The sequence below is a fragment of the Rhea pennata genome, chromosome 3 (genome assembly GCF_028389875.1).
Source record: "Rhea pennata isolate bPtePen1 chromosome 3, bPtePen1.pri, whole genome shotgun sequence".
Classification (NCBI taxonomy): domain Eukaryota; kingdom Metazoa; phylum Chordata; class Aves; order Rheiformes; family Rheidae; genus Rhea; species Rhea pennata.
The window spans coordinates 1,949,954-2,238,311 of record NC_084665.1 but is presented as its reverse complement, the minus strand read 5'-3'; the positions used below and the strand labels follow the sequence as shown (position 1 = coordinate 2,238,311).

Below are 288,358 nucleotides of genomic sequence, written 5' to 3'. Positions count from 1 at the left end.
TGAGCAAACTCAAGAACAGAAGAAATATCCTGCTGGGTCAGACCCCCAATATACTGTCCTCAAAATCGGCAGTAGGAGATGCTGTCTGCGGAGAGCTCATGATACTGATCACTTCTTACGAGCTTTCCCCCTCCTGCTCCACCAGCATCCACAGTTATTGGAGGCAGAATGTTAGAGGGGACATCTCTGCGCAGTATCTATTTATGTATTGGCTGTCCAAGAATTTGTCTAATGTCTTTGTGAACCTGTGGCTACTCTCTGCCTCCAAAACTCCCACAGCAGTGGGTTCCAGAAGTTCATCACACACTGGTAAAAGTACTTTTTAAAAGCTTTAAATTGATCTCCTCCTAGCTGCAGTGAATGTGTCACTCCAGACAGTTCATTTTAAAGTGACTTGCCTGCACTGGCAAATCATATAAAATTACCGAGCATCTTCAAACAGGCAAACCAATTGTCCTCCAAGGAAGAATAAGTAGAGTTCACTCCAAGGTTCATGTGGACACATTCTTATTCCTGACTGGCAGTTCCCTGGCTTCCCCCCTTCAAGGTGTTATTTCACTGATGTACGTGCAACCTAGATGCTGCAGGACAGCTATGCCCCCCTCTGCCTTGTGCTTACACCCATGCCGGTAGCTATGTACCCATTTCTCAGCTTCAGCAAGGCATTTGCTGGTTACATCTCACAGCAAAGGGCTCTTGTGGCAGCAGCCCACACACTGCAGCCAGAGGTGAGAGTACCTTTTGTGGAAAGATATTCTCCCCTCTCTGCCCCAAAGATGGGCATCAGGTGGTATTTTTTCACATGAAGGCTTCACCACCATGGTGAACAGCTGTCTGTGAAAGTCATGGCCAAAGGCAGAGTACTTCCCTCCCACTTCCTATCAACACCAGAGAAGCTGTGACTGACACATTTTTTCCCTTTGGGCAAACAGCTTTCATCCAGCTGAGAAAAGCTGGATGCTTAGTAGCAAAGAATAGGCCCATAGATCCAATACCTTTCATGGCCCTGCAGCCTCCTATATCCATCATGTGCATCACCAATCTTTAAGATATGACTTTAAGACCCTGGCTGCAAACATCCCAGACATCACAGAAACAGCCCAAGCAGCAGTTCTGTTTGCACAGAGTGAGCCTAGGTAGCAACTGGTGAAAACTGGGAAGTGCTGGGTTGTCTGATAACACTGGCCTGGGCACAAGATGGAAAAAGAGCTTTTCTACTGTTTTTTTCTTTTTTTTTTTTTTTTTTTTTTTTTTTTTTTTTTTATGGTTAGAATGTTGATCACTTTGCAGGTACATGGGAAGGTGATCCTGGCTACCTCTGAAGTTCGTCTGTTTCTGCTGCTCTACCCCTTTTCTGCCACTATCTTGTGCTATCTGCTGCCACTGTTAGATCAGGCAGACAGAGGGATTCTTCCCTGCAGAACTGCTACCAAGAAGTGCCCTAACTGCTACACTTCATCTTACGGCTTCTTTACCTCCTCCTCATCTTTGAGACTTGTCACCACAACACTGAGAGCCTCATGCAGCCTAGAGCCAAACCCAGCCTGACTCTGAAGCCACTGTAGCACTATGGAGACATACATACACCATCCAGTTTATACAACCAGCCCAGAAGGGTGTCCAAGAGGTCAATGTAATTATATCACTGCATTTACTATGAACAGCCAAAAGCCCAGAAGTATTTTGCCAAGATGGTTCTAGCCCAGGAAAAAAAAGTAAATAAATTGCACAAGACAGGCTAATCTTTGGTGATCTGTTGCCCAATTTCCAGAGCAGAGAAGCAGCAATAAAAAGGACTTCCCATTAGAGTAGCAGACTGGGAAAAATTCATTCTGCAGTTCTTGAGGCTTTGAGAAGCAATTGACTGCTTTTCTCTTGTCTGATATGTATTGCAGAAAGTGTTAAAAATAAAGTGTTCAAAAATATAGGAAATGACAAGTCAAATCCCTGATTTACCTACCTTGTTATATACCTATGTACTTGCCAACACACACAGAAGTGCTACATATTAAATATTTACCCAGGAAACCTGATTCATTTCATCTGCAAAGAGGAACTGAAATAAATGAGAAAGGTTCACGTGTGTAATCAATATGAACCAAAATCAATATGTGCACCAAAATGAGGGCAAGCTTTAGTTTGCACCTGATGAGATTCAGACTCAACACAGAGCAAAAGAAAAGCAAGATGCTTAACTCTGCTCCACACACTGCCTCTTCTACTTCGTGGATCCTGGATACTTGGAGTCCTCTCCAAGGAAGAATTTTATCACCATTTAGTTTTTCACTCCACAGTTCACTGTTTCTCCCCAAAATAATAGATGAAGCTCTCCTGTTCCTGCAGAAAGGACTGTGAAATGTGGAGATAGGTTGATTTCTTCCAGGAGTACCTCAAGTACAGCGAGACTAGGCAAGTTATCTGGTACAGTTCATATATAGCTGTCCCTGTCCTGGCTATAGGCCATGTCTAAGGGACCCTTGGGGATTTCCTCCCTTTCCTCCCCTTATTTTCTCTAATTCTGGAAGAATAGCTGGAATACAGCAAAAAGGCTAGGAAACATACCAATTCCTCACTACACAGAACCTTCACATGACTTTAAAAGCAATGATGCAGAATGCAACTGCAAGGCCTCATAAAGCTGGGTAGCCCCTTCCATCCCCCTCACTGAGTGCCCATTGCCTTAGGTTGTCTTGGGGCAGGAGAGCAGTCAAGTGAAGCTGCTAACCTTTTCTAAGTCCTCTGCTTGTCCTGCAGCAATTCCTTCTCTGTCGAAAAGGCTTGCTCTTGGCAACTCATAGGGGTTGGTTGTAGCATAGTACCTGAGCATGCACGCTTGTTCAGTCCAGAGACACATGGATGTGCTCTCCTGATGGCATATGAGGGAGACATAGCAGATCCATCAATGTCCCATGGGCCCTGTGACATCCTCTCACCTACAGCTGAAAGCACATAGTGTCCTGCAGAGTTTTCATGGCCGAGTTGCATCCAGTCCAAGATAAGTCCTTGTGCCAGAGGACCTGCTCCAGAGGAACCCAATAGAAGGACAAAGGAAGGATCCTGCCATGGGGTAATTCCTTTGAGTGAGCCTTCCCTTTCTCCCCAGTATCAACAGGCCAACCAGTCCCTCACCCAGGAGACCCAAATGTGCAGTCAGATGGGAGCATATGAACTCTCCAATTGTTTCAGCAATTTCTAATCTTCACCAAAGAGATTGCTATCTCCAATCTAGTGATAGACCAGGGCCCTTGGGAAGCCTTCTTGTAATGCATAAACGATTGTCAAATGGGTGCTCTCTTGCAAAGAGGAGTCTCACTTTCCATGGCTTTCTCTGCCTCAGCCATTTATTTTGGTGGGTACAAAAATGTTGACAGGAGCAGAATGCGTATGTACCAGGTGTCAGGTTCAATGCCAAGTGTTTGGAGGTCAGAGCAGGGTGAACTGGAGAGGGCTGAAAACTGGCTCCTCAATGCTTGCACAGCTTCCACGAGGCTGGGATTTACTGGGAGGAAAAAGACCCAGCAGATTGCTCACAGTCATTATGCTCAAAACCATGTGGCCTGGTTTAAAAGTTTCAGGGGCAACTAAAGTGTTGTAGATATACTGGACTGATGTTCTTGAGTCATTTCAAATGTGATAGGCACTGGGAGCTTAGCTAAATGCTGTGGGTTTGGGCAGAGCCCCTCGTTAACAAATGAAATTGGCTGCTAAGCCCTTAAACAGGGACCCTGGCTCCTATATCCTTTAAGTCTTTTAAGTCTCAGCCAGTGGCTATTGCAGAACAGACAGCCATCATGGTAAAACCACTCAAAAAGACAGTCAGCCCTTTCAAAACCAGTCCATTCCTATTAAATAGAAAATGTTGTAAACAAGCACAACGCTAGAAAGACAAGAGAAGAGTACACTGGCACTATACCTACTCCTGAGATCTCAATCTTGTTTCCTATGGGACATGAGGGGAGGAGAAAGAGGTAAAAGAAAGGCAGAAGTGTGAGGAATTGCAAAGCAGCTAGAGAAAAGATCATATGACACAGCCTATCAAAAGAAAAATTTAGGGTGGCTCTTGCACATGAATTTAGCACTCCAGCCACTGCCAGCAGGCAGTATCCAGAAGCCAGGGGATTCAGGATTATATATATCCAGTTTCATGCACATGAAGGGAAGGAAATGAGAAAATTAATTCCTTGGAGCTGCAGTGACCTTAAAAAGAAGCAAGAAACCAGGTAGGCTGAAGTGCCTAACTCGTGCCAGAATATACGCTCTAGTACTGTCAACAAACACCAATATGACCCAAAAGCTACAAGATCAGAATTTATTATGAACTTAATACAGAGTTAATTCCCATGTCTAGCCAAACGAACACAATTCTGGGCTGACTGGTGCTGAATTTAGCTGGACCAGGAGAGGAGTCAGATTCCCCGGTGGGGGCTGATCCAGAGGAGGCGAGGATATGAGCTGTCTATTTAGTTTGCAGAGAGGGTAAGTGTGAGCCTTCCTGTGAAATTTGTGTAGCACCTTCCTCAGTGATGTGCTCTGACTCCATCTGGAAATCCTGACTTTGCTATATAACATCTACTGAATAATCCATGGCTGTGTCCAGATGGCAACTGTGAAGCTCAGCAGTATTTTCCAGGTATTTCTGGGATTTCAGATAGACTCAGTACTGGCTTTACTCCAATGCCAGTACTGGCTTTACTGCAATGCCATTGAGTCTGACAGTCACCAACACAGCCCTGAGTGCTTTTACATCTGGTTCTTTGCAGATGGGACCTGCACTATATAGCAAGGGCACCACGGAAACCATCATCTTGCAAGGTAATGGAGAGAGAGAGTAAAGGATGAGTCCTCCAGGTCAGTGCCAGAGCAAACGGGCTCTGGGCTCCTCTCAACAGATCAGTGACAGGCTCAGAGCCTGGACCTTTGAAAATCTCCTTCCAAGTGAAATAATGCCTATGTGGAATGTCCACCACAGCCTTGCAGATGCACAGAAGGTCAAGGGCTGCTCACGGAGCCTGAACTCTGGGACTGTGCAGAACTGCCTTTATTATCATGTTAATCTCCCTACATTTTCTCTGTTGATGTCTTCTCAGGATGATTCAAAGCTGGATTTTAACTCAGATACTCTGAATTACCCTGTGAAAAATCTGATGCTTCTTAAATACAAAGCAGTTCTTCCTTTCTCTGCTTCCTTCTTGCAGCTTTATAGATGCTCTTCCAAGTAAGAGATAAAAAAGAGAGAGAGAGCTCAGTGCCTTGCAAGTGTTGCTAGGCTGGCATCAGAGCTGAGTCCGTCACCTCTCTGAAATTAAAATATAAGCTAAGTTTCCACCATACATGTTCAGTCTCTCTTACTCAAGCTCTCTTTAATGCATAGCCACCCAGCTCTGCATTCAGGAGTGATCCCATGGGGAATGAAGACAGGTGACACACTCAGGTGCACACGCACACATACAGAAGGCAATGAAGGAAAATATATCTCACTGTCAAGGCAGGGAAAGAGAAGCTTGGTGAAAGTAGATAAACTTTCCAGTTTGGAAATCTTGTACTTGTCCATGGTTACACTAATGACATTACAACGACATGACGTGGAGGTGACTACTATTTTAACCTTCCCTGCTCTGAAAAGATGTAATGGGGCTGACTGTTCCTTTTCAGGGAGTAGGGAGCTAGTGGGGATGTTGGAAGGCAAGAAAAATAATTACCTCAAGGGACAGGAGAAGGCAGGAGTCTTTGTCTGGTAAATCTTGGAATAGTGTGATGACATTTTGCAAAGCACTGTGACCACATTGTCTAGGGACCAACCAAGTGGGCACTGGCTTTCTACTTTTTGGAAGACTGAAACAGTAGCTCAAGCCTTTTTACAGTATTGATCAGATTTCCAGCAAGGCAAATCTCTATGGCTTAGTTCTCCAGACTTCTCTAGAGAGCGCACCGCTGAAGCAACTTGTGTTATGTCCTTATAAGCTGTCTAACTTAAAGACCTTGCAGGCCCTCCATAATTTTCTTCTGAGGATATTTGGCAGTGCAACACCTGAAGATCAGGGTGATGTAATGGTAGCCAGCAACACACTAAGGAGGTCAATAGAAGAGGCTAGGCAGCCTAAGACTCTTTGGGACTCAACAGATGCAATTGGGAGAAAAAAACAATCTGAGGGCTGGGAATCTGGAGAAAAGTCGAAACTTCTTAGACTTTTCAGGTCTGAAAGCTGCCCCAGTGCAAGTAGATGCCACTCCACTGATGGGAAGAGGCCTGTACTGACTGACCCCAGGAAAGAGTTTGCCCCAAAGAAGTCAAAGAGATTCCCAAGGGCAAGTGTCCCTGGACTGGTGAAATTCAGCAGGAAACGCTGTGCAGCTTCTCAACATGCCAGGAGATGGCAATCTTTCCTTTCCCTCAGCCCACTGCTACACTGCCTTGGAAACAGTTGTAGTTCTGTTATTGAAATGCATATGGAATAAAGCTATTAAACTGAACAGATCCACAGATAAGTCATACACAGGGAAACACCTCTTAAACATTTTTAAATGACTGAGGTTTTTCATTTATAGCAATAACATGTATTTGCCCTGCAGCACATTATCTCCTTCTATATTCTCAAATAAACTACAGAAAATTAGAGTGTCTCTGTTATCTGTTTGCTATCTGAGGTGGGATTAGAGGCGTCATGAACTAAGCTTTGAATCAACAATGTTTTATTGGTTCATGTCACTGAAGGCTGGTTACCAATGAGCTAAATAAGACATCAAGCCATCCTCTTGTCTAAATGTCGTGTGTGTGCTAACTCTACCAGAAAACATCGCCTGCTGAAGCACTTCAAATGGTTGCACAAAAAGCAGCAGTAAGTTTTTGGGGGAGAGAGAGGAGAAATAAAATTGCACTGCAATTGTCAGGTTTTCCTCTGTCCTGTGAGGGCCAAAAGAATGGATGGCTCTTCCCCTCCTAGAAAAGGAAAGGAAAATAACCACAATTCCTTTGCAAATACAATGGTCAGGCTAGTAAACCTTTGTTTAATCACTGATTTACTATCATCTTTCTAGAAACAAACATAGATGCGTGCTCACATGTGTATACATATATATGGGTACGTGGATGTGGGTTTATGTATGAATCTATGTGGTATGAATATATGTATATACACGCAAGGGGACATGTGTATGTATGTGCATACACACAGACACACATATTTGTGCATGCATGTGTATGAGTGTGTGTAAGTATATTTCAGGATATATAATATGTATGTATGTGGATACACACAAAATACTCTGTATGGACATGCTTATTCTGGATTACTTTTGGCTTCTGAAGCTTAAGTTTAAACTTAAGTCTAATCTTTAGTTTAGCTACATAAGGACAGTTCTAAAGTAAAGTAGCTGAAAAGCCATACTTTGACCAAGATCTGCAAAGCAAACCAATAGTGAATCTCAGCTATAGTGAATCTACAGAAAATCCTAGGAATAACAAATCAAATAGCTACCTAATATAAAATGCATAAGCACTTAGGAATATGCATCTTTCAAAAAGAAAGATTCTCCATTACAGCAAATCTCTTGTTTCCACTGACCCCAGGAAGCTGGTTTGCATTTCTATGCAATAGCTTGCAAGCCAAAAGGAGAGCTGGGTCATGCTCTTATCCCAACACCCAGATAAGCACTCTATGGAGTGTGTGGCAGGTGCTGTTGAAACAGCAGCTTCACAAGTAAGTGCTCAAACCACACCAAAACAGGAGGTCAGAGGGATGGATTTTATGACCTCTGGAGATCTCTTTGATCATTTTGCAAACATCATGGCCAAATCCCAGTGCAATGTGGCAAGCTGATCATTCCATCTTAGTCAATCCAGAATGCAACAAACCTCCGTCATTTGTTAAAAGATGGTGAGCTGACTGTCTCTACCTTGTGGATGTACCAGCCCCAAGGTACTGTTAGTGAGAATAACTTGCAGACATATTCCTCTTTCTCGGGTAACCAAGTCACACTGTATTTGGAACAACTGGCTTCAAATACTCAAAAAGGGGAGGGTGGCCCAAAAATGTCAGCTATGTCTGAGATGAGGCCATAGCCAGCCCCCCAGCAGAGATACTGAGCTATGTTCTGTTTAGGCATAGTGTGGGCGCCTCGCCAGCCAGTAGTGTATGGTGAATGCCCAAGTCATGAGGCCCGCAGGGCCCTCTCTCCCCTCCTCTCTCCATGCCCTGCTCTCTCCATCATGGTGCAAGCAGCAATGCGATAGACTTAGCATAGTAGATCCAAAGCAGCTTGGGAATTAGTGATCCTGAAAAATAACCCATATCCTTGCCTTTTCCCACCTTTCTTGAGCAGCACCTTCCCCATGGCACTCTTCTAATTGCAATATTTCAAGTGGCGAGAAAGAGACTTTCTGAAAGAAGCTCTGCTCAGCACAGTGCCTTCTTCACCTGTGTGAAAGCCAAGAGAACCTCACAATCTGGGAGTAGAGGAAGTGATAAAACAGCATGTTTGCTTTATTTGTCCTTGTTTGAACAGCAGGGATGTTTGGCTGCATCTCCCTTCCTGACTGCCTGCCCTCCCAAGTTTCTAAGAAGAAAAGAAATACGGAGATTTGACTTAACTATTTTCACCTCTAGCAATTGAATTGACTTTTCTTCAAAAAATGTAGACGAACAAAAAGCCTCTTAATGAAAAAAATGGAAAATAGGCTGTTAGCTCTAGATTTTCCATAATTGTAAAGTGAATGTACAAGCTTTAGAAAGGGAAAAAATGCTTTACAGGGGAGCCTCAAATTTCACCCATGACAGCAGCCTCCAGTTGGATTGTCAGCCGATGCTAATTACTATAACACTCCGAAGGAAGCTAGATCTGCTCTGATTTATGGCTCCAGTGGACATAGCTGACCTTCGCATGAGAAAGTCTGGGGATATTTTGAATATCACTTTCATTTCTTTACTCCATTTTTTCTAATGACTCCCAATGCTAACAGTTGCATTGCAGCAGAAAAGGGGAACAAGGGCATCTGGGAAAGCAAAACAGAAGGATCAGTACAAAAAGAAGTGGAAGAAGAAAAATGAGCAGTAAGAAAAAAGAAATACCTGATTATACCAACAATTTGGGGTAGAGCTGGAGGCTTTTTGTGTTGTGTTGATGCCAGCTGGATTTTCCTGAAATCTCCCAGGGTGTACTTTTTCTGCATCTCAATGTCATGCTCATCCAGTTCAAGCCTAAAGAGAACAAATAGTGTTTCCCCTCTTGCACCCACCTAAGAAGATTTTCTCACAGAGAAACCTCTGAGGGAAAAAGCCTAAACCCATGGACACACAGGAGGAAAGTCAGAGAAAAACAGCTGCCTGACCCTCGTTTTCCACCACTGTAGTGATAAAGTTCAGGCGTCACAGGGAGTTCTATAACAAACTTCATTGCCGCCGGAGTATCACCCTCTCAATGAGAAGAGACTTAAAGTAGATATGAATGTAAGTTACATCTTCCTTACCATGCCAGTAAGAGGAAACGGGTCCCTGTTGTTCCTGATGATCTGGTCCCAGACATGCTGGTGTGATTTTCCTTTTCCTACTTACCTTTCTTTATTGTCTTTTAACTGTATAAATCCAGTTCCATGACACAATAAGCCATCTGGAGTACAAAGTCAATTGAAAAGTGACAATCGTGCATAAGAACTAGAATATTAATATTTAGATGTTTGTGCTACGTGTGTCTCATTAAATAGTGAGTTTTAGTTCAAATTAAATAACCTTTGCTTCTGTGCATAGAAGAAATGCAGTTGGGTTCTTTCCTCAATAAGATGTCCTTACTTAGTTTTTCTATTACTGTTATCAGAGAGGATCAAAACAGACAGATGCATTTACTGTTTTCCATCAAAAGATAATAAAAAGAAACAGTTTATAAAATCAGATTATATGAAAAATAGCCTAATGATTATAATTTCTAAACCCATTGCTGAATAATGATGTATTCAAGAGTTGTCATCGAATGATGAAAGAAACCTAATATGAAAGATTTTCTCTATGAAGAATGACTACAGATGAATTGCACAGAGATACAATTCTCTGATAAAGAACAATAAGAGCCTCTAGAACACTTAATAATAGACTACTCAGGATGAATTGAGTATTGCAAAAAAAGCCCATAAATTAAAAAGTTTCAAAATGATTTCTGATAAAAGACATGCCAAGGTGAAATAAAAAAAGAATCCTTGAAATCAACAGATATAATGGCTATAGCACATTAGGTAACAGAAAATACACTCTATAAACTCAAAATAATTGATTTTTAAAAGAATACTATCACATCCTATACACTGAAAGCTTTTACTTGGAAAATCTTTTATGCAAGTCAAATTACAGTATCAACATACGTGTGCTGAATACTCAGAAAGGTTTGGCCTTTCACAGGGAATAAGAGTAAATGCATTTCTGTGTGCATGTTATTCTGCTATGAAACCCCGAGCGCTTGAGCTGACAGAGGACTCTCTGAGCTTGACAGGTCATTCAGGAGTTTAAAAACACACAGCGTGTAGGGGCAGGAGACAAAGGCTATGTTTCTTCCTTCCCTCTGCATTGAAGGGGCTTCTCCCTTTTTTCCCTAGGCAAAATGGAAGACCAGTCATGGAAGCAATACCAACCAACCAGGAGTGACCTGAGGCTGGATAGACAAACATGAATGACTAAGACTGAAACATGGCTGAAGACATGCCCAAAGATATCTTTGAAAGAGGGGAAGGAATAGACATTTTCATCCACAGAAACGGTTTCTTCTGGGGCTTACTCTGAGCCTTGAAAAGCCAGCCCTAGAAAGAGCCTTCAGTGAGCTCATTCCCATATACAGCCCATCTGTGTAAGTGGCTGCTTAGCTGCTGACTACTATTCTCCTCCTTGGGCCAGGCATCTTTATTTAGCAAAATCCACTGCTTCCAATTGAATCCTCGAGTGCTGGTTGATCTTCCCAAAGCTGGAGCATTGTAAAACATACCCTTGAATAAATTAGGTCCTCAGGAGGTCTGGGAAGGGAGGACTTAATTTAAAATTTGTCTTCTGATAAATACAGGAACTCATTTTTGGCATGCCTGGACAGTATCAGCATAAACATATGAGAGGCCATGGGAGGTTCAAAGACTGCCTGCCTAAATTACAGCAGTGCTCTTTAGGTGACCCTGAGATTAAAAGTCAGATATGGAAGCAAGAGGCACAGATGGGGTTTAGACATCTAGTAGCTCCTTCTAAACCCAGGGTCCTCAAAGCCTCAGTGCAGTCACCACCTATCCTAGAATTACCGAAACCTGGTAGACTTCTTGGACTTTTAACATTAAAGAGATTTCCATCTCCCTAAACTTTTCCAGAAATATTTCAGACTGTGGCCCTGGCCAGATAGGCAAAGCAGGTCTTCTTCAGTGCCAAGGACACAGCACTTCCCACCATTTTTTTGAGTCAAATGCTCAAAAAGGCCAATCTGCTCCCACTGCAGTATCATCAGACTGATGACAGACCCCTTTTGGCTACATTAGAAAAGGAAAGCACCACTACGGTAGACAAGGCAGGGCTGCAAGTCCCGGCTTTCTGGATGCAGCTGCTTGCAGCCCAGATCTGGTCATGGAAGCAAAGAAAATCTAAGACTGGGATTTAAAATTTACCTTTCCTTCAGCATTTTCTGCTAGCCCAGTATGTTTCTGTCAGGAAGCTCACAGACTGCCCAGGCACAGTGAGTCTGTAGGGACAGAGCTACAACCAGATTTGTTTCTCACATTCAGCCTCTTACTCTAACCACAGCTCTGCTCTTGCAGCTGGTGGGATTGCCACAAGGAACATGAAAAACAGTTTTAAAATGTTAAAAGTGGTCTGAAATGCAGATGGTTGTACTTTAAATAGCCGTGTTTGCTCACTGCTGCACAGAAAACTGGGATGATTTATTATAAACTATGCTAGCATATATTATTCATGCTGGAAGCAAGGAAAGGTCTTTGATATGTATCTACAGAGCTTCAAATCCACAAAAGAGATAAATTTGTATGAATAGTGTCACCAAGAGTATAGATGAAACTCTCAGACACATCTTCTTATCACATGATATGAAGATCACTGTAAGACCACTATACTTATACAATCTGCGCATTAATTTCACTTAAAAGAGAAATTAATTACCATATCTCTATACAAAGAGAGCTAACCCAACCCCGGGCTTTTCAGGCACATTATTAAACTTTGCTTTGCTTCAGATAGACAGCCTGTGTTTGTTTGCATATTCTGAGACTCTTGCCTATTTACAAAATTCCCTGCCACCTTCAAGCCTACCATTTTAGGAACAAAATCACACTGGTCCTAGAGAGAAGGTAAGCTAGAGCTGCCTTGGTGCAACAGTAGCTGGCTTTCAACACTTACATTTTTCTTCCACAGGCAACCAAGGTTATGTGCATAACAAGCATACACAGAGCATTCAAGAAAAAAAGATTCATTTCATATTCAAGAGCTCCAGGCATTTCTCCCTCTTCTGTGGCTTATGAATCCATAATAGTATTTAATAGTGATGTTTGGACATGGATAGATGTCCTCTCATTGGGCTTGTGGAAGAGCTTTCCCCCTGAATGGATGCAACTCATGGCCTTACAACAGCTACTGGCCAGGTTGTTCATCTGGTTGCTCCCTAACTCTAGGGGAAAATAGTGCAAACCTAAATATGATATTGCTGAAGCCAAGTCAAAAACTACCTGACAGGACTTGCACAAGCACATGGGCCATATCACAGCAACTACCACCTCTAATGCTGGCTAGCATGCTGCTTTTGGGTTCCTCGTGCCCACAGGAAGAGGAATGAGGCTATGAGCTGCTCCTGGGAACCCAAGGCCATGCTGAGGCAAGGGGCCTGCTAGGGACTCTCCATTGCCATCAGGGGAGCAATCTTGATACATCTCAGGCAAAGTTCCAGTACCATAATGTTTAGCACCGAGACAATATTAGGCAAAATAAACTCACCTATTCCTAATTAATCATAGGTCCCACATTCCACACCATTTAATTGGTGACTGAGAGAATGACAGGATTTGTCAAGGACCTCCTCACTCTAGATTGAATTATGTTCCCTGTAGGTCTCCTGTTGGCATTGGGATTAGACTGCGACTAATTACGGCTTTATTTCCTTTAATAAAGAGACACCCAAGTGTTCAATACAATTGCATTAGAAAACAATAATCATAAAATCTCCCACTAAACAGCTGCAATTAGAGCATTCACTATTAATTGTGCTAATTAACCTTGTACACAGACCAGCTGGTAAAGCAGACACAGCGAAAAGCAGCTCTCTTTAGTATTTAACAAGGCCGACTTGAGCACAGCTCACCACAGGTGGAATTGTTTGGCAAAATACCAAGGTCTTCCCAGCACCTGGCCTCAGGCTGGAGTAGGAGGTAACATTTAATGATACTCCCTAAAGGATTTTGGTCCCACAGACCAGCTTCAGGAGGATCATCCCAGGAGACAAAGAGTAACGTTGTCATCTTTCGTGAATTACACAATTAGATAATAAAAACTGGAGGAGATGGGTGAGTAAAGTAGATTTTGATGCTTACTACGGCTGAGTGATTTGACTGTCAGAAATCACACTGCTTGGCAGCTGTGGGCTGCAGCAAGGGATGCAGTGAAGACTCCTGGAACAATGATTTTGATGAAGTTATAAGGCAGCAATTCCAGGACAATGGATGGGAAACTGAGACTTAGCAATGAGGAGTCATAATGCTAGAGAGCTGGAAGACTGGTAGTGTTCCTGATCAGTCCCATGATGCCAGCTGTGTCTGTCCCTGACCTCTATCCTCTGTTGACTTAGTCTCCAGCTAGAAAAATGGCAGAGAGGGGTGTGAGGAGGGGGAAGAGGATGTACGTATAACAGCAGGCATTTCTGGATCTCTGTCCACTGACAGCAGCTACTTGATTTGTTCTACTCTCTTGGCAATTTGGGCGTCATGACTAATTCAGATAGCAGATAGATTTCTAGAACCCATGAAGAAGTCTAAGTCTAAATTTTCTAAGTTTTTTCCTGATTCTTAAGGATTCAGAGCATACAGTCAAGGCAAAACATTGCTGACTGGTGCCACTTCCAGACCTGTTCCTCTAGAGGGCTGGTCTAGTAAGTAGGTCCAGTGGCAGTTCTCCTACGTTCATGCCAATATTCTCATGATGTCCTTTTTTATTTCCCCGGAGGAAAAACCTCTTAATTTCAACATCAGAAGGGAAGTTTGTAACAGAAGAGGTGTTGCATATTTCCATATGCCTCTGTGCCAAATCTCCCAGCTCTAGTTTGACCTCACATTCCTATTCATGTCTTTGACAAAAAATACGTTCAACATGTCACACTAAAAACAACTTTTCCCTCTGCAATGTTTCTTGGCTTTTCATTTTTCCTCATCCCCTAAAGAGTCTGCAAGTTAAGGTTCACACTAGGGCAGAACTGCACAAACATTTGGTGTGTGCTGTGAGCCTACAGCATGAGACATCTTCCAGTGGATGATCTCAGCCTAGACAAGTAAAAATAAATATTCTGGAACTTAAAAAAAAAAATGGGGAGGAGGGCTATCAATATCTTTACTAAGAACAGACAACAGCCTCCAGATCACCTTTTGACAACATCACACCCCAAAGCATAAGTGACTCAAAGATGTTTGTCCCCTTTATCTAGCAATGAACTGCCTCCACAGCAGATACACAGAGGCAGGATAAAACTCCAGAATTTTTATTTACCTGACTAGTTAAAATATCTGGATTACAAGGGAGTAGGAAGAGACTCACAGAGGAGCAACTTAACCCTGATGCAAGAAGAGTTCCACAGATCCCTAGCCAGACAGGGGCTGTAGGGCTGGACAGAAGAGATTTTTGGAGTTCCCATTGGGTTGCTGCACTCCATATACCTGACAGTGCGATTTAGAAGTGAACTGATCAACTAACATCTGTTTTCTCTAAGAGCAAAGTCAGGTCCAGGTCTGTTCTCCTCCCTTGCTGGTCATTAAGTCTTATGTGCCTTCTCATAGCCAGGACATCAGCGGCCAGATTCTGACATGCCTACCTTTACACCTGTACATGAAACTAGCTCTCAAGATATCTCACAGATCAATGACTAAGTGAAGGAAACACAACTACTCTGGAAACCTTACTGATGCTTTAAGTATTTGCTTTTCTTTCCTCCTCTGTTACTCTCCATTTTTTGGAATGAGAAGAATGTTGAATGTTATTAGTATTTTAATTCTAATTTTTATCTTTCTTACTCTGCTGTCATTGCTACAGGTGGTGACACACATCAAGGGCAGAACGTGTCCAGACTTGGTCAGTAGAGATAACCTGCAGTGTTGTGGCTGGAAATCAGTATGAGGGGAATAACCACTCATGCATGACTGTTTGATTAAAAGCAATTATTCACAGAGACAAACTCTGGCCTACAATATTGGAAAATGGACTGGAGTCCTTACAGAAAACAAGCCCCAGGGGAAAAGAATCAGGCCAGTATATTTCTTTCCAGCACACATACCCACTTTTAAAAAGCACAGAAATTATCAGAGCTGACTGGTTCAACAATCTGCCAAAACTTTATCCATATCCGTAATGCTGATGATGTTTCAGCACAGCTCAGAGAAGAGTGTTAGCAAAGCCTTAACAAAGCATAAAATTTCATTTTCAGAGTATGCACCTATACTTTCATCTCTCACTTCCTAGCTTGGTTCTTGTTCAGTTATTGTTTTGTCTCTCTCAGATTATTACTATTTTTAACTTAATAAACTCAAGGAAAGTCCTTTAACCCTCCTTTAGGAGCTGCATCTCTACCACTCATTCACAGAGTATTCAAAACAATACAAAGAATAGCAAATGAAAAGTCTGGAAAATTAGAACTCCAAATGGCTCTATTAAAGTAGTCACTGTGTTTCATGTGGAAGTACAACTCTGTTTTATTTGGTGATGGGGGTCTGAATTAAACAAGAATGAAGCGTTTCCTAATTTTTTCCCCCTGTCTCCGTAAGAATTTGTTACCGTTATCTCACCTCTTTACTACTTCTATACCAAAGCACTACCAAAAACTAACAATCCAAGTGGTAGATGGCCGACAGTAAAATATGGAGCCAAAGGAAAGTGAACAAGACTCTCTTACATTTTCACTCTAAATTTTCTGCCTTTTCTCATGCCACTGGCCTTAATTCAGCTAACCACAGACAGCCATAAGATTTGCTCCAGCCAAGCAGATCTTTTGCACAACCCCTCCTAATCCAGGGGTGTCTTTAAGACAGAGAAAACCCCCAACACACCTTCCTCAGCTGAAAGGGGCAAGGACTCTGCAAATACAGGGGTGAGCACAGGTTTCAGCTTGCTAGTCGGTGCTAGTTCCAGCACCTTCAGGTCCCACAGGGCTTTGAGTGAGGGGCAGGCCAGGCTCTCCTGTTTCATAATTCTGAGCCATCCCACCAGAGTCATTTCTCAGAGAGCTTCAGCCCCTTTTTATTTTGTTTTCTTAGCTGGAATATTCGTATTTTCCCATCTGTGCCTTATTTTAAAGACTTTCCTCCTTTTTTGACAGCAAATGTGATGCTTTTGTTTCTATCCTTTCTCTGGCCCTGATCCTGTGGAAAGAAAAAAAAATGTTCACATCTGAAGTGGCTGCACAGTGGATAAAATCCTGGCTCCCTTGAAACAGATAGTAAAACACCCATTCATTCCCCTCTGCCGTGACTCTCACCCCGTGACTTCAATGGGACAAACTCACAGGGCATAAAGTTGTTTGTTATCCCTTAAATGGTCCCATTGTTTATTGTTAAGGCTCTTTCCTGAGCTCTAAATCTTCCTTTAGCATTGCTCTCAGCTTGTCAAACAGGACTCTAAAAGGAGAGACACCATCTAAACACAGCAAAAGTCTTCAGTCTCCTGACATTGCTTTGAGCAGGAGGGTATTTATCTCTCTAAATACATTTTCTGCTTTGCCTGCAAGAGCCATATAAAGTTCTCTCCTTTTTAGATGCTTCTGTATTGTAGCAGTAATGTCTAACTTCATTTTTCCCCCCTAGGAAGAATAGGGACTGGATTTTGGCAGCAAGATCGGTGAATTCCTACCTGTGCTGCTGCCCTTCAACCCTTATGCTTACGTACAAAATAAAGCAGCCTGGCTGGGCAATCACATCCTCAGACAGCACTGCCTTTGCAGGCACATGGTGTACCTGCATCAAGCCTGGCAAAGGATGCAGCTTTTTTCATGTATTTTTTTGCTTCTTTTCCTCACTTAATAGAGAGGTAGTGACTCTCTTCCCTGCTTCTCAGTCAGGAGTTAGAAGTGACTCCAGTGACTTCAGGGAGGCTTACTCTGCGTTCACTGTCTGCCCAAAAACAGAAGTAGAGACCAGCTTTAGGGCACTGAGTCCTTGTGCCTGGTGGAAGGAGGGCACTAGGGAGAAAGAGTGCTTCCCAAAAATCCACTTAACTGCCTTCAGCTGCAGGCATGATTCCTCTCCAGAGCCTCCTGCCTGCTGAAGTCATCAGGCATAAAAGCTCCTTGTCATCAGAAATCAGCTTGTTTTCAAATATGTGGCATTTGTGGTTACTGCAAGAAGTGATAAATAAAAAACTTGCTGCATCAGAAGAGATGATCCTGGAAGGCTTTTCTGTAAAATCCCTGAATTTGATTCCTTCCAAGAAACTTGAAGGTCTGGTAGAACTGTTTTCAACCCAGCAGCAGAGGAAGAGGAAAAATCTGTAAACTGAGTCCTGTATTTCATAATCGATTCTTCAAAAGAACCACATTTGTCTGCGTGGAGAAGGTATTTGGAGAGCATTCAGATTTTAAAATCCCTATCGTTGAAAAGCTGCAGCTGCCACAGCCCTTGGAGCCAAAAATGCACCAACCTGCCACAAGATGTCAGTGGAGATTGTGGGATTTCCCCCCAGCTGCCTTGTTAAAATCCTTGCATTAAATCTTCCCTTGACCTCAGTCTCGACTTGACATCCAGACACCACAGCGGGGTGGCTTACCCAGCTCTCAGCTGAGAGCTAAGCGAGATTGTTAGGAGGTGCAAGAGGTTTTTGCTTTGCTTCCTCAGTTGCGTGGAACCTTCTGGTCCCACCTCCTGCACTTTTTCTTGGTAGTTCACTGCTTTGCTCAACCTAGGCTGAGAAATTAAAGTGAGCTACTGCTGTCCTCTGCTAGCATCCAGATGTGAATGCTTCTGGCAACCTCTTCTAGGCTGATCCTGCCCCAGGTTGGGCACCCTGTTCCAGGTAGACCCAAAAGGGAAAGTGTAAGGAACCAGCAAGGTTGTCTGAGGCACCCAGAGTGCTGTAGGTCCCAGGCTGTGCCAAAACACGACCTGCCTACCTCAGGACCCTGACTACCCAACATATGCCCATGCTCCAGTGTGCATGCCTCAGCTCCCTCCCTCTCCCAAACAGAACTAATGTAGCTGCAGGCAGGCTGCTTGGTCCACTTCCCCCCCCCTAGTACCTGGGCATGGACTGCTAATGACTAAGCAGCCATGTGTCAGTCAGACAGTTACACGTCACTTCTCAATCCGATCTTGTTTTATTTATTAGTTTTGGCATTGCCAGAGGTGATGTACATGGCTTCAAACCAATTCCTATGGTTAATTTTTGTCTATAATTTCCAGATAATATTTTTTCTAAATATTCAAACCAGTTCCAGGTTCCCAGAGGAAAGCAGAATGATAAATACAGGACAGGGAATCTAGAATTTACCAAGACTTTTGTTTACTTGCTGTATAGTCTTACTTCAGTGTTTATATCTTAATTCTTGGGCATTTATATTTTAAACTAGTTGGTCAGTTAGATTTTTGGACCAAATAACTGTAGTGGAGATACACTGGCATGGTGAGTATTGAAGATGTAGCCCTTTATGTTTAGATCATTACCAGTTTACTCCAATTTAATCCATTTACTAGTGTGGGTTTGAAATATAAAAGTAATTCAAGCATCTGAGCAGGAGCTCAGCTTAACACACAAAAAAAAAAAGGAAAAAAAAAAGAAACACTGAAGATAGCACCGCTTTTTTAAGAAGTCCTTAGTGGGGCTACTGCTCTGTTAGAACGGCTGCTTCCAAAGAGATCCTTTACTGAAGATATCCTAGAATGGCTTTTATTTTTCTTCCATAGGTTGCTATTTTATTTTCTTTGGGGTTTGATCCTCTCCACAAACCAAGTCAACGCACTCAAGTTGGCAGGGACCCTAGGATCACTCTCCTCAGGAGCCGATCCATATGGTCAAGGGTGACAGAAGGACATGATAGCAATGCAAAAATAAAGGCAGACTTCTCAGAAAATGTGCTGCCTTTGTCCCCTAGCTGACTCCTCTGGCAGTGAACTCGGACTGAAAAGAGAGCACGAGGAGAGCATGTCCATGAGAAATCACTCCAGAAAGTTTCATTTCCCTTGTTATCAGGCAATCTTCTTAAGTTTCATAAGAACCCCACAATTTGCTCAAGATTATTCTTTCCCTCCACTCTCCCAACCCTGTCCCAGAGTGAAACCCCAGTTAACACAAAAAAGCAAAGAAAAGCTTGGATAGAAATTTGGGAGAAACCAGCTCAGAACAGTTCTTCAGATCATGCTGGCCTTTGCCCATGATTGTTACAGCATAGAGCTGAAGAAGTATTAGCTGTATAGCTGATGCATGGGATTAGACAGGCAGCTTGGGCCAACACTTACAGTCCCCTACTATCATTGGCCTCCTTTCTGAAGAGGATTTTGAATCAGAGTTGGGATCCCTTACTACTCCCTTCACACCAGAGGGCTGTTCAGAACATTGCTGGATAGAAGTCTCTTCCCCTTCCCACCTACATACCTGGTTAACAGCCAGCTGCTGCAATTAACTTCCCACTATTTATTCTTGCCAAGCCCAGCACTTTCACTAAGGTAAATCAAGCTCATTGCTGAGTAGCTGCACTAGGAATCTCCACCTCAGAGAGACTTGCCTTGCTCATACCAACAAGGGATTTTCTATGCATTTGAATGGTAGCAAGGGCTTCTTACCAGACTTCTGGTTTGTAAGCCTGCAGCACAATTGAAACCACATACAAGACCATGCATGCATATTTCCCTGGAGTGGCCCTGAACTGCTTAAATGAAAAGAGCTGTTCCCTATGCAGAGAGAGAGCTGATGCTGAGCTCCAACCTGTGAGAGCAGAGCACCTGAAGTGACAATACTTTCAGACCACTCCACTTCAGATTCATTCTCAACAAGATATGTATCATCATATTTTCATTACAATTAAAATCCTTCCACACACCTCTACTATGAAGGAGAAACGTTCAAAGGGATCCCTAAGACAGTTAATGCAGGGTTGTTTTTACCACCTTGTTTGGTTTTGCATATCAAGAGCTTGTTATAGACCAAACAATGGCTACCTTTTATTACCCACTCTTGTCTAACAAGGACAATCCTGAAAAATAGTGAGATTGGCTTCAAACATAACAATTTTTAAAATGTAGGTTTTTCTACACTCGTCTTCTGGCGGCCCTGTCTTTTGAAGGCATCTGCTTAATTTTTTCCGCTACCACTAGCAGAGCTAGTGTGTGAATGGACATTTAATAATCATGGAAGTATGATCACTAAGAACAGTTTCAGAGATGAATTGCAATTGTTCATTTTGGCCAGAACTGCACAACAAGGTCCCAAAGTTATATTTTGTTTAAATGAAGCAGCACAGATTTATACTGAGTAGTGGTTCAAAAGATCATAGACATCATCCAGCATATTAAATCTTTAGCACTCTGAGCCTTACTTTTCAAGAAAAAAATGTACTTGGTGGTGATTTCCCCTCAATAAGAAAAAACTTCCTGCATTTTCAATATCCTCAACTCAATCTCCAAACTCAACTGTAATTATAACTCATGATGGTTTCAGCAGTCTGAATGCTTCAAACATTTATCAATACTTTTGACAAAAGGACTGTAAAAATGATCCAAGTTTTCACACTGGGAGATGTTTCATGAACATTTCCCTGAAAGTTCGATATTTTCATTCCTTTCAATCTTTCCTTTGTTTTCCATTCTCTGCCTTCCTTTTCCTTTTCACTGTCAGCTTCCTTCCCCCAGTACTCCAGCTGTTTTCAAAGTCTGGTATTGATCAAAACTTTGGTTTACCCCAAAGCATCCGAACAGTCCTGTGATGAAGTAAAACTCTGAAATCCAAACCCACATTTGATCCAGCACTCTAGAAAGAAGCCAGGACACTACAGGCATTTAATGGGCTTTGAAAACAGAATGTGCCCTCTTGTATTAGACTGAATCAGCTATTCCCCTCCGTGTTACTGTTGGCATAACAATTCTCTTGGGAACTCTGTCATGGACTGAAACCCATTGTACAAACACTGAACAAAGAGATAATCTGTGCCAATATTTTCCCTATGGCTATATTATTACAGGCTGTTCCACTGCCTCATCTAAGCAGCATTTTAAGCAGTTACATCCAAGTCAAAAGTCCATTAGATGGCACTCTTCTCTTAGAGTGTCAGATACAGCTGGTCTTTGCCAGTAGGTATAGGAAAAATGGAGACATAAGACCCAAATGAAGGTACTTGGTTGCCCATTGTCCCTGCTAAACAAAACAGAAGTCCTCCCTGCATAATCCTAGGGGCGAATCACACAGTGCAGCAGCTCTATACTGCTGAAGGGTTCTCACCTAAAGGTGAGTAAATGGCTTCAGTGGAAGTCAGAGGAAACTGGGCAAGAAGACCTTGGGCACTGGATGACACTCAGTGTCATGCACCACAAAAGGAGGCGATGAAAAGCCATGTGCCCCAGACCTGGGCCAATACTTTACAGAGAGATTTTGACCATCGAAACACTCTGGAACTCCCTTCAAATACTATGTCTCTTTATGGTGTCTGCATTTAGTTAAAGCATTGAAGAAAATCTTTGTTGGCTTTCATAAAATTTTAATATAAAAGTATGCCAGGTAGGACCATTATCTGCTCTTGAAAAGCTAGGAAGGAAAATAAATGGAGAAAGTAAAAAATATATAATGTATATTTAATATCTGAACAAACTACATGGTGCTGTGAATGACATTTGACTTGCAGTGTCAGTTAAACTTATGTTGCACAATAGAGCTGACAGTGAAATCACACTGTCAGACTGAAAAGATGTTTCATTCATGGGGAATTCTGACATCTTGTTTCAGGTGAACATTTGTGTTTGTTTTCCAGTATTTCCTTCTCAAAAGCTTTAAGAGAATAGTCAGCATTAAGAACATGTTGAAAGAAACAAATGAAAAAGCCATTTTGGCTGAATAGTAAAGCAAGACCTTTAGGTGGAGGGAAAGATGATCAGTTTACTCTGAAATAGCTGCTAGAAACTGAAACAAAAATGTCTATACATCTTTCCAGAACAAAGACTACATTTCTTTCCAAAAAAGAATTTTGTTTCAATAAAAATGATATTTTAGTTGGAAAGCACTCTCCACACAGAGAATTTCAGTAGGCTCCAAACTTGAATTTTCAAGCTGAGGTACCTTCTTGGGCAGTTGGAATGGTGTGAAAGACTGCAAACCACAAAGGTTAAAAGAAACTGTGAGACAAGTGAAACACTGGGATAAGCCATCTCAGAATAATCTTTTGGTTTATCCGCTGGGGCTCTGTTCTCTCCAACACAAGTATAAATATACTTCACATAATGCTATTGTCAGTTAGGAAGATTATCTGTGAACTCATACAGGCATAAAGAGGAGGTCTTTTCTAAAGCTACAGTGAGACACCTTGAACAAATAACACATTGAACCCTAACCTCCCATTGGCACAATATACTGAATATATCTGGAATGTAGGTCTTCAGTGTGCTTTCACTGGTAGAGGCACTGTTTCCACACAAAAGTTATATTGCTTTAACTCTGTTTTACAATTATTGAGCCATCCAGAAGGAAAACGCTTACACCAGTATGTATGAAAACAAGCTGCAGCTGTACAAGGTAGTCTGGTACCAGTGTAATAACAGTTACATTACTGTGGCCATTTCAGTTAGAAAATAAATGTGCTCTCCAAATCAGAATTGTTATAGCACTACAAAAGCAATGTTGAGAACATATATCTGTTTATAGAGGGCAAGAATTGAATCAAAGTGTGCTGCCTTTGCCATGCAGAAAGCCATTGAGATCCTACAATTAAACACAATCAATCTCCTAGACAGTAAAACAACACCTTGAGTTATTAAGGAAGAATATAGCTTTATAAAGCATATAACGTACTACATAATGTTGAGGATATCAGACCTGACTTCAGTAGAAGCTATACCAACTTTCTGGAACATATACAGCTACTTCAAAAGCTGTTACACATTGCTAGAGTGAAAAGTTTAAACTGCAGCAATTAAGGGACAGCAGCTCTATTATCAATTTTCTTCTTTCTAATTAAGTGGGGAAGGACATCTTCTGTGTAACGTGTCATTATTCCTCCTTTTCTCTACATTTTCTCTACACTTGGCCCATGTTTGAGACTCCACACCTTCCCCCCTCCTTTTTCCCCATTGACTTAGCAGCAGTAGAGAGTTACAGGAATGGGTCAAAGCACATTTCAGAGTAATACAGCTAGAGAGTCATATTCAGATCAGTGTATTGTAATATGTCTGACAACATTATATTCTGATCCAGCTCTTCACATAACCTTCAATTTATTTCTAAGCTCCTGTGTTTATTTAACCGAATCTGTCTTCCATCGTTTGGAGCAATAGCACTCAACCTTTGAGCAGCCCAAGAGCCACTTCAGCATCGAACAGATGCTGAGAGCTCCTGAGTCAGAGTCACAAAAGAAACCAGTGTATTGTACATCAAATACCAAGACACACCGAACAAGTTTGTTATTCATCATTCAGGCATCATCAAAAATACCTCAGCAAAGGTTACATCTACACAGCTTTATTCAGAGCTCAAGAAGAGAACCAGTGTTTCAAGGCTGGTATCAACGTTGCTTCCCATCCAGAGTGTACATCCACACATGCGCGAGTACACCAGCAAAAACACAGCACGTGCAGGCCTGTGAAGAGCCCGTGAGGCTCAAGAGGCTTTGGGTGGATTCAAAGTTACAGCAGGATTTGGGCAGAGAAATGAAAAGCAGAGGTAGGTAGCACTAGAGAGAACTGAATGGAGTTAATTATTCAACAATATTTTCTCCCTTCCTTGATTTTGTAAGTAAGATTGGATTGGCTGTGCATATGATTTCTGCAGCTGGATGACTTCATAAGATTTGGGGCTTTGTTCCCTGTTCCCTGTGTGTTCCCTGCAGCCTTGGACAAGTGACCCTTTGTGTCTAAGGACATTAACCCATCCTTTACTCTGTTATAGCTCTGGCCTTACTAAAGTATATGCATAGGCAACCAGCAGCAACTGCTGGTTCCTGGCTCTGTTGTGCAGACACCAAACCACAGGCAGCTTTCATGGAGATGAGCTAAAACATCACTGCCTCCCTCCATAACAGCAGACAAGATCACTTGTTGTTCAAGCATTCCTGTCCATCCTCACACCCTTGCAAAATGTTCATCTGATAAGAGCGGTCTCCTTTCCCTGACTTTTTCCTTTTAGCAGTTGATATTTCTCAGTTATAAAAATAACCCAAGCCACAGGTCAGACTTCTTCCAGGTAAAAGCAGCCCTCTGAGTGTGATGCCATGGTCCAACTGCTCCAGATACATGCCAGATTGAATTGGCTGGCAGGATTTAATTTCACAAGAGCAAGGCTAGCAAAGACCCAGACATGCAGTTAGTGAGCATTGTGCTCAAGCACCACCTCAGACAGTAAAAGCACAAGTCGGGCACTTTGACAGAATCCATCAGGATTGCAGCTGTTTGCTGTTACATTTCCTATGAACATAGTGTCATGAAGAGGGCTCCTTTCCTCCTACTCTCAAAAAACAAAAAACAAAATACTTTCTATGAGGAACTCTCTCCAGATGCCTTCCAAAGGATGTGGGGTGAATCCAGCTGCTTTGGTCACCATAATCAACCTTTTCATTCTCGGAGGCTGGATAGGGGACTAGAAAGCTTTGGCAAATGGCTATGACAAAACCATTCATCCGTGTATAGGCACTTACCCACCCAGAGAGCAAAACACAAATGATTTCATATTGCTTCTTCATTGAAATCACTCTAGTTTTGTATTGGCTTTGTGAGTTCATCACACACTGTTTAGATACCTAATGGAATTTATAGGAAAAAAAAAAAAAAAAAAAAAAAAAAAAAAAGCCTTGGCTTGCTTTTCTGTTTACTGCTTCTAAGCATAATGAAAATGTTAAAATGTTAAGTCACTTGACATTTGCAACCTCAGTTATGCACTTGCTTTACTTTTTCTTTGTAGTTACAAGAGTTGGTGAATATATTTAAAGCTCTTCAATTCACTTAAGTCGAGAAAGAGATGCTGCATATTCAATGAAATGCCACAGTTGTGACATGTTCCATATTCTTTGCTATGTTAAGTCTCTTCATTTATTCTTTTACAGACAGTCACAGAATTTATTCTGTTATGAATAAAATTATCTCTGATGTCCTTCAGAAAATAATGTAGGGCTTTTGACTGAATGCAGGAAGTTCAAGGAAAATATTCCAGGTGTCTGGGACATGAGGAACTAGTGAACTAGTCAAAGAACCTCTTTCATTGACCTGTCATCTGTTTCTCCTGCTTGCATGCTATACTCACTGTTCCAGACAAGCGTCTTTTACTTTAAAGAATAATGATTAACAGCACTGAAGCCTTTACTCTAGTGAATATCAGTACCATGCACTTCTGTGATTTGAGTTGCCTTATCCTATTAAAAAAATAGTAATAATGTCTATGGCCCACATTCTCTCCTGCTATCACACGGTAAGTATCCAATAAAGTCAGTGAAACTGCAAGGATTTGTAATAGTGAAAAAAATGCCTCAGCTTGCTATCCTGCTGCAAACAATAGCAGAATTTTTACATTATAACAATGCTTTGGATTGTTTTGTTTCTTTTAAGTGATTTCAAAATGCTAGCAAAGCCTTTCAAATTTTGTGATGTTTCCTCAAATTTCTGGACATTTCTGAAGTCAGCCATATTATGACTTCACCAGCTATACTTCTCACCTGCACTTTTGATTTGATTTTACAGAATCACACAGAATCGGTAAGGTTGGAAGGGACCTCTGGAGATCAGCTAGTACAACCCCCTTGCTCAAGCAGATTCACCTAGAACATGTTAGACAGGGTTGCATCCTGGCGGGCCTTGAATATCTCCAGAGAAGGAGACTCCACAACCTCACTGGACAACCTGGACAACTCCCCTTCATGTTCAGGTGGAACTTCCTGTGGTTCAGTTTTTGCCCATTGCCTCTTGTCCTGTCACACGGGACAACTGAAAAGAGTTTGGCCCCGTCCCCTTGACACCCTCTCTTCAGGTACTTATACACACTGATAAGATCCTCCCTCAGTCTTCTCTCCTCCAGGCTAAACAGGCCCAGCTCTCACAGCCATTCCTCATAGGGCAGGTGCTCCAGCCTTCTGATCATCTTCATAGCCCTACGCAGGACTCTCTCCGGTAGCTCCATATCTCTCTTGTCCTGGGGAGCCCAGGATCAGATGCAGGACTCAAGATGAGGCCTCACCAAGGCAGAATAGAGGGGCAGGATCGCCTCCCTCCACCTGCTGGAGACATGCTTCCTAGTGCACCCAAGGAGACCATTGGCCTTCTTGGCAACAAGGGCGCATTGCTGGCTCATAATCAACTTGTTGTCCACCAGCACTCCCAGGTCCTTCTCTGCATAGCTGCTTTCTAGCAGGTCAGCCCCCTCCTTGCACTGCTGCCTAAGGTTAGTTTTCCCTAGGTGCAGGACTCCACACTTGCCCTTGTTGAACCTCAGGAGGTTCCTCTCCGCCCAGCTCTCCAGCCTGTCCAGGTCTCTCTGAATGGCAGCACAGCCCTCAGCTCTATCCGCCACTCCTCCCAGCTTGGTATCATCAGCAAATTTGCTGAGGAGGCACTCTGTCCCTTCATCCAGGTCATTGATGAAGAAGTTGAACAGGATGGGACCTAGTCCTGAGCCCTGGGGAACTCCACTAGCCACAGGCCTCCAACTAGACTCCACGCCACTTACGACAACCCTCTGAGCTCTGCCTTTCAGCCAGTTCTCAATCCACCTCACTGTCCACTCATCTAACCCATACTTCCTGAGCTTATCTAGGAGGGTGTTATGGGAGACAGTGTCAAAAGCCTTGCTGAAGTCAAGAGACACAACATCCACTGCTCTCCCCTCATCTACCCAGCCAGTCATTCCATCCGAGAAGGCTATCAGATTGTTTAAGCAGGATTTCCCCTTGGTGAATCCAGGCTGACTCCTCCTGATCACCTTCTTTTCCTCCGTATGTCTGGAGATGACATCCAGAAGGAGCTGTTCCATCACCTTTCCAGGGATGGAGGTGAGGCTGAACAGCCTATAGTTACTTACCTGCGTCCTCCTTCTTGCCCTTTTTGAAGACTGCAGTGACACTAGCTTTTGTCCAGTCCTCAGGCACCTCTCCAGTTCTCCAGGACCTTTCAAAGATGATGGAGAGCGGCCTGACAACAACATCCACCAGTTCCCTCAGTACCCATTGGTGCATCCCATCAGGGCTTATGGATTTGTGAACGTCAGGCTTGCCCGGAAGATCTCTAATCATATCCTCCTCAACCAAAGGAAAGTCTTCCTTTCTCCAGACTTTCTCCCTCACGTCCAGGCTCTGGGATTCTTGAGGGCTGCCCTCAGCAGTGAAGGCTGAAGCAAAGAAGGCATTCAGTAATTCTGCCTTCTCTATAGCCTTTGTCACCAGGGCCCCTGCCCCATTCAGTAGCAGGCCCACATTTTTTCCAGTCTTCCTCTTGCCCCTGATGCATTTGGAGAATCCCTTCCTGCTGTCCTTAACATCCCTTGCCAGACTTAATTCCATTTGGGCCTTAGCCTTCCTCGTTGCATCTATACATAGTCTGATTGCATTCCTATAATCCTCCTAAGTAGCTTCTCCCTTCTTCCACACTCTGCGTACTTTCTTCTTCTGCCTGAATTTGGCCAAGAGCTCCTTACTCATCCATGCAGGTCTCCTGCCCCCTTTGTTGGACTTCTTTCTCCTTGGGATACACTGCTCTTGAGATTGAAGGAAGTGATGCTTGAATACTAGCCAGCTCTCCTGGACCCCCCCTTCCCTCTAGAGCCTTAACCCATAAGATTCCTCCAAACAGGTCTCTGAAGAGCCCAAAGTCTGCACTCCTGAAGCCCAGGGTTGCAATCCTGGTTATTGCCTTACTTCTTTCCTGCAGGATTCTGAACTCCACCGTCTCATGGTCACTGCAGCCAAGGCTGCCCCCTGCCAACCTTCACATCTCCAACCAGTCCCTCTCTGTTGGTAAGGACAAGGTCCAGCAGGACACCCTTCCTTGTAGGCTCCTCCAACACCTGTGTCAAGAAGTTATCATTGATGCATTGCCGGAGCCTCCTGGACTGTGTGTACCTTGCTGTGTTGTCCTTCCAGCAGATGTCAGGGTGGTTGAAGTGCCCCCAGGAGAATCAGGGCCTGTGACCGTGAGGCTACTTCCAGCTGTCTGTAGAAGGCCTCATCGACTTCCTCTTCTTGGTCAGGTGGCCTGTTGTAGACACCCACAACAGTGTCTCCCATGTTAGCCTGTCCTTTGATCTTCACCCATAAGCTCTCAACTGTCTCCTCCTCCACCCCTAGGCAGAGCTCGATGCATTCCAGTTGCTCTCTCACATGAAGAGCAACTCCACCACCTCACCTTCCTGGCCTGTCTTTCCTAAAAAGCACATAGCCATCTGTGACAGTGTTCCAGTCATGTGAGCTATCCCACCATGTCTCTGTGATTGCAATGAGATCATGGCCTTGTGACTGCACACAGATCTCCAGCTCCTCCTGTTTATTCCCCATGCTGCATGCACTGGTGTACAGGCATTTCAGAGAGGTAGTCATGCCTGCAGGTTTCCCAGGAAGGGTGTGGGGGGGGTCTCTCCCCTCTCTAGCCATGTCCCACATGCACCTCCCCAGCTGCATACACCTGTTGGAGGCCCACGAACCCAAGTCGTGTTTTATTGACTGCCCTCTCTCTGTAACTCTCCTCTTCCCATATCCTACCTAGTTTAAAGCCCTTTTTACCACGCTGGCCAACCTGTTGGCAAAGACACATGTACCTCACTTGGTGAGGTGAATCCCATCTCTCCTCATCTGTTTCTCATCTTCAGACAATGTCCCATGATCACAGAAACCAAAACCCTGTTCCAACACCAGCAGCGCAGCCAGTTGTTAATTTGGAAAATTTTTCTACTCCTCCTCCCATCCCTTCCCCTAATCAGCATGACCAAGGAGAAGACCACCTGGGTTCCCAGACCCTTGACCATCATGCCCAAAGCCCTGAAGTCTTGTTTGATTGTTTTCAGCTTGCTCTTGATATCATCAGCACCCGCATGACAGAGCAGCAGAGGGTAGTAGTCTGATGAGCAGACAAGCCTTGGCAGCCTTTCAGTGACATCTCCTATCTGTGCTCCCGGCAGGCAGCATACCTCTCTAGAGGAGGGGTCAGATCAGCAGATAGGTGCCTCTGTGACCTGCAACATGGAGTCACTCACTACAACTACTCGTCACCTCTTCGAGTGTTCATGCAAGGCATGGGGTCTGTCACCCCAGTTGCTTCCCTTGAAGTCAGATCCAGGCCTTCCTCATCCTAGAGGATATTAAATCATGTCTTCAACTATAAGTCCAAGTCTACAGGAGAAATAGGGGCCTTTCTTCTTCTTCCTCTTCTTCTTCTTCCTCTTCTTCTTCTTCTTCTTCTTCTTCTTCTTCTTCTTTTTCTTCTTCTTCTTCTTCTTCTTCTACAAGAAGCAACCAGTTTCCAGCCTTCTTCAACAGTGCTATGCTGTACTATTTCAGTCTGCACAGAGCCTTCCAGCAACTCCCCTGCTGCAGGGGATTGGGACTCTGGGAGCAGTACAGTCTCCAAGAATGCCCTGTCTATCTCCTGCTCACTTTCTTGGATGCTTCACAGTCTGCTGACTTCATCCTGCAACTCCTTGACTAGACTACACAAATTGTCAACAGCAGCACACCTCTAGCAGGAGGACTGATTATCCAGGCCTTCTGGATAGGCTCCAAGCACTCCCTGCAGCCCGAGACCTGTAGGGTTAAGGCTACCCAGCAAAACAAAAAAAAAACAAACAAAAAAAAGAGAGAGAGAGAAAGAAAAGAAAAGAAAAGAAAATGATGACAGGGAAGTCATCCTGAGACTATGAATAAAATAATTCCAGGGATTCCACTCGGAAGAGAGGATGAAGTGGAGGTCAGTTAACTAAGAAAAGCTTGCCAGCTCAGTGCATGACACTAATCACTGTAAATTCTGTCAGCTAATGCACATCAGGCAAGCAATTTAATATGGACTGGCACAAGCCTGTTTCTCAAAATGAAGGGAAATCACACTACCTAATGAAGCACCTAACTGTGAAGGATTCACTTCCATGGGAGGAATTCAAAAGAAATATGCTCCCCTAGAAGGACATTCAACCCATCAGAGATAGAGTGAAGAAGGTGCTCCTTCCTCACACCACAAAGATCACAGCATGGCTGTGATTTCATGCAACCAGCAGCAGGGGTGGCAGAGATGTCTTGCAATGCCCAAATCAGGGCTCCCAAGCTGCAAATCAAATAATGCTAAATGCAAATATTGGAAGAACGAGAGGAAGCCAATTTTTGGATAGCTGTATTTCAGTCGGAAGCTCCAGGCCCTACAAATGTGAAAATGTGTGAATTAAGCAACTGTATAACTTATGTTTCTGTGCAGAGGCTCTGGAACAAGCACCTGTGTAACCCGAGGGTGCCCCTCCATCAGGGAGGGACTGAACGTAAGTATTTTAAACCTGGACCAGCTTTTTAAAAATCAAGAAAAATGAAGCTTATAATAACATTTTAAATGCTATCTAAATAATTCCCACTGCTTTCAGCTTCAATTGAATTCTAGGTCAGCTCTGGCCTTTTGAAAGTCAGAGCAAGAATAGCAGGAAAAGATGTAAGAACTAAAGAGCCTAATTTTCAGTCCTGTGCTTTAGAAACACCGACTATTTTTTCCTGCTGTCTAAAGCATTCTTCTTCAAGGAGAGCCTCCACCTCATACTTGATGTTATATGCTTTTTCACATCAAGTCACAAGTCTTATGGTCCTTTCAACTATTTGCAAACTTAACATGATAATGTCCTTCTGTCTTGAGCTAAAATAGCTCAGGTGAAAGCTGATCACTGTATTAATTTGAAATATGTATACACAGACTCTCACTGAACAACAGAATAAAAACAGGGATATGGATACGTTTTTCTGTTACTCACAATGTACTTTTTTTTCTTCTATTGTCAGCATCATTGTTGATCCTGAAATTATAGTGTCTGAGGAGTTATTCAACAGGAGATGTTCAACACAAAAAAGCTGCTGCAACAAGAACATTTAAATAGACTCAGAGATTAGCGAGGGGAAAATACAAAAATGACTCCAAGAAGCTCATTTGGTTTCATTCCACTACATTTGAGTGTTATCTGAGAATAGGAGAAAAAAATCCCAATTTAGTTAGGTACTATGTGAAGCAGAAGAAGAAGGTGGGGGGGGGGAAAAAAAGCATTTATCTACTTCACAGCCTATTAATTACCCTCAGATTATAATATGGGTCAGGTTTTCAGTATTCAACTAAATCTCTAGTCAAAAACTTTATCAGTTTGCCTGTATCTCTGCTCCATGGCAGAGCCTGGCTTTTGCACAGGACTAGAACAGAATTTCCTTTATATATCTCAGGAGCTTTTTTTTTTTTTTTTTTTTTTTAAGTTAATCTAATTTTTAAGACTTACCTGCTAATTTTCTTTGCATGCTTAGCAATAGAAACAGGCCATAAACCTTCCTCTCCCCTCACCTCCTAATAGCTCCAACAAATGAATTTGATCCAGGTGCCCTAAAGGCTTCAGGGCCAATGTGGTTTTGGTAAGCCCTGAAGAGCAAGCCAATTTTGCTGATGCTTTACAAGGATGCTCTGTATGCTTTTGACTCCTTGCAGGACCACAAATCAAAAGCCAGGCAGCAGAGGACAGCCAAGAGCAACAGCTTTTTTCATGGCTTCTTTCCCAGGCCACTCGCTGTTGCTCTCATTGCAGGAGGGAATGGAGCATACAGAAGACCCAAAATATCCCTGCTATCTCACCACTGCATCACTGGAGATGGTTTTGACATGGTTGAGACCACCATTTCCCCTAGAAAAGCACACAGAGCCTGGTCCTGGCATCATCCTTTCACCCAATATACCATCTCAGAGAGGCTACTCTCTCCATGAACACCTGCTGCTCTTCTCCAAGCAAAGCCAAGATAGCTAGCTGGGCAAGACATACAAGAGTGATTAGCATCTCCAGACACCTAACATGAAGCATTTTAAAGATACTCAACTTTCTGAGGAACCCTAAATCAAAGTTGCTAATCTGTCTGATTTCTAGCAAATAGCAGCTTTGCTCCTCTTTGGTTCTACTTTGCATCTTACTTGAATCAGGATTTTTTTGAGACTGAAGAATATCCTCCAATCTGCAGTGGGGAAAGAAATTAAACTCATACTATTTGTGTGAATAATATTTTGTGATAAGTAAATCTTTTGGGTTTACTTCCAATTATTTTTTAAAAAAAATTCAGGCTTTTATCTTAAAGAGAATCAATGCTTCTCTGCCTTTGAAGAGCAGAACCCTCCTGATATTCATTACTTGACTCAGTTGTTCACTCAGGTCTTTTTCTTTGATGAAAAACTTCAGTTTATAGATAGCATTTTTCATCCTGACTAGTACATAATGTGACCTACTATTGGAATAAATGGGGTATGTAATGTTATTTCATAGCAAAGGAGTTCTGACACAGTCGTGCTAAGGGAGGAAGCTTGAGTATCATTATCTGTCATATCTCCTTATTTGGGAAGGAAACAAAAATTAAATGGGCACTTTCTCCTTCCCATCTTGCTTTAGAGAAAAGGAGGCTCACATTACAATGTAAAGTCTGTCCAAAAAGAGCCAGCCAGCTTATTGTCCTATTTCCTTCATTGCTTGAAAACCAGACTTAAGTCTCAGAAAAAAATGCAGATCAATAAAGGTATCTCTACAGCAAGAGAAGTCAAAGTTACACCAAGGAGCAATACTGATCAAAGTCTTCTTTATTATTATTGTAGCAACACCTATGATCAGCAATGGCCATGGCAATGTTATTAGGGTCAATACATATATAAACAATAATCACACTATGGCTCAAGTATTAAATATCTAGAAAAAAGCATCTCAAGTTCATCAAACAACTTGCAATCCCAGCAGCACAATGTTTGTAGTTTGTAATTCCACCCTAGATTTCACCCTGTGAACTTGGCAGCAACAGTTATGATGTCTCAAATAAATCAGCTAAACACGTACTGGGAATTGTAGTGCCTTATCATTCATGTTTTAGTAGAAAAGTAGAGTCATCATGAACTGACTTAGTTCATAAGCTCCCCAGGGATGCCTTACATCCATAAGGAAAGATTTAGGGAATCTAAAAAACTAAAAATGTATTTACCCATAAAGATTAACAGCCTCAAATATTCTCCTTGCACATGCACTATCTACCTGCACAGACACAACCCACACCTAATTTAATCATTATAAACAGGACATCCTTGTTGAAGAAAGTAGTATCTAGGACTACCTATAGCCAGAGCTGCCATGCCAAGGTCCATTGTAATGGGAAACGTTATGAGACAGAAGGAAAAACAGTCAGTCACATCACTAGTGAGCCACATTAATGCCACCTTTGCATTGCTTTCCAGTTGCCCATCTTTCAGTATTTCTCAACTATCTGATGAAGAGAGCAGCCCAGGTAACTAACACTGAGCAAATACCCGTGGAGGGCCTAAATACCTCTCAGAACAGGTATGGTTGAACAGGGGGATCAAAAGCCTGGGCACGCGGTAATGGGGGCTTAGTCAAGATCGGAGCTGATGAGAAATAGACGGGAAAGAGAAATTGCCAAATCAGCACCTGGCCATGTTCTTTGCACTCAAAGAAGAGTCTATAGCCCTTTCCTCATTCTCAAGAGGGCCCTTGGTGGAAGAAACCCACTGAGATTCACTCTCTCAACAAGTTCTTTAAACTCTTCACAGGATGGTCCTCATCTTTGCAAGCTCCCGTTGGTGATGCTACAAATCTCAGGTCCTCCGGCTTCCACTCGTCCTCTTGTTTGCTGATCTTCTTGCTCTCCATAACATCCTACACCCTCTACAAATGATCTTTCTTCCTCATAGGTTGATGCACAGTTTTGTTTTACATTTTCTCAGTGGAAGGGACAGCTACTCTTCTCTTCCTTCCCACTACACTTTTGGTTTTGTCTGTTCCTCTGTCTCCTGTGAAGCAAGTCTGTCCATTAAAAGCTATTTCTCCTTTCACTTGTAGGTGCTTGCCTGAACCACAGAAGACAGAACTATATGAAAAGGACCAGATGCTAAGGTGAATCACTTAGCTAGCCACCAGTCAGGTCTAGAGCAGAAGGACATGGAGAAGTTTCATGCTTTGCCCCTGAGACTACTTGGTATTTGCAAATCCCAACTTTTCTGTCTCTATATTTTCCTTCCATTCCTCCTTCTCTCTCTTTGGACACCCCTTTTGCCTCCCCCAGCTCTGCAACTTCTCTTCCATGATTTCTACCAAGCAGCATTTTCTGCATAAACACTTTCCACTGAATACCCATAGGGCATGAGGTACAACCTGCTGTTCTCATCTCTGTGCAACTTCTTCGTCTTCATCAGTAGGCCAGCTTGGGCTGAGATACCAAATCAGCATCTTGTAGACGTACCTTTTTTTCTGATAGAAAGGTTATGGGAATTCACCACTATAGACATCAGAGAACTTGTGTTGGTGTTCAGTTTCAACGTGCAAATCTGTAGAGGACCAAGCTTCAGTCATTCACTATGTATGCAGCAGCTTTCATCCCACGTGTTCCACAGTTTCACTGGGGACAGATCTAGACTCTTTTCATTACTAGATCTATATCCAGTTTCCAAGGAAACTAAATGAAACAGACAGTAAGCCCTCTACAAAATAGCTTCAGACAACACTTTCAGTATTATCTTTCATATTGTGATTTTGGATGTGTCGCATTTTTACCAGACATGTCCTTGAAGTGTAGTAGTCTTTTAACCTGCTTTGGCTGTTGTTTCTTCACTACATGTACTGAGTGGTGAAGTGCCTGTAAGGGTTCGTAATTACTGCTTCCACTGTTACTATGGTTTTGTTTAGAAGGGGGAATAATTTGTTACCAGCCTGGATAACGAAGGCTGGTAACAAATTGGTGTCATTAGTGGTGGGCAAGTTCATCTGACAAATATGTGATAAAACAGATCAAAAATGTACTAAACAGAACTTATTTGAACTTTCAGAACTCCTTGGGCTCCCAGAGTGGGTACATCTCCTTGCCACAAAGTCATATCTCCATCCAGCTCATACATGATAATACCAGGTCATGTGCTGGGGTGCATCACAGGGAAGCCACTGAAATGGATTATGCCATGCCAGTTTTACCCGCTAAAGAATCCAGCTGGCTTGGCCACTCCTGCCATTTCTATTTTGTTGATAACCAGGACCACAATCAATGTGAAAAAACATACTGAGGGATAAAGAGATCACCAAAGAGGTCTTGACAGCTTAGAGAGAAATCAACAGGATCAAGTTTACTGGAGATGTCAGTTTAGGTGACTAAAAATGCCTCTTTACTCATATGTTCAACTGGACCATTGACAGAAGCACTGCCCAGCTGCAATTAGAGGCCCAAATACAGCATTTCAGGTTCTCAGTGATGCTTTCTGGTATCTCTGCTGAAGTCTGACAGCAACAACATCCTTACCAAACATGCTTACTGATTTTTACTGACACATATGCTGCATCCATTCCTTTCATCCTTTCCTGCTGATGTACTGCACTGGTGTCTTGGTGTCTGAAGGTGGATGAGTGATTGATGTGACACCTGTGATATGCCATGTTATGCTTCTTATCTGTGGTTTCCTAGTTGGCTCACATGTCGCTTGTGAGGTTTAGGGCATCCATATCACTTTCTTTCTCTTAGTTTTTGTTTTTTAAAACTGCTTTGTTCCTTTCACACCATTTCATACACCCTGGCAAATCTGTCACATTTCGATGATTAGCAAAACTGGTCAAACTATTCTGGGAAAGACCCTTCTATCCCAACTGTCCAGGGGAAAAAAGTGGTGGGGATTAGCAGATTGATCCCTATTTTTATGACATGTCCAATGAAAGTTAAACCCTTCTAAAGTATCTTCCAAAGGTATTCTTACTCAAATATCATGAAGACAAGTGTCATAAAAAAATCTGGGTGCATGTAGAAAAACCAAGATTAGCTATAGAGAAAGAGAAGCAGACAGATGGGCTTTATTAAGAAGAGAGAAGAAAACCAATGTCAGAGGGAGCATTATCAATTTCACCGTGAGATCCCTCCCTCTCCCCTTTTTAGGGCTAAGAGTGTCCCCTTACTTCCTATAGCTGCTACATTTGTTCATCTCCTCAAAGAACTGCTCTCACCACTCTGCTCACAAACTTCTAAAACCTTCCCCATCGAACATCAACAAGAACAGAAGAAAAGCTCCATCAGCTCTGCCTAGCCTGAAATCCCTTTGGCTTGCCTTTGGTATTTGCAGTGGCCAGACACAAATGACACAGAGCATATGTCATGGTCCCAAACGGTATGGGACATCCCCACATTTAAATAAGGACAGATACTAACTCTTCTAGACTAAGCCATAGCCTCATGAAAAGTGCTGTGACTGGACCATGGACCTTCACTTGGGAAGTCTGGGAATTACTGCTTTGTGTTTCCAAGTCCGGAAGGCTTTTCTGTCTAGTGGGGACTTTCTTTGGGAGGTACATGTTCTTCCACATGTTCTGGTTTTTGTCTGCTTTAGTACAGGTTTCTAGCCTTGTACTTACACCTTTTCTACTTGTCTTCATCTCTCTGTCACTCTGAAGATAAACTTCGTTAACCTCTTTGATGAGCTTCAGTACTGACTTTGAATTCAAACTGCATAAGTTCTTGCACTTTCCTGAGGTCATTGTTTTGCATAGCCTTTAAACACACCGTAGTTTCAGTTTCTCCATCACTGTGTCCAGGAGATAAAAGTTTGCACTGGGTAAGGAGGACTAAGCAGGTTCAAATATCTTGTGCTTGAGAATCTTGGCTTAAGCAGTGGAGATCTGTGCAACTCCAGAGCTAAAAGCATGCTCTGTAACAGCCTGAGCCACCAGCTAAACCTATGATTGGAGCTGCAGGAGGTTTTGCTGCTTTGAATCAGATTCAGAAAGGATGCAGGAGCTCACATCACCAGCAGGCTGGAGAGGCACGTTGCCGCCTGGCATAAAACATTGCCCAACACAAGCTCTCAGATGAGTTGGGTTTTGTGATCTCTCAACACCAAGCACAAGATACTGTGCACTTACAGCAATTCATGATTAAATAGCTTTTTGTCTCTTTTCCTCTAAGAGCTATGAATACACTGTTTAGCTCAGGTTGTCTTTTCCACATTTTAACTCCTCTTTTGACCAAATTGCCTTCTTTTTTGTACTATCTAGTTTGGCCAGCTCAGAACTTCGAGCAAACCAATAGCCCCATCACACGGCTGTAAATAGGACTCAGTATAGATGAAGGTGACCCCAGGGGCAACGATTTATCCAAGCCTACTCCTTTCTTTAAGAAAGTCCCATTTGCCTTGAGATAGACCTGTGAGAGGGAAATAGTAGGGAAAAAAAAAAACAAAAAAACAAAAAAAACCCACTTTCTGCCTCTTATTTGCCCCAAGTACTGAAAAGGAATCTCTTAAGGAATATAATAGTCCTTCTTTGGACTTAGCATTTCAGCATTGCTGTCAGGGGAGTAGCCAAACATATCACAGTGTTGCAAGAGCTCTAGAGTGCTTAACTTCAGCTGCAAGGGGGCATGGGAGGTAAACCTACAGAGCTGGGCCCTGTACAGCAAGAACTAGCATGGGCCCAAGCCTTTGGCATCTCTCAGGTGAGTCGCAGAGTGATTCACGGGGTCCCCAGAACTCATGCGTAACTGCACTTGCAGCACATCCACAGAGCATGAGCCATCCTGCTCTCCTCCAGCCCCACAGCATGCAACCCACATTCCTCATGAGCTACCAAGGTGGTCTCAACACAGCCCACTGGGAATCGGAGCTGCCCTCTCCCCAACAGTACACTCTGGCTTACAGCCTCAGCTTCCAATCCTAGCTCCTGTTTAGGCCTGCTCAAGGTCCAGCTGCTGATCCACATCAGTCACCCTTCTCCCCTCATTCCAAAGAAAAGGGATATAAAATGGAGGATCAATAGTTGCTTCCAAACCAAATCTGGTCAAAAGGGACGGTTCTCATCTACCTCACCATCAGCTTCATCTTTCTCCTCCCTGCTTCTAGCCAGAAGAAACATTATAAACAACCAGCCAAGAGCTGGAGTGAAAATCCAGTCTTCAGGAGTCAGGTTTTATGCTGCCAGATTGTTATGTGTGTTTAAATTAGCAGTGACAACCCATGGCCATCTGTTAATCACAGGTGTGTACACTCTATGGATATGCCACAAGAGATAGTCTTCCCTTGACTCCTCAAATATACTGGTCGCCTGACTCAAAGTGCTCAGGGGTTGTTTTTCAAATGGCATGTGAACGTGCTTCCTTGAGTCAGCAAGAGCCTTGCTGAGCCCATGCTCCAAGCATGGTTTCTTGATCGTTCAACAAAAAGAAGAATGAAATGAACTCCTTCCTGAAGCACAGGGCTACTTCCTTCTACACTGCAAGGGAAAGAGTAGCCCTTTCCTCAGTAATTCATACCTCAAGGCATTGGGAAAGACACCATTTTGCTGTTTTATGTTATCCCCTCTTTGATTTTTCTCAGTCACCCCCTCCTGCCATTTCAGGCTCCATGGGGACTATGGTAGAAGGCCTATGCAATGAATGATTTTTTTTTCCTGAGTCTACACTGGGAAAACAACAACAACAACAACAGTCTGTAAATGAGCAGGAACTCAATTCAGACCAGAGAGGAATTTTCCATTTTTTCAACAAAAGTAAGAAAAAAAAGAACAAGTAAAACTTGGTGGATCATAGTACAGGGAGCTTGTGGCCTCCTAGAGACAGGGCCCATGTGTATTGCTGCCTGTCAGAATGCCTTGTAAAGAGAATATTCATTCCCTTCCTCTCCTCCCCCTTCAAAAGCACCGAAGGTTTGCTTCATCTTAAATTAATCTGGGGAAAAATTCTACTTGCTTTGTTTCCCCAGGAGGTTTTTATTCACCTCTTGACACCCGAAATTATCTGATTTGCCTTGTTTTCCACCCTGTTCACTACTCATCAGCCTCTACCTCCACCTCAACCAAACTACTAACTTTTTCTTCCTTCAAACTGGTCTCTCCAGCTGAGAAGGAGCCTGTAACCCTTCTCTTCCACCTTATGGATCAAGAGTCTGTCAGAGGGAGCCCTCACCAGAGCATCTAGGAAAAAGGGGGTCATTTTTCTTCATACCATAGTCTCATATTTGAAGAGGGGAAAGCCTTGACCACTTCTTAATACCTTACCTGCATAAGGCTTGTCTCTGGCCTGCCTACTGGAGGCACATTACCATGAGAAGCCAACTAGGTAACAAGGGGTCAGCATTTCAGGGGACAGAGAGATCTCTGGGAAAGAAGCATCCCCCTGAAAGCCACCACCTGGAAAGGGTCCACAAAGAGCCTGGGATGAGGCACCTGAACACCACTTTGTGGTGGTCAGGGTAGACAAAATAGAGCTCTTGGTTGCACTTAGCATTGAAGAGAGGCTGCCCAGGCCGCAGCTCTGCAATGTGCTCTTCAGCAGGGCAAAAATCAGCATAGTTCCAACTGAAGGCAAAATAGCTCTTTTGGGCACCTCTTTTCCAATAGGAAAAGTACTTGTATAACCCTGCTCTGTGAATTGTCCCTGTGAAACCCAGTGCTCATGTGCTGAGGGTTAAGTATCCATCCAGTGTCGTCTTCAGTTTCCCCTAACTCCTAGCCTGTGAGATGGACTCTCCTGTCCCAGAGCACCTCGTATGTGCTTAAGTCCTCACTTTCACAGCTCCATCTGCTACAGAATCGTGCAACCCATCTCAGATTTCACCCAGGCAATTTCTGGGCTTTGTTTGCTCACACCTGGCATCCTCTAGAGTTCGTAGAAACTATTCCCACTCGTCACTGAAATACTATGTCTCACAATGCTAAATGACAAATAAACACCTTAATTTCATTCTAATCCTCTCCCAGAGAGAAGGCACTCTTCATCATTTTAAATTCCTTCATGTTTATGAAAAGAAATGGGTCTGTGCATATGCAATGTGGAAACATACTCCTTCAGCCAGGGAAATTTCATATTTATGTCATTCTACCTGATTAACCTGAGCATCACAGGTCCAGGGGCTATCCCTTAAGTTTTCTCTTTGAAATGAAAGAGAAAATTCATTACAGGACTTAGGCACCTCTTAGAAATGCTTGGGTTTACATCTCTGTTCTGTCCTATCTTGTGTAGCTGATGCAGAATCTAGATCGGGTCTTATCAAAGGGTACCTAAAGACACAGACCGTCCCTTGAGGCATTTCCTGAAGATCCTGTCTCTGGAAATGCCTGAGCCATCTCTCTGCACCTGCCAGCACTGTAATACCTGTAATAGCACATCATAAGCCTCTCTGGAGGCTCTGGTCCTCTCAGATAAGCACAGTCCCTGTGGGCTCTGAATATCAGACAGAACCCATGCTACTAATACGAAAGCCCACGATAAGAAGGGATCCCAGCCATAAATCTCAGATGCTAAGAAGAGGTCTCTCTGGTGCTCTCTGGAGTAAGGCAGGCAGGAACTCCTGGTTCCCCAACCTGCTCACAGAGCCAGCCTGAGGGCTCTTCTGATAACAACCCAACTGTGCTTGGGACCATTTTTTCCATCCCTGAGGCTTACCCTGCATGCACAAAAAGACAGTATGATTCCTCTCCTACCTGAGCTTAGCTTTTGTAGACCGTTTTTGAACATGGTTCAAAAACCAGAATAAGACAGAGAAGCCTCTAGACAAACTATAGCCAGCAGCATAGGCTGACTAAGAAACATTGGAAATCAAGCATAAGCCGAACCTTACACCCACCCTGCATGTTGTAGTGCTGCCATGCCCTAACCAGCTCAATTCATTCTCCAGGCAGTTGCTTCCTTGCTTCCCAGGGACAGTAGGAGTTTATGCACACAAAATACTGGAGGCAGGGGGAATTATTAATAGGAGAAGGATAGGCAGGTAGCCTGTCTTGGCTCTAAATTAGCATTTTAAATCACCACAAGAGCAGTAACCAAAGTTTGTCAACCAAAGGACAGGTTACACTGTATGTTGTGAAGCCTTTACTAGCTGCAGCAGGGCAGGTGGCTCACCAAACCCCTTGGAGCTGAAATGCAAGAATCTCCTTAGAAGTAGCTAAGCCTCGGCAGGGAAACATGTCCATTCCCCTCCTCTGAGGTGCTCAGAGACACACTGTCCCATGGTCTCATTCAGAGCCAGGGGCACAAAGAGATGTCAGGACTTTGGACAAGGAAAGGTGAGATTGTGAATGTAGACATTAGGAAGTATCATGCTGTAACAGCGAGAAGATCTTCCTAATCTCTCCAGACAAGGACCCAAACTGCCTGTCTCGCACCCTCACCTCTCTGATACACTCTAAGCAGGCTATTTTAGGAACAAGGTTTTCCACTCTTGCCTCTTCTGAAATGGCTAACATATTGGGTGCAGGATGGGAGGGCAAGGGGAGAGAAGAGGGGAGAGCAGGTGTCTGCCACAGAGATGCTGTCCCTTGGCTGAGGAACAGGCTATTATGGGTTCAGTGTTATTTATTGCCTCCCTGGAGTTACAAGGGATCTAGGGAAGGGACCTGGTAACTCATACCGATGAAACCTCAGGCTTTGAAAGTCCAGCCATCTCCAATGAAACTATTACAATTAACAGGGCCATTTAAGGAAGAGAGAACAAGTCCACATAAGAAAAAAGAAAAAGGAAGAAAAAAAAAGTATCCTGACCTCCTCTCTCTCTCTTCTTTTTCCTAAAGCAACATTTCCTGATGATCCTGCAAACAAATAAATATTTTAAAGTCACTCCAGCTGTGAAATATTTCCTCTGACAAAACCCTCGGCCCCAAAGTTTTTAACTTACCAAAATCACTTAATTTCAAATATTAAGTGCAAAGAACAGTAGTAACCATTTAGCACTCACTTAGCAGCCACTGTTGAATGATAGCTTTTCCCTGTCTCTAGGCAGACTCTGACCCACTTGCAAAGTGAGGCCATACAGGTTTGGTATGGAAATCTGCAACACTCTCTTTGCTCTCCTTCCCTGGGCTGCATAGTTTTGCCTTCAACAGTTTCAACGGGGTGACCAAATAAATGCATCTGCTAAAAAAGCCCTCCATTAAGGTTTTTATTATTGTTATTATTATTATTAACGAATTGAAAATGTCTGTATTAATAAAAGGATAGCTACAATAACATTGCCTAAGTAACATTAATTCTCCCCCCTTCCTTAGATGTACGTGTTTTACAATAGAGTTTGAAGGCAGGGATGCTGCTTGGTGACACTGTCACCCACAGGGGACCACAGCAAGGCTGGACCTCTGCAGTCCATCATACAAAGCTCTGCCTCTAGCGCAAGCAGCCATGGTATGGCATGCTCCGCACGAGCAGGCACGAGGATGAAGGTTAAGACCTGCATTTTGCCCAGATGATTGCTGTCAGCCGGTGAAGGGGAAAGGGCAGGATCCTGGAGCCCATGCCAGGCTCTAGAGAAACAGCCTCTTGAAGAAGAGCTTACTACTTCTTTAACCATGCTTGACCTTCTCTGTTCAGCCCCATCCTTTGATCCATCTGTTCCTTTGCCCTCTATTCCTAAAGTCTCTTCTTTTCCCCTCTTTGACTCTCTCTCACTTGCCCCAAATCCAACTGTTGCACTCCTGCATTTCTCCTATGCTCCTCCTCCTTCAGGATAGTTTGAACCCCAGCAAGGCAGACAAAGGGAAGGAGCCACAGTACCAGCCAGCTGCGGAAGGTATCAGGATCCACTCCTGCCACCAGGGTCCTGGCAGGCTCAGTTGCAGAAGAAATCTTCAAGAGAATTGCATCTACAGGCTCTCAAGAGCCTGTGAGACTTCAAATCTTACAGAGGTTTATGATGAGATCTATATAAACTTAGACCCAAGTCTGTGCAGTTTTTCCTAGGGATGTGTTAAGGCACATCTCAGACATCCAATCAATACCTCTTCCGAATGTGTTGTTATGGAGCCTGAAGGCTTCTCTGTGTATAACTAAGTAACTATTATTTATTTGTTACTAAAACCATTATTTTTGGATGAGTAACAGAATACCTTTTCCCTTAATTTCTCTCTCCAGATCAGCAACATGGACAAATTTTTATCTAAACAATACAAGTTTGGAAAAGTTATCAATAGTTTAGAACAAGATTTTTGTTGATTATTATAAAGATCAATCATATTATCAGAAGGCTACACTGTTAGATTGCCTGTGACCAGGGGTATTTAGCTAAGAGATATCTGCCTTGAGCCCTAGAGACTTTCACAGAGAAGTCCAAGATCTTTCTAATGTTTTCAAAAATGTGGCAGTTGATGGAGGGAATTCAAATGAAGGAAGTGAGATCAAGGGAGAATGTTCTTGTGCCCTTCTTTCTAATCCCACACGTGACCAGTGACACCTATCCAAGAGGACTTTGTGCTTCTTCCTTGGGAGAGAAAACAGGGAGAAATTTTCCTGATTTTTTTAAGCATGCTTCACGAGATACTTCATTTGCAGACCCATAGATTTAAAATGAATCAGAACAAAACTTTCATTGCACAGGGCTTTACTCCCCAAGTAACAGCCTTAACTTTAGCGTCGGGGACTGGCAGTGTAAACAGTTGCATAAGCGGAGTAATGGCTGCATTAATTGCCTTGTGGATATGGGGCTGCCTGTATTTGGTGGTGGTAGTGTTTATCTAAGCCACAGGCTGCAAAGCAAAAGGAAAGAGCAGAACCAGTTTGGAAGGGAGACAGGATATAAGGATCAGATACCAAGAAAATCTTTCTGACTAACAGCCACATTTTCATATTTCTTTCTTTATCCACGTGGAATTTGTACCTTTTGCAGAAGCCTGTTGCAAACAGGTACCACTTCTCATTCCCCTCGTCAAGAAAATCGAGCATCACTCCTACCCTCTCTCAACCTTATCACCTTTTCTTTGCCCACCGACACCCCTCCCCCCAAAAAGCACATAAATAACTAAAATTACCATTAAAAAAAAGAAAAAAGAAAACCAAAGAAAGAAAAGGGAAGGGGGTTTCCACAGATGCTGGAGCTCTCTGTGGAAACCCAGCTCTAATCTCTCGCAAACCCCTGCTATCAAAGCTTGGATCAGCATATCTAATGTAAACGAGCTTTCACACATAAATAACGTGCCACATCTGGCTATTTGGTTTTTACAGCGTCTTAGCTACCGAACGATTTATGCAGGGCAAGCTTGTTAAAGAGCAGCCCGGGTTAGGACGGGGGAAGTTGCTCGCTGCCCCAAGGCGGAGCAGGGTGGGAGGTGTGAAGAAGACAAGGTGGGGAGGGAAGTAGGCAGCGAGGTGGGGAGGGAAATAGACGAGGCAGAGAGGGAGGAATAGACGAGTTGGGGAGGGAAATAGGCGAGGGGGATTTAGGCAGCGCTGGGGGAGGACTCGCCCCGCGAGCGGAAAGCGAGCTCTCCGCTCTTTGGCGGGGGTGGGGGGGGGGGCGGGAGGGAGGGCTCTGCCCCCCGGGGGAAGAGGGACGGCTCAGCAGCAGGGCCAGAGCAGGCTTAAAAGAGCCATCCAGGAACCGGCGTGTTTGCGCTTATAACCAATTTATTACTGCCGAACATATGGCCAGCATTTCGCCTCGCGTCACCCGCCGGGGAGGAAAGCAAACAGACCGCGCGATGTAAAGCCGGTGGGAAGGCGCGGCCGCCCTGCACAGCGGCGGAGACAATGCGAGAGGCGCGGAGCCGCCGCCGCCGCCTCCGCGCTCCGCCGCCGCCCGCGTAAAGCTCCGCTGCAACCGCTGCCGCCGCTCCCCGCGGCCCGCCGGGTGCGGGGCAGCTCCGCTTCGGCGCCACCAGGTGAGCGCCAGGGGAGGGGGCCGGGCCGGGCCGGGCTGGGCTGGGGGCGGCAGGGCGCGCAGGGGGCGCAGGGCGGGCGCGGAGCCACCGCAGAGCCGCGCAGCGCCGAGGGAGGTGTCGCCGGCCGCGCACCCGCGGTCCCCGCCGGAAAGCACCTGAGGTCTCCCCCTCCTCTCCCCGTGAGAGCTGGGGAATGGCAGAAATCCGCTACAGTGACAGCCAGGAAGGAGGGGGGGGAGGGAAAAAAAAAGGAAAAGAAAAAGCAAGCGACTTATCGTTGCTCGGAAGCAGCAGGTGGGAAGGGTGCTTTGTACTGGGATTTCTTTCTGCTTCCTCGGGTGTTTTTTCTCACCCTGGCACTGAAGAGGAGGAGGAGGACGGAGTGCAGAGAGATGGGAAGGCGGCAAAAGCCGCCCTCTGCTTTTGCTCACGCACCCCCTCGGCCTGGGGAAAAGTTTGTGCGGCTGCGGGTGCGCTGCGCGGGGTGGGGGGCAAAGCTGGTCGCAGGCGGCCAAGGGGAACATCCAGCCCGGTGTGAGCGACGGCTTCGCACCCCTCGCCGCCTCTCGGAGCCGCCAGGAAACTCGCCTCCTGCTTCAGGGCGCCGAGGGAAGGGTCCTTCCCTGCGCAGAGGAAGCGCTGCCAAAGCCGGCCCTGGCCCCCTCCTCTCGCTGCGCACCTGGGGGCCCGGGCTGCCCCGCCGCCGCCGGGCCGCGGCCAGCGCTGCCGCCCACGCGGGACCGCGCTCCGGCCTCCACGGCGGCTCCGGGCTCCAGGGGGCTCCGCGAAGCGCGGCTCTCTTGGAGAGCTCTTGGTCGCTCAATCTGCGCTACCTAAGGAGGAAGGTTACTGGCCTCATGTCTCCCTCTTTCCTCCTTTTCCTGGGAAGCAGCTGGTGTAGGACAGTTCTCATTTGAGTCGGCAGAGTACGCCAGAGGATCGGGAACGGCGCAAAAGTCCCAGTCCTTGGGGTCTGCATCCAGGGTAGTTTTGCATTTCTCCCCTCTCCCACAGGGGGACCCGACCAGGCTTCCTGCCCTCGGCAGTCCGCGCTGCCGGCGGCTGCGGGAGCATTTCGGTTCCCTCCTTTCCCCGGTGTTTCCCCCTTCCCGGTGCGTGGTTTCCATCTCGGACCTTTCCGCTAGGCAGTGAGGTAGGGTACCTCCCTCCTCGCCACTCGTGCAAAAAAGAAAATGAACCTGCCTTCTGGGGCTGTTTGAAAATCGGAAATGAGCCTTCCTAGCCTGTGGCAGGAGAGACGAGGTTTTAAAATTTAAATTCAGTCCACGGCTTATACGTAGAGCACACCATTTACCGATACCTATGTACCAACTACCTGTGTGTGCATATGTACATACACATCGCAGTGTAAATGGCTGAGGTTTTTTAAGTCCTCCATATTGTGTGTGAGAGAGTGTGTAAGAAGTAAATTCAGATAAGAAAGTGCTTTCAGGGCCATATTTCATAAAGAACTATAAATCTCTTGCATTCAAATTGCCCTTATCAAAACCAGTTGGATTTTTCTTTGCAAGGAAGAACATTTCTGACAAAGCTTAATCTCATTGGGACGTGTTTAATCATTAGAGGGATGTGAATGAATAAAGCTGAAGGGTTTGCTGGGGCAACGGGGGAGAAACGTTTGGCTGGCAAATAAAACAGTTATAATAGACTGGAACGGGAAGGAAGGCCCCCGGGCTATACTTACAGCTTCTGCTCGGGGAAAAAAAATAAGACAAACAAATAGCTGAATTGGATCACCATGAGGTGCAGGAGATTTCAATCTTCTGACTTTGTGTTAACATACCTTGCATTAACAAACTGCCTCGCACTGGTGTTGCCTCTGCCTCTATTGGCAATATTTTCAAAGATCTCATTAAAGTGCATTTATCAAAGCCCTAACATGTACCCTCAAGCTCTGACATAGCCCTATTAGCCTCCAGGGAGGAAGGGGAAAAATCCTAATTTCTATTACAATTTACCGCCTCGGGAGATTGGTTGGGGGTTTGAATATATCTATATCTACAATTTTATATGTTATATCGGTGAATTGGAAGGATTTCCCCATCTTTGAAGCTTCAGGGGGAAGGAGATAGAATAATCGCGAGAGGAGGAAAGCTCATTTAGATTCCTATGTCCTGGAGAAGATTTAATTGTCTCTGGGAGAAAGGCAGGGCGGTGCTGGGATTTTGGGGACTTGGTAGTGGGTTTCTCTTATTCCTAGGCAGGGAAGGCTGATGCTGATTCCATTTCGATATGTAAGACGTATCTTCATTTCTTCTTCTTTTTTTCTCTTTTTTTCCCCCAAAAACATCATTAATGACTTTGTTAATGCAATTTTCCAGCCATAAAAAGAAAAGGGAATTTCAGCCATCAGGAACTCCGAGCCTCGCACATTACAATTAAGTTCTTGTAACCAAAGGAGGATTTAGAGGGCTCCGTTTCTCCACGACTTTAGGAAATACGCTATTTTTAACACCCTCCCTCCCTCTGGCCAGAATGCCCTGGGTACAAGGTGATTTAGTTGTGTAGGTTTTTCTTTCCCTGACACTTTTCCCACTCCGGGGAGGAAATGAGTGCACGATATTATGTCCCTTCCTTGGTAGAGATGTTGCAGAGTCCTTCTCCAAAGAGACCTAGAAGTACTTGTGCGGAGTGAAGCAGCCCACTGATTTTAGCGCTGCCGCTTATAGCAGTAAAACGGTGGCAATGCAATGCGTGCCGTAGACAAATTAAATTTTAAATTGTCTGTGCAGAGGAAGGGCTCTCCTACGGTATGCTGGGAGTGTTGGGGTATTTTTGTTGTTATTTGTTATTAGCAAAAAGAAAAATCGTTCCTTAATGACGCAGATCTCCTTTCCCCCCTGCCACACTTAAAAATAAAGAAGATATTGTTCACAGGGGATGTTCCTAAGGTGAATAGCTTAATAGCAATTATCAGGAGTAGAATGGGCTGCACTTTCCTTCCCCCATTGATTTAAAGTGTAGCTTATCCTAAGAGATAAAATAAACCTACCCCTCTAACAAAGGCTTTGTGTGGGATCGCTAATCCGCACAGAGCGGTAAGGTGCAATTCTTCTTATTTATTTGTTTGTGGTCTGGAGTGAATGAAAACAATAGCTTGCACTTTTGGTCTAATCAAACAATAAACTAATCCACTTGACGGCTGTTATCGAAGATGTGATGTGTAATGGGTTAGAGGTCAGGACAAGTGAACTGTATAGGGAAAGGAGAAACAATGGAAGACTCCAGTTAAACACCTTTTCATTCACATATATACGTGTGTGTATGTGTGTGTGATATTATATGTATGATATCACTCGATGGAGAAGGGAATTAAGTCAGGGGAATCGATGGCTTAAAATAATTGGGAAGATCTTGTTCTTCTGAACGATCGGGAGCCCTCGGTCTGTCGGCGAGAATTAAAAAAAAAAAAAAAAAAAAAAAAAAAAAAAGACAATTAAATAATGAATGCGCCTCACAGCTTAAAAATTATAGTTTATTTTGGCTGCTTGTCGCAAGACCGAAATAGTGTTTTTAACTGGCCGGATGGCTGCTTACGGCCCGCAGAGCCCGGCAGAAGTCTTTAACACAAGCGAGGCGGCAGCTTTTAATTGCCCCGGTTGCTGGCTTGCTGCGAGACACCTCGGCCGGTGCGGAACCCTCGGAGAGGCTGGGGCGTGCGCTGGAGAGCCGCTAAGAAGGGCTGTTTTCCTCTCTTATCGCACACGAAGTGTCTCTCCGCCCCCCCCCCCCCCCCCCAGGATCTTTAATGCTGCTAAAATAAACAGCAATCTCTCCTCCGCGGGAGAAGACTGCTTCCCACGCAGCTCCGGACGGCGAGCAGGGGCTGACAAACACATCAGAAACGAGAGAAAAGGCGAACGGCGTGTATTTGAGCTACCTGTAAAAGTAAACAGGTAAACACTTCCACACTACTAGAGGGCACTTGTCTTGAAGTACAACCACTTAGCCTGTGTACACGCACCTCTCCTTTTCAGCCTCTTGTTCACTTGTTCAAATAACCCCTCCATCCTGTAAGTACGGGGCTTAAATTCAGGCGGTTCTGGCTGGACTGGCATTCCTGCAGCTTCAAACAGCGAGGTTGGGACGAGCTCTCTCGCCTTCCCTCCGCAACTGGAAAGGGCCTTCACTGCCTGCAAAGACAGCCCGACCTGCCCCCCTTCCCGGCCCTCAACCCCAGATTGGGGTGGCCCCGTTTCAGGTCGCCAGCAGGGATCTGGCTATCATCCCCCCTGAGATGCCCCCTGCCCTCTGCAGCACTGGAGCATCTTCCTCTTCCTTCTCCCGTGTCCGAAATGGCCCAGCTGGTCCCAGGGGGACACAGAGGCTGCAGAGGGAGTTAGGGGAGAGACCCCGGGCCGGGCAAACGCGAGGCCGCCCCCAGCCGGCACGGCTCCCCTCCCCGGCCCCAGAGCCATCCGAGCAGGGTGCTGGAAGGGGAACAAAGAAAGGCTCCCGGGGAAAGGCACAAAGAACAGTCGAGAGCATTCCGAAAGCCAGTATCGCGATAGTGGGCGCTTCAAATTCAGTCGCGATAGATGGGCAGACTGGCGTCGTTTTTCCCTCCGGGACATTATCAAGAGTGGGGGGGGGGGGGAAGGCGGCTCGTTGCCCGAGGAGCACGGGGCAGTGTCGTGGCCCTTCTGACGTAAAAGGGACCGAATGGCTCTCGCGTCACGGGCCGCGAGTGACGTTACGCCCGCAGCTACCGCGACGGCGCTGGGCTGTATGGGGACTGCCGGAGCTGGCCGGATTTAGGGGCCAGCACTGTGGCAGAGTGGGCCCAGCCCTGGTCCCTGCTCGCCTCTGCTCTCCCCTGGCCAGTGTAGCCCCGAGAAAGAGTGGGGGCAGCTGCGCAGGCGGCACTCACGCGTGGGAAAAACGCGGTGCTCTTTCCCACGGCCCAGGCGCAGCCCGCGGGAACCGGCCAGACCCGCGGCGGCGGCCACTGGCGCGCAGGGCGGCTGGGGCTGGCCGGGCGAGGAGGCGAGCAAGGGGGCGGGGGGCGCAGGAGGGTTGGGGAGGGGGAGGCCGTGGCTTCTGCAGGGACTTCGTGCACTCAGTGGAGCAGCCGGGCACAGGCCGGCCGGGTGTGCGTGCCGACAACGGGGCTCTGTTACCCTGCTCGCACCCCCTCTGATTAATGAGCCAGCAGCTCTGGTTTCCCCTTAGGAAAATATTTACCTATCAGGTGGTCTGCGGGACTCTGGCCAAAAGTCATCCCGGCGGCTGGGGGGAGGGTGTTTGTGTGCTGCGGCGGTGCGGTGCAGCCGGTCTCATACTGATAAAATCCCACAAGTCGTATTTGCTCCCGGGTTTCTTATTAGGGTTATTTGTTCCGCGTGTCCGCTTTCATTCTAAACTACCTGTCCTGACCCGTCGGTTCCCAGGCTCGGGGGTTGCCGAGGAAGGCTGAAAAAGGCCTGTCAAGTGTGGTTTTCCCGGCGCCTCCCTCTTTTTGCTGGTTAAATCCTTCAGATTTCGAGTTTTCTGCAGGACAGTATGTCCGTGTTGTGTCATTTGCGCGTCTGGGGGGGGGGGGTTGTTCTTTTTTTTTTTTTTTTTTTTTTTGCCTTTTTTTTAAAAAAAAAAATCTGGCTCTTAGATCGCTCTGAAAGGGAGATCCTCTCAAATTAAATTCACCACCACCACTACCACCCCTCGCACACACATGCCCTCGAGCAGGAAAGCTTTGCACCGCCGCCGGAGATGCTCTGCTCCGACTTCGCCCTCCAGCCCGTATCCTCCGAGGCTCCCTTCCTGGGGTTCGTTGGCTTAATTATTGCTGGGGGTATTTCATTTGCTTCTCAGCCTCTCTGATTTGGGGCGTTTTATCGTCCTGCTGCTGTTGTGATTATTACTCTTACCACTACTGTTTTTTTCTCTTAACTGCCATGGTGGGAAAGAATTAAAATCCCATCCTGTCCCATTTTGTCTGCCCTGAGTGAAACACCACCAACCACCACCCCTCAGCTCCGAGCAGGTCGAAATGGACGAATAAATCAATCAATACGTGCCTGGCTCGAGATTTGCTGGAAATTAAACATACATATTCATACACATTGCTCAAGCCCCCCGGAGAAGAGGAAAGAAGAGTAAGGGAGAGTCCGCATGAAGGGGTTCCCTTAATATTGAGGAAGGACTCAGAAATGGATGAAGAGATAGCCATTGAGTGTAGTTGAATACCATGACAACTAGGAACAACCTCAGATTTATTCCCAACAGTTAGAACACATTGAAAGAGGGCGTCAATCACGTATTATTTCGCCACTGAAATAAATGCAAAAACTGAGCCGAGACAAAAGGTTCCAACAGAAGCCGGACATTTGTCTACATTGCAGACATTGTTTCCAGCTTAGCCATAGGGTTGTATTTGTGTTTGCGCGGGTCCGACCACCCAGGATGTGCTCAGGGGCTTGCTTAAAAAAAAAAATCCCTGGGCATTGTCAGCCACATCACATACTTTATGGGAGGCAGGGTGGGGGTTGGGGGGAGCCAAGATGGGGGGAGTCGGTGGAAAAGAGAAGGGAAAGGTGCAAACAAACTGACCAACAAATAGGACCATCTCTAAGGAACCATCTTCCTCCTTTTTTCCACCACCAGCAGCCCTATTCCCACCTCCTCCCCGTGGGAGAGAAAGTCAGACAACTTTTCTTTTCCAGAAAAAAAAAATGGTGGTGGCAAGCCCTTTCCCAGATTTTGACTCCCCCCACTCAGTCCCAACACCACGCCCGAACTGGGTCGCCTTCTCCAAATCACGGGGAGCCCTCTGAAGGAGAAAGGAAGCTGCAAGTTGTCCTAACCAGAGGCAAGCCATCCCCTGTTTCTCTCTCACACACACACAGCAGCGAAGTGCTGAGCCCGTCGCATACCGAGGCAGGCATGGGGTGCGATGGGGCCCGAGGGTTTGGGATGGAGTAGTGCAGCTAACAGGTCAAAAAGCGAACGGGAAACTCAGCGCCGGGTACTGCACGCACCAAGCCCGTTAGCCCCTGAGTTGCACCACGTCCTCTGCGCGTGCGGAAAAGGAGAGGGTAGGAGGGGAAAATAATAATAACTAAAAATAATTGAAGGCGGACAGATAAGAGTCGGCAGGAGCTGGGGGCGCGGATGGGTCTACGGCGTGTCTAGCGTGCAGGAGGAGGCAGCGCACTGGGGGCGCGGATGGAAAGCGCGGGGCTCTGCGTAGGCCCCGCGGCCGCCGGCCCCCGCCTGCCGTCTCCGGCAGCGCGACCCAGGGCTGCCCTCCAAAAGGTCTTATTAAAAAGCAGCTCCTTCTTCATCCTTCCCCTCCCCTCAGTCCTCGTTCATGTCCTGAAAATAAATAAATAAATAAATAAATACATACATACATAAATAAATAAATAAATTTGCCGACAGTTATATTCGAAAGTCCATTGGGCTCCAGCCCATTAAATTAACCAAACGGACCGAGTTTTATTCCCCTAGAAGAAAGAAGCAATATCAATGAGATCTATTCAGATAAAGCCTGCCCTCCTCCTATCCCCCCTGCCCAAATAATCCTGTCCCGAATCTCTCTGGGTAGTGACTGACGACTGTATTTTGCCAGTTTGGTTAATTTCGGAGCAAACTAGAATCAATTACTTGCTGTTTAATTTCCAGTGTTCATCCTTAAGCCTCAACCAAAATATTGACCTAGGAGGTTTAGATAAGTTGGTCTCTTGCCATCTGAGCAGCATCGTGCCTAGATACTGAGCAGTAACTCGAGCTCATGCCTCGCACCGACGCGCTGCTTCCAGGGTGTCTCGGGAGTGGGGCTGGCTTCAGCTGCGAGGGGAAACGAAGGCAGGAGAGGGCTGCTGGGGAGGGGGGAGCAAACCTGGCAAGGCAACCTTTCTCTCTCCCTTTACCTCTCCCCCCCTACTCCGGCTTTCCTTTTTTTTTTTTTTTTTCTTTTTTTCTTTTCCTCCTCCCCCCCCCCCCCCCCCGGGTTTTCGAGGCAGTCGGTGGAAAACACACTTTGGAGTATGCAGAATATTGGGCTGCTCCGAAGCTCTTTGTATGTAAATACTGTGTTAAAAAAAAAAAAGGAAAGAAAGAAAAGAAAAGAAAAAATCTCTCTGCCACACACACGCGCGCGCGCGCGCGCGCGGAAAAGGCCCTCCCCACGCCGGTAATTAACTGACACGTTATACCACTCATCACCAATGGTGGAAGCTCGGAGCTCGCCCAAAACCCGCAATTTCACATCTGCAAACACTGTCTTCATCCACTTGACTTCTAAGACCCGCCCACACGTGGCCAACCTTTCCTGGGTTTAATGTTTTTTTTTTTTTTCCTCCCTCCTCTCGGCAGGTTCATGTGTGGGGACCAGCCTTATATGGACTGTTCACTCCAGCAATGGCTTGTGTTTTTCAAGCTGCACCCACAGGTTCGGTGTGTTTAAGCAAGAACCAGAAGTAATTTTTCTTTTTTTTTCTTTTTTTCTTTTTTTTTCTTTTTTTTTTTTTTTTTTTGGTGTGTCTATCCCCCTTTCCCCTGGAGTTACAAACTATTTCCGAAGCCAGTTGCTACTTCTGCTCTCTGAATTTCCTCCGTGGTGGCAGAACAAGCCCGTAGAAACCCAGAGATCTACCGCTGTGGCTGCGGCGCCTCCTCTTCTTTCGCACAGAACCCTCGATTAGTTTTCCACATATTTTTTCTTTTTTTCTTTTCCTGCTCTAAGTTTGCCAGCGCCGCCACCCCGTACCCTCCTCCCCCTGGCTGGTGTGTGTGTGTGTGTGCACGCGTTGTTGTTGTTGTTGTTGTCGTTTTGTGTGTGTGTGTGTGTGTGTGTGTGTGTGTGCGCGCGCGCGCGTGTGTGACACAGCGGATCGACAAGCTGCTCCGTCAACTTTCTTGCCTAAATTTGGCCAGAACATGTCTCTGACCAACACAAAGACGGGGTTTTCTGTAAAGGACATTTTGGACCTCCCTGACACCAATGATGAGGACGGTTCCGTTGCCGAAGGAGGTGAAGAGGAGAGCGAGGCGTCGGAGCCTCCCAAGAAACCGGGAGTTTTGGGACAAAACCCATTGGACACTGTTCAGACGCTGCCTTTGAAGAACCCTTTCTATGATAATAGCGATAATCCCTACACGCGTTGGCTCGCTAGCGCCGAGGGCATCCAATACTCCTGTGAGTACCGGCGAGCCGCGCCGCTCCGCGGGCGCGCGCAATCCAGCCGGGCCGCGGCGGCTGCGGGTCAATGGGGTCGGGTGATGCCGCGGGGGCTCCGCCGGGATGCGGAGCTATTTCGTCTCGGGTGGAGGCAGCTCGGATTTCCCCTGAAAGTGGGGTGGATTGGGGGCTTTTTTTTCTTTCTTTTCTTTTTTTTTTCTTTTCTTTTCTTTTTTTTTTTTTTTTTTGCGCGCTGTTTTTCTTTTTTTCTTTTTCTTTTTTTTTTTTTTTTTGGTTGTTTGGTTGGTGGGGTTTTTTGTTTCTTTCTCACCCCCCCACCCCCTCCGAGGCAATGAGGAGCGCGGAAGCAGCCGCGGCGCTGCCCGCCGCCCGCGGAAACGCCGTTCGGGGGCTGCGGGCGGGCTCCGCGGCGGCGGAGGTGTGGGGGGGGGGGGGGTCGGCGGACCGAGGCAGGACGGGGGGCGGGAGGGGGTGGGGGGATATTCCGGCCTTGCGGCCGCAGGCGCGGAGCCGTGCGCGGCGCTGACGAAGCTGTCTTTGCGGACTCTCGGCAGTGCACGGGCTGGCCTCCGGCAACGCCAGCCAGGACTCCTCGTCCAAATCCCCGGAGCCGTCGGCCGACGAGTCGCCGGACAACGAGAAGGAGCCGCCGGGCGGCGGGGACGCGGGGAAGAAGAGGAAGAGGAGGGTGCTCTTCTCCAAAGCGCAGACCTACGAGCTGGAGCGGCGGTTCCGGCAGCAGCGGTACCTCTCGGCGCCTGAGCGGGAGCACCTGGCCAGCCTCATCCGCCTCACGCCCACGCAGGTGAAGATCTGGTTCCAAAACCACCGCTACAAGATGAAGCGGGCAAGGGCCGAGAAAGGTATGGAGGTGACCCCGCTGCCGTCCCCGCGGCGGGTGGCCGTGCCCGTCCTCGTCAGGGACGGCAAGCCCTGCCACACGCTCAAAGCTCAGGACTTGGCAGCCGCTACTTTCCAAACGGGCATCCCCTTCTCCGCCTACAGCGCCCAGTCTCTACAGCATATGCAATATAACGCCCAGTACAGCTCCGCCAGCAACCCCCAGTACCCCACAGCACACCATTTGGTACAAGCGCAGCAATGGACTTGGTGAGCGCTGTAGGAAAAGCAAGCACTGGCACCCACACACACCGCACCCACACGCACCCACGCGAAAAGGAGGGAAAAAAGCGGGAAAAAAAACGCTCGAGAGAGACAGACTGATGCTCCAAAAAGAAAAAAAAAAGAAAAAAAAAAGAAAAGAAAAATCAAAACTACAGGGGAAGGGATGGAGAAGGAAATGCTATTATTATTATTATTATTGCTATTATTATTATTATTATTATTATGGATTTTTTCCTCTCCTGTTTCTTTTCCCCTCCATTTTTTGGGGGCTCGGTTTCATTTCGGAGGGGGTTGGGGGGAAGGGAGGGGAGATGTTTTTGTGCGTCATTGTTTACAGAAATTTTTGCTCCATTCAGAGTGGTCCTGTCTACCTTACAACTAAAATAAAGGGGGAAAATTCATCAGAATAAAAAAAAAAGCATAAAAACCGATGCTCTTGTGATTTTGTAAGGTCTGTTCGTGTACTTGTAGCGCTGTTGTCAGCCGTCTATAAAGCCAGTGGAGAACACTTTCAAATGGAGATCTTGATTTCTCCTTTTCTGTAAAAATTTTTGGCCATGTATAGATCCTGACAGCTATTAGCAGGGATATTTTTGTGTGTAGTTCTTGTCATTGTTGCCATGAGTAAAATTCAGGGAGTTCATTTTATTTTATTTCCTTTTATATGGGGTTTGCATGCTACTATGCTCCGAATAGTCACGAGGGCATGAAAAAAAACCATAGATTAAAAAACCCCCGATCTGTTCATCGCCATAGAAATATCTAGCGAAATCATCGTGTATAAACCCAGGTGACACGCACCACTGCAAGATTTTCGATATTTTAATACGAAATTTAATAAAAACACCATGTTTCGAAAAAGAGAAAAAAGAAAAGAAAAGAAAAGAAAAGAAAAGAAAAGAAAAGAAAAGAAAAGAAAAGAAAAGAAAAGAAAAGAAAAGAAAAGAAAAGAAAAGAAAAGAAAAGAAAAGAAAAGAAAAGAAAAGAAAAGAAAGGCAACCGACAGCAACGATAAAACGTTTTTTGCTTGACTTTGCGGTGAAAATGGCCCTGCTATCAGCCGTTCTGTAAAATCCCCCGGTGAAGATGGGGGAGATGTTGCGGCTGTTGGTTTTGGTGGTCGTTTTTTGGTTGGGTTTCGCTTTATTTTGCGGGGGAGGGGGGGAAGAGAAAGGAAAAGCGGCGACGGCCACTCCTACGTGGCCCGGCGGCACTTCTCTGAGTTACCTTGGCTGGCAGCTTTATTAAGAAGGATAAAAACTAGAGAAAACGGAGAAAGCCCACGCGTGTTTGCGGAGCTGCGAGAGTGCCTCGGGCACGGCTGCGACCGAAAGCTGATCGACTTTCCTCTCTCCTTCCTACCACCCCCCCCCCAGGCCGAAACATTTTGTTTTTCTTAGGGAAAAAACAGCTATTTTGGTTAATCCTTCTGCCCGACTTGTCTAGAACAACCAGTGAGCAGAGTCATTTGCGGAAAACGGGGTCACGAACAGAATTATTGTGTATATATAATTAAAATGTTTTATACACCACAGTGTCTTCCCCAGGCAGTGGAGGTGCTTCGGCTGGGAAGTTTTAGATCCCAGCATAATCTCAGTGCACTCGCCCGGGCCGGGGGGTCCATTTGCTCGGGGGAGCGAGGAAACTTCGCATTTAGTTCTTTAGGGAGGTGAAAGCTGCTCCAGGCAGATCAGGGGCAGAGCAGCTGAGCAGCTTAATATCTTGGTAGCTGCTCTCCCCCACCGTCCCCCCCCCCCCCCCCAAAAAAAAAAAAAAAAAAAAAAAAAGAGAGGGCAAAAAGAGGGACCTGGCAGGGAGGAAGGTGAGGAAGGCGGAACAGGCTCGGAAGTACGGCTAGGAGGAAAAAGGAGATCGAGATAGGGCCAAATGCGGCTGGACAATGTTGTTATAACCGGTTTAAGCCATGCGGAGCTGCAGCTAGAACGGAATTTGGGCAGAGATCCGGAGAGATGTGTGCTCTTAGCTCTGTCTTTCTCTCTCCTTTTCCCTCCTGTACAATTGGAGGCTGGCAGAAGTGCTGATGTGATGGAACTGGTAAAAAATAAAAAAATTTTTAAAAAGGAGAAAGAAAGGAAAAAAAAAAAAAAAACAAAGAAAGACTTGTTCATTTTGACGAAGCATCTTGCTAAGCGGGAGATCCGCTCCCTCTCCGCCATTAACTCTTTCGGGTTTCAGTTTGCGCCCTCCGCAGCACCCTCCGCGCCTCTCTGCTCCGGCGCAGCCCTCTGCAGGGCGCGAAGCCTCTCGCACAGCCACCTTGCTTGCGGCTGTTCCCCCCCGCCCCATTTTCTTTTCCTTTTCCTCCATTTCTTCCTCACCCACGCCTCCTCTCCAAATGAAACCTTATCGAAATGACAGTCCACTCCTGAAGCCAAGAAACTACTCGGGTTTGCTAAACGCCTCCTCGTTGCTGCGGGGAACAGGGACCAGCGACCTTTCTGGCCACCAGCTCCTTGAGAGAGTCTTCCTCGCCGATTATAGTTAGGAGCAAAGCATCTCCTCCCTCAGCTGAATAGACCTAGCTTCTTAATCAGGAGCGAGAGAGCAAAACAATAAATAGACTGGCAAATCAGCGGGTTTTTAGCTACAGCCAGCCCCGCAGAGGCAATTTCTGCACTCTCGCTGAAGTTAGGGGGACCACGGGACTGCCATATGCATGCGGCTGTCTCGTAGGAGGAGGTTGTCTCATACAGACAGGAATACACCGCGGGCGACCGCCCGTTATGTGTCATTATACAGCGTGTACGGAATTAACTCTCCAATTATTATATGTACATGAACATATGCAGTCCCATTTCCCCTCCAAAACCCCGGCGTGCGAGTCAGAAGGGGAAGAGAAGGAAAATAGTCACTTCCCCCCCCCCCGGCTGTGTTAAGTCTATAAAACCAGTTGTGTGGCCCTAACCTCCCTGGCCTTATATCTTCCATGCTACTGGGCCAGTTCTGGGCAGTCTATCTTTGCACAATATACAGTAGACTTCACAAAACCGCACAATGGGGGAGGCTGGGAGGTGAGCATGTTAGAGGCGTGCATATTAAAGAGACTGAAGCGAAAGGCAGATCAGGGCTTGAGGGGGGGGGAGAAAAAAGGAGAGACTATTTGAGGGGGGTAGGCCCTCCCTTCTCTTTCCTTCCCTTCTTTCTCCCCCCAACTCCCGCCTTCTTTTTAGGGCTATTCAATTCATTTATCAGAGGCAGTACATCTCGGAGTCAGGGAGCAGTGTCCTTTGCGTTTTGTTACGGCTGTCACTTGTGCTCATTGTTAGGCATGTTCTACATGTTGTATCCCATATGGCCAGCTGGGCTGGGAGACCCCTTACAAAACCCAAATTGTGCCCAGCTTTCAAAACCGGTATTGTTGTCTGTGAAAGGGAGACGAATTAAAAATTCGTACTATATCTATTCTGGAAAAAAAAAAAAAGAAAAAAAAGCACCCTCTCTCTTTCTCTCCCTCTCTCCCTCTCTCTCCCTCTCTCTTTGAAGAATAACAGAGGCCCTCCTTTTCTCCAAGTTCCCACTGACAAGTTTGTCTGTCATTTCACAGGAAATTAGATTCTCCCCCCTCCCCCGCACAGAGAAACCCAAACACATCTCCACCATAAAATAAAATAAAATGCCCGTTTCTGCACCTCCAAATAGTCAATGGAGTTCCGCTGCTTTCGATGCCCTGAGCTGTTTGCTCTGCTCTGGGCAGAGAGAACAAGGATGCATTCACTCAGCATGTAATGTTATGCAGGCTTTTTCAGTACACAACTGTATAACACAGCAGACTGATAAATTTTTGTTCTTCTCCAGAGAACTGTCTCTTTCTTGTTGTAGTTCCTCGTTGTGCAAGGCGGGCGATTAAAAAAAAAGAAAGAAAGTAAGCAAGGAAAGAGAGGGAAAAAAAAAAAAAAAAAAAAAAAAGCATCCTTGACATTTTAAATACCCCCCCCCCGCCGCCGCCCCAGACCCGATGCAAACACACACGAAAGCTCTGCACGGAGCCACGCGTGTTTCCCGGAGCTGGCCCAATTTCACCGTTGGCACGGGAGAGCCCTGCAGGCTGCACCTGGAGGCCGGGCCCCCGCGGCGGTGCGCGGTGCTGCCGCGGAGCCGGGCGCTGCCCGGCCGCGCTGCCACAGCTCCGCCGCGTCGGCCCTCGTCCGCGAACCGCCGCTTCCCGCAGGGCCCCGAGCCCCGCCGCGGAGCTGCGCTCACCGAAATATTTACCCACGGGGGGGGGGGGGGGTTGCTAGCGACACGCTCCGGGCACAGCGCGGTGGGTTTCGGGCGCTTGTTCATCAAGAGGGGAGTGTAAAACCGAGACTGAGATAAACTCCAGCTACCGCGGTCTGAGTGAGCACGGGGAAGTGTCCAGGGCTGCCAGCACCCCGCCAACGCACAGCCCCTGTCGAAACGTCTTAGGTGAGATGGTGAGATGGAGCAGCTGGTTTCAGGGCGGCCGCGATGCCATTCCCCACAAAATATTTGCCAGGGCCCCTCAGTCTCCGCTAGTCACCATCCAAAGAGCGGAAATGAGACCTAAGCCTTGCTTTCGGCTTCGTTTTCACACGATTTCCTCCTCTGGTTCTGTGGCGCTGGGGTCTCTTTTCTTTTTCTTTCTTTTTTTTTTTCTTTTTTTTCCTTCCTTCCTCCACCCACTTCTAGGGAAGAAACTATTTAGGCGAATCAGATAACCTGATAATGAGTTGGAAACCCCTTTAAGCCCTGGAAATAACTTACTTTCATCACCTATTGACTGTTTGGCTTAGTTGAGAACCGGTGTGGATTTTTCGGGTCTTTTCAAGAGAGCTGGTCAATGAAAAGCTAATCCAATATTTACAAAGTATAAGAACAATTCTCGGTTGTATTTATTAAGGGGCCGATACGGACAGTGATCGCCGGGAGGGAGCAGGCAGAGGAAAACACACACACACACACGCACGCACACACACACACACACACACACAGAGGCAATCGGTGCTGGAGAAGGGCCCTCGCCCGGGTCCAGCCGGCACCACCACTCCTCCGCGATGGGCTAGATACGCTTTAAGTGGCGGTGCGCGCGAGATACCGTATCGTGCAATATTTCAGGAAATATGCACTTGTGGCTTCGGAAGAGTGACAGTCCCGCCGTGTCGGTGCATCATCTCCTTTTATCCCCGCATCTGCAAATAAACTCCTAAAGTCCTTTCCTAGCCTCCTCCTCATTCTTCTTCCGAGTAAAGCAACCCAGCGCTATCTTTTGGCAAAAGATACAATTTAAGTGTTTATTGCTTTCTGGATCATGAGGGAGGTGGGGGATTTTATTTTTTTTTCCTTTTCTTTCCCTTCCCTCCTCCCCCTCGTCCTCCCGGCGGCGGGGAGGCGCGCTCCCGGCCGCAGCCGCCGGGCGGCAGCAAAGCCCTTCCCGCTGCGCGCTGCTGCGAGGAACACGCGCGCACTGATTTTCTAAAATTTTATTTTATTTTATTTTATTTTATTTTATTTTATTTTATTTTATTTTATTTTATTTTATTTTATTTTATTATTTTTATTTTATTTTTAATGACTTTCTTCCTTCTCCCCCTTCCCAGGTGCCGCTGCCAGCCCCGCGGGGGCAGGAGGGCTGTGCGGGGGCGCAGCGCTGCTCCACAGCCGGTGAGCATCCCGGTATGCGGTAGCCGGCGATGCTCTCCGGTGCCGCGACCAGGAGCGAGGCGGCTCCCGCTTCCCCCTTGCACCCCAGTGCGGCTATTGGGCGCACTGGGGCCGGGGCAGAGAGGTGGGGAGGCTACGGCAAATTGAAGGCGCTGGACAAGCAGCCTGGCTCCCGGTGCCGCCGCTGTCCCGCGCTCCTGGTGGCAGAGGCAGCTCCGCGGATGGCCGCAGGGTGGCGCTGCCGGATAAGGGTCGCGCCGAGCCGGGACGCCGGGGCCCCCGTGGGGCTGCGCCAGGGCCCCTTCATGGCCCCCTCATAGCTCCTTTCATGGCTCCATCATGGCTTCCTCATGGCTCTTTCAGGGCCCTCTAATGCCTCCCTCATGGTCCTCCATGGTGGGGCCCAAGCCGATGCTTGGAAACGCTGTGCAGAGCCTTGTTGTTGAGTTGCAGTGTGGAAATGTGTGTCTCATAATCCACGTGCAAAACGAAAGAGCCCAGGGTAGGACTCCTACCCGTTGGCATGCAGGTAAAGCACCATGGGTGCTGCTGCCACCTCCTCGCCACTAGCCCCAGGCACAGGAGCCTGCTTTTGAGCAAATGTATCCATGTCCTAGGTGGAGTCCAGTGTGAAGCATTAACCTCTGTTTCAGATAATTACCAGTATTGATCATGCAAGAAAAATCAACAACTGACAGTAAGAATGGCTGCATGGTTATGGCATTTCAGACTTTCGAAAAGCATCCAATACCGCATGCACAATTTCCTGCCAGAACTCGGTTTCTTTTTACCACTACCTTATGTGAAATTATGTGAAGCTACTCGGACAGCTACTGCTGACCTACTGCTTTTGAATGCATTGTAGACACTTTGGGCTCATAAGCTCAAAGGTATTTAGGCATCTACTAATGGGAGTTAGATGCCTAAGGACTTCTGAACATATGGGTCTCCCTGCTTGGAAGACATTTCCCCCTACTTTTTTTTTTTTTTTTTTTTTTTTTTTTTTTTAGGATTCAATTCTGAAGTGCTTCTTGAAAGGTCAAATAAATGATCGCCCCTGGATTTCCTCGCTTTGCCTTTGGCAAGACCCTTCTGAGCTCAGTCAGCCTAACTGTGCTACTAGTAGTCTAGGATGAGCTCTGAGCTCTTGAGCTCATGATATTAAGCTGTATGTGTGTTTTTTGTTTTTTTTTTTGTTTTGTTTTGTTTTGTTTTGTTTTCTCTCCTCCATCCTTTTCGGCTTGGCGTGTTGGCCAAAACACCTATTAGGAAGTGCTTAAGAAGAAACAAATACAGCTCACATTTAAATAAACTCTCTGGATGAAGACCTCACACTATTCTCCTTCGTGGCTACAGTCCCATTGGTGTTGAGGTCCAGAGTTTGTCAGCCATTTTCTCTGGAAAGAGGCACAAGGGAACATTCTTCAAAACAAAGAGATCTCCATTTCTTCCCCAGAAGACATCCCTATTTATATCTTTATTGCCCCAGAAGTGTGTGTTTTCCTATATAGACTCATCTACTCTATGATTATTGCTCTCCAGGTGGTGCATAGCTAAGTTTTGTACTTAATTCAGTAAAGAGCAAGCCTTTTGTTCAGGGGTTCACCATCCAGCAATTCAACCAACCAGCTAGATCCAACATTCCATTTTAAAGACAGGCCTTCTCCAAAAATTAAATTTTCACATGAGAATGCCCCACACCTTTCCCCATCTCACAGGCATTTTTGCTTCTTGCAAAATAAAAATGCTAACTAATGATTTTAATATAATAAATAAAAAGTCAGTAATTCTATCTCTTGATGTGTGTGTGTGTATGTGTATATATACATATATATTTTTTATATAGACGTATTACACACACACAAATTCCCTGTCTCAGTGAAAGGAAACAATAGTATGTTTTCTATAAAATCACCTAGAAAAAAAATCCAACACTGTCTGATAGCTGGAGATGTCAGAATAAAGACCTCACTGTCTAGCTGCTTCCATCAAAGATGTACCTATCTGCAATCCCTCCCTGTATGACACTTCTCTTACCTTGTACAATTTAGTGTCCATTTAAGTCCATGCTGTGGCTTCCCAGGCAAGTTCACCTGCCAGCTGTCACTCATCCAGAGTGACACTCGCACATTTGCTGTTTCCATCACTCCTGTGTGCTCAGTAGCTTTCCTGTCACTCACTGGAGGGGCAGCAGGCACAGGAAGATGTTCTGACACTCCAGGTCTTAATGAGAAAGACTTCAGAGGCAACCTTCCAAGGCCAGTTTTTTACTTCAGGGTTTCTTACGCTGCCTGGGGATCTGCACATGCAGACTGGTTTTGGAGATTTGAACCAGAGGGACCTAAGATTGGATGCAGTCTTCAGTACCCTCTGATAACTTCTGGGCTTTTGAGACAGCAACCCTCCCCTTCCCTCCTGTGACAGTACATGACATGGTAGAAGTCCCTCTTCCTAGTGCAACTGAGGAAAGCTGATCACATAACCAAAATAAAGCAATTCGATACAGGGTACTCCTGCAAGGAGAAATACTTTTCTGTAAGGGCAGTTTTGTTTGCTCTCAGGCAGCAGGGCAGGCCACACAGGCTGAGGATCTGATACAAGTCATGGGAAGTTCCAATTCAATTTTTCAACCTATCTAAGTCTGGAGTTGAGAAAGTAGCAGAGGAAATAGGAGGGAGAATTGAATTCTCATCAGAGTTCAATCCATTCAGCCTAAATCCTGCAGTAAACTCACATTATTCCAGGCAAATTGAAGCTGAAGAGTTTTCCGTCACAGCAGCAGAACCCAGACCCTTGCCTTGGTTGTTTCTCATGTTTTGTACCAACAGCATAGGCTCCTTGATCTTTTACCCGCGTATAAATCACAGTATACCAGAAAGACAGTTTGTAGTGAGAGGTAGGGAACTCTGGCATACGTAACACCTTCCTGGGGCCTGTAAAGTTAGAGATAAGACATGACTCAAACTTCATCAGTAAATACCTTGCACAAAACTCAAGAAGGTGGCAGGGGAAGCAGTAATGTTCAGAGCAAGATTTGAAGGACAGCTTTTTACAAAGGTAAGAAACATAATAGGTTCAAATCCCACCAACAGGGGCATTTTCCTTGGGTGATCTCAGCAAGCAGATACAAGCGTTTGCCCAGTGTCAAGCCTGTCAATGTCCCAAAAGGCTGGAGGAAGAAAAAAGACCCAACTCAGGAAACTCAAATCCAACTCAGGAAAGCACAGGACAGCAAAGCAAAGGTATGCTTATAAAACCCAACATAGAAGGTACCTAGGACAAAATACTTCAGCCTTTAAGCCCTGCTCAGTGTTGTGAGCTCAGATATGCAACAGTAGGAGAACTCACTTCTTATTTTTCATTTTATGTTGCTATCAACCAAGAGTTCACAGTACAATCACAGAACAAATAGCCCTTTTCTCCAAAGCTAGTTGAATGCTTCTATCCCCTCTGTCTCAAACCGTACCATCCCCATCCACAGTTTATGCATTTGTCTGTAACTCCTAGGAAAAAGATGCTCATGGGTGAATCAAGCCTTTGTCTGGATCTACCAGCTAAAGCTGGGTAAGGACAGGTTCTCACTGGCCCTGAAATACTCCTATCTGCTTCAGCTCAGCTTCCTGCTGAAGGAAGTTCTTGGCCTGTGGCCCTTTGCCACTTCTGTCCCTCTGCACTCACTGATGGAAGCAGTGAGGATCATGGTTACAAAGGTGATCACACTGCTCCCTCAATTCTACCTTGACTTCAGCAAGGTTTTCAACTGTCTCCCATAAAGTAAGCTCTCCCCCCACTAGGCAAGCTCAGGAAGTGCATGCTAGATGAGTGGACAGTGAGGTGGATCAAGAAGTGGCTGAAAGGCAGAGCTCAGAGAGTTGTCATCAGTGGTGCGGAGTCTAGCTGGAGGCCCGTAGCTAGTGGTGTTCCCCTGGGGTCACTACTAGGGCCAGACTTGTTCAACTGCTTCTTTAGTGACCAGGACAAAGGGACAGAGTGCCTCCTCTGCAAGTTTGCTGACAGTATCAAACTGGGAGGAGTGTTCAAGTGTTCTGCGACTACATGATGGTGTGTGGACGAAGTGAGGGGGGTGGAGATTTTGTGCCAATGTCTGGAAACATGGTTTCTGAGACCCCAGAGCAGCAACATCCCTTTCAGAAGGGCCTGGATGCCTGTAAGATCCATAGGTTTCTGCCTGTGCCAGTCTGTTTCCCAAGTCAGGCAGCTGCTCACACCTTGCTCTTGATGCTCTGCCAGAGGCGGGCTAGCCCCCACACAGGCACAGGCTGCTCTCCACGTGGCAGCATGCCGGGGAATCCACAAACACCCATGGCTCTTGGGAAATCATTCAACCCAGGTTTCGCCTAAGGCCCTTGGCCCTTGGTTGCCCACAGGAAACTGCCACGGCTGCTGTCTTTCCCATTCAGGTAAGCAGACCTTGCTACTGGGAAGGGATCTTTTGGCACAGACCACTCTCCAGCTCGGCCTTGCTCTTCTCGCCACTAGCCCCCTGCTGGGGACTATCGCCAGAGAGAGGCTGCTGGAGCACAACTCTCCTTACCTAAAGATCCTGCTAATCCAAGGGCTTGTCATTCTGACACAGCTGCAGAGTGGGTAACCAAGCTGGCCTTTCTTTCTTTCTTCCTTTCTCTCTTTCTCCCTTTCTCCCTTTCTCCCTTTCTTCCTTTCTCTCTTTCTCTCTTTCTCCCTTTCTCCCTTTCTCCCTTTCTCCCTTTCTCCCTTTCTCTCTCTCTTTCCTTTCCCTTTTCCTTTTCCTTTTTTTTCCTTTTCCTTTTCCTTTTCCTTTTCCTTTTCCTTTTCCTTTTCCTTTTCCTTTTCCTTTTCCTTTTCCTTTTCCTTTTCCTTTTCCTTTTCCTTTTCCTTTTCCTTTTCCTTTTTTAACTTTTCCCCTGTAGCTTTTTGCTTAAGTCTGATTCTTTAACAAGGATCAGTTCTACATGACAAGAAAGTAGGAAATGTGTAAGCAGTGCAAGGAGGGACAGGGGCCCCTGGACAAATCTGTGTGAGTGTGCATGACTGGCATTAGGAAAGCTAAAGGCCACCTGGAGCTGAAGTTGGCAAGGGCCAGCAAAGGGAACCAGAACGGCTCCACAAAGTCCAGCAGCAGCAAAAGGAAGGTGAGGGAAAAGCTGAGCCTGCTGCAAAAGAGGACAGGGGCACTGAGGAGAAAGGATGCCCAAAACACAGAGGTCCTCAAGGCTTTCTTCACAAGCTGCCCGGGAGCCAGCACTGTGCCCCTGCAGCCACCGAGGCCACTGGTATCCTGGAAAGCCTCAGGAAGATCATTGTCAGCAAGGCAGGGCATGGGAGTCAGGGGGAGGCTCCTTCCGCTCTCCTCAGACCTGCGGAGGCCACACCTGGACTCCAGGATGCACCTCTGGTTCCCCAGGACAACAGAATCATGCACAGAGTAGATCAAGGATCGAGTCCTGCAAAGGGCCACAAAGGACAAAGGCACTGGAGCAACTCACCTGTGAGGAGAGGCTGAGCAAGCTAGGACTCTTCAGCCTGGAGAGAAGAAGGCAGAGGCAGGAGGATCTCTGCAACCTCTTATCTCACTCTTCTTCAGATTTCTGCCTAGCACTGGCCAAGGGCATGCCTAGGACAAGTGTTCTGTGACTACATGAAGGTGTGTTAACGAGGCGAGGGGGGATGGGGATTTTGTGCCAGTGGCTGCATGGGCACAGTGTAGGTTTGGGAGGCGCGAGTGGACATGCAGACTGACAGTTCTCTGGAGGCTGGACCTGACGTGGCACTGCTACAGTGGGGGCTGGCGAGGACTTCTGGGCAAGCCCTTGTTGGTGGGGCAGTCACTTCAGAAGATCTGTGTGCTGTGCATATCTCCCCTCTTCTTGCCAGCTGAAAGTCTGGCAAGAGCAGGGAAGTGCAGAGGGGCAGTGCTCTGGAGGCCAGAATCGGCACCACTGCCAGGGGAGGCGTGGAAGAGCGCTTGTGTGCGAGCCCTCTGTGCGGGCGGGCAGCTTTTTGTCGGCATGTGTTGTTGGGCATGGTGTCAGTTGGGGAAGAGTGAGGAAGCTCCGCAGCGCAGAGCTTGTTTGAGTGGACGGGGCATGTGAGAACGCTGGAGGAGCCCCGGAGAAGCGTGCGCTGCCCTGATGGCGCGCGAACTTTGTCAGGCAGAGCGTGACGTTTGTGCCCGTGGTCTGGGGAGGCACGGTGTCGGGTTGTAAACGGAGGCAGTGCCGCCAGGCAGGTGTTTGCTGGACTAGGCATGGAAGGGAAGAGGAGGGGCCAAGGACAAGTGCTCTGCGAGAGCCCCTCTGCGGCGCTGGGGAGCACTGGACAGGGCGGCCGAGGCCAGGGAACGGCTGGGCTTTCTGAGGCAGGGCTGGCGCTGGCCTGCAGCCCTGGCGCCGTGCTTGTCGGCGTGCCGCTAGCGCGGGGAGCACGTTTGGGGCTGGGGCACTTGTGCCTCTTGCCAGGGAGCCGTTGCCTGTGGCTGAGGCCATTGTCACCGTCGCCGCGGTGGCAGCGAGTTGCGTGTTCTGTTGGGCGTGCAAGGAGGCTGCCCCGGGCGCCGGCTGGGCGCTCCAGTGGGGAGCCGTGGGGCCGGTGCGGGGCCCAACACCGTGCCTGGCCAGGGGCAGCGTGGCAGGCTGCCAGGTGTCTCTGGGCATTGGGGCAGAGGGAGGTGTGGGGAGGTGTTCGGGGCATGGGTGCTGCCAGTAGCTGCTGACGCCTTCTCCCCTCCTTTGCCCTGCACGGCGCCCGAGCGCAGCAGTGAGCAGCTCCCGAGGACGTGCCGAGCCCGTGCGGCGCAGGCAAGAGCACCGGTGCGGGCGAGCGGACGGCGCCAGTGCTGTGTCGAGATAAGAAGCCACGTGGGAGGCCCGGAGGGTTGGGGGTCCTTGGGAGGGCTGGGAGAGACCCGAGGACCCTTTTGGGTGGTCCTGCCTGGTGCCCCAGGGGTCTCCATGTAATCCTCCACAGCAGCGGGATGAGGGTCCTCTTGCGCCATGGGGCTTTTGGGGTGTGGGGGGCTTCTTTCTTGGGCGCTGGTGCCCAGGGGCAGCTGCTGGTGGCCTTCCTGCTCCTTCTTTACCTGGTGACCGAGCGTGGCTGTGAGCACCTCCCGAGGACCTCCTGGGCAGGGGCGGTGCAGTGAGAAGGCCAGCACTGGTGTGTGGAGGGCGACCTGGAGCGCAGCAGAGGTAAGTGGCCACGTGTAGGGACCCAGCGGGCAAGGGGTGCTGGGGAATGTTGGGAGAGGTGCTGGGGCTCTTTTGGGTGCTACCGCCTGCTGCCTTGGGGATCTCCTTTGAGTGCCTCAGGGCAGTGGGAAGGGGCCCTCACTGCAGCCAGGAAATATGGGTCATGGGGCATTTGTTTCTCGGCGACGCTGGAGCCCGTTAACGGCCGCTGATGATCTCCTTTCTGCTTTCCCTTGTGTGCTGCACGAGCATGGGACGGTGGCGATGAGCTCCCGACGGCATCGCGAGGCCGTGCGGCTTGGAGGGGCGGAAGCAATGGCAGCAGCACTGGCCTGTGGAGGGGACCTCTGCCGTATGCAAGGTCAATGCCTGCATGCCCGGAGAGTTGCGGGAGGGCTGGTTGGGTAGGAGGAGCAGGAGAGGCCCCAGGGCCCTTTTGGGTGGTCCTGCCTGGTGCCTCGGGTGCCTCTTGATGGAGCCTGCCAGAGCAGTGGGCAGGGGTCCTCCAGAGCTGTGGACTTTGTGTCATGGGGGGCTTGGTTCTTGTGGGGCTGGCATTGGCATCCACTGGTGCCTTTGCTCCTCCATTTTCCTCTGCCCGGCACCCGAGCACGGTGGTGAGCAGCTGCCAACGGCGTCCCAGGACCATGCGACTTGGTGGTGGAGACGAATGCACCCGTGTCAGTTGGGGACATCCCTGCTCATCAGGAGAAACATGTGTCTTGTCAACTCGTATAAAACCAGGAAAGACTGTATTAAAGACATGATGCGAGCTGAGTGTCTCTTGGTGTTTGTCTGCTGCGTTGGGTGGGAGAGAGCTGGGTGCCTGACAAGGCACCTGACCCAGAGCAAGAAGAACTCGTCGAGAAACACCTCCTGAGGGAGCTTCTCCACCTCTCCTTTGGGAGCTGGTGTCAGGAAGGCAGGTGGCTCTTCTGAAAGCTTTGCTCTTGCAAGCACACGCACTCCTTGCCACACTTCCTGATGGCCACCCAAAGGCAGCAACACCTGCTTGGCGTCTGGCAGCATGCACCTGCTGACGTACCTGTCAGGTTCTGCAGCAGCGGAATTTGCAGCCTTTGGAAGGTACCAGCAAAGAGCAAGAGCTGAGCAGCAGCAGGCTGTCAAACAGCTCTCCTGGGGCTCCTCGTCAAGCCAAGGCCATTTCCAGCAAACTGAGGCAGGGAAAAGGAAGGCCTGCACAGACCTGTGCCTTGGATTTCTTTCCGAGCTGCTGCTGCTGCTGCTGCTGCTGGTGGTGGTGGTGGTAGTATCTTTTGAAAGGCTATTCCTCAAGTCTGCCCTCCTCTTACCCTGCTAAGAATGCCTTACAGCATAGAAGAAGACGTGCTGCAAGCTTCTCTGCAAGGTAAGAATTCCAGTAAAGGGAGCAGGAGACCTGCATGGAGAAGCAAGCGCTCCCAGCAAAACTCAAACAGAAGAATAAAAAGTACTCCAAATATGGAAGAAGGGGCATACCACTTGGGAGGAATAGAAGAACGTGGTCAGAGTATGCAGGGATGACACGAGGAAGTCTAAGGCCCATTTGGCATTAAATCTGGCAAGGGATGTCAAGGACAACAAGAAGAGCTTCTTCAAATACATCAGGAGCACAAGGAAGATGAGGGAAAATGTGGGCCCACTGCTAAAAGGGGTAGGTGGCCTGGTGAGGAAGGATACAGAGAAGGCAGAGTTACTGAATGCCTTCTTTGCTTCAGTCTTCACTGCTAAGGGCAGCCCTCAGGAATCTCAGAGCCTGGAGACAAGACAGAAAGTCTGGAGAAAGGAAGACTTTCCCTTGGACAAGGAGGATCAGGCGAGAGACCATTTGGGCAAACCTGACCCTTACAGATCCCTAGGCCCTGATGGGATGCACCCACGAGTACAGAGAGAGCCGGTGGAGGTTATCGCTAGGCCACTTGCCATCATGTTTGAAAGCTTATGGAGAACAGGAGAGGTAGCTGAGGACTGGAAGAAAGCTAATGTGACTGTAGTCTTCACAAAGGGCAAGAAGGAGGATCCCAGGAAATTACAGGCCAGTCAGCCTCACCTCCATCCCTGGAAAGGTGATGGAACAGCTCCTTCTGGATGTCATCTCCAGACATACGGAGGAAAAGAAGGTGATCAGGAGGAGTCAGCATGGATTCACCAAGGGGAAAACCTGCTTAAACAATCTGATAGCCTTCTCTGATGGAATGACTGGTTGGGTAGATGAGGGGAGAGCAGTGGCTGTTGCGTCTCTTGACTTCAGCAAGGCTTTTGACACTGTCTCCCCTAACATCCTCCTAGGCAAGCTCAGGAAGTGCATGCTAGATGAGTGGACAGTGAGGTGGATCAAGAAGTGGCTGAAAGGCAGAGCTCAGAGAGTTGTCATCAGTGGTGCGGAGTCTAGCTGGAGGCCCGTAGCTAGTGGTGTTCCCCTGGGGTCACTACTAGGGCCAGACTTGTTCAACTGCTTCTTTAGTGACCAGGACAAAGGGACAGAGTGCCTCCTCTGCAAGTTTGCTGACAGTATCAAACTGGGAGGAGTGTTCAAGTGTTCTGCGACTACATGATGGTGTGTGGACGAAGTGAGGGGGGTGGAGATTTTGTGCCAATGTCTGGAAACATGGTTTCTGAGACCCCAGAGCAGCAACATCCCTTTCAGAAGGGCCTGGATGCCTGTAAGATCCATAGGTTTCTGCCTGTGCCAGTCTGTTTCCCAAGTCAGGCAGCTGCTCACACCTTGCTCTTGATGCTCTGCCAGAGGCGGGCTAGCCCCCACACAGGCACAGGCTGCTCTCCACGTGGCAGCATGCCGGGGAATCCACAAACACCCATGGCTCTTGGGAAATCATTCAACCCAGGTTTCGCCTAAGGCCCTTGGCCCTTGGTTGCCCACAGGAAACTGCCACGGCTGCTGTCTTTCCCATTCAGGTAAGCAGACCTTGCTACTGGGAAGGGATCTTTTGGCACAGACCACTCTCCAGCTCGGCCTTGCTCTTCTCGCCACTAGCCCCCTGCTGGGGACTATCGCCAGAGAGAGGCTGCTGGAGCACAACTCTCCTTACCTAAAGATCCTGCTAATCCAAGGGCTTGTCATTCTGACACAGCTGCAGAGTGGGTAACCAAGCTGGCCTTTCTTTCTTTCTTCCTTTCTCTCTTTCTCCCTTTCTCCCTTTCTCCCTTTCTCCCTTTCTTCCTTTCTTCCTTTCTCCCTTTCTCCCTTTCTCCCTTTCTCCCTTTTTCCCTTTCTCTCTCTCTTTCCTTTCCCTTTTCCTTTTCCTTTTTTTTCCTTTCCCTTTCCCTTTTCCTTTTCCTTTTCCTTTTCCTTTTCCTTTTCCTTTTCCTTTCCCTTTTCCTTTTCCTTTTCCTTTTCCTTTTCCTTTTCCTTTTCCTTTTCCTTTTCCTTTTCCTTTTCCTTTTTTAACTTTTCCCCTGTAGCTTTTTGCTTAAGTCTGATTCTTTAACAAGGATCAGTTCTACATGACAAGAAAGTAGGAAATGTGTAAGCAGTGCAAGGAGGGACAGGGGCCCCTGGACAAATCTGTGTGAGTGTGCATGACTGGCATTAGGAAAGCTAAAGGCCACCTGGAGCTGAAGTTGGCAAGGGCCAGCAAAGGGAACCAGAACGGCTCCACAAAGTCCAGCAGCAGCAAAAGGAAGGTGAGGGAAAAGCTGAGCCTGCTGCAAAAGAGGACAGGGGCACTGAGGAGAAAGGATGCCCAAAACACAGAGGTCCTCAAGGCTTTCTTCACAAGCTGCCCGGGAGCCAGCACTGTGCCCCTGCAGCCACCGAGGCCACTGGTATCCTGGAAAGCCTCAGGAAGATCATTGTCAGCAAGGCAGGGCATGGGAGTCAGGGGGAGGCTCCTTCCGCTCTCCTCAGACCTGCGGAGGCCACACCTGGACTCCAGGATGCACCTCTGGTTCCCCAGGACAACAGAATCATGCACAGAGTAGATCAAGGATCGAGTCCTGCAAAGGGCCACAAAGGACAAAGGCACTGGAGCAACTCACCTGTGAGGAGAGGCTGAGCAAGCTAGGGCTCTTCAGCCTGGAGAGAAGAAGGCAGAGGCAGGAGGATCTCTGCAACCTCTTATCTCACTCTTCTTCAGATCTCTGCCTAGCACTGGCCAAGGGCATGCCTAGGACAAGTGTTCTGTGACTACATGAAGGTGTGTTAACGAGGCGAGGGGGGATGGGGATTTTGTGCCAGTGGCTGCATGGGCACAGTGTAGGTTTGGGAGGCGCGAGTGGACATGCAGACTGACAGTTCTCTGGAGGCTGGACCTGACGTGGCACTGCTACAGTGGGGGCTGGCGAGGACTTCTGGGCAAGCCCTTGTTGGTGGGGCAGTCACTTCAGAAGATCTGTGTGCTGTGCATATCTCCCCTCTTCTTGCCAGCTGAAAGTCTGGCAAGAGCAGGGAAGTGCAGAGGGGCAGTGCTCTGGAGGCCAGAATCGGCACCACTGCCAGGGGAGGCGTGGAAGAGCGCTTGTGTGCGAGCCCTCTGTGCGGGCGGGCAGCTTTTTGTCGGCATGTGTTGTTGGGCATGGTGTCAGTTGGGGAAGAGTGAGGAAGCTCCGCAGCGCAGAGCTTGTTTGAGTGGACGGGGCATGTGAGAACGCTGGAGGAGCCCCGGAGAAGCGTGCGCTGCCCTGATGGCGCGCGAACTTTGTCAGGCAGAGCGTGACGTTTGTGCCCGTGGTCTGGGGAGGCACGGTGTCGGGTTGTAAACGGAGGCAGTGCCGCCAGGCAGGTGTTTGCTGGACTAGGCATGGAAGGGAAGAGGAGGGGCCAAGGACAAGTGCTCTGCGAGAGCCCCTCTGCGGCGCTGGGGAGCACTGGACAGGGCGGCCGAGGCCAGGGAACGGCTGGGCTTTCTGAGGCAGGGCTGGCGCTGGCCTGCAGCCCTGGCGCCGTGCTTGTCGGCGTGCCGCTAGCGCGGGGAGCACGTTTGGGGCTGGGGCACTTGTGCCTCTTGCCAGGGAGCCGTTGCCTGTGGCTGAGGCCATTGTCACCGTCGCCGCGGTGGCAGCGAGTCGCGTGTTCTGTTGGGCATGCAAGGAGGCTGCCCCGGGCGCCGGCTGGGCGCTCCAGTGGGGAGCCGTGGGGCCGGCGCGGGGCCCAACACCGTGCCTGGCCAGGGGCAGCGTGGCAGGCTGCCAGGTGTCTCTGGGCATTGGGGCAGAGGGAGGTGTGGGGAGGTGTTCGGGGCATGGGTGCTGCCAGTAGCTGCTGACGCCTTCTCCCCTCCTTTGCCCTGCACGGCGCCCGAGCGCAGCAGTGAGCAGCTCCCGAGGACGTGCCGAGCCCGTGCGGCGCAGGCAAGAGCACCGGTGCGGCGAGCGGACGGCGCCAGTGCTGTGTCGAGATAAGAAGCCACGTGGGAGGCCCGGAGGGTTGGGGGTCCTTGGGAGGGCTGGGAGAGACCCGAGGACCCTTTTGGGTGGTCCTGCCTGGTGCCCCAGGGGTCTCCATGTAATCCTCCACAGCAGCGGGATGAGGGTCCTCTTGCGCCATGGGGCTTTTGGGGTGTGGGGGGCTTCTTTCTTGGGCGCTGGTGCCCAGGGGCAGCTGCTGGTGGCCTTCCTGCTCCTTCTTTACCTGGTGACCGAGCGTGGCTGTGAGCACCTCCCGAGGACCTCCTGGGCAGGGGCGGTGCAGTGAGAAGGCCAGCACTGGTGTGTGGAGGGCGACCTGGAGCGCAGCAGAGGTAAGTGGCCACGTGTAGGGACCCAGCGGGCAAGGGGTGCTGGGGAATGTTGGGAGAGGTGCTGGGGCTCTTTTGGGTGCTACCGCCTGCTGCCTTGGGGATCTCCTTTGAGTGCCTCAGGGCAGTGGGAAGGGGCCCTCACTGCAGCCAGGAAATATGGGTCATGGGGCATTTGTTTCTCGGCGACGCTGGAGCCCGTTAACGGCCGCTGATGATCTCCTTTCTGCTTTCCCTTGTGTGCTGCACGAGCATGGGACGGTGGCGATGAGCTCCCGACGGCATCGCGAGGCCGTGCGGCTTGGAGGGGCGGAAGCAATGGCAGCAGCACTGGCCTGCGGAGGGGACCTCTGCCGTATGCAAGGTCAATGCCTGCATGCCCGGAGAGTTGCGGGAGGGCTGGTTGGGTAGGAGGAGCAGGAGAGGCCCCAGGGCCCTTTTGGGTGGTCCTGCCTGGTGCCTCGGGTGCCTCTTGATGGAGCCTGCCAGAGCAGTGGGCAGGGGTCCTCCAGAGCTGTGGACTATGTGTCATGGGGGGCTTGGTTCTTGTGGGGCTGGCATTGGCATCCACTGGTGCCTTTGCTCCTCCATTTTCCTCTGCCCGGCACCCGAGCACGGTGGTGAGCAGCTGCCAACGGCGTCCCAGGACCATGCGACTTGGTGGTGGAGACGAATGCACCCGTGTCAGTTGGGGACATCCCTGCTCATCAGGAGAAACATGTGTCTTGTCAACTCGTATAAAACCAGGAAAGACTGTATTAAAGACATGATGCGAGCTGAGTGTCTCTTGGTGTTTGTCTGCTGCGTTGGGTGGGAGAGAGCTGGGTGCCTGACAAGGCACCTGACCCAGAGCAAGAAGAACTCGTCGAGAAACACCTCCTGAGGGAGCTTCTCCACCTCTCCTTTGGGAGCTGGTGTCAGGAAGGCAGGTGGCTCTTCTGAAAGCTTTGCTCTTGCAAGCACACGCACTCCTTGCCACACTTCCTGATGGCCACCCAAAGGCAGCAACACCTGCTTGGCGTCTGGCAGCATGCACCTGCTGACGTACCTGTCAGGTTCTGCAGCAGCGGAATTTGCAGCCTTTGGAAGGTACCAGCAAAGAGCAAGAGCTGAGCAGCAGCAGGCTGTCAAACAGCTCTCCTGGGGCTCCTCGTCAAGCCAAGGCCATTTCCAGCAAACTGAGGCAGGGAAAAGGAAGGCCTGCACAGACCTGTGCCTTGGATTTCTTTCTGAGCTGCTGCTGCTGCTGCTGATGCTGCTGGTGGTGGTGGTGGTGGTAGTATCTTTTGAAAGGCTATTCCTCAAGTCTGCCCTCCTCTTACCCTGCTAAGAATGCCTTACAGCATAGAAGAAGACGTGCTGCAAGCTTCTCTGCAAGGTAAGAATTCCAGTAAAGGGAGCAGGAGACCTGCATGGAGAAGCAAGCGCTCCCAGCAAAACTCAAACAGAAGAATAAAAAGTACTCCAAATATGGAAGAAGGGGCATACCACTTGGGAGGAATAGAAGAACGTGGTCAGAGTATGCAGGGATGACACGAGGAAGTCTAAGGCCCATTTGGCATTAAATCTGGCAAGGGATGTCAAGGACAACAAGAAGAGCTTCTTCAAATACATCAGGAGCACAAGGAAGATGAGGGAAAATGTGGGCCCACTGCTAAAAGGGGTAGGTGGCCTGGTGAGGAAGGATACAGAGAAGGCAGAGTTACTGAATGCCTTCTTTGCTTCAGTCTTCACTGCTAAGGGCAGCCCTCAGGAATCTCAGAGCCTGGAGACAAGACAGAAAGTCTGGAGAAAGGAAGACTTTCCCTTGGACAAGGAGGATCAGGCGAGAGACCATTTGGGCAAACCTGACCCTTACAGATCCCTAGGCCCTGATGGGATGCACCCACGAGTACAGAGAGAGCCGGTGGAGGTTATCGCTAGGCCACTTGCCATCATGTTTGAAAGCTTATGGAGAACAGGAGAGGTAGCTGAGGACTGGAAGAAAGCTAATGTGACTGTAGTCTTCACAAAGGGCAAGAAGGAGGATCCCAGGAAATTACAGGCCAGTCAGCCTCACCTCCATCCCTGGAAAGGTGATGGAACAGCTCCTTCTGGATGTCATCTCCAGACATACGGAGGAAAAGAAGGTGATCAGGAGGAGTCAGCATGGATTCACCAAGGGGAAAACCTGCTTAAACAATCTGATAGCCTTCTCTGATGGAATGACTGGTTGGGTAGATGAGGGGAGAGCAGTGGCTGTTGCGTCTCTTGACTTCAGCAAGGCTTTTGACACTGTCTCCCCTAACATCCTCCTAGGCAAGCTCAGGAAGTGCATGCTAGATGAGTGGACAGTGAGGTGGATCAAGAAGTGGCTGAAAGGCAGAGCTCAGAGAGTTGTCATCAGTGGTGCGGAGTCTAGCTGGAGGCCCGTAGCTAGTGGTGTTCCCCTGGGGTCACTACTAGGGCCAGACTTGTTCAACTGCTTCTTTAGTGACCAGGACAAAGGGACAGAGTGCCTCCTCTGCAAGTTTGCTGACAGTATCAAACTGGGAGGAGTGTGCAAGTGTTCTGCGACTACATGATGGTGTGTGGACGAAGTGAGGGGGGTGGAGATTTTGTGCCAATGTCTGGAAACATGGTTTCTGAGACCCCAGAGCAGCAACATCCCTTTCAGAAGGGCCTGGATGCCTGTAAGATCCATAGGTTTCTGCCTGTGCCAGTCTGTTTCCCAAGTCAGGCAGCTGCTCACACCTTGCTCTTGATGCTCTGCCAGAGGCGGGCTAGCCCCCACACAGGCACAGGCTGCTCTCCACGTGGCAGCATGCCGGGGAATCCACAAACACCCATGGCTCTTGGGAAATCATTCAACCCAGGTTTCGCCTAAGGCCCTTGGCCCTTGGTTGCCCACAGGAAACTGCCACGGCTGCTGTCTTTCCCATTCAGGTAAGCAGACCTTGCTACTGGGAAGGGATCTTTTGGCACAGACCACTCTCCAGCTCGGCCTTGCTCTTCTCGCCACTAGCCCCCTGCTGGGGACTATCGCCAGAGAGAGGCTGCTGGAGCACAACTCTCCTTACCTAAAGATCCTGCTAATCCAAGGGCTTGTCATTCTGACACAGCTGCAGAGTGGGTAACCAAGCTGGCCTTTCTTTCTTTCTTCCTTTCTCTCTTTCTCCCTTTCTCCCTTTCTCCCTTTCTCCCTTTCTTCCTTTCTCTCTTTCTCCCTTTCTCCCTTTCTCCCTTTCTCCCTTTTTCCCTTTCTCTCTCTCTTTCCTTTCCCTTTTCCTTTTCCTTTTTTTTCCTTTTCCTTTCCCTTTCCCTTTTCCTTTTCCTTTTCCTTTTCCTTTTCCTTTTCCTTTTCCTTTTCCTTTTCCTTTTCCTTTTCCTTTTCCTTTTCCTTTTCCTTTTTTAACTTTTCCCCTGTAGCTTTTTGCTTAAGTCTGATTCTTTAACAAGGATCAGTTCTACATGACAAGAAAGTAGGAAATGTGTAAGCAGTGCAAGGAGGGACAGGGGCCCCTGGACAAATCTGTGTGAGTGTGCATGACTGGCATTAGGAAAGCTAAAGGCCACCTGGAGCTGAAGTTGGCAAGGGCCAGCAAAGGGAACCAGAACGGCTCCACAAAGTCCAGCAGCAGCAAAAGGAAGGTGAGGGAAAAGCTGAGCCTGCTGCAAAAGAGGACAGGGGCACTGAGGAGAAAGGATGCCCAAAACACAGAGGTCCTCAAGGCTTTCTTCACAAGCTGCCCGGGAGCCAGCACTGTGCCCCTGCAGCCACCGAGGCCACTGGTATCCTGGAAAGCCTCAGGAAGATCATTGTCAGCAAGGCAGGGCATGGGAGTCAGGGGGAGGCTCCTTCCGCTCTCCTCAGACCTGCGGAGGCCACACCTGGACTCCAGGATGCACCTCTGGTTCCCCAGGACAACAGAATCATGCACAGAGTAGATCAAGGATCGAGTCCTGCAAAGGGCCACAAAGGACAAAGGCACTGGAGCAACTCACCTGTGAGGAGAGGCTGAGCAAGCTAGGACTCTTCAGCCTGGAGAGAAGAAGGCAGAGGCAGGAGGATCTCTGCAACCTCTTATCTCACTCTTCTTCAGATTTCTGCCTAGCACTGGCCAAGGGCATGCCTAGGACAAGTGTTCTGTGACTACATGAAGGTGTGTTAACGAGGCGAGGGGGGATGGGGATTTTGTGCCAGTGGCTGCATGGGCACAGTGTAGGTTTGGGAGGCGCGAGTGGACATGCAGACTGACAGTTCTCTGGAGGCTGGACCTGACGTGGCACTGCTACAGTGGGGGCTGGCGAGGACTTCTGGGCAAGCCCTTGTTGGTGGGGCAGTCACTTCAGAAGATCTGTGTGCTGTGCATATCTCCCCTCTTCTTGCCAGCTGAAAGTCTGGCAAGAGCAGGGAAGTGCAGAGGGGCAGTGCTCTGGAGGCCAGAATCGGCACCACTGCCAGGGGAGGCGTGGAAGAGCGCTTGTGTGCGAGCCCTCTGTGCGGGCGGGCAGCTTTTTGTCGGCATGTGTTGTTGGGCATGGTGTCAGTTGGGGAAGAGTGAGGAAGCTCCGCAGCGCAGAGCTTGTTTGAGTGGACGGGGCATGTGAGAACGCTGGAGGAGCCCCGGAGAAGCGTGCGCTGCCCTGATGGCGCGCGAACTTTGTCAGGCGGAGCGTGACGTTTGTGCCCGTGGTCTGGGGAGGCACGGTGTCGGGTTGTAAACGGAGGCAGTGCCGCCAGGCAGGTGTTTGCTGGACTAGGCATGGAAGGGAAGAGGAGGGGCCAAGGACAAGTGCTCTGCGAGAGCCCCTCTGCGGCGCTGGGGAGCACTGGACAGGGCGGCCGAGGCCAGGGAACGGCTGGGCTTTCTGAGGCAGGGCTGGCGCTGGCCTGCAGCCCTGGCGCCGTGCTTGTCGGCGTGCCGCTAGCGCGGGGAGCACGTTTGGGGCTGGGGCACTTGTGCCTCTTGCCAGGGAGCCGTTGCCTGTGGCTGAGGCCATTGTCACCGTCGCCGCGGTGGCAGCGAGTCGCGTGTTCTGTTGGGCATGCAAGGAGGCTGCCCCGGGCGCCGGCTGGGCGCTCCAGTGGGGAGCCGTGGGGCCGGCGCGGGGCCCAACACCGTGCCTGGCCAGGGGCAGCGTGGCAGGCTGCCAGGTGTCTCTGGGCATTGGGGCAGAGGGAGGTGTGGGGAGGTGTTCGGGGCATGGGTGCTGCCAGTAGCTGCTGACGCCTTCTCCCCTCCTTTGCCCTGCACGGCGCCCGAGCGCAGCAGTGAGCAGCTCCCGAGGACGTGCCGAGCCCGTGCGGCGCAGGCAAGAGCACCGGTGCGGGCGAGCGGACGGCGCCTGTGCTGTGTCGAGATAAGAAGCCACGTGGGAGGCCCGGAGGGTTGGGGGTCCTTGGGAGGGCTGGGAGAGACCCGAGGACCCTTTTGGGTGGTCCTGCCTGGTGCCCCAGGGGTCTCCATGTAATCCTCCACAGCAGCGGGATGAGGGTCCTCTTGCGCCATGGGGCTTTTGGGGTGTGGGGGGCTTCTTTCTTGGGCGCTGGTGCCCAGGGGCAGCTGCTGGTGGCCTTCCTGCTCCTTCTTTACCTGGTGACCGAGCGTGGCTGTGAGCACCTCCCGAGGACCTCCTGGGCAGGGGCGGTGCAGTGAGAAGGCCAGCACTGGTGTGTGGAGGGCGACCTGGAGCGCAGCAGAGGTAAGTGGCCACGTGTAGGGACCCAGCGGGCAAGGGGTGCTGGGGAATGTTGGGAGAGGTGCTGGGGCTCTTTTGGGTGCTACCGCCTGCTGCCTTGGGGATCTCCTTTGAGTGCCTCAGGGCAGTGGGAAGGGGCCCTCACTGCAGCCAGGAAATATGGGTCATGGGGCATTTGTTTCTCGGCGACGCTGGAGCCCGTTAACGGCCGCTGATGATCTCCTTTCTGCTTTCCCTTGTGTGCTGCACGAGCATGGGACGGTGGCGATGAGCTCCCGACGGCATCGCGAGGCCGTGCGGCTTGGAGGGGCGGAAGCAATGGCAGCAGCACTGGCCTGCGGAGGGGACCTCTGCCGTATGCAAGGTCAATGCCTGCATGCCCGGAGAGTTGCGGGAGGGCTGGTTGGGTAGGAGGAGCAGGAGAGGCCCCAGGGCCCTTTTGGGTGGTCCTGCCTGGTGCCTCGGGTGCCTCTTGATGGAGCCTGCCAGAGCAGTGGGCAGGGGTCCTCCAGAGCTGTGGACTTTGTGTCATGGGGGGCTTGGTTCTTGTGGGGCTGGCATTGGCATCCACTGGTGCCTTTGCTCCTCCATTTTCCTCTGCCCGGCACCCGAGCACGGTGGTGAGCAGCTGCCAACGGCGTCCCAGGACCATGCGACTTGGTGGTGGAGACGAATGCACCCGTGTCAGTTGGGGACATCCCTGCTCATCAGGAGAAACATGTGTCTTGTCAACTCGTATAAAACCAGGAAAGACTGTATTAAAGACATGATGCGAGCTGAGTGTCTCTTGGTGTTTGTCTGCTGCGTTGGGTGGGAGAGAGCTGGGTGCCTGACAAGGCACCTGACCCAGAGCAAGAAGAACTCGTCGAGAAACACCTCCTGAGGGAGCTTCTCCACCTCTCCTTTGGGAGCTGGTGTCAGGAAGGCAGGTGGCTCTTCTGAAAGCTTTGCTCTTGCAAGCACACGCACTCCTTGCCACACTTCCTGATGGCCACCCAAAGGCAGCAACACCTGCTTGGCGTCTGGCAGCATGCACCTGCTGACGTACCTGTCAGGTTCTGCAGCAGCGGAATTTGCAGCCTTTGGAAGGTACCAGCAAAGAGCAAGAGCTGAGCAGCAGCAGGCTGTCAAACAGCTCTCCTGGGGCTCCTCGTCAAGCCAAGGCCATTTCCAGCAAACTGAGGCAGGGAAAAGGAAGGCCTGCACAGACCTGTGCCTTGGATTTCTTTCCGAGCTGCTGCTGCTGCTGCTGCTGCTGCTGCTGCTGGTGGTGGTGGTAGTATCTTTTGAAAGGCTATTCCTCAAGTCTGCCCTCCTCTTACCCTGCTAAGAATGCCTTACAGCATAGAAGAAGACGTGCTGCAAGCTTCTCTGCAAGGTAAGAATTCCAGTAAAGGGAGCAGGAGACCTGCATGGAGAAGCAAGCGCTCCCAGCAAAACTCAAACAGAAGAATAAAAAGTACTCCAAATATGGAAGAAGGGGCATACCACTTGGGAGGAATAGAAGAACGTGGTCAGAGTATGCAGGGATGACACGAGGAAGTCTAAGGCCCATTTGGCATTAAATCTGGCAAGGGATGTCAAGGACAACAAGAAGAGCTTCTTCAAATACATCAGGAGCACAAGGAAGATGAGGGAAAATGTGGGCCCACTGCTAAAAGGGGTAGGTGGCCTGGTGAGGAAGGATACAGAGAAGGCAGAGTTACTGAATGCCTTCTTTGCTTCAGTCTTCACTGCTAAGGGCAGCCCTCAGGAATCTCAGAGCCTGGAGACAAGACAGAAAGTCTGGAGAAAGGAAGACTTTCCCTTGGACAAGGAGGATCAGGCGAGAGACCATTTGGGCAAACCTGACCCTTACAGATCCCTAGGCCCTGATGGGATGCACCCACGAGTACAGAGAGAGCCGGTGGAGGTTATCGCTAGGCCACTTGCCATCATGTTTGAAAGCTTATGGAGAACAGGAGAGGTAGCTGAGGACTGGAAGAAAGCTAATGTGACTGTAGTCTTCACAAAGGGCAAGAAGGAGGATCCCAGGAAATTACAGGCCAGTCAGCCTCACCTCCATCCCTGGAAAGGTGATGGAACAGCTCCTTCTGGATGTCATCTCCAGACATACGGAGGAAAAGAAGGTGATCAGGAGGAGTCAGCATGGATTCACCAAGGGGAAAACCTGCTTAAACAATCTGATAGCCTTCTCTGATGGAATGACTGGTTGGGTAGATGAGGGGAGAGCAGTGGCTGTTGCGTCTCTTGACTTCAGCAAGGCTTTTGACACTGTCTCCCCTAACATCCTCCTAGGCAAGCTCAGGAAGTGCATGCTAGATGAGTGGACAGTGAGGTGGATCAAGAAGTGGCTGAAAGGCAGAGCTCAGAGAGTTGTCATCAGTGGTGCGGAGTCTAGCTGGAGGCCCGTAGCTAGTGGTGTTCCCCTGGGGTCACTACTAGGGCCAGACTTGTTCAACTGCTTCTTTAGTGACCAGGACAAAGGGACAGAGTGCCTCCTCTGCAAGTTTGCTGACAGTATCAAACTGGGAGGAGTGTTCAAGTGTTCTGCGACTACATGATGGTGTGTGGACGAAGTGAGGGGGGTGGAGATTTTGTGCCAATGTCTGGAAACATGGTTTCTGAGACCCCAGAGCAGCAACATCCCTTTCAGAAGGGCCTGGATGCCTGTAAGATCCATAGGTTTCTGCCTGTGCCAGTCTGTTTCCCAAGTCAGGCAGCTGCTCACACCTTGCTCTTGATGCTCTGCCAGAGGCGGGCTAGCCCCCACACAGGCACAGGCTGCTCTCCACGTGGCAGCATGCCGGGGAATCCACAAACACCCATGGCTCTTGGGAAATCATTCAACCCAGGTTTCGCCTAAGGCCCTTGGCCCTTGGTTGCCCACAGGAAACTGCCACGGCTGCTGTCTTTCCCATTCAGGTAAGCAGACCTTGCTACTGGGAAGGGATCTTTTGGCACAGACCACTCTCCAGCTCGGCCTTGCTCTTCTCGCCACTAGCCCCCTGCTGGGGACTATCGCCAGAGAGAGGCTGCTGGAGCACAACTCTCCTTACCTAAAGATCCTGCTAATCCAAGGGCTTGTCATTCTGACACAGCTGCAGAGTGGGTAACCAAGCTGGCCTTTCTTTCTTTCTTCCTTTCTCTCTTTCTCCCTTTCTCCCTTTCTCTCTCTCTTTCCTTTCCCTTTCCCTTTTCCTTTCCCTTTCCCTTTTCTTTTCCTTTTCCTTTTCCTTTTCCTTTTCCTTTTCCTTTTCCTTTTCCTTTTCCTTTTCCTTTTCCTTTTCCTTTTCCTTTTCCTTTTCCTTTTTTAACTTTTCCCCTGTAGCTTTTTGCTTAAGTCTGATTCTTTAACAAGGATCAGTTCTACATGACAAGAAAGTAGGAAATGTGTAAGCAGTGCAAGGAGGGACAGGGGCCCCTGGACAAATCTGTGTGAGTGTGCATGACTGGCATTAGGAAAGCTAAAGGCCACCTGGAGCTGAAGTTGGCAAGGGCCAGCAAAGGGAACCAGAACGGCTCCACAAAGTCCAGCAGCAGCAAAAGGAAGGTGAGGGAAAAGCTGAGCCTGCTGCAAAAGAGGACAGGGGCACTGAGGAGAAAGGATGCCCAAAACACAGAGGTCCTCAAGGCTTTCTTCACAAGCTGCCCGGGAGCCAGCACTGTGCCCCTGCAGCCACCGAGGCCACTGGTATCCTGGAAAGCCTCAGGAAGATCATTGTCAGCAAGGCAGGGCATGGGAGTCAGGGGGAGGCTCCTTCCGCTCTCCTCAGACCTGCGGAGGCCACACCTGGACTCCAGGATGCACCTCTGGTTCCCCAGGACAACAGAATCATGCACAGAGTAGATCAAGGATCGAGTCCTGCAAAGGGCCACAAAGGACAAAGGCACTGGAGCAACTCACCTGTGAGGAGAGGCTGAGCAAGCTAGGACTCTTCAGCCTGGAGAGAAGGCAGAGGCAGGAGGATCTCTGCAACCTCTTATCTCACTCTTCTTCAGATTTCTGCCTAGCACTGGCCAAGGGCATGCCTAGGACAAGTGTTCTGTGACTACATGAAGGTGTGTTAACGAGGCGAGGGGGGATGGGGATTTTGTGCCAGTGGCTGCATGGGCACAGTGTAGGTTTGGGAGGCGCGAGTGGACATGCAGACTGACAGTTCTCTGGAGGCTGGACCTGACGTGGCACTGCTACAGTGGGGGCTGGCGAGGACTTCTGGGCAAGCCCTTGTTGGTGGGGCAGTCACTTCAGAAGATCTGTGTGCTGTGCATATCTCCCCTCTTCTTGCCAGCTGAAAGTCTGGCAAGAGCAGGGAAGTGCAGAGGGGCAGTGCTCTGGAGGCCAGAATCGGCACCACTGCCAGGGGAGGCGTGGAAGAGCGCTTGTGTGCGAGCCCTCTGTGCGGGCGGGCAGCTTTTTGTCGGCATGTGTTGTTGGGCATGGTGTCAGTTGGGGAAGAGTGAGGAAGCTCCGCAGCGCAGAGCTTGTTTGAGTGGACGGGGCATGTGAGAACGCTGGAGGAGCCCCGGAGAAGCGTGCGCTGCCCTGATGGCGCGCGAACTTTGTCAGGCAGAGCGTGACGTTTGTGCCCGTGGTCTGGGGAGGCACGGTGTCGGGTTGTAAACGGAGGCAGTGCCGCCAGGCAGGTGTTTGCTGGACTAGGCATGGAAGGGAAGAGGAGGGGCCAAGGACAAGTGCTCTGCGAGAGCCCCTCTGCGGCGCTGGGGAGCACTGGACAGGGCGGCCGAGGCCAGGGAACGGCTGGGCTTTCTGAGGCAGGGCTGGCGCTGGCCTGCAGCCCTGGCGCCGTGCTTGTCGGCGTGCCGCTAGCGCGGGGAGCACGTTTGGGGCTGGGGCACTTGTGCCTCTTGCCAGGGAGCCGTTGCCTGTGGCTGAGGCCATTGTCACCGTCGCCGCGGTGGCAGCGAGTCGCGTGTTCTGTTGGGCATGCAAGGAGGCTGCCCCGGGCGCCGGCTGGGCGCTCCAGTGGGGAGCCGTGGGGCCGGCGCGGGGCCCAACACCGTGCCTGGCCAGGGGCAGCGTGGCAGGCTGCCAGGTGTCTCTGGGCATTGGGGCAGAGGGAGGTGTGGGGAGGTGTTCGGGGCATGGGTGCTGCCAGTAGCTGCTGACGCCTTCTCCCCTCCTTTGCCCTGCACGGCGCCCGAGCGCAGCAGTGAGCAGCTCCCGAGGACGTGCCGAGCCCGTGCGGCGCAGGCAAGAGCACCGGTGCGGGCGAGCGGACGGCGCCTGTGCTGTGTCGAGATAAGAAGCCACGTGGGAGGCCCGGAGGGTTGGGGGTCCTTGGGAGGGCTGGGAGAGACCCGAGGACCCTTTTGGGTGGTCCTGCCTGGTGCCCCAGGGGTCTCCATGTAATCCTCCACAGCAGCGGGATGAGGGTCCTCTTGCGCCATGGGGCTTTTGGGGTGTGGGGGGCTTCTTTCTTGGGCGCTGGTGCCCAGGGGCAGCTGCTGGTGGCCTTCCTGCTCCTTCTTTACCTGGTGACCGAGCGTGGCTGTGAGCACCTCCCGAGGACCTCCTGGGCAGGGGCGGTGCAGTGAGAAGGCCAGCACTGGTGTGTGGAGGGCGACCTGGAGCGCAGCAGAGGTAAGTGGCCACGTGTAGGGACCCAGCGGGCAAGGGGTGCTGGGGAATGTTGGGAGAGGTGCTGGGGCTCTTTTGGGTGCTACCGCCTGCTGCCTTGGGGATCTCCTTTGAGTGCCTCAGGGCAGTGGGAAGGGGCCCTCACTGCAGCCAGGAAATATGGGTCATGGGGCATTTGTTTCTCGGCGACGCTGGAGCCCGTTAACGGCTGCTGATGATCTCCTTTCTGCTTTCCCTTGTGTGCTGCACGAGCATGGGACGGTGGCGATGAGCTCCCGACGGCATCGCGAGGCCGTGCGGCTTGGAGGGGCGGAAGCAATGGCAGCAGCACTGGCCTGCGGAGGGGACCTCTGCCGTATGCAAGGTCAATGCCTGCATGCCCGGAGAGTTGCGGGAGGGCTGGTTGGGTAGGAGGAGCAGGAGAGGCCCCAGGGCCCTTTTGGGTGGTCCTGCCTGGTGCCTCGGGTGCCTCTTGATGGAGCCTGCCAGAGCAGTGGGCAGGGGTCCTCCAGAGCTGTGGACTTTGTGTCATGGGGGGCTTGGTTCTTGTGGGGCTGGCATTGGCATCCACTGGTGCCTTTGCTCCTCCATTTTCCTCTGCCCGGCACCCGAGCACGGTGGTGAGCAGCTGCCAACGGCGTCCCAGGACCATGCGACTTGGTGGTGGAGACGAATGCACCCGTGTCAGTTGGGGACATCCCTGCTCATCAGGAGAAACATGTGTCTTGTCAACTCGTATAAAACCAGGAAAGACTGTATTAAAGACATGATGCGAGCTGAGTGTCTCTTGGTGTTTGTCTGCTGCGTTGGGTGGGAGAGAGCTGGGTGCCTGACAAGGCACCTGACCCAGAGCAAGAAGAACTCGTCGAGAAACACCTCCTGAGGGAGCTTCTCCACCTCTCCTTTGGGAGCTGGTGTCAGGAAGGCAGGTGGCTCTTCTGAAAGCTTTGCTCTTGCAAGCACACGCACTCCTTGCCACACTTCCTGATGGCCACCCAAAGGCAGCAACACCTGCTTGGCGTCTGGCAGCATGCACCTGCTGACGTACCTGTCAGGTTCTGCAGCAGCGGAATTTGCAGCCTTTGGAAGGTACCAGCAAAGAGCAAGAGCTGAGCAGCAGCAGGCTGTCAAACAGCTCTCCTGGGGCTCCTCGTCAAGCCAAGGCCATTTCCAGCAAACTGAGGCAGGGAAAAGGAAGGCCTGCACAGACCTGTGCCTTGGATTTCTTTCCGAGCTGCTGCTGCTGCTGCTGATGCTGGTGGTGGTGGTGGTGGTGGTAGTATCTTTTGAAAGGCTATTCCTCAAGTCTGCCCTCCTCTTACCCTGCTAAGAATGCCTTACAGCATAGAAGAAGACGTGCTGCAAGCTTCTCTGCAAGGTAAGAATTCCAGTAAAGGGAGCAGGAGACCTGCATGGAGAAGCAAGCGCTCCCAGCAAAACTCAAACAGAAGAATAAAAAGTACTCCAAATATGGAAGAAGGGGCATACCACTTGGGAGGAATAGAAGAACGTGGTCAGAGTATGCAGGGATGACACGAGGAAGTCTAAGGCCCATTTGGCATTAAATCTGGCAAGGGATGTCAAGGACAACAAGAAGAGCTTCTTCAAATACATCAGGAGCACAAGGAAGATGAGGGAAAATGTGGGCCCACTGCTAAAAGGGGTAGGTGGCCTGGTGAGGAAGGATACAGAGAAGGCAGAGTTACTGAATGCCTTCTTTGCTTCAGTCTTCACTGCTAAGGGCAGCCCTCAGGAATCTCAGAGCCTGGAGACAAGACAGAAAGTCTGGAGAAAGGAAGACTTTCCCTTGGACAAGGAGGATCAGGCGAGAGACCATTTGGGCAAACCTGACCCTTACAGATCCCTAGGCCCTGATGGGATGCACCCACGAGTACAGAGAGAGCCGGTGGAGGTTATCGCTAGGCCACTTGCCATCATGTTTGAAAGCTTATGGAGAACAGGAGAGGTAGCTGAGGACTGGAAGAAAGCTAATGTGACTGTAGTCTTCACAAAGGGCAAGAAGGAGGATCCCAGGAAATTACAGGCCAGTCAGCCTCACCTCCATCCCTGGAAAGGTGATGGAACAGCTCCTTCTGGATGTCATCTCCAGACATACGGAGGAAAAGAAGGTGATCAGGAGGAGTCAGCATGGATTCACCAAGGGGAAAACCTGCTTAAACAATCTGATAGCCTTCTCTGATGGAATGACTGGTTGGGTAGATGAGGGGAGAGCAGTGGCTGTTGCGTCTCTTGACTTCAGCAAGGCTTTTGACACTGTCTCCCCTAACATCCTCCTAGGCAAGCTCAGGAAGTGCATGCTAGATGAGTGGACAGTGAGGTGGATCAAGAAGTGGCTGAAAGGCAGAGCTCAGAGAGTTGTCATCAGTGGTGCGGAGTCTAGCTGGAGGCCCGTAGCTAGTGGTGTTCCCCTGGGGTCACTACTAGGGCCAGACTTGTTCAACTGCTTCTTTAGTGACCAGGACAAAGGGACAGAGTGCCTCCTCTGCAAGTTTGCTGACAGTATCAAACTGGGAGGAGTGTTCAAGTGTTCTGCGACTACATGATGGTGTGTGGACGAAGTGAGGGGGGTGGAGATTTTGTGCCAATGTCTGGAAACATGGTTTCTGAGACCCCAGAGCAGCAACATCCCTTTCAGAAGGGCCTGGATGCCTGTAAGATCCATAGGTTTCTGCCTGTGCCAGTCTGTTTCCCAAGTCAGGCAGCTGCTCACACCTTGCTCTTGATGCTCTGCCAGAGGCGGGCTAGCCCCCACACAGGCACAGGCTGCTCTCCACGTGGCAGCATGCTGGGGAATCCACAAACACCCATGGCTCTTGGGAAATCATTCAACCCAGGTTTCGCCTAAGGCCCTTGGCCCTTGGTTGCCCACAGGAAACTGCCACGGCTGCTGTCTTTCCCATTCAGGTAAGCAGACCTTGCTACTGGGAAGGGATCTTTTGGCACAGACCACTCTCCAGCTCGGCCTTGCTCTTCTCGCCACTAGCCCCCTGCTGGGGACTATCGCCAGAGAGAGGCTGCTGGAGCACAACTCTCCTTACCTAAAGATCCTGCTAATCCAAGGGCTTGTCATTCTGACACAGCTGCAGAGTGGGTAACCAAGCTGGCCTTTCTTTCTTTCTTCCTTTCTCTCTTTCTCCCTTTCTCCCTTTCTCCCTTTCTCCCTTTCTCCCTTTCTTCCTTTCTCTCTTTCTCCCTTTCTCCCTTTCTCCCTTTCTCTCTCTCTTTCCTTTCCCTTTCCCTTTTCCTTTCCCTTTCCCTTTTCTTTTCCTTTTCCTTTTCCTTTTCCTTTTCCTTTCCCTTTTCCTTTTCCTTTTCCTTTTCCTTTTCCTTTTCCTTTTCCTTTTCCTTTTCCTTTTCCTTTTCCTTTTCCTTTTCCTTTTCCTTTTTTAACTTTTCCCCTGTAGCTTTTTGCTTAAGTCTGATTCTTTAACAAGGATCAGTTCTACATGACAAGAAAGTAGGAAATGTGTAAGCAGTGCAAGGAGGGACAGGGGCCCCTGGACAAATCTGTGTGAGTGTGCATGACTGGCATTAGGAAAGCTAAAGGCCACCTGGAGCTGAAGTTGGCAAGGGCCAGCAAAGGGAACCAGAACGGCTCCACAAAGTCCAGCAGCAGCAAAAGGAAGGTGAGGGAAAAGCTGAGCCTGCTGCAAAAGAGGACAGGGGCACTGAGGAGAAAGGATGCCCAAAACACAGAGGTCCTCAAGGCTTTCTTCACAAGCTGCCCGGGAGCCAGCACTGTGCCCCTGCAGCCACCGAGGCCACTGGTATCCTGGAAAGCCTCAGGAAGATCATTGTCAGCAAGGCAGGGCATGGGAGTCAGGGGGAGGCTCCTTCCGCTCTCCTCAGACCTGCGGAGGCCACACCTGGACTCCAGGATGCACCTCTGGTTCCCCAGGACAACAGAATCATGCACAGAGTAGATCAAGGATCGAGTCCTGCAAAGGGCCACAAAGGACAAAGGCACTGGAGCAACTCACCTGTGAGGAGAGGCTGAGCAAGCTAGGACTCTTCAGCCTGGAGAGAAGAAGGCAGAGGCAGGAGGATCTCTGCAACCTCTTATCTCACTCTTCTTCAGATTTCTGCCTAGCACTGGCCAAGGGCATGCCTAGGACAAGTGTTCTGTGACTACATGAAGGTGTGTTAACGAGGCGAGGGGGGATGGGGATTTTGTGCCAGTGGCTGCATGGGCACAGTGTAGGTTTGGGAGGCGCGAGTGGACATGCAGACTGACAGTTCTCTGGAGGCTGGACCTGACGTGGCACTGCTACAGTGGGGGCTGGCGAGGACTTCTGGGCAAGCCCTTGTTGGTGGGGCAGTCACTTCAGAAGATCTGTGTGCTGTGCATATCTCCCCTCTTCTTGCCAGCTGAAAGTCTGGCAAGAGCAGGGAAGTGCAGAGGGGCAGTGCTCTGGAGGCCAGAATCGGCACCACTGCCAGGGGAGGCGTGGAAGAGCGCTTGTGTGCGAGCCCTCTGTGCGGGCGGGCAGCTTTTTGTCGGCATGTGTTGTTGGGCATGGTGTCAGTTGGGGAAGAGTGAGGAAGCTCCGCAGCGCAGAGCTTGTTTGAGTGGACGGGGCATGTGAGAACGCTGGAGGAGCCCCGGAGAAGCGTGCGCTGCCCTGATGGCGCGCGAACTTTGTCAGGCAGAGCGTGACGTTTGTGCCCGTGGTCTGGGGAGGCACGGTGTCGGGTTGTAAACGGAGGCAGTGCCGCCAGGCAGGTGTTTGCTGGACTAGGCATGGAAGGGAAGAGGAGGGGCCAAGGACAAGTGCTCTGCGAGAGCCCCTCTGCGGCGCTGGGGAGCACTGGACAGGGCGGCCGAGGCCAGGGAACGGCTGGGCTTTCTGAGGCAGGGCTGGCGCTGGCCTGCAGCCCTGGCGCCGTGCTTGTCGGCGTGCCGCTAGCGCGGGGAGCACGTTTGGGGCTGGGGCACTTGTGCCTCTTGCCAGGGAGCCGTTGCCTGTGGCTGAGGCCATTGTCACCGTCGCCGCGGTGGCAGCGAGTCGCGTGTTCTGTTGGGCGTGCAAGGAGGCTGCCCCGGGCGCCGGCTGGGCGCTCCAGTGGGGAGCCGTGGGGCCGGCGCGGGGCCCAACACCGTGCCTGGCCAGGGGCAGCGTGGCAGGCTGCCAGGTGTCTCTGGGCATTGGGGCAGAGGGAGGTGTGGGGAGGTGTTCGGGGCATGGGTGCTGCCAGTAGCTGCTGACGCCTTCTCCCCTCCTTTGCCCTGCACGGCGCCCGAGCGTAGCAGTGAGCAGCTCCCGAGGACGTGCCGAGCCCGTGCGGCGCAGGCAAGAGCACCGGTGCGGGCGAGCGGACGGCGCCTGTGCTGTGTCGAGATAAGAAGCCACGTGGGAGGCCCGGAGGGTTGGGGGTCCTTGGGAGGGCTGGGAGAGACCCGAGGACCCTTTTGGGTGGTCCTGCCTGGTGCCCCAGGGGTCTCCATGTAATCCTCCACAGCAGCGGGATGAGGGTCCTCTTGCGCCATGGGGCTTTTGGGGTGTGGGGGGCTTCTTTCTTGGGCGCTGGTGCCCAGGGGCAGCTGCTGGTGGCCTTCCTGCTCCTTCTTTACCTGGTGACCGAGCGTGGCTGTGAGCACCTCCCGAGGACCTCCTGGGCAGGGGCGGTGCAGTGAGAAGGCCAGCACTGGTGTGTGGAGGGCGACCTGGAGCACAGCAGAGGTAAGTGGCCACGTGTAGGGACCCAGCGGGCAAGGGGTGCTGGGGAATGTTGGGAGAGGTGCTGGGGCTCTTTTGGGTGCTACCGCCTGCTGCCTTGGGGATCTCCTTTGAGTGCCTCAGGGCAGTGGGAAGGGGCCCTCACTGCAGCCAGGAAATATGGGTCATGGGGCATTTGTTTCTCGGCGACGCTGGAGCCCGTTAACGGCTGCTGATGATCTCCTTTCTGCTTTCCCTTGTGTGCTGCACGAGCATGGGACGGTGGCGATGAGCTCCCGACGGCATCGCGAGGCCGTGCGGCTTGGAGGGGCGGAAGCAATGGCAGCAGCACTGGCCTGCGGAGGGGACCTCTGCCGTATGCAAGGTCAATGCCTGCATGCCCGGAGAGTTGCGGGAGGGCTGGTTGGGTAGGAGGAGCAGGAGAGGCCCCAGGGCCCTTTTGGGTGGTCCTGCCTGGTGCCTCGGGTGCCTCTTGATGGAGCCTGCCAGAGCAGTGGGCAGGGGTCCTCCAGAGCTGTGGACTTTGTGTCATGGGGGGCTTGGTTCTTGTGGGGCTGGCATTGGCATCCACTGGTGCCTTTGCTCCTCCATTTTCCTCTGCCCGGCACCCGAGCACGGTGGTGAGCAGCTGCCAACGGCGTCCCAGGACCATGCGACTTGGTGGTGGAGACGAATGCACCCGTGTCAGTTGGGGACATCCCTGCTCATCAGGAGAAACATGTGTCTTGTCAACTCGTATAAAACCAGGAAAGACTGTATTAAAGACATGATGCGAGCTGAGTGTCTCTTGGTGTTTGTCTGCTGCGTTGGGTGGGAGAGAGCTGGGTGCCTGACAAGGCACCTGACCCAGAGCAAGAAGAACTCGTCGAGAAACACCTCCTGAGGGAGCTTCTCCACCTCTCCTTTGGGAGCTGGTGTCAGGAAGGCAGGTGGCTCTTCTGAAAGCTTTGCTCTTGCAAGCACACGCACTCCTTGCCACACTTCCTGATGGCCACCCAAAGGCAGCAACACCTGCTTGGCGTCTGGCAGCATGCACCTGCTGACGTACCTGTCAGGTTCTGCAGCAGCGGAATTTGCAGCCTTTGGAAGGTACCAGCAAAGAGCAAGAGCTGAGCAGCAGCAGGCTGTCAAACAGCTCTCCTGGGGCTCCTCGTCAAGCCAAGGCCATTTCCAGCAAACTGAGGCAGGGAAAAGGAAGGCCTGCACAGACCTGTGCCTTGGATTTCTTTCCGAGCTGCTGCTGCTGCTGCTGCTGCTGCTGCTGCTGGTGGTGGTGGTAGTATCTTTTGAAAGGCTATTCCTCAAGTCTGCCCTCCTCTTACCCTGCTAAGAATGCCTTACAGCATAGAAGAAGACGTGCTGCAAGCTTCTCTGCAAGGTAAGAATTCCAGTAAAGGGAGCAGGAGACCTGCATGGAGAAGCAAGCGCTCCCAGCAAAACTCAAACAGAAGAATAAAAAGTACTCCAAATATGGAAGAAGGGGCATACCACTTGGGAGGAATAGAAGAACGTGGTCAGAGTATGCAGGGATGACACGAGGAAGTCTAAGGCCCATTTGGCATTAAATCTGGCAAGGGATGTCAAGGACAACAAGAAGAGCTTCTTCAAATACATCAGGAGCACAAGGAAGATGAGGGAAAATGTGGGCCCACTGCTAAAAGGGGTAGGTGGCCTGGTGAGGAAGGATACAGAGAAGGCAGAGTTACTGAATGCCTTCTTTGCTTCAGTCTTCACTGCTAAGGGCAGCCCTCAGGAATCTCAGAGCCTGGAGACAAGACAGAAAGTCTGGAGAAAGGAAGACTTTCCCTTGGACAAGGAGGATCAGGCGAGAGACCATTTGGGCAAACCTGACCCTTACAGATCCCTAGGCCCTGATGGGATGCACCCACGAGTACAGAGAGAGCCGGTGGAGGTTATCGCTAGGCCACTTGCCATCATGTTTGAAAGCTTATGGAGAACAGGAGAGGTAGCTGAGGACTGGAAGAAAGCTAATGTGACTGTAGTCTTCACAAAGGGCAAGAAGGAGGATCCCAGGAAATTACAGGCCAGTCAGCCTCACCTCCATCCCTGGAAAGGTGATGGAACAGCTCCTTCTGGATGTCATCTCCAGACATACGGAGGAAAAGAAGGTGATCAGGAGGAGTCAGCATGGATTCACCAAGGGGAAAACCTGCTTAAACAATCTGATAGCCTTCTCTGATGGAATGACTGGTTGGGTAGATGAGGGGAGAGCAGTGGCTGTTGCGTCTCTTGACTTCAGCAAGGCTTTTGACACTGTCTCCCCTAACATCCTCCTAGGCAAGCTCAGGAAGTGCATGCTAGATGAGTGGACAGTGAGGTGGATCAAGAAGTGGCTGAAAGGCAGAGCTCAGAGAGTTGTCATCAGTGGTGCGGAGTCTAGCTGGAGGCCCGTAGCTAGTGGTGTTCCCCTGGGGTCACTACTAGGGCCAGACTTGTTCAACTGCTTCTTTAGTGACCAGGACAAAGGGACAGAGTGCCTCCTCTGCAAGTTTGCTGACAGTATCAAACTGGGAGGAGTGTTCAAGTGTTCTGCGACTACATGATGGTGTGTGGACGAAGTGAGGGGGGTGGAGATTTTGTGCCAATGTCTGGAAACATGGTTTCTGAGACCCCAGAGCAGCAACATCCCTTTCAGAAGGGCCTGGATGCCTGTAAGATCCATAGGTTTCTGCCTGTGCCAGTCTGTTTCCCAAGTCAGGCAGCTGCTCACACCTTGCTCTTGATGCTCTGCCAGAGGCGGGCTAGCCCCCACACAGGCACAGGCTGCTCTCCACGTGGCAGCATGCCGGGGAATCCACAAACACCCATGGCTCTTGGGAAATCATTCAACCCAGGTTTCGCCTAAGGCCCTTGGCCCTTGGTTGCCCACAGGAAACTGCCACGGCTGCTGTCTTTCCCATTCAGGTAAGCAGACCTTGCTACTGGGAAGGGATCTTTTGGCACAGACCACTCTCCAGCTCGGCCTTGCTCTTCTCGCCACTAGCCCCCTGCTGGGGACTATCGCCAGAGAGAGGCTGCTGGAGCACAACTCTCCTTACCTAAAGATCCTGCTAATCCAAGGGCTTGTCATTCTGACACAGCTGCAGAGTGGGTAACCAAGCTGGCCTTTCTTTCTTTCTTCCTTTCTCCCTTTCTCCCTTTCTCCCTTTCTCCCTTTCTCCCTTTCTCCCTTTCTTCCTTTCTCTCTTTCTCCCTTTCTCCCTTTCTCCCTTTCTCTCTCTCTTTCCTTTCCCTTTCCCTTTTCCTTTCCCTTTCCCTTTTCTTTTCCTTTTCCTTTTCCTTTTCCTTTTCCTTTCCCTTTTCCTTTTCCTTTTCCTTTTCCTTTTCCTTTTCCTTTTCCTTTTCCTTTTCCTTTTCCTTTTTTAACTTTTCCCCTGTAGCTTTTTGCTTAAGTCTGATTCTTTAACAAGGATCAGTTCTACATGACAAGAAAGTAGGAAATGTGTAAGCAGTGCAAGGAGGGACAGGGGCCCCTGGACAAATCTGTGTGAGTGTGCATGACTGGCATTAGGAAAGCTAAAGGCCACCTGGAGCTGAAGTTGGCAAGGGCCAGCAAAGGGAACCAGAACGGCTCCACAAAGTCCAGCAGCAGCAAAAGGAAGGTGAGGGAAAAGCTGAGCCTGCTGCAAAAGAGGACAGGGGCACTGAGGAGAAAGGATGCCCAAAACACAGAGGTCCTCAAGGCTTTCTTCACAAGCTGCCCGGGAGCCAGCACTGTGCCCCTGCAGCCACCGAGGCCACTGGTATCCTGGAAAGCCTCAGGAAGATCATTGTCAGCAAGGCAGGGCATGGGAGTCAGGGGGAGGCTCCTTCCGCTCTCCTCAGACCTGCGGAGGCCACACCTGGACTCCAGGATGCACCTCTGGTTCCCCAGGACAACAGAATCATGCACAGAGTAGATCAAGGATCGAGTCCTGCAAAGGGCCACAAAGGACAAAGGCACTGGAGCAACTCACCTGTGAGGAGAGGCTGAGCAAGCTAGGACTCTTCAGCCTGGAGAGAAGAAGGCAGAGGCAGGAGGATCTCTGCAACCTCTTATCTCACTCTTCTTCAGATTTCTGCCTAGCACTGGCCAAGGGCATGCCTAGGACAAGTGTTCTGTGACTACATGAAGGTGTGTTAACGAGGCGAGGGGGGATGGGGATTTTGTGCCAGTGGCTGCATGGGCACAGTGTAGGTTTGGGAGGCGCGAGTGGACATGCAGACTGACAGTTCTCTGGAGGCTGGACCTGACGTGGCACTGCTACAGTGGGGGCTGGCGAGGACTTCTGGGCAAGCCCTTGTTGGTGGGGCAGTCACTTCAGAAGATCTGTGTGCTGTGCATATCTCCCCTCTTCTTGCCAGCTGAAAGTCTGGCAAGAGCAGGGAAGTGCAGAGGGGCAGTGCTCTGGAGGCCAGAATCGGCACCACTGCCAGGGGAGGCGTGGAAGAGCGCTTGTGTGCGAGCCCTCTGTGCGGGCGGGCAGCTTTTTGTCGGCATGTGTTGTTGGGCATGGTGTCAGTTGGGGAAGAGTGAGGAAGCTCCGCAGCGCAGAGCTTGTTTGAGTGGACGGGGCATGTGAGAACGCTGGAGGAGCCCCGGAGAAGCGTGCGCTGCCCTGATGGCGCGCGAACTTTGTCAGGCAGAGCGTGACGTTTGTGCCCGTGGTCTGGGGAGGCACGGTGTCGGGTTGTAAACGGAGGCAGTGCCGCCAGGCAGGTGTTTGCTGGACTAGGCATGGAAGGGAAGAGGAGGGGCCAAGGACAAGTGCTCTGCGAGAGCCCCTCTGCGGCGCTGGGGAGCACTGGACAGGGCGGCCGAGGCCAGGGAACGGCTGGGCTTTCTGAGGCAGGGCTGGCGCTGGCCTGCAGCCCTGGCGCCGTGCTTGTCGGCGTGCCGCTAGCGCGGGGAGCACGTTTGGGGCTGGGGCACTTGTGCCTCTTGCCAGGGAGCCGTTGCCTGTGGCTGAGGCCATTGTCACCGTCGCCGCGGTGGCAGCGAGTCGCGTGTTCTGTTGGGCGTGCAAGGAGGCTGCCCCGGGCGCCGGCTGGGCGCTCCAGTGGGGAGCCGTGGGGCCGGCGCGGGGCCCAACACCGTGCCTGGCCAGGGGCAGCGTGGCAGGCTGCCAGGTGTCTCTGGGCATTGGGGCAGAGGGAGGTGTGGGGAGGTGTTCGGGGCATGGGTGCTGCCAGTAGCTGCTGACGCCTTCTCCCCTCCTTTGCCCTGCACGGCGCCCGAGCGTAGCAGTGAGCAGCTCCCGAGGACGTGCCGAGCCCGTGCGGCGCAGGCAAGAGCACCGGTGCGGGCGAGCGGACGGCGCCTGTGCTGTGTCGAGATAAGAAGCCACGTGGGAGGCCCGGAGGGTTGGGGGTCCTTGGGAGGGCTGGGAGAGACCCGAGGACCCTTTTGGGTGGTCCTGCCTGGTGCCCCAGGGGTCTCCATGTAATCCTCCACAGCAGCGGGATGAGGGTCCTCTTGCGCCATGGGGCTTTTGGGGTGTGGGGGGCTTCTTTCTTGGGCGCTGGTGCCCAGGGGCAGCTGCTGGTGGCCTTCCTGCTCCTTCTTTACCTGGTGACCGAGCGTGGCTGTGAGCACCTCCCGAGGACCTCCTGGGCAGGGGCGGTGCAGTGAGAAGGCCAGCACTGGTGTGTGGAGGGCGACCTGGAGCACAGCAGAGGTAAGTGGCCACGTGTAGGGACCCAGCGGGCAAGGGGTGCTGGGGAATGTTGGGAGAGGTGCTGGGGCTCTTTTGGGTGCTACCGCCTGCTGCCTTGGGGATCTCCTTTGAGTGCCTCAGGGCAGTGGGAAGGGGCCCTCACTGCAGCCAGGAAATATGGGTCATGGGGCATTTGTTTCTCGGCGACGCTGGAGCCCGTTAACGGCTGCTGATGATCTCCTTTCTGCTTTCCCTTGTGTGCTGCACGAGCATGGGACGGTGGCGATGAGCTCCCGACGGCATCGCGAGGCCGTGCGGCTTGGAGGGGCGGAAGCAATGGCAGCAGCACTGGCCTGCGGAGGGGACCTCTGCCGTATGCAAGGTCAATGCCTGCATGCCCGGAGAGTTGCGGGAGGGCTGGTTGGGTAGGAGGAGCAGGAGAGGCCCCAGGGCCCTTTTGGGTGGTCCTGCCTGGTGCCTCGGGTGCCTCTTGATGGAGCCTGCCAGAGCAGTGGGCAGGGGTCCTCCAGAGCTGTGGACTTTGTGTCATGGGGGGCTTGGTTCTTGTGGGGCTGGCATTGGCATCCACTGGTGCCTTTGCTCCTCCATTTTCCTCTGCCCGGCACCCGAGCACGGTGGTGAGCAGCTGCCAACGGCGTCCCAGGACCATGCGACTTGGTGGTGGAGACGAATGCACCCGTGTCAGTTGGGGACATCCCTGCTCATCAGGAGAAACATGTGTCTTGTCAACTCGTATAAAACCAGGAAAGACTGTATTAAAGACATGATGCGAGCTGAGTGTCTCTTGGTGTTTGTCTGCTGCGTTGGGTGGGAGAGAGCTGGGTGCCTGACAAGGCACCTGACCCAGAGCAAGAAGAACTCGTCGAGAAACACCTCCTGAGGGAGCTTCTCCACCTCTCCTTTGGGAGCTGGTGTCAGGAAGGCAGGTGGCTCTTCTGAAAGCTTTGCTCTTGCAAGCACACGCACTCCTTGCCACACTTCCTGATGGCCACCCAAAGGCAGCAACACCTGCTTGGCGTCTGGCAGCATGCACCTGCTGACGTACCTGTCAGGTTCTGCAGCAGCGGAATTTGCAGCCTTTGGAAGGTACCAGCAAAGAGCAAGAGCTGAGCAGCAGCAGGCTGTCAAACAGCTCTCCTGGGGCTCCTCGTCAAGCCAAGGCCATTTCCAGCAAACTGAGGCAGGGAAAAGGAAGGCCTGCACAGACCTGTGCCTTGGATTTCTTTCCGAGCTGCTGCTGCTGCTGCTGCTGCTGCTGCTGCTGGTGGTGGTGGTAGTATCTTTTGAAAGGCTATTCCTCAAGTCTGCCCTCCTCTTACCCTGCTAAGAATGCCTTACAGCATAGAAGAAGACGTGCTGCAAGCTTCTCTGCAAGGTAAGAATTCCAGTAAAGGGAGCAGGAGACCTGCATGGAGAAGCAAGCGCTCCCAGCAAAACTCAAACAGAAGAATAAAAAGTACTCCAAATATGGAAGAAGGGGCATACCACTTGGGAGGAATAGAAGAACGTGGTCAGAGTATGCAGGGATGACACGAGGAAGTCTAAGGCCCATTTGGCATTAAATCTGGCAAGGGATGTCAAGGACAACAAGAAGAGCTTCTTCAAATACATCAGGAGCACAAGGAAGATGAGGGAAAATGTGGGCCCACTGCTAAAAGGGGTAGGTGGCCTGGTGAGGAAGGATACAGAGAAGGCAGAGTTACTGAATGCCTTCTTTGCTTCAGTCTTCACTGCTAAGGGCAGCCCTCAGGAATCTCAGAGCCTGGAGACAAGACAGAAAGTCTGGAGAAAGGAAGACTTTCCCTTGGACAAGGAGGATCAGGCGAGAGACCATTTGGGCAAACCTGACCCTTACAGATCCCTAGGCCCTGATGGGATGCACCCACGAGTACAGAGAGAGCCGGTGGAGGTTATCGCTAGGCCACTTGCCATCATGTTTGAAAGCTTATGGAGAACAGGAGAGGTAGCTGAGGACTGGAAGAAAGCTAATGTGACTGTAGTCTTCACAAAGGGCAAGAAGGAGGATCCCAGGAAATTACAGGCCAGTCAGCCTCACCTCCATCCCTGGAAAGGTGATGGAACAGCTCCTTCTGGATGTCATCTCCAGACATACGGAGGAAAAGAAGGTGATCAGGAGGAGTCAGCATGGATTCACCAAGGGGAAAACCTGCTTAAACAATCTGATAGCCTTCTCTGATGGAATGACTGGTTGGGTAGATGAGGGGAGAGCAGTGGCTGTTGCGTCTCTTGACTTCAGCAAGGCTTTTGACACTGTCTCCCCTAACATCCTCCTAGGCAAGCTCAGGAAGTGCATGCTAGATGAGTGGACAGTGAGGTGGATCAAGAAGTGGCTGAAAGGCAGAGCTCAGAGAGTTGTCATCAGTGGTGCGGAGTCTAGCTGGAGGCCCGTAGCTAGTGGTGTTCCCCTGGGGTCACTACTAGGGCCAGACTTGTTCAACTGCTTCTTTAGTGACCAGGACAAAGGGACAGAGTGCCTCCTCTGCAAGTTTGCTGACAGTATCAAACTGGGAGGAGTGTTCAAGTGTTCTGTGACTACATAATGGTGTGTAAAGCAGTTGAGGGGGAATGAGGATTTTGTGCCAATATCTGCACGGGCACGTTGAAGGTTTTGGGGGATGTGAGTGGAAGCATAGAGGGGCAGCTGGAGGGTGGACCTGACGTGGCACTGCTACAGTGGGGGCTGGTGAGGACTTCTGGGCAAGCCCTTGTTGGTGGCACAGTCACTTCAGAAGATCTGTGTGCTGTGCATATCTCCCCTCTTCTTGTTAGCTGAAAGTCTGGCAAGAGCGGGGAAGTGCAGAGGGGCAGTGCTCTGGAGCTTTTCACGGCACGCAAAAATAATCTAAAATACACTTAGTTGTCACATCTTCATTTTAATGTTTAACATATGTTTTAGTACTTTAAAAAACTTTAAGCAGCTTGAGGTAATTGGAGTGCATATAATAGGTCCTAATTCCGCTTAAATATTTGTAATTTAACTGGTAGCAATCATATCAATGCTATCACTAGATTCCAAATGTTCTCTGAAAATCTAAGAACTCAGAAGATAATGCTTTGAATTTTTTCAGATTCACTTAAACAAACATCAGACTCCCTTGATTCTGCATGGAAGTCTGCTAAATTTCTCAGGATTTAGCATCATTTCATGGAGAAAGTTAACTCTGAGATAAAAACTGCAAGTAAAACTGCTCAGAATAAATTGTGTTAAATTGTATTACCATCACCACAGCTCAGTCTGGTCAAACAGCCTGAGCTATTTCAACTATTTAAGGAACTGCAAGTTAAGAAAACATGTGTGTCTATTCTCTGATGCATAGTTTCCTTAGTGCACACAATACAAAGTTGTATCGATTGATAACTCCGGGAAACCATCAAAATAGAACAAATTCAAGGATCTTAACATATTCAACAATTGCTTTGAACATATAGCAAGGACTTGGCACCATATCTTGCAGCTTAAAACAGGTTTCTGATCCCTCCTGGGTAAATTTATAACCCACCCTTCTCTGCTTTTAGCAAGTGAAGGGGGTACATTGAAGCACTACTCTCTGGGGAGCACACAGAGCTGCATAGAGGTGCAAAGGAAGAGACATAGCAGCAATGATGCAGGACAGAAAAAACAACTGTACTGCATGCCACAGGAGAGACAGCTGATCTTTAAATGTCTCACTGCTGTCTGGCCACAGGCTAGACCCGCTTACACCATAATATTGACTTCAAGGCCTGTGGTTTTCCAGTGCATCTGCAATGACACCCCCCACACACCTTATCAGATAAGAAAGCTTGAATCCTGCGGTGGCCGCATGTTTGGTTTATTCCTCTTCCTCTCCTTTGTGTTTTTACTTTCATAATTGCTCCAGTGGTTCAGAAAGTCCAATCCATTAATATAACGGCTTCTTCAACCTAGGTGCAGTCTGTGCACAAGTAGAAGTATACCCAGTTTGGAAAATATGGCAGCAACTGTCTTGAAATACATGATATCACACAAGTCAGTGACACTCGTAAAAATCCCACTGAAAGTATATAGTAGTCCTCTTACTACTAGGTATAAATCAGACTAGGGAGTGATAATACAAGAGACCAATTCATTCAATATTGATGACCACTCATCTGATTTTATTTTGCCCTAAATGTGTAATGGAACCTTGCTTTTGCTGAGACACATGCAGAGCTCTGCATTGATCACATATATCCAAAGATTTTTAAAATTTTCACACAGCTTTCTCCCAGTTGGGGACTATGTGGCTATGTGTTAGACCCTCCACTCTTGCACTCAATATCACGATGATAAGTAGGTGAGGGAATGGAACAACTAGTATTTTTAGAGGTTGCAGTAGTGTCCAAAGTAAAGGAAAATTTCACCACTCCTTCCTTTGTTGCAGATCACTGGTGTGTGCAAAGCAACCACAGCTTCAGCATCCTCTAGCAAACTGTTAAATCCAAGAGAAATGATTATGCCAAGCAAACTGAGATCATCTTGCAGCTGGGAGAGGTGATGATTCAATTTTTGCATATAGTATTTGCACATGCATTATTCTTCTGTTTCTTAGCCTACTGTGCATTGGCATTTACCTTCTGAATGAGTACCTGTGTACTGTGTTGGTACTTCGGCACAAGGCAAAAAGGCCACTCTTAGTACATACTGCTAGCAGGCCAGACTAACACATTGAAAGAATAAGGCTGCATTTAATCTTTGTGCTGCTGGAAATGCTCCCTGGTGTATTTTTTAATGGTGCCAACAATGAGGAATAGAAGGGAGGACATGTAAGGAAGAGCAAGGCACCAGGGACTGAAGTGACTTCTGCCTTAATCACAGTGAAAGCAGCAGCCCAGAGAGAAAAGCCTTCATTTCTCTAGTCTGGAATGTTACAGAAGCACCTGGGAAGGGTTTGAGGGTACCTGTGCTGAAGGAAATATAGTCCTACAGAAAAAGCCAAGGTTTTCTGCATTGTGGTGTATTCTGTGGGCCAGGATAAAGGTATCAGGAAGACTGTCCAAGTCCACTTGAATTGCAATACTCTGTTGTCTAGGCTGCTATACTGAGGGGTGGGAGTTTTACCTCTGGCCCTTTACCTCTGCATTACTCATCTGTTTTTCCAGGAAGCTAAGGGAAGTGCACAATTCACTTTAAGCTAGAACAGAAGAACTGCACCCTAAAAGTGCCTATTTCTCTTGTCTGCCAGACTGCCTCCAACACAAGAGTCCACACAACAAACATGTGAGTGGAAATGGATGCACTCGCCTCCCTCATTGAATCCTCAATCCAAAGTCAGTATGAGACCATTCGTTATCAGCTAATGAAATGTTTGATGGATTATTTGAAAGCTAGTTGCTGCTATGCAAAGCCATCAAAGTAAAGTATTATTGTTATAGTATTATACTGTATTATTATTAAATACAAGGACACCCTAAGCATTGGTCAGCTGAACAGCTCTGCTTCTGTTGCAAGCATGTTCTGTGTCTGTATCCAGATGCAGGATGACCAGAGAGACTGATGCCAGAGAGCAATCAAGAGTCCAGAGAAGCCTTCCTGGATGTGTATGGGCTGTGGACCCATGCCCACACATGGGCAAGTCCCTTCTCTGATTGCTTTTAAACCTTCCCCCACCCCAGCACCTCCTGCCATCTCGGGTCTTCAAGGCTGGATTGAAGGGAGAAGGAAGGGCATAGCAAAGTTCTTGGCTTGCTGCATCCTGGAGCTGTTTCTCACCACTGCTGCCAGTTTGAGGACTCTTCTACCTCCTGCCATCTGAGTTGCCCCTGCACACACTGCCACAAAGCCACAGAAAAAACTCTGTTAGTAGAGACCATTGTAACAGATTTCCTCAGCACTTTAAGTTACAACAGGCTGCCAAACCTTTCCTTCTCCACATGCACACTGAGATCTTTGGGGGAAACTCTGGCCCTACCAGAAACCAGTCCACATTTTGCAGAGCCGGGATCTTATTTTTTCTTCAACTCGTTTCATGGGCCTTCTGTCCCCACTGATCACCCAAAGCTGCACTCCTCAGGCATAAGAGAGCCACCATCTGAAGTGAAAGCCCATCCAGCAGTGCGTCCTCCCACACAGGGCTGAGGCTGGAGAGAGAGGCTCAGGTATTCTATTTGGACTGCAGCTAGTATGTGCGCACTGTGTAACAGCTAGGAAAACATGGACACTGAGTAACACTGTCACCTGACTCTTCAAGACATTTCCCTCGTCACCAGCACTGGTGCAAAACCTTTTGAGAGCAAAGTACATATTCCAAGGTAGGAGCTGGGAAAGGGCATCCTAAAACACACTAGATGGACTGAAATAGAGGGGGACTGAACCAAGCTTTGGAAAAGAAATGAAAGAATAGTGTTTGCATATTCACTGCAATCTACTACACTTTCACAAATCCTTTGCCCTACTGATGTCCATCATGACCACCAAGCTAATCTAAATCCATATGTGCTTATGTGTGTAACATATATTAATTTACATACATATGCTTGAGAAACCCCAGGAAATTGGTTCTGACAGTGTTAGATCATCCCTTTAACTTTCTCCTGGCATAGTATTTCAGTCAGGAAGAATGTGAGTTAGTTTCATGCAATTCTTACCAATGATTTCCAAAGACAAAGGCTTTAAAGGTCAAAAGAAAACTCATTCATGGCTTAGGGGATGCTTTTTAAAGTAAAGGATAAATATGTAACTTGCCTTTGTTGATCCCTTTCAGAGTTAGGTAACAGTTGGACGAAAATCTTCTACAAAAGAGAATTCAATGTTATCATTAGTGGTGACTTTGGATAGCAGCTGTTTGCAGCATTTAACAGAAAACTACTTAATTTGTCTTTCTCTATGGTGAGGCCACTTAAAACTCAGGAATATGGACAAACCAGCAACTGAAACATCCCAAGCTTTTTGTATTTTGCCTCTCTTCTAAAGTAAGGGTTTTAGAATGAGACCTCCCCCCCCCAAAAAAAAAAAACTTTCAACTCAGACTTAACAAAGCACAATCAAACCACTTAAGATGCGGAGGGAAAAAGAAACGGAGAAAGTATTGTTATCCATCCTGTAATAACAGGTGCTTGACCACTGTTTGTACATTTTGTGCTGGATAATTCCAATGTAAAGAAGTTATATTGAAAAGCAGGAAAAAAGACCATAAAAACATTGGGAAAATAATCATGGGAAATATCAAATACAAAAAAAAATATTCTGAAAAACACAAAAACTTGGGGTAAATAATGTATCAATGAAGAAAGGTTACTAAATGGATCACAAAAATAATCTAAAATATCAGAGGACCTGCAACATTCAAAGTAACTTTTCTTTTTACAATCTAGGATTGTAAAATACAGGATCTGGAAGTTTTTCTTTTTCATTCCTCTTGGACTAAGTACTTTTGGGTTTACAACCTGCATCAGTGCACAGCCTGTTTGTGACACAGTAGTCTCAGTGCTGTGTTGTCTAAATTGCTAGAAACCTGGTCAAAATGTTGTGTGTTTAAACTCACTCTGCTACAAATTAGTAGCAAGTTAGAGATTGCCAGATGGTACACAGAATCACAATCTTATTGTCTGCAGTGTAAGCATAAATCTTCAGAAGTGATTTAGTGAAGGAAAGGGTTATGGCACTGGCATATTAGCTTTGGAGAACACTTGAACAAAAAGCATATAAACACCAAGCTCCACCTATACTGATACAAGTGCATCTCCTGCTGATCCTAAGCCCTCTGAAATCTACTGAAGACACCTATTGCTTTCATTAAATAAAGCCAAAATACGCAGCATATACAGAAGGAACTGGGATTTTTCTGGACACTCTAGCATCTGTGAAGGAATAAATCAGATCAATTGTATGTTCTAAGCCATCTAGCCTAACATTGTATCATCAGGTTTTTACCACTGTAATAATAAAACCTATTTTTTTCCTAGACTTTCTATTTGGCTAAAATCATTATGCAAGTATATAAATAGGAGGCTAAAATTAATTGCTGTTACACTTTATGCCCTCTTCCTCTCAAATGTAAAGCTGAAGCCTCACAGTAGACAGTAGATTATAAAACTGTTTTTCCATAACCGATCCATTTTAAGGTTAGATCTTCAGTTGGTGGAAACTGGCATCTCTCCATTAGAGTCTGTGGGATATAACACTTTTTCTTCATCTGAGAGCAAACTGCTACACATGTGCTCTCTGTTCTTAGCAAATTGTCACAGGTCATAGCTCCAGAGGAGCTCCTGGAGAACTTTCTGTATAATTCATGATTGCTTCCTGGAGTAAGTAATGCATTCTGCCCTTACCATATGCCTTCAGTTATTGTACATCTTCAAAGGCACAGTCAAATAATTGTTTGTTGCTTTTTTTTTAAGAATATCTATTTGCCTGTCTTCCATATTCTACTTTTATCTTGTTTACTACCTTTTACAATAGCAAGAAGTCACAGCCAAGTAACCTCTTTCATTTTAGAATACTCCTTAGTAAGTAAAGATATGTAACCTTTGGTCATGTTGTTTGCTCTACAGCTGAGCTGTGCAGTTTTACTGAGAGAAAAATATGCCACGCTTTCTTCGGTTCTCTGAGTAAAATGATGACACATGGCCCCTAATGTGTCTCCAGTTTTCCATTAGGTTTAATCTGCCTTCTTACCCTTAAATCATCTTCACTGTATACACCAGTTAGGACTCATTATTTGCCAGACACCTTTTACTGGACATCAATAAATTGCCTGGACATGGCCAATGGGATGTTGGGCCTGCCCACAGTGCAGTAGCAGCTGGTTTTTGAGATGGTTAACCACTTGACAGATAGGTCAGTTTGCAGGCAGTGGAGGTGTTGTTAGCATTCCAGAGCAAAATCCATGCCTCCGATAAAGCAACAGGCTTGACCCAGGTAACACTGTTACTTTTTCCTTTTATAAATATTCTCTGCAGAAGGAGATTTTTTTATACATTTCTTAAAAAATTTCTTTTCCTTCATGTAGCTTCTATATGGTATACAAATGACATGGTCTATGAGATGACTTACCTACAAATACATGTTTTCTAAAAGAGTAAGCAACACTGTATGGTTGACTGACATATTCCTAAGCTATACTGTTTTTTGCCCATTTAGTACATGTTTGGCTTCTGATCCCTTTTCCTACCCTCAAAAAATCTTTAGGCAAGGTTCAGCTTTCATAGTAATGTAAGATTTATTTCCCAGTGTGACAAGGAAGAAAATAAATGAGATTCTGAACACTTTTTATTGAAGATTAATCCTTTGGTTGGAGAAATAGGATTCCTTACCAATGGAGAAGCAAACCATGGACTCTAAGAAGCGGAGAAAGAACCAGAGATGATACAGTCCAGAGACTGAGCTGTGCAGACAGATGTGCAGCTAAACCATGTGGAATTTTTGCAAAGACAGATTTCAAAAACTTTTAGATGTGGTCAGACTCCCCAGATCTAAGTCTTTTCAGAATCTTTTGCAACACCTCTTGTTGTTTCATATGGTACATAAAATTTTAAAGGCTAAGGGAAGCACAGCTGAAACATGTCATATGATACCTGGAACAACTTTTACTGAAGCAACTGTTTCTTTTGCAGAATCAGGGAAGAAAAAGAATCTCATCCTCTAGTCCCTAGATGGTTGCTTGAACTTCGTGGAAGAGTCCAGTTTCAAATGGTTGAATAGTACATTAAGTGTTATCCTAAATAAGTCAATAAATTTTAATCTAATCAAGTAGCTACAGAAAATAGGTCTTTGCATATATTTGAGAAAACAGTTTTAGAAATGTGAAGGGCCTAGTTTTCAGCAGAACCACTTAAAAAGCTTAGATTGTCACATCTCATGAAGAGATACTTGATTATGCAAAGCAAGAGAACAAGCTTGGTCCCAGTTTCATCCTCTTCTCAGGTGCTGACAACATCAGGTAAAATCAGAAAGCAGAGGCTACTTGGGTTTAGGAAAGGCCCTGGTACCAAAAAAAGGAGCTGAAAAATTTTATTCCTCCTCCAAAGCAACTGTAGGGCAGAGGAGGTACTTGGATTCTCCCTCAAAGGAGGGTTTCTCATCTACTCCTGTGCTAAGATACCTGTGGGCTTCACCATGTCTCACGGCATTTCTATCCAGTGTACGCATATGGCTTGTTTCCATTAATCTTTTAATGAATAGAAGTTCTGCCATTTCCCCAGGAAGAATTTCCTGGGATCGCAAGGAGGGAATAAGGAACCTAATCATGATAAAGATTATCTAAGTTTTCTTTTTCTTTCTCCCCTTGCATTCATCTCCAAAATATTTTTTTCCTCAACAACTGTAGAAAATGTTAAAAAACATCAGGGAAAAATAGTCCCCTCTTCTTGATAAAAAAACATTTAGTCAATCCCACTGCAGAAAAGAATGGTACTACACTGTAATTTCTTGTCAGGAATATGAGCAAAACAGTTTTTGTTCTAAGAACTCGTAATGGAGAGAATTTACCAGTTCTTATCAAATGCTTTTTGTTTGCATTCAATGGCTACTCCAGGTAACTGAGTTTGCTGGGTAAGATACAAGCACTTGCTAGTATTTTTGCAGAATTTAGCCCTTTATGCAGTACAGACAGGTAACTGTACAGATTTTTAAAACAATTGTATCACCTTAGTCTACTTAGCTGATGATTAGTGTATCCAAAGGGACGCAGGATGTGATCGGCAGTCAGTGTTACCTGCCAAAGTTGAGCTACTGCAACTACGCTGAGTTATCCCAGATGAAGAGATGTTATCTCCATAGGCGTGAAAGAATCCATTTCAGACAACTTCTTGACAAACCTAAAGAAACTATATCTTTCTTCGTATCACAGGACATCATTTGGGTGATGGGGATTTCTAGAGGCTTTTTCTAGATTTCTAGAATGATTTCCATTCCATTTTCCATTCCAGCAGAGAGTGATCAGCTCCTCTAGGATGCAAACAAGAGAAGAAAGCTAAATTCAGTTCCCTTAGCCCTATTCTAGAGGAATCTCTCTCTTTCCACATGGGAAAGAGCCTAGAAACACCAGTCAGACCTAAGCTAGGTAATTTAAGTTGTCCTTCAATTTTCAGTAATGTTTAAACTCTTACTTTGATCCGTTGAAAAGTCAGTTTGCTATTACCATTGCAATTCAGCATTTCAGTTATGAGGTATGGCATGCACATGTGAGATGTGATTAATGTTATATATTTTTACTCACAAAGAATGATGGAATGGGTCAAAATGATACGTAGTCAGGAGAAAGATTTTTTTAAAATTTAGCCTATTGAAACAAGACATTTCGTCATGACAAAATGTAAAGCTTATTTTTTACAGTATCAAACCAAAAATATTATGATGCTCTATTTAAAATCCAACAAATATTTCATGTTCAATTATAATGCTTTGTTTTAATGCAAACTCTTCCATTAAAAAAAAAAAAAAGAAAAAAAGAATCTAAAACAGGTCTACATATGCCTGCTTTTAGAAGAAAGCTGCTTACTACAGTTGTCAAATGTAGGTTGGGTCAAACATACATATGTCAAGTGTATTTTAGAGGTATTGTGCTCATGAAAGTATTGCTTAAAGAGCTCACATCCTTTTTCCTGTGTCAGGGAAGAGGCAAGGTTACATTGCTCTGTCATTTCTCTCCAACAACTTCCTGCTTCAGCCCAACAGATCTGACTGGCCTTTTTCATAAATCTACTTGCAGAATCACCTTCCAAAGAGGAGATTCATTCAGACTGGGTATAAATAAATTATAACAACTGAGACTGGCTAAGTTGTCTCATAACCTATTTGTAGAAGGGTGAATCAGCTGGGACCAACTCTGAATTTGAATGTATGCAGTGGCTTTTTATTGCAGCTGTTAGAAGCAAGTCATGACTAATTTATCCCAAAGCCCATATAGTATCACAGAAGCTTCAAATTCCACCACTGGTGTTTCTCAATACTATTCCAGCTTAAAGGAATACCAGAAATTGCTACAGGATTTCATTTTTGTCCATAAAGGAAAGTTCATTCCTCTCTTATCTTCTGGATTTCTAGTTTGGTAGAAAGCTAGGTTTAAGAAGTGTACGGGATTTGGGGTGAAAATCTGAGATAAAAAGAGTAGAGTCCTATGAGTTACTTGAAAGATTTTTTTATATGCAAGTTAGATGTTTCAGAGAATACAGGTCAAAAGAATGTTGTATTATTTACTCAATATAAATTTTATTTACAGTGTTTTGCTAGATTAATGGCCTAACACAAAGATAATCTTTCTTTAATGGAGCTAGATTGGGAGAAATTCCACATCTGCTTTTCCATGGGCACCTACTGCTGCTGATCATTGCCAAAGACAGACTAACAGTCTGAGGACACCTCTCATGTCATTCCTGTGAACAGTTGCTGTGTTCCTAAACATTCACTTTCTACGTTATAGAGCAAGATTAAAAAAAAAAAAAAAAAAAAAAAAAGACAGCTTTTCTCATTTTCATCGCTTATGCACAAGCCACTTATGATAGCCATAAATATACATTGAAACCCAGTATTTCCTGTTTCTGCAGGACTCCTACTTCTAGTTGGGTTGCTACTTGATCATTGTGTAATATTTGTTTTGGCTTCATTGCATGCAAGAAGAGATTTATGCCATTCTATCTGGCTGCAGTATATTAGTCATCATAGGATAAAAGCTACTCTTAACTCCTCTATAGCCTTAATTAATGTAAGGCTATGCTGCATTATGAAGCCTTGGAAATGAACAGAGTGGAGTAGCCATAAACAGATACAGCTGGTTAGTCTACCACAACCTTTAATGACTTGATCTGCCTCTACCAGCTAATATATTCCACTTGAGCATTCTCCTCATCTTTCTTCTTCCATCTCATGAGTTCCATATATTAAAAAAAAAAAACAAAAACCACCCTCCCCAACTTTATTTGCCTGGCTGTCAGATAGGTGACTTATAGCAATCCTCCTGTTTTCTGTGCCTGAACGAAAAACAAGATAAGCTCTAATCTGATAAAAAAGGTTTCATCTGAATTTGTTCAGGATGACTTCACTGTCGTTACTAAAACAGTCCTTAGCAGCCCCAAGATGAGTAAGGGTCCCATTGTGCTAGGCACACCACACTCAAAGCAAATTCAAGGACAGTGCCTGCCATTCCAGTCTTAAAAAAAAAACAGAAAACAACAAAAAAAACAGTTTGACTTAACATCCTCTGGAATCAATGGAAAGACTTGTATTGACTTTAATGGACACTGAAACAAAATTTCAAGAGAAGACAAGACACAAGAAGTGACTGACGGATATAAACTTCACATTCCCATCACTTTGAGATGTAACAGGGAGTTCTGTCAAGTCATAGATGTAAAAATCAACAATAAAACTCTACAGCATCATCTATAAACAAGTGTAAAATAAGTGCAAATAACAACAGTTGTAGCACAAAGTACTTCCAGTAGTACTTATTACAGATCTGCTATCAACAAGTTATAGCTACAAAGGATAAGAGCACAATCATTTGCACAACAGAGTAGAATTTGCAATGATTCAGTCATTGCAACAGCTCCACTGGGAGGGAAAAAACAAACAGTGAAGAAAATGTGCCCTCCTGTTAACCTTGCATGCCATTCCTGATTAATGCCTTGCAGCAAGATCTCTGGGTCCCTAACATGAATGTTTTGCTACCAGCCTCCAAGGGCAGGCTGGCATTCATGACACAACACCATCCTCCTGTCCCTTCAAACCCAAAATGACCAGGACATGATGAGTATATTAGAGAGGAAAGCCTCTTATGGCACATATTTACAGTTAAACTGGGTCCCCAGCTTGGGACATACAGAAGTCATATGGCAGAGATGACCTAAGTCATCTACAGAAACTGTGTGTGTCCCCTTTTCCTGTCCTCTCTCTAGGCTACGGAAAAATAGTCTTAGCACTCTAGAAGCATATACAATACAGTAATATTTTGGATCCTGTTTTTAGCACAATCATTTTTCCTATGTAGCTGTCTTAAGCAGATGTCAGCCATGGCTACTATACAGGGGAAGGGAGAAAAGCGAATAAGCCATTTGAGCATGATATCTTTTCAAGCTGTTTCTCTTTTGTCTGGTGGCAGCACTTACCACATCTCTACAGTGTGCTTCCAAGGTGGTTCTCCAACCACTCAATATGTGACCATTATTTACCTATTTTCAATAGCTCTCTAGTGCCACTTGAAGGCTGGTTGAATCACATTATCCTCAGCTGTTGTTGAGCAGGAGAACCACAGAACTGGTTATCAGGCTCGGGAGTAGCATGAATATATCTTCCCTCCCACATCTACAAAGGTGGGTTTGTAGGCTGGCTCATTCTGTTGACACTCACTGTCAATGTAGTTATTGGATGCTTTGGATAGCATCTTCCTCCTAACACTGGCTTTGTGGTCCATCTGAACGGTCCTTCAAAAGGTAAACTCAAATCTGGAGCTTTGATTGCACCTACCCATGAAATGCCAGGACCTCTCCTTCCAGCAGATCACTGGCAGACTACTGCAATATAAATACATTAGCTTTTCATGCAGGAATTTGAACTATCCGTTGCAGGCCAGAGTAGTCCAACTTCTTCAAAACTAGACTGTGTGACATTTTGTGTGCATTTCTACAGACCATGCACAGAATCTTCTTCCTCTGTTGTGTGATCTGGGGTGATTCACAGCGATGTTCAATGGCTGCTGCACTCCAGTGATGAGCAATAATGACCATCCTACTTTTCTTCCTCGCCCAGCATGATACCACAGATGAGGAGTGTGCACTCAAGGAAACTTCACCTCTAAGCTCTCAGGAACTCATGGAGGTGGGTTGGTACGCAACTTCTTCACTTGCCCTGTTCTTGGCTTAGGCAACTTTAGTCATCTTCCTGGGCCATTATATTGATGTAGACCTGATAAAAAGAGGAGAATTAACCCACAGTTTTCTGTTGGGTCAAGTACAGAGCACAAACCAGTTTTTAAATGATAAGCATAAAGAAACACTGGGGCAAATTACCCTATATTTACTTCTGTAGAATTTCTGACACCTTTCCCGGGGACTTTGAGTATAGGTCAAGCCGTTGCTTAAGGAAAGACACTGGAGTAAGCATTGAATCTCTATGGAGATACATAAGACCCTGGAAAATCTCATCGTTTGTATTCTTGCATTGGTACCTGCAGCCAGCACCTTATTTCCTGTGAGAGGAGTGAAAATAAAATTAAAAACATTATTTTAAAGGAAGGAAAGTAGAGCTGAGTAATTCACAGAGATGAGTAACAGGTGAACAGGAGAAGCTATTTTACTTGTTGAGTGGCATTTTAGGCATAACTGTTTACATTTTAGATAATTCAGTGCATCAACTGTGCAACAAAAGCAATTCAATGATACCACTTCCAGTCTTTGAGCATAATGGATCTTAATTGCCAAAGAGACATTTTCTTTCATATTTCTAGATATGTACTTCATGATTTTTGTACTGTGAGCCTCAGAAAATTGCAGCTCTTTCCTGATTAAGTGCTTAATTGTGATCAGCACTTTTCAAAGTATTTTCAGCAGTTAGTTTAAGTTCCACTTCAGACACGCGCTGTTATCGACTTCTTTATCAACTTGCACAATTTCCCTGCATCAAATGCTTTCTGAAGTATGCTTGGTGGGCCTTGATCAGATCACTGTTTTATAGTGACTCAAGTGGAGAGCCACATGACCAGAGTGCTGGACAGCGCTCGATAGCTTGGATTCCAGCAATACATTTTTCTACCAGGATACCAAGCAATTCCTTCAAGGCCTTTTTCATTTGAAGTGGCAGAGTTGCACTTCACCTTGTAAAGCAAAAGTATAATTGACAGGCAGCTCTCTAACCAGGCTGAAATGCCACATTCCCAGGCAGTGATCAATACCATTTCAGTAACCCGCCGCCTGTGTTCTGCATGCCAAGGAACAGAAGCTAAATCAGAACACAGCTTTCCCATCTATTTAGTCTTCAGAAACTGTATTTTATAGGGAACTTCTGAAGGAATTTAACTACAATTTTAAACCAAGAAATAGATGCTAACATAAGATCTTTTCAACAGGAGACAAAAGGTCAATGAATGAAGTAGTGAAAGCATTCCCTTAATTTCAAAATTTAGTCCAGCTTAGGCAGTGCAATGGCTAAAACTAGTGTTTCTCAGCTCCAAAGAGGGTGATCAACTAATTGATTCAATTTCTTGCAGCGTAGGAGCTTTCCAAAATGACCAGAAGTCGGATCTCTGGCTATCTGTTCTGAAAGGGCTACTCACGTTAGAAGAGTGCCCTTGGACAAGACTTACAGCCAACGACAGGTATGGGCAACCACTCATCTGAGATTCCCTCTCAAGATCAGAGATAAATGGTTGTGGCTTTTCAGGGATTTCAGTTTCAGACTAATGACCCCAAACCAGGAAGAAAACAACAAAGATGGCATCTGCCTCTGTATAAAATGGTATTTACTTTCATCAGAATGCTGGTCGTTGTGCTGTTTATCCTCCTGTGATACAAGCAAGCCTTCTGCCAGCACCTTTGTTTTTGGGGACAGTTGTAGTTGAGGACGATGTAGATCAGACCTGCAGGAAAGCTGTCCAAATAGCAAAGTCCACTTAGTATTACCCTTTCAGAATAATATCAGAAATGTTTGCTGGACTATGGTAGACTAGCCGTTGCTGAGCTGTAACATTGTTCCTACATTTTGACTCTGTGGATGTCTGTCTTCATAGTAAATACAAATCACAACCATTTACTGAACAACACCTAAGGACAGCACATGAAGTGTGCCAGGCCTTGTAAGCAAACACTAATACTGGATTAACTTGGCAGGAAGCAGATGTTTTCACTGATTTACCTCAGTAGTTATTAACTAGGACTCACAGTTTTATCTCTGCCTCCTACAAGACAAGAAGAACACACTGATGGAGGACTTGAATTTCTAGCTTCATACCACTAGGAAAATAAATGTGATGTCTGAAGCTTTTCTAAAATGCTTGCATTAAATCTCCCCAATCACTGTTACATTTTAAATCTTCCACTGCATGTTGTACTGTTGTAAACTGACAAGCGTAGATTACTGTCAGGAGATAAGTTATAAAATTTCCAGTGTTGTAGGTGTCATAGCTATGTGATAAAAATCACAGTGGCTGAAACACAGTGGACCTTAAAAACAGAGCGAATAATCTCACTACAGTTTAGAAATACTTCAGTTTGGGTAAATCTGCTGTAAATCACCACTTCAGGTCCTAATCCTTACCTGCAGGCATTTGAGCAATCACCTTGCAGCCAAGTGAAAATGGCTTCTCATCTCCCCTCATAATTCGTATGAAACTGGACCTTTTTGGCAAGAAAATTGTTCAAATTACTTATCCTTTATGAAAACCTGGTACTTTCATCCATTTCAAAGACAGTATAAAATCATACAGCTTTTTACTTCCAAGCTATGTGAAATTTGTCAATGTCTAATAATGCTTTAGACACAATGGGGTCAAACCTAGCACTGCCAGAACTTAAAGTTCTTTTTTCTTACACCCACAGTCATATGCCTTTGGTTCTCACAAGCGACTGTTAAGATTGCTAAGATAAACTGAACATATGCCCATACAAATGGTCAGCAAGGACCAATGAGAGACTTCCTATTGCTTTTGGTGTCTTTGACTCAAGAGCCGAAACACCACTAATACATGCAAATGTGATGGCTACTCACGGGTCCAGAGCAAGACTTTGGATCACCATGGTCTACAGGTGAAGCTGTAGCAACAGTTACATGAATTTGAGTTACATCTCAGCTCATAGCAAGACTGCTCCTCACATAACTGTGTAAGGAACCCAAAGGCAGATAAGCGCACAACTGCTGGTAAGAGTTCCAGCTCCTCTCTATAGAATTAGTTGTCTCCTCTCCCTATTTTATGTTAATTTGCAACAAGCTCTTGAGGAGGGAGCAGGGAAAAGTTGAACGGCTTCTCAGTGCTGTGGTTTTGGATTTAGTGAGTTAAAAAAAAAGCTATGGCTAAGATCAAAAGTCTCACTCTGGAAGCCCTGAGATGTCTCAACGAGCTTAGCTCAACTGCACAGTTCTGAAAACTTTTTTTTATATGAATTAAATGTCAGGAATTCGTTTAACTAGACCTCAGTTACACGTTCAACGGTGAAGTCTTGAAGAGCCTCATCACTTCATGAACACTTCATTATACTTGAGCCAATTATTACCTGCTAGTAAGGGTTTTATGCCTCCTGTGTCACAAATTATAACCAAACTCATAGAAGAGTCTGTCAGTTTGGAGCAGGCTGGTCTACTCTGGGTCTGGGGAGAAATGATGTCTCCTGCTCTTGGAAAACTCTGCTCAGGAAAAGGGAAAAGGCATCTTGCAACACTTCAAGGAGATGCACAGAGTAACATTACTGTGAGACTCTCTTACCGTGCAATCTACTGTTATAGGAACAAGCCATGTTTTGGAGGGAACACAGGAACCCTGCAGCATACTCAGATAACAAAGTCCTCATATCCATCTGGACATAAACAGAAGGGAACTCATTGTTTTTAACAGCTACCTTGGCTACTGATTTAATAATCTCACTGGCCTGGAATTAAATTGTGTTTCCTAAAAGATTCTCAGCTCCTGAGATTGCTAAATGAGATGGTCATGGTGCCCTGGCTGCCTTTATGGTCAGAGGAGAGAGATTAGTCCTGTTGAGTGCAATCCAAAAGATTAAATTTGGGAGCCTCTCCCCACATTGACTGCTCTTTGACCCCAAGCAGATTTGCCCTGCTTCAGTACCCTGATTCGTGGGCCCTCCTGTCAAATCATGGATCATTCTCAGGAGCATGACATTAAGGGCCAATTTTCCAGCAACCACAAAAAATTCTGTGCCCCTTTTAGACTTAGATACAGCTGGCAAACAAAGCTGGAGAAAATCTAGGTCTCAAGTTTTGTTGGTTATTCCTGCTGCAGTTGAAGCATGCACAAGAAGAAAGTGTCATTTTGCAGAACTGCAATGAACAAAAGCCCTGATCCAAAGGCCAGCAAAGTGAATTCAAGTCCTCCAGCTGACTGCTGCATACTTTGGCCACAGCTGACATGGGACATTCAGCCTGCCAAACAGCTGAGGAAAGAGTACTGTGACCTGCCTCTGTCTGTTGTATACAAATACTGCAAAACATTTTGAACAGCAGGACTCTGTGCACAGTATGGGAGATGAGTGCCGCTGTATTCCAAAGTGTCCAGCCCTTGAGTGAATCTCATCTCGAGTAGGATCCGTACCTCCGCTTGACACATCAAGGCTGGCCCTACCCAAGTTCGCAAGCAACCAAGTGCACAGCACAGGCAGCTGCTTTCACCAGTGCTTCCTACACAGCAAATGAGGATCACCTACATTTCCCCCACCAAGTTTCCCATTTGGGGAGAACTTCAGAGGTAGAAGTCTGCTGAGACAGCAGATAACATTGGAAGTGATGCCACAGGCCAATATTCAGATGATGGAGTTGCTCACAGTTAATATGATACTATTTTCATTTCATTGTACATGAGAAAAGATAATTACTTTCAAGGTTTAAGAACTGAATGTGTTGATCCAAAAGTAATCTCTGTATTTTAGCATTTGATTATTACATTAGAAATACAAATGTCAATGGGCTGTAGTAACCTAAGCTGTCAGAAGAAGAAAAAAAGATATATTATTTAAATTACAGAATCAAAAAAAAAAAAAAAAAAAAAAAGAGGGGGGGAGAAACCAACAAGGGACTTCAACTTTATTTTATTAAAATTGTTACTTCTGAAAAGCATTTCAGGAGCTGAGAGCTTTTGTTTTTTTCTTAAATGATCCTTTTGTTATAACCAGAACTAGTGAAGGTATGGAGAATGTAACAGTAGCCTTCTCCACTATTATTACTATTTTATTGTCCCCATCTCCCAGGATTCGGGCAGAATAGATAACGCTATCATTAATCAACATCAAGTAGATGCCCAGGGTGCCCAGTGAATTTGAGACACCATCTCCTTCCTAGGCAATTTTGGATGGGATTCTCTTGTGTAAAGACATTGCTGTGGAGGGCCTTGGTTACCTCCTTCACTAATATATATGAGTCACCATAATGCAAGGCCCAATCCTATCAACATTTGTTGCTGAAGAAAGAACAAAGAAAAGAACAAAACAAATTAAAAAAAAGTCGGGAAATTTCTCAGCTAGGGTCCTGCAAAAAGGATGCGGGGATGGAGACAGACCTGTTCACCAATGTTCCTCTCTTTATTTAAACTAGACATCAAGTTGACTATGGACAGCAAGTTGACCATGAGCCAGCAATGTGCCCTTGTGGCCAAGAAGGCCAGTGGTCTCCTGGGGTGCATTAGGAAGAGTGTTGCCAGCAGGTCGAGGGAGGTGATCCTGCCCCTCTACTCAGCCCTACTGAGGCCACATCTCAAGTACTTCATTCAGTTCTGTGCTCCGTGGTACAAGAGAGACATGGAGCTACTGGAGAGAGTCCAGCATAGGGCTACGAGGATGATCAGAAGGCTGGAGCACCTGCCCTATGAGGAACAGCTGCGAGAGCTGGACCTCTTTAGCCTGGAGGAGAGAAGACTGAGAGGGGATCTTATCAATGTGTATAAGTATCCAAAGGGAAGGTGTCAAGGGGACAGGGACAAACTCTTTTCAGTTGACCCATGCGACAGGACAAGAGGCAATGGGCACAAACTGAACCAAAGGAAGTTCTGCCTGTATGTGAGAAGGAATTTCTTCACTGTGAGAGTGACAGAGCACTGGAAGAGGTTGCGCAGAGGTTGCACAGCGAGGTTGTGGAGTCGCCTTCTCTAGCACTATTCAAAACCCACCTGGATGCAACCCTGTCCACCATGCTCTAGGTGACCCTGCTTGATCTCCCCTCAGTCTTCTCTTCCCCAGGCTGAACAGGCCCAGCTCTCGCAGCTGTTCCTCATAGGGCAGGTGCTCCAGCCTTCTGATCACCCTCGTAGCCCTACGCTGCACTCTCTCCAGTAGCTCCATGTCTCTCTTGTACTGGGGAGCCCAGAACTGGACACAGTACTCGAGAAGTGGCCTCAGTAGGGCTGAGTAGAGGGGCAGGATCACCTCCCTCCACCTACCGGCAACACTCTTCCTAATGCACCCCCAGGATACGATTGGCCTTCCTGGACACAAGGGCACATTGCTGGCTCATAGTCAACTTGTTGTCCACCAGCACTCCTAAGTCCTTCTCTGCAGAGCTGCTTTCTAGCAGGTCAGCCCCCTCCTTGTACTGCTGCCTAGGGTTATTTCTCCATAGGTGTAGGACTCTGCACTTGCCCTTGTTGAACCTCAGGAGGTTCCTCTCCGCCCAGCTCTCCAGCCTGTCCAGGTCTCTCTGAATGGCAGCACAGCCCTCAGCTCTATCCGCCACTCCTCCCAGCTTGGTATCATCAGCAAACCTGCTGAGGAGGCACTCTGTCCCTTTGTCCTGGTCATTGATGAAGAAGTTGAACAGGATGGGACCCAGTCCTGAGCCCTGGAGGACTCCACTAACCACAGGCCTCCAACTAGACTCCACGCCACTGATGACAGTGACAACTCTCTGAGCTCTGCCTTTCAGCCACTTCCTGATCCACCTCACTGTCCACTCATCTAGCATGCACTTCCTGAGCTTGCCTAGGAGGATGTTAGGGGAGACAGTGTCAAAAGCCTTGCTGAAGTCAAGAGACGCAACAGCCACTGCTCTCCCCTCATCTACCCAACCAGTCATTCCATCAGAGAAGGCTATCAGATTGTTTAAGCAGGTTTTCCCCTTGGTGAATCCATGCTGACTCCTCCTGATCACCTTCTTTTCCTCCGTATGTCTGGAGATGACATCCAGAAGGAGCTGTTCCATCACCTTTCCAGGGATGGAGGTGAGGCTGAACAGCCTATAGTTACCTGCATCCTCCTTCTTGCCCTTCTTGAAGACTGCAGTGACAGTGGCTTTTTTCCAGTTCTGAAGGTACCTCTCCAGTTCTCCAGGACCTTTCCAAGATGATGGAGAGCGGCCTGACAACAGCTCCCTCGGTACCCATGGGTGCATGCTGGACTTCTTTCTCATAGGGATACACTGCTCTTGAACTTGAAGGAAGTGATGCTTGAATACCAGCCAGCTCTCCTGGACCCCCCTTCCCTCTAGAGCCTTAACCCATAAGATTCCTCCAAACAGGTCTCCGAAGAGCCCAAAGTGTGCTCTCCTGAATCCAGGGTTGCAATCCCGGTTATTGCCTTACTTCTTTCCTGCAGGATCCTGAACTCCACCGTCTCGTGGTCACTGCAGCCAAGGCTGCCCCCAACCTTCACATCTCCAACAAGTCCCTCTCTGTTGGTAAGGACAAGGTCCAGCAGGACACCCTTCCTTGTAGGCTCCTCCAACACCTGTGTCAAGAGCTTATCATTGATGCATTGCAGGAGCCTCCTGGACTGTTTGTGCCTAGCTGTGTTGTCCTTCCAGCAGATGTCAAGGTGGTTGAAGTCCCCCAGGAGAATCAGGGCCTGTGACCGTGAGGCTACTTCCAGCTGTCTACAGAAGGCCTCATCGACTTCCTCTTCTTGGTCAGGTGGCCTGTTGTAGACACCCACAATAGTGTCTCCCATGTTAGCCTGTCCTTTGATCTTCACCCATAAGCTCTCAACTGTCTCCTCCTCCACCCCTAGGCAGAGCTCGATGCATTCTAGTTGCTCTCTCACATGAAGAGCAGCTCCACCACCTCACTTTCCTGGCCTGTCTTTCCTAAAAAGCACAGAGCCATCTGTGACAGTGTTCCAGTCATGTGAGCTATCCCACCATGTCTCTGTGACTGCAATGAGATCATGGCCCTGCGACTGCACACAGATCTCCAGCTCCTCCTGTTCCTCCTGCTGCATGCATTGGTGTACAGGCATTTCAGAGAGGTAGTCATGCCTGCAGGTTTCCCATGAAGGGTGTAGGGGGGTCTCCCCCCTCTCTAGCCATGTCCCACTTGCACCTCCCCAGCTGCATGCACCCGTTGGAGGCCCACGAACCCGAGTTGTGTTTTATTGACTACCCTGGCAGACTGGCATAAAAAAGTAAAAATAATAAAAATAAGAAAACACCAAAAAAACACATACACATAACACTCTTGGTAGTCATGAGGCCTGCCAAAAAATGTGAATTAATTTTAAAATTCCAATAGCTCCAGAGGTCTCCAACAATTGGAGACAACAGAGGCTAGGAGCTTTTATTTGGAAATGAAAAGAGTTAGGAGATTCAGTACATCCTTACAAGAACATTTCTGGGAAGCTGATAGAAAAGAGTAGAAGACTGGTTTGCCTGTCCATGCCACTACTTGAATCTATAGGACTACAGTGCTGGATGATTAGAAAGCCCCTGCAGCTCCTCCAAACTTAAACAAAATGTGCCACACTGATATTTATCCCAGGAATCCAGCACCTGGAAACTTAGGAAAATACTCATTCATTAAATGAAAACAAAAGTTGGCAGTATTGGATAAGAGGTTCTGAATAGCAGTGCTTGGGTCTCTTCTAATTTTATTTCTGTTACTTCCGCATCCAGAAGAGAAATAGAAGATTTTCCTTCTTCAAGTACTGCAGCTTCTCTGGTGAAAGTAGCAAGCCAGTGATCTCATGTGCAAAATAAAAGCAACTTCCCTGAAAAAGGGATGAAAACAGGGATCTCAGCAGAGAGGGAGAGGAAACGTGAGCACACCAAGAAATAAAGAAATGAAGATCATTTCCGTTTCTTGACAGCCCAAATCAGAAAAACATGTAATGTCTTTCTCTGGCATCTTATTTCATTTCATTTCATAAGTCTGCATGGAAATATTTTTCTCTCTTATTCTGAACCTTACAACTAATGAATTTGCCGTGCAAAGAATTTTCTTTACACCCTGACCCAATTCAGTGGCCATAATAGAGCAAAGTATATCTATTAACTCATTTAGAAATGGAGCATTGTCCTCTAGGACGGTGCTCCCTATTTTGAACTAAGCATCTAACAAACTAGAAGCCAAGACTGTGTGTAATAGTTAATAACAGGAGTGTGCAGCCAAGAATTGATTCAAATTGTTGTGATTTGCTATTGAACAAGCTATTGCCTTGATTTCTCAGCAAAGTTCAAGTTTACAGCAGACTGATTAGTCCCACTAACATTCCTGAAGCACCTGCTGTTGTATGAAATTTTATTAAATTGCCAGCATCAATGACTGTTCAAAGTTTGTGTGCCTTATTGCAATTGATGACAGCAAAATAAGGAAATAAAGGAAGAGGGTGGGAGAGGAACTCTTTTTGTAAAGGTTCTGTCTTTTCCCTTTTCAATAAAATGTCAACTCCATTACATAGATGTCAACTCCATTACTGTAATGCTCCTTCTATAACCTCAACGTGTAACTATCTGCTAATAAAACAAGTTTCTCAAAGGAAGTGCTGAGGGCAAATATACCCACTATACTTTCCAATCTGATTAAGAAAGTGTCTATTTTCTTAAATATTTCTTTCATAAATGCCCTCTAGGCATCAATGCCATTTTCATTATTCTGTCTTCCAAATTATCTTTGGCACCAACAAATAAAGACCTACTCCTCACCCCCAAAAAGCCTGCGGTAGTTACTGAAAACTTGAACAAAGAGTAATACTTGTCATGTTGAGTATGCCATAATAAAGCTGCACCAAAGAACCAGAAAGATGGAAGAAACAACAGAGAACCAGCTGCACAGGATTCCTGCTCTCAGGCACCACAGCAGGTAGGACACTCCTGAAGTGCTGTCAAGCCCTCTGAGGGACCTACCCTGGGCAAGTGCCCTTCAAAAGCAGCACAATCTGAAAGCATTGAAGGCACACGGAATGCACCATAGCTTTAAGCTTACGAGGAGTTTTATTAAAGGCAGTGAAACCCTTGACAGGCTTGGGCAGGTCTGTGTGTTTGAGATTAGGGTACGAGTATTTGAGAAGAGAAAACAGGTGTATAAAACCAGGAACTGTTTATAAGCACCATTCTCAACAATATCATTTTTTTAAACATTTATTTAAAAAAATCAAAAAATATGGGGGAAAAAAAACCCTCATGCTTTCCTACCCTGTAACTGTGAGAAGCAGGTGCCTCCTGCAATCTAAGATTTGCTGACTGTATACAGCAACGCAAAGACAAAGATGATATTTAAAAAAAAGAATAAAGAAATACATTCCAGAATGGAAGTTGTTTAGATAATTTATTTCCCTTGGACTTACAAGTACTAAATAACACCTACTGAGCCACATCTCTAAGACAACCTTTTCCTTCAAATCTGTCTTCCAAAGGATTGGCCTTCGACAAAGGCATCTTTCAAAGTGCAAATCTACCAAGCTTTAAGCCAGCTCACAGGTAAAACCTTTCTGAAAGAACACAGTGATGATTCCTCAAGCAATTATTTTTTCTTAGTATCCTTTGCATAGAGAGAGCTAATTAACTGCCTGCCAGGTTTTGCAGATTTACAGTGAAAAATTAAGTAGTACGAATGTCATAATTAATTAGCAGTTTAATGCTAGAATGAACATAGCAAAGGTGCTATAAATATTCAAGCTACAGGACCTACACATCAATGTGTGCACTTGCTGTGCAAACCTGCTCCAGTGTGAATGTTATGGGGGATTTCACATGCCCAGGATCACAGGGTGGGGTCCCAGGTTACTGTCTATTAGCAATAAGCTCAGCCAGAATCTCAGAGGACTAAGAAATCCTCTACAATTTCCCACCTTTGCGCTGCTGGCCATTTTCACCCAAGCAAATAACACAGCAAAAGCTTACACCACTGCTTGGACATCATCACAAACACTGTCTAGTTGGGTTTCCAGGATTTGTGCTGGTTTCCACAACCTTAAACCCTGCTGAGGCTTGTCCTGCCCTCTCCCCTTGCCCTGCTGGGAAATTTTGTGCTCATTACAAGTGCAAAAACGATCAAGACAGCAGACACATCATCTTCATAGGGCATCTCACAGCACAAGTCACACTTTCCATGAGGCAGATGCTAAGAGGCCCCCCATTTTTTGCAGGTAGCCCTGAAGCCACCACAGCATAAGCCTGCAAAAATCTCACAAGGGTGATAATCCCATTTCCACCTCTACCAGATAAGGTCCACAACAGCATGAAGAATCACCAGCTTGTCCTATGGAACAGTGCAACCATGGGAATTGTAGATCTGGATCCAAAATCCACACCTTACAGCAGACACACAACCCCTTGAAGCAAGCAACATAAAATCATAGCTGGCTCTTAGCAAGAAGCAAGTGGCATGTCAGAGAGAGCTCAGCGACTATCCCACCAACCCACCATCTAAGTCAGATTGGTGGAAGACCTGACCGGGAGGACAGGTTGGTGTGTGTAGTTTTAGACTATGCTAAGGACTAACTGGGTTGGGTTGTTTAAAGAAACAAAGACAGAAAGACAGGAAGGAAGGAAGGAAGAAAAAAGCAACTGTTTGTTCTCATCAGCCCCAGCACTAGGGAAAGAGAGTTGTTCTTAGTTGACTGAATGCTGTACGTCACATGCTTGCTTCTTGACAAAACAGCCCTAATATTTGCTTGTCCCGCAACACACTTGAGGGCATGTTCTACCTGTGTTCATCCCAGCTAGGACAGGTCTGAATCAGAAACCACAGAGACCTGCCCTCTACAGGTTCTGGGTCAACCATAGCATGTCCATGAGGCACAGCAGAGCAGCCCAGGTACAGTTCCCACCCTAAGTTTTCCTATGGCGCAGAGCAGGGTTACATGATAAAAAACACAGTGCAAACTTACACATGTCTATGCTGGTGTCCTAAAGAACTTACAGCTCCCTTCTTTCATGTGAACTTGCAGGAATTTTTCCAGGGCTAAAAAGTAAACAAGTAAATGAAAAAATTCTACAAGGCACCAACCTCTAAAGCATCTTAGCCAGCAGTGCCATTGTTGCAGTTTGTTCTGCTTTGCTGGTTAGTGGAAGACGATGTTTCTGCTTAAGTCTTTTTTTTTTTTTTTTAATACCACTATCATTTCGCAGAATGCAACTCCATGGTGACAAGCACCACCAGGAAACCTGTGACACTGAAGGGTCATAGTCTGTACAGCACACACAGCAGCAAGGGAAGAAAACAATGAACCAGAGCAGTAACCCAACACATGAAAAAATAAGAAATCCTTGAAGATGAGAAAATACATACCAGAAAAGAGATTTTTAACTTAAGTTTCTTTTTTCTTTTTTTTCCCTTTTTCTTTTCTTTTCTTTTTTTTTTTTTTTTTTAATTGATGACATCTTTTATTAGCATCATCTGGCTACACTGGATTGGATGCTTAGCTCAAATATCAAACTTTTCTCCTTCCCTTCCTTTGTTTTAATATACCTGGCCCATCTTACCAGCATATTTCAGCACTTCAGAAAAATGTGATTTTTTTTCCCCCTTCCCCACAAGCACTGCCTCCTGTGGGTAAGAGCAATGAAGTAATGGTTCAGCTGCATTCTCAGTCATTAATCATTAGTGTGCAAGGCTCTGCTTGGATCAACCTGTGGGTGCAACTCCTCAGGATGTCGTAGCCTATTCCTAAATGTAGGAAGGCATGAGCTGGTCAATCACCACCTACAGCCTTTCAGAAGGCATCAGAGACAATTTTCCCATTAAGTAGCTTTAGATCCAGGCAAAGGACAAAGGTGACTACAGCTATGGAGGCCTCTGTGGAGAGAATCTGGAAGATGCCTTCCCAAGGTGGCCTTTACCATCACTTGCTCCATTTGAAAGCAGAATTAGCCTTCTGCTTATTTCATTCCCAAACTAGTTTAACTGATTTCTCTTGACTTAGTCTTGATCCATATTGATGCTCGCAAGACTGTTACCTGGCCTTTTATTTCTGACTCATGCCATTTGCTACATCACTCCACTATGCTGAATTCAGATCACCTCTACGTTGCATTATGTCAAACTCTCATACACATTAGTATCCACAAAAGGCTAAACCACAAGAACCAACAAATCAGATCTAAAGGGAGTCTACACAGCCTCACACAGCCAGGCCTAAGCAAGAGGTTGCCCCCCCATAGGAACAGTGCAACATTGTCATCAAGCTAACGAACCTGGCTCACAAGGGCAGGGTACATTACCTAGGGATGGTGATATGCTAACCTGGCTACTCAGCCCGCAGGCTAGAGCTGGCTTCACCCCAGGCTGCTTGCAAAGAGAGCGCACAGCTGCTTGCTGACAGCTGTGTGACATACATACCTGCAAATTCAGAAGTTTAGGGCTTGTGCTTGGATCGGCTGTTTTACCATCCCTCGGGGAGTTCAGCCATCATTAATATTTTTAGTATTACTAAGAGGAAATCAGAGGTTTTCAAAAATGCCCAAGGCCAATTTTTTAAAAAATATTTCAATGCCTAAAGATGTAGGCAGATATTCAAAAATAACTTGGCACCTAACTATAAAACAGGGTGCTTTGGAGTGGTTCAGTAGTGTGAAACAGCAGTCTGAAGTGCCTGATACCCTTACAGAAACATAGCTCATTGATTTTTTTTAAAAAAATAAGGTTTATGGTCTTTAATGAAGTCTGAAAAAATCCATTCACAAAGAAACATTCATTAAAACAGAAATAAAATGAAAAACACCCATATGCCACTGTCTCAGAACTTTTTGAGGGGATTTACTCTAGGTTGGTAAATTGTCTTGTGAATGATGGATATAAGATGGTTGCAAGTCATACACTTTCCTCATTCCCTTGACTGGACCTAGAAAGCGTTATATATAAACACATAGAGGTTTATTCTGGGTAATATTAGTATGATCTGACACAATGAGCTGCTTAATTCTATCCATAGTCAATGGGTAGAGGTTGGAAGCCTGTGCCACTCTTGGAAAAACAAACCCTGGTTATCCCAGCACACAGACCTTCACAACAGAACCAAGGTCTGAAATGACTCATAGAGCTGACTCCCTAAAGGGATGGATGCCCTTTAGGCCTCCAGCACTCCAGATACCTGTCCTCACCCCATGTCCTCACTCTCATCGATTCATGCAAGCATGTCACCAGTGTTGTAAGCAGCAGCCCAGAGACTTGCCTTTCCCAAAGACCATCTTCTATCCCATGACCAATCCTGCCACCTCCTCCTGAACCAGCCTGTGTTTTGTTGACTGCCTTTCAAGGAGTTTTCAATCAATACAATTGCATTCAGACCCAAGCTCAATTCCGGTAATTAATTTCAACTATGGCTTCTTGAGCCCTGATATCTAATGCTTTAAATAATGTCTTACATGGACTAGCTTCCTTCAGTATAACCATTTTGTAATTTAATTAAAATAAAAAGCTCAGATTTGCCTGACATAATTTCTTCTTTAGAAAAATAGTGTCTCTTTTTGCTCATGGTTTCATTATCCCCTTTTGATTCCTTAAGGATTTTTCCTTTCTTCTGAATATTTGTTCTTTTATTCTGCATATTTCAGTCTTCCATCTGCATGGAGCATCACCAGTTAGTAATTGCCTAATGTCAGTGACCTGTTGTTAAAGCAACCTCATGGGGATTTACACACAGATCAGAGCTTCAAAAACAACAAACCGCCAGAGTTAGAAAAGCTAACTCAGGATTCAGCACGCCATATGCAAGCATATGCCCATTCAGATGCCCTGTGCAAGGTCCTCATCTGAGGTGATAACCCAGTAGTGCTATTTATCACTGTCACAGAAGCTAAAGATCTATCCCACTGAGGCTTTGCAGCCATCACTAGCATTTGGGAAAAGTTCAGCCACATCGCTCTACCACTGCATTGGCTCTCTGGCTCCTTCCAGGACAGAGGACACAGGGAGTAATCCTAGGAAGCTCACAAGCTATTAAAAGGACTCTAATACGTAGGAACTCCTATCACTTCTCCTCTCCAAGGTAAGAAGATATTAAGAGAGGGAAAGGTCAGTATTTCTATCCTTCTATACACTTATTTAGGAGGCTTCCTCCACTGATTCTCCTCGCATACTGGAATAAGCACTAATCAAGAGTGTGACTCAGTCAGAAAGTCTCGGTACCAGAGTAAATAGATACTACGACTTCAGTAAGAAAACACCTTGAGCATGTATAAATGGGCATAGACATTTAACCCCCAAAAAGGGTTAGAAAGAAGAACTTGCATTTCACTCCCTATTAGAATAAAACAAGGAATTGGCCCCAGGAGAGTCCATATATCTTCTGCTTCAATGGGTATGACCCAAGGGATCTAACCACTAGACTCTGATACAGGTTATGTCCACCAATAGGTTGGGTTTCTTTGGGCATGCAGCTCCAAGACTTCATGTCAACAGTATATCTCTCTCCAGGGCACCAGGCACCATAGCATGGTAAATCACAGGAGCAGGACATCTCTGGTCCAAGTCATGGCACTGTCAGGGGTGCAACATCACACTGAGTACAAACAGTTTCCCACTAGAAATCTGGGGGGGGGGGAAATTACCTCCATAAGGTTTATGTAAGCAACATTTCCCTGCTTCCATGCAATGAATCAGAAGACTTTCATAAAACAAACAGAAATTTATTGAGAGAAGAGGGACACAAGATCACCCGAATAAACCAATTCCTTTTGTGCAGTCAGGGAGGGTGCTATAAATTCCCATTTCTAAAAAAGTAGCTATGAGCCCCATCTTCCTCTCATAGCTGAGGAGGGTGAAGAACATTACTTGCCCTTGGTATCTTCCCTCTGTGTTCACCACTCATTCACCAAACAAGATCCAGCCCAAAATCCCATTCTGGGTCCTGCAGGTCTGGATATGACAGTCACTGTAGAGAGAGTCATTGCTCTATCCTCCCATGCTTTTAAAGGGAGCAATCACTGCTCTTTGTCACTCTGACTCCAGCAAGTTTTCCCCCTTCAGGCTTCCTCCAGCCTGTCCATGTAATTCCAGTTGTCATCTGGAGACACAGCATCTCATCTCCTGTCAGTCCTCAGCAGCAACCTGCACAATGTTGCTTCTCCTGACAGAGTAATTTGCAGAGTCCTCATCTCCCAGAAGTGCCAGCCAAGAGTTTTCCCTCTGCTCCCCTTTTCCTCATAAGGTCAGATCAGGTAAACCCTCCCTTCAGGCTATATGGGTTAATTCTACTTAGCAGAGGGGGAAAGGGAATGTCTTTAAAAGCCAGCTTCACAGCTGAGCGACATTTTAACAGAAGCACCCAAGATTTTTGCACAGCTAACCTACAAATAGGGCTTGGCCCATTGAATCAGCTTCCCCTCATTTCCCACAATGCCAAGGAGAAGGCTCATCTTCTAGAGCCCTCAGCCCATGCTCAATGACTTGCACATGTTTCCCATCAGATATGTTTTTACTCTGCCTAGCCTCTAAGTTGCAGGACTTACATGAAAATATTGCTCAGAAACACTCCCACCCACATGAATCCCCTTTTATTAAGACTCATTTTCTTCCCCCTTTTGGTTGCCACCTAGTTCTACTTAGCCTTTCAGAGTTAAGGTTCCAAGTAACTATGGTTACTTATAATTGTATACAATATATTATTCTGATTTCAAAGGTAATGGAAAGGATTCTTCAGGAAGTCTCTTTACTCTGTGATTTGCTCACAGACGCCGTATCTAAACGTCACCCAAAAGAGTCACCTTGACCATACACTGACATAAGGATGCCAACAAAAGAAATCAAGAGATGTCTTCAAATTAGTATGGAAGTTTTTTTCATATTTTTTTTTCTTTTCTAAAGAAAGACCATGTGATGCTAAATACCTATCTGCAGTTCTTCTTATAGTCAACTCTCTATCTGAAGATGCTGCCTTTGTCTAATTTCTGAACCTATTATTCAGAATGTATATTGGCAACCTTTAACTGTTTAATCCTTCATCTTACTATAAATAGTTTATATAGTTTTCTGTATAAACTGTTTGCAGCATGGACTCCTAAACACGCATACAGGCCAATTTTCATGTTCTTCACAAAAGGACATCTAGGTCTTTTCTTTAGAGCTAGGGTTTATCATTTCCAGGTACTGGAAACTGAGCTTTTATTTGCACAACTCGCACAGAAATGTCACGCTTTTTTCCATGTACTTATGGAGTACAGCACTAATTATTCAGGTGCAGTAAAAGTTTCAAGGATTAAAGTAGTCAGAAGAACTTGATACATCCAAAAGTCCAGATCTTGTTAACTGTTGTCCTCTGTAACAGCCATGGTAAGGGGCTTAGAGTATGTGGTGAGAGGAAAGAAATCTGCACAGGACATCCCTCACATCCCCTGGAGACATCAGGTCACTGACACACATCTGAGCCCACACCCAAGCTCCTCACAAAGGTGAGGAGAACAGACAGGAAATGCTGGACTCCAAGGAAGGACTTCGGCCTCCTGAAGGGAAAGTAACACACACAACTGTGAAAATGTCCTCCGTCTGAAGATCCACTGGATTTAACAAATGCTGATACAAACTGTGAGTCAATGTTTCACAAACTAGCGAAGATTTCAGACCTCACAAAGGAGCTGGTCTCAGATCTCTCCTGACTGGCAAGAGAGGACAGATAAGAGGGGACAAAAAATATAGTATTTTCTTATTATAAATCATTAAGTAAGCAGGTTTGAGGGAAGCACTAAGCCTTCTTCAACAGAGGGAAGATATCACATGGATCTGAGCAGCATTCACATGAATAATAAGAAGATCTCTCCAGGACGACAGACTGGGACAGGAGGGACATCATTAAAATTCCCCCCCCCCCAGCACCACAAAAATATAATGGAAACTCAGCATCTTGTGCATGCATCTAATCAAGTTGCCAAGGAGCAGGAAGCTGTTCAATAATCCCCATGCCAGTGCTAAGTACATCCCAGGCCAGACATTTCTCATAGGAGTATAATTGAAAGGAGCTGAAGGAGAAGCAATTCCTAAGAGGGAAAGAGCAGTGAAGCTGTTCTGTTTCTCAAACAAGATTTTATCTCCTTTGGTGGAAGTATGTGCATTCAAAAGCGAGGCTCCCTCTATGGACAGTGGAGATGGAGAAGACCTATCATTCGGATAAGGGCATGTTAGACTAACAGATTTAATTTCTATGTAAGGACTTCAGGCTTCATACCTAATGGTATCTTACTAAAAACATTTATTGAGCAGGTATAGAAATGCTAGAAGACATTTTCCAAACCATATAAACAAATCAACAGTGTTCATCCCGAATCTAGTTCTACATCCATGCCATTGCAGCAAGTGCAAACTGGCTGCTGAAATTAGTTCTCAGGATAGAAGTCATCATGTCCTAAGTACAGTTAACATGCAACCATAATCGCACTGGACTCAACACTTATGTGTGCATATGGGTCTATGTATTGAGGTACAGTCAAGAACAGGGAATGGACTAGAGGCAGGTGGTAAAATCAAACAGACAGAAAACTACAGAGCTCATTTCACACTTCTGCTTGCCCAGCAAACAGGCTATCACATATTTCTTCATTTCAGTTGCCACCACGATACATGAATTTGTGTGCATGGATGCACACCAAGCTGCAGGAAAACATCTTGATCTTCTTCTTCTTCTCTCTGGCATTTCCTTGGGTTCTTGTAGATGCAGCAGCTGCCTCCTCCTAACCAGCCTGCAGCTGCAGAGTGTCCTGGAGAGCAGCTGCCTCTGCCTTCACCTCTGCTTGGCTCCTCACTCCTGCACACCTCTTCCATGCCTCCACACATATATAGAGAGCCATGTACACTGCAACTGCCAAGTGTGCACATGCATAGACAGACAAACAGCTATGTCCATTAAAAAAGGACTTCTTTTCCAAAGGTAGAAGCAATTATGAGCAATATCTATTGGGGAGTGGATTTAAAACAGTGGCAAAAAGCCCTGAGCAGTAACTTAGGAGCTCAGATTTTACAAAAACATTTTACTAGTGTTCCCTTGCAGAGATGATCATTGAGCCTCAGACACTTCAGTACTGAGGAAATTCACCTTCTGTATTCGGCTGTATCAATCAAAAAGAAAAGGAAAGGAAAGCAATAATACAGAATAAAAGAACACTATGTTGAACAACAGAGGAAGAGAAAGTAGCTAGAAGACCGTTGAACACTATAAAGGCAGCCCAACAGTGGCACAAGACTGTCATTGGCTAGAAACAGTACAGATTTCAATAAAACATGCAGAAAACACTGAAGTGCTGAATAAATATTTCTATTCTGTTATTTGAGAGAAAGCTGGGTGAGATGCCACTGTAGCACAATATTGAAATGTTTTCTACTGCATCAGTAAATAGGAGAACATTAAGAACAGCTCTTGGGTACTTCTTTTTATCCAGAAGATCAATGTTCTTTACATCTGAGAGCCTCCCAAAGGAGACAGCTTAAGGCACATCACCACAGAGACCATGAGCTTTCTCTTGACAGAAACTTTGCCCCCATCAAATGCAAGGATACTGGGCATTTCGTTGGGATTTTTGTAGCCCAACATGCCCACAGGTGGCAGAGTTGGCCCATACTTCCACAGCCATAAGACCTGCCACCCACACATTGCAGGATGCAAAGCAGAAGTGCAGTCAGACCTCACTGCATGTTTTCGGGCACCACATTGTCTGCCCATGGGGCCTTTCTACACTTGCATGTCTCCATGCAGGAGTCAACCAAGACTCCCTCCTAATAACAGCCAACATGAGCCAGACCTGGATGATTCATCTCCTTCCCTCTCTAGGTTGGCTACCTTAACAGCAGTCCAAGCCAACAGCATGAAAAGCTGGCAGAAAACACAAGAAGTAGGAGATGGCAGCCTCGTTACTGTCAGTCAGCACACAAAACAGATCAGGATAAATAATCTTGTCGTTATTTCAGTGGGACTAAAACATACTTGGTAAAGGTAGTTGTCAATAGCATCTAATCCATACTCAAGGGATTTGACAGAATACAGAACCAGAACTAGAAGAAATCAATGTAATCCTTGTTAAAAGGATCAGAAACAGAGCTCAAACAATAATCATACATGCTACCAACCCACAGAGGGGATTTGGAGGGGGGGGTACAAATCTGTTTAACATCTTTTCCAATGATTTGGAAGAAAATCTGAAAGGACTGCTAGTATTTTCAGCCACCTAGTATTTTCAGCCACTTCTTTCAAAATAATTGAATGGTAAATAGCTATAAGAATAATTTAATGCCAAAGAATGATCAAAATCATATAGTAACCCAGATGTTTTTGAAAGACATGTGTTTTAATTGAGCCAAATGCTGCATCTGCATGTCTGGGCACATAGAGAACAGAGAAGGGGACTGAGCCAGGACCCTGAGGGGAGCACAGGCAGCACTGGACACAGACCTAATGATGGGATAAGCACCAGGCCAAGGGTTTGATACAGATGTGATAAGCACAGAGCATCAGATAAGTGTGCCTTTCTTTTGCAAGGCTGTACCTCTGAGGAGCAGCTGGCGATGGGATGAATAGCACATGAGTTGGGGGGTGGGGTGTTTTCAGCCCAGTGCACACCGTCTGTGAGAGAACTACAGAAACAGTCCACTGAGGGGCTAGAGTCCCTGGGAAAAAGATCCAGAAAGATTGTTCAGGGAAAAAAAGTCCCCTCGACCTCCCCAAATCCATCTAGAAAGCATGACTTAAAATCATAGAATGGTAAGATTGGAAGGGACCTCTGGAGGTCATCTAGTCCAACCCTCAGCATAGCCCATACAGCAATTGAACCCATGACCTTGGCACTAGCAGCACCATGCTCTAACCAACTGAGCTAAACCTGTCCCCTATTCCAGGGAAGGCTTTAAGAAGTTCAACATGTTTAGTTTTTTTTCAAAGGAGAAACAAAATCTACAGTCACAAGGAAGAATTATAAATGATAATTACTTTATTTGTCCAGTTGAGAGAGGCTAGAGACAGCATGAAAGGAACCCTAAAGATAGGTAAATGAAGACATTTTACAATTGGACAGTATCTAGCCATGGTCTTGCCTACAGATGGAGTTGGCTCTCCCTTCCTTGTAGTCTTTAATCCAGCTGGTCTCTAGGTCCCTCAGGAGGGCCTCCTTAAGGTCCGCATTTCCACTTTCTCTGATGCATATCTCCATCCAGCTCTAGATAGGCATCAGAGGTAAATGGGATGCATTGCCCTCAAGCTGTTCTCTCCCTGTACTAAGGATAAAGAGAGCCCAGATCACTCACTCACTCAAAAAACCAGCACACTTTCAGATGGCTAAAAGTGCGACAAAGGCTATGGCAAACATCTGCTCTAACTGGTGGGCTGGAGTCGGAACTCACTGCATTAGATTATTTGATCTGTGTTATGCAGAAGGGCAGGTTCAGTGAGAATAACGATCCCCGCTGGTCTGCAAGTCTGCCATTGACTTCATTAAGCATAAGCAAAACCAGCATGTTTGCAAGAACTTCTGCAGTGGCTGTGCAACTCCTCCTGTGGGTACCACAAGCAGTTCCTTTTGGCAAGCGCATCTTTCCCTTAAGCAAACACCCAATCAATTAATTTGTGCCCACAATTACTTTTTAAGTACTTGATTTCTCCCGGAAAGGGAGAATCACACCCACTCAGACTCAGATATTAAAAACAACATCTGCAGCAAGACTAGAGATCACTTTAAGCCTCATCAATATCTTTATTTCCCTATGAACAAGCGATTTAGCAACACTTAAAACTACAAAATCTGGGGTTTATGTGGAAATGACTTTAAAGTGCACTGCAAATCCCAGGCTCTTTTTTCAATCTAACAACGTCTTTAGAAAGCAATTCTTTAAACCTCCATTTCCAAGACCCTTTTAATCTCTGCAAATTATTGGTAAGAGCTGAATCAAGGCAAACTGCCATCAATTGTGACCACAACATGGTAACTCAGCAATAAGTGACTATCACTGATTATTTAGAAGAAACTATTGCTTTTAGGCAAGCTGCCTCCGAAATAAATTAGCATTTATACTGGATTATTGAAAAACACTAAAAAAAAGAAAAGAAAAGAAAATCACCCTCTATCTGTACGTCAATTGTATCTCGTCAAGGTCAATGTCTCCCCTGTAATAGACACAGTCAAAAATAGCAAGAATGACTTATCTGTGAAAATGAGCACCATATGGCCAAAACATGTATTATTATTATTATTATTATTATCAGAAAGACAAACTGATCTATGAAATAACATTTGCACTCCCACAGTTTTAAATAAAGGTGACCTTCTGTGGAGTGCGTATATTCATGAAGCTATATAAAGTAATTCAGAAAAATTAAAACCTAATAGTTTGACTTCTCAATGTCTTTTTTTTTAAGCACTTTTAGCTTTATTTCACTCTCAATTGTTTTTAAAATCTTCTTTGGAAAATAGTTTGCTTGAATTCTGTAGACTTGGTCTTTACAGGCTTTGGGAGGACATGGTCCATTTTTGCATGTCCCTTCTAGGTAATGAATGATTAAACTAGAAAAATATGTATGCTATAAATGAAGATGTTTTTAAGGTTTTCTGTGAAATATTTGCCAAAATAAATGGAGGATTTCATTAGCCTTGGTCGAGCACAAGAAATGAAGCATTTTCTTCCACCACAAAACCCAGAGCCACTGAAATTGAGATGAAACAAAGGACTGTAGTGCTTTTCTGCTAAAATAAAACAGCAAAGTGAAAAATCACCTAAATATTTCATTTGAATAAGGACCAAATATTTGACACCGATCTTGCAAAAATTCTTTGTTTCAGTAAGATTTAAATTGCCTGGTTTAAGAATGATGAAAGTCTCCATTACAATGTTATCATTTTTATAAAAAGGCACTATGATTCTAATAGGTGGAAAAATTCTAGGGTGTTTTTTGGCATAAAAGGAACGGTGCGGAGTTTTGCTGGCTACATTTCTTTGAAGTCCCCAGCACACTGTATTTGTCTTTTAGGTTTATAATCAGATACATGAAAACGTGAAAGCGAGGGAGATTTGGATGTTGAACTTCCCTAAGTTTCCTGGAAAATCAGAGACACATGCAAGGTAGTGCGATCATGATTTTAATGTTTAAATGTTTAAAATCATGATTTTAGTGTTTCTTCTCCATTGCAGCCCTGGGCAAAAGGCCCCCCTGAATCGATCTCTGCTGGACACGAGGGACGTCTGTGTGACCAGCACTGTCCCAGTGGTAAAACTCACGGAGATGCAGGCTCTGCCACAAACCTTGATAACTTCATCCTTTTATTAGTACAACATGCGTCTTCACTTCTCATCCAAAGTTATCTAATGTCAGCGTTCGCTGTTGTTGCTCTACTTGGTGGCATTTTTGTACTACATCATTCTTCTGGGCTGTTTTCTGCTAGACGGAGCCAGTTTTTCTCATTTTGTCCCTCGTTTTGTAAAATCAGTGCTTAAATCTAGGTGTGCGTGAGCAGAGGCCATAGGTGCCTGGTGAGTGAACCCTGCACAGCCCTCAGTCCCCTATAGACCACGCCACCTGCAGCGGCCACCAAAGACAAGGGTGGCACCACCAGGCATGCGTGCACCAGGACGAGCCCCCCCGGTCCATTCCTCTCATTTGTTTCTGCATGCTGTTACCGAAATCGCACCGAGGTCTTACCCAAAAGAGTGGAAAGCCGGTCTCTGCCCCGGCGGCTGGTGGACAGACTTATCTGCAGGGGCATCTCCTCGCAGCCTGCTCCAGGGGGTGGTGGTGCAAGCCCTGGCCACCACAGACCCCATGAAACCAGAGCCAAGCTAACGTACCTGGCAGCAGGTGGAAATGCCCCGTTTCGGGGCAGAGCGAGTCAGAGCTGAAGTGGGAGCCCTCTGTGCCAGTACCCAGGGATGCTCGAGCCACTGGGCTTTAAGCAGGGAGAGGGAAGCGTTGTCCTTCCCTCGTGGATGGGATCATCTTGCTAAGCAGACAAGTACCTGGACCACTTAAAAGCCTCCAGCCATGAGGGCTCGGACAAATACTAGCAGAACAACGAGAAAATCATCATAGCAGGTGTTTTTTGTCTTTGTTTTTTAACTGTAATTAATGACAGATTTTTAAATGATTTTTTTGTGAAGTCGGGAGGGGGGAAACATGCACAGGGAGGGGTGGAAATGCAAGCAAGAGTTCTGCTGAAACTTTTGAAAAAAAATAAAATGAGAGAATCGAATAAAGTGCTGCAAGAGCATTTTGTCCCTGGTGGGGAGAGGGTTTCAGGCAGACAAGCCAGCAGGATTGCCAATGCATGTGCAAGTCATTGTGCATTTTTAATTACTTTACCGCATTGAGGCTCTTTAGATTTTTAAGCTGGACGGGGGCGGGGGGGGGGGGGGGCAAGCGCGTACAGACTTTAAGAAGCTGAAGTGGCCTCTCTCTGGTTCTGCCTTCGTTTTTGCCTCTGATAAATGTCCCTACACTGCTCACCCAAGCGAAATGACAGGTTTTGGAGGGTGGCAGTGGGACCGGAGTGCGTGGGGGGTGGCAAACACACACTACATATCGCCTGCAGCAGATATAAACTTTTATGCAGCTGCGTCGCGGCTGCAGCTATCCCGTGTACTTGCGCACCCAGCACAGCTGTGCAGCGCACCCTGCGTCTTGTTTCGTGCAGGTTTAGGCACATAAATAATCAGCAGGAAAAGTGGCCAGGCGTGTGCCCTCCTTCCCCTCCCCCCCATGCCCCCGTTTGCACCTCCCTGAGTAGGGCGGGAGGCGGGGGGTGCACCCAGCACCCTCCTGCGCCCTCGGCCGCAACCAGGGCGGCAGCGCGTCGAGCATGTGCGTAGATCGCCTCAGCGGCCGCGGCCGCGGGCTGGCACCTGCCTGTGCGAGCGCGCCTCTGCGCTTGTATCCGCTAAACAGATACGCAGGGGCGTCGGGGTTTCTGCGTGCACCCGTGCGGGAATACGTGGGCACTGAACATCTCCCCATCCGTGTGTGCAAAACCATGTATACGTGTATATATCGCCCTTGTATATGCAGAGCTGCATATATGCACACAGAAATGCGCGGAGGTCCGGTCAGACCAGCCGCCCCGTCGCACCGCACTGAGGGAGAGTACGGAGCCCCACCGCGAAAATTCGCAAAACTCAGCCGAAATGGGCAAAACTCAGGCTCGCCCCCCCTCCACCACCCCCGCGTTTCCCCCTGGCCGTGTCTGTGCCCGCAGCTGTGGCGGTCGCGCAGCCCCGACGCCACCGGAGCCCCGCGGCTCCCCGGGCGGGCCGAGTGGGCCCTTGTGCAGCGCTGCCGCAGCCCCCTCGGCTCCTTCCCACCCTCCCCAGTTTCCTCCTTTTTCCTACGGGTCTGGGGGAGTCCCCCTGCCCCCCAGGAAGTTCCCCCCGAGGGGTGTTTGGCCCCGTTGCAGAAGCGTCGCAGCGGCAGCTCGGGCGGCCGCGGGCGGAGGCAGCGCGTCCCGCACGGCCCGTCGGCGCCAAGCTGGGGGGCTCGGCGACCCCCACCGGGAGCATTTCGTTGTCGCCAAATGGGGAAAGAAACAAACGAAAAAAACAAAAACCTGAAGCGCCCGCCGCCCTCCGGGAGCGCGAGCGGCTCTCAGCGGCCTCCGCGGCTGGGTGGCAGGAGCCCGCGGCTGCAGCACGGCGCGGCCGCCGTCGGGGGGGGGGGGGACCCGTCGGGCCGGATCGGGCCGGGCGGAGGAGCGAGAAGGTACTTACGGGTGCGCGGGGAGGGCTCCGCCGGGCCGGGGGCTCCGCGGAGCCGCTTTGGCGGTGCCCCTCGGCGGCCGGGCTTAAGAGCCGGCGGCGCCGGGCCGGACAATAACCGCGAAAAGGGGGCGGTGGGGCTGGGGGGGGGGCGAGCTGGGGCGGGGGGGGGGCGCCGGCGGCGGGCTGCCCCCTTCGGGTCGGCTCGCTCCGCCCCCTCGGCGTCTGGCGTAAACCTGGCGCCGGGCTAAAAGAAACGGCGAGCTACGAGAGCGGCGGGGTGGGCGCCGCCTCGCCTCCGCGCCGCGCCGCGCCGCGCAGGGCCCCGCTGCCCGCGGGCGGCGGCAGCGCTCGGCCCGGCGCGGCCTCCCCGGGGCGACCCGGCCCGGCTCGGCTCCGCCTGGCCTGGCCCGCGCCATGTCGCTGAGCCCCAAGCACACGACGCCCTTCTCCGTCACGGACATCCTCAGCCCCATGGAGGAGACGTACAAGAAGTTCGGCACCATGGACGGCAGCCCCGGCCTGGGCGCCCCGCTGGGCACCTACCGCCCGCCGCCGGGGCCCGCGGCCGCCGCGGTGCCGCAGCACGTAGTGGCGGGCGCCAACGCGGCGACCGCCTACCACATGCCCCACGGCGTCTCCCAGTTCGCGCACGGCGCCGTCGGGGGCTACTGCAACGGGGGGCTCGGCAACGTGGGCGAGCTGCCCGCCTACCCCGAGGGCATGAGGAGCGGCGCGGCGGCCGGCGGCTGGTACGGGGCCAACGGCGACCCCCGGTACCCCGGCAGTAAGTGCGGGCGCGGCGGCGGCGGCGGCAGCGGCGGGGAGGGCAGGGTAGGGCGGGAGGGGGCGGCAGGACCCGGGGCCCCTCCGACGGGGGCCGCCGGCCCTGAGCCGCCCTCCCCCTCCCGCCCCGCTCAGTCTCCAGGTTCATGGGCCCGTCGGCGGGGATGAGCGTGGCCGGCATGGGCAACCTCGGCGGCATCGCCGACGGCGCCAAGGCCATGGTGCCGCTGCACGCGGCGCCGCGGAGGAAGAGGAGGGTGCTCTTCTCCCAGGCGCAGGTCTACGAGTTGGAGCGGCGCTTCAAGCAGCAGCGGTACCTCTCGGCGCCCGAGCGGGAGCACCTGGCCAGCGTGATCCACCTGACGCCCACGCAGGTGAAGATCTGGTTCCAAAACCACCGCTACAAGATGAAGCGCCAGGCCAAGGACAAGGCCGCCGCGCAGCAGCTGCACCCCGACGGCGGTGGCAGCGGCGGCCTCTGCCAGCAGCACTCGCCGCGCCGCGTCGCCGTGCCCGTGCTGGTGAAGGACGGCAAGCCCTGCCCGCCGCCCGGCAGCGGCACCCCGGCGCCTGGCCAGCCGGCGCCCCAGGCGCAGGGCGGCTCCAGCGGGGCGCTGCCCGCCGCCGGCACCGCCGCGCACCCGCACCCCGGCTCACTGGGGCAGGCGGCCGACCTGGAGGAGCTCTCGTCCAGCCCGCCGGCGCTGCACGGCCAGCCGGCCGCCCTGGCGCCCATGGACACGGCCAGCGCCGACTACGGCGGCGGCGGCGGCGGCATGGTCGGCCCCAACCTGCTCTACAGCAGGACGTGGTAATTCCCACCCGCCGCGCCGTCGGGGCCGCTGCCCTGCGCACCGCTGCCCCGGCTCCGGCGGTGCCTGCGGGCAGCCCCGATGGCCGCCGCGCCCCTCAACCTCCTCCGCGGGCCTCCCCCTCCGGCCTCCCCGCGTCGTCGTCCCCGGCCAGCCCCCACCCTCCCCGCCTCGCTTTTGGGGTTGCTCTTTCTTTCTTTCTTTCTTTCTTTCTTTCTTTCTTTCTTTCTTTCTTTCAATGTTTGGGGTTTTGAAAACTTGAAGCGCGACCGACCTCACCCGAAGTCAGAGCTGCAGCGGTGCGTGCGCGCGTGTGCGTGCCCGGGTGCGTGTGCAGTGCTGCGGGGGGCACATCCCTGCGCACCCGCGGAGCCGCGGGCAGGCGTTTCCGCACGTTTCCGCGCTTTTGCCCCCTCTCTCCCCCCTCCCTCCCCTCCCCGCGCGGGTCGGGCTTCGCATTTGGGTGCGCACTTGCGCGGCTGCGCTCGGCCGCGCAGCGCCCCGACGGGGCGCCTGGCCCGTGGGCAGGAGGCGGCGCGGCGGCTCCGGGCCCCCCGCGCCCGGCGGCCGAGCAGCCCCGGCGCAAGCAAAACACACCCGGGAACCCGAGCCGGTGGGTATATATCTTACCGACCCATTGAACGCTAACAATAAATCTTCTGAAGTGCAACTTATCTCAGCAGAATTAATTTTATAAGGGTGCCCCTGAAGTGCAATTTCATTATTATTTGATTGAAGGTAAATTGAATTGTAACTCAAGGTCGAGGAGGCAGCGAGCGGTGCGAGCTGCGAGCAGCCGCTGCCATTTGGAGGACGGGAAGGGAGAAGGAGCCGCCGCTATCAGATCAAGAAAAAAAAATTCAAAGGCTTTACCAACGGAGGGTATTTTTACAGAAGAGCTTCTGAACTTCGATGCTCAGATTCAAGGGGGGAGTTTTTGTTGTTATTATTAATTATCGTTTAGCAAATAAATGTATGTGCGTGGACAGAGAAACCCTCTGATGCGTGTCCAGTGTAACCGCCACAGAGGTGGCATCGCAAATCCCGGCAATTCGCTCACCTTCTTTGAGTTGCTGAAACCAAGAAGATCAGAGCAATTCCCAGCTCGATCCCGGCTGCCTAGGAAGGGAAACCGGGAGGAAGAAATGCTGGAAAACGGGAGGTGCGCGGCGAGGCGGAGCGGAGCCCGCGTGGTTGGATTCGCAGCTCTTCTCAGAGACGAAAATCGAGCAAAGCAAGAACCGCGTCGTGCAAGTTTCCAGCGTTTTGTTTGTTGTTTGGTTGCGGTTTGTTTATTTTTTTTTTACAATAAAAACAAACGTTGTTCTCAAGTTTCCGTTGCTTCGTTCTCGGTGCGGGCGGGCGTTTCGGCAGCGCCGTCGCGGCGGCCGCAGCCCTCGGCGCCGAGGAGCGGCGCGGCCCCCCCCCCCCCCCCCCCCCCCCCCCGCCGCCGCCCCCGGGCTGCGCTCTCGGCCCCGCTTTTCGGCGATTTCGTTTCGCGCGGGCCGGGCTCCGCGCCGCGGCGGCAGCGCCCGGGGGAAGGTGTCGAGCTCAGCTCCTGCTTTTTTATCTTATTACTATTATTATTAAAGAATAAAGCAAAGGGAAAGGAGGGGCGGGCAGGGCAGCTCCAGGCCAGGCAGCGCCAGGAAGTTCCCGGCAGCATTGAGCGCCGTCCCCGCCGGGTGCCGTCGCGGGTGACATCGGCTTTAGAGCCTCCGCGGCTACAGGCCGAGCGGGGCGAGGGGGGACGAGGCCGCCGCGAGGGGGCTGCTCCCCACGGACGGACGGGGATTTTCTTCTCTCCCGCATGCAACGCGAGGGACAGAAGGGCGCGGGGATGGCGGGGTCCCCCCGCGGGACTGGGGGCTCCTTCCTTCGGCCTTGCGCTCCGCCAGCGCATTTGCATGAAAATTCATGCTCGCTGCTGGTTTTGTTCTGCTCAGAAAGCAAAAAAATCACTTTTGACGACCCAAATATTTTCCCCAAAGGGCCGCGAACGCTATTGGCGGCCACTGCCAGCGCTTCCCAGCGCCAGGCAGGACGGCAACTCTTCGCATTACAATGAAGGGCTCTGCGCCACCCTCCTGCACTTGAAAATAATGAATCCAGCTTCAGGATTTCTTCCTCCCAAGGTTACATGCTCCGGTCTTTTCCCCCCCTCACTGCTGCTGATTAACATCTGGGCCCCCACAGGAAGGAGACAGGCAAGGTAACGCGGGTTCCTGCAGCCCTGTGCAGGGGCGGGGGGCAAAGCAACTCTTCAAAGTTTACTGATATATAAACACTGAACACGTTTAATGAAAATCTGCAAAACATGACACCATTAGTGCCCCAGTTAGCAAAAATCTAGTCTTTTTTGATTAAATAGAGGAAGATTTTGAACACTTACAGAAGTTGCATGGAATTATTTTTCAAGCAATTGACATCACGTAGTGCATACGTACACACAGGTAGAGAGAAGACACAAAAGTGTTCTCGAGGGAGGTGGAAATAAACCACTCCGTACGACTCAGAATTTCAAAAGCCACTTTATAAAGCAAATAAAAAATATTTACTGATTCAATACACCTGCACAAAAAAATTCCTAGAAAGTGTACTAAAAACCAAATGGAAAGTATGTATTCTGTAGCTATTTTAAATTATATATCAAAACAGACAAATACACATTCCGTGCTTGAGTATGTTACAATAACAAAGTCAAGAACAAGCACAGGTTGTAAAAGTTGAAATGTTTTACTTCGAAGTCCAAAAAAATCTTTTTCTTCTTTTTTGGTGAGAAATTCAAAGAAGCATCTTGCAAGGAATACCTACAGAACTGTCTTTAAATGTTGTGCTCTGCAGACTGCCTGCTGTGTCTTCCCTAAGAGTTCATAAAATCTGATTTCAGTGCATTCTTTAAAACTCCGTATCTGTTTTCAGGCTCTTCTGTGTGACACGAAAGATGTTTGGAGTTCAGATTGACAGGTGAAGCAAAGCACAGCTTGAATATGTACTAAAGACAAAAGCAGCACTCCTACTCCTCAAATGTCTCACAAGCAAATTAGCAAATTATTTACTTGTATTTTGCATTATACTATTTCAAAGCAATATAAGCCCCACCAAAAGGAAATAATCAGTTCAGTAAGAAATGTACACATTTAAAACCAGTATCATAGTTTCATAGTTTTGAAGCTACAGGGATGTTTAAGGATTCCATTTTTTCCCTTAATTAATAAAAACAAACTCAGACATTTTCTATCCTTAAAAAAAAAAAAAAAGGTCAAGAGCTAATTCCAGCTGTATCTTCCTGAGGGAGGTGGCAGCGGGTAGGGCCTCCCAGGGCCATATGCCTACAAACAAACAAAAGCAAGCATTTATTTTTTGGCTTAACATCACAGCAAACAAGTCAGCCTAGCTTCAGACTCCACACAGAAATGAAACAATACGTTCTTTGGCACCGAAAGGTACCACCAAAAGAGCTAAACATCTCTTAATAGTGCTTACACACGCTCTCCTGAAAACACAAGCTTTAACTTCCATGAAAAGAGCGCAGCTCTGTCCAGCAGGCGCCCTGCACTTCCAGGCTGTACTGCGGGAGAAGTGATTTTTTTTTCCCTCCCTAAATGATAAATACATACAATGAAGGAGAACAGTGAGGACAACTTGCTTCCATGTTATAAAACCACTGCATAGTCTTTGTCTTCAGCAATACTAGCAGCAAAAGGCATAAAGCAAGGAGAAAAAGAAAAGAAATGCACATGTACCCATAAAGCACGTGCTGAAGGACACATTTGAAAAACACATCTTTTCTCTACAGGTTTTCTTCATAAAGGATTGCAGGTTTTGCAGTATATATACTTACATTTTATAAAGAATAATGCAGTAAATGATACTTTAGTTAAGCCACCAATATTCCAGTTTGAGATGTGTGATACTTGTATACTGTTAGTAGGATTAGTCAGCTTTATTTTTATTATTTTGTAGAAAGAAAAAAAATCATGTCATGATCACACATTTTCTATTTCAGTTGCAAGTAATCTTATGCTAAAGCATAAATAAGGCATTTTTACATATGTCTTTACAGTAAGACAGATTTTTATAGATAGATATCTAAGAAAAAAAGCTTGTGTTTCTGTATCACTCAATTTTAAATATTAGGTGAAATATCTCTATATCATATCTTGGAAATAGTTGCAAATTAACTATATATTCATTTTAAATTTAGATGTGGTGCCCCATACATTAACAGAAGGATCCATAAAAGGGAACATCCATTTGAAACATTTCAAGTGATTTCAAACCCTGATACATTTTAGATACCAACAAGTTAATTCTCTTGTAGTGCCATTCACCAGCTATAGCCATAGTTTGGGGTGGGCTGGGTTTTTGTTTTGTTTTGTTTTTTTCTTCTTCTTTAAAAGAGAAACTCATCTTTACCCTGTCCAACAAGGACACCTAGATAACTAAAACTGAACAGACAGCAAGCAAACTCATGACAGGAGTGTTCAGCTTCAGCATGTTTGTGGCAGGCAATCAAAGGCAGCTTTCTAGAAAGAAACAAATTTCTTCTACCCTATTCTTAAAAGCAGCTGAAAGAGACATGCAGAATACATTGTTCCCACTATCAGGAAGGTTTTATTTTTATATATATACATAAATATGTATTTTTAAATTGTAATGAATTAGAGAAAAACAAGTTGACTATATCCCTTGAAAAAATCCTTCCAATTTTATGAACAGTATTGCTTCTGGCCAGCATGAATATAAAGGCACAATTTATAAATCTTTTAACAGTTATGTAAGACATGATCTGGACATTCAATTACTTATTATTATGAAGTAAAACCAAAACGGTGAACACCTCTGCAATATGCTCTCCAGTTTTCTGGAGCGCCTGGAAGATGCTCCAGTAAATACCCACTACCACAGAGCAATCCATTTCCATGGCAGTTGCATTAATTTTGTAAGCACTTGGTAGCTGTGTGTTTATTAACCTCTTCAGGCCATGTTCTGTACGCAGTTAAATAATTATCTTTGGTCTCTTTCACCTCTAAAATTTTTTTTTAATGCTACTATGTGTCACCACTTACACTTGAATCCCTTGTCAAAGCTTTAAAGCTTTGAAATTTATAGACGGCAATGTCAGATTCAATCATTGTTTTGGCTCCCTAAACGCTTTAAGGTAGCTTCTGATTTTACTTTGGCGTTTGTCAATCCCAGAGAAATAACAATTGAAAGTTCATTTAAAGAAATAACCTAACAAAGACAGAAGAGCAACAACAATTCAAAAGGCAGTTGAAAACAGTTAGAAAGCAAGATGATTTATAATTAAAAAAAAGTAAATTTACTTGGTTAGAAATATTTTCCCCTAATAGACATTACGAATTTGAACACAAATAAAACCTCTGCCTCCACCTGGATTTAACTTCACTACATGATCCAGCAGATGAGTCCTGTACTAATGATATGTGGACCGTGTCTCGGGCAAGAGAATGGTATTCCCAAATTTCGTTTTGTGTCTTCTATTTAATCGTTCAGCGTGCAAAGGAGAGTGCAAAATGTGCAGGTTTTGTGCCAGCGCTAGGCAAGCTGTAAACGCCGGTACTGCACTCAGAGGTCTTGCGGTGATGAGACGGCCTTCCCCGTGCGAACAGGGAGGGGAAGCCCTCCCCGAGCCCACCCTGCAAACATTTCCCTCCGGCACCAGACCGTGTTCACCTCAGCAATGCCCAGCTGCTTCGGAAGGAAGATTTTATGTCAGGACTGAACTAGCTTAAGCCTTCCTCCCTTTCACCAAAATATCCACTTACTCAATATAAAGGAACAGAATATGGGATAGCAGACATTTTTTTCCCCCAAGTATCTATTTTTCATCCCAAATTAAATACCGCTCAGACCCCACCAGCATGAAAATCCTTCACTGATTTTTCTGCAGTATGGCCACAGTCTGTGTTACAGATTAGTACAACTATGCGCTTATTCTTTTGTCTCCAGTGTTTTGAGTAAATATGTACAATATAAAATGAAAGGCTTTTGAACACTGATGCTGTCCCCCCGGCTCCTGTCAATACACGCTTCATCCCAGTTTCAATTATACTGGAAACATTTCAAGGACAACTTGGGCAGCATAGCCAGCATTGTAGCCCCCAAACTAGAATACCATTTCCCTATTAATCCTAATTTAATTATAACCCATGCTGGCTAATTTTGCTTACAGCCAAAACAGGTTCTAGAAGGATTTACACCAGTAATGCCTCCCAAGTATACTTGAAGCAAGTGTGCACGGTACACTTGTCTCTTATTCCACATTTCTTCTGATATCACAACTGAATGAGCTAAAGGTAATTCTTAGACTATGCTTAAAAGCCTCAACGGCACTAAAAATGCTTCGACGTGTGGTAGAAAGCGGGGGGGGGGGGGGGGGGGGAAGAGGGGAATCTTGCCGCTGCAAACAAGGGCTCAGCTGAACCCTTGTTCAGCTGAAGAGTGCGGGGCGCTGGGACGGATTGCTTGCAGCCTATAGATCTTCTCAGCAGCAACATGTAATCCTGCGGTCAACAGACAATGCTGAGAACGGTATTAGCAGCTCGCAGCGTTTCTGCTGGGCTTCTGCTCTGATAAGCTGAATCAGCCACAGAAGCATGTGAAACTGTGCAAAAAGCATCCCCAATAAAGGCCTAAGGCTCCACCATTAAGAACTTCGTTTGATGGCACATATTTTTATTCTTAAAAAAAAAAAAAAAAGAAAAAGAAAGAAAAAAAGAGCACACCATAACAACACCATGGTGCAGAAGAGGTAGCTGAACCCACAGAAGGCAAGTTTCAAACAGTTTGTGCCCAAGTTTCCATATAAAGGATTGGGAAATAGTGCCGATTTTAAGCAGCTGAGAGCTCTTTCATTTATTCCCCCATTACTGGTCAGTAACTTTCCCAAAGCTGAGTAAAATTTCCAATTTACAAAAACAGTAACAATATAACTGTCCAAAGTCTAATTTGAAAACCTGTGATGTATTTTAAGTTAATATATCACATGGTAATACTCAAGATTTTATGTAGATGTTTTAATGTCAACATTTAACAAAATCACAGAAGCAAAACAACCTGCTGTTTTCAATAAGCATTTTCATAACGTAGCATTTTATAATGTGGCATTTTCATAAACTGATGGCAAATTCACACACAATTTGGGAAGAGGTTCTCCTATCTTGTTCACTCATTTTCATTTAAGCACTCATTTTCACGTCTAATTCACAGCCACGATCATTTATTTGGTTACCAGAACCTAACATTTAATGGATTTATCTTAGCTGAAAACCTGCTTAAGTGTTTGAGCAAAATATGTAATTAAGTTACAAGGATCTGCATTTTACAGGTATACTGGAAAGGAACTCCTCTATCCTCAAAATATGTAGCTTATACACTTCCTCACAGTAGCAGAAGACTGGTTGAAAAGCTTGCCTTTAGATTATATTTTCCTCAAGCTGCAAGAAATGTGCAACTTGCTAGCACACTTGATCTAGTTCTAATTAAAAGCAGTTGTAGCACAGTCACGACATAAGCCTTTTACCACTGACAGAGTGGCTGGACAAGGCTGAGAAGCTGTTATGTCAGTATTTTTCACTGATGATGCAGCCAACTGGACTAAAACAAGCTCAGAAAGGCCTACTTAGGATGCACTCCAACCTTCCAACCACACATGAAAGAAATGGTATTCTAGAGGAGAATAAAACATGCAAAAAATAAATAGGTAGTGCTTTCATACCTGTCTTCCCCTGTCCATACGATCTTCAGGTCTCTGTGGGTAACTCATCGGTCCACCTAGTCCTTGGTACTGACTTGGCTGGTACTGACTTTGGCATGGCAGCATGCGATTCCAAGCAAGGAGAGGAGCAGCCCCAGCACTTCTGCACAAAGAAAAAAAAAGAAAGAAAAAAAAAACCCACTATACCATGAATTTAACTCCTAGAGTTTCATATGGCAAAACAAATGTCTACAGTCTAGTGTGATAAATGATTCAATTTTTCTCAGAGTTAAATGCGTCACATCTGACCCATGTGTGTAGTGGCACTGTAGATGGCCAAAAAATCTCAGAAAAATGGGGGAAAACAACCTTTCAAGATTCTCTTGCTAAAAGGCCACATATGCTTACTTGCTTTTTTCAGCACAGCTTGAAAGTCAGAGAACCACCACAAGCAGCAAATTCAGATTTACAAATCACAGATTTTTAAAAATTCCTTGGAAGGATCTCGCCCATCTTGCACTTCAGGGGCAAGTCTGCCAATTCATCTGCAAGGACCTGGAACGTGGATTTAAATGGAGCTATCGCCAAGTTAGCTAAATGTAACACACCATCCAAAGAGTAAACATGTGCAGTACAGGAGAATGAGGCTTTATTTTCTAAATGTCCAGACTCTTTCTGGCAGTCCATTCTTTCTAGTTAATTGCAGGTTGCAAATGAATTCTTACGGCAAGTATTCTGAATCTAGGGTAGGGGCCTGGGCTGTTTTTCTCATCCATTATTCTGCTCAATATGTCAGAAGGTCTGATCGGGAAGAAACCTTTTCAAGTTCTATTGATGCCGTTTTCAATTGACCACGGTGACCTAGCAACATAAGCGCTAATTGGCATGGACTGACTGACATTTGGTGTACAGTTTATATGGGAACACAAATTCAACGTCTGTTATAACCTAGTTTGCCATCCTGAATTACTAAGAGCAAGAAATGTTTTAATTGCCTTCAAGTGCCTATCTAGCATGACAATTATAAAGCAACAGGTATAACACATCAAATCACTGTTTAATTAAAAATATTCAGAAAAATGATAGAGCCATGATATAGTCTTTAATGCAAAGTGCTGCTAAAGACACAATTCATTAGAGAATTCAAAATAGTTATGTCTTACAGAATAATACGTTTTCATAATGGAAAAATATTGAGTAGTGAAGACAGTTAATCTCTTTTGACTTCTATTTAAGAGAGCCATTTGAACACTGAGAGAGCAAGGACAGTAAGAGTGAACATGTGCACTGCGATTCATACTTAGCTGCTGCAAAGACAGCTGTTCAAAGACACTAAATTAAATGTTACTTTGTTCACCTTTGAAGAGACTTCAGCTACACTAGTTTGATTAAAATCAGCTGGCCTTCAGCCTTGGAGGAATAATCTTACCCTGAGGTTGAATGTGCTGCATTCTTTCAACTGCTCATGCAGTGCAAAAAAGAGGTATGAATTTCGGGAAAGGGACTGACCACGAGAGTATTCATAGTCAACGGCACAGTGTCCAGCAAACGAGCCTTTGTGTAACTGAGGAAGCGACACTGCAGAGCAAAGAGCTTCTAAATAGGAATTTCTCCAACAGCAATGGAGACAAAGTTTGTATGAAGACAAATATAAGTAAACATAAGATTAAAGTGAATGAAAACAGACATTTTTTGATGTGAAAACTTAAACTACTTCTGGTTTTACAGATTCTGCCTGTATGACAACCATCATGCCTAGACAGATTAACATCTGCTTGAATTTCACAAGGCAAAAGAAACTTCAACCATTTCCAGAAATAAAATACCTTGATTCCCATTTATAAAAGTATGGGTCTTACCTGATAAATACACACTTGGTAATTACAACACGTGATTACATGAACATTGCGCATGTTCATTTTTAATACAAAAGCTGAATGGTCTTACTGAACTGTGCAGTTTTGCTTTTAGTGTCAGATAAGCATGCCTAGAAATGCATAATATTAACTGAATCATTCATTAGGTAGAGCAATATGGTATTTCCTTAAAGTTAATAGCACATTACATTTTCTAGGACTAAACACTTAACATCAGTATTGCAGGTATGATATTCCTTTTGTTTATGTGTTTTAAGTACTAGCATTTCATTTTGTTATTCCCAGAAAAGAGCAGACTCTCCAGAAAAAGTATACTGTTCAGCCTCAAGGAGGAGTGCAGTGAATTACCTGTGTGACTCCAGTTCTATACTTTCATCAACAGTCAGTTGGTTTCTACAACTTTGTTAACGTGCTTGCGATAAAAAGTCTCAGCAACCGAAGATCACAGGCAAACATTTGTCATATGCCTGGATCGTGAAAGTTCAAAACAAATTTCATTTGAGGTTAATAAGTATTTTGTACAGATTTTAGCTGGTGAAATACATCAATATTAAAATCACTATTATTTTTGGCCATTTTAGCTTCAAAGTGATCTTGAACGGTGAAATTAGTGATTTTCAGTTAGAACCATTATATGCTCCAGGGATTAACCTAGTATGGAAAAAGCTGACATTACATATCTAATCTTAAAGTCAGAAAAGCAGCATATAGTTCCCTGTTCCTCTCAATTCTCTGAACTATGTGTTATTTTTATAGGCCAAAATGTTAGATTTTCATCAAAATCATGCCCTGCAGGTAATAAAAAAATAAAAATAAATAAATAAATAAAAAGAATTGTGCCATTTGGAAAATCACAACACCATACTGACAAAGTTACTCAAATGCACTATACAGTGTTATTGTCAACTTACAATTAAACCAATGCATATACATACAAAATAGCTAAAATACAACATCATGAAACTTCATAAAGATTCCTGTGTTCCAACATCAGCTCCTCTAGAAGTCTCATCTATGAACACGTTAAGCAAATCTTACAATAATGCTACAAATCACAGTAATATCAACAATTTAACAATTGTATTTTTCACCTAAAAATTCTGTGTAGGAAGCAATAAAACAGAATACCCACCGGATCAGAAAGTTCCATTAGCCCCCTAAACAGGTAGCAAATGCACAGAACCTCAAAAATGTATCAGATTACTAGTACTAGGAAGAGCTACAGGCATAAAATATTTTTTGTGCGTCTGCCATGCCTCCAACAACACAGCTCAAGCAGACCAGTGCCTGCAAATATGCCAAAGGCGTCCTGTTCAACAGAGACTGAAATAAATATACTTTTTTTTCCTTTTCTTTTTTCTTTTTTTTTTTTTAAGGGATCTTATGCAGGAGACAAGCTCATCTGGATTATGAAGAAAAAGCTTTACACTACTGATTTTTCCCCCAGGCCAAGAAAGCAAAAGGTTGTTCAGCCCCAGCTGCAGTATATTATCCCAAATTATCACAAGGGGTAAAGATACCAGCTCCAAGTTTTACCAGCAGGGACAGGGCTCCACAGTTATCCCTTCCTTGACACTGCAAATCAAGGCTACTGTAGCCTCCTGTCTATCCACTTCATCTGAAAAGGCTGGAGCAGGGGTTGGCCTCTCCTTCAATTGCTTTTTTCCTGGGAGCTGAGGAAATTGCTAGGGAACTGAAAACCTCTCTGGAGGGTTTCAGCTCAAACACCACCCCCCCACCCCGCTCCCCCCAAAACGGCAACAGGTCTCTCTGCTCCATGTATATCTTTAAAACCTTTGTTTTAATCTCCATGCTCATCTCAATACAAGTAATTCGACATTTTCCCTAAGCATCTGTTTGAACACATTCACTCCTTTTCTGAATCAAACACTTTCCAAAACCACAGCATAATTATTTAGCCCCAGCACTAACACTGGCAGGTTAGTGGTTTTTATAAACTATTAGAGCTATGACAAGGAATAAGTTGGGGGGAGAAGCAGCAGTGTAAATATACTGTTCTTGTTCAGAAAGTAGAGAGACATTCCCAAAATTCAATAAAGCTTGTTTTCTGGGTTGAGAAAATACATTTTCAATTTAAAGTTACCTTAGGGGACATGCATTTCCTCTAGTTTAGAGGCTGAAGGCTCTAAAAATATTAACATAAACCAAGTGCAGTAACCTTGTGATTGGATTCTGATTAGACACACAGCGCAATATTACAATTATGTAAAAAAGTGCATTTTGAGGGAGAGAAAAATAAAAAGTTTTGACACAAAGAAATGATCTGTGACTCAAGAAACTCTTCTACTTTGCAAAAATAAACAGCCTAGTTAATGCTATGCTTTTGTGGGTTTTTTTTAAATAAAAACAACCACAAGCTACTGAACTGTAGCAATATTTAATAAAAAGAAAGTACATAAGCTGCACTTAATTGATGTTTGAGAATAGTAACTCACGTGGACATACTCAACACAAAGTTTGTAATGCAAGATTGCACACTGACATGGCATGGGATGCAGGAGCTGGAGTTATTCCAATAAAATCAGAATGGCTGCTGTGTAAAATGTGTTTATAGAGAGCTCAATAAATTCTCCCAAAGCTGATATTTCCCATTTGCACATAAAAACACAAGATAAAAGAGGAAAAAGAAAAAAGTTTTGCTTAAGAGCAGAAACTTCAAAGATCTCATATACACTCCCATTCCTCCATAAACACAACTAAATATAATTATTCATAGCTTTCTCAGGTATACTGGAGTTTACAAAGTCCATCTGACTTAAGGACATACAACTTATCAATGAAGGAATGCACAGAAAACATCTCTTATTATCAAACCATGTCACATTCTTTCTATTCGATGGCACTTATTGGACTGCAGATTCCATAATCCTTCTCCAAGTTCCTTCTGCATTTAATTCAGTTCAGTCTTAAGTAGTTAAAGAAACTGTTTTCAGTGGCAACTAATAACTACTGACCTACAGTGACACTGCCCTACAATAGGCTTGTCAGGCCTGAAAAAGTTGTACCAAAGAAGCTGATTAGGACTTCAAGAGGTTTGTAGTAAGAATCAATGGCTGGTCTGTACTAATACTGTGGTTGCAGCACAAAAATGATAAAGTGGAACACCATTAGTTATGCCTCATTAAGCTCCACAACCCTCCTAAAAAGAAATTTGTTTAGCCTGTCCAAAATCTAATGCAGTTTTAAGCTCTCTGTGTTCAATTTCACAGTATCTCAAAAGCTTCATTAAGATAAAGGCCAAAGAACCAAGAACAGTACCAAAGCAGCAACAGTAAAGTTAATTTTGAAGTCTGAGTTTTAATGGAAAGTGTTTTTGCCCCCTTTTTTTTTTAATACCAAGTATGCAAACCTTTTAAGGGATGAACCCAGTATAGTGCGCTCACAAAATACAAACCGTGGATATTAACTAACTTCAAAAACTGCCATACAACACAACCGAGACAAACAATTCAAAATAAAGAAAAAATAATGTTGTGAGATCTCCCAAAACCATGTGCATCTTTTTGTTTGCTTTTTATAAGCCTTCAATCACGCCTGTCTTACCTTTGCGGCGACTGTTGAAACAAAGGCGTCGGACCTCGCCAAGAATCCTGGGGCCTAAGATCTATAAGGTAAAATCAAAAAGTTAAAAATCAAAAGAAAGAACAACTGCATTCTATTTCTACACTCCATCATTTATTTTTAAACGTGCCATAAAACTTGTTTTAAAGAATCAAACAGAACAGAAAAGCTCAAATTGGATATACTACTAAATACATTTCACCAAATCTTATTTGGTTATTATTGGTGAGCCAGTATTTTGACAGAGCCCTCTTACATTACACAGTGACAAGCTCAGTATTGATAAAAGGCAACATTTAGCTTGCTTTTTTTTTTTTTTTTTTTTTTTTTTTTTAATTATGGCAAACAAACTTCAAGCTTTAAGAAAAAAGAATTTTAATTGCTGGAACTACCCACCAGACAACGTTTCAATACTTCACAAGCATCAGTGTTTTCTGGAATTTTTAAAAATGCAAAAAGATGACTGCTACTGTAACAACTGGAAACTTCATGTAATAGCTGCATTTCTTACAAACATCTGACACCACTATAGTATATAAAAATATATACAACATATATATGCATAAACATACACAGTTGTATCATCATCAGGACGTACTTCTCCATATTTGTGAGCGATAAATATTTTTTGCTTACAAGACGCTCAACTTTCCCTCTGCTTAGGCTGAGTTACTCTATAAAGCAAACCGAAAGAATGGCCAGAGCACATAATGAGTTCACATAATAAAGTAAATAAAGTTTAAGGAACAAGATATTCAAAAGCTAAGCTGAGTAATGATATATAATAGACTATTAATGGTCTTTCAGGTAATACAGCCAAATAAGATTAAACTTTTTTTTTGGTGGGGGGAGAGGGGGAGAACTTGGCTAAAAACATAGCCCTGCGCTTATAATGAACCGCAATGAAAGGGACCACCCACTTCTCAACTGTTTCTTCTGGCCAAACTAAGTCCATACAAAGACACAGCAGTAACAACATTGCTTTAAGGGGACCTGCAATTAAATGGTTGTTGTTCTTCTAAATAAACTGGTCAGTAAACAGGATGAAAGAAAAGCTTATCAATAGCTGCCTGGTCAGTTCACAACACACACTGTGTATCAAAAGCTTCAGCCTCAGTGACACCTTTGATTTGCTTCAATGGTGTTTAAGTGTGACCTAATTTTAACAGCTGGTTCCAGAAGTTGTCTAATGGGCACAGCACGACGGGGCAGTAACACTCTGTTAAACTGCAAGTATTCAAAAGCACACTAAAGCTTTCCAATAATTTGAAAGAAATAGGGGGAAAAATGGCTTACAACAGGATCCCTGAAGTTTACTGTTGCCAGCCCAAGCTCCCAATCAAATACAACATACAATGTACGTGAATACAATGTAACCCAAGCAGTCTAAAGCATCACAAGGGCTGAAAGGATAAAGGAAAAGAAATTTGTTTCAAATACACTCTGAAGAATTAGATAGGCAGCACTTCCATGCCACTCAGCCTGTCAGAATAACAAGGACTTCTAAACATATGAACACGTCATATTAAAACACACTAAACTGATTCTGTAGTGATGCTGGATTTGCATATAAAATTAATGTAATACAAGAAAACTCAAGTGTGTAACACCGTTTTCAACTACTTTTGAGGAACAAAAAAAATAAGATACCACCTTAAATTCATGCCTTAAAAAGTACCAGAAAGACAAAGCTGTTTAAATGAACAAACACATATAAAAAGTTTGCAACACAATTGTAGATTTGATAAAGACAGTGTCATTCCTTTCAATCCAAATATATCCTAACACAACTTTGTATTCCTAATCATTTCAAAGCTTCACAGATACTAGCATCCTATAAATACATGCAAAACTGCAGAATTGAGCTCTGCTAAAACATTTTGTAGATGCACAAAAAACCGCCTGTCTGCAGCTACTAACACCTGTATCTCTTTAGCTCAGCTGTAGCTGTCCTGATGACTGCTAGGCTCTGGCTCCGTCATCACAACGCAGCCCTGGAAGACCTGTGGGTCTGCTATTTTCGCTCTCTATACCTAGGTTCGAGTGGGATCGTTTCAAAGCTAGAGTTTCTTGTGTGCATGTTCCTGTGTCACAGCATCATGAAAATCGCCAACAGATCTGAAAACAGGAGAGGGAGCTCAGTTTTCCTTTTGCTTGCAGAGGAACACAGGCTTTCAGAAAACACCTATACTCCTGCAGTTGGTGAGGTTTCTTTTTCTCTTTGAAGACTGAACCATGTAAGATCTCCAAACATTCAGACAACTACGCAGATTAATACTACCTCTCTCTCTTTTCTTTCAGTTCAAACTCCAAATTTTAATTGAAGTTGATTACTGTTTTTTTGAGCTAGGGTCAAATGAGCACCCCATGAGAAACCCAAGGAGATGTCAGTCTCTGCCTAGAGCAGTGTTTCTGTTCACACAGATTCCTGAATAAGGGCTAGTCAAAAAAACAGACTTCATCACTAGCTTTCCACCTGAAAACCTAAGAGCCCAACTACCTTGCTGTAATCACATCTTTCTGCAGCTCTAGGGAGCAGCTTACGAAAGAATTTAATGAAACAATTACAAAAAAAAAAACATTTAAAAAACACCTTATTACTATATATTTTTATGGTTCTCTGATAGACAATGATCTTGGAGGGGAGAAAGCTCACAGCAGTGAACTGCATTTCAAAAAGGTACAAAATTGGAGAAGAAATGGCAATGAATATTTTCTTTAGTTTTAAAAACTTAGGCACTTCCTAGAGCTATAAGACTAAATAAACTGTCCTCTCTAGCAGCTCCTCAAGTAGCAATTTATCTAATCAGTGTGTCAAAGACAGGATTTTCTGTTTACTGATTGCACTAATCAAAATCACTTTTCAAATGCAGCTCATTGACAAATTTACTGACTGAAAGTCATAAATCAGATACCCTGGACACAGAAACTTAGTATGCCATTCACAGAGTACTACCACACTGCACTTTACTCCTCAAGTTATCAGCACAGACAATTATTCATCAGCTGAAAATTGGCACATCACAGTCAAATCAGAGAACAACAGTAAGGAACACCCACAGCAGGCTCTTGAGGAAGATACAGCACTTTGGTTGACCGCATTGCCCTTCTACAGGGCAATTTTACTTCATCACATATATAAAAATAGAGTGCACAAAAAGGTGCTTTATATCCATTCCACACAATGTGTAAAGTTTAACATCATCATACCTAGCTCTTCTGATCTTCTGAGTTACACAAAAATCAAGTGAATGTGTGTTTTCAGGATGCTTCCCAATCCAATTACTCCAAAATAAACAACTGCTCTCTAATATGTTCTACCTTTTACTCTCATATAATTATGTAGTTTCTTGAATGTGATGCTGATTAAAAAAAGACCTGCTTGTGCCTTCCCATTCCTTCTAATTTGATTTTCTAGTTGAAGATACCTGAGCTTTAAGAGAGATACTTGCACTTGAATTCAGAGAGAAGGCTGCAAAAGGCAGTAAAGATGGCTGTGCTGTCTGATCTAGGAATACCAAAAGATGCTGTTCAGGTGAAATTGGTGCTAAGGAGAAATAAGGGGCACATGCTTAGCTGACATTTCCATCAGAGCAAACTAGCTGTCCATATGAACTGTCCCAGCTCAACAATATGACTACCACCTCCCGAAGGAAGGTTCAGGGAGTAGCTGAAGTGCTCCCATCTTGACAGCTTTGCTTGACACCATCTCCACGCAAACCAGAATCCATGACATATTAGGGTGTCTGGATGTGGTACCATTTGTAAAGACATCCTTCAGTGTGACCACCAAGACAGTCCCAGGAAGCCTGAGCTGGGTACTGGTCTCCCAACCAGACAGCAGGATGAGTTTCCAGAACTCCTTCTAGAAAGCAAGCAGATCTCTGATACTGTTTAATTCCTGTTCATCCCACTGACTGAACCACCTATTGTCCTCACACCTCAGTTAAATAATAGGACTTTGAAAGATGACACCCAAATATTAAGTCAATCACTAATGCAATTAGTCATTTTGTAAAGTCTTTCCATTGCAGTTGGTTTAAATCAGGAGTTAATTTCAGTTTGAGACTAATCTCTCAGAACTGCTTGGTATCATTAGTAGAGGAGAAGGCAAACACAACAAAATTATGTGACAAAGCACACATTTCCAGTGTGCTGTACTCCCACCTCTAATTCTGAGTTTTCCCATTAAAACGGAGAGAACAAGGAACCAGCTTCTCAACTCTGTTCTGAATGAGGAGCCCCAGAGAGCAACGGCATCCCTACAAGCCCCAGTGTGTGAGAAAGGTCTTCGTACAGTGACCGAGGGCAGCATGTGAGGCAATACACCGTAAAGGAAGCTGGAAGCACCAGCAGGTTGACCTGGCATCTCTTTTTACTGCTCAAACAGGAAAGCAACAAATCAACCTTCACCTAATGGAAAAAAGAAGCACCAAGGAAAGAAGCACAACTGAGAAAAAGAAAAAAAAAAAAACTCTCCTGTTCTCTTGAACAGCCTTGCTTTTAGGTTTGTCAGGTGCACCTGCAGAACAGCCAGTGGGAATGCCTGAGACAATCTGGGGGTGAGGAGAGGGTGGGAGATGAGGGGAGAAAGGGATGTGTGAAAGAAAGCCCCGAGATAATTTCTGAGGCCAACAGATGGACTGGGATTTCATATCGATCAGTGGATTCAAGCCTCCTCAATTTGAAAGAATGATGACATTGGGGCATATTTGCATTTGGAGTGTTTCCTATACAACACAAGGTGCTCAGATGCCATGAGGATGAGAGCTTTGTAAGTACCTAATTGGCAACATCAGCTCCTCGTACATAAGGCTCAGAAAACTGCTTTGAAATAAGTATTTCCCACAAAGTGTCAAGATTCAAGCTTTAGAAGACTTACAAGTATAGGGACTATTGTGCTCCTAAATACCTTCTCTCCCTGCAAACCCACACAGGCTTTTTCTCCCTGGGGATGAATACAAAAACATCATGCATGTCTGGTAGTTCTTCCTTCCCATCCCCCATGCTCTTCTTTTTAGATTATATTTCCGTTTCCTTAAAAACCACTTTTTTTCTTTTAATCAAAGTTAACAGCTCCAGACTCTTATATTCAATCTGTCTCTCCACTTAAACCAACCTGATTCCTTACACAGAAAGCTTCTTCACCCCCCGCTCAAGTACACTTCATCTATTTTGGGACTGGACAATAAGTTTAATTTAGAATGGCCATTGATCTTAACTATTTGGTTGCTGTTCCATACACAGTCAAGAAATGCCAGTCAAGTATAAGAAGCTGACAGCTTCACTATGGAGTAATCTGAACTGCTGGAGTTTGTAAAACTTCATCTCAACTGCTTGAGCCTCAGACAACTGCATAATACAATATTGCATAAATTCAGCTGAAAAATTTTCATTTACTTTGAAGCATCTTTTAGACTGTACCTTTCAGGTAGCTTAGCCAAATTCCCTCCTGTCTCAATCCCACCCACCAGACAAATGCAGCACCTGATCACAAGCAAAAAGACAGGACTCATTAACTGACATCCTTGTTGAGAGCTCCTCACACAGACCACTCCTTCCCAGGATGAAGTGCGGTTTCAAACACACAGGATTTTCTTTCGTCTCTTCCACTTGCTTGCCACGCAAAAAGCAAAGCAGATTAGGACACTGCCAATCTCCCAACTGTCTGCTACCACCCCTCTGCTAGAAGCTGCAACACCCACCGCAATCAGAAGAAGGGAAAGCATGACCACGCTTCCAGTTCAGTTTGTAAGCAGTTCTTGACTCTTTGAACACCAGAGCAACTCATGTCAAGTGAGACATTTGTGAAGATCATCACATTCATTTCAAATTGTGACTTGATATTTAATTTCATCTAAGCAAAATAATTCTGTGAATGAACTCAAGTAAACTCTTCCCCTCAAATTTACAACAATTAATCAACACGGGGGGGGGGGGGCAGGAAGTTTTAAAAGATGGGTTTTCTGCTGCATTTTCATTATTTTCTAGGATTGTGTTAATTTTTCCTTTGTCAGAACTTTAACTGGTTGGGCTCTGAACAGCATGGCCAGTCAAGCATCTAAATAGTAAAGTCAAATTGGCGTTAATGCTTTTAAAAGGGAGGTTGGTCATTAGAGTGAACAGCATGTGCTTTGCTGTTTCCTTCCAGCAATCCTTCTAAAAAAGTCAGTGTTCATAATGGTACCAGAGCACTGTCTTCTCATGGGAAGAAAAAAGTTCCTTCAAAAAGAATTCGTGCATATATGGTCAGGGTAAAGGTACAAGATGGGGATTACTTTTTGACAGGATCAATCTCAGTGAGAAATACCAAATAAAGTAATAGGAGCCACTCTTCTCACATATGGTAAGTGAAAAGTGAGTTTAAAATTCTGGAACTCAAGGCATGAGGATTCCAAATGACTTAGGATATCTGACTACAATCATCTGAAATGTAAAAAGAATATAAAAAGTGTACTGCCTGAATTTCCCTCATTGAGGGAAGAACATCAAAGCAGTCAAAACGCATCTCCTGCAGGATGACAATGGACTACTGCATCCACTCTTTATTCGCAAAGAAACATCAGAACAGGAAATAAGCTTTAGAATTGTTCGAGAGTAGAACAGGAGGTGTCATTTTTTTTTTAAATAGTCAGATTTTTCCAGTAGAGGGGCATTCTATCATATGCAGAATTTATAATACCACCAACCTTACTTTTCTCTATTTTTTGCAGGAACTTGGCAGATAGATCTGCAGGTTGAAAATCCCTGGGCTTGTGGTACTTGCCATGCTTAAACACAGCTACTAAACATTATTGTACAGCACGGAACTCAGATTCCTGTTTGCCTACATCCTTTTCATGAAGGCGAATGCCTCAGTGAGGATAGCATGCTGTGCTCTGTCTCATTTCTACCATCACATATCAAATCTCCCTCCAAACAGGAGTAGTTAGCATTCAGCATAAAAAATGAATTTTTCTCTTTCTACCTCCCTTCTACTCTCCTATCAATTGGAAAAGCAGCTACCTATTTGAACTTCTTCAATATGAATGGAAAATACATCTATGAGATTTTAAAAAATGGTGTCCATTTTCATGGAATAGGAAACCTAAAACAAAAGCGCGCTACATAATCAATACCTAAAATAGCATCTGTAACTTTGGGAGTCAAGTCACAGAGGTGTGAAGACAGTAAACTGGAAACAGTTTCCATCAGTCTTCACTAGCTAAGCACTCTCATCAAGGCTGGGTCACAGCACACAGAACTGAGCTTCACATTTTCAAACAGCAGTCACTGCCCTTTTTAAAATCCACACTGCAGTCCTGCAGCAGGAAGATCTGGACCAGAACATAGGGAAGGCAGACACAGCATTTATTCTAACACAAGTCTCATAAATGTTAACCTGTGCCAGAAAAGCAATTGAAATCCCATTGTTAGACCAATAGTGTAAAGGATTACACCACAAAATTCTTTAACTTTTTAGTATATTCAAAAAGGTATAAGGCAACAGATTAAAATCAAATTGTAAAACTTTTCAACTTGGAAATGTAGAAAGCAGAATCCACTTACTTGACAACAATTTAGGAATCTGCTGCTGCCCACTTAGAAGTGGCCTACTGTATGGGTTCCCATAAGCTCCAAGTGGTACTGCATTGGCGTACATTCCTGGCATCCCTCTTTCCCTTGGTACTGAATGGCTATTATGTGCAAGAAATGGAAAGAAGAAAGAATAGGATGTTTTTATAAATGCCATTTTATAGAACAGATGCTACCCAGTCCATCAAATATCACAGCTCTCTCTGGTCCATCAGTGGAGATGTGCACAAACACAATGTAGTGACTCATTTGCAGGTGAGGGTCCTCAGCACATAGCAAAGAAAGCACATGCTTTGTGAGCCGGTCCCAGGGAAAATTCTAAAATCTCTATAGTGAGCTAAAGCAGAAGAATATACTTCCTGCAAAGAGTGTAAGGATTCAGGAAAACTGAATTGCTGTCACATTTCCCAAGAAGGGATTTTGTGTCTTAATTTTGTGGTATTTGTGCCTTAATCTTTACCAGGCCTCTATTGCTCTTCCTGCACAGAACTATATTCATATTAAGACTTCAATGCTTCATACTCTTTTCCAACTCTGCAGCTTCTTGTTCTGAAATAATGATTTAATAAGGTATCATGTAATCAGCAACACAGCTATACATTTTTGCAGCTATGAGATGAAAGAAGAGAAGGTGGTTCACAAATGTAGCAGTAGAATAACAATGCTTTCTAAAACATGAATGGAAGGAATGATGTTGCTTTCTCTTTTTCCAACTCTTGTAGAACCACAGGATGAAGAAAGTATTTTCTCTTCCTGAAGAGAATCACGTTCAATTGCTTATACAGTTTGCTTTTATTCAATAACATTAAAATTTCCCTCGAAACTGCCTCTAGTTTAGCACTGATAGACATATATGGCTCCCTGCCATTCCTAGTAAGAAAAAAAAAATTCCATTTATCCTTAATTTTCCTAATACATAACTCAAGCTCATTCTCTAATCTTGTACTCTGAAGCATTCTTGTGCTGTACTAGAGCATTTGAGAAAGTTATGTGGATTTGTATTTGGAGAACTAGTAAGAAATTGAATTCAACAATGCCTCGAACAAAGACAGTCAATTGGATTATTATGGTGCAGTACAGGAGCTTTGAACAAAGGTAATTTGCTTTTTTTTTTTTTTTTAAGCATAGAAGACTTTCCTGTCCTCATAACTGTCTTAAGTACCACTTCTGTGCTATATCCTCACTGTATCTTCTGTACTTCAAGCAAATACCCACCACACAAGTTGAAAAACCAACAGTAAAACCAATTAGAAATATTCAGAAAAAAACCAGCAAGCCATCGCTATAAAATTCACTCATTTAAGGATACTATCATATATAATTTTCATCAATATTAAGTTCAAATATTATATACCAAAGTTTCCAACATGTGACACAAGCCTCTAATCTCTGGCAACATTTCTCCCTCTGTCTCCCCTTTTTCTTAAGCAGTAAAGGAATATACAGACAGCTCAGCATGCCAATCAATAGTACTGCTATCAGTTTTACTCACCCTAAAGTTCTAAATGCTGACTGGTCCAAATGGACTGGCTTTCTGTCTCGATTAAAACCAAGTTGTGGTCTCCAAGGCCTACCATCATTGTTGGTTTTTTCCCAGTCTCCTGGCTTAAGGACTGGAGGAGGTTTCCTGAATATGAAAAGAAGCCCCATGAATACCTAACTAATAACCAGCCTAATAAAAGACAAATGAATTACCTGAAAACTAACAGCTGATACTTACTTTGCACCAGGTAACACTGTAGCCTTGAAAACAAAGTCTTCATCAAACTGTGGATCTTTGAAAGAGATACTAGGAAAAAAAAACAAAGATTAGGTTTACTTGATAATTGAGATGAGTACAACAAATAAGTAATAGCTACTCTATTAAGAGAGTGATATACACAACAGAGGAGATAAACAAAAGAACGATCTAAAGTGCAAAGTGCTGCTTTTGCATGTGGATATATTGACTAGACACACTTGGATAGTCTCCATCATTTTCCACAGGGTGACCTTTTCCCCCCTGTATCAAGAGTCAGTCCAAAAACAAGTTTAATGACTAGAAAACATCTCCTTTATGTGGTGATAAATCCCCAAGTCAAAGCACTGACTGACCTGATGTTCAAATTAAGTTCAAAAGGATGCCACACCATAGACAGGAAGGATATCAGTTTGCTATGCAGTTTAGACAAACACGTACAAGACTTAGAAATTTCCTGGGACAAGGTTAAGCACCAACTTATATTCTTGTAATTTATACATTTTTAAAAAAGAAAAAAAAGCAGAAGAAAAAGGTGATATCTCCTTCCTTTGACACTGCTCATGATACAAAGATAACCTCTGTAAGGACCATTACATATTCTTATGCCTACATATTTTTCCCCTCTGGATAAAGAGTCAGTATAGAAAGGCTAAACTTCCTTTAGGAAGAAATAAAAGGGTTAAGGAGAACAAGTCATTAGATGAAAGGAGGTTTTGCAGCTGCATGTACTTCCAGTGGAGGTACATACACCTATTTTCAGAGACATTGCACAGTCTCTGTATTCTGAACCATCCAAAGGGACTGAATGCACTGTTTTGGTGATCCTAGCCCAGTATAACAGTCACCAGAACTAGTATTAGAGTAAAAAGTGGCTGAAAGGTTCATTATTGCTGGTATAGCTCATTACACAACAGTCTGGCTTTGCTTTAGGCAAATTCATCCACACATCTAGCAATTCCAACCTCCTGGTGTCTCATGATAGGTTCCGCCATGGACATCTTTGAAGTACCAGCATCAAACTTCTTCTGTTCTCTCACTATCTACCATTTGCTACAGAAGAATACTTGGGATGCCAAGAAAGGTAAAAACAAACAACTCATTAGAATATTCTTCTAGAGGAAATACATCTGTTTTTCAGCACGGAAAAAGAATTAGACTGGAAGGAAGAGAATAATGTGATTTTGGCTAAGTTTTCCAAGAAAATCAAGAACTGAAGAGCAGAACCATGATTGCTCCTACTATCCCAACAGACAGTAAGAAAAGTCTTCACAGTAGAGAAATCAGCAAAAATGATTCAAACCTCCTGACAGTAGTGGAAGGAAAAACAAAGCTACCTTTAATTTGTCAATCAAAGTAACTAAATCTCCTTTTCAGAACATCCTTTCAACAGTATCCTGATCAGTCACAACTCAGTGTTTCTTACTGCCTATAAAGAGTTGTACTAGTTGAATCAAGTTATGCCTCCTTGGAGAAAAAATATATATGTGGAGACAGATTACAAGTGATATTCAGTGTCCCAAGTACCTTAAGCAGCTCAAGAAATGAAAGGTTATAGGGACAAGCGTTAGATGTCCATTGCATTGTACCAAATTAAGTGAGAATGACACACAACATACAAGATCAACAGAAATTTGCTGTTAAGTGCATGACTAATCCAATTCTTCTGTGATCATAAGATTTATCCTTGGAAACTCTTCATTGTTCTTTATTCATTATGAAGTTCCCTATTACTCTCTGAAATATCACGTTTAGGCTAAGTCAGTATTACTCCTACATATGCTGCTATAAAAAGGAGGACAAAAGAAAAAGAGCTAGTGCTGAAGTTTTGAGTAGGTACTTCTTTCTCTTTAAAGTCACCTTTCCCACATAAAAGTTGCACAGCCTGATAGATCAGATTCTTTAAGGGACCACCAGGTACCACCAGCCTCACACCAGTCCCCTGTGCTAGAATGAGGGAAAATATCTGACACTGGAAGGGCTGAAATACATTAGTAGGCAGATTCATCATGAAGAGACCAATGTGCAGATGGAAAATAATCTCACTTGATTAGGAGAAATCCCCTGTTAAGCAACAGTTGTAAGACAGGAAACAGAGTAATGATTACAGTAGAAAGAGTAATGGCCAAGAGGGATTTCCTTTTATTACTAAACCTACAGAGAAAGAGTTGACTTGCAGAATGCAGAGGAGTATATTCACAAGGTGTCTTGTCCTCTAGTATGAAAGGTCTTTTATGGCTTGTGAGGAAGCTTTTTGGTTGCAGCATTTTTGCCAGGTAACACTTACAGGGAATCTACCCCATCAGAGAGAGAACAAAGAAACAATTCCTCATTACTATGTCTTGTTAAAGACATAAAGCTTATGTTCCCACATATCCTCTGGGAAATGCATGGAAGGGGAGATTCAAGATCCAAGAAGTAAAAATTAAGGGCCAGAGGGCTCTCAATCAATTGCCAATTCTCTCAGATGCTTCGTCTCAGAAGTTTAGTTTTATTTTTAAAGGGTTTGATGCAGAACACCAAATTCTATAGCTATTATTCCTTGCTTGCCAAAGGCCCAGGGGTAACAACAGGGAATAAGTGGAAAATAAACAGCAGGAAAGATACATTTTTTCCTAAGGGAATAAAACATACTGAGTTTGATGCACCAAGAAATAACTATACATCCCTTCTATAGGGCACAAACTCCACTTAATCACCCGAATCCAAGCCAGTTGTGTTATGACAAAATACTTTGGCTTTGATTTTCACAGAAAAAACAGAAACAAACAAAAACTTGAATTTTACTAACAGCTGGATTCTGCAGCAAATTCAGTACCTCAAAACACCAGATTAAATGGAATTTTGATTGGTATATTTTGCCATTGCATTTCAAACCCAGAGTTTGCTTACCTGACTGCAGAATTTTGCGTAAGATCACGTAACATTGGAACAGGAGACTCCACTGTCCTAGTAAAGAGGAAAAACTGTCAAAATGTAATGTACTTCTCATCATTCGATCCACTTTCTTTGTTGCTATCACTCATGTTTCTGTAGGTTAAGTCTATATGACAAAGATAAACTAAAGGGGTTTGAAAATTAACTTGCCTTTTCCCCAAATGAAATAGTTCTATAAGCAATGGAATTACTGAATCCTTATTCCTTACTAATTTTACTCTTGCATGTGTTCTTCCATGTGGATTTTGTAGTATCTAACAGAGGAGTTCACACACTTTCCATTACCCAACTACCTGTTCACAAAACTTTTAACTATTTTCTACCTCAGAAACCTCTCTGTACTGCTGAGATGCGATTAAAACAAGTAAGCAGATTCAAAAAGGGCAGAAGATGACCAGAGACAAACACTCAGACAGCATGGAGACATACAAATCTGCGTTCTTAGGGAAAAAAAAGGCTTCAGAGAAAAAACTTATTTAGCAGAGGAGTTTATATGGTGCTTAAGAGCTTCCTTTTTGAATGAGGCTTAACAGGCTGACATGCAATCATTTCTTATCCCTTTCCTCTCCAAGAAACTATACCCCTTCAGTTCAAGCGTACAAACAATATGTTAGAGAAGGCTACTCTTATCAATTAGAAGCAACATTCCTTTATTCATGCTACTGCACACAACTGGCAGGTACCCATGCACAGAGAAGGTTGAATTTGATCCGAATCATTCTGCCAAACAAGTCATACGCTGAAGTGGCAACATAAAAGCTTATTCACCTTCAGAGAATTCCTAGCAAACAATTTTTCTCCAGGTAAAAATATATCCCATTTCTCATGCCCTCTCTAAGATAGGTAATGCAGTCAATAATTTGCCAATAGCTCATAGGTACAGCAACAGACTCACTCACAGAAGCACAAGGATAAACAAAAATTCAGCAAGTAAGAGGCTTGTCCAGGCTTTACGTCTCCAGAGCTTTCTGTTCAAACTTTCAGAAACTTATTTTTCCTGCACTACTATTCCCTCCAGGAACAGCTCTGACTTGCTCATATTCTTTACAAGCCATGACAATGCTAGAGAAACAAACATTAGTAAGTGTGACTTCAGATATAGTATCTGTCAACAAAACCAGATTATATGTTTAATGCAGATATCAAAACAACAAGATACTACTAAAAGCAGCCACTGATTACTACAACCTTTTGTATATAGTCACTGTTTACTTACTGAAGTTTATCAAACATTACCAAATACCTAAACAGTCTTTCACAGACAAAAATGATAAAAAAATTAAAAAAAAAAAATTTTTTAAATCTATTTCTGAAATAGTAAGACAATAGGACTGAAGCCCTTTGCCCTCGTTGAACTTTACTAACAATAGTATGCACCACCTACTTTGAATCCTAGTGGAAAACATGTTTAGCTTCAGAATTAAATGCACTGCCTTGTCAGGAGTTTTAGGTTCCTCACTTGGGCACACAGAAATCTTTGTTCAGATGTGGACATAACTGAACAAAGCATCCTTCAGCCATACTGAAAGCCATACTCACTGATCTGGAAGAACTGCATTTTCATTCAGCGTAAGTTTTCCCTGGATTCCATGGCACAGTTCAGGTGGTATATCCACTGGCTGTGGAAAAAATAGATTTTGAGCTTAAGTGCATTACCAGACCACTACCTTCACCAGCTACACAATCCCTTAAGAAAAAAATGTATATATATAACCTACCTCTTCATTTTTGGACTTGTACTGTTCCACAATAAAATCACAAAGTGGATGATGCTTCCCAACAAAGAGAACATCACCGCCAAGGCTATTTCTTCTATCTAGAAAAGACGAAAAGAATGAGGTAAGAGTTCAGAATAAAGAAGAATGAAAAAATACAGCAGATCAAGACTGTTCTGTCATGTACTCCATCAGTTTCCCTCCAGAGGAAAGTTTTGGTTTGATTTAGAAGAAACTACAGTGAGCAACGTCTTGGCGCTTGACTTGCTCTTGCTACAAAGTGATGTGTTTTCTGGAGGAAAAAGTCTCTTTGGGAAGCTATTACCATTGTTTATTCAAATTAATTTATTTTTTGTACATCATGAACATGAAGAAAAAGAGGCCTTCATTCATTCTGTTCTATATGCTTACAGAAGAGGTTTTGTAAAGCTGCAAAATAAGATTAGGCTGTCTACCTAGCAGTCAGTATGCACCAAGTATGAAGTAGGAGAGATCTGGAGGGAGAGAGCAAACCAGCTTCTCCAAACCATCTTCTTGGGTTGCTTTTTCACAAACCATTAGGATTTGGAGTGTAGGACCCAGATCCCCCTCCTTACATCCAGCAGATCAAAAAAACTGAGGCATATCCACATAAAGCAAGTGAACGTTTGGAAGCTGCCAGTTTTGGTGGTTGACTAACTTCAGAAATTTTTTCCCAAGGAGTAGCAAAATCTTTCATTCTACAGTTCTAAGTAAAACCATGGGATTATGTTTCTTCCTTTCACCTGCCCAGAAGTCCAGAACACATGGGTAGATATGGTAATTTTTTTCTCAAAATTTACCTAAAAGACTCAACTAGAAGCATCTAGTTCATAGAGAACCAAACCTGACAAATCCCAAACAACCACCTCTGGTCTTCTGTGCAAGTCAGAACTGGTAGTGAAAACATAGCTAACTTAATAAAGCAGAAACCAGATACCTTCCCTGCAATTTTTTTCCTGATTCTCTGCTCCCCTTCCAAAGATGAGAGACTCGAGATGTATTCGAGTGCTATGGTGGTAGATAACCCTATGCAGGATGTGAACATAGGCCAACATGATAAACAGGGTGAACAAGATAAAAAAAAAAAGGGCTCACACAAAGATGACCTGGAGATCAGAGAAAGTCCATTCCTTCCCAGGAAAAATTACTCAGCCAGGTCAGGATAAAATCCCTACATTTAAAATCTTGGCAAGACCAAGTAAAAAACGTTATTTGAGAAGAAAAAGGATATAAGATAATAATTTCTCATTCCCTTCCTGACAACTTCTTAAAGTTACTCTGCATTTCCTCCTGTCTTGTGGCATTGTAATCTTGTCCTATGTACTTTAAACCTGCTTTCACCTCACTCCTCCTCCTCCTCCCACTGGGCCTACAGCCCACTGTGTTCTGTTCAATTAGATGGTCCCAGGTGGAAATTCAAGTTGCAAAGCTGGACCAGTAGTTGCAATTTTTGACTGGCTCCTCTTTTCCTCTTCAATCCTTTTTACAAGCTGAAGACCCAGTTAGGTTGAAAAAGACTCTGAAGATAGCTTCACCTACAAGTACCAACCCATCACTTCATACAAAGTAGAAAGTAACACATAAACTTGCCTATACAAGCTTAACAGAAAGTTTCCTGTATCATAACCTGTTATTCTCTCCCTGCTGGCCAGAGACTAGGCTATATGCCTATCAAGTTTTGCCATCAACTCTTACCTCAGAAATTGAATTCACTCTTCTGATTGCAACATATGCATCTAAAAATTACTTTGGCAGCATATACTAGTGGAAGTACTTCATACAAAAACTAGACTGCAGCTAAATCAAGTCCTATGCAGATTCACCTCACGAAAATAAATACAAGTTAAAGTTACAAAAACAAACCCATTCCAATTACCAGCACTATCCATCGAGAAGAGGAAGCAACTTAGCATAATCAAATCAAGCAAATATCTATTGTACTTTGTTCATCTACAGTTTAATGCTACATGAAACACAGCAGTAATAACGAGTCTTAGTGAATATACAATCACTATGATATATCACAATTCTTACTCTCTTCAGGAGTGAGGTCAGGATAGACTTCTTCCAGGGCAGCTCTAAGACGTCGCTCATCAACAAATGGCAACAAGGCAACACCTATCAAAACCAAACCATTACTTTTCACACTTGTCATTACATGTTGTGCTTTGAGTTGATTACCTCTCAGACAAAATCATCCACCAAAAAATACACCCCCACCCCAAAATATCCCCAAGACAAAACATCCAGCAATAACATCCCTTTTATAGCCTAAACAAAAAAGCATTCCATCAAACTCCTCTTCTAGTGAAGAAATTCAAAAGGTCACAGAAATCACTTAACTCACAGAATTATCCTATCACAAGTAACCTTTGCTACACATACAATTCAAAGCTAAACCCTGCATGTGGTCCCCCAAAAACAATTATTATTATTTTAATGTTGTGGGTTGCAGGGTAGGTAAGAGAGCTAAAGCACTCTTGCTCTGTTTGGGAGAAGAGAGAAGAAGAAAAAGAAGAATTGTGTGAGTATTTGTGGGAAAAAAAAGATTTTTTTCTGGATAGTTTCAACCAGCAATAGTTGGCAAAATGGTAGATGCAGAGTATTACATCATATAAGTAGCCACAGTGTCCTCAAATATTGGTAGCCAAAGCTAAACCCAATGACAAAAGTTCTCAAAACCAAGCTGGACCTGCAAAAGTTACACCCTTGAAATAGCCCAGACATCTCAATTTAATACAGATATTATGCCAGAGTACCAAGTCAGCCCAGGTCTCCAAAGCCAAGCAACTTGCATTTGAGTGCTGAAACTTAAACAGTAGCCCCAACATACAGCATGTGGCAGTGACCTAGTCCTAAGCTCACAATGCGGCAGGCCTGGAAGTATATACCAGATACCAGTGTGAAAAACTCCAATAAATTCTTTTACCCAAGAAACAACCTTTAAACCATCCATGGAAAAAGATGACATTTTCAAAGGTTATCTGCTTGCAGACCAGAGGGGGTCATTTATTTTGGAGCTCCCATCCCTCTTCCTCCTCCCTCACCTACTTTATCCCTCTTCATAACTCTGGATAGACACTCAGAAACAGTAATTGCTATCCATGGCTGCTTTTAGGAACAAGCTGAGCTCAGGAAGATACTCATTACTCTTCTCATTTCTAAAGATACTGCTTTGATAGGACTCAATTCTACTTCATTCAGATCTATTAAAAAACAACAATGGAAGAAACCACTCCATCCACATTCAGTGACAAGTTGATATGGACACTACCATTAGGAACTATTCATATTAGCTATTACGTTGTAAATTATTATATTTTACACATGGAGGCTCCTCTCAGTATCAAAATTCCTTGCTAAGCACTTAACGACATTTGTGTCTGCTCACTCTTTCAATGAGTGCTCACTAATCTTTCCATGTAATTAAACCACAAACTTGTAGTCTCTCCTAACAAAGAAGGTCAGGAACAAACCACAAGTAGTGTTAAATATGTCAGAAGTTTAGTTGAATCCAAGTATCATTCAGCCTATCTAAAATAACCAGGAGCAGAGCTTCTGCTATTCCCAAGCATACCAAATGGGAAAAGCTGCACTGAACTTTCTTATGAAGTATGAGAAACAATTACCATGCAGACTGACACCTGCTTTATTAAATACAGCACCAAACCTCAGCCGTGTTCAAATTTCAGCTGGAACATAACTTCTTGTGAGTAGAACAGTGCTAAGCCTACCTCAGAAGATAAATGATTTATGTTCACCCTCACAACATGCTGCTGGAATAGTGCCAAATCCAGGAAAGTGTTCACAACCCAGGCAAACACAACGAGGATCAATAACGAGCTTTCAGAAACATAAGTTCATCTTTAAAAGGAAGATCTTCAAACATTTCCTTAAAAGCACAGGTATCTTCTTCTAAACGAAGATAGTCAGTACTTTCAGCTTGGAAAATAATTCTTGTCTTGCAATTGCCTCTTAAATATCAAGAAGTTTATAATGATTCATTTAATGCTAAATTGTAAAATAAAGACTATAAAAGTAAAATTACAGAATGCTTGAAGCCACTTAAAACATTACTGTTTTAGACTGTTAACTTGATATTCAGGCAAAAGGACTATGACAAATTGCTAGAATTATAGCAGATGGATAAAACAGAGGTTTAAAAAGAGGAACTTCCAAGTTACAGAGGAATGTCTGTTATTAACATGTCCCATAATATTTAGACCTATTCTTTGATTTTTCGAACACTATTAGGAGTAAGATATTAGCATGCTTAACTGTGGCTTTTTCAAAACAGAGGCAAACTGAACACTAAAAAATACCTTTCTGAACAGCATTAAAAATTGTAAGCCTAAATTAAATCAAATATCTTTCTACTGCAGCAATGCTACCCATCCAACTAAATTTTAAAAATTGCCTGCTAATTTACATGTTCTTTAAATAAAAATCAATATTAAAAAGGGACGATATATGTAATCTTTAGGACTGCTACCTGTCTGGCAGAACTCCAGAACAAACATTTCATTTTACAGTAGTATAAAATACTATTTTGCCTACTGTCCCTAACCTTCTGTGAATACACTGCACTAGATGTAAAAAATTACAAAAGGGAAATAAATGAGCACAATATACAGGATAATCAGATAAGCCATCTACAAGTATTTCTGACAACTCTGTAGCATAGAATAATTAAAACTGATATACTCAGAATATAACTAAGCATAAAAAATTTCTAATATTAGATATTTTCATACTTTTGTATTACATAATTGATCACTATTTTACTTTTTTGTAGTTTCTCATCAGGTTTTCACTTTCATCAGATCAATATGCCTTCAAGAATGAACACGTTTTCTTCTATGTGAACACCCACATCCCTGACTCCCCATTTCCCAGACTATTAAAGTCTTTTTCCTTCAGCGGGGGATATTCTCGGGGCTTTAAAACAACCCATCAGTATTTCCTTTCTGAAACCTCTCCAGCTAGGTTCCATTCCCTAAAAACAGCCTTACCAGTACAGCTAATAACTTGAGTTTGTATTTCACCTTCTCTGACCTATTAGCTGTCCTGACCCACATACCGCCTTCCTGCGACCAGTGTTTTGAGGGCAACTGTTCTGTTCTAGGGCTTGCCTATCTCCAATATTCACTTGTGTTAAGTACAGTTCTCTCCACATCTTATTCTTCTCTCCTGTAGCAACGAACAATTTACCTGCTCCCAAGATTTCTTACACTACAAAGAAATCTTGTGTCATTTCCTCTCCCTTCCAGGTGTCCACTTTTTGGATTACCCCTGTTCAAACTTTCACCTTTTTGTCAGGTTGAACTTTGATATTTTTGTCCTTCAGCATCCTATCTGGGTCTTCCACACTATTACTCTTACATAGTGCCACCATATGTCATAACAACCATCATTATACAAATGACAGTAATTTCCTACTTCCAAGTAGGAAATTATTATAGTAGAAAATTTCCTTAGAGAGCACAAGTTCCTACTGTGCTCTACATACACACGCCAGCCACTTAAGTATAGGTCATTTGGATCTGAATTTCAGTCTTCCACACTAGAACTGTCCTTCTCTGTATAAACAGTCAGTTTGTATGTCTGCACCTCCAGATACTCACTGAATTTCAGTCTTCCACACTAGAACTGTCCTTCTCTGTATAAACAGTCAGTTTGTATGTCTGTACCTCCAGATACTCAACCTGCAACTCTCTCAAGCTACCCAGAAGCCCCCTAATCCCTAGAGCAACATACAGAGGAAGCATGAAGAATGGCTCTCCTGGCATATATTTGGGGCCATATCTCTCTGCCCCTCTGTGTATAAATTAGAGGCTACTATTCTCACTTTTCTATTTTTCTCTTCTCATTCTTTGGCAGTAGTACAGAAGTTTTCTCCAATTTTATTAGGAATCACCATATCTTACAGAAAAACATTGCCAGTAGCTTTAAGAGTCAGTAATAAAGGTAGAACAAACTAGTTATTGTAAAATACTTACACAGGCTAAGAAGAGGTGGAAGAATAATTATATACATATGTACGTGTACGTACTGGAAATGTTACACTTCTCCACCAGTTGAATGAGCTTTAAAGTTTGACAGATCATTAAAATTAATACTCTCTAAGAAGAGGCTGCACTGAATACTCTGTTTTTTCATTCTTTGTATGCATCCAAATATCTGCATATTTCCCACAACATTTTTCACAAGGATAATGAGCCACTGATTGAATAAAGTAAGATCCATTAATTAAATGCAAAGACGACAAAGGACAATTGCATACTTAGGCTCATAAAAATAGAAAAATGATTAATCTAGTTCAGGATAAATTAACAAATCTAGAATGACTGCTGAAATTACTACTAATCGTTGCTGATCTTAAGTCAGTTACTGAATCATAATTTGTTCTTCATACAAATTTATTTTGAAAAACATGCCTGTGGCAAAGCAACAGAAGCAAATACAATCATAAACATTTTTAGACATTATCTCACTGAGATCATTTTCCATTTTCTTCCTGTTTTCACACAGATCCTTAAGACTAAGGTCATATATTATAATTCAAAAGAAGAAGGTTGGAATTTCACCTTGCCAAGCATATTTCTTCCCATTTAAATCAATAGCAAAGTCTTCAGGGTAGAAGTCAATTATGCTTGATTCCTGTATTTGAGAAAATTTTAAAAAAAATCATTAAAGCCAATTATGAAATTGATTCAGAATGCTACATAGTACTGTACATAGGGTTTTTTAAAGCTCTCTCTCTCTATTAATGAGTGTGCAAAGAAGTTTGATTAATAAAAGCATCTTTCATTAAATACTATTTAAACAGGAAGCATGCTAGGGCACTCCTACTACTCAGAGTATCAAAAGAAGAAATTAAGGAGGATAGAAGAACTTAGGATGACTGGGTTAGAATCTCTGCTGTCCAAGTAAGTGTTGTAGAGTTTCTAGAAGAAAGTAAAATGTTTTACTAAGTGTAAAAAAGTCAGAAAAGAATTTTCCTCATCCAAATACCTGAAGTGGAAAAAAAATCACTTTTAAAGAATCTCTACAATTTACAAAAACATTCCTTCCTCTTCTCCATTATTTTTCCATATAAAGTAGGAAGTACTAAGTCATGCTCACATACAACTGCAAGATAACAAAACCTTACAGGCAGAAATAAAACAAGGATTCTTACTGGATCTGTCATGAGCTTCCTCCAGGTTGGTGGCAGAAAATTTCCGCTTGCAGCTGGAAATACTCCCATAAGCTGTTCAAGAGGCTTGAACTGTTGAGAGTAAAGAAACAGATGTAAAACAGGTCTAATAAGTTGTTAAAACATAAATAAATAAATTAAGGTACCCTACCGGTTTTGAGCCCTTCTCAAAATCTGAGGGCATATCTGCAATGCCATCAAAGTCAGAAGCAAATGGAGCATAGTGAAAAGGGTAATACCAGTTCCAGGATGCACAGCCCTAGGATAGCAAAATAAGAGAAAAAAATCAGACAAATTGGACAAGTGAAAGAAAAGAAAAGAAAAAAAAAATCAAGTAGCCCAGTAACTGAAGATGACAAAACTTTGCCCAGCATCAGCCAGGAGAATGAGAAGTACCCATGATTAGAAAAGAAAGAGCTCTTGCCTCTAAAGGTACTCTGGACTTCAGGTTGGGACTTAATTTTTCATAGCCAGATTAGAGCGAGTGAGTTCACTGGACAGTGAATGGAGACCTCGGGCATTTCCTCGGCAGCACACAGCACAGCAGATAGACTTCTATGCCAAAGTACTCTTGCTGTGTGCTAGGTTTGAGTCACTAAGGGAGACAGCCAAAGAGACAGGACCTAGCACCATAACAATACAAAAGACCTTAGAGCAAAATCTTAACCTTAACTTCAAGGACACTGTAATACACCTCATGCTTTTCTCCTCCCCCTTGAAAAAAAAAACACGCACACATGCGCACGCACCTGCCAAAAAGCAGGAAATCACAGTCTCTCCATAAGTTTAACCAATGCCTGGGGCTAAGTTGAAGAGCTTATAGCAACTGGACACATTTTCAGTTTCTGTAGAGCTGCTGGCACATCTCAAAACATGGAAATACATACAGGCAACACAGAGGAGGAATTTCTAAATTCTCCGTAATTGTATAAACAGAGTAAAATTGTGCAAGTCAGAAAGCCACTACAGAGGTCTCAATAGGAATAGAAGAACTTTTTTTTCTGGCAGCCCACAATTTGCACTTTTGTCTTTCAAGTCCAAATCCCACTACTAACTTGTGAATTTGAGGAACCAGAGAACCAGAAATGATACACTGTACATGGTGTACAAACATGAACAGTATTTTCTGCAGGCTGAAAAGTACTCCTTTTTAAATTGTTATTTTTCTATTGAATAAAAAGCACTATCTGCTCTTCAAGTAACCTTTTGCTTTTCCCTCTTATTCTTCTACATTTAATATTGGGAAATATTAAGTGCATTCACTTGAAAGAGGCAAAATAATCCTCAAAAAGAAGTGAAAGTCAACTCAAACACATTGGAATACAATGCACTTTATACAGGAAATGTGGCTCTAAAAGGTCTAAGTTAAGTTTTCCAATCCTCAGCTATTTTTCTTAGCAGTACCACTTGAAACAGAAGTCTACTATTTTGACTTCCAGTTCTGAATAAGTAAATGTCAATGATGCTCTTCTAGTGACTATTTTGGTATAAAACTATAGAGGCTATAATTATCAGATGCAATTCCTCAGATGGTTTCAGTATTTTTTGGATTTTTTATTTTTTTTTTAAACAGATGTTCACATTAGTGGAACATTAGCAGCTTTTTAAATGACTAGAAAAGCACATAACTAATTCTTTTATAAGTTCTATGTACAATGAGCAGTAGTAATTGAAAACATTTCCTGTTGCAATAAAAAATACAAAAAAAGACGGAAAAAAACCTTACTTTTGAAATTTCCTTTAGCATTTTACTCTAATTTTCATATAGGCAGAAAGTGATTTGACTGCTGCTCCATACTGGCACAGACTGCTTGAATACAGCAGGTTATAGTATCTTGCTCACATATAGTTCTGCTATGCAAATACAGAGAACAGCACATCTAAGCAGCACATGCAAGGCTTTCATCACTTGCACTAAGTTTGCATTGTAATTTTTAAAAGCTCCAGAGATACCTGACTTGTGGAGTAATCTGGATAGGAATTGAAAGAGCAAAAACAATGCCAAATGTTTGCATACTTTATTGAAGTTTTCCTTCAGAACATTACTAAAGCAGAAATACATTCCACAGTCACTTCTCCTCAAGTCTTTCTGCTTCTTAATTTTCTTGAGAACACTATGGTGCTGCCTGAAGTCTGAAGCTACTCTCAAACTCAGATTTACTTTCTTTGTAACTGTAATCATCTATCACTTGTCTGCGCACCAGTCACGTCAGCTGAAACATCTACAAACTCAGTAGGACAAGGAGTCATCTACATACATCTCTAACTAAACCAGTTTTACACCAAGCTAAATTAGCAAATATTACAAAAGGACTTGCCTATACTGTTTGAAAACGGGGTATAAGCTGGTCTGCCCACTCCTGTACAATTAAAGGCACAAGTCTCACTACAGTACACATGCAAATGCAAAATCTGTTTAAACAGTTATAAACCAGCACCACTATATCTGCACAAGATCGTGGCACACTGATCACAAAGCAACAAACGTGCACCCCTTGAAACACAAACTTACTTGAATAAAATGATCTTAATTTTGCAATCTTTAAATGAGTATATTCAGTCACCTCTTAAGTGTTCTCTTAAGAGCATCTAATTTCAGTTTTGCCATATACTTCCTCCTTTAAATTCTCCAGTTTCTGTTATAATCCAGACTGCCTTTTGCAATGGTTTTGCATCACTGGCAATGCTGAAGGCTGCACTGACAGTTTGCCAGCAAACAGACACCTATCTGAATAATAATCTGAATATTATTTATATCTTTTAGAGACATATGGGTGTGCATACAGTTCTAGAGTACTCATTGCCATGATCAACAGGAAAGCAGCTTGCTTTCAATGGGCCTAATCTGCGTGTGAATCACAGGGCTTTGCACATGTAAAGGTAACCGTCTGCTGGCTGCATTATAACTCCAGGAGACATTTTTCCTCTGCAAGAGGAGCTACTCAGGGATGTGCAGAGCTCAGCTCAGCTCTCCTGCAGATCAGCCAGCCGGGACAGCTTGTGCCCTGCAACTGTAGACCTGCACAAGCCTTAAGCTCTATCATTTTCATCCACCATAATAGGCAGGTCAAAGCCCCAACTCAGTTGAATTAATGCAGCAGAAAGGAAGGGAATATATTTTTGTGGTCCAAGGAAGAAAAAAAAAAAAAAAAGAGTAAAAGTTGAAATAAACTTGCTAATTCTAAGACTGTGTAGTTTCTGCAGGCATGTGAGGTATTTGCACTGCCTATGCTCCAAGCTGGACAGATATCAGCCACCCATTATGAGCTGCATTGGGTGCAGTTTTATCAATATGGCACTCTGTTCAAGCTGCCAAGCCCTCCTAAGGCAGTTAAACTTCAACTGCTCAAGTAGATTCTACTCCCAGGTCACACAAATTATAACCTGCTTCGGTCTCAGAGCACAAAAATAGTTATTAACTACCATTATAACAAACCCCAACATGTCTAACTAATTGCTTGCCAATCTGACATCTCAATTATCAGAAGATTTAAATCAGATACAGATTACTTAAATTACAGCGTACTTTATAGAACACCATTATAATCTATGCAGGAGACTGACAGGTCTGGTTCTTTCAAATTCTTACTAGCATATCATAGGTTTTGCCTTTTATTTACTCATTTAGTCATTTGCAATTAATTGCACCAACCTTGCATGGCTATGTATTTCAAAGAAAAAATACGCACCGGTTCTTGATATCAAGCACTGTTACTGTGTGAAAGCAGTAAAAACCGTATTCAAATCTTGAGTGTCAGACAGAATGGGCATCTACTTATAGTACCTTACATCCTCAAAAAATCCACTACTTTTCAAAAATGAGTAATGAAATATGATTATTTACAGAAGTGAGATAGGGAGCAGACAAAAGAAAATTGAAGTTTCAGAGAAGAACTTTTAAGTACCTGGTAATAGTATCTGAGAACCCAGCAAAGCCCTTCAACATACGACTGTACAACTTTACGACGGAATTTCTCATCAGATGCATCAACATCAAATTTATTTTTATAATAGCGTTGTTTCCAACCAGCTTCCCATAACCTGTATGATAAATACAATTAGATGATATAATTAAGTGTATGCACATTTACATTTTAGAATTAAAATATAATGAAAAAGTTTGTGATACAATGGAAACAGTACAAAAAACATGCTCTTAACAGTCAATCACTTGCTACCTAAATTCCCATTTTGACTTCACTTTCTACTGATCTAAATGAAAGCTGACACTCAATACAAGAGAATAAAACCTGATGAACAGCATAATAGAAAATCCAAATGAAATTCCAAAGCTACCATCTTGACAAATATGTCTTCCAAATAATTTTTAGAAACAAGGTAGATTTTCAGATCTGTGCCTGTTGGTGCAAGGATTTTTCAAAACAATGTACTGTCCCCAAGTCCACAATCTCATCCTTCTCGTCAGAAATCTACTACCAAAATTGATGTTTTCACTTTGTTCTTTAATGCTTCCAAGCATCATAAAGAAAATAAACTGTCCACTTCTTGCCTGACCAATCTCATTTAATCTACCCTTGGCAAAGCCTTCACTTGACGGGAGTCTCTTCTCACAGTAAGTTCTGCCCTCTACATCTTTCTCAAGCAGAAGGGTGATAGTTTTTGTGCTCCCCAAAGTGAAAAGCAAGCAAATTAAATAATTATTTTAAAAACCTTGCTTTCTATACTCTACTGCTGTTCAGGCATGTTATGATTACCATCAGAATCATCTGAAGACTCAGGAATCCAGTGTATGCTGATAATGCATTAGTTTCCTTTCAAACAGGGATCTTTAACATCCACCTCTGGCATGAAAGGTTGGAGTCTAAAGAACAACCGTAGGCATCATTTATGCCTTACTTCACACAGCTCCCCTGTTGTCTATCTAGTGATGGGCAGGGGAAAAAACAACTACCTGCTCATCTTCAGCAGATGAGAGTTTGAATATCTCAGTTCTAACACAATATAACGGTTAAAAAAAAAAAAGCAGAGGATGTGCCATATTATACCACATTTCAAGAAAGAATATTCTATGAAATATACTTCAGCAGTCTGGAACAGAAAAATTTAATATTTGAAATATTTGTCATGAAAAATGTATTGCTCAGTTTCCTAACAAAATTTGGTCAACTCCTTAAGTCTGGAAAACAGGTAAAAACAAAAAAAAAAAAAAACAAAAAACAAAAACAAAACAAAAACAAAAACAAAAAAAACACTCTAGTTGAAAACCCGAAGTAATAGCTAATAAAGGTGTAAAACAAACATGGACCATAGGGTCCTACAAAAGAAAAAAAAGCAGGGAGAATACAGCTGTCTTGGCCATAGGCAGCATCAGCATTCATACCACCTGTATTCCTGATCATTTTATTCACATGTCAATTTTAAGAAAGCAAGCATGCCATAACCACAGAGCTACTAACACGCACAAAGACCTTCAAGTTGTTAGCCACACTTGTCAGTTTGGGGGAAAATTCCAGTTCTCAGAACTGCTCAAATTGCTGTCTAAAAAAGTATTTTAAATAATGGAAAGATAAAGATTTGCCTAAATTTGGTTCAATCATGACAACATTCTTCAAAACCAGTGTCCCGCACAGAAGTTTAAACCTATTATTCACCACACTGCATGTATTTTACACACACATATCTCAGATTACATCAACTCCAGTATTCAGATGAACAAAGAGCAAAGCAAATTACAAATCTGATTTAGAAACTGTTAAATCAGATAACCCTTTAATAATGTGTTGGGTTTTTTTTTTTTTTTTTTTAATAATGTTATTCCAAATGTTCAAGTCTTGGCATGGATTCTCCCATACAAGTAGTACAATGCAAGGTCCCTTTCCAGCAAGTATGCAACCTTTTAAAATTATGTACAGAATCAGAACACAACTAGTCTGTGAGGTCAACTCAAACTTATACATGACAGTCTCATACTGCAATAAATATAGTGCAGTCTTTAAGACAGTCTAGAAATTGGTTTATGCTTTTTTACAATATGAAATCTTTCTGGTTTTGTAAAATGTGTTAGACCTGAGCTAGTTCAAAGATGACTCAGGAGGTAGAAAAACCCCAGGGATGATTTCAGAGTTTAAGCACAACAGCCAGGTGAGCAAAGATGGGAAGTAGTTGCTCTGAGGTTTTGAAGGACAGTGTCAAGAATATTTACAAATCTATGAGCATCTGACACTAGGAGCTCCCTTGCAGCTGGATACTTGCATAAGTTACAAAAGCCTTGCCGTAACGTAACAAAAAAACCCAGTCTGTTCACTTACTACAACTATTTGTTCTAGTTTGAAAGACATTCTAAATGCAAAATACATTTTGGTAAACAACAACTCTGCGTCTAGCCTATTTAAGCAGTTGTTTTTATTTAGGAAGAATCATTTTCACATTACTATTTATTTTAAATCAAATTCCATTCTGATTCAAATATAACTTGATACAGTCCTAGAAAATAAGCTTGTTCACCATTTCCCAACACAATGAAAATCACTTCTGTGCCTTTCATCCATTCATTCAAAAAAAAAAAAGGGGGGGAGGGGGGCAAAGATCTGAGCAAGTATGATGATCTACAGAACAACTTAAATAACGGATGTCACATATCCTTTTGGTTGACAGTACCAAACTTGCCAAAACTAGAGCAACTTATAAAACACCATGGTTCATTCATACTGGTTGCTATAACTGCTAAAAACCTTTCAGAGTCTCAGCTAAAATTCAAATGGTAACCAATATTAAAATTTATCCTGATTTTAGATAGAAATTTCTTGCTTGTTGGCTTAAAAAAGAGAATAAAAAAAACATAATCCATTTGGATCTACATGCACAGGAAAAAATAAATGACAACTAGAATATTTACTACTAGAAAATCTAATGGGATAGATGTAACAAATGTCATGACAACACTGCAAAACACTAGTGATCAATCCTTCACAATAAATAACCTTTTGTTTCTCCATGCCAATGTCCCTTCACTCTGTAGAAAAAAATCTACTGGTTGCATTTATCATGACAGAAATTTAAACAAGTTATGAGATAAAAAGAATTTTAAGACCTTAAGGTTTTAATCACGATATAAAGGTTAAGTAAACTCACACCGACTGTTAATTCACATCAATTCAATTAACTCTCTAATTTCTATCTCTTATTAATCTGCAGAACAGCTGTCCTAAGAAGAATTCTTCATAGTCAAAACCAGGTCTATTACAAATCAAAGATCAAGGAAGTAAGATTATGATAGTCAAGATAAGTAATGCCGTGCATGTTAACATAACTGAATTTTATGGGTTAAATAGCTTAAACATTCAACTGCAAAACAGCCACATTCAGCTCACATAATCAAAGCTGAACAGTGAATTGAATGTCTAGCCAATCTAGTGCTTGGTCTCAAAGGGAGTAGTGGCTTGGAGGATGTAAACCCGTACGCATACTAATCTAGATACTTAGATTTAACAGCTATAGCTTACGCATCTCACTGGAATTTACTGAATATTCTAACCCTCCACATTAATTACTGGTGGATAAAAAGATCATAGAAAAGCATCTGAAGGCACTGCTGCTCTAAGCTAAATGGCATTAATTAGACTGCATCTATCCCAGCAATTTGCTAGTAAAGTGCTACAAAAATTGGCTTCACCTGATATTATCCTCCGGCTCAGGTTCACTGTCACTATCTTCAGCTTTTCGCTTAATTCCTCCTGCTGGAGATGGGGTGCCATCAGAAGTGAGACTGGTATTTGGAGATGAAGTTGTCTAGGTTCATAATTATTGCACATAAATGGGAGGGAGGGGGGAGAGGGAAAAAGGATTTATTAGGCATTTTAAATTCAAGCTAGCTAAAATTAACAGTTTTGTGATAAAGAAAAATAATGTACATTATTTTTAGTTACCCAAAAGCTCCAGCTAAATGGTACAAAATTCTAAAAAAAACACAAACAAACAAAAAAAATATGTCCTTGTAGGAAGGCACTCAGATCTACAGCCAAAGAATTCATTACTTTTTTTTTGAAAGAAAAAGATACAATGAACAAAACGGTATAAATTGACAAAACACAGACACTTTTACGTACCCAAAATAAGCCTTTGGAATACAACTCTTGTCTCTAGTCCCAGAGCTTATGTTATGACACCTTTTTACAGTGACAGCAAAAAGGTGCCGTATGTGCAGACTACTGTGCAAAAGCCGCTTGCTAGTCAGAACTAGTACAAACACTCTAGGTTTTGTCACAGCTGATCTTTTAAACTATTTTTAAAATTATGTATTTTTTGCATGGACTGTATACAGACTAAAAATAAAACAATCATTCTTCCACTTCCACAAAACATATTTAAGATAAATCATTGCAATGAAACAAAACATTGTATTTTAAAAGAAAACTCAAGATAAAACAGGTATGTAGCTTCCCTAAAAGAAATAAGTTGCTTAACCCATGTACAAAAGTTTCAAGAGTAAAAGGGAAAAGTAGCATTAGCTACACTTTTAAACTGCAAATTGTATTTACTTAGGCTTGAAAGACAGAAAATACATCTTTATGATGAAAAAACCTTACTCAAAAGTCTGTTCACTGCTTGGTTGAAAAGTTATGAATAAAAAGAGAACATTTGTCATAACTGTTATCAGAAGTCAACAAGCAAGGCAGCTAATAGAGCACTCAGTTTATTTCCAGTTCTCCATCACTTATTGATACCTCTTCAAAAATTTCTTCTAAGTTTCCCTCTCCCTGTCAACAGGCAATCTTTTGGAAAGTGAAAGTAGTTCCCCAAATCCATAGATATTCAAATCAATTTTCCAAAATATAAATGCATATATATGTATTATACACAGACACTTAAGTCACCTCGTACAGAGATGATTATTATTAAGGATCACGATCTTCATCTAAAAATACTGCTAAAGCAAAGTACTGAAAATTAAATGGGACACTAGACATTGTGAGAACTGACCAGAAGAGACATAAGACTCAGGGGAAAAACATATGCAGGTGGAAATGGTGCTGTATTTTGCATGTGCTTCTTTTGACACACTGATTAATGGCAGCTAAATTAAATTATTCTGTACTATTCACAGACACCATCTTAACCTTCCAGGTAAGTTCTATGGCAATGAATAAGTCCTGTGTACGTGCAAGTCGTTATTCAATCTAAATCACAAGCAACACCTGGATAAAATAGATTACTACTGATCTGCTCCACTCCACTAAAGAGTAAAAAAATGCTGACCTGTGTGCAGTTTTATACAGATCTAAATACAAAGCACAGGAAAAAAACTAAAACATTCTTCCTGCTGAAAAATGTCTTCTAGGGAAAACAATTCTTCCAAAACACAGTAGATTAACCCCTTGATTTTCTTGAAAGATTCAGTCTCACAGACTTAGGTTACTGCAAGTCTGGCCTCAAGTATCTATTTACCAGCCTCATTGCTACTGTAGGTACCAACAAGAGGAGGGAGAAAAACAGCACATTCAGCTTCACAACATCTCATGAGGCAGGAGAGTAAGTTTTCCTTTTCTTTCTAGCTTGTATTGAACTACAACCTGGTTCTAACATTGATCAAGCTAAAACTGAAACATAAACTACAAAGGGTAATACCAAAAAAAGTAATTTAGAGATATGAAAATATAAGTTAGATTCAGAGGAAGGTAGTTCTGATATCACCCAGAATCATATGAATGAATCAAAAACTCATCACTGGTATTTTTCATGTAGTGATAAGAATCTTACTGTTACTACTCAAGTCTAAGCTTTGGCCTAGAGTTTGGGACATATTTTGTATCTTCATAAAACTGGCATTTTAGATACCCCTCTTCTTCCCTCAGTTAACAGTTACAGAGTAAGCTGCCTGGTTCTCTGAAAGCTGACCATGCCCAGAGATCCTTTTTTCCTAGAAAGGACATTATAGAGAAAAAAGAACCAAGAAGTTTTTAAATTGAACGTACAAAGAACAAAAACAAACCATTAAACAAAACTAATCTCTGCTCACATGCAAAGCTTAAAACTATCAGGGGGCCAAACTTTAGTGAACACAGGAGCATGGGAAGAAAAACCTGAGAGTTAACATGTTCAATAATATGTTAATAACCCAGGAACTGTAAAGAAAATGAAATAACCCAGTACTGAAGTTTTTATAATATACAAGAACACCACACTTGCATAGTTTTTCATATATACAGGCCTTTCAATTTCCTGCCTAAAATAAACTCTTTATGCCTACAATGACCAGTAAAACAAATGAACAAAATGCACATACTCTACATATGTGTCACTCACCCTCTGAAGCACAGAAAACTGGGCCTAAAATTAACAGTCTCAGTATGACCAAGCTATAGGTCAGCAATTCTTAGGTTATTTTACCAATTCTCAACACCACTGAGAGACAGGAAGCCCCTTCAGAAAATTAATAACTGAATTGGTCTGCAGCATAGATAGATAATCATAAATTCTAAAAGAAATAAAAGGAAATTTTTAAAATTAAAAGAACATTTCCAATTTGGAATTTCTGTTTGTCTCTCTCACAAACATACAGAGAAAGGTCCTAAACTTATATTCACAAGCAAGTTCACTTTCACAAGTGTCGAATAAGTTTGATGGTAATAAATATGTGCTATATTTGATTTGGATACATTTGCCTCCAATTTGACTTTCCAGAAACATTTAACAAGCAATGTCATTTCAAACATTAAAATGAAGAACACAATTTTATTCAAGTAGTCTCCAGGAAATCAGTCAGTAAGAGCCATTACCTTGAAAAACACAATTAAAAAAAAATCTGTTTTTCAAAACAAACTTGACATGGCAGAGAATAAGGCATCCAGAATTACACAGGATATGATTATTTCTCCTTCTATTCTTAAATACCTTTAAACATCTACTTACAGAATTCTGTCGGTCCTGCATTCTCATTTCAAAGGCTGTCTGTCGAGGGTTGCTGATTGCCTGAGGACTAGATCGATTTCCCAGAGCTTGAGGGGAAAATTGTCCACCAGGAATAAAAGAAGGATGATCTCGCTAAAAAATAAATATACACATGTATACTGAAAGAGGGGTGTAATCTCCAAAGCATACGTGATGATGCTCTATCACAATTTTCAGCTAAACATACTTAATATAAACCAAGCATAATTCAATCAAATATTCACTCAGCTCAGCTTAAATCACTTACGACTAACAAAATCTTATCCAGACATAAGATGGCACTTACAAGCAAGACCCTTATATTCCTATAGTTTATTAAGTTTTTTTCAAAAGAACAAACAAAACAAGAACACCCAGTATTTTGTGCTGAAGTTCTTCATGGATTGAAAGACTTTATTTTTTTTTTTTTTTTTGGGGGGGGGGACGAGACTCCATTTAACTTAGTTTGAAAAAAAGGACTCTTTGTAAGCAAAGTGAATAACCTCTTTCATTCTAATAGAGATAGTCAGATAATAACTAATTTAAAAAATAAACACAGGATATGGATAGCAGAGTAGGGACATCATATAACTTGAAAATTTTGGAAGTTACACTTATCCGAGTGTCCTACCCAAGAACAAAGCTACACTGAAAAGAACATGTAAGAACCCATTTTTAAAATATCCAAACATTTCATGCATAGAAAAATAAACCTCAACAACTTTGCAATAATGTGATTTTAAAAAATTCAGATTACATGAGTCAGAAAGAACAAACATGCTCCCACAGGAATTAACATTTCTCTTATGAGAAATCTGGCGACATTGACTTGCTTATAGGCAGAATGTCTGAATACTGTGAGGAAAACATTGTTTGCTTTTTTGGAATGCATGCCTTTAAACAAGCAAATCAATGCAAACTCTTATACACATTTAAACTCAACACCTTAAACTAATATCCATTAGAGCACCTTGACCTGAACACAATACAGTTGCTGACAATACTTATATCTATACATGGAAAAGCAACTCCTGTACAGTTAGCATGGCAAAGGACCACAAAATGATCATGAAAGTGTAGATATATCTACATTTCAAGGACACAACACAGCTACCGTTGGGCACCTTCTATTCTCTCCTCTCTTTCCCAATTTAAAAAGCCTCTAACATGTATGTTAAAGGCTTCTTAATTGCAATTCCTCCATTCAAAGCTCCAGCTTACAAAAAGCTATGCAAACAAAAACCTGTAAGCACAGCTCCAAAATTCTGTGATTACAATTGCACCTTCAACTCACATTTACTGAAAGCTATAGTATATATTTTAATTACTGCTAGTGTTTTTTTGCATTGTGAAAGGAATAAATGTACCTTCATTCTTTTTCTTTTTTCTTTTTGCCGTCTTTTGAAGTTGTCCTAAGTAGAGAATAAAGAGAAATAAAGTCAGTCAAGCATAAGGCCTCTTGAAAAAATACTGCATTACAATCCTCTACCAGCTAAAATAACCACAAGATTTTGATGTACTGTTCCGAATAAAATACAGGTCAGTTCTTATCTCTCTAAATCCAACAGAAATGGGATAGAAATTTCTGCTATACATGGAAAAACTATGGAAAAAAATAGCTGTGTATTCAAAGCCCCACGGTGCCCATTATGGCTTATATTCCCTGCTCAGTTTTGCCACAACTACTAGGTCTTCAAACTTATAGATGGAAAACCTGAGTTGTAGCAGCCCACTGGCAATTTTAATTGAAAGTGACATTGGTATCAAAGGGCTTCGGGTGATAATGCACAGACAAGCTCCTTGTTTGGACTGGAATTACTCAAAAATAAATGAAAACAATACAAAGAAACAAACAAAAAAATAGAAGAAACATTAAAGTCCTAGAAATGGGCAAGATGAAGCTCTAAAAGATACTTATTACTCTTGGTCAAGGATACTGAAAATTTGAACATCAAATCGGCATTTCCACTTCAAGAGACACATAGGTTGGAGTTGTTATAAACAAAATATTTTGCAAGCACCGGTACAGCATTTTTTGACTAGATATTAGATATAGTTCTCTTCCTTTGTTCAAAAGGTGCTTTTTATTTCCTATACTTAATGAATAAGCTGCATATACAAAGACCTAGGATATACAAAACACACCTCTCAGCCAGAAGAAATGCTGTAATATGTAGAGTTATTTTCAACATCTTTTTAAGCTGCTGAAAAATATAAAGCTACTGACAAAATAAGCAGTATTTTTTTTAAAAAACAAGTTGTTTTAAAGACAGGTCTGCAAGAATTTAACTTAAAGTCTACTTATAATGAGAATACTACCGGGGGAGAGAAGAGACTGAGATATGCCAAACCTTGAACTCTACAGAACATACACAATGGGTCTGACCATCTCTTTCAAACAAATGCAAACAAGCACTGCCTGCCCTCCAAAATCAGTACATCCCACACAGTTACATCAATGCAGCCAGAGTCAGCACCTTCTGTCTTTCCAGAGAAAAAAACAGTACAGGCTTAGCACCTCTCTAATCCTAGCATGTCTCCCAGGTCACAAAGTTTGCGTGTGTCTGCAGAAGACTGAACAGACATACTTCAGAGACACACCAAAAGAACAAAAATTGGTAGTCAAATCTTACAAGATAGAAGTACTAGCAAGGCAAAAATGCATTTTGCATTCATATTTAGTGCTTTACCACTGTTTGCTGCCAGCACTCCCATAGGTTGCAGCAGGGTACAAAACAATTCCTGTTTAGTTGTTATAACAGCTATTCAAAAAGCTGCAGTCACTAACAAAACCAACATACAACTTTCATCCTGCTGTTACTTGGGTTTACAGCAAGCAAAATAGGTCCTGCAGTTCAAGGAACATAAATCAACTGGGAACACTCAATTCATTTTCAAACACTGAGGAATTCACTAAAGATTATAACAACAAAATACAAAGTCGTTATTCTATTAGAGTAATGTGACAGCCTAGCAGTAATGCAAGTGATCAAAAGTAAACTCCAAGAATGTAACAATGAAAAAATTACATCATCATCTTTTCTCTTTCTGAAAATACTATCTTCGACTTCTCCAACAGCTAACATGATCATCTGGACTCGCTGTAGGTTGACAAAACCACTTTCTGTGAGGTATCCCTGTAAATTATAAAGAAATAGAGTTGAAAAACAAAACTCTTTTGTAGTAAACATCCATTTTTTTCTTTAAGAAAAATGCAAAAAATTTTTAAATTTACCCCAGTTTTGTGCACCACATTTTTATATATGTTAACCAAGCGATCAATTGCTCCCTCCCTACAAACAAACAAAAAAAGCATTAGATTTTTTTTTTCATTTAAAACCATTGTATGCATATTTGCAGGAAAAGAAAACGTTTTCTCACATACCTGATTTCCAAAGAGGGCAGATGAGGAAGAAAGTCATTTCCCACAAAGAAGCACATAAAGACCCAATCATCAATGCTTCTTTCAAAATCAAAAGTAAAAGGTAAACTAGCCATAGTGAGTTCTCTTTCCAAATACTGTAGCACATACAAACAGAAGAAAAAGGACATTAGAAAGCTTTATGCATAAAGTTTAAAAACATTTCTTATACAAAACAGATGTAATAACTGCTTTTGCATACCTCTCGCAAAACACTTAATCTAATGAAGATAAATTCTTGTTCGGAGGTAGGAAGACTATCTGCAAACTGATCGTGCTACAAAAAAAAGCAGAAGATCTGCATTACATCCAGGTTGTCCTTAAAGTTTCCCCAGTTTAAAGGCTTACTTTGAAAGGAGTTAAAAGATACACAAACATAGGTTCCTAAGTACTTACACCAAGCATATATTTTGCATATCAGACAGTTTTCTCTCACCAGTGAAAAAGGAGTGTAGATTTTAGGTTTGGCATAACATTATTGTGCTACAAAAGTACAATTTTTATTTATTAATAAAACAGGCCAGGTAATTGCAACAACATAATTTATATTATGCTTTGGCCAAAGACTACAGCAAGAACCATTTGTAGATCTCATTAAGACAAATCATTTCATAAATCAAAAGAATTTATCCAAATGGTGATAATTCTTACCTTGCCTTGTTTTTCTCTGGGCAAGCCTTGGCAATCCTTAACTTCATGACCCATCTGGTTACAAAGACTACATGGCTTGGGTTTATTTGGTTTAAATTCTTCCCTAATTATAGTGAAATTTGGTTCATGCGTCGCTAATCCAAGCATAATTAGATCAGCTATCAAAAGAGAAAAATAAAAATAATGAAGGATGAATATTATTAAGTTTTCCTTTAGAAAAGGAGTTAAAAAGCCAAGTATCTATCTTAAATGAGTATGAACACAAAGATTTGGTTACTCACAGGCTCACTCCGAATCATTTTTCTAACAAAACGGTTAGTACCTGGATAGGTACTAAGATACAACTAAGCAAAAATTAGCCTTTCAACTATAGACAAGGCTAGATCTTTCCCAAGTATTAAATAGAGCTTTCAAAAACACAGAGTTACACTGGATATTTCCACAAATGCAGATGACATCATAAATATGACAGTCAAACTGAATCATGGAATTTCCAGCACAAGAAAATTTAACATGAGATATATTGCTAGCAGAGGAGAACTCACCATCAGCCCCACACAGACAATGATGAGTGTTTGGGTCATGGTTTGGTTGAGCTATACAAAAGAAAATTATATTTGTTCAATTTAAAGTCATGTAAAATAATTTAAATATAAAATAAAATGCTTGCATTTATTTGAATGTTACCTCTTTGTCTTCTAATATAATCCATGATTTTATGTTCACCTTCACCAGGAGCACTAGCATCAGACAAAATAACCTGTGAAGTATTTACAGATCACATAAACAATTTATGCTGACACAGTAGAAAAGTATGTACTTCATATACTGTATATTCATTCTGAATTATGAACACTTGAATTCTGAATTTCTAATTGCAAGTAAACATTACGATTAAAAAAGGAATTATCCAAGAGTTTGGATTCAATAAGTAGACCTTCATTTTTCATGCAGTGAGTTAACTATGTCACATAGCTTCTCTTCTAATTCCTGGACCAAGCTGACACATTGACTCAAGTATCACAAAAATTGTCAAGATATCATTAATGAGTTTTAAATTTCCTAATTAATTATCAAGACAATCATAGTATGCATCAGGGAACTAATAAGATAAATTCCCCTTGTATCTGCTAAACTCACAGACACACTGATACATTATAACTTTATACAGTTCCTCACAGTAATGCCAAAAGAGCATTAGGGTTTACAAAGCTCATATTAGATGAAGTGAATTAAGCAGAGTCTACTGCCCTGTAATTGGACCATTTTAACATCAACCTATGGAAAATAGACAGCAGCATCCGGAAACTCTCAATAATTTTGCTCTCTTGTACAGAGCAAACAGGGTTATCACAAACAAAACTTGATGGCGATGGAGCAGCTGAGGAACATGAGCAAAGAATATAGAAGTGCAGCAAGGCAAGAAAGCTGATATGAATCCCTTTTGTTGCCCGTCATTCACTGTACTCCATCACTACAAATAAAGGAGAAAAAATGGCTTATATGAGCTAGCAAAAAAAGTTAAAATGTAGAAAAAAGAGCACATACACAATGTATCTTGACACTCTTCCCCCCAAGGAAGGAAAAGTGTTCTCAAAATCCTGTCTCTCATTATATCAAACTGTGGCTTCTGATATCAAATCTCATTATTGCTCTTAAAAGAAAGCTGCTCATATGAAATCAAAACAAATGGTTCTGTTAGATGGTGTTATTACGAGGAAATACATCTTTGAAATGCCTAGCAGAATGTGCAAGTCGGTCCATTACTAATAACAACACAGGGCCTGAAGATAAGGCAAATCTGTTAAATTTATACTCTTCAATAATATCCCAATCCAGCCTGATAGATCACCTTAATTTTCCTGAAGTATGAAACCATGGAACTTACTGTCAAATTTTTCCAACCTGGGTCACTGTTTAAACGGTCAGCAATGTAATAGCGGAGACATTTAGCAAGATTGTCCATAAACTCAGTTCCCTAAAAAGTGACAGAAGAAAATAAATTAAAGCATCATTCAGACATTGACAATTGCAGGTTAAAGTTCAAGATTACTTACTGGGGTAATACAGTTGCTGTCAAATCTCTCTTTCACTTCTTCTGGAGGAAGAATGCCACCTAGAGCAATGAACACATTTAACACAGCAAACCAAAAATGAATATTAAAAAGGCTTTTGCATCACAAAACCATCAACTCTTTTATTGATAATTACTTCGTTTAAAAAAGGAGCTCTCATTAACTATCTCCATCTTAAAATAAAGCAACTAGTATTTCTACAAAAGTTGTCTGTTGCTTCAGAGAAGGGATTTCACTATTTACTCTTCTAAAAGATCCTGAACTAATCTTGCTAAACCAGATCACACATTAGGAAATAATTATTCTCCTAGGTATTCTCCCCTATGTTTCCACTACCTATTCACCTGGCCTCACAAACACAGTTATACCAATTCTCTCACCTCTAAGCTTCATAAAGGGCCTTCGTAGTCTAGAAGTGCTACAGGAAATGTTAAAAAATAAAAAACAAAAAAACCCACAAATTTGTCCTGCCTTTTTAATCTCTAACTAGGTTACACAATGGCCCTCTCATTGGATTGCAGCACTATTCCTCCTACAGAGTCATCTGAATTTATTTCTCCAACCCAACCAGCATGTTTCAGATATACATTCTTCTTTCATCCAAGTCTTATCATTGTCACTCTTAGAAAGTTGCATTAGCTTTGTTTCCTCACTGAGTTTAAAGAGATTACACTATCCAGCAGCTACTCTTACTTGCAGCTCATTACTCCAGTCTAGTAGTATTTTCATTTGAACCTCACTTTTGAGCCTCAACACTCTTATCTTCTCCCCTCCGCCCCACACATTTGTATTTTCTTCCATAGAGTTTTGGTTAGCTTCCCACTGCTACACTTATTCCTGTTCTTCTGTTCATTTTTTTTTTCTAAAATAATTAAGAGCACTCAACACACACCCATTTCAGGAAGGGAGACAAAAGAAGAAAAAAATGAGTTGTTCTGTTTTATCTTAGATTCTAACTTTGGAAAAAAACAGATCCATCCTTCTGTAGGCTTACTATATCCTCCTTCCCTCTGGTATTGCACAAATACCCACTGAACAAGATATCCTTTACTGAAACTTTACTGAAAGGTTCCAAACAAAAAAGGTAATTCTCTCACTTGAAAAAAACAATGTCAAATAGGGTCACAACTCTACCTTTTGCCAGAATTTCTTGTCTTATCTTCTGCTTCTCTTCCGCAGCTTCCATTCCCTCCTTTGATGCTCTGAATCTTCTTGATCGTTGCTGATTCATTTTTGCACGTGGAGCCTAAAGCATGTATCATAATGCTTGGTTCAGTTACAGCAAATAAAGAATAATTGCCCAGATGTATATTGGTTTTGGTTACTGAGACAAGTCTTTTGAAATTAGTCAGACTGATTACACAACCATTTAAGATGACCTAAGTCTACCCTGTAACTGAAACAAGGATTTCTGTTCCTGCTTCCTGGCTATACTTCCCTTGTGTCACTGCTAGCCTTCATGGTTGCACAAGGGTCTCTAGACAAGTTCCTGTACAGGTGACTCAGGCTTTTCAGTGACAAAACCCAACAGCATCCTCACCTGTACCTACATCTCAGAAACGCACAAAACTCAAGGATTGAAGGTTTTCCTTGCAAAATACATTGCACTGGCGAGTTTTGTTTATCTGAGAAGCATTATTTCTATAAACACTTTCCTCAACAAAAAATCTTCTATAATTGCATCTATACTGTATACATATGTATGCTCTATATATACAAATATCTTAAATTCCTGCACTTGGATTAAGATAAAAATCTTTCTACTTAGTAGATTCTCATTTTAACTTTGAGAAACTGAGAAGCCTTGAAAAACAGCCAAATCTTAAACAGTCCTACCAGGAGTCTGTTAGGCCATTTTAATGTTTCTCAGTGAGACTAAATAACCAAAACAGAAAAAAATTCATTAAAGCAATGTTTTTAAGAAAAGGTGATACATTGCAATCATTTTTTATTAGATCAGCTGATGTACCTGAAGGAAATGGGAATGGGACAAAGACAAGCTCTCAGGCTCAAATGTCCTCTTAAGGCTACTCTGTGAAATATTTCACAGGACAATTAAGTCTCTGTCTATTTTAAGTGCACTTGCGTAAACTGTTTTTTTGTCTTCCCTAACCTGCTGCATAAATTTTTACTAAAGCCACAGAACAAAAGAATATAAGTAGTAGTTTCAGGCAGTTACTGTTCCACATAAATTTTCTACTTTCCAGTAACAAAGCTGAAATTGCAATAGACTACTTTAGCCAGCTTACATAACTAATAAAACTCATGGATATTTTTAATTATATCACCAAAAACTAATTAACAGTGTATTTCACCTGTAGTTTTTCATTTTAGAAAACTATTTCCCAAAGGATCTTATGGGAGCTGATGGCATCAACCCTATTTTCACAAACAGCCATTAGCAGGAACTAAACACATCAGTACTTACTACTCCATCTATAGCCATGTAGAGAAGTCGCCTTGGTCTCACAATGTTGAAGATCCTGTCAATATACTCAAAAATCGCAACCATCATTTCATCTTCATTTTTGGGTGCTGGTCTGAAATACAGAGCATCCAATTTAACATCTGAAATGTTAAGAACAGATTCTATTTGTAAAAAGACAAAAACTGCCTTACTTGTCTTCCGGATGTGTACAAGGGTGAATTATACCATTCATATCCAAATATAGATTATCAAACTCCACCTCATTAGGATTAGGTTTGCTGGTATCAGTTGAAGCCTTGACACCATTGCACTCTTTAGCCTGTGAAAACAGTTGAAAAAAATTGTCTCAGTACACAATTATAGAAGTATTGCAAATAATAGAGAGGCATTAACAGGTAGACTCAAAAGAGTAGATTTTTTACAAGGGTGGCAGGAAGACAGCAACGATCTACCCACAGCATAATCATCTACAGATTTATGCTTACACTATTAAGAAAGTTTCATTTTAAGATGTGTCCACAAACTAGCATCCCTAGGAGGTATTACAATGAGTTACAGCAGAGCTGTAACAGAGTTACAACCAGAGCTGACTGGTATGTATTACGAATACTGTTTCAAGAAGTTTCCATACCTTATATTATCCAAGAAAGAATTACTTTTACTGCTAGAAACACACAGACTCCCTTAAAAATTAAGGAGGGACTTTAAGGTTTAGAATATGATCTAAAATAATTAGATTTAGAACAAATTAATTTACAACATTAATATGATAAACAAAAGGATTCAAAAAAATCTTTCTACTTTAAGCAATTCTCCAGATTAACACGTGTAAACAAATTTGCACCACTGTCTTTTCTCATCAATATTTTACATTAAACTCCAAGTGACATATACAATTTGGGGGCTGGGAAGTAAAATTGATTCATCTATAGTTGATTAGATACTGGAGTAGAGCATATGACCTGACAAGCTTCCAAAAGTTAAAATAAATCAGCAGAGTATGATGAGCAAAGAAAGGTAAGATTGAACTAAAAGGATTATTTTTTTCCAGCTTCCTTTATACAGAGGAAGGTGATCCTTCCAGGTCCCACCAGCCAAATCTTTTGGGGCTTATTTTTCCTGGTGATTACCAAAGGCTCTGGGATGCTCAGACCCCTGAACTCTCCAGCTGTTAACTTTGAGTTTGTCTGTGGATATATTTGACATACTGAATCAAGAGCCCTTACGCTCTACTTCTGCAATACAAGCAGACTTCCAACTCTTGACACTTCACGTCCTCTATGTCAGCAGGTTTTCTGCTATCAGGCTACTACCTAGCAAACATGAAACTCAGACCCAAGTGGAGACAGTAAACTCAATGTTAAGTTATAATCACCCTAAACTACCTGTAGTCATCTATGTTCTTGTAGCTCTTTGACATTCTTAAAGGTTACAACAAACTGAACAAGGAGACCTGAGAGGTACAGGGAAAACAAATCTCTAATGAACATACTTAAAAGTAATTCTATTACTCTGCTAAATGTGAAAACAATGTCATAGCATCACATGTAAAATAACGTAGTATGTCAACACAAAGTAGCTATGAGACTGAAGAGAACAGTCTCTCTAACTAGTCCCATGGCAGAAATCAGAGTTGATATCTATAATACCTACATAAAAGAACCCATCTTTTTCGTCCCCTTCTTTCAAATATGGAAAACAATCAGGTTTGAAACACTGCTGAGATCCAGTTCCACTCTATAAACACTGTTGCAAAACCATTTTTGATTTTATTTCCTTACCACACAGTCCCTTTTTGAGATCCCTCCCAAGGCCATTAGCAACACTCCCACAGTGATTATGGGCAATCCATTTTCCTTTGCACAGGAATACAACCAGTCAATATATTAAGCCATTGCATCACACACTCGTAACATCAGTGCTGGGAGGGACAAGAGCTGATCAAGAAACAAATCAAATGCATTTTCAAAGAAATTATGACTGGAAATGAATATAATATAATATTTGGACTCAAGAATACTCAAACTACTTGACATAAAGTGAAAATTAAAAAAAACACATCATGTTAAGACTATGATCACAAGATTAAATGAGACAGTAGGGAAAGATGTCATAGCACTGGTTCTCTTGTTCACATGGAATTTATCACTAGCTGATGAGTACACATCAAGCACCATCTCTGAAGTTACATTTACAGACTCGCTGTTGGGTACTCTTCTAATAAAAATAATTTCAGATAATTTCCCAGATCTCTAAAATACATCTCAAATTACCATATTCAAGAGGGAAAACTTGCAGGATCACCAACTGCCTTACAGACTTCCTGCTTAGAGTATCAGGACTAGATGAACTTATTCCAGCCTTAGAAGGTTAAAAAAAAAACCCAACAAAACAAACAAACAAACAAACAAAACCACCACAACACTAGGTCAAAACAAATCTTCAGTCATTACTTGTATCTTTCATGAATTTAGGTGTATGCAATTTTTTCAGCATAATGGAATTATTTTTTAAAATCCTGAACACTAAGTCCTTCTACTTCATCTCTTTAATACATGAAAAGATTTCTGCTAATGCACACACTGATCTTTCTTCTATTCTTCATCCAAATTAGTCAAATACTGAGAGATGAAATCTTGATCTATCACAAGTTTTAGACTGATTCAGAATTTCTACAACACAAAAATCACTTTGTTTTAGCAGAAACCAATTGTGAAGTGTAAACACTGGACTATAACTTAGTGCTTTTATAAAATTACTCTGGATAACCAAGACCTCCAATTTTAAAAGAAGAGTATTCATTCTGGCTTATATCAGATAATGGGACAAGAAACTTGTGTTTGCCTTGATCTTTCATCAAACCTCTTGCCAAAGCTAACTGTAAGACTCAAAAGGCTTACAACTACATGATATGGAAAATAAAATTGCCCTCTTCACAGATCTTATTTTCAGTCTTGAAGGTAAAGCAAAGTAAGTATGATCTCTTTTAGATGACTCAAAAGCCATTCAGTTTTCATCTGCATACTGCTATGTCAGCAGCTTTTCCATTACATGCTCATAAATTTACCAAATTTTCAATGTAACAATCTTGTAAAAGGTTTAAGTATCTTGGAGTGATATCTCTTGTGACATAACTGAACTATTGACTTTTAATCTACAGCCTCTTTTGAAATCATTGAAAATAGATCTTCAAACATGATACTTTTTTACTTGTAGCTTTATTAATTCATATGAATTTGATTAAGAATTCTCTCCTGGATTTCACGTTATCTTCAAGATCTTCCTCTTATTCTTCCTGCTCAGCTTAAGAAGAAGATTAATCAGATTTAAGAAAAAGAAATAATCTAGCAAGGTAAGAGAACAAGGATCAACTTGTTAATATTTCAAAGAGACAAGCTACCAAGAGATATAAAATTTCTGATTAGAAAGACTTATAAGCAATCCTAAAATACACACAGAACTGATTACATTGTAAGTGAAGTTTGAGTCCCTCTGCAGTAAGGCAAGCCACAGCTTCTCACTACTATGATTGATAGCTCTCAAATTCATGAGCAGACAATGAATACAATTTATCCACACAATGTGCTCAAATTCAGAACAAAACTACATGGGTAAGAATATCAGGATCTAACACTTCAGTTACGGTAAATCTGATTTGGTTTAATGGAATTTCTAGCGACAAGTGTTCTCTGTTAAAAGAAATGGAAAACTATGATAACCTTAACAGTAAACAAACAAACAAAAAACTCAGTAAAACAAAAACTATACATACATTCATTTTAATCAAAACTAGTCTCATGTTTGGATAAATACTTAATGCTTACAAATGTGATAGAAAAGGTAAGTCTGCTGCTCATAGACAAAACCTCCACTTAATTGTTACATATTGCAAACATATTTGCTATTTAAGTTGTGATTCCCTTTATATACACAGACCTTTAAAGCATTATCCAAAAACAGCCATACAAGTTTGTTAGAAAAAAAAATCAAAATATTCATTTACAATATAGTAACAACAAATCTCTAAACCAATCTATTTACTTTATCAAAACTATATTTGCATCCACTTGATCAGCAGAACACCACTTCAAAACATCACAACTAAACTTTGTCTTACGGGATTTTAGTTGTAACTAAGTCACAAGGCTACCTTGCCAACATGGTCACAAACATAACAGACAGAACTACTGTTTCTGCAGTCTAATTGTATTGTTGGAATGGATGTTTATCCACACAACTTTGATGTAATGAAGAAAAGAGGATTTGATGAATGACTCCAATCACAGAGCTAGTTATGATACAGACTGTAACTGAAAAAAACAAACTGATTATCTTCATGAGCTCTCTACTTTGCTAAAAAGAGAATAAAGCAAATTGCCTGGAATTAGTTGCCCACATCAAAAATGCTTCTGCATCATATGAAAGGGATAAAAGTCAAATAACAATGTTCCTGCTTGAGGAGGGACTGTTCGGGTCTCAAAGCACTACAACACCCAAGAACAAGCAGTTACTTGAAAATACTACGTAGGATACGCACACACAGCTTCACATGTTAGTATTCTAAAGATCCACAGATCTGGGAGAGAATTAATGTCATGTCAACAGCCATACACTCAGTAACTGTAACTGGTAGAGATGCATCATTCCACATAATATCCTTGCTTCCTATTTTTCCCCAGCACACACACAGACCTCAAGAGACTTCAAAACTGAGGGTTACCCAGATCCTCAGAACAGATTACAGAAGAAACAACAGTTCTGCAAAGCGATCAGAACAATCATTGCTAGCTGTCAATGGCTTATTCCAGAGGATGTATTCATGTGAGCAGCTATTAAGGGAACCACACTCACAAACCATAAAGCACCTCCTGCTGGAATAATTACCCCATGTAGCAAAATCCTCAAACTCTATCCATCCACTGGAGTCACAAATTCATTTCTTGTAGCTGCAGGTTACATAAGCTTCATGCATTATGTTAACCAGTCGTCTCAGAAACCATAATGTTAATAAACAAAAGAATAACATCATAGTTATAATTGTTAAAGAGCTACAACATTTGATTGATCCAAATCTATCACTCCATTTTACCACCTGAATCTGAAAAGCAAGAATATCCTGAAAAAGATGTGGTCTGTAAAAAAACAGCTGAATGTTAATGCTAACATTGATCTGAAGTCCTACCATCCCACATACATTAAAACCTTGCTTAGAGAAAATGACAAGTCAAAAACTGTCAATATACAGTTTGATCACTTTCTTCTCCTTTCCCTTATCTTCTCTACCTTTCCTGTACATTTCTACCTTCTTCATAGTGCAGTATTTCCCAGATGCGGAGCAAAGCTCTCCCAGGGAGGGCTAGAACATAAGAAAAAGGACACAATGTTTCAAAAACGGGACTCTTTCCAAACAAGAGCAGCACCCAGCTAACACAGTCTGATGAAAGATGAATGATAGAAATCACTTGGAAAAGTATGTAGGAAAAAACTTTGGGAAACACTGACCCAAGATTTTGTCTACCCCAAAAAAATTATGGCAAAGTGAACTCTGAAGAGAATGACTTGCTGTATGTTCGCTGTGCTGTCAAGCTATCATGATACGGCTATGCAAATGGCATGCAAGTTTGTGTTCTCCCTGAAAGGCAAGACCCTCTGGAACTTCCCCATCAGCTTCCAACTCCTTGCACATCTCTTACGATAGCACAAACATTTGAGTGACTGCAAAGTGAGGCAAACAGAGAAACAAGTCTATCTGAAAAATAGCCTACCAAAAAAGGATTAATTTTCAACTCCATTATTTCCCAGAAAAGGCTCCACAAAGAAGCACACAGACATCTGTGCAGATGCAATGGAGAGGACAAAGATGAACCATTAGGTGAAAAGAAGAAAAGCCAGCACTTTAAGTGCCCTATTACACACAGGTCGGCTTAAAGTGATCAATAAACCTTGCCTACTACAAGTTATGAATTAGTGGAAGCCATCTCCAGAGTCTAGCAGCTAGGCTGGGACTAATTCTTCACCAAAAAGCAGTTTCTTTTCCTACAAAGAGATGGATTTTAGAGGATGTTTTCAAAAACCAACTCCCAATTTGGGCAGGACATATTTCTCCTGTACCAAAAAAATATCAGAAATAAGAGAACAAACTTAAAGCTGCTTAAGGCTAAAGAACATAATTACAGGCTTGTTTTAAGAGTGATTCTTGGGTGCTGTTGTGACAGTCTATGTTGTCTTGTACATACACAAGAAAAAAAATCAAAGAAAAGGACAGGATGCTGCAAAAAGACTAATATGTGAGAGAAAAGACAAACCAAAAAATTACTAAGACCTGAAAATGATACAGTTGTGAAGATCATAAACGCTATGACAACAAGAATCCAGAGGTTTCACAGACCAGCTATTGTTTCGCTCCTGCATAAAACCTGTGCAACTATTAAGGGCAGCCCCATCCTCTTGAATGCCCCCTTCCTGCCCTCTCTCTTGAGCTGGCATTAGCTTTCATATGCCCATGCCACTAGCAGGATCATGAAACCAATCTGCTCAAAACAGTATGGTTTTAAGGGAATAGATTAGTTCTCAGATTCAGCTGATGCCATGACTGCATCAACTGCTGTAGAGGCAGAAAGGGAATGAGCCCTCTCAGCTCTCACTTTGGTCAGCTTTAAGCAAAATTGGAAGCGCATCTCTAGTGATGGAGCAGAACCTACAACATCTGGCTTCGGCAGAAAGGCAAAGTGTAGGAGTTCTGCAAAATTAGTATCATTTGAGAAGAGGGAAAGATTGTTACAAATCAAGAGTTCTCTAACATTTTGTTTTCTAAACAAATCATACTGAACAAGCGTTTCCCCTTCACTCCTTCCCCACCTAGAAAGCAAAGGCAGGAAGAACTTGATAACTTGCTTAAAATTTAGAATTATCTTCCTACTCTTCAGCGGGGTACGATCCTTCTGCATTCCCATTTAAAATAAAATGGGATTTTTTTTGCCATGAAAAATAAACACACATGCAAATTAAAACAAAAAAACACCACTGCAATAAATAAGGACTAAAAATTCCACTCCCCTTCAGGATCTTCTTTCCAATATCACTTTTTGATTCACTAGACAAATCAATCAAATGTTTTCTAGAAGAGAAACAAAACATCACTTCATACTTTATATATCATACTACATATATTTAAGCATATTATTTATATATATATATTAAAAATATGCATGTGTACATATATATAAGAATTTTTCCTGGTAGATCATTTTAAAGTAAAGCTTAGAAAGACTTGGTTAACAGGAGAAATTCTGTTCTTTATTTTGTATCCTCCCGTTACTTGCACACAGGAACACAAAAATTAAAGCAATGTAAGTTGGTTTTCACTCCTTGTACTTCACTATTTATCCCTCTTCAAAACAGACAGCTTCACTTTTATTCCAAAAATCCCAAAGCTGGCTTCAGCTTTTAACTTGTAAAGACGACGGTGAAAGACAAGGAGAAAGTATCTCCACGCAACAAGACACACCCTCACTAGCCCTTTTCCACTTCACCATATGTTTTACCAAAAGGTTTTATAAAGCCTAAACTTTTGCCTTAAGCAACACCCCCTTCCCCCCCGGCGGCTGTTGCGGGGGGTCTTCCTCCCCGCCCTCCCCCCCCCACGGCGGCCGTTAGGAGTCCTTCCCCACACACATGGCGGCCGTTAGGGGCCTCTCCGCCCTCTTCATACACGGCGGCCGTTAGGGGCCTCCCCGCCCCCTCCCGGCGGCCGTTAGGGGGCTTTCCCCTCCCCCCCCCCCATTCCAGGAGAAGAAGGCCCGAGGCCGCCAGAGCCTCACCTTCTCCTCCACGCAGTTGACGATGATGGACGGGTACTTGCGGCTGAGCCAGCGGAAGAAAGCTGGGACTCCCATAGCCCCGGGAAGCGGGGGATAACGCTGGGAGGTGGTAGGGAGGGGAAGCGGCCGCGGGAGCGCGGAACGACAGCGGCGGCCCCAGACGCGGCAGAGCAACGAGCGCTTCCGGGAACAGGGGCCAGCGCGGGGCAGCCTGGGGCAGCGCGGTCACGTGGGGCGCGAGGCGGCCGCGCCGCCATGTCGGAGCCGGGCACGCGCAATGCGCAGGCGCGCGGCAGCCATAGCGGCGGCGGCGGCGCTAGGAGCGGGGAGAGGTGTGGGGCAGCTCCCGGCGCTGGGGGACGCGGCCGGCGACTGCCGGGGCACTCGGGTGTCACGGGCTGCAAAGCTGGTGGGTGCGGTTGGCCACGGTCGCAAGAAGCAGCGCCAAGAAACGCGCTCAGGCCGCCCGGGCCTGTCGCCCGCCGCCGAGTCGGCCGTGCGGCGACGCTGAGGTGGAGTTAAAGCGCCGGGGATCCAGCGGGGTTAACGCGGGCCGGATTTGGCGCTCTGCTGGGTGCCGCGACCGTGCGCCGGCTTCTCTAGGGCAGCGACGCTGGCGAGGACGTGGAAAAGAAGCGGGGCGAATCATTAACAGAGATTAACAGAATCTCAGCAGCGCTTATCGGCTCGGGGAGGAGCTTGCCAAGTTACCACAGAACAAATTAACCTGGTGGTTTATTGCTCACTACTCTTAGTCTCTTTTAGCTGTTGTTAAGCTGCTTTCTGTTGTCACCCCCCTTATAAAATCTGTGACTTGAATAAATTTCCCCAGCAACTTTGTGTTGGCGTTAGATCTTTTGTATCAGGTAAAGATTGTCCTGTTCTTTGCAAAATGTTCCCCGATTGAAGTTTGTTATTGTAGTGCTTTTCCTTCTGGAATTTAGCATATAGTAAGACGGCTTAGTATTAACATTTTGTTTATATTGGTGGCTGAAAAGTTTTTCCTTGAAAAGTTGATCTAGACCTTGCAAATACTGTTAAGCAAAACTGAGGCTACAGAAATTTGTGACCTGGACTCCTCAGTGAAGGAGTGTGCTTGGTGTTTGCTAGGTGGAAGCACAACTTTCAAAGAATAAGAGCTGAGTGAGAGGACTGGTGGTGTGCCAGATGTGCATTCGTGTGTGTGTGAATGATAAAACATGGAAGCTTTTCTTCAGCAAAAAAACAGCCATGGAAGTCTACTGCTAGAGAAAAATAATCCTTTGACAAACAATTGTAATAGTTTTTGCCCAGCATCCAATTTAGAGACAAGATGGGATACCCAAATATTGTCTTGGTCCTTCCTTAAAAAACAGAGGACCGTGTTTGTCATCAATGCGTGTGCAGTGAACTGCAGGTGTGCTGGACTGGCAACAAAGAACAAATTCAGCTCCAGCAGAATGAGGCTAAAAAGCACATTTCTCTTGCCAACAGCCTGCATGGTACAAGTTTGCCGCTTCAGAATTTCAGTCTCATCAGCGGCTAGTTAAAGAGCTAGGGGAATACCAGTACTGTGCTTCAAGACCAGAGGATGTCAGTGAAAGACCCTGCACATGCCTTTACCTATGCCTTCCCAGGGCGTTGCCTCACCCAGGAGAAAGGCCTGTCTCAGGGAGATGACTACAGGCTCCTGCTCTTCTGAATGCAGATGCTGCTGCAGATAGTGAACCTCCTGCTCCATTTCGGCTTCGCATTAAGTGGCCGTAGGAAGCAGCAGTTCTCTGCTGCCCTGAGATCTCCTGAACACAGCTATAGCCATCATGTATTATGCTTACCTCTACAGGATCTCAGCACAGCGGGAGCAGGAGCTGCTCATCGCAGTGGGAACAGAAGCTTTGTCTCCTGCAGAAAGGGCCAACTTCTGCTGCAGTAAGACAACAGCTCCCCAGCGGCGTGGACTTGGAAAGCGCAGAGTATTCTCCCTGGCTGAGAGGTGAGCTACTGCCCAGGGGCAATATTTTGCTTCTGCTTTTTGCAACCTTCCCCAACTATTTTCAGTTTGACCCACATCAAATACTGTGTGAAACAGATAGTAAACTCTGATGCATGTACATGCAGTGTCAAAATGAGTCAGTCAGCAAGGAAATGCCATACTGGCCCTTCTCAAAACATCTGTTGCAGAAACAGATCTGTACAAGACCTGTGAAGTTCATGTACCAGTGTGTTCTATATTTATGAGCACGCACATAGACATACACGCATGCATGCACACTCACACACATGCACGCTCTCTGCATTCCTAAATGGGATACTTTTTTTTCCCAAATTCTTCCACACAGGGAGAGACTACCCTATAAAAATCATTGTGGACTCATTTTATCTCTGAAAGTCTGTTAAGTGTCTACAGAGAGGGTCTATTTCAGCTCACCATATATCTGCACTGATCCAGGCTTTTCATCAGCACCGATGTCCTAGCTTGTTTTTGTGAGCATACTTACAGGGGCATAAGCTGAAGTTTGGCCTTAACTCAGTACAGCTCTGCCAGAGGTGAAGTGTGTGTATATGACACATGCAAAAAAGAATGAAGCACCAAGTCACTGCACATTCACAACAGAAATATTAGGATATTTTTATTACAATATTTTCCTTAGAAGAATGTAATACTGTTTTAAATCTGTTAAGGCTCTATTGATTACAATCTTACTGTCCATCAGTGTCACCTGTCATCATCTTTGGCCACCAGTATGACAGCTGTGAAAGAGCAGAACAAAGTTGAGCGGCAGAATGTTTTGCATCTAATGAATCTGCACAATAAGAGTATAATAAATAATACTCTGGAGGAACTCAGCTATCCCTTGAATACCAAAGGAGAGATACTGCCTCAGAAGAAATTCCCAAAGTCATCTGTCATCCATCGTTAGTTCTGTATCTGTGGCTGAGCTGGACTGAGAGAATGGAAAGCACCACAGACTAGTGATAGGTGCCTTGTATCATGCAAAGAGATTTAGAGTGGACTGACATCGAGAATCCAGAATCACTTCAAATGAGCTTAAAACTACAGAGACAATATGGCTTTGGTACAATGTGCAGTGCAGGATGCTGGAGAAACTTTTTCCACATGAACTTGTGTCTGACATTCACTGAAAAGCATTTAGCCATAGTCTGTCTGTGGTACAACAACCTGATGAGCCTACATTTAGCAGTTGGCTAGGGCCCTCAGTAATGAATTACCACAGCTTAAGGCTAATCAGAAAAAGACAGCAAGGAGGGATGAACTGGGCACCACCTCTGGTATGATGGGTTCAGACATTCATTCTGCTAGTTCCCTTGACTAGCATTAAGCCTACAGTTCACAAAGGAAGATGAAGTAGGAGAGCTGAATCATAGATCTTGAAGATGTCTAAATACTCTTGGGGCTAGTGGATTTCTATAGCCACTGGTGGACTTCTGAGGTCATCTAACCGAGGGCTGAGGAGACTGAAGTGGTTCTGAGGATCTCCAAAGGATGCTCAAGTGTGCTGTGGTTCACAGGCTGCAAACCCTTTGCCTTCTCTGTGCTAACCATCTCAGCTATGAGGCCTGATCTGATCAATATCCCCAGGTGGGATTAATACCCAGAAAAAAAGGAAACATGCCGCAGAAGAAAAAACCACCCCTTTCTCTTGAAATCCTAGGCTTACAGTACTCACCTGGCACATCAAATGTTTCTCAGACAGTTTTGTCTCAGATCCATGCTCTTCCTTGTTCAGAGCAAATGCCTGAGTTTGTATCTTGTGAACTGTGCCCAGCAATCACTGTACAATGACTTACCTTATTTACCATGGATAATGGTAAGAATCTGACCCTTGCCTGCAGACTGATTTCTCAGCTTGACCTCAGACCTACCTCATGACCAAGGACTTGCCTACTGCTCCACACTCTTTGTTGAACCTGGCTCCCATCTCTGGGCCTGCCCTGCTCACGTTGCTCAGGGATAGTGGGGCCAGGCTCTGGCCAGCGAGGCCTCTGCACCAGCTATGTTATCACACTTAACTCCCTATGCATTAGGGAACAGCCAGCATCGCTGCTCTCTGACATTCTCCCATCCTGACTTGGGCATCCTTCTGCTTTCTTTTCCTGACCCTGTGGGTGTAAACTCATCCAAGGAAAAATCTTGGCCTTGCCTTCCTGTGTATCAGCCTCAAGGAGGTGGTAAGCAGCTTTCCATGAACATAGGGAAGGTTATACCCATATTTTCTACACCTCATTTCCATTCAAGGAGTATTTCCACTCCAGGCTCTGTTGTGCCACCACTCCCTTGCTGGCCAGCACAGTTGTGCCTGTGTCATGACACGATGAGTGCAGATTCAGACACAAGCCCCCACAGGCTCAGCAGGACCAGCAGTGCTGACTGATTGAGAGCAGGTTTGGGTGTTTACAGCAAGAGGACTGAGGCAGCTGGGTCTGTGCTTAGCTGATGGTCTAGTCACGCTCAAAGTAGAGAAATGAGGGCAAATGAAAACTGGAGACTGTTATATTGACTATAGCAGGGAGGACTGATGAAAACTCAGAGAATCAGTCTTGGTGGTTGCACACCTGACTGGGCAAGTTGATAAGCTCCTAACATCCCAGCACAAAGTCAAAGGTAGACCATAACTCAACCCAGACTAGGATACTCTAGGAGGAACCAAGCAAAATCAATACATTGGGCTGGAAATTGTTTAAATAGCACAGGATGCTACTAGGAATGTATTAACACATACAAATATTATAGGCAAAAGCTTTCCTTGCTGTCTTGTAGCATATGACATTTTCTTCTACAGGAAAGACATGGCATGGTTGGAGAAAGGAACTGCAGTACCAGTCCATCCTCTCTAACAGTACAGGGAATCCATTTTTTCTCCTGGCAGAAGCAAATTATAATTAGGTATCAACAGAGGTACTCAAGGGACCTGCAGCCCCATCCCAAGCCTGCCTCTCTCAACACAGAAATACAACCTCTCAGCTCTTTCCTGTTGCTATGAGGCAAGAGGGGGTCCCAGCAAGGGCCACACATCCCAGCCAGGTGTGCTGCAATTTGGCTGCCTGCGGGAGGGAAGAGCCTCTGCAGGCAGAGCTTTAAAGCCAAGTTTCTTTAACCTAGCAGTAGCCACACAGCAAGGACTGCTGCTTTCCTCCTCTCTGCCACCACTCGGAGACGAGGCTGACTAAATCGGCCCTAGGCTCCTGTCCTCCCGCCATCCAGGCCCAGATTGCGAGATGCTGGGCTGCACCTACTCCATCGCCCCCCAGCCTGCTTTGCCAACCCTCTCTAGCAGCCTTGAGGTTAATTCACTTCAGACAGGAAGAATATTTTTGTCACAAAGCAGGTGGGTGATCTCCACTACTCACTTCGGTCTGTAATGGGGTTGCTGCAGCATTAGAAGAGCATTTGAAAACCCTTAGTGTTCTCTTTCTGTCTCGCAGCAGGAGCTGATTGTGCAGTTCTCACTGTCAGTCTGTGTAGCCCCCACCACTTCACTTCTGGGCTGGCTGGGCTTGCGCTCCTCTTTCATCCTCACACCTTAACCACACTGTTCCTCAGGCCATCAACAGCAACAAGACTCAGGAACGACTAGAACATGTAAACACATCTCCTAGCTGGAGCAAGGAATAGATGACCAGATTTTTTCATTTATTTGTTTGTTTTTTTATGTATATTTAAAGAGAGCTCCACAGTTTGTTAGAGTAAAAAACTAGGAAGGGCAGGGGGATGTTTTCTGTTGTGGGGCAGAGGCTGTATCAGCTGGACAACCCATGACAGCAGGGATCACAGGTCTGTGGTCTAACGAGCACAGAAATGCCTGGCACAGGGCAGAAGGACGTTCACACTTGTGATGAAGCATCAAGGTGTCCGCCTGGTGTCTGCCACATGAAGGAGAGTGCTTCTGCCCAGTCTGCTGGAGAAGCAGCACGGCAGGATCCCCTGGCTGGGATCCATGCAGTTGTTGAGTCCGACTGTCTCGCATTACATCAGCCCTGGTCATAACCTGACCTAGCTTCCTCTTTATTAGCTGCTGATTTTCCAAGAACTGGACTACAGCATGAGGACAGCACTTCCCCACTGACAATGCCAAACTCAAAAACGATGGGATTAAACAAGCCAACAGAAAACTATACTGAGAGTTTCTTCCTTTCTCTTTTTCAAGCCTTCTGGAAGCCTTTATTTCATATTCTCAAGCTTGTCTCAGACTACAAACTCATTTTGTTAAATAGAATATTGATACCATTTTAAAATTGTTTTTGGTGGACTAGGCCCAAAGATTGGTGCCTATATTCAAAGATGCAGTACTGCTTTGCAGCAGAGTTTAACTGGGGTGCCATTTTTGCTTTTGAACTTATTGTAATTATAACAGATTTTTTTTTAATATGTCCCCTGGTTTCTCCCTTCAAAAGGAAATCTTATATTTAATGAACTTAATTTTAGATAAATAGAATTAAAAGAAGAAAATCAAAAATGCATGAAGCTCCTAGAATCATCCAATTACTGTGATGTCCATATAGCAATGCTAGCATGAATATTACAAAGCAAGTAAAAGCAGAAAATCACTGAGGCTCGCCACGTGGAAATGCTGTTCTAGTCTAAAATGTACTGAATTAGAAATGTACATTTTATGCATTTCTTCTTCTTGATCTGTTGCAGAATAAGATAAAGATCAAACATGCCTGCTTGCTCTGAGCAGCATATGTATGCATACCCAGACTGCTTGCTTTCTTTTTTCAAAAATGCATTTAGCTCTGTAGTCAAGCTATTAGAATACATATAAGCATCAGTAGAAGACGGTCTTTGCGTTCATATTGCAACAAAAGCAGCAGCCAAGCTGGTCAGAGGTAGTACCACTAATGAACAGTTGTGGTCTAGAAAGTTTCCAGCAAAACAGAGACACATGGCTGATTCAGCCACTAAGTATTCCCACTCAAAATACAGTTTTCTTAGAAAGCCCAGAGGAAATCAAAGAAACGGATTTTGATTATCAGCAGCAAGAAAGCACAATTGTCTTCATCTCTCTCCATTTTCTTGCTTTGCTGGAGACAGGATTTGTAGCTAAAACCTCAAGAGATTTGAGGGCTTGGTCAGACCTGAAAAGGAAAAAGGCTCTTGCAAGTAAGGGGGATTCAAAGGGTGGTCATCACCTCCCTGCTGCTCACAGGAGACTACCAAACCAGAATAGTTGAAGCAAGCCCAAGCCAAGCTCCAGAGCATGAGCCTTGGAACAGCAGGCTGCCAAAACTCCCTGGAAGCAGATTACCCAGAGAAGGATAAGAATCAGCTCAGGGCTTCAAGATCCTGCCGCATCCAAGGTTGTCTCTGACTATATTTAGGGAAGGAAAAAACAAAACAAAACAAAACAAAACAAAAAAAAAAAAAAAACAAAAAAACAAAGCATAACAGGATCCATTGGTTAAAACCAAAGCTTGACACATTCATAGAAGTAACGAAGTGCAGCTTTAACAGGGCAGCAATAACCACTAGAACTCAAAAGTTAGAACTCAGTAGAGGAGGGTGAGAGATCCTCGTTGAGAAGCATTTACTTCCAGGTGGATGTCTCCCCAGAAGACAAAGCTATATTGGTTTGATGAAAAGTTCACTGGGGAGAGCTTCTCCTCTGCATTTTAGGAAATCAGGCTAGATACCTCAAACATTCCTCTGGCCTTAATAGAGGAAGAATTAAGCCATTTAACCCCTTAGTGGCTCAGTCACAATTTCAGTCTCTCTCTGTGCCACCATCACAGGTAGAATCACTTGTGGAGGGGTTTAATCGTTTGTACAGTCCTAGGACAACACATACCAAAAGTCAAATACTAGAGTATTTAAAGAAAATGCACTAAAGAAGAAAGATCAAAAGATCCACCCTGTTCCCATTAGCCACCGCTAGCAGATGTTTCAAGAAGGGTACAGGAGACAGCCACCCCTGCCTGGGCAGAGCTTCTCAGCTTCTCCCCCTCAGCAGTTTACACCCCAGAAAAACAATATTCACCTAGACCATGCTGTTAAGCAGCTACTGACAGTTCTATTTTTGCATTCGTCTAATCTCATCTTTGAGCCTATTTACATTTTTACATTAATGTAGTTTTAGGCAAGATGACTTTTGTTTCAAAAATACATTTATATGTATGTGTGTGTGTGTGTGTGTGTGTGTGTGTGTATATATATGTATTTCAAGGTGCATTTTCATGAACTCTTACAAACCAAACCTTATTCTCTTTTACTGTGGGAGAGAGTTTTACCCAAAATCAGTCCCTGGAAATGACAGGTAAGAGAGGAAAGAGTATGCCACAGGCCATCCTTGCTCCTGAGACTCTCCTGACCAGATAGCTCAGCCATTGTGCACGGTTTTAACATTCATTTCTGTGAAACTTATAGCGAGTTCAGCTCCTTTCTGCTTCAGTGCACAGCATGAGGACAAAACAAAGCAGCTCCGAACATCTCACCTAAAACACCTACGCTGAGATGCAGCTACTGGATGAGCTGTTAGGAGAAAAGATAGCAGCTTGTTTGCTGGGTATAGAGCTTCTCAACATGTCATTGAAAGAAACTGCAGCACTGTAGCATCCCAATTATTTCTGACCTTGGATCTGGGCTTGTACGCTTGTACTTACTCAGTGTGATTTGTGCTCAGCACAGGGATCTACTGCCATGCTTACCCTCTCTACAGAAAAACACTTACAAGACTCCCCGGCCAAGCGACGCAGAGCAGCCCAAATCTCCTCTATGCTTCTTGCTGTCTCCTTGTGCTAGTTATTTGTGAGCACATGTTTTTGCAGTTCCAAGTGCCTGCAATCATGAGAGGGCTGCGTTACTATATGCTGCATTGCAAAGTCCCAGCATCACCTACCAGAACAGCACTCTCACAGCGTAGCACCAACGGATACCCACAACCTGTCCTAAAATGGGATGGCATGCAGCGCGGAGTGGGAAGCTGAGGCTGCAACACTTGCTGAGATAGCGGGAGCCAAGCCTCAAGTAATCTTATCCCCTCTGTGAGTTAGGAGAGGCAGTTACAGGCAAACTATGCTCCATGCTGCAGCTAGGTTTCATCTCAGAGGGCACTAGTATAAGAGCAGCAGGAACAACCAGAAGCTTAGGACTTAAATTATTTGGCAGCACAGGCAAACAAGGTTGTTCCCTAAATTGTGCCCTAACTCCCTGTACACATGCTGCAGTGAGGAAGCCTCCAGCAATGGTGTTGGAGCACCTGAAGTGGGAGCAGTTAGTACTCTGAAGCAGATACTGTGAATGCCCTGTATGTCTGGCCTGGCTTAGGGGAAGCTTCTAGCAGAAGCTACAGTGCTAGCAACAGTGCTAGAAAAGAAGCTGTAAGAAAGCTGAGTAACCCCAAGGCTTTGGGCCCTATTTCCAGTTCCTGACTTAAGAAACAGTCTATCACTTGAAAAAAGTGGCAAGTCTCTTATAGTTTCCAGACTGACTTTTGAGTGGGATTTCAATAAAGGAGATGCAAGTGCATCTCCTATCCTCTCCCCTCACCTGCCTGCAGACAGATATCAGAAGCCAGCAAGGCACTGAGCTCTGGCACCAAGTGCTTAGCCAAGGTCCCATAGGTGACTTCACTGAACGGGCTTCCATTTCGGCTGCTGGCTTTCCCTTGCTTCAACATGTCCCAGTGCAGCCAACCTCGCATCCTTCTTCTTTCTCCTTACTCCTCCTTCCATTCTTTGTCTTTGCTACACACATTTTACACTCTTCTTCCTCCAACTTCACCCATGGTCTTTGCAAGGCATGCCTGGAAGTGACTTCAGAAATTTAGTATGAGTACAAAATCCCTTGCATAGTATAGTTTGTCAGTGTCATGATATTTTCTTGGAGAAACAAGGCTGATGTGATTATACTACACACAGCACCCCCACAAACTTTTAAACAACTGGCTAATTATAACTGAAATTAATAAGAGAATAAATAATCACAAGCAAATGAAATTCTTACCAGCTTTGCAGAAATAAGCATACAGGTTAAGAGTGAACCTGCTGGTGGCCCAACTACTGAAAAGCCCAATAGCATATAAAATTCTCTAGAGCAGTCACAGGAAGCAGCTAGGAAAAGCTCTACTTGTAGAAGAAAGTTCAATGAGGGCACCTTATATACTACAATTGATGATCATGAAATACAAAGCTTTTGTAAACTAGGACTCCATTAGCCTTAGAACTATTACTTTGCAGTGATCATGATGTTTCAACTATCATTTCCCAGTGGTGTTTGTCAACATCTCTCGTGGCTCTTGGTTCAACTTCAATCAGAGCTTATGGCTCACAAGAAACATTCAGAGAGAGAAATAAATGCACCCAATATAATGCTTTCTCTGCCCCAAAAGATGACCACCACTGTGCAGCAACACTGCCTGTGGCTTCCAGTGGCTGGGAACACTTTAAGTGCAAGCCTAATGCTGTCCAACTGACAAGCCCTTTTGGCTTTTGAGCCCAGGGGTATCACTTCCAGATCATTATCGACTGACACCTCATTTGTGACACCCTATTCACCTCCCACACAGAGGAAGGTACCTGTTACACAGCCTTCATCTTTTCAGCTGGCATTGTGCCAAAGACGCTCACCGTGAGCAGGGGGCTTGCAAGCAATTGGCTCTGAGCCCCAGTGAGAGAAAAAATGGGATAAAATACAGACTGACCCAGCTCCCTCCCCGAGAAAGAGGTTGTTCCAAAGACACCCTCCGAAGTGATAATGCTCAGAGACTAGCACTAAATAAGCATCTCAGAGCATGTGGACATCCAAGCATGCATTTTCATTTATTTCCCCAAGAAAAAAAAATACATCACAAATAGGCTTGGTCTTACTAGCAGGATTTTCTTCAGATAAGGAGGAGCAGTTAAAAGCAGATGAACAAGGAGGCTCTGTGTAGTACTGAGTAATATTTACAGTCAAAGAAAAAACTAAATACAAAATACAGTGATGAGCTGTACTGTAGACAACAGCACTCTCAAGCTGTGCAAAATGATACTCTTTATTTTTTCCCAAAGCAACCAGTGGCATCTTAATCATAGAAGTCATCGAATTCATCTGCTTCTGTATTGTAAGTTTGTGGACGCAGAGCAGCCTCAATCTCAGAGTCGCTGTCATCAGATTCGCCCCAGAAAGCTGAGGGTGGAGGAAAAAAAAAATCTTAATGCCTATGCAGTGACATAATCAATTTACAGCTCTTTCAAAGTGCCTAGACAACCTGGTTTAAAGCTAGAGAACATGAGAGTATTTTTACAGTGAGACAGCGCATTCATCTGAGAGTCTCGCTTCATTGTGTCTCAAGGTAGTTTGACAGAACATTTCCACTCCAAACAATTTACTTGACCATCTGCTGCCTCAGTTACAGCTTTGTTTCTTATGTTCCACTTTCTCCTTCTGCTTGACCTTGGTCACCCAAGGTCATGAGCAGGCTATGACATCACAGTGCTGGCGTTAAACGAGCAGTGACGTCACAAAGGACTTCACCGCTTTCTGAGTGGATCAAATACAGGCAGCGCCGATTTAAGAAAAACTGATCGTTCTAGCAAGCAACTCCGGTAATTAACAAACGATTTCGCTGAAGTTAACAGGACAGTATTTTAATTTCAAATGTCTGAGAGATGCCTCAAAATGTAAATTAATTGGACCTGAGAGAGAAATGAGAAACATGACTGTATGCAGAGATCTTCAAGAGGAAGTCCTGACAAAATCACGCAGGTGTAAAGGTTGCTAGCTCAATTATTTAATAACCACTAACTTTTCCTTTTTCCTCTATTTAATAGAACATTCCTTTTCTGTCCCACAAAAGTTGCTGTTTCACCGCAGCAGGACTGCCTAGGAGAGCTGCTGATAGTAATAATGCTGAGCCCAGCAATGTCACCTATGTTTGGATTTAACACACCTGTGCCAGCCACAGAAATATATTTGAGAGCTCGGGAAAATGGCAGCACAAGTGGGAAGGGCACTCACACGCCTTAAATGCTCCTTTCCACTTGGGAAGGCAGAGCCTGCACTCGCCACTGCACAGTGGGAGGAAAGGGGAAGGGCAGGGGCACGCTGCCTTAATGCACTTTTCCTTCTCTGACACGAAGCAGCCTCTCTGTGGGAGATCCACCAACACAGCCTCCTCCCTCTTAACCCACTCTGGAAAACAGTACTAGCTGTGCTTTCTACCTATTCCTAACCTTTTTCAGGGGGTTGTTGTTTGTCCAGAGTTAGCACAATAGCCAGGATGCCTCGAATGAGGCAAAAAACCTGGAAACACAGATTCAGACAGCAGGAGAGGGGAAAGCTGTCTTACCTCAGACAGAAATTTCAGCTCACGTTTGCCTGAAGCACCATTCATGTATTTAGCGCTTTTGATGACAAAAGCTATATAAATATCCTCTCTATAAATGCAGCAGTTGCATCTTCCATCCTGCATCCCTGCGACATGGGTCTGAGCTCTGCCCCGCTCTGCTGGGAACAGCGGAATGGTAGAAACTGCCTCCTCGGCTAGTTCCCAGCAGGAATACACTGAAAGGGAACCAATACGCTGAAAGGCTCCAAAAGACCAAACTCCCCACTGGAAAAATCAAGGGGCTAGTGATGTGACAGAGGCCTTTAAAATTACATCAAAGCATCCATCATTTATGGCATCCTTAAATTAGCTCAGATTTCAAGCCTCTAAAATATGTTCATTCAGGACTAGAAAGTCTGAAAAGCTGAGCTCCAGGCAGAAAACTCCCTGGTCCCAGTGCTCATTGCATGTACAGGAGGCTTGATACGAGGTAGTTTCAGACACCATTGGACACTATAGTGCTTAAAGAAAGTAAATGCAGAGGAGAATTAAAACATGCACAGCCCAAACGGTTTATTTAAAAAGAAGGCCTGCTTGCTCACGTGATAAAATGTTGCAGACACATGCATATCTGCATATGCAGACCCCTTTATGTGCCTACCTATTGTAACTACGCAAATACTTTGCTGCTGCCCACCTACTTTTGCTTCCAAGGTTGCAAAGATTAAAAAAAAAAAAAAAAAAACTTTCAGATTCTTCCTTCACTAGATTTTCTCCTACTGCCTGTTCACTACTGTTTGATTTAAACCCTGAAGCACAAAGCTCACTACTCCTCCCAAAATGGATGCATTACAAATCAGGTCATCTCCAGTTCAGAATTTGCTATCACTGTCTATCAGCCTGCTCCCATGTTGAAACATAGAAGGTCCACGGTTTTCCACCTTCTTACATTCATATTTTATTCAGTTTTATAATGTTTTTAAAGGTGTTCTACAATATAAGTTACACTTAGATATCAGCTTTAAATAGCATAACATTTATTTCTCACCTTTGGATTTTATAGCAGTTACCATCTCCTTCCTGCTTTCAGTCCTGCAAAATGGGAGAAATGAAAAAAAATTCAGCAGAACATCACAACATTAAAAGAATTCAAGTTTTCTGTTCTTTTCTTTTCTTTTAATACCATCTCATAGTTTTTAAAAAAACACTGAAGTTCATTAATGGATTTTTTTTTAATAACTATTCTCTTCAAGGGTCTTTTTTCATCTTTGTATTTTCTGAGCAGTGGGGAAATTAACATGTGGCAGGGACGTTAGTCCAGATGTTCAGGCACTGTGAACTGCAATGATTTCACAAGCAGTGGTGATTTACATGTGTAGCAAAATAGGGGTATGAAGGACTAGAGCTTCATGCACCCTTTCAGATCTGCCACAAAAGTCAAGAAAAAAAGCCCTGAACAAATAAAAATAACGTGCCTCCCCTGCTGGTGCTCACTGAACTTCATTATTTCCGTTCCTGCCAGTGTACTCCTGCAACTTAGCTCCTAGGTTCCCATAGCATCATCCATGTTCCTATGTAAATGTGCAGCCTCCCAGCTGCCTTTGATCTACCTTGATGTATATGCAGTTGCGATTCTGTTCTGTTAAATGACTGCTCTTGTGTCTAGAGCGTCACAGACCCTTTTGAATCTCTCAAACAAGCTGGAATCATTTTGATCTTTTGTGTGTAGCATGTGTATTGTGTTGGTGCTGTGCAATAATCACATAAGGGCAATGGTGTAGAAGAATTAACTGTTATATTAACAATCCTGCAATAAGCTCTAAAAATAAAGCTTTGGTTAATTTTAATAAGGAAGATCAAACAGGAGATATTTGTGATATTACTGTGCGAACGAGCAAAATGTAAGCAAATGTCAACTTGCAATTTGAAGTCTTTGCCACAGTTAAAACAGAACTCAATTGGCTGTCAAAATTTCATAGGATTAAGGGTTGCATTTCATTTAAAGGCATGGCAGCTAATATATGATGGTGTAAAGCAGGAAATTACAAGTGTTCTAACCATTGTCACAGAGTTATTTGTGAAGGAAAGGATAAAAATGGGGATGATTCATAGCTTGTCTTACGCCACTACATTCAGTAAGAACTTGCTATTTACAGCTGGAAAGCTAAACTTAAAGCTGGAGGAAGTGTCAGTACATTACAGCTACAGCTACCTATGTTGCAATAACTTTTCCTTTTAAGAGAAAGGTAGAATACTGTTTATATCATATTCCTATTTTTCAAGCTATGAATACCACCACCATATAATCTCCACCAGATATAAAAAAGAAAAAAAAAAAAAGAAATAAACACCACAGCAAAAGTTCAAGCAAGATAACACACTGAGGTTTAAGCACTAACAACAATTAACAGTTAGCTATTAACAATGTGATATATGTTAAGAATATGTAATTTAAATTGTTTACATGTGTTAGTCTTCAACTGTTTATCTGACACTTACCAAGCCATCCAATCCCCTTCAGTTTTATTCAGAGATGAATCCTACACTGCATTGCACTTCACCTGCTAGCACAAGCTCAAATTCCATTTATGCCACAGGATTTTCAGCCAGTGTTTTAAGTCAGAGCTTCCAGGCTGAGCCCTGCAAAATGCTGAACACCCTTAACTCTCGCTTGCTTTGGTAAGATTTCATGACCCTCTGCATTTCCCAGGAGGTGCTCCACATATCCTAGACTCTGTCCATAAAATGTACTTAAGAGGATGCAATTCTGGCTGCAGCAACACTGTTTCCCCTGTGGTGTGAAGTGAGAAACCACTTGTTTCTGAGCTGCATATCGAGAGGTGACTTCTGTGACAGACTGTGCAACAACCATTTTATCTTGAAGTATTTCAGTAAAGCAAGATCAGCCAGCTGATAGCTACTGTTTACACTGTCTGCTGCTTCATCTTCCATTATCAAGGAGAGGTGCATACGGTTTCTTTATTCAATCATGGTAGAGGGTCCCTCAAAGTGACTTTTTGCTCCACTTTTCTCCTTGCTTCAAGCCCAAATAAAACACAAGAGCGTTGATCATTTGGACCTGGAGTCTCCGCTTTGCCTCAAAGGCAGCGTGCACAACTTTGAGCACAAGGAGGACAGTGGTAGACTGCCCCGGCTCTCAGGCGGCTGCATGGGCACTTGGCCATCTTGCACAATTCAAAGCACTGTTGGATCCTGCTGAAAGCCAAGGGGCTCGCAGAGAGGTGGTGGGAGACAAGGACCACTAGTGCCGTAAGAAGGCCTGGAAACCTACCCCGCTTCCCCTCTAACCTCCCATGAACAAAACAGTCAATGGTACCAGGAGAGGGGAAAGAGAAGATGTTTATATGCTCCCAAATAACATCTATTTGTTGGGGTCATTCTCCCAGGGCTATTCTGCCATATCGAAGGGCAGAATTCACCAGCAAATTAGCAAAGAGCTATACTACTGCAAATCAGGTGAGGCACTAATGCAACAGCACAGCCACTAAAGAATAAGAGACACTGAAAAGGGTATCAGAAAAGGCTTGGTTTGAAAGCCTTGGCACAGAGAAATGCCTGGGGAGAGCTGGAAAATGGAACTAGGAATCAGGCCAGGAGATCAGAGCCAGGCCAGAACACAAACAGCAACTCCATCAAACCACGTCTGGAAAATACTGCAAGATAGCTTTGTAACACAGGCTAAAATTCTTAAATTACATCTAAAGTGTTAGTCAAGGCTGATAAGATGCAAAAAACCCCCTCTACATTGCAGAAGGTTCACATTCAGAAATCAAAGTCAATCATGAAAGCTATTATCTGGTATACTGAGCACACAATAACCACCCAAACCTCCAGGGAGGTATTTTAGGAGTATAGATGAAGTAACACAAGTTTCACTGCCTTAACTAATCCCCCTTATTGACCTTTCGATATCCATTTATACATTGCCTTCTTCCCTAAAATAATTACAAACTGAACCTATGCTCTAACAAAGAAAAAAATCCAAACCAGTTTAACTTCAAAGGGCCTTTTAATCTCTCCTCTGCTGATGAAACAGGCTTTTCGTGTTGAAGATACTGCAACAATAAGAAATGAGTAAGCTCCCTGAAAATATTTCCCCCATAAAGACAAATCATATTAAGAGGTAAATACCAGACAAAAGAAAAGCCAAGTTAAAAGAGGTGGCTCACAGGAAAACAAAAAATGTTTACTTTAGCATGGATATAATTTTCTAAAGAACCTGTTGGATGTCCTTCTTTTACTGTCAAGTGAAAACAGCAAAAAAAATATCAGAAAAGCAAAAACAAACAGAAAGGATGGAAGCTTCAAGAACACTGATAGCCTGTAATAAAGTATGCCTCAAAGCATAGAGCCTAATGTCGTCCAAGAGCTTGAAGTCTGCACGCCTGTATCTTGCAAAAGTGTTGGTGAGGCAGCACACCCCAGGAAAAAACAGGAGATTTCATTTTCACAAGGCAGTTCTTAGCAACCCTCAAAGAAATGATGAAGTTTCTCCCCAACAGTAAGGACGAAGGCAAAACTGCAGCTTTTTCTTTAAGGATCATTTTTTGAAAAAAATACCTAGAAAGCCTTTTGGTAATAAGCAAGCCATACCACTATATGCCAATGCCTCTGCTGTGAGCAAAGCTCCGGTCTGTATACACCTAAGTAATAACGTGCTTCCCTGCAAATTGTTGTGGAAGCCTCAGGGCACCTGAGCTATTATTTTCTGCTGATAGTTTGCTACAAAGCAGCATCCTGGAAGTGTTCCCCACCCTGTAAACTCAGTAAAAAATAAATCCATCCATCATGCCATCATTTCTCAAGAAGCTAGGAAAAAAAAAAAAAAACTTAAAGAGGAAGTCAAAACTTAATGATTGCTCCATTTACAATACAAGTCTTAATTCTATCTAAAATTGGTGAAAAGTAAAGTAATAATACTGAATTTAGTATTTATACTGCAAATATGGTCAAATAGGAACAAAGATTTGCAACAAAAAGTTACGTTTAAGACCATTTTCTTCTTTAGGTACCACTTTGAAATAAAAATATTCTTGACTATAGAAGCCCATATGCAAAGACTGAAATTCCTGCCGTAACACAGATCCCAAGATAAAACTAGATATGAAGAACACAGAGTATGGCTGCAAAAATAAAACACTAAAACATCTATTTTCCCTTTACTGTAAAGGTAAAGTATGCATTTCAAAATTTTGAAGAAAACATCACCACAGAAATATTATTTCCTCTAAGCTGCTAAACCTGCACATATTTCTATTCCAGAGATAAAATCAAAAGGTAGAAGAGATTTTCTGTATCACAGGCTTCATCATTACTCCTGACAGGCTACAAGGCCATGAATTTCAGCCTTCCCACCTAGCGGTGGTTCCATGATCAATGTCCACTGAAACAGGATGAAAAAACAACGCTCAATAATGCCATAGAGCTGGCATAAATCTTTTTATTGCATTAAAGTAAGAAAAAAAACCCCAAAGTTTAACTTCTCTAGCATGGCCCTAGTTAACTGGCAGAAGAGCTAATACTGTTGCTGCTTATAGCTGTATGCCCTGCAGCTTGTCAGCAATTTTCAGTTATTTTTTGATAAAATAAATAAAGGCATCAAAACAAATGCATCAGGTTTGTAAGGTCAGGAAAACACCCCTAAATTCTTAAATAAGTGATTTGAAAAAAGTACTGCAGCATTACAAAACAATCAGATATGGACTCATTTATGTCTGCACCTCTCTCGGGATTCTGGAAATATATCATCTAGAGCAAGTACACTGAATTCCCATTACTTCCATTGCTCTGAATCATTATTTAACTTTCTTTAAAGTTCCCAGTAAATTCACATCCTGAATGTTCACATACTCCAACATTTAGCATCTCTTGCTAAAGCTCCAGACAAAATAGACACTTTTCTCACAAGTCAATTAAACATAGACAAGATTTTTTTTTTGAGGTACTGAATGTTACAAGGTGGAAGGTGCAAGAATAAATTTGAGCTTTTAGTTTAGCAAAGTCTGAGTGCCCCCTGATGGTCAACCTGCCTATTTACATCATGATACAGCAATGAAAGTGCTGTATTAGATATAGCTAGTTTACTATTAAATAGTTCCTCTGAGAATAATTAAGAGAATTAAGAGGATGAATTATAATCCACAAACTTTTATTTCTGTGTTTGTTAAAGGCAGCTTTTGAGCTTTTGACTAAAAAAAAACAATAGTCTTCAGAGACCAGAATGGATTACTTCTGAGAACCAAATAAAAATTTTAATTTGTCAGGACATAAACACTGCGTAAAGTATTTTAAACTTTGATTAATCTGTGTTCTAGTCTATAATACATTTTTAATCTTCAGATTATTTTGAAATGAGACAGAGCAAACAAGTCAAAGAAAAATAAATTGCTCGCATCAAAAATACAGAATTATCCAGAAAGCTAGTGACCTCCACTGGTGGATTCTATTGCTACAGGACAACAAAATGCCACACACATCGTATGCTGCCTACTCTTTAGAGAGATTCAGTCCTGACTTATGATACCTTTTCCCCCAAGTAATTATATAATTTAGCACACTCTTGTCTTTTGCAAAAGGTTAACGCTTCAAACTAAAGTTACATCGCCAAGAGTTTAAAATATTCTCTTGGTAAAGTATACTAATCCAGGAAAAAATAGTTTTATATGTAAGGTAGATCAGGACAATATTTGCTGGAGAAGAGGAAGCTCTGGCATGCACCTCTGAACAAAAGGGAACAAGTGGTCTTTACTCAGAGAGCAGCTTCCTATTAAGACTCACTCCTTCGTACATTATGCCTTTCATCCTCACTCAACCACAAAATGATTTTGCTATAGGAAACACAATAGTAGAAAAAGATTTACATTGAAAGAATCTTTAATAATAAACTGTTGCAGATCTGCCTACTTCCCCATGATTTATAATACAATAAACATTGGACTCTATTAAGTCTCATGCACTGAAGACATGCACTGAAAAACTGAATATGAAAGAACTCAATTCTTCCCATCTCCAGTACCATAATAGTGAAATGAGCATGTATAAATGTGCTAAGAGTATCTCTTTGCATCTTTTATAGCTTGTGTGTATTAATCTGTAAAGCTTATTAAGAAAGTCATTGCTATGCAAAGCAGCACCCAATCTCTTTCTCTCGCTTTTCAACAGAGTGCAGTGTTTAGCCAATAGAACTGGTCCTCTGCCCCTCATTCTGCATTCATAACATGCAACATTTGCACAATGTATCTCTCAAAGGCTGCTGAATAGAAAGCCTTAATACTCATGTAAACAACTGCAAACCAATTACTTAATGAATCAGGCCCACACATAATGAGGTGCCGGACAAAGAGCTATAAATGCATTTTTGCGCCCAAGCCTCTGCTTTAAAGTAAAATCCCTCAGCTGTAGTTTGGGCTTAACTGGCACATCATAATTATTGTCTCTAGGACATCAGAGGAAGCCATTTTTTTTTATTTAGGTCCAGCAGGGTCTCTTTCGAGGTCACTCATCAGTTCAGTCACAAAACACAGCAAAGAAGAATTTATAAAAAGTACCACAGCAGTACTACACAGTTATGTTTATTCTCAAGTAGTGGGTTTCAAGACCACTTGTAAAAGCAATAAAGCACAAGAAGTGACTGCAGTAAGGCAGTAAGTGGAATCCTTAAATGCAAGCATCTACAAAATTTCATTGCATCCTGATCAAAAACAAGCAACCACCTGAGTTTTCCATTTCTCATTCTTTCATACTGCTTTTGCTACTTTGTCTCTTTGTAAAGCTGATGTCAAGTGTGCAAAAGCAAGTGTTATTAATAACTCCATGTTTAAAAGATTGTGTTATTTTTGAGTCATTTAGGAAAATAACTAAGCCATGTTAAAAGATTTTTTTGTAAGTAGCATCACCACGTATCAGAGTAGGAAGTGTGCTTGCTTCAGAGAGCAGAGAGGCATAAACTCAGGAGGCAGAAGGAATGATTTTAAAATCCAGTGAGAATATGAATTTGAAAAGACCAGTGAAAACCAGAAAATGCATGTTATACGAACAGCATCTGAAAAATGCATAAGCTGCCAAGCATATTATTAGCAAGCAGTGCAACATCTAATCAATAACATCCATGCTTAGAGATTTTTTTTCTAAATAGTTCATGTTTAATTACACACATTTTACTCAGACACTTAAGAATGTGCTTATAGAATCACTGCCAAGGGCCCTTCTCTCACTGAAGTCCAGGACAACAGGAACAGACTAAAATGTATTACCATTTAAAAATTCGACTGTAAGAGCACTCTCGCGTTTGGTAATGTCGGGTATTACGGGAATATCATTCTCTGAAACAAAGTTCCAGATGAAGTCTGAAAAGTGTGAATCCTAAACAAAAACAGGCATGTCATTCATCTATATTTTACTAAAGCTTGTCTTTATTCACTGTACTTGAAGCAAGAGAGATATATGATTTTAAGACAAAAAAAAAATAGAATGAAACGATTAGGATATCTCTGAAAAACTGGAATCGTCTTCTGTATCAAAACTAACTTTGTCAACAGCAACATAAAGCTACAGAAAGATATTGATGTCCTGTAAGCAGAATGAATTAAATTTTTGTCAAAATAAAGTATTTTCCTGAATGCCATTAATGGCAGTTTTCAGACAAGGCACCACATATTAGCAGAACCTACTTACTGTGATGTTTTAATAAGCATGCAGATAAGAATCTAAAGCCAAGCTAATATTTCATGAGATGGCTGTGCTATATCCTATTTTCCACTGCTTCTTGACCGCTAATTTCATTGCTCTATTTGATTGCTGCTACATGCTGATGGAAAAAATACAAGGATCATGAAATACAACATTTCTTAAAGACCAAAAAGAAAGTGCTTTTTTTTTTTTTTTTTTTTTTAAGAGTGGGTTTTGTTTGCTTGTTTTAAAGGATAAATGGCACCCTTTAGGTAAATGTAAGGCTATTAAACATGCTCAGTTTTAAAGACAGACCACCAATTATAAATACCCCATATCAAATATTTTACGAAAACAAGAACATGAAAAATATGTATACAGTTACAGCTAGTTTACATCTCGGATATATTGAGAAGAAACCCATTGCTTTATTTCTTCAAGACTTCACATTTTATGCCTGCCCTTTTCCTGACAACTTCTATTGTCTGGTCTCTAAGTAGCCCTACTGAGAGCAGCTGTACACGCTAATTTGTGGTTCGCTGAGATGTCAATTGAGTCTTAAAATGAGAAAACAACAGCTGCAAAACAATACTTGGCTTTGGTGCAAATATTTTCTAAGGTGTACAAAAGTTTAAGTTGCTATTTCAGATAAACATAAATATGAACCTTAATCCTAGATGAAGCAAAAATAAAGTATTCAGAGTTTCAGTCACTTTCTATTGGCATTTCTCATTTTAAAGTAATTCAAATATTAAATGATTTAAATTTACCTTGAGAAGGGACGACTTCTTTCATCAGATGACAAACTAGCTTCTGAACTCATTTCTTGCCTTTTCTTTGTTCCAGAACTATTGCCACCTGTTAAGCAAAAATATGAAATATAAATATTCAAATAATAAATATGAAGCCATTTAACAGCTTTGGCCTTACAGAAATCAGTGAAGATATTTAAGTTAAAAAAAAATCAAATAAAAAAAGCATCTCCTACCCTGCAAATGCATAGTGAAACGCATTACAAAGCAACTGGTGTTATTTTGCCTGGATTTTGGCAGACTGCTCAATAAAAGAAATATATTGTCAAACATATTGAGGCAATCTAAAAGATTATTTTAGAAAAATCTCACAGTGTTTTTTTTTAATGCATTTTCCTCTTAGTGGTACCTACAAACATTTTCAAAGCAAACTAGAACACCTAGCATACATATTAGTTGGCCCAGGCACTCCTCCCAGAAGAAAATAGGAGCTGGCTGGACCAAACAAGAGAAGTCCTCATTTTTTGGCTCAGAAGCCACAATCCCATTGCTATAGGGAATTCTTTACAAACCCATCTGCCCCACTTCACCTTCAATCTAAAGGGGCATCCACATCGGATGTAGCCTTTGTCAAGCTATCTAGGAGAGAGTACCTACATGTTTGGGGTTTAGCTCTTTTCCAGGTAGCTTTATTTTTACACTGTTTCTGGACGTTATAGGTGTTTCTGCACCTATAACAGTCTTCAGCTACTGGCAAGCAACACATCACTGGTTCCCCAAGAGATGCACATAATGGCCATGCTCTTGGTGTGCAGTTTGATGACAAAGTCTAGGGAGGAACAAACATCAAGCAGTTACAGTATATGTCTCAAGATTTTTTTTGTGCATGATTAGGTGAAAATGAGTTAAATGCAGAAAAAACTTCCTTGAAATCATTTAGAGTAATCTGATAATGTCTTCTGAAGAGTAAAAATTTTATTTTATCTCTTTTTAGCAAAAAGAACACTGAAGTTCTGTTAAGAGTTGCATACCATCACATACCAACTTTAAATCAAATTTCAAATTCTGTTGAGTTCTTTTCTTTAAAAAAAATCTCTACATTCTTATTTACTTCTGTTAATCAGGAAGCAAAATTTTTGTTCTTCTTCCCCTTAAATTTAGCTTATTTTCTGGACATTTAGACTTCAATATTATTTGATACATCATTTTCAATCATTCCCTTTCAAACTAAGCTGCATTAGGAATTTTATGACTTAACAGCCAAACACACAAATATTTCAAAATTTTTTATCTGGATTTCAGTCTCCCCCCTCCCCTCCCATGTATCTCACTTCTGTACAGATTGATTAAAAAAAAAAAAAAAGCACCCTCATTCACTGGAATTGTATAATTGCTCATCTTTGCACTGATTTCCAAAGGACATGGTTTTGAAGTGCAAATGCGTCCACTTTTAAAGGCCAGGTTGCACTGCAGATTAGAATCAGGATGTAAGAAAAGCTTTAGATACAACTGAATTTATAAACAGGCCCTAATTTCTGCCAACTTAACTCTAACTCAAAACAATTCAGTATTTTTACATATCTTGGACAATTCTACTTTGTAACTCAGTGTGCACTTTACAACTCACTCTCAGCAGATACATTCTCTTCTTACATTTCAGATGCACAAGTTCTGCTTTGTGTGTCAGGCACTTCCAACCAAAAGATCAAAAAAAAAAAAAAAAACAAAAAAACACCACCCTTCTTACATGGAAGATGAGAGGAGCTAAAGCATAGGTTTTTCAGAGGTGGCACCAGGCCACTTTGCGGAACAATCTGACAACTTTCAACAGAATGACAAAACCCAAGAAAAGCAAGAGAAAACCTTCCTATGACGTGCACCATGCAGAGAAGCAGAGACCTGCATATCAAAGGAGGACTTCCTGGATGCAAGACTGGAAGTATCTCAAACTTGCAGACTGAATGATAAAGGCATAAACAGGGAGAATCAGTCACCATAAAAAAAAAAAAATAGAATTACATTCATGCTTACTCATACATTACTTTGAATGGAAAAGGAAATAAAAAAAAAACAGTTAATTCAACCTAATCAAGTTCAAAACTCCAAAGAAATACTTTTGCATGAGGCACATTAAGAAATTGCCACTCCAACTTTAAAACACTTAACATATTTTTCAGGGCTTTTAAGATGCTGTTTCAAAGAACATTTGTGCAATGCAGCAGAGGTTATATGCTCACTTCTTGTTTTGGTAGAGAGCAGCGTTTTATTTCGAGAGGGCATCCCCAGCCACGTCAAGAACGTCTTGTGCAGAGCCAGGTCTGCCTAGCTAACAAAGCACCACGGGCAGCAGATGGTGCAGAAATTCAAAACGCAGTTACGCTCGCACCTCAAACTTAGCTACCCACTGCACCCACGTGGCTGTGACAGATTTGTGGCCTCCTTCTCACACGAAAGGGCATGCGAAGCAAACAGCATCCAAACAAGACAGGCAGGCCTAATCATCTGTCCCATTTCAGGCCCTGCAAATGCATAGGGGCATATACACTTAGTTACATTCTGCTAACGAACTGAAAAGTGTTTTTCTCCTTTCTAGCTATAATAGGTAGAAAAATTTCCAGAGAAAGTAATTTCAGAGGGTGTTAGAACCCTGTTAAAGGAGCTGAATCCGACATGTGCTTTTCAAAGGCTTCCGTTTCAGGCAAAGCCTGGGAACAGCACCCTGAATAAGGACGCTACACTTAGCTTGCTGTAGATAAGATCTTTTAGCTAAGGCTAGCTTAGTTCTCTCCAAAAGGAAGATTAACATCTAGGTATGTTTGAAAGCAGTTTTAAGGCTATGGAGAAGACAGATATGTAGCACATCTGTTAATATCTGTATCTCTCCAGGGAAGATAACACTGCTCCCTATCCTTTATCCTCCCTCCACTTTTTTCTTCCTCATAGATGAAGGAGGAAAAGAGATCGTCTGCTAGCTGTCTTGGTCCCTCCAAATCTCATTTGGTGAGCCCTTTGCTTGTTTCTTCCTCCGATGTGACACATTCCCACAGACTGTCCACCTGTAGCTCATTTTATTATGACTTTTGCAACTGAACTGTATCTACAAACCCGAGCAAATGCCCCATGTGTACAAGTAACTCAAACATGCTTCTCCACTCAGAGGTACTTTTCTCCTAGTTGTCCATATTCCTCACTGATCTCCCCGATGATCTCTCCTCCAGGCAAAAATGAATCCTCGTTCTTTTCTAGTTCAAGCCTTCCCCATTAGTTCTTTTCCAAATTTTCTCCATTATCATTGACTTCCTGTCATTTGAGGCAGTAACATGGAGTCCATCGTTGGTCCAAACATACCAGCTGCATCTTTCCAGCTAGCACTTCAGAAATCCAATTCTCTGCCAGCACGACTGCAAACTCAAGCCAGGCCACTGTTGTCTTGCAGCTCTTCTTACTGCTTTTCCACACAAACCAGTCTCAAAAGACCATTCACCATGCTTTTTGTGCTTTTTCTGAGTCCTCTTCCTTCCCTCAAACAGTAACAGAAACTACTTGTTCTTCACCTTTAAGGCTCTTCACAGCCCAGCTTTGCCCTACCTGTCAATTATAATACAATACTGAGCTATCAATCCCCACTTCTGCCTTAGTTATACCAGACTTTCCTACCAATTAGTCTAATCACTTCCCTCAAGCATCTTTGTACTTACTTACATACTACATACTCTACATAAATGGGGGATCCTTCTAAGAACTCTTAAATCCACCAGTTTACCTTACTTTAAAGTCTTCCTTGACAATCATCTGGGCTGTGATGCCTATGAAACACATGACAACGGGTAAGTACTTAACATGCAGTGACTTGCTTCTTTGTATGCTGAACAATCATCTTGCTCTTGCCTCATCTTATCCCACTCACTTCTTGAACACACATGCCTTTAGCAATACGTCCATACTATCAGTTAATGGAAAAGAACAGTCTTAATTACATCTATATAGTAGTTTCAGCAAAAATAACCCAATTTTCTTGTACTGCAACACATCATCATTGTGACAAAACACAACCAGTTGGTATAACATATGGGGCAGAAAATAGAAGATAATACAGAACTAGGGGAGAAAATTCTCAAGTACTGTTCTTCATTTCTGCAAAAGATATATTGCACCATAGAACTGTTAGGTAAATCAAAATACTTTCCTTCATACAACAGATCACATTGAAGTCCACAGGTAAACTACTGCCAAGTTCAAAAAGGCACCTCTTCGTCTGAGGAATTTGTTTTCTTGTTTAGGTTTTTGTTGCTGTAGCTAGAAACATCTAACTCACTATAGTACAAAAACCAAGTGCATACTTACTCTCCCAAGACTAGAAAAGTAAGACACACTGTACTGAAACACAGAAACATTTTCTCCTGAGTACAGGAAAGAAAAGGATAACTTGGCAAAAGAGCGAGTGAGTGGAGAAGAGGTGAAAAGAATATTGGTTTAGAGCACAAAAATGTGCAAGTTGAAACGCTAGGTTAAAGTGATTGTCAGCTCCACAGAAATAATTCAAGCACAGGATAGTCATGTTCAAAAGCAGAAGGAACAGAGAAGAATTCTGTCTGTGACAGCTCTGCTCAAGAACAGCAGTTTGGCTGTGGTCTCATACTTTCTTAGCCATAAGTAAGCTCACTATAAGTACCTCTCCCCTCCAGTATGAGCTCAGAAAGCACCTGCTGCTTTGAGTTTCTGTGTAGACAGCACAATTTATCTTCTAAGGCATTGCAACAGTTGCCTCTACATACAGCCTAACACCAAAGTCAGGGATATCAGCAAAGTCCCCTGGATTTACGCTAAGGTCACCGATGAATGGTTTGCTTTCTGGCATTAGTTAGACATTAAAATAAATTTTACTTCTCCTCTCTCGCTCATTTGAACTGCCCCCCCCCCTTTTTTTTAAAGGAATGTTAATACCATAGTCATATATCGATCATTAATTCTAGGAAGAGAGAAAGGTGAGAGAAAGGTGAGAGAAAGTGTCTTCTGAAAATCCTGACCTTACACCCCAGCAACCTGAAACCAGTCATGCCTTGTGCTCATGACAACATCACGCCTTGTTTTTGTTAGACATCCTAGAAGCAATTTAGGCCCATAATTTTGAAGCTATTCTGATGTTGCTCTGCTCTATACTGGAAGGTCTAGGTGACCACATTTTAGCTTAAGTCAATTAGCCAGCCTTCATCTGAATGTTCAAAAGCATCCATGCTATTAGGCGGTATTTGCCTAACAAGCTCTAATAATTTGATAGCAAACATTCAGGTTTATATGAAAATGTATCTGAAACATTTGGTTCATAGCACACACAATCAGAGAAGCCCAAGTTCTTTGGAAAAAGTATTTTTCATTTAAAAGATTTCTTCTAGCCAGTTTCAGAGACATTTTGGAACTTCACAGCTCCACATTAAAAAAATACACTATTTCTCATGAGCACTAACTTAGTCTGAATGGCCAACACACACTGCACAGATGCTACTACAAAAACCCTCAGTCTTTAAATTTGAATTGGGTTGTTAATACTGAAAAGTAAAGTTTTAGTCTGATTGTTCAAGCAATAATACAGCAGGATGCAAACTTCTGTCACAGATAACACAGCTCTCCATCTTTTTTTTTTTTCCAATGTATTGTTCTCTCCACCTAGTGTTAGCACAGGAAGTGTGGGTTAGACAAGTGGACAGTGAGGTGGATTGAGAACTGGCTGAAAGGCAGAGCTCAGAGAGTTGTCATTGTCATCAGTGGCACAGAGTCTAGTTGGAGGCCTGTGGTTAGTGGAGTTCCCCAGAGCTCAGGACTGGGTCCCATCCTGTTCAACTTCTTCATCAATGACCTGGATGAAGGGACAGAGTGCCTCCTCAGCAAGTTTGCTGATGATACCAAGCTGGGAGGAGTGGCTGATAGAGCTGAGGGCTGTGCTGCCATTCAGAGAGACCTGGACAGGCTGGAGAGCTGGGCGGAGAGGAACCTCCTGAGGTTCAACAAGGTCAAGCGCAGGGTCCTGCACCTACGGAGAAATAACCCTAGGCACCAGTACAAGCTGGAGGCTGAACTTCTGGAGAGCAGCTCTGCAGAGAAAGACATGGGAGTGCTGGTGGATGACAAATTGACCATGAGTCAGCAATGTCCCCTTGTGGCCAAGAAGGCCAATGGTATCCTGGGCTGCATTGGGAAGAGTGTTGCCAGCAGGTCGAGGGAGGTGATCCTGCCCCTCTACTCAGCTCTGCTGAGGCCTTATCTGGAGTACTGTCGTCCAGTTCTGGGCTCCCTAGTACGAGAGAGACGTGGAGCTGCTGGAGAGAGTGCAGCGTAGGGCTACGAAGATGATTACAGACATGAACAACTGCCCTCAGAGGAACAACTGCAAGAGCTGGACCTGTTTAGCTTGGAGAAGACAAGACTGAGGGGGGATCTTATCAATGTCTACAAGCATCTCAAGGGAGGGTGTCAACGGGATGGGGACAAACTCTTTTCAGTTGTCCCATGTGACAGGACAAGAGGCAATGCGCAAAAATTGAACCACAGGAAGTTCCGCCTGAACATGAGGGGGAATTTCTTCACTGTGAGAGTGACAGAGCACTGGAAGAGGTGGTCCAGAGAGGTTGTGGAGTCTCTTTCTCTAGAGATATTCAAAGCCTGCCTGGATGCAACCCTGTCTACCATGCTCTAGGTGACCCTGCTTGAGCCAGGGAGGTTGGACTAGATGATCTCCAGAGGTCCCTTCCAACGTTACTGATTCTGTGATCTGATATACCAGTATTAATTAGAAACACAATTTTCAAGTTTGAATTAATTGTGAAGTCTGCATGGGTCAAAGTAGCTTTCACATCAGCTTTAACAATTTTGTTTTGACAAAATGGGAGTAGTTTTCTTCATTAACCACCAATTCCAGGAAAAAACCCACTGACCATTACAAAATTAATCACTATTATTTTGTTCTTGTGAGTAGGTAAAGTCATCTTTGACCCAGAACATACTGTATCAGTGCAAAACTGGAAAGATGACATATTCTCTATGTGTTCTGTATAGCCTGGGTTCCAGTATCTATTAACTTATAGTTAAACAACTCAGTGACAAAAAGCAATGCAGTATCTCTTCATTTGCAAAAAATTAAGATGATTTAAGTCACAAATTTTATTATTTCTCAGATGTAAAAAACCCCACACTTTCTAAATATCAAAACAGATATATATATATATATACACACATATCTATCTGTTATACATAAAAACTTTGACTGCAGTTAGCGTTTAAAGGAATAAATAGCCAGATACCAAATTATGTTTCTACAACCATTCTCCAAGTGTTTGACTCAACATGTCTGTAAATGGAAAACGTGCATATTTTGAAGGCTGCCAATTTTTAAAATACAGACTAGGTAACAGAAATAGCACTATATTAATCATAGAGCTCATGTACAGCCCATACATTTCCTAGGTCAAAGATTTTAGTTTTGCTTAAGTAACAGATCTCTTAAGTGAGCAATAGAAGTAGTAGGTCCTGCTCTCCCAGTGGAGGAATAAGAGCACTTTGAAGCACAAAGTGGAGAAGCAGTGGAACAGGAGAACACTGGGTTCTACTCCGGACAACAGACTGGTGTATACTCCAGCAGCTAGTTTCCTCTTTTTCCTTTCAATCTGCCTCCTCAAATTTGACCCTTCTTGCTCTGTCATCTTCAGTCTATTACACTCTTTTCATTCCAAAAATCTCATCTCTTGCACAAGAGGCATTCCCTAAAGTTCATGTTTCTGCTGCCAGACACTACAACATCTCAAGTACAACAGATGTTGTACATCTGACACAAAGCAAAATACTTTCCTTAACCCCACTTCCAAAATAGTAAAACAGTTCTAGATGAACTTAGCACAATACCTACCTAAATACTAGAAAGATAAAGAACTATACTGAAGGACAATGCTGATAAAGACAACACTGACACAAAGACAACACTGACACAAAAAGATACAGACAAAACAAGAAACAGATGGAAAATCAGAAGACATTTTCCACCACTGGCAATGTGGATTCTGAGTAGCCTTCTGAAGTAGTAAAAAAGATGAACTTCTAACTAATAAGGGGAATTTTTAAAAATAGAACTAGCCAAATCTGAAAAGAGAAATGTGGATGTCTATCTTTGGTAATTTGGTAATGATAAAATGACAGCTAAGAGCTATAAATTGCTATCATTCATTATTTCCAATAACAGTAAATAACTCCACATGCAAACAAAGGTAAGGTCAAAGAACAAAAGATACCATTGCCTTTGCAAACTCAACTAAATTATCTATGTGCACCCTTCTCTGGTATCCAAATGAGGATCTACCCACAGACCAACTTTGCTTTTTCTGTGTAATTTTATCAACAAAAATAACAGTTAGCAGCTTAGATAGCTGAACCATCACTATCCTTCAAAGTTAATAATGCTTTGAATAGGATATTACCAGGCTCAAGGGATCTGGCAAGCCCTGTGTTTTTACAGTTACCTTGGCAATACTTTTATCACCCAGCTATCAAAAGTCCTGTTAGGTCTGGGTTCCCAGACAGCTAGGTGCTCTACCAAAACAAAAACTAACAATAATCCCAGCCCAGCAGATTTTTAAATCTGAATAATCTCCCCTACCACAACAATACTATTACTTCACTTGCTTATAATCTTCAAAGAGCTGACAAGGATTAAAACAGTACGGGGTATTAGCTACCGTGATGCAGTAGTATTTGAAAGTAATCTAGTGAGAATACTTTCAAAAGCTGCTGCCTCAATTTAAAAACTGAGCAAGAATTCTCAGCCAGAGTCATAACTCTGAAATACTTTGAGGTCTTTCTCAAACTTATTTAAGCTAAGCAAGAGTATTACTGACCAGGGTATGCAAACTAAATTGCTCTAATATAAATAAAGCATTAATATTAAATTTCTCAGTGTAGTTCTGTCATATAACAACAGCTAACAATCATTTACAGATGAATTTTTTCATAACAGCAGTATCTAATGGATTGATATTAAATGAAGCAAAAAGTTGGGTAGACTTATTAATGCCTTTATTAGTCCACTCCAAGTGGAACCTCAAGAACCTTTTAACTTCAAGTTCAAAGGAGGACCTCACTAGGAAGGACGTGTGGGCGTGGGAAAAGTGTTGGCAGGATTATTGGCTCATTAAAGGTGACCTAAAAAGGAAAACAGAATAGGATTTGTGCCATTTCGTGTTTCTTTATGATATATAAAGAAGGAATAATTCTTTTTCTACTGAAGAGTTTTTTCCTTAGGAATTTTATATCTGGAAAGCAGACGGAACGTCGTATTCCAGATGTTGTAAAAGTGAAGTTTGATGAGTAGAGAAGGATGTCATTTTCATTCAAATACTTTATGGCTTTAATGTCTATTTAGGTCAAAGACATAAATAAAGGCTAGGAAGAGATTCTATTTTGTAAAGATTTAACAAACCTGCCCCTTCAATAAAATCAGTAGTTTCCTACTTGAGACAGCAAAACCCATTATAATAGATTATCATTTTATATCTTCTACTATTCACCTACCTCATGAACAGCAAAGTCAAACATTCTATTTTACATACATGTCTTCAAGATAAAAAACAGAAAGCATCCAGGAAGAAAACTAGAACGAGTCCACATATTCTCCTCTATATTTACACAACCCCCAGTATAAAATGAAACTACTGTTAATAAAATCTGATCTGTTAACAAAATCTCTTCTCTGATATTCTTACTTAGCCTAAAAGTGATACTGTATACAAAATATAACATTTTTGAGGTCATTTAACACAACGTGGCCTTTTACAAGCTTACCACAAGGCTCTCAATAGCATGCTATAAGCTGCATTTCCACCCTCCGAAAAGCTCGCTTCCACTGCCACGCATGGGAAGGCTAATTGCTCATGTTCAAACCAAGGCCAGGCATACTCACCTTTCCAAACACCAGAGGGGTTAGGCCTCAGCTTTGCACTGCAGTCTGATAAGTAGGTGTCAAGCGATTCACCAGAGGGAACAAAAAGTTAAGGACACATTGCTTAGCACAGCGAGGGCCATCAAGGTAGAAAGCTTGAACCTTTCATCTGAAATGGAAGCCTTGGAAGAGTAACAAAGGTGCAACATGACCTGACTGCTTTGGAGATAGCAAAACATTTTGTCAGTGCTTTCAGAGGCAAGGATTAATATCTTTTGTTTTTTTACTGCTGATAAACAAGTGCCTACTACCCACAGCTCACTTGTACATCCTGTAATCTTCCTGGCATGGACATTGCCTATGCTTTTGGGAAGAGGAGGTGCTCCTGCATCATTTATCAAGGGGGGAAAGAAAAAAACCAAAACAATACACCGCTGTATAAACAACTTCGTTTTCCTACAGAGAATGGAAGTTCCTCAACAACACACTTTCTCCAGGTTTTTTGCTACCTCCAAGATTACCTGAAGATAAGGGAAGTAGCTCATGACTAAAATGCATATCAAGAGATACTTGTACCAAACATCAGGAAGGTCAAGGGCATTTTCCATAACTTCAGTTGCCCTTCAGAGAGATAAGACAAACAGCAGCTGCAGAAGAGTAACATTTACACCACAAATCCCAGCATCAGTTAGTCTGTTACTACTGTTGCTCTGGCCATATTTTTGAAGGGAAGGGGGAGACAGACAAAGCTGAATATGTCCTCTGGGGTGGAGGGAGTAAAGTGGGCGAGAAGACTACCGTTCAGGTAAATGGCAACAAAATGAAGAGATCCAAGATGTTCTTCAAAGTCAATATACCAAACTCAAAGACAGAAAGTCACAGCAATCTGCTTTAAGGAGGATTCCCAATCCTACCTAGCAGTACTGAGTCATTAGATACCAAAAGGAAAGAGCATTCCTGAAGATGAGTGCCCTTGTTCAGTATTGTTTGGACTAACTACAGCCATGGAATGACCGTCATTGTCCTACATGATCAAGTCCTGAAATGTGCGCTGCCTGCACTGATAAATCTGACTGCTGAGACTGAGAATCTCTGATGGCACTTATATTACTGAGAGAATTGCCCTTCATTTCCTAAATTCTTCTCTAACATTCTGAAGAAGGGATACATCCGAGTGCTACAGCTCTGAAACATCTGAAGAGAAGAGCTTTTTGGATGAACAGGATGTAGTTGTGTCTCTTTGGTGACTTCTGCTTATGACACTTCCAGAGAGATGACTCATGAGATAAACTACAAGGTCAATTTTACTGCCAGGGTCAGCTGTCATGCAAGGGATAAAGAAGCATTAAGACACTGCAGAGACTGCAATTGTGATGTGCATGTTTGAGCAATCACAAGTCAGTGGATGCCATCATGAAGTTAGGATTCAACAGCTCAGTAGATATTTCAATCTAAGCCTCTATGTAGAAGAATTCCAAGCTTAGTCCTGCATAAGTAGTTTAAGGTACTCAACAAAAATATTTTCAAGTGATATCCAATACCATGCCAGCTATGACTCCAAAGCAGTGAGCACTCACTTTGCCATATCCACATTCCCCAAACCACAAAGCTTTCTCCTTCCTCCTCTACAGTCAATATACAAATCTCTAGAATATTTACAGAATATTAAAGATATAGAAATATTTCTGGTTTTTTTCTGCTATGGAAATACAAGAAAAATAAACCAAAACTACAGAAGCATTCATAAAGTTTCATCAAGGATTTAAAGGAACATTCTGAAGAACATCCACCCAACTCCCAAAATAAAGTCCATCAAAAACCCACAAAGCCTCAAGGCTTCCAGTGTTTCAAATTGAAGCTTTATTGCAAAGAATACAGTGAGTACTGAAAAAAAATTGTATCTCTTAAGCTTAGCAGAAATTGTATAGCAAAAATGATCCTGTGTAGAATATAAAAAAAAAAATTTCATTTTTTTTAAAAAAAAAAAAAACTCTCTTCCCCCCTCTACCCCCAAATAAAACCCTCAAACAAGGCATTCGAGCCCAAAAGGCAACACACAAAAATACTACCTCTATTTTAGAGAGTGAACAATTTCAGTGCTCCAGGGCTACAGTCTATGGCACATAATCATGAGCAAAAAGAAAAATAGTGACAGGTTAGAACACTGAGAAGCCAAAAGAGAACAAGAAGCCTGGAGAAGATCATGGATTGAAGACAAATAGCATTTGAAAGAAGCAACTTTGCTTTCAAGTGAGATATGAAAAGTCTCACTCAGACACAATGAGACTGCTAGCAACTAAAAACATGCTGCAACACTTAAATTACAAACTATCAAAACAATCAAGTTCCATAAACTTCTTGACTAATTTTCAAATGAGAAGTGTGTTTTGCTTCATTTAAAAGACTTGAATGGCTTGTGGTTTGTGTGCTTTTAATTCATCTGAAAAAAAAAATGCAATTCTTCCTTAAAAAAAAGCATCATTATGTTTGACTGAAGGACATCTAAAAAATATAAAAAATAGTATTCCACTCTCAAAATCTCAAAAATCTTAAGTTTTACTCTACCAGGAATATTACTGTTGCAGAAAAATTCAGAAACACAAGAAGCAAATTTTTATATTTCAGCTGCAAATCAGGCTCAAAAAGCAGCAGAGGAAAACCTCTGTAGAAAGATTAGTCACTCAGAAAAACACTCTATTTTTAAGCCACTAAAAAAAGCAGAAAAGCAGATGCCCTAGTACCTTTTCTTTGTCAGAGTACACACCTGCATAAATACTTAGCCAAACATCAAAATTCATAATGAAGCAGCCCACTACTTTACAAAATAAAGCAATAGCAAATTGAGACTTCTTGCAAAGAGTTCTGCCCTGAATACTAATGTTCTATTGATACTTTAGAACTAAAAGGCAGTGATATTTCAGGATTCTAAACAAGCATAACATATTTGCTACAGGAAGATCTTAACAAGTCTTGATAATACAAAATTTTTAGCAATAAGGTTTTATCAGACTGCTTTTGTAACAGAGGCAAAAGCACAGCTTCCTGTCTAGCGCAATTTTTTCTGTGCTTATTCTAATGATACACATTCAATTACTACAGAAAAGAAAAGAATCAAATCAGAAACATCTGTAGTTTGCCATATAATTACTGAATCTTCCCCATGGAGACTGACCTTTGTAACACTGATACGAAGACCTGAAAGGCGAAATGACAGGATATTCACATGCTTTAAATGTATAACATGATTACAAGGAATTAAATAGGCACTGTTATTTTCCATCTTGGTTTATGTTAGCATAAGCGTGTACTTTATGATCTTACGTTTACTCTTTGTGCTTAGTATGTAGTAGCTGAATTTACTTACTATTAGTGGATCCAAATCGCTAAAATGCATTGTTTTGATTATATAATAAAGTTGAATTTTGTATTTGAGGTTAGTATTCAGCCATTACTTTTACCTGTAATAGGAATCTTTTCTACCACGTTTTCTTCCTTGCTCTCATCTTCACACCAGCTTGTGATTTCTGTATGTGAACACACAATAATGAAACACATTTCAAAGTCACAGTGATCAGACTGGTTTGTTTTCTTTTAAGCTCTACTCCCTTTAATTTTTCACTTTTGTTATCTCTTGTTTATTGATCTAAACTATCCATTACAGTTCTTAAAAGAGGAGCCCACTGTGAACTTTACTCCTATATGATGCTACTATGTCTCTCTGTAGCTTCCAGAGAAAAGAATAAGCTACACAAATGTCTTAAATTATTTAAGACCCAATGGGATTTAAGAAACAAACAACCAACAGTAACTCTGCAATCTTGTCCAGCAGCTTGACAGCAATAGTATATATCACACCAACCTCAAAGAAAAAAAAAATCAGTTTAAATCAAAGTCTCCATCTCCTCCGTGGATAAAAGTAGCAGGAATTTAGGAGGCCTAAATTAGTTTGTTTACATTTTGGGGGTAAAGAGCATTGCAACCTAATTGCCTGTCTCTTTTAGACTTTGATGTAAGAAATGTTCTGAGAGCACACTAAGCAAGTTGCCATCTTCTAGTTATTACAGTTATTACATGGCTCATATATTACTTCCTCCTTGAAAGAAATTAACTATATTTTTAAAAACATTCACCTTTTAAGCTTGGAAACAAAAACGCCTGTCTTCCTTAGTATAAATCCCGTTATTTTTGAAAATTCATTCTGTGGTCTGGCTTTATAATAAATTTTAACTAATATATCATATGACTTATAAATGGCAGACTTTTTTTTTTTTTTTTAAACACATGTACACACATAGATCCATCTTTAGTAATTGCCCCAATGTTTGCTCTTTCCGCTACAGAAAAAGAATACTATCGATAGATACCATTCATTTTAATGAAGTAACGAGAAGGATTACTGCAGAAATATCTCAGAGTATCACCCAAAGTTCATTAAAAACACATGTTAATTTACCAGTAGCTGTAATACAGCTTCCTGCAGGTTTTGATAGACACATTTATACCTTACAACACAGGATGACAACAATTTTGAACATGCAGACAGACCTTTTAACATTTGTTACCTTGTTCCCTTGTACCAACGCTGTCAAGCCAGGGAGCATGTTTTGCCTGTTTTATTTCACCACTGTTGTTTAGAATTGATGGCAAGCTGTAAGGTGATTCATTACTCTGAATAGATGACCTATCTTCACACTCTTCTGGAAGGACCTCTCTCAATGGTAGAGCCTATAGCATTAAAAAAATAAAAACAACTGCAGCGCTATTATCCTCAGTCTCAAGCAGCAATGTTTTCCAATATACATTTAAGCTAATCTACACTTTACAGTGTAATCTGTTTCCAGGATGTTTTTGTTAGATATTAAAGAGTTAAATCAGTGCTATCTTAGGAATTACATTCTGCCTTGAAGTAAAACGAACTTTAATTGTTTTAATCACTATGTTTTCTGGAAATTCTCAGTATTTTGTGCCTCAGACATTCACAGTAGAAAAAATACAAGGGTGCATTAGCTAGGCTGCAATAGTAACAGACAAAAAAAATCCCTCTCCATTTCAGGCACACTGGCACAAGGCAAGTTAATCCACACTGTTTTCAATCGTTCAGATTTAAAACAATACCTAGAGTCAATGCATCTGAAGTCAAAGACCATAATCCCAAGCTTCCCAAAACTAGCTGCTGTCAGACTCAGTTCAGATTTTAATCTGTATTATTATTGCATGTTCATAAAGTTTATCCTCTCCTGTCTACGCATACTGATGTCTGCAGCAGCACTATTCAGACCTCTATACTTAAACATATTTTTAACTCAAAAAAAGATGACCAAAGTCAATATTTTTATAAGGAGCTGAACATGACATAAATACAGTTGAGTTAAAAGCAGGCTTAATATAAAGCAAGCATTTCTAAGACTATCATCTGTATGTGTTGAAAATGCTGTGTGCTGCTTCATAAGGCTCATTTCTGAGTATAGTAAAAAGCATTTTTTGGAGCTTATTATTCCATCAACACAGGAAAGGCTTTTTTGGGCATCTTTCCTATCTCTTTAACTTGTATAGTGCTCTTATTTTTATTTTTTAATAAAAAAAAACCACAGACTTGATTCTTTAAAATCTACTAGATTTATGCTCTAATTATCTAATTATTATTTGTTCTATGATTACCTATTGTAACTATTATTTGTTGAATAATTATCTGATTATATATTTGTTCAACAAATAAGTCAGCCCTCAGGGATGTGGACTAACATCTCAAAAATAACCCCAGCTGTGACATTTATATTTACCCAAGAGAATGGAACAAGTAAAAACATTTCAGACCCACAGGAAAACAATATTCTTGTAATTCTCCCCCCTCCTCATTAATCCTGTATCTATCCAGGAGCCCAGAATGGCAACTTTTGAGTCTTACATAAATTTTCATTGACTATTTTTTAAAATTAACCATAGGTATGGGAAATCATCATATAAAAATGCAAGAGCAAGCAGCTATTTCATCCCAAAATGGCTATTTTAAGTTTCCTTTTTTAATGAAAAAAGTTTTAAATTACAGATAGGGTTTCTTATTGAAGAAATTAACTCATTTAGTAGTTTAGCTCAGTGTAAAGTTTTCCACATCACAATTAATTCATTCACAATTAATTCATTCACCTATTTGTAGCACCATTTAACATCTATACAGACACAAACCACCATCAATAAATAAAAGTAGTAAGTGTAAACTTTAATATCATAATTAATCTGTATAGAAAGGCTTCTTGACATACTTTCAGCAAAGAAGGCTCTCACCAAGCGAACCAAGGTTTGAGTACCAGGGACTGAATTGATTCCAGAACGTTTATCATCCACATCAGGGGGCGAAGAGGCTAACACACTGCATAAACCACACTAGTCTTATTCTTACAGGAGGATAGGAAGGCACTCAAGTCCGTAACCCTCACAGCTAGAAGACTGTATTACACTGCCAAAACGGAAGTGTAGTAAGAACCTCTGTGTAGTCAGTTCGCTATTACTGTTTCCTATCCGTAGGGCTAATGCTCAGTTTTCTTAAGATGGATAATGCAAGAGATCCATGAGAGAAGAAAAAACCCTGATCCTAAGACAGAAGAGAATAGGACAAGATAGATGTAATGAAGCAGTACGAGGACAGGACAGGACCAGCAGGTAGACACAAAGACAGACTGCACTGGTAGCAGAGAAAGGGAGAGTACAGAAACACAAATGAGGTTACCTAGGGAAAAGTAGCATGATAATCCAGAGTAAGAAGCTGAAGATGCTCCTGAAGATGTTGAATGAGAAGTTAGGCCTGCTAGTCAGCACCGAGATCACAAGCGTTGACAGGACCTAGCTGGCTATGCGAGGGAGAGCTGCATTAACTTGACAGGTCTATCTGCACAGTCAGGGCAAGTTTTCTCACTAGGTCAAACTCCAGCTGGGGAGTTTGTACTGGAAGGCCTGTACAATCTTGTACATTTTAGCTGTGTTGCAAGGCTGTGGAATATCACTGTGCAATGCAGGACTTGGCAGATTTTTAAGCCCCCAGAGAAACAAGTCCTCGGCACAGGTCTGAAATTCAAACTTCAGGACCTTAAATATTTAAGATCCTTAGGTACAGCTTGTATATGTATTCATAATCACATTATATAAATCCTTATGTTAAAGCAACTGTTTTCTGTACATGCACATTATATATTTTATATTGCTACTGTTCTGTGCAGCCTGCTTAGAAATAAGAGGTTTCAAAGTACAGAATGCATCTGAGAATAAGTTTAAGTGAATGAATCCTGTTTAACAGATAAGTGTTAAATGCATACATGTGAGCCACAATAACACATAGCAATAAACAGATTATTACTGCATATATTGACCCATAAAGCACTTGAGTTACTGAGCTTTCATTAACTTTGTAAAAGGTCTCATATATAATTCTAATTTTATGCACAGTATTTACCTATCACCAATACAAAGATACATTCCTTGTTTGGATCTTTTCCTTGGTCAAATGTTTTAAGCTCTGAATACAAATTATTTATCGATATGCAGAAAAAGAAATTACTTTGGCTGTAAGTGAAAGTACACAGTTTAGCAAATAATACATTTTCATTACTTCTTTCAAATGTTATTAAAACTAAAAATATATCAAAGCAATACAAACTGCAGTTTTAATTTTTTATTAAAAAAATCAGAGAAAAAGTAAGTTTTGCAAATATATTTGATCTGGTGATGTGCTTTTATATATATATATATGTATGTATACACACCTACACACACACAAACTATGTACATGTGCATGCACAAACTACAGACAGTGAAAAGAAAAAAATTACAGCAAAAACTTTAAGTGTATTTAACTTCTGTAATAGTCTATAGAAGAGATTTCAAAGAGGAAGGGAGGCCATCTTTTAACTGTGGATTGATTCAAAGACTTACTAATTCTCAAAGCAGAGGCAGTGAAGAAATTACTTACAAATTACTTTTTTCCTATGACTTATCTCCTACATCACCTAGGAAGCAGCCAAACCCACCAGACTGGTGGCAGAAGACCCAAATTCTACATACAACTCTGCAACTAAGATTCTATTCCAGAGGAAACAAGTCATTTGAATTCTCGTTTTTGAGTCGATACAACGAAGATAACGGGGATCATACCTTCTTTTGCAAAGTGCTTTGTGATCAGCACACAAGAAATGTACATAAAACTTAAGCACTAGTACCACGGACTAAAAGGGAACCTTTAATTACAGTCTCTGCATTGTTCAGCATCAAACATGCCCTGCACTTGCCAACGAGCAAGAAGCGGCCTTAACAACAAGTGCAAGCACCGATCTTCTGTTGCGTAGTGCTAAGACCTAAAGTTAAAGGATTAGCTATACATCTAACATGCAGAATGAATGTGAGAGCCTCAATCTGAGACTTCTGACAGTGACAGAGCAACCATTCCAGACCAGATAGTCTTACTGGGAACCCGGCAAGACGCAATTCATCTTGCATTCATTCTAGCCACCGTACAAAGCTATTTACTTTGGATTTGTAGCAAAAGAGGTCAGGGCACTAGTTGGTCTATCAAACTGCCAACTGTTTCTTTTTGTTGCTTTTTTTTTTTTTTTTTAAGAGTTTGTTTATAATTCATATAATTTAACTTATAATTTAAAGTTTAAAAAGAATAAGCAGGCTATTTGTAAAATTCTCCATATATTTAGTATATTAAACATGATTCTATTTTTCAAAGGGAAAAAATAGATCATTCACTATAAAAAGCTATTAAGTCACAGAGAAAGACAAATGATACAAGCTTTGTGATAAATTTGCACCACAGCAAATGTGAGAACTTATTTAAATATATGAATGATCTGAAGGGTGGAAAACAGATAAGCTATTTAAGGTCTTCAGGAGAGTATTTTTTTCATGAGATAGAGTGGGGTGGGTATGGATGGGCATGTGTTTGTGTATTTTGAGACAAATGAAAAAGTTATATTCTCTCCCTATCCACTTTCTAATTACTTTGAAGAGCGATTAATGAATGGTAACGGCTTGTCATTTGGTCCTTAAAAAAGTAGCAGCTACTATTAATAGCAAAGGGTCAATTTCAACAGTGCAATTTTAGTCTCTAGGTATCATTCATTCACATACATTTTTCTTACAGTAGAACTATAAATACACACATCCATGTTGACTGATGCATCGCCAATCAGACAGCACACCAAGTGAGACAGAAATCCTGAGGAAAAAAAAAGTAAATTCTAGTCATGCACTTCAGTATTACTTGATTCTTAAATGCCACACTTGGTCTGCAAGTACCTTACTTTTCTGTGGAATTAGAGTTTCTCTTCCAAAACAAAAAGAAGAAGACAAAAAATGAAAAAGCTTGTGAACTACTTAATTAAGAGCAGGAGAAGGTTCTGTCCTGAGAAACACTTGTTTTGGTGATCTCTTCATTTTACTCTGCCTGTAATAAGCCAGTACAGTAATGTTTGCCTGAACACTCCATATTGTCAGAGGGTATTTATTCTCTGTGGTACAAGTTAAGTAGGTTCTGTTGATTCCATTACGCTTTTGATACAACATCACTGCAAGAGGCATTCTGGAAAAAAAGGACAAAAAAGGCTCTTGGCTGTAAATTGATGAGTTCTTTTCATGAAAACGTAAAGCAGTTAAGCCTGGGGAAGATTGACTGATCATTATATCATTTTAAGATTCCTTTGTTGATAAAGCTATACATCAGACAAGACAAGGGAAGAAGTTTACGTTTACCGACTGGGTTTGTTGAGCATGCTGAAAAAAATCCAACATGTATTATTGCTAAGATCTAAACATGTTACATGCCTTTGTAATAAGATATTACTAAATTGTAGGAATTTTCTTTGCAAAAAATGGAGCCTTTTGGGATCTCAATTAAGCACAAGTGGAGCATTCAGAAAGCTTAAAATGAAGTTCAAGAATGAATGACAGGCTAAGCCATTTAATGATTACCAAGTTCATTTGAACTGTCATTTAATCAGAATGATTCTGAAGAACTATTTTGTTTCTGTTTAAAAATAACATTTCTTAAGAGAGATGTTCACAAGCTAGAAATGGAGCCAAAGACTAAATACTTGCATGTGCACATACCTATATAAAAAATATAAACTACTTCCAAAAATAGAAGCTGTGAATTGAGCAGTATGGCTATTCCTATTTTCTTCAACCTCGGTTCCGTAACTAAAACAAGCAAAGCTGGTTTCTTTCACTAAAACCTTCATAAGCCTTGGATAAGCCTTTAATAAAAAACAAAATAAAAAATGGCCCAGAAATAGGTACAAAAATTACTTATTCCAAAGAGCTTCATCACAGCAGCTAACATCTAGCTTTGCACAGACATTCACGTCCCCCACTTACACTTGATCATCTGCTTGCCCCAGACCTCGATGCAACAGAGCTAGGCAGGAACGCCTGTCAACGCGTCACCATCTTTCCAGAGACACTGCAGTTCATTTGGCTTTTTTATCCCAATAGTACCGACACCATAACGACAACATACCCAGCTACCATGGTAAAGCAAGCAGAGGAGATTGAAGTTGTTATTATTGCTGACAACTTACAACCTTGACTTCGTACAAACCAGGACAAGCTTGCTTTGTCTCTTTGGAGCATCACCTTTCTCTTCTTGGATTCCAAGAGAATTTCAGACACTATGAAAAGCCAGACTGCTTCACCTTCAACTAGCCAAAGCAAAATAAAGTGACCTTTGCCCCTGTGGTCAGAGGACGCCTTCAGAGATGGCAGCATTTATCCAACTCAGAAATCTTAAAATACAAATAACTAAACATAATTTTCAAATACAACCAAAGACTAATCTTTTCTTTGAAAAGTTAAGCCTTCACCTTCAACCAAACAAATAAAACTAAAATTGTACAACTCTGTACGGGAGTTGGACCTTTCTCATTTATCATTTTCTTTGCACAAGTTCTTCTGTGGAGCCTTCAGAAACTGAAACAAATGCAATGTAGCTACTCACCTATTAAGTTTTGATGACATTGAAACATTGCTCTAGAAGTTTGCTGCAGCCAATATATCCCCAAATAGACTTCAGGGAGTCCTTCCAACTTTATAAAGCTGTAAGTGGTTTAAAGGCTCATTTAACTCAGACTACCAGGTGTTTCTGTAAAATGTTATTGTAGCTGGAAATCTCTTGAGACCTACCTGAGCACCATTTTTGCACTGCTTTACGTTTACTAAGTATTGAAGTTTCTCTTATAAACCCCTTATATCTGTATTTTTATCATCACTGCAGAAGTGGAAAAGCGAAAGAGAAAGTGAGAACACAGGATTGGTGATCATAAGAATCAGTGCAAGAGATCTGACAGGAGCTGCAGACTATTAAGTCTAGTAGTCGTTCACACTAAAAAGCTCCATTTTTTATGTTCTGCTCTCTCAGAATGATCTGTCAGCAGCACAGGTTCACATAGAGAAGTTGCAAATAACAAGTAAAACAGATGGACAAATAAGTGCTAACCTGAGCATCTGCTACATTTTTATCCGAAATCAGCAAGGCGTCGAACATCTTTGCTACTTCGTCAGTAAGCAAAACACGGTGCTTTTTCAAGAACAAGGCATGTTTGCTCAAACAAGCCCATAAAATGGCAAGATCCAATAGCTGGCCTGACCTGAAGAACAATAAGTATTATTGAGATAATACATGTAAACAAGATTTACCAAATCCTGTATTATTTATATAATACATTTTATACTATTCATTTACTTGACCAGAGCTGGACAAAGCAGTTCAATGTTTTATAGGAAAACCTAACATTTTTTCAATAATTCATAGTGTTCCATTTTGCACTTCTGAAGTTTTTAAAAGCAAAACCACAAGAAGTCTTTTTTCACTCCTGCAAGTTTTGAAAAGCTGAGTGGTGGAGAGGGTTCAATGACAACACAAGGAATCAAATGTCCTAAGGTCTCTTGGATTAGTCATGATATTAAGTGTCAGGAGTTATTAAACTGTTTTCTCTTCTGTAGCTCCCAGTCTTAGTCAAACCTCATTTATTCTATTAAGCAGTCTACTAGGGACCATTTCCACAGTCACTTTCCCAAAATTAGTTCATTAATTTTGAGAAAAAAAGTGTGATACTCCAATTGTGTTTGCCAAAGATGTTTGTTTTTCCAATTGCTCCACTGGAGAAAAAAAAAAAAAACACATTTAGGAAATTCTGCAATAACATATTAGTGCTCAGAGAGATAATCTGCCTCTAAAGGAAAACCAGACACAGTTAAATAGACTATTCTTCAGTGCTAACAAGTGCCCTGATCCTGCTAACACTTAAGCACTTCTGAACCTGTAGCATGGATGAAGTTCTAGACAATTTCTGTTCTTTTTTATTTAGTTTTCATTCCTTCATTAAAAGGCCTTAAAACCAATTCTCCTTTGTCCTTGTAACATACACATAGGAAAGAAAGCATTTGAATAACTGTGATTTATTGGTTTTGAAGGATAAACGCATCTTCTGCTTCACAGAAAAAAAATCACCTCTGAAAATTACAGTCCACATCCTCATGTTTCCAACATTCACACTGAAAATAAATATTACTGGTTGACAAGGATGGAAAAATAGATCTCTTAAAGGAAACTAGAATGAGAAATTCAACAAACTCAGTGAGACAGTGGAAACTAAGGCTGAGCTCTGCCTAGTAGAATAAAATACATTACCAATTAGGCAACTTAGAAGCAACTTTCCCGTATGGTCATCCTATCTGCTTTCCTGCATATGCAGATGTATACAAAGTACATTAAATGTTTGTAATATATAAAGTGTTTAACAAATTAAATGCTTAACATTTAAATGTTTAACTTCTACTGATATTGAGACAATATTTTACCATGTCTCTTACTCACCTTAGTGAAAGGTAACGACTAACAGTTACACAATGCATATCTTGAAAAAGATTTATAATTAACACCTAAAAAATAGATACATCAACTTTTAAAAAGAAGAGTTTACTTAAAACAATTTAAAAATTGACCACTGAAAACATGCTTAATCATCTCATTTAGAACCACATAGCTGATAGTGAGACATAGAAAAAAAAAAATCAGTAATCAGTGGTGATCTTAAGTATCAATCAGAAGTCTGACCTAGGTTATGCTTTCTCTTCATGAAAGCATCACAAACAGATTTGGATGGTAAAAAATGTTAATCATACAAATACATAAGTTCTGTGTTTACAATACCTGATTTGGTTTTCTCCCATAGTTCTACCTTTAACATCGAGTGTTTTCTCAGGTAAGAGGCATCCATTCAGTATGCTATGTAATAAACCCTGAAGCTGATGAAGGACAACTGCTTCACATGCTTCAAGGTCTTCTTCTTTCAAACTGCCAGTCTGATTACAAGAGCTACAAAATAAAGAAGGTACTACATGAAAAAGCCCAGAGAGATAGCTAGAATAGATATGGATACAGAATCTGTAAAAATTCCTTTGACTAATAGAATAACCACAGAACAACCTAGACAGAAAAACATTCATAGCTAAGTGTTTTGAAAGACAGAATATAGGACAGTGATGTTAAAAACAATGCTTAGAAAATAATAAATTTAATTTTAAACTTTTGCTTTTTGACAGTGAATTATGTGATGCCTGAAAAAAGTTCTCCCTCCTAATGAAAGGAACCTAACATGAAGATATTAATTGGCTGAAAAGACACTTTGGATCAATCACAAGGAAAGAGCAAAGGTTTCCCCCCACCCCTTAAAAACAGTCACTAATTATTCTTGTCAGTAAACAACTCTGTCAGGTCTAGCTGCAGAAAGTGTTACACTGAAGTTATTGATCACCTCCTTCTAGAGAGGAAACATTCACATGCATTTTATTTAGGAGATAAGATTTGATAGCCATATACCATGACAAGAAGAAAAAGACCACTTTTACATAGAGAACCATGAAAATAGGATAATTTAATAGGATAGAAAAACAATCTGATTATCATCCAGGAGTTTGTCCACATGCACAATGTTAAACTCTGCTGTAAAAACAAGCGGAACTAGCATATATGTTGCAATTAAACTATTCTTGTTTGGGCAGCCCTGAATATGCTACAGTCAAAGCAATTATGTTGCAGAAAACCTTATCTAATGGTAGACTCCGCAGGACAAGCCTACTGGAAATCCTTCTTCCATCATCTCCTGTTAATCTTTTATTTTTTTTTTAATTTGAGAATGCTAGTTTACAGAGCTTGACATTTAACTCTGAATAAAATTATAAAGCTATTCACCGTTCTTGTAAGTAAAAACACAGTGGCATGGAAGGTTGCAAAAAGTGATAAATTTAAGGAGTATTTGTTGAAATAATTTGAGTATGTAGGTTTAAGTGCTATATTTCAACTCTCTGATGACACTGAAACAGTGGAAGGGGAGAGAGGCTTCTTAGCAACTGCAAATGTTTATTTGCAGGAGCTCACATGCTCTCTGCACCAGCCATTTGTCACCAAAACAGTGAAGACTGCTAGCGCACATCTCAAAAGGCTATGGTACAGCTGCTAGGTAATAACTTCCAAGTCATTACTCACCTGAATTAAATTAAAATCTTGTAAGTAATTAGCAATGAAATTTTTATAAATATTACAGCTAAATGTACTAAAGCAAGCAAACAAAAATAAATGAGATGAGATTAAGGAACAGGCAACACTATTACCTTCTCTATTTTCTACTATCTAACTTAGAACAGCAACAACAGCTCAGATGAAAGTGACATTAACCTTATTAGCTGTTCCATCTTTGCAGCACTTGTGCTTCCTCTCTGGTATAATGCCAAGCATTTTGGGCTTGCCATTTCAACCAAATCTTCTATGAATTGCAGTAAATGAGAGAATCCTTCGAAAGTCAAAAAGTTCCTGCAGATAGATCATAAACAGTATTAAGTTATTACAGGTATTAAAAAAATTCCAACCCAAGATACAGAAATACCTATCCTTATTTTTGCTTTTACACTCCCACGGAAGTGTTTAACAAAGGAGCTAAAATACCTGACAAAGACAGACAGTAAATCCTGGAATGAAAACATGTGACCACAGAGGAAGGGAAAGAAGAAGATATGGAAAACCCCATAATTAACTTCAAAAGACAATACAACCATTTCTGTGTGCCAAGTATACAGGTTTTTTTTCCCCTTAAAACTGTCTGTATGTTGCTAGAGTTCTGTAGAAATAAGAAAAAAATTCCAAACCTCCAACAATTCCTTTCACATTTCTGTTCAACAGTCCCTCTTTGTATACTTCTGCTTGCTCACTTCAGAGGGAAGCGAATGTGCTAGGGTGAGTATCTTTAAAGAAAATTAGCATCCTCTCTTATTGTATGAATTCTCTTGTGCTCCTGCCAACGCCAAATGCAACACTACTGGTCCCAATTTTGTCAACTTGGTCACATATAGTGACAGTCGATACTAATAACCCAATATGCAAAATCACAATTCAGAATATATAAATCCTAATAATGTAATATCAATGAGTAATCTTCACTGGTGACCACAGAGAGGTTTACAAAGGATCCACGTGCTATAGACAGAAGGTATTTGAGCACATTCACGCTTCAAGGGCAAATCTCATTAGGACTTTTTTTGTTTTGTTTTGTTTTTTGAAATGTTATCAAGTCTCCCAGAAGAATCTTCACACAGGAAATCCTCAGCCAAATAAATATACAGATAGATTAACAAGCAGCAGTAAAGTGGATAAGGGTCTACAAAGTGAGGAAACACACTATGTATATGAGGAAAAAATAAGGAAAGGAGACCGCGCAAGAAAGTTATAATCAAGGGCATAATAGTTAAATAATCTCTTTCCCCATCCAATGTAGTGTTTCTGCTTCTGGTGTGAAAGGAGAATCTGACAAAGGAAGAGAAGACTGGTTGGTTGAAGGAACATTCATGTGACTAGCACAGATTTCAAGAACTCTGGGAAAACAATGCTAGAAAAGGAATATTCAGAAGTCGGTTCCTTCTCTCCTGAGTGCTAACCAAGATGCACTCAAGGACAGGAGAGAGGCAGGCCACATAAGACCACAGCCTTGATTGCAGCCTAGGAATGCGTGACTCCCAGCTGAAGCTGGCTGCTGCAGGTCCTTGGCCACATGCAGCAAAGATCAGGCCAGCCCTTGGCATCTGAGTTTTGCAGAAGGAAGAGACTGGGCTCAGAGCTGCAAGCAGGAGGAAGAGCAGAGAGCTCAAGACAGGAGCCAACCAGCCAAGTCTGATGCTCAGCATGAAGACTGCTCCTACTACATCCTGAATCTTGCAGGCACAGATTAGATTTTCCAGTTGCCTCTGGCTTTGGTGCATCAGGGCTAACATGAAGCTAAGCACAACCAAAACATCCCTCTGCTGCGTTTACTTCTTTTTGCTTTTATGAACATTTTCTTGATGTTCTAAGCTCTTCCCCATGCAGATGATTTTGCCCTATGCGCTCTGTAGTTGTCTTGGTTGAGCAGAAGCTTGCTCTATTTAAAGTAGAGGAGAGAATGACCATGAGTTAAAATAGTAAAACTCTTAAGAGCAGGTGTGCACTTGGAAAATTTTCAAATGTCAATTGACAAATCAAATCAGTCCCTCCATTCAAACCGTATTCTACAGCTTGTTAAATAGAAATGTCAAACTTCAACTTCACTAACGGCAAATCAAATACTAAGTTTTCTTAATTAGACTGAAGTTTTTTCTGGATTTTCTCCTCAACCAAAGCTGTCTGAAAAAGACAACAAGCAAGTCAGTCCTTACATACCCAGCCTTTTCTCTGTAGCTACTGGAAAATGCGTATATTTCAATGTCAAATAGAATACCACTAAGTGTAATAAATGCCTCAGGAAAATGTTTAATACAGAAAGGACACCAAAAATAATGATCTTTTTAAAATGTTGCAAACAGTAGAAGTAAGATCAAGATTCAGTTTTATTTTTGCAACAACGTGTTTTGAATGTATCATAAAACACATGAGTAAACAAGACTGGGAAATCTAGCATATCACATTCAGAAATATTAATGGAGTTTTAAGAAAACCCAGAAAAGCGTTATTTTTCTTAGACTTCTGCAGGAAATGCAAGGAAGAAACGGCTCTACATTCTTTAGAAGTCTCACATTTTCAGAGCACATACTTTATGAGTTTCTGTACCTCAGTAAAAAGATAGGATTCCTGAATGTTCAATCAGACCACCCTTTCTCTAAAGTGCTAATATGAAGTTTAATCTTCTCCTGCCTCTCTCCCACGAAGTCAACTATCTGATCAAAAGATCCCTTCCTCTTTCATTCTTGACTTCTGTGATGGCAACTTCTCATTTGTTCTTCAGCTGGTCTGCCACAAATAGTCAGAACCTGAGTCTCTAAAAAGAAATCTTTTTCTCCTTCCTGTTCAGTATTTACTTTTAGCTGTATGGCGTTCTAGCTGACTTCTGATACTGTAATTGCCTACAAAATGGGTGTGCTGGACAAGTGTCTTTAGCTGTTTAAATTCTCACCTAGTTACTTTGTCATAATGGAATACTGCAGGTATAAGTTTACAATCTTATATATGACAAAAACTATTACAAAAACCACTGCTCAGATAAAGCCATCACAAAAAGAGCTGTTTATAAAAATGTACAATTTTATGTACAAAACAAACACCAGGTAGGAGTATTATTGATCTACAGAGAAGCGAGATCAAAATCCCAAACAGAGCTCTGTAATTTCCTCATCTGTATTAGACTGAAAAGTCATGAAGTGATAGATGTACAAATCACACAACTCAAAACACATTCTCTTCCCCTTATGCAATATCATGCAACTATGGGTAGTCTACACAGCAATAATTTGTAATAGCATTAAAACTGTGCAAAAATCAATTAGGACCTGAAATAATGCATTCAAATTGCTTCTGCGCTGAGTACTTTAATTCCTCTACCTCTAGGATCAGAATAAATCTAGTGACCACCTACAGGTACAGAGACATAACTGGGACCTAAGACGGATTTTGATGAAGCTGCACCTCTATAATGATGCAAATTAGGACTTAAACTTTGAAACAATAAAGCATGGCTAATCCTTTTACAGAGGTGTAAATAGCTATTCAGATTTTGATTTCAGACTGCCTGCTTTGTTGAGGACTTTCCACAGAAGAACTCCATGAAGCAATGTCACAGCTGGGCTACAGGCTCTTGAGGAGTCCAACAGACAAATAAAGACTGTTGCAGAAAGTGACATATTTATACAGGTGATCTTTAAATATTGTTTATACTCCCCCAGGAAGCTGATCACACTAACATTTACCTTGGTTTCGTAATTACATTAAAATTATCTTGAAAGCTTTGTTTTCTATGAGCAGTGAACAATCAAGTTTGAACTGTTGTGCATTTAGTTGAGTTTCTTAGACATTCAGTAAACAAAACAACGCCAGGGAGATCACATATGCATTTAAACAGTGCTTTTTCTTTTACTGAAGTCTTGCAAAAACCTGTATTTTAGCAGTTAACTCATTTCCTATTGTTTACTCCCTCTGGGTGGTCCTTCCAGGGTGCCACTCAAGTGGGACACAATAATAAAAAAAGAAGGGGAAGGAAGGGACACCAACATAAAGAAAAACAAAATGTATGACAATCTGCAGCAGGCTATGGATCAGAGGTCAGCAAACAAGAGGTCCTTCTCTTTTACAGGTTGCTTCCTGGAAACAGTCTGATTAAGCTGACAGCTTGAATTATGTGTTACATTTTGTCATGCACAATCCATCTGTGCTAAGTCCTCTTCAATGTAGCTGAAGCAGCACAGGCATAAGCTCTGCCTTTTTCCACCCCTTCAACACAGGACTTAAAATAGTCATCATCTTTCTGTGCACTAGTTCTCAGAGACCCTTCCCCCCACCCCACCCTTTTCTAAGCCCTTAAATAAAGGGCTGGATACTCTAAAAGAATGGTAAAAGGATATGGAGCCTTTCACCCCTAGCTCACCAATTCACATCTGTAACAAGTAACTGAAGAGCAAAAGTTATCAGAAAGCTGTTCACCTGAGGCAAAAGGAAACCAGGTGCCCTTAGAGCACTACTCCTAATGAACAAGGCAACCGCCTCGAAATTACAGTTAATCAGGATACATCCTGATGCTTTTCTGCAAAGCCTAGGAACTGAATAGACGCAGAACTGCCACGGCACCTCCAGCCAGCGCTTTCATACAGGTTGAGTTTATGGTACAAGTTTCTTGAGAGGTGCACAACCACTAGCCAACAGGTCTACCCTGCACTGCTCAGACAAGCAAATTATTTGGTAAAGTTAGTATTTTTAGTTACTAAGATACTAAAATCAGCCAGTTCCACTATTAACTGTGACAAAGTTTCAAATCTTACACTAAACAAATTTTCATAGGAACATAAATTTTCTTTAGTCAAGAACCTGTTAGTATCAAGTTAGTATCAGTTTTCTAGCTGGAAATGCCAGTTTGAATCTAGGCTGAAAAGAGATAATCACTTGGGGTAAAAATATGACATAAGCTTATGGGGGGGGGGGGGAAGGACCTTGTTAAAAATTATGCCTCTAAAGGTAGGTAGATAGAGAAAATTTTTCTCTACTAAATTTTGCTTGTGGCTTCCTGACATGCAACAAGGATTTTGAGATCATAACTCGCTCAAAAAAATGAAACAAAGCTGTCTGCATACGGTAGCTCCTTTCTACTCTGTCACTCTTACCGATTTCAGATAATAAACCAAAAGTATACAAACGGACCAAAGAAAAAAAGGTAATGAGTGGGACTTAGTATTTACGATATAGCAATAATACTGCTTAAGAATTAACAGCTACGTTGAAAGAGCCCAAGCTGCAGATATTTCAATTTAAGAAAACAAATACTAATAGTTTTGCCTAATTTTGTCACACTCCTTCATCTGGCCAAGAAGTTTCAGAATAGGAAAACACACAGACAGTCTGGAAGGACTTCAATACAAGAATTGTGATATTAAATATTCAGTACAACTGTGATATTATACATTCTGACAAAAAAGCGTTTTTACAGGTTGTGTAATTTATATAACTGAAGTCTGTGTATTAATTACTCCGAAACTTTTGCTTAAGATTTTCACCTCATGAATTTTTACAAAACTCAAATATACAGATTTGAATTTCAAGCACACTGGAAAGGTGCACTTAAAAAGCTTGGTTATATACTAAACTATGGAAAGACTACTATCACTTTAAAATACAGATAAAATTTTCAAGATCTTTCATTCCTGCAATTTTTGATTTTCAGGTGAAACAAATTAAAATTCACCTTCTCTGCAGAAACACACAGCAGTAGAGATCACACTTTTATGGCCTTGAAAAACTAAGGTATTCAGCTTGACATAATGAGAACATTCACATTCTGTTTTAGTCATACTCCAGAGATAATGCAAACAGTGAAGCCCTTCTTATCATTTAGCTGTGTTTTGAGGAGATAGCACAATATTTTCATCAGTTTTCATACAACTAGACATCACTAACATCTATAGGAAGAGAACAAAAGGTTAAGTTACCATCACGAAGCTATGACTTCTCTAGCAAAGGCAAGCACTCCATGCAACTTTCCTACGTGTTATGATTAACAGGCATCATACAAAAGAAACTCTGTAAAAGCTATTCAGATGTAAATTAGATGATGTTTCCATTAAGCAGTCTGATACAAGGGTTTGCAAATATGAAATTATAAAGTTTCAGAGCATATTTTGATGGTCAATAGTTCCCTCCCTGTTTAGATCACATGCCCCTTCGCAACCCCTGTGTACATTTTACCACTTCAGCTAGGAGTATTTTGTATATGAAGAATTCCACAATGAAGGTAAGAAAAAGCCTGACAATAGCACCAGCTAGAATACAAGTAGAGAACAAAAGCAAAAGAGAGGGGGGTGTAAGTGTGCACCTGAGAAAGGCCTCTCTTTTTTGCATGCATGTGCTGTTTTTCCCTCAATGCTGTAGTGATTGTGGACAGGAAAAAGGCTGGCCAACAGGGGAAAAGGTACAGAAGGAAGGAAGAGAAGAAAAAACAGCGGTAGGAAAACAGATGTGTCACTGAAGAAAACAAATGTGTCACTGAGGAAGAACAGGCACACAATAAAAACAGAAGCAACAGAATCATAGTAGGTTAAAATTACAATTGACATGGGTGGAAAAGTAAGGCAGTGGTGGGACAGCAAGGAGAAAAGGGAATTTGGACATGGAACACTGCAATAGGAATCAGTGGCAGCAAGCAGACTTTCAGAAGAACTAGGAGATAGAGAGGAAGTGGGAGAAAAGTTTAAAAAACACTCTAACAGCAAAAGCAGCAAGAAGAATGAGAAGTGGAGACTCAAACTGCGATACACTTGCAGGAGAGCAATCCTGAAATCTTAAGTGTACTGCACAAAGAAATTATTCTTCCTAATTGATGACATTTATATGGTACAAGACAATAGAAGCATTTAAATAATGGACACAGGGACAAGAGATACCAGTTTGAACTGATCCATTCTACCACAGCTAGAAAGTAAAACAACTTTCCTGTATGACTTGAACCAAATATTTCTTGTTCTCTCCCAGTTGTTCTAAATGAAATGCTCAACCTTTAACCAGAGCGTGCTGTTCAGTAAATTACATATAAACAAGTTTTATTTCACTAGCATCTATAATGAATATATTTATTGCATTATAACAAACATTTAACTGTCCACCTCTGAACTGAATGAGTTATTTGAAGTCATTTAATCACTTACACACATGTAGTGAGATACTAAATAAATACTTTTCCACTAACTTTGGCCATATATTCCTGCACCTTCCTACGGTAGTGGCTGCATCCACCAATTTTCCCAACAGCCAACAGGGCAAGTTGCAGTCAATACACTAGCAAATTCCAAGTCTGACTTGCACTGACTGATGTGTGTATGCTGAGGACTAACAGGAGTTCAGCTGGAAGAAATAACTCAAGTTCATTCTATAGCTTTTCTCCTTAGTGGAAGCACATATTTGCCTTCCCCACCTGCCCCCCCCCCCCGTCCCCCCCCCCCCCCAAAAAAAAAACAGTAGGAATGCTATCTCTAGTCCTTTATTGAAATTTATGAACATATTTAAGGGGAAGAGGGAGGCACAAAGGAAAGACCAGGCAGATAAACAGTATTATTGTACACATCTTAGATAAGCCAAAAAATAGACCCACACTGAAGGGTTTTTCTAAACCTTAAGAAATTTGCCCCCCTGAGTTTTAGCATCATATTTCAGCCTTCAGGCTATACACTAACATATGAGTAACAGTATTAAGACAAGACATAATGACATACCCTTCCGGTGCTGAGCTAACTGAGGGTTCTTCCTCTGCTGTACGAAGATTTGATGATTGCAAAGAAAAATGTTCTACAGAATGGGTGTGTCTTTCTTGTTCTGAGTTTACTGATTTTAACGCCATCTCGCTATACACGTCTTCTAGACTCTGCTGTGGTTCAGTGGCATTTATAATCTCATCCTCTTCAGTCACAGAAACTGTGAGGTCACTGCTGCTATCTGAACCCATTTGTTTAGAAGCACAACTGTTCACATTATGTTCTGATTCTATAAAAACAAAAGTATTTTCAAAACATTAACAAGATTATGACAAGAATGCATTGTGCTATACAGAATGAAACAAGGACTGATCTTGTACATTCACCTATTTCATTGTAATTTAATGAACTAACATTCATCTACTCTTCATTCACTAAGTTTTTTATGCAGCTCAAATCTCCTTCTAACAATACTCCAACACAGCAAGGATAGACGCACCTGCACACAAACGTACAAAAAGAGAATTCTGCCTCATATCTTAGTTTCGTTCCTCTACCACTCCACCACTTTCCCTCCCCACGTCCACCTGTTCTTCTACACTTTTCTCACAAGGGGGAGTTCAATGAACCTCTAGGCCTGATACTATGCTCTTGGCTCTCATCTGCAATTCAAGTGTGTGTGTGGGGGGGGGGGGGGAATGACACCCTCTGCTACTAGTCAAAACCAAGCATTAGCGTGAAGACCAACTGCTTCACTAAACTGTCTCTGAGAAAACAACAAAAACTTGTAGAAGTGTGCTGAGGGCACAGGCAGAGCAATGCACCTGAACACACTGTCATACAATTTCTTTAGACCTTGCAGAAGCAGTACATGCTTGTAGCTTTTTAAATTCTATGTTAATTACTTTTTCTAAAGAAAGTAGATATAAGGCTGAATTACACCTCTAAAAAAAATAAATACTATTTTCTTATCTGTTTTCAGAATGAAAAAACACACTGCTGTAATAGACAAATTTTGAGGAATTTTTGTGATAACACTCACTATATGTTTAAATTAACCAGTGTTCACATATAAGATGATGCTACAGTATCTACCATTTCTGTTTGTCTCCAGTCAGTTTCATTTGGAACTAAATTACTTAAGATGTATGATAAACAGTAGATGACACCAAGACGTTATGTTTTAGCCTTGTTTCGAGACTTATGAAATTTTTCATGTCCCAAAAAACAACGTCTGTTATATGGCTTAAGGGGAGGAATACTGTTTTATTCTCCAGTTTGAAGGAGGCAGGGAGAAGGTGCTGTTTGCTGGATTTTTCTAGTAGAAATAAGATTCCTTCCTTTCTGCATTTTGTGCTATCTTCTCCAAGCAACAGCAAAACACCAATAGGGAAGACTGTTGAAAATTTCCATGCACTGCATCAGCAGGTCAGCTTATAGCACAGCGTATGCTCAATTGTGGTACATACAGCAGAGCCAAACATCTTAATCGGCTCCCTGTAATTTGCAGCATGAAAGGTCAAACTTATGAGCACCAGAACAAGATGACCCCATTCACACATTCAAACCTTTACTATATTAGCCTTTTAACTCTCCAACATGGGTTTGGCAGTAAAAAGATATAAAAAGCCCCCCCCCCCCCAGGTAATAACCATACCATTGGACCAAAAAAAAAAAAAATCTTATTTTGATTTTGAATCCAAATGCTTTCCTCTAAAGGTAGAGATACTACATTCCAAGAATTAAATGAGTATTCCTTTTCTAAACATGCTACTGACCAACTAAGACTTTCCTTTTGGGAGCAAAGAGAAAAATAACCAGTGATCTGCCAAAGCTGCACTGCGAAGTCCAAAAGCTAAGCCAGGTTGACCTGGTCTTATTCCACCTCAAATAAGTACAGTCTTTCACTGCACAAAGGAGAAGTGGCAAGTACATCAGATGAAACAAAATGAGAGGCAAATAAAATCCTTGGAGAAAGAAAAAGGATGCCAGGAGGGGAGAAAAAAAAAAAAAAAAAAAAAAAAAAAGTAGTACAGAGGATAATCTGATAGGGATGACAGCTTTTGTCTATAAAAAACATGATCATTACAGGAGAGCAGGAGTCTCTGCATCATTAGGGTTGCCACCAGTTTCCCTTATAAAAAAAGCTCCATTTTAGCAATCGTTATGTGGCTTAGAAAACTAGTTTAACTTGAAAATTGCTACATTTACTGGAAAGGCAGAGGAGAATATTTTTGAAAAGATGCTTAAAAAGGACAAGATTTGTCACACAGTTAGTGACAAATCTTGGTCATCAGCACTTTAGAAACAAGTTCATTAGCCTACTGTGAAAATGAGTAACCAAACTAGTAAAACAGGACAGAATACATTTTGCCAAAACTGTAAGGGGGTGGGGGGAGAAAAAAAATTGGGAGTCCAGTCTTTGAGAGGAAGTACAATGTTTTGTCCCAGCAGAAGAACATCTCAGCTGGGAGAAACTACATCGATTTCTTTGCAAGGCATGAAACACACTGGATAACAATAATCAGAACAGTAGTTAGTTTTGCTAAGCAGGTGAAAATACTGAGTCTTAATCTATTTTCCCAAATCTCATTTCCAGAAATAGTTGAACTATTCTGCACAAACTTTTGAAAGAGAAGGAAATCAACCCAAAACAGACATCAAATAACGTTCACTTACTTCTCTGGGAAAATGCAAGTCTCTTGAATTAGTTTAAGCCTCATTTTAAGACAACCGTGGGCATAGCAGTAAAATCATCTTCACTTTCTAACAGAGGAACTATCGTTAGGTCTTGAGTTAGGCTGTGCTAAACGTCACATCTTACAAAGAAAGAGCTAGTACAGATCTGAGCAGTTTCCCCTTCAACATATAAGCAAACACATCAGATTTAGCAAGATACATTTGGAAGGAAAAACATCCAGCTCAGTAAAGAGCACCCCAGCAGGACAACGATCTCAGAGAATCCCATTCCTATAAACTTTGGGGACTATCTTGAACAGGTATCCAGACTATAAACTACTGCCTTAATTAGCCTAGTAGGAGGCACTATGAAAGACTGCAGAAGGCCTTGCACTTCTGAACCACATAAAATAGATAGCCTAGATACAGCTACTCACTTTAAACTGTTTCTTTGCACATCCTCCATTCTCCTTCTCTTCTTCCTTCATTTTGTCTACTCATGGCAAAGAACAGAAAGAATACAAGATCCAGAGGAATGGAACTGAAGAGACTCAACCACTATTTTGCCTGCCAAAAATGAGAAAAGTGCCCTCAGCAGAGTGGAAACACAGAATTGTATAGCCTCAGAATACCTCAGATGAGGAACCAAGTAAATCTGAACAGACTTGGCCCCCAACAAGCTTTTCCATATCTAAATGAATGACCTTGGAGAAAGCCAAATCAGTAAAGAGGAAAAGAGAAGACAGGAAGACTACAGTTCTTCAACCACAATACCACAGGAATAGGGAGAGAGAGAAGAAAAAAAGTAGCCATGGGTTTGTGTCCTCCCAGTCTGACTTGGAGGATTATTACCATACTTCTTCCTATTCCAGTTCTTGTCCCTCACTCAGGAAAGGTATCTAGTTTGAAGAAAGAACAGCTCTTTGGTGGTATCTATCAAACATGACACTCCAGCGATGTAGCAGTAGGCACATTGTAGTGGCTCACATTCACTGCCCCAGCTGTCCTCCAGGACTTTGGACAGCAGGAGGGAAGAGTGAGGCCTTCCCACCAACTCTAAGCTGCCTCCCAGCTGTACCAAGCAGTTGAAGTTGCTCACATGATCCCCATTCACTTTTATGGAAAACTTTGCTTTGTGGTACCAATGCTGGCAAACAGATTCCTATTTAGGCTAGATCACATCCAGGTACCAGTTTCATCCCTGGTGATGCATGACATATTTCTATGGCACGTACTTCAGCTAGCTAAGTCATCACATTTTTCATCCTGTGAGAATGTACAAATAATAGACTAATTCAAAACAAGGGGAAATTTTTTACTGAGACAGTCACCAAGCACTGGAACAGGCTGCCCAGAGAGCTTATGGAGGCTCCATTCTTGGAGAGATTCTGGACAGGGTCCTGGGCAGCCTGCTCTAGGTGACCCTGCTGAAGCAAGTGGGTTGGACTAGATCTCCAGAGGTCCCTTGGGTTGGACTAGATCTCCAGAGGTCCCTTCCAACCTCAACTATTGTATGATCTACCAACATAACACAGGAAACAGATCCTTTACAATCACTTGCACAAATCATACAAAGTCAAGGGGAAAAGGTTTTATGCAGGGATCCAAAGAAAAAGAACAAAGGAGCTTTATCTTTTCCACAGCTAAGCAGCCTGATGTGGAACAGAGAACTGTAGCATTGCCACAACCAGTAGTAGCAACTCCAAGCCCTTGAGTTTCATTGACCTCACCTCAGCATTTCCAGCTATCCACCACAATGCAAACTCATACAATATACTTTCCATGTTACAGAAATGTCGACCAAGAATCAGTGCTCCAAAACCAAAGAGCTTGCATGCTGAACAGTAACATAAAGGAAGAAAAAGGAAACAGAAACAGCGATTTGCTAATGCTGCCAGGTCAAGAACAGAATCTGTCTCTCTTGACTTCACGCTACATCCACAAAAAACACAAACATCTCCTGCAAAGTTCAATATACCTGACTGAAGTCTTTCAATAGCTCTCCTCCAAAACCCATACTGGTAAGAAAGAGGCTTCTTTCTTACTATTTGAAGAGTTATTGGCTCTATCACGATGAGTACACATGCAATCTAAAACAGACAGATGAGTAGAGACAACAAAGCCCTCACAGGCATGCACGCCCTCTGTCATACCTGGTAAACTTCCTTGTGGATGGTCTTTCTCAGAAACAATTGGTTCAGGAGTAGATGCCAAGGAAACTGGCTGTTTAGATCTTTCTTCATCTCCTACAAAGTGCTCAGACGTCACTGCTTCCTTTACAGATCTGCTAGAACTGTCACTTTTTAAATCAGTGGTTCTGCTCTCTGGACTTAATCTTTGATGTGTCAGAAGGTTGAGTTTAGCAGATTTTTCACTTTCCGCTAAATTAATTCGGCTGTTATTTGTATTGCTTTCTATTGCTAAGCAGTGAGTTCTTCCATTCTCAGATGATATAAAGGATGTGACTGGCATTTTCTCACCCATCTGGAGATCTGTCTCCACATCTATTTTGTCAGGCTTATTTAAGCACTGCATATCACTATGAGTTTGTACTACACAGCTGTCTGTCACATTACTGCTCTGTGCTGCCTGTCTGCATGAATGTGGGTCAGAAATTGAAAAGCTCTTTGTGGGCTGGAAAGATTTCTGCTGTATACTGAAATCTTCAGTGCTTGAGATGGCTGACATTTGGCGGCCCATAAAGATCGTTGCTGGATGATACAATCCTCTTGACATGGCTGTCCCAGTGTTAATGCCTGCCTGTCTTGCAACCAGCGGCACCTGAAAAAAAAAAAATACATGTTGAAGATGGTTAAAAAAAAAAAAGTAAATGTAATCGCTTAGAAATTCTGTGTTGATTTCTAAAGAGAAATCATTAAATGTTCTCTTTATTTTTCTTTTGGTTCTTACAATAGACTCTGTCCATTTGCTTTAAAAGCGATAGAAAGAGCAAATAGCCCTATTTCTGCAAAACGTAAGTTTTCTTTTCTTTTTTTTTTTTTTTTGATAAGTGCTAGCTATTTCAGGAAACCATTAAATGTGGAGTCTCTCAACACCTGATAAAAGGCAATCATTACCTCATCACTTTGTGTGTGTTGTTTCAAAAAGACTTGCAAAAAAATTCTTAGAAATGGATAATACTAACATAAGATGATAAACCTGGTAACTACAATTTTACAAGAAGCAGCTTCAATTGCTAGCAGAGTCTGCACTGGGACTTCTGCTTAGCCTTCATTTCAAACACTGCTTCTAGCAATGCTAATAGCTTAATAATCTGGGCAATCAATTCTTCCCGTGGTTTTAAAGAAAGAAAGACCATAAATTTACAAGCCTTACCACCCATTTCCTCATGTTTTCAAGTGTTTATGAAAGCTGCTTGATAAAATAGTCTGGAAATCAACATCCTTCAGGACTGCAAGCCTAGTATTTGCAGCTATGTATTTCCACATTTCCTCAATTCAACTTTGTTCTCAGGCAGTCTCTCTACTTATCAGTTAGGCAATAGAAATGAGTAGGAATAGTCTCTACAACATCACAGCACTACAAGGAATTATGCAAACACTTAAAGCATTCCTTTTAAGACGTGAAGCTACATGTAGACAAACATCTTCCGCACTGCTACCATATATTTCAGTGTTTCCGCTTGTACACGTAGGGTTAATTTGATATTGGCAGATATTTGGGATGGGGAAGAAAACTCCTCTAAAGCAAAGCAGTCTAAAAAAAAAAAAAAAAAAGAGGGACTGTGGCCTCAACTGAAGCTTTGTGAGCCAAAACAACCAGTGGCAAAATTTCACTGCACCCCCAGCTACAGTAAAATAGACTGAAGTACAAGAAGGACTTAAACTAATTTAAACTGTAATTAATTCCTGCAAGAAAATGAAGTTTTAAAATTTGATTTCTGTAAAAGGTTTTTAAAACCTTCCAACAGAGCAAGATAAATAGCTCTACTAATAGTAATCAGTGAAAATTTTTTGTTATTAACTTTACTAGAACTATTACCGTCTATTTGCACATTACTTTGTATATCATTGGTAATCTGTGACTTACACACTGCATATCCCCAAGCTAAGAATACATAAGCTAAAAATAGTCTTGAGCAGAGGGTAAAGGAGAAAGATGCCTGCCCCTTCCCTTGCATTGAAATACTCCAATGTCCATGAGAAGAGTGGAAGGAAAAGGTTGCTCAAAGCAGCTGCTACAAAAGCCCCTTTGAATAAAGGAATGAGAAAAGTACTTTTGAAACATTCTCTAGAGCATGCCAGTCTCCTCAAAGGCAAGTGTGGAGGCTGACTAGCCATAGCCAGTCTTACAAGCTAGGCAGGATGCTGGATCAACAGTATGGTTTCTTAGCCGAGCTAAGTTTTATTAATGCATCTTAGATTTTTTTCTAATATCTTTCTCATACAAACTCATGCTTTCAAGTAAATTTATTTTCACCTGTGTCTTGTCAGAGATAACACCAGTAGTGAAACATATAACAAACAAGACATCCTATTTCTCATTCTCTAAAACCAGGATACCGTTACCACAGCAGCAGCCAATACCACAAGATACTTCCCCAGGCTACCAGCATACTCTCCACTACTTAAAAGGCACCTGTAACAGTTGGCAGTACTAATGTTTGCACAGAAGAGGCAGCTTCCTCTGATCAGCATTAGCAAAAGTTCCTTAGCATGCAATATGGTAGAAATAGGTCTTCTTTGGAAGGCAACAAGACAAGGAAGGATTGCCAGAGTTTGAAACATGTGACTTATCTGCATATCAAGCTTTGCTCCCAGCATGTCAACAAAGCAAGTATGAATGAGGCAAAAACACTTTATTCATTGTCTGTTTTCTGCTCTTCTCTCTATTGTCTGCTAAATCACACTACACAGGAGGAGCAACTCCTGAGCTAAAAACCCCCCAGTAGATGAAATCATATTTTTCATAAGACTATTTCAGGCACTAAGTGGAAACATTTTAAATGGCACTTTTTCCTTTGAGAACTATATTTATTGAACTTGCATTAAAATATAGTTCCAATAACTAGTTACCCTCCAAATCCAGTATTTTAATCTTTGCTTTTTGCTTTGCATGCTTAAAAAAAATTAAGAGAGGCTACTACTACTAAAAGGTCACTGTCAGTTTATGCAAAGTCAAAATTAAGTTATCTTAACACTACTATTTACACTAAGCATGACTTACAGTAACTTTTTTTTTGCTCCAGATCACAGCATAATAGTTTACTTTCACCTCAACATCTCTTTTGTCATTGACTGACCTCTTTCTACCAGAGCCAACTGTTAAGTTTAACCTTAAAGAAACAAAGGCACTGTGTCCAATCTGTGACCAAGTTTTACTAAAAAACAGACTAAAAAGCAGCAGCAGAACAAAAAAAAATCCACTAAATTTTAAGAAAAAGTCAAGGTTTATTACTTTGGAGTAAGTTCACAGTTTATTCCATCAGCATTGCTCTTTGGTTCCTCCTTATTATTTTGGGGTCTCAGGCTTGCTACTTTTATATGTATTTAATAAGTTTATTATGAATTTAGGAGCTCCTGAGCTTAGTATTCTAGAATAAACAATTCAATCAGGTACAACAAGCTCCTCAGCAGAGTTAGAGCAGAAAATACATCTCCAACAAGCTCCTTTTTGATTGCAAAAATTCTCTCTTCATCACTTCTGCACTCTAGGACTAGTACACAACAGATAAGTTTGGTCAATGTACAGTTGCTAACTATCAAAAATTAAAAAATACAGACAGATGTAGATGCTCTATCTAAAACAGTGAACAAAATTATTTGTTATTGAATTTCATGTCATCTCAGCTTTGAGTGAAATCTCTGCACACAATATCCTTATATATATAAGTCCTCTTTGTGGTTGTGGAAAGGGAAGAACATGTGGGGACTTCTCTCTTGCTCCTCCACTAACAAAAACAATTTATTTAAAATTATTATTGAAGTATTTTAACAAGAACAAAGACAAGAAAAAAAATATCCCTTCAATCGGAATTTATATAAAGGGGTCCAGTCTCTCTCTGGCAGTAGACTAACACTGGGTTAGATGAACCACCTGAAAACACACCCCAGCCAAAATTTCTCTTCAGCCACCCGTAAGATAGCATCAATTTCCAATGAATGTTTTGTGGAAAGATGGCAACAAGAAGATTTACCAGCATGAATGAAGTTCTGTTACATAGCATGAATGCTCTGCATCCTGGAAGTTCAGCTGTGCTAGATATGAACCCTAGGTATGCATTAATATGCAGTACTATAGTAACGAGGCAGCTGAAGAATATTTGGTTTTCTGAGCATCTAGAGAACAGAAGTGACTCTTACATTCACTTCATTGTCTTTGCTGATACATCAATTCACATTCTGTTTATGTCCTAAGGCTCTGAAACTATGAGGTTTCATCCATACCAGACAGAACGTATGACAGCTGAAACTGAAATTTGTCTTACAGATGCAAGGCTTTATTCTCTCCTGCTGATGCCCTTTTCTCAGAGAAAGATGCTTTGCCATTCACAAGTGCTCTCGAGAAGTACCTTATTTCCAATTTCCCTAATACACATGGCATTCCCAAGTTGCCTAAGCCCGAGGTCAAAAGATTTCAAGAAAATGCTTCAAAGCTGAAGAAAGCAAACTTCATTGCACAAAGGTTTCAGAACCCCAAATTACGCAGCCATTTCAGCCAAGGACCTCTTCAATATAGGACCTCTAACTTATAAAATAGAGCTACCATCACACTGGACTCCAAAAGCTTGACACTCCAAGTCCTATCTAAGGAGAACTATAGTCTTCTAGAGGAACACTGTTCAGGGATACGACTTCCAAACTTAGGGAGTCCCAGAACATTTGAGAGCCTTAAGTATACGTATACAATAGCTCAGAGAAGGACTAGACATTCACAACAGCATTTCATGGGCAGAGGTATAGTGACCACCTCCAGAAAAACAGTTCTAACCTTTATCCTCCTTCTTTGTCTCTAATATAAATGATCACTCACTAGAGATATTATGCATCTTACTATCAACCTTGATGGGGATAGATATCTGTAGAGGGGGTCTGGATTAATTAACTCAGCACCAAGTTGACAATCAGAGCAGAATTGTGGAGCCACGCATACTTGAAGTTTGGCATTGTAATGAAACACCTGCCCTGCTGCAGGGTCAGTTAGTAATGGAATACTTGGAGTCACTGTCACTGCACCAGTAAGTAAATGAAGTTCTATATATAGCCTCTAACCAGCACTCCTCTTAAGTTCCAGATTACTCTTTAAAATGCTCATTATGCTGGTGCTTTTTCTACTAGGAGTGCTGCTTGGCACACTTATCAGGTGAAAAAGCACCAGGGCCTGCAAGAGTAATTTATACGAAACTTTCAATGGTCAAAGAGACAGTTAGGAACTAGCACATTACATCAATGCTACCACATAGCAAGCTGAGGGGGAAAAAAAAATAATAATCTATCGTTGTGACTCCTGAAAGTCTGAAGAAGCACATGGGTCAGATCCACGTTTGTAAGCTTATACTTCTCTCTCTCTCCATAAAGAAACAGACATAGAAAGAACTAGAAATGCTCTTTCAAAGTACCTCCTCCATTCTGACACTTCAGGCTATGTAGGAACAACTTACTACTATGACTTCCAGATACTACATGATAATTGATACTAAGCATCTAACTCTAGTCTGACAGCAATAAAATGCAACAGTAGTTAGAGGCTGCTGGGAAATGTAAACAAGGAGCTCATTCCCTAAGTGCTATCAGAAAGGCACTTTCAACATTGTTTCCAGACCACTTGGATATTATGGCTAGAATGTCTTCAGTAGTACAAGGAAGCATACTTCAAATTGACTTATAACTATCCTTAGAGAAGTACATTTTCTAACAGAGTACTCATGCCTGATAATGAATCCTACAATGATAACTTTAAAGGAACAACTGCTTCTCTCCAATCTTCCACTCCACAATCTTTCAAGCCACTGTGTAAAAAACAAAAAACTAAATTACAGTATAGAAGACAATCAATTTACACTTCATCCTCAAAGACTGAACACTGAAGACCATCTAAAAAAAGAATTGAGTCTTATATTTTAATTTTTCCACAGCCCTCAAACTTCTCTCCTTCTGAATACTTACTAGGTTGCTACTGAAGGCATAGATCCATGTATTTTTTTTCTTATCTTTCTGGGCTTTTGCAAGATGAACATTTCTTGGGACCAGAGTTATTGCCTTTTCGTAACAGTAAGTGTCACTGCCCTTCTACCCCAATCCCTCTAAACCTATTGCTTACAGCTTTAAGCTATTTGTATCACCAGCAAGTTCCTTGCAAAGGGACTTTCCCTGTTGGCACACTTAGTGAATGGCTTGCTTCACCAGGAACAACATTTGATGCAAACTAAGACAGACACCATCATGGTTTCAAAATTATTTTACTTCAGCTAGCACAAGGAACATCCAGGCCAAAGAGAAAAAGAGGCATGTGTTTACATTTTTCCTCTCGTTCAGTTTCCTCAAAACCTATAGAGAGGATCAAAGTCCTTGAAGGACTTCCTCCCATACTCCACAAAACATGGAAGATTCTTCTTTCCAAAAAAGACTGATCTCTACAGTCGATGACCACCCATTCTTAAATTACAGAAGTCCATGTCTAAAACCTTCAGTAACTGTTGTCGGGGGGAATCTTATCAAATAACCAAACTCCTTTCCTTCTTCCTTATTCCCACTCAATACTTATTTGAATCTGAACTGCAGGAAAAAAAAGAAAAAATCCGACTAGAGTGGTTATCCCAGGTGAGGGACAATCCTTTGCCTAATGTCTTCTGAGTGAACACAGACCTGTCAAAATTTAACTAAGCTCTGCTCTGGAGCTTCTGTCTCCTGGAGGTAAGAGACACTGAGGAAGTCCCCCTACTCAAAAGTTTGCAGTTTGACTTAGATACAGGGAATCTCTCTTAACATCCTGATAAGAGACTTTACCACAAGTAAATCCTCTGATGGTCTAATGAAGAGCTTTGTCTCGTTTATTTTAAGAGCAAAAACTAGCCAAAAAAAAGGCAGTCTGAAGAGACCAGCACAGATTTCCAAAAGAATAACATCTTCCAGATACCATGGGAGAAGTTCAAGTATGTTAAATACAACAGTTAAGTTATCTATAACATAATACAACTCAGGCAACTGCATATCGGGTGTGTAGAGAAAGGAGGTAAACTTGTACATTAGCAGGCAGACAAATCACACTCCCTCGCAGTACAAAGTCTGGAAATTAATGCTTTTCCCTATCTCCAAAGGCATACAAAATATAATCTATTTTGTGAATTGTCTGTATCTAAATGTGCTTGCTGTGACAGAACTACTACACACAAATACATTTTAGCCCCTTTCCCTTTATGTTTTAAGGGTTCTCGAGCAGCATGTACCAGGCTAATTGTATACGTTACAGTAAGCAACTTCTATGCAGTTGCTTCCTCAATTAATATTCACCTGCCTTCCCCAACAGTGAAATTTATTCACATAAAATTACAAAACTGAGACAAATACATACTAATTTAATCGCAACAAAATCCTTCACAACTCTCAAAAATAATGTTTCAAGAAACACTGACCTGACTTACGTCTTAAAACAAGCCAGCAAAATTTCCCACAGAAATCAGGGACGAATGTAAGATCAAGCATCACTGACAACATTATCATATGATCACTGGCATCCTAACTAATCTAGAAGCAACGATTATAACAGTGCTGTTAAATAAAATAGTTATAAGCTATGATGATTTGTACCCTGGATATACTACTTCATTTGCTTCTCTTCTAAAGAGTAGCAATTAGTTCTTACAAGGAATTAAGAGGCAATTGGTAAAGGGGAAAACCAAACACGGATTTAGTGCCACTGTGAAATGCCTCGGTGTAGCTACCTTGCTGTTACTGCTGCACACTACCTGCTGAAGATTATTGCCTCTCACACAGTTCTCCCGTGAGAGATTTCTACGCAGAAATCACAGATCCATAGATCAACCACTAAGGGAGGATCATGCTGATGGTCAACCACTCTCACTCCAAAAGCCCTTCTTTCTAGCCATTCTGCTAATAGCCTGTGCTTGCTACTACTTGTTCACTATCACATTAAAGAGCAAACGTTGTATTTTTTTAACATAAACTTAAGCTGATTTCAACTGAGCTGAAGTTGGTGGGGAGCAGACAAGATTAGTCTAAAAGAACTTGAGTAACAAAACAAGATCCAAGATACGGGATATATACACTGATAGGCCACTCACCGGGTAGCTTTAATTCTCCAGTTACTTTTTCAGAATGGACTTACTTCAGTCAAAATAGTATCATGTATCCCAAAGGGGTATTTGTTTTTAAACTGTGCTAATATACCCAGGTTACACTGGGTATAACCTAGCACAACGCAAGAGGATACAGTTTAGTGCAGTATCTTTGTATTTAAGGAAGATGACAAGAAAGAAAAGGGACAGAAAAGGAAAGACTTCCCAATCAAGCTGTAATTATAAAGTGATACGTTTGGTTACATAACAAGTTCTTGGCTTGTCCAAACCATTTTAACCTTTTTTAAAACCTAAGTCATACTGTGAACCTTTAATGTTCTAGTATTTATGTAAAAACAACTTTTCTACATGTTAAAAACTGCATCTCCCACACAAACCGCTTTAATTAAAAGAATTCAGTATTCAAAACTAAATTCATCTTTTCACGTATGTGAATTATGTTTTTAATTTACACAAATTGCTGGAGATCTGCTTATAGAGGGCAAGACTGCTAAGGTTCCTTGCGTTGTATATTACAGTTTAAAGAATACTCTAAATACAAGGTTTTTAACTTTTTAATCTATGGGGGGAAAAAACTTCCTAGAAACTCAGATTAACAACCGCTAATGCACTGAAGAAAGAAAAACGAAAACCTTCCTCCTACTATAAAAACAAAATAGTGTGGCCTCTGTTTCTTTTCTGATAAGAGTCTTAAATACCAAACATTTAACTGCATAATAACATTTACTGGCAGCCAGGCAGCCTGCTTAGCAGATATATAAAGCAGGTAAAAGGAGAAAAAGTTAATTTCTTGGCTGAATGATTCCATCGGTAGCTATAGGGCAAACTAGAAAGTCTTTTAGTAAAGTAGCAGTTGATTCTTCTATCAATCTGCAGCACACATACTCTTCCAAGGAATGCATTAAATATGAAAATCATATCCCGTTATCATCTGTTTCCAGCTTTCAGCCCAGTAAGCTTTCCTTAATGAATGCTGTAGCCTAAGGGACAAGCATGCTGTTGGCTTTTCCGAATAATGGAGTGATGCTACCATTTTTGCTTATTACAATATCGACTAGCTGAGGGGGTTTCACACATAGTCACAAGTGACTACTCTTGCCAGCATGCTCCAAGTTATTACAAGATGTTTTTAGACATTTCATCTAAAAGAGCTTTACTGCTTTTAGTAAAGAAAACAGCTATGGTCTTGAACTGTATCATTTATATGGAGATAGGAGGAGGGATTAGAAGTCTGCATTACTGCAGATATATAGCAGAATATATTCTAAGTATTCCTTGTCAGTCTTTTTGTCTGTTACTTAGATATGCGATCTCTTTTGCTTCTTCTGAGGAAAAAGGTCAAAATGTACAAAATTAGAAATACAACATATGGATCCATTTGTGCATTTTTTTTTAAATATCATTCATCAAGAATATTTTCTCCTAGGCCCACACCATTTTTATGTTATTCAGCACAAAATTATAAAATCCAACAAAGATGACTATAAACATGTAGGCTTCTTTTCCTCCTTTTTTAAATTCTAGTTCTTTGAAAGAATGGCAATATTTCTCCAGGTTATTCTACTTCACTCAGGTTTATAAACAACGTAGTACAACTGCCAGAATAAAACTCTCCACCTAAAGATTTTGCTTAACAACATTTCGCTCTTAATAGAGTACCACAGAGGAAAGAATCTCAGTGTAGTAAATCATGCATTCCCCCTCCCCCCCAAACTTATTTAGCATTACCTTCTTACTGCATTCTTCATCATCTTGTGCCGGCAAGCTACTCCCTTGGAGCAATAACACACTTTTAATTTCTCTTCCATACTGTACCTAAATATGAACAAATCCATTACATAAAATCAAAGCCCAGAACAAACACAAATCAAATATTACTGTACAAGTTGTGCACTTTCAAACACAACGCCAAGCATCAGTTTTCACTTTGTCTCTGTTTAAAAAGCCAGAGTCCTCGTTTCTCCTTATTCTTCCTGTTTCCCTGAACAAGCTATGTGGCTTATACACAACCTTCTGCAGCCTTTTCATATGTATTTATTCTATCATCTAACTTAGAAGCCTACAAAGTAGTAACAACTTATTGACTCAGATTTATTTAAACACAATTTGTTTTTGTAACGTCGAATTATTTTTGCTGCACCCAGACAACAACTCAACTGCTCTGTGAGGAAATGAGTGTTATGATTTGTTTCTGTTTTACACACCTCATCTTAAAACTCTCCGAGCTATTCTAAGGAGAAATATATGGCAGATGTTATCAAGAGCAACACAGCATGAAAGGCAACTTGCTCTAGTTACTAACAAACAAACCCACAGAACATCTTCACCTCCCCCACATTGTTTAATTGACCGAATGTAACGCATGGTAGGACTACTGCTTAAAATCCAAGCATATGCAGTACCTATAATTAATCCTGTTTGTTAGTAATTATAAACCCCAATAATAAGTTACACTGGTCCTGAACAAATGCACTTCTATAACTATTCTGCATCAGATAATACGCATGAAAATAAATCTTTAAACAATTAACTTGAACAGCTCTGTGCTTCACTCCAATAGCATATTCAAGAAAGTCTAGTATTTTCCAGGTAATAGAACTGGTTCATAAAATTTTAAAAAGTTAGTTTTTAAGAAACAAAAACAAGCCACAAGAATTTTACTAGTGCTCAAAATAAATTCAGATATAACGCTCTGATCTTCCCCAAAAAGTTTAAGTGATTTTTCTTACATTCCCAACAATTACTGAACTAACTGCAGACACACAAACATTGGGAAAAAAAAGTGAATCATTCAGAAACAAAAGAGGTTTTATCAGTTATAGCTATGTAAAAATTTTTGCACATCGTTATTACAAAGCACTCCTAAAAGATATACTCTCTAACAAAAATGGAGAAAATAGTAATGATCTGTTTGTGTACTTTCATGATAAATGAAATGATCAGATTGTCTTTAACTCACGTAATCCAAAACAAGTGGGCTTTTCATAAATGTAACATGAAGGGTCTGTAATCTGTTCTTTGTTCAACAGCTCAGAAAAAGTTAACCTAACCCAGTAAAAATAAAATGCATGGCATAGAAACATCAAAACGAAAATAATGAAGGAAAACACTGCATGCAGATCAACCTAGAGCGCAGTTGTGACTCATACCAACACACTATGACTGTCTGGCTTAGAGGGAAAGTCAAACAGGCATGCATAAAGGTTACTCAAGGAAACCCCTAAAAACATCAAGAGGGAAAAAAAAATCAGCATATCCTTTCCCTTTAAAAAAAAGGGGGAGAAAAAAAATCCAGAACTCAGCCCCATGCCCCAAACCCCAGCACAGACTCTGAACTATACATTACTAAGCTGAATTAAGAACAAGAGCGGAGAACACCTACAGCCTTAGACGTAAGTCTCACCTGCCCCTCTTTTAGCTCCTGGGTCACACTGCCGCACTTCCCATCGCACAGGGCAGGCAAGCCACATACCTAGTCACACTAGGCATTCAAACCCAGCAAGCTCCCCAAAAAACAGCTGATAGTGCTAAGCAAAAAAAGGCAAGGAAAAAATGATCTACAGAAGTCACCAGACCTGACAGGCTTAAAATTACCAGCCACTAGCTGGGAAAGGATTTTATTAAGATGGGTATGCAGACATGGGATGTTAGCCAGCTGACTGATTTATTAAAGTGGAAATGAACTACCACTCCTTTTCCAAGAGCTTCCTTACTTCTGAAGAATTCAGCATACAGGCAGATCAGCTACTAGAGCCCTCCCTAAAATAAGCTACTTCATAAACTGAAGTCAATGACAACACAAAAGCAACTTTCCAAAGAAGAAATTAAGTACAAACGTATTGGTATCTCAAGGGAGTGCTAATCAGCATGAACAATTCTCATCACTCCATCTCGAAAATGATTCAAAGGGCATTCCAGAAGAGGCATTAAGAACTATTATAGGCATAAAAAACTCCTGTATGATCAGAGCAAAGACTGGGGCTATTTCCTTTAAGCTGAATGAAATATATTAATCCTGCCTTCCTTTAAGTTATGACTAGCATGGGGAGAGCAGTTTGAAGCCAGCTAGTTATTCTTCTTTATAATACAAAAACAAAGGGATTTTCAAAGAAATCAAAGACAACTAATTTGAAAACATTACTCCACAGGACTAGCTGTCACCTTATATTGTTGCAAACTTTGAGGATTCGAAAAAAATGAGACAGTTAAACATTAATATCAATAGAGTTATAAGGATTTAAAAGATTTTTAGAAGGGATGCAAAGGTTCACATTTCGAGTCATACATTTTTTCCCATCAACGGATGTGAGTAAACTTTTCTAATTAAAGAACTGCATACAAAGGATTTATCGCCCTTTACTCTGATGCAGGTAGCAAAAGCTAAAACTGACACTAGAGAAGAAAAAAACACCACAATGCATATTGTAGCTTCTACATCCCTACTTTGGATTAAGCTCTAATAACGCCTCTTAGGGCAGTGTTTCCAGAGCATATTATGAGAAAAGTTTCCAAAAAAAATTGTAAAGAAAGGCTCTTTAAAAAAAAAAAAAGAAAGAAAAAAACACTCTTCTACATCATTTGCACTTTTCTCTTCTCTCCCCCGTCCCTGCTGCAGTCTGATTCTTTCCTCCTCTTGCCTTTCTTCAGAAATGTTTACATATTTCTCTTCATAGACCTGCTGTATCTGAGCACCTCCTGCCCCTAATCCTACAGCCTCTGTCCCTCACATCTTTCTTTCAGTCCTGTATTATTGTCACCCAAGAGTATTGCTACCTGTTGACATTGTCTAATTATGCCTGTGTTCAGGTTCCAGAAACCTTCTTTTGAAAAAGATCAAAGTGTTGCTATCTCAGACCAAGCTGTATATGATGTCCCTGAATAGAACAGCGAAGAGGGAAAATAGTACACTCAAATAATGTTGTTCCTGTTTTAATTCAAAGTGCATTTCAGAGAAATAAGAAACACCACAACTGAATTCTAGATAACCAAACAAAAAGGTAAGTATTGAATCAAAACTACATAGTAGAGGCTTAAGATACCTCAACTAATTTGTTTCCTTCTCTCAAAACACTTGCCTGGAGGAAATGAAGAATGCTACTTCTCTTATAAAGCAGATAAACACTTCTCCCTTCCAGTAAAACACTGATCTTTTGCTCCCTCAAGTTCTGACTCCCTGTGTTTATGGCATGAATAGATATCACAGAATTAATTTTTTAAAATCTGAGCTCATTACCAGTCTGTATTACTTTGCAGCACCCCAAATTGTTCTTCAGTGAAAAGGAAGATAATATATGATTAGTAATATGATTCAAAACCCTCAAAGCAGGACTGCTTCTCACAGTAGCCTATTAAATAGAAAGTCTTGAGTCATGATCAGAAAATATCCTTTCCATAATAAAACCTGTAATATGGATCCTGATCAAGTTTGTTTTAAACACTTAAAAGACATGCAGAAAGCTCTTTACTATTACGGAAGTTTCTTCTTATTTGTGCTAATTACTAATAAATAAATAAATAAAAAGCAATAAAAATATAAGTATTCAGTCTATAAGTAGTATTATTGATCCAAAACCATAATGGAAGGACTGAAGCCAGTCACTCTAACAGGACTAAGAAAAGAAAAGCCAAAAGTCTATTCACATTTGCAAATAAGAGGGGCTGAAAGATAAGCAAGCAAAGAGGAATCATCGAATTTTACTTAACAATGAAAAAATCATGGCAATTCAGACCTAACAGTAGCTGATATTACAGTAATTACCATAAATGTTAATTTTACTTCCACAAACTTTTTTGCTTTTTATTACCATACTATTCTAAAAGCTCCAGGTACATTTACTACATAAGGGACATGCAAGAGCCCCCACTTCATTTCAGTTCTAGCCATCATGCGGAGACAGATTCCAGTAGGGACTTATCAGGAGACAAATACAGTCCTCTGAAGAGAAAACACTTCAGAATTTAGTTCACTTCGTGATAACTGTTTCTATAATCAGAATCGCTGACCAGAACAACTGAAACTAACAGACGCAATATTAAGAGCATAGGTGGTTAATATAACTGTTGAAAGGTCACTGTCCTCAAGAGCATAGTTTTAATCTTTCTTTCAAAGTGGAATGACCATTCATGTTTTCTATCACAGTAATTTTTAAACAAATTAGTCATTTAAAAATAAAAACAAACAGGTATGCATTAGCTTCTTCCATAACATTTCATCCCAGTAGATTAACTGTTAACATTCAGTTTCCTGAATGCCTTGACAAACATCAACTTTTGAGATAATAGCAGTCATGGCTATGAGTGAAGAAAGCAAAGAAATATGTTTGTTATCTTCTCTGATACCAACAGCATTACAAATAAGAAAGCAGGAAGCACATACTCTGCTGGGCATTGGTTCCATTTGACATGGCCATTTGACATTTACCCATTTCTATCACATCAGTTTTCTTGCACAACTAAGTATACAAGGTGATGAGACATTTCTTGGGCATTACTTCACTAGCTCAACAGGAAAGTGTAAAATTTTGATCAATTCTGGAAGTATATGTATATGCACAAAAATATTATCAAGAGCAAAGATCTGAGCAGTATACACCAGAGAAAGTAGTCTTCTCTGTTACCATTGTTAAAGTATTGCCAGTTAACAGTTTAGTGACTGAATTGACCGTGACTTCGTTTTAGCTCTGCTTCAGTCCAGACAGCTTAAACACAACAAATACTTGTTAACATGAGTTACCTAACTCTTCCTTCATTGATGGAGATAGTGACAATAAGACTAGGGCAACAGTAACTACTATCATCCTGAAACTACTTCTGCGAAACTTATTAGGATTTTTTAAATAATAAACATTTCGCTAAAATATAAATCTATAAATAAGTTTTTAGAAAAACTTAAAACTTGCATCATCTTCTTGTCATCACCTTCTTGTCATCACTTAGATACTGTTCTTCTATCATGTCACCACTATAACTGCAAACATGACACAATCCAGTTCCACAGATTTTGATCCCAGCTCTCCCTTGCTTCCAGGGGACTCAAAAGCACATTGCACTCTACTGTAGACTAAATGTAGAGTAGTTCTGTGAAGCGTTACTACCTACGCAGTTACAGCTGGATCCGTTAGGTCACTTACTAGCAGGGCCAGGGTTTGTCTCAAACTCCCAAACATTAAGCCTTTAAGCACTCCAGAACATATGATCAAGACATGATGTGCATAATACATGGGCAAAACCAATTTAGCAATCATTGTAATAGTAAACGCTATTCTAAGAGAGTCTTTAAAAAAAATTACTTCCATCTTCCGAATTATCTCTGAACTTGAAGTTTTCATATGAGCTTCAAATTGGTTGAATTCCTTTAAAAATGTCTGGTTTCGCAGAACTGCCATTTTTTGCCGTTCATCTATTTCTTTCAAGTACTTTTTCAGCTTCATGTATTTTAGTTTCGCTCTACGGGGGGAAAAATAAATTGCATTTAAAGAGCATAAAATAAAACAAGTACAGGAATCTGTTTTTTCAGTTATATTCTAATCTTCATGTAAGATTCACACACACATTGAAAACGAATAGACACCTATGTCCTGCACATCTGCCAAAGGCCACATTATACACCTTACAGGATATTACTACCATATAGCTTAAACCTGATTTTTGGTGTTCAGGAGGATAAGCATAGTAATAACGTCTTGAAAATTTGTTTTTAAATGGGTTGTACTTTAGACATTTCATTTTGAATTAATGTGATAAGTATATTTAGGAAAAATAGTATTTTTTGAGACAAACAAATTGTGATACTAAGGCTGTGATTTCACAACTGCTTTAAGCCAACCTAAATCCATGCTGCCACCAAAAGGAGCATCTCACTCAAAGCCTGCCTTTCTTTCTTTTGTGCCAATACTATCCATTATGCACTGACATGGCAAATCAGGCCAAGAGCAATTCAGCTGAAAAAACACCTAAACTAGTTCACACTCACCCAAGAGATTCTTTTTCAGCCAAATCAGTTGTCTTATCTGATTATAGGGCAGCCACACGAATATTAGTGCCAACAAAGAGAAAATGTGAACCAGGGGCAGATAGGATGAGGTTCATCTCTTTTGGTCTCAATCTGCCTATAAGTCAGCTTAAATCAGCTGCAAAATCGCAAACTAAATCCCCCAAGTTATCAAAATTTTCAGAGAAACTCCAGCTCAAAACACATTTTATTAAAACAGATCAAATAGAAAGGAAAGTAAATGTGTATATTTCTTCACCTGTTTAGACTTTTTTTCCTAAATACACATGATGATTTTTTTCATATAAAGGCCCTGTTTAAGAAAAGAAGTTCCTAAGGGATTTGGTCCTCAAAGCACCAAACTCTCTTAGTTACTTCAAGGGATTGAATAACTTTGATAAGCTTTACCAGCTACATTTAGGGAAAGAAATACTAGAAAAGAATGCCTGAAATAGCTTAAAATTCTGTTTTTCTCTGGACTCTAGATGTCTTTAATGGCCTAAGAAACTTTTAACCATGCAGAAATTACAGTCCAGATCCTCCTCCTGAATGCGGACTTCTGCAACCATTGTTTCAAAGAACTACAAAAGGCTCACATTATTTTCTTTTAAAAACTACAGCTTTATGGTTCAGGTCTTCTAAAGCTTGAGGAAGCTCTGATCTATCACAAGATGTAGGAGGGCTACAATTTTTTTGATGGAAAAAAAATCTGGAACAGTTCTGGAATCTGCTCCTCTCCTTCCTTAATCATTTGGGGCACAAATTTCAAGATTCAGCTTTGAGACAAGCACAAGAACAGCTCATAAGAAAAGAGAGCACCATACCGTGTTACATTTAATATGTAATTTGGGAACTGGCTGCAATTTCAATTGGTTTAGTCTATCTCAATAAAGTAACAGCAGCAGTTCTTATAACCTAGTGCATGTTATTCACAACAATACCCAGAGGGCCAGAGAATGCAAACACGGGAATCTCTCTACCTAAAATATATAGCCACAATTAGCTAAAATATACAGCCAGAATGGGAATCTTTATTTCAGGCCTCTATTTTAGGACAAACTGTATTTGCAATTTACATTAAACAAATAATGCAGAAATAATCCAGGGAGCAGGACCAGAACCTAGAACACCTCTATGAAGTCTAGAAGTCTTAAAATCCTAGGACTGTACGACTTTCTAGCATGAACTATGCTACAGTGATTTTGTAAAAGTCGCACAAAACCAAACAATGTATTAGTCATTACTAAAAAAATTTGCAGTATTTATACAGAGTAAGGTAGAGACAAGAACCTTACATAATACTTGAGATGTGAATATCAAATTACTGTTATAAAAAGATCAAGATACCATTCTAAAAGTATCACATTATACTTAAATCTTTGGAACTAAAATAAAATAATTCATACGAAGTTTTGTAGTAGTCTTACGTGTACGCATCAGATTTTCTGTACTCAATCAGTTCACTTTCTAATTCCAGCCTTTTGGTTTCACTGGAAGAAAACAAATAACATACAGTGAGATATAATTTTTTCTATAATGTACTTTATCAAAGTGCAAGAAAAAGCATTTTGCAAGCAAAAAAATCTTTTTAGAACAAAGAGCACATTTTTGCTACACACTGGTAGTCTTATAAACTGATCCATCAGTCAAACTTATCAGAAAAATAAGTTTCACCAAAAAAAAAAACTCTAAGTTTCTACATCTTGCTTTGCTCCTCATTGAAACAAGGACTAGGCTGTTGTAAATGAAGAGGAACAAGGGAAAAGATACATAAACATGTATATACCTGCACAAACACTCACCAGCATAGTCAAGAAGCCTGTATTTCTGCCCAAATTAAGTTCCAGTTTCAAGCCCCTTCTCCAGTAGCCCCAGGAAGCACTCTAAGCCCTGAGATACTGGCAGTTCATGAGTTTGTTCCCCCTCACCCAAGTCACACAGCAGGCCACTTTCAATCTAGGATTTTTTTTTCAACTTACTAAATAAATAACTTGAAGATAATAGAAAATGTATCTCATTCTCATGCTTTAAACTTAAGCATACCTATAGGTACGATACTCTTAGCCTGTAGTTAAGTTCTGACAGATACTTACATATTCAGGTACTATCTAAGTAAGTCTTCTTGAGGTTGAAAACAAAGTAATACAAAAAAAAAAAAAAAAAATCAGATAATGGCCACTCAGTATTTGAATACCATTATTATGAATACCTAAAACAGTTAAGGTAAAGCCTATGGTGTTTTGGAATAGAGGTCTGTCCAACGAATGACCTGAAGGCAAGCAAGACTGTTTTGTTCACTTGCCTAAGTACTGGCAAGTTTCTAGCACAGTTTCTTAGCCCAAGTGGCAGAAATTAGGCTTGCTGCAGTAGAGAGATTTGGGGGGGGGGGCACTCCACTAAAAGGATACTTCCTGTTTTAACTAAAAAAAAAAAGTCTTCCTGCCTACAACTTTTCTCTGTTCGCACAGTTTTGCGTTATGCTAAAATGATGCAGTCAGTCAGTAAAAACCTTTCCTTAAAAAAAAAAGGGGCAAAGATAACATAGTGAAGAATTTCTAAGGATCCAGATGGCTAATTTTCAGGCAATCTTCAGTCTGTAGAGAAGGAGAACATTAGTTTGGAATTCGAGGGCAGAATTAAGTTCCCTGCTCAGCTACAAGCTCTCTCTAGCCTCTGGCATTTCACTCGGGCATTGATCTGTATTTGATCCCTCACCTCCTATTTAAACCAGCAGGACTAAGATGCTTGAGTATTTTTGAGATACCAAGCCCTTTTGTGCTTCAGTTCCCCATCCATAATGCAAGAACAACAGTACTACTGTGATGATACCCTGTTGAGGTAAGTACATATAAAGCAGTGAAACACTTGGACACAAAGCAATTTTTCAATAACAGCATGAAATGTTATTTTTGTGGTCACTTTTCTACACTAACTCTTATCAACTGTTGAAAGCTAAGTTGCATCTAACTTGGTAGTCTGGAAGTTGGACAGAGACTGCTCCAACCATGCTAGTATGTATCATATAAGACTTTGGCCAAAAAGACAAGATTACTTGATTAACCAGTTACAGCGTTGAATCACCTTAGATAAGTGGACACAGCACAAAAGCACACACCAACATGTAAACAAACAGTTGGTTTCCCAACCAGATGGGTAGGAATTTTTCTTCAGAACAACACATAGCAGCTTTCTGAAAGAGGAAAAGGGACAGTAGACTCAAAAAAAAAAGCCACCTAACTATCTCACCACTTAACTCCTAAAGAAGTACTATTCTCGAAACCTTCCGCAGCCAACTTCTGCTCCCCTGGATGAATGAGAACAGGTCTGTCCACTAGTGTCCTTTAGAAACGTATATGACTGATATCAGCTAATATTTCTGAAAATGATAATCCTATGCATTTTACATTCTCTATTCAAGACTTCAATATTCTTATGCGTTTACTGCAAACCGCTCTTAGCATGAAGCATGTGGTCTCGCTGTTTGAAAAGCAAAGCTAATTGCAAAGTTAGTCACAATGTTAAGTACAGCAGTTAGCTACATAAATTATTGACTTCACCACCCACACCTCTCAAAAACATTGCTGTCCTCACCAGCAATCATTGAAGATTAAGTGCTGAGTAATCATAACATGGTCAATTCTGTATAAAACAGAGCGTAAACTCTCCACCCCATTTAACTTATTAGGCACCCAAAACCTTATTCTCCAAAATTCTGCACACAACACTGATACCACTGACCTGGCTGCAGAGACCTATGCATGCAGTAATTTTTACATCTGGACCAGACAAAGTACAAGGATTATGTCAGGCTTCATTGGCTGTATTTTATATCATAATTTGCTACATTTAAGATACAGTTATAGTTTTGCACAAGTCTTAAGGCACTCCACATTGTTTGCTTATCATAAGCTTAATATCTAGTGGCCAATTGCTCAAGCATTTCAAAACGTATGTATTTAAAGAAAAGACTTACAAAAACAAATGCAAAGGAAAATTCACAAGAGTTCTCTTCTAGTTCACCAAGAGACAGGTGGAGGACATAACTGAGCAGCAGCATCATCCATCATATTCAAGCTCTTGCATACATGGCTTCTACAGTGGTGTCTCATTATTTGCTCAGGTCAAATTAAAAACTGAAAGCAGGAATGCAATCAGGAATGAAACAGCTGTTGGGTACTTCAGGTCTTAAAAACAGGTGACATGAAATTAGACCAATGTAGAATTTCTAAGGTGGAATTCAGGAAAACTAAAATACTCCGGTGATTTAATAAAAGGCTTTATATTTTACATAAAGATTGTTTAGATAAAAGGTATCACTTTATCTGAGAAATTCTGAATAGGCAACTGCCTCTGCAGCACCTTTCCCAAAGGCAGCCTTTCCCAGTCTTGCAATAGCAATATGCAACTTCCAGTCTGGTGCAAGTATCGCTCTTGGTCAACACCAAGAAGTACAAATACATGTTTTCTTTCATTTTTAAAAGCATAAACAGCATAAGTGTGCCACACAGAGAAATTCTAATTATTATCACAGCTTTAAAAGGTACTTGCACGTGCTCATGGTCCAAATAAAGAAAAGTACAGGTACGAGTGCTAGGGGAAGCAAAAGTGACAACTCCCTTCTACTCTACACTCTCTGTCCTCAATCTCTAAAAGCTGGTTTAAGTTACACCATCTGGTGACAATCCTCTAAAAGAGGAGATTTTGACCGGGAAGGGGGGGAGGGGGAGAAGAAGATAAATGATTATCAAGCAAAAATGATCCAAACACTACCTGGATATCAAGGAGTGGAGAAACAGCCAGAGAAGGTAACACAGAGCCAACACTACCACCAGGATTTATTGTTATGTGAAAGGAATCACCCTTCCTGCTTTTCCCTTCCACAGCAAGGCCAACAAACCAAACAAAATAACTGGTTCATGGCTGTTTCCCTCCCTCCACCTTTACTTCAAAGTTCTGGGATAAGGAATGCATAAAATCTTAAAAACACTCTTTATCTTGCAAGATCATTATTTGCTACTTAAGAGTAAATATCACAAATTATTGGTTGCCGCTAAAGACTTCAAACATAAGTATTTGCTAATCGAAACAAAACGTTGCATTCATGAAATCAGAAAGTAGAACTGAAAATCTAAGGATAACATTTTTAGTCTTACATTCTACGTTAGCAGTATTTTGGCATCTAAGTATGTACTTTACAATCCAGTGAGATTTTTGCAATACAGTGTAGGCATTTAGTCCCCTTAGGATTTTAGGCTAGATTCCAAAACAACCCCTGGAATGCACATCTGCAGTTTAAAATACTCAAAAGCCTCCTCTAATTGCCTCAGATGAAAGGCTATAATAAACATTATGTTATTTGTTTTCTAAGCCAGAATGAAGTTATCAATTTTAATATCCTGTTAACGAATGACTGAATAGTTCAACTAACAAGAGTCAACAGATATAGATCATTTATTTATCTATTGCAGCCTTTATATGCCAAAGTCCCACTTTGCAGATCACTTCAGACCTAGATTTCAGAATACGGTCAGTCCAGTATTTTTTATAAAAAAGATGTCATCAACTGAATCACAGTAGCTATGCACATGCAAATCCCTACAGCAGGGCAGCGGGAAATACAATGGCTTGACTTATTCCACAGCTGGAACCAATGTTACACAACAACAGACCAGGAGCACACATGCTCTCAGCTACCACAGGGCAGCCAAGGGTGAGGTGACTCACTGGGGAAAAAAAAAAAGTCAATACAATCATCTTTAAGCGGGAACTAGCCAAACACAAAGTTTGTTTGGATAAACTAAATTCTATTTAAAAATAAACAAAATTGGTTTCTAAACACATGATTTCTAAAAGGTAATTTAAGGAGCCTAACTTGCTCTACCTCTTTCGCAAATTTTACATTGTAGCTGCTTGTTAAATAACAGTAATAAATCAAGAATGACATACAGGAGAGAAAACAGGTAAGTAGGTTATTCCATATGAAACAAAGGCATTAAAAGCAACTTTCCAATAGGCAATGCTTTTTTTCCCCCAGTACTAGTGTTTTACCAGTCTATATTAGAACTTCCACATTTACATTTGAAGTAGTAGCTTTTCTACTGTTCAAGGCATAAAGAGATTAAATTACATTAGATTTTCAATCATCAAATGTTTGAAAAAGAAGTGATGAAAAACAAAGTTTTCCTTCCATTGCTCTTTTTCCAGAGATTTAATGATATAAGGTCAAACTCTCAGAGATGCTTCTCACCAGAGTCAGTAATTTGTTTTGTACGCAAGCTTGTACACTTAGAGTCATACTAGAACTGTGCAGTTCGTGCATCTATCCTTAAGTTTTCCTCCTGTAAGAAGACTCACTGACTTTAAAAGGATTATGCCAAAAAGCAACTCAAAGTATTTTAATCTAATAAACTGTTTAAAATTTAGGACACTGCTCCATTTTAATGTTACACACAAAGACTAGCCCAAAATACATAAATCCTCTCCTTTACACAAAAGTGTGCATCTCTTCTGCTCCTAACAGAAGCAATATCTGCACACAAATAGCTCAAAGCAACATGCAGTCTAGACCACTATAACGCTTTGATCTGCCCTCCCCCTTTATTTCCTAATACCACAGTTTAGATAAACTACCTTTTCTATCTAGGACCTAGGGTATATACAAGGCACTTTGGCCAAAACGCTATCTAGATGCAAGGTTTAGATTGTGAGGGGTGTTGAATTATTAAGTTGTAATTTGGTATATCCAATATGTTTTTTTTTTTGGGGGGGGGGGGTGGGGGGAGGCAGGGGGAAGCTACTCTATTAGCCAGAAAACAGGTACAGCTTAAAAGGCAACCTCTTAACAGTATATCTTGAATGATTTCTGGGCAGAAAAAAAATGCTAATTAACTCTGTCTCTTTTGCAAATATTACATTGTAGCTACTTGTTAAATAACAGTAATCAATCAAGAATGACATATGGACACCAACTACTGTGGTTATTCCAGTAAGTAACATCTTGAGATCATCATTAATTGTATCCAACTCCAGAAAAGTGACCAATTTTTTGAAATAACTCGGTCCAGAGCAGCTTAGGAAAGCCTTGCATCATCACTTGTGATGCTTGCTTTCTTCCTGAAAAATCAGATCCCATTGAAGCATCCACAGACTGAAACATCTGAAAGTCCCTTTTCATTATTAATAATTCATATTTTTACATCTGTAGAGAGAAATCACGTGTACGTGTGCATTTATCACACAGCCACCTCCAAAAGAGCAGCAGCTCCACTAGTTGCTTACTTAAAAACTGCTCCCAGACAACAGCTCGGATAATCAAGAGTCCTACAACTTTCAGGATTTACACGGTACGCTAAGCAAGGAGCCATGCAGCCGAAACAGCGAAAATGTAAGTGCGTAGTGCTATTGCTATGCCTCTCCTCATCCCCCTCCCCAAACACGCCCTTGGCTGAAAGTTTTTTTGTTGTTGTCAAAAAAAAAAAAAAAAAAAAAAAAAAAGGAAAAAAAAAAAAGAAAAAACCACAAACGCGTGGATTGTAAGATGCGGTGAGCAGCTCGCGTATCAATTTAACTCTCTCCAGTTAATTAAACTTCACGCCTTCGCCCGCGGCAACCAGCCCGCCACCCCTTTAGCACTTACCGGCGCCGTAGCCCCCCCCACCCCAAACAAAACCGAAAACAAAAGCTTTCCCACTGCGAGCGGCGATCCGGGGGCCGCCGTGGCCGCGCCCGCCAGCGAGGGAGGAAGGTGGCGGCCCGCAGTCGCCTCACCTGTCGCGGAGGCGCCGCAGAAGCCCGTCCAAGGCGGTGGGGCCGGGGCCGGGGCCGGGAGCCGCCGGCGGCCGCGGCCCGCAGGGCCCGCTCATGCCGCCCTGTTTACTCCGGTGGCCTAAGCGACGGCTCCCGTCATGCTCCGCGCCCGCCCCGGAAGCCAGCGCCGCGCGCGCCTCCCGCCGGCCGCGCGCGGGCGTTGCCGTGGAGACGCAGGAGGCGGTGGCGGTTTAGGGCGTGTGTCACTGAATGACGTCTTAATCCGCTAATTTAGCATAATTTCATCGAATATCTTAATTGTTATTAGAGCTGTTAAAATAGTTGCCGCTTACAGTCCAATCTCCCTTTAGGAGAGCTGGGCCCCCTCCCAGGCTTCTCTGCTGCGTGGCCTGGGCAGGCATCCACGTCCCCCCTCAGGAAGAAGGGGAGCAGGAACCTCTGCCCTTGCCGGCGCCCGGGTATTAATGCCACAAGTAATCGGGAGCTACGGGGGCCACCGCGTTGCCCAAACACAGTATTGGTATCAACGCGTGAATTACGGGAGCAGTGGGGATGAAGGAGACAGGGAATTTCCAAAATTGATAATACAGAAAATCGAGCGAACTACCTAAGTCTTAGTGAATCTAAAATCTTGATATGTAGGGAACTGTGTAGGAACCTTGCTTGTGCTCCCTTTAACAACGTGTTTTACAGGTGTTTACTGTGCACACTACAGTTTTCAGAAAAATCAGAAAAAACAAGTTTTTTTCCCTTCATTTATACGGAAATCAAATATCTCTCAAAAAAAAAAAAAAGAGAGAGAGAGAAAGAAAGAAAATCCTCAATTCTTCCTTCTTTCAACTGCCAGTTTGTCTAGTTGGCAAAGCTCATTAATGTCCTCATCCAAGACCTACTGGTCAATAGAAAAAGCTGCACCACCTGCAGTGAGTGCTGGTCAGCCCTCACAGATCCTGTGTATAAATCTGCAGCTGGCAAAAGAAGCAAAAAAATGAATAGGCATATTTTCATTTTCAGGTAAAAACTTAGATCCCTTTCCAACTAAGTTGCCAAATTAGTGCTTATATTCCCATTCCACCAAAAAAAAAAAAAAAAAGTCACCTACCACAAGCTGCTTAAATTCAAATCTGAGCAAAAGAAATGCCGTGTCAACAAACAAAGCTGCAGATAGCTGTAAAATGTTTAAGCATAATTAGTAATCGGTATACAATTATTCTAAGATCAGCATTGCAGTTACCCGCATTGGAACTTCTATCCAACAACTACAACAGGAAAGCATCAGTTTTCCTGGCAAGGTAACAGCAATGTGGCTGAGGGCATCGCTCAAGCCCTGGAAGGGAGCTGCATTTCAGCTGTGCGGTTTCACGAGACTTGAGAGTATCAACATGAGGTTTCCAGCGCCAGCAGTAATAGCCCCTGCCTGCAGATCAGGGCTCTTCTGTTGAGTTCTGATGTTCTTTGGCAGTGGTCCCAGTGGTCTTCAATACCTTCAGTCTCAAACTCAGATAACCAAATTTAAATCTATACTAACAACCGTTCCTGAATTGATTTAGCAGGACTTAACAGTCTCAAAATTAGCTTCTATCACTTAAATAACTATAGCTGCTGTCTTGCTTATCGTTTATGTATCCACTATAAATAAACGGCTCAATAAGCTATGGAAGGCCCGTGTAAAAGCTTATATATTCAAGAAGATACATATGTGAAGGATGTGAAGCTTTGGGAGCCTTTTATTATTGAATTCTCATAAAATGTGTTTATAATAAAAGATGTACTGTTCTTTCTCACTCTTCTATTTATTGAAAGAAATACATGTTATTTAGACCTCTGTTACAGCATGATTTCACATCTCCAAAAAGCTGTCCAGAAATTGCTATTATTTTTAAAAATGCATGAAAAAAATTTGAGCTTCTCTCAATTAAAACATCAAGCTAAAATAGTGAAAGAAGTCTTCGGATTTTACAAAGCTGTGCCCAGCAGATTGAAATTACACCAACTTCTTCAGTGATTTCAATGCTTCCTGTATCACAGGTCAACATCAGAGATGTCAATAGTCAGTTCGTATTCTCTTACAAGTTCTTCTGTATGTCGTGTTTCTCAAAAACTTCCAGGCACTGCAGTCTGAAGAATACATGATCACAGGAGCTTTCACAATAGCTCTCTTGCAAAGTTATCCAGAGTGGTTCAGCCTAAAGCATCTTTCTTTGCACTGAAATGGATTAGACGCAGTCACATAATCTCTTTTGGCATCTCAGCTGTGGACATGACAGCCTGTGCCTGAGAGACACAAGCAGCAGAGACACTTGTTATGGAAGAGCTCATGTGGACACATCTTCAGTCTGTTAAAAGATGTCCTAGCCAAGAGCCAACTGTGCCAGCTGAAAATATTCTTCCCCTCACCACTGCTCCTCTATTGGAGGATCTTACCACCTCCCAACCCCATCCTGCCAGCAGAATAGTTTGAATAGGAAGTTTCCTGAATTGCTTCAGTCCAAACCAACTAGATAAGGTCAGACCAAACACTTTACCCACTTAACCTAGCTTTGGTGATTCCTTCTGATGTTGAGCAGGAAGTAGTCGTGTGAACAGCTCTGCAAACTGCACTGGACAAAGGTGCAAGGACAGCTGAAGGATATTGTCTACAACTAGCACAGTTACTTGTAGCACTAAGATTTCTCCATAACTTTTGTGTTAGCGTGATGTTCCCTTTCAGTCATTGGATCAGGAAAAACGGAAATAAAAAGGTTTTCAAGGGTGCTTCATAGTTGAATTCCTTTTGTTTTTTCTTTTCCAGAAAGTCATTTGTTACAGTTCTCATTGCAAATATTTACATCAAAATGTATAGTCTCCCCTTTGACACCAAGGTAAAACACTAAAAACTTGTTATTTCAAAATCTCAGCCATGAAACACTTTTTTGACACATATTTTGAATGCCTGTCAGGGCAGAAAACTGTCAGAGGCTATACGGTGTTTGAACAAAACAACACTTTCGTATACACAGTTTTCATATACAGTGTTGTTATTTTTTGAAACAAGCAAAGAATTTGGCTTTCTTAAGCGTGTACCAGTGACATGCAGGTTTTGGTTCTGGAAGGCTAAACTGCTTTTGAAAATATTTGTACTTGCTAAAATAATATTAAAACATTCAAATATTTCTATGACTATCAAAAATTACTAACATATATTACATTTAAATACTGGAAAACTTTATTTCCAAGATAAGATTTCCAAGTTTTAGTTGAATTGAATTGATCTCCAACAGACAGCCAATAAAGTTTCGTGGGAGTGGAAAATGCTACCTCAGGACTGACTGAAGTTAAACAGCATCATACTGTCCACAATTGTACAATTGGTCCAGTTGCACTGATGGAAATGGGACACAATTTAGCCCTCGGTATATTAATACTGAATTAATCACATATTTACCCAAGGTATCCTTTTGAAAGATTTTAGACCTATTCTCCAAATAACCTCCTAGCTCTGGCTCAGCTCAGTGAGACACTTAGACTATTTTTCTTATGAAATAAGATTTTTGATTGCCCCATTTGTTTGTCTCATTGACCAGACCAATCTCTTTTCTTCTTTCTTTCTTTTTTTTTTTTTTATTGTGAACTACTGTCAAGCAAATTTGAAGGGCAGAGCTCTCAAGGATGCTCAATTCCACTAAGTTCCCTGTACATACATGGCTGCATAAGGGAGAGTTTAATCATTAGGAAAAGGTGGGCTACTCATAATCCATCTAAAGAGTTGTGCAGTTGAATATTATGTGTTTGGAGAGGCTGTCCACCCGGCACAACTTCTGTTGCTCCAATCTTCTTACCTGGTCAAATGAACAAGGGACATAGGAAGGTCCTCTAATAGTGGAGGGTCACTTGGCATGAAGGAAAGAGCTGAGGAGAGTTAGGGATCATGGTGACAGACCAAGAAGTTTATGGCAAAATGATCCTGGCAGAGAAGAGAGGCCACCAGAGAATGGAATAATTGTGGGAGAAAGGGAAGGGATATAATGCTGATGGGTAAGCTGAATTCACTGATCTCACTGTTCATGGTACACCATTGTAACCGCAGTAGAAGAGAAAAGCAGACCTTGCAGGAAAGGGTTAAACACCATGCTCAGGGCCTGACCCCAAATCCATAAAGCAGTACTGTCTATTCCTGATCAGGTGGTGGCCTGCAATGGGACACAAAGCTGTAGCTTCTTCTTTTCCCTCAGGCATAGGTTTCCCGCACTCTATTCAGAGAGGGGCCTTTCACAGCCAGAGAAATAGGAGTGTTGTTACCACGCAGCTCTCTTCCTTGTAGTGACAACAAATCTACTATATCGGAAAACATTTCCCAGGAGCTCATAGGGTTTAGACCAGCTGTGGGAAAAAGAAGCCTTAGCCTGGTCCCTCCGATATATTTTTCATTTTTGTTCCCTCTTGCCCTTTTATTCTTTGTCTCAGTCCAGTGTGTGCTCACACAATCTGTGGTATTACAAACCATTGGTTCTGATGTGATCCTCTGTGCTGACACTGATGGGCTCGTAATTGACTGAAGAATAATCTTATTACTCACATCCCTGATAGCTAACATCAGTACCTCGTCCCTGAAAGCCTACAAAGAGGAGTGTTTTGTGTTCTCCCTTTAGTACTTAACACTTCTTTTAGATTGTTTTAATTTAATTTTAATATAATCTGATAAGAGCTGTAAAACTGTCAAAGAAATGTGTCTTGTGCTGTCTTATTAAATGCACTTTGAATAAAATTAAGGGTTTTCCCAATAGCTGCTAAACGAAGGTGTCTCTTGATTCAAATGAAGAGATTGATGTGCACAGATCTTACAGTTTTACACATCTTTTTAATTCAGGGAGGAATCTATATGCTTTTAGTAACTTGCTTTCCTCTGGAGATTTAATAGTATTCTGCAAAGTGCAGAATTTGTCTCATGATGAGCGTCTGGCCCCAGGAAGGCCCATTTGGCGGAGAGAATAAATGAATGAGAGAAAGAAAAGAAAAAGAGATTTAAAAGGAAGATATCTTTGGAGAGAAAAAAAATTGAGAGGAACTGATAAATATATGCCTCCCAAGATGTCCTGTGTTGTTGCTCTTTTCCAGCAAAGGGTTCAGGGGCCTGAAGTTTCATTCTGTGTCCCGACACTTAAGGGCACCATCTAGCTGTACCTAGACGCATTTCTCTGTTGGTTTACAGGGCACCTTCCTTATTGTAAAAGCCTAATTAATTCTGTGCTGCTGACAGCAGTGCTCTGTAAGAGACTAATCCAACCTGAAGTTAAATCGATGGAAAGACCCTCTGTCTTCAGTAGACTTCAGTCACACATTAGGAGGGTGGCCAGTGGTGAGAGATAGGTGTCAGGAGTTGTAGGGAATGTGGCACCTTGAAACACTGGAGAAAAGGAAAAACAGATATTTCTTCCTTTTCTAGTACTTGGATCTTCCTGAAGATTTC

General features: G+C 42.9%; 4 protein-coding genes and 1 long non-coding RNA gene across 8 annotated transcripts; 3 read left to right on the top strand and 2 right to left on the bottom strand.

Annotated features, from left to right (window-relative positions):
* The first annotated feature begins 54,077 nt into the window (after positions 1-54,077).
* NKX2-2 (NK2 homeobox 2) lies at positions 54,078-55,453 on the top strand. The gene is made up of 2 exons (XM_062573447.1): positions 54,078-54,336; positions 54,894-55,453. The coding sequence occupies exons 1-2, from the start codon at positions 54,078-54,080 to the stop codon at positions 55,451-55,453; spliced, it is 819 nt and encodes a 272-aa protein (XP_062429431.1).
* Positions 55,454-137,531: 82,078 nt separating this feature from the next.
* Positions 137,532-138,715, top strand: NKX2-4 (NK2 homeobox 4). Its single transcript, XM_062573446.1, has 2 exons — positions 137,532-137,901; positions 138,036-138,715. The coding sequence occupies exons 1-2, from the start codon at positions 137,532-137,534 to the stop codon at positions 138,713-138,715; spliced, it is 1,050 nt and encodes a 349-aa protein (XP_062429430.1).
* Positions 138,716-140,991: 2,276 nt separating this feature from the next.
* XRN2 (5'-3' exoribonuclease 2) lies at positions 140,992-200,539 on the bottom strand. Its single transcript, XM_062571347.1, has 30 exons — positions 200,361-200,539; positions 192,732-192,859; positions 192,541-192,652; positions 191,247-191,358; positions 190,095-190,153; positions 189,926-190,015; positions 188,725-188,797; positions 188,583-188,633; positions 188,038-188,195; positions 187,589-187,663; positions 187,351-187,484; positions 187,201-187,258; positions 186,995-187,102; positions 185,333-185,377; positions 183,948-184,079; positions 180,712-180,827; positions 176,984-177,119; positions 173,230-173,337; positions 173,061-173,150; positions 172,468-172,540; positions 167,915-167,998; positions 165,863-165,960; positions 165,684-165,763; positions 164,100-164,156; positions 161,190-161,258; positions 160,962-161,096; positions 159,443-159,570; positions 151,877-151,937; positions 146,457-146,598; positions 140,992-142,044 (listed from the first exon to the last, which is right to left on the bottom strand). Exons 1-30 carry the CDS (start codon positions 200,433-200,435, stop codon positions 141,982-141,984), a joined length of 2,850 nt encoding a protein of 949 aa, XP_062427331.1. The 5' UTR covers positions 200,436-200,539; the 3' UTR covers positions 140,992-141,981.
* A 118-nt stretch (positions 200,540-200,657) lies between these two features.
* LOC134138118 (uncharacterized) lies at positions 200,658-206,729 on the top strand. Its single transcript, XR_009957803.1, has 3 exons — positions 200,658-200,872; positions 202,183-202,332; positions 205,142-206,729. It is a non-coding gene; the product is annotated as an uncharacterized LOC134138118 (long non-coding RNA).
* Positions 206,730-211,096: 4,367 nt separating this feature from the next.
* Positions 211,097-283,038, bottom strand: KIZ (kizuna centrosomal protein). 4 transcript variants are annotated; one of them, XM_062571343.1, is made up of 14 exons: positions 282,913-283,038; positions 276,573-276,635; positions 274,445-274,601; positions 268,884-268,970; positions 259,033-259,660; positions 254,222-254,489; positions 246,690-246,824; positions 245,166-245,330; positions 243,450-243,600; positions 236,527-236,689; positions 235,423-235,488; positions 222,064-222,151; positions 213,654-213,697; positions 211,097-211,464 (listed from the first exon to the last, which is right to left on the bottom strand). In XM_062571343.1, exons 1-14 carry the CDS (start codon positions 283,005-283,007, stop codon positions 211,361-211,363), a joined length of 2,214 nt encoding a protein of 737 aa, XP_062427327.1. In that variant the 5' UTR covers positions 283,008-283,038; the 3' UTR covers positions 211,097-211,360. The 4 variants fall into 4 exon arrangements, with proteins under 4 accessions (XP_062427327.1, XP_062427328.1, XP_062427329.1 ...); XM_062571344.1 differs by lacking the exon at positions 268,884-268,970; XM_062571345.1 differs by lacking the exon at positions 282,913-283,038 and having other exon boundaries at positions 276,552-276,637.
* Between the last annotated feature and the right edge of the window lie 5,320 nt (positions 283,039-288,358).

Coding starts and splice junctions, on each gene's coding strand:
- NKX2-2 (XM_062573447.1), top strand. CDS start 54,078: ATGTCTCTGACCAACACAAAGACGGGGTTTTCTGTAAAGGACATTTTG. Junction 54,337..54,893: donor CGAGGGCATCCAATACTCCT/GTGAGTACCGGC, acceptor GACTCTCGGCAG/TGCACGGGCTGGCCTCCGGC.
- NKX2-4 (XM_062573446.1), top strand. CDS start 137,532: ATGTCGCTGAGCCCCAAGCACACGACGCCCTTCTCCGTCACGGACATC. Junction 137,902..138,035: donor CGACCCCCGGTACCCCGGCA/GTAAGTGCGGGC, acceptor CGCCCCGCTCAG/TCTCCAGGTTCATGGGCCCG.
- XRN2 (XM_062571347.1), bottom strand. CDS start 200,435: ATGGGAGTCCCAGCTTTCTTCCGCTGGCTCAGCCGCAAGTACCCGTCC. Junction 185,378..186,994: donor GAAAGAGAAAAGATGATGAT/GTAATTTTTTCA, acceptor TTCTCTACTTAG/GACAACTTCAAAAGACGGCA. Junction 165,961..167,914: donor TGACCTCACTCCTGAAGAGA/GTAAGAATTGTG, acceptor CGTCTTTTCTAG/ATAGAAGAAATAGCCTTGGC.
- KIZ (XM_062571343.1), bottom strand. CDS start 283,007: ATGAGCGGGCCCTGCGGGCCGCGGCCGCCGGCGGCTCCCGGCCCCGGC. Junction 246,825..254,221: donor GTTAGCTCAGCACCGGAAGG/GTATGTCATTAT, acceptor ATCTATCTGCAG/GAACTTTTTGACTTTCGAAG. Junction 243,601..245,165: donor ATGGGAGAAAACCAAATCAG/GTATTGTAAACA, acceptor ATTGTTCTTCAG/GTCAGGCCAGCTATTGGATC.